This window comes from Diadema setosum, chromosome 12, assembly GCF_964275005.1.
Source record: "Diadema setosum chromosome 12, eeDiaSeto1, whole genome shotgun sequence".
Classification (NCBI taxonomy): Eukaryota; Metazoa; Echinodermata; class Echinoidea; order Diadematoida; family Diadematidae; genus Diadema; species Diadema setosum.
Genome location: NC_092696.1, coordinates 11,967,951 through 12,256,308, shown reverse-complemented (window position 1 = coordinate 12,256,308; position 288,358 = coordinate 11,967,951). Strand labels below are relative to the sequence as shown.

The 288,358-nt window shown below is 38.6% G+C and overlaps 1 protein-coding gene across 1 annotated transcript; it reads right to left on the bottom strand.

Moving 5' to 3' along the window:
• Positions 1-83,552: 83,552 nt before the first annotated feature.
• LOC140235719 (uncharacterized) lies at positions 83,553-189,809 on the bottom strand. The gene is made up of 55 exons (XM_072315732.1): positions 189,741-189,809; positions 189,010-189,097; positions 169,816-169,967; positions 168,976-169,171; positions 167,155-167,463; positions 164,651-164,971; positions 163,991-164,299; positions 162,849-163,193; positions 161,510-161,821; positions 156,889-157,191; positions 154,661-155,002; positions 151,409-151,717; positions 149,927-150,233; positions 148,963-148,990; positions 146,083-146,392; positions 145,479-145,787; positions 141,710-142,038; positions 141,107-141,416; positions 140,503-140,811; positions 139,159-139,467; positions 137,943-138,251; positions 135,261-135,569; positions 134,648-135,001; positions 132,680-133,021; positions 129,705-130,013; positions 129,093-129,422; positions 128,502-128,810; positions 126,419-126,727; positions 124,143-124,451; positions 122,861-123,217; positions 122,116-122,421; positions 117,749-118,051; positions 117,030-117,085; positions 114,743-115,004; positions 113,562-113,900; positions 111,421-111,729; positions 110,328-110,630; positions 108,993-109,331; positions 106,603-106,926; positions 105,669-105,804; positions 105,038-105,234; positions 103,657-103,980; positions 102,674-102,997; positions 101,759-102,154; positions 100,407-100,724; positions 99,495-99,839; positions 97,825-98,175; positions 96,866-97,049; positions 94,542-94,684; positions 92,720-93,043; positions 91,548-91,656; positions 89,891-90,111; positions 88,948-89,064; positions 87,277-87,486; positions 83,553-85,817 (listed from the first exon to the last, which is right to left on the bottom strand). Exons 1-55 carry the CDS (start codon positions 189,807-189,809, stop codon positions 85,504-85,506), a joined length of 15,057 nt encoding a protein of 5,018 aa, XP_072171833.1. The 3' UTR covers positions 83,553-85,503.
• Positions 189,810-288,358: the final 98,549 nt, after the last annotated feature.

The following is a 288,358-nucleotide window of genomic DNA, read 5'->3' as shown; positions in this document are numbered from 1 at the left end:
TGGTCACACATGCCAAATTTGGGGTCAATTACTCCAAAAATGAGAAAATTTTGATACAATGACTCTCTCAAAAAGCTATCACATAAACTTAGGAGTGCTCCTGACCACTCCTAGCTTAAATATTATGTGATAGCTTTGCCAAGTTAGGAGAGACTTTATGTGCTAGCTTTGTTCATGAAATGGTTTCTAGAAAAAGTCTCTCCTAAGTCTGAGTTTATGTGATAGCTTTATGTGATAGCTTTTTCATGAAACGGTTTTTAGCAAAATCTCTCCTAAGTGTGACTTAGGAGAGAGAAAGTCTCTCTTAAGACTTTCATGAAACGGACCCCCGGGTCTATCGAATCAGCTAACAAGAAGAAAATACAAAACAAAGCAAAAACAACAAAAAACAACAACAACAACAACAACAACAACAAAAGTTTGAAAGTTTGAGGAAAATCGGATAACCGATGCAAAAGTTATGAATTTTCGTGATGGAACTGCTGGAGAGATTATTGGAGGTTATGACGTCATATGTGGGGACAACAATTGAAAGAAAATAGGAAGAGAATTCTACAAAAAAATTCACCTTTTCTAGCGTAATGAAAGAGCACTTGACTAACTGCTTCCAAAGAGCAGGGGAAGAATTGCTACCTTTGGTAGTATCAAGTTGCTGGAATGTGTAATTTTTCACCAAATTTTTGTTGAAATTTTAGAAATGGCTTCTATACAAACGAAGATGCTTGTAAAATTACGTCTGTAGAACTTTTTATACAACTTGTTTTGTTTGGTTTAGCTTACAGGCCTTCAAACCGATAGGAAAGCTATAGACGAACTACACAGGGGCCGCGGGATCTAGGAATTCCGTAAAGGGGAGGGGGGGGGGGGCGAAAATTACTTGTGGTGCCACTTCCTTCCGGGTTTCATCGGCTGACAAGTACTAAAAGGGGGAGGCTTAAGCGCAATCTTATGGTACCACTGCAATGATGATAATAATAATAATAATAAAGAAATGAGTGGGGGGGGGGGGCGCACGCGCCGCCCTTCATTTTTCTGTTTATTTCTTTTATTTTGATAAAAAAATGAAAGGGGAGCACGCGCCCGGTGCGCCCCTGCTGGATCCGCCAGTGAACTAGAAAACAGTTGATAATTTAGCAGAGTGACAGGCTGATGTAACCACAGCAACACAATTAATGACACCAGTTCTCTTTTACAACACTAACAAAACAAACAATGAGCTACAAGATGTTAGCAAAGGCCCCTATTCCACTTCGGTAAGAATAAAAGTCTGAAGAAGATCTTTATTGTGAGCATTGGTAAACTTTTTACACAATCGAGGAAACAGAGGGGGAAAAGTCTGAATTACCTTCTTCCTTATTAAAGTCCTTCCGTCATACCACGCCTGCTTGTATAAACGTTTTAACAATTAATCAATAACACACAGAAATAACGTTTGAGTACCGAGAAACACATAGGCACCTACATCACAAAGTTGAGCAATGGCTGTCAGGTGAGGGAACAATAGGGAAACACAGTATAGAAAGGAATATCAATACCAATCAATGGACCTATATCGTTCATACAAGACACTTCAAATGAATATGAAATGTAATAAATTTAACGTTCAAGAGCTGTAATGGGCTATCCTTGCGAATGTATCCTGACCAGTGGCTATACAGACGATGGAGCTTTCTATGTGAGAGCAGATGATTGTTATAGGACTATAAAGTGCCTCTTTAAGGACATATATTTAAAGTTACCTTTGTTGCTTGCAAAATTGAAACCAAGGTTAACCAAGGTATACATTTTATTACTATCCCATCGAGGATATAGGCGACATGGAGACCCACGGAACCTATTATAGGATAATACAAAATAGAAATATCGCACCTTATATTTCCAATATTGACATGTGTCATAATATCATAAGCTCTACAGATTACATGGATTACACAAAATAGATAGGTTTACGTGTCTCTAGGCGGACTTACTCGTAATGATAACAAAACCCAGTTTGTAAAGATTCAGTATGCTTTTGTCTGTTTGTATGTTTCATTTCTCATCTGAAAAAATGGCTGAACAGCCTATAACTGAGCTGCACTAGCTGCTCTTCCATAGGGTCCAGTTGGATGTGATCCGAGGCGGAACTCCCTGAAATCCACGGGTTATATTATGCACCCTGCTCTTTGCGATGAATGACTGAAGCAAGATCTTTCACAGTTGCATGATCGTCTCACGTCCGTATTCTCTGCGAACAAAGCAGAACGTATTCTGTAATGTCCTATAAAGATGGGTAGGATTTACATTTATTACGTTGTATATAGAAAAATGTCAGTTCAGATAAATACATTGTGTAGTCTATATTAGACTGATTAAAATAAACATTTCGTGATGGAAGTGATAAATTTCCAATATGTAAACTATCTTGATTTTTTTGGGGGGCAAGGTTTGATGTGATGCTATTTATCTTTATCTTTTATATATCACTATCTTTTGAGCAAAATGCATGACGCTCTGGCAAATTGAAACAATTACCGGCGATTTGTCACCATATATTAGATGTCGGTCGAAAACACACACTCAGGGATTTAAAACAGAATTTAAAACAGATTTGATATTAAGAATATGGTAGTAAAAAAAATTAGTCATTTGCGCCTATAGGTCTATACAAAAACTTTGCTTCTCATCTCCAATAATATCAATTTTGATTAATAAAATAATGTGCAGTGGCGGGTCCAGAGGGGGCGCACCGGGCGCGGTGTTAAAACAAAAGAAATATTCAAAGAAAAAAAAAATTAGGAGGGGGCGTGCGCTCCCTTTAATTTTGTAAAGGCGCCTCCCCTTTATGGAATTCCTTCATCCGCCCCTGATGCGGTTCTATAAACAATGAAAAACAACAATCACTAGCTGTATCAAACTCACGATCAATTATTCAAGACTGAAAATGTGCTGATATGCGACGACACGTACAACATATAGCTATGTCGCAAGGCAGGCTAGTATTTTGTCTCGGATATAATTATTATCACCAATGGAAGAAAGTTTGTTCGGCTCAGGATAATATTTAAGCATTATACTATTTTCACTCCAACGAGAGAAAACTTTTCACTGGTTTTGAATCAAGGTTTCCAGTGTTCGACTGCTTTATTAAGCATTTCTGTGCCTATGAGTCAATGTGCACAAAGTCTAAATACATAATTCATGTGGACAGGAAATTAATATGGCACATTTGGGGTTAATAGCATAAACAATTGTTTTGATTTCGTGACAGACACCAATGTTTTCCAAGAAACTGCGAGCATGCTAAGTACATAAATCAGCAGAGCAATCTCCTCATTGAGTGTCGAAATGTACTCCGTGATGAGTGTGGACGCGACATCACCAGTAAATCATCACAAGGGAGAAAGGGCAGAGATGATATCGAGTTTCACGTTGTTTGAACGGGAAGACATAAGCATGAAACCGTAAGCTGTAGCTTGGCAGACATAAGGGCCGCGGGTGCACGTCACGAGACCGACACCCACGAGTCATGTACAGCCCATGAGTCATACAGCTCACAAGTCATGCAGCCCATGACCCTGATAGCAGAGACACGTCAGAATGACGTCTATTTCACGTCAGCGCTGTTGTCAGAAAAACGTCGTAAACTGTCGATAAAAATACGTTATTTTGCTCAAATGGAAGACGTAAAAAAGACGTCATACTTAGACGTCAGAAAGGCGTCTTTGTACGACTACCTAGACGTCAGACAGACGTCACAAATAATCTGGTGAAAAATAAGGAAGTTATGACATTTTGAAGTTTCGCTAATTTTTTCAGGAAACAGTTTTTGAACGGTCAATAAGAATATGCCAAATGGCAAAGTGAGCATGATCCCCTCACAACTTGCCATTAGTTTGTGCATGAAATTTTGATATTTACCATTTTTCATTCAAACGCAGTTATGCCCGAGGCTCAAATCATAATATATCTAACTTATCACTATATTCTGAAGTTATTCAACCACGTATAACACCATGTTTCAGACATCAATGACAGAAACATTTAATTAATTAATTTTTTTTTTTTGTACACGATCAATGGAAAATTGTGAGGTTATGACATGGTTAGCTCACTCATTTGCATATTCATATCCACTATATATACAAGAACTGTTTTGCAGAACTTAGCAAAACTTCAAAATGTCATAACTTCCTTATTTTTCATCCGATTTCAGTCAAATTTGTACGGTTGAACTCGTAAGATTTTACTTTTTTTTTTAATTGGACTAATTTATATTTGGACCGGCTTTTCCCCTTTAACACTTCCAATTAATTAACCGAAATATTTTCAAGGCAGTGCAAAAACAAACAAACAAACAAACAAACAAACGGACAAACCTCTTCACACAATAGGAAGTAAAGGCATTTTAGAAAGTGAAAATCATTATTCCCTTGCTTGAGAGAAAACAAGAGTGTTATTGACCGTAATTGGCAGGAATTGTCATGATTGTGGGTAAAAATGTCTAAGCCAATACGTATAAGAAGTCGAACAATGGGGAGCATAAAAGTTCCAATTGCGTCACGTCATAATAGGGTATACAAGAGTAATAGTTGCAAAGGAACGCATCGTATCAATTAACTACAACCTTGAAAATTGTTTTTCTGTATGGTAAAGAACAACGGTTCCGAGTTTCATGCTTTTGATCATTAACTGAGCAGTTCTATCCTGACTTTGAATGTTTAAGAGGTTTTATAGCTATTGGTGCCTGGAATCCTTTTACATCGCAATCATCGATGCAGTTCTCTGTCCGTGCTTGATGGAGTACTTTTAGTTTCATAATACACTCACTCAGTCGGGGAGTGGTGTTTAGTATTTGAGCAGTCTCATCACGTGCACTCGCAGGTCTAGGTTTACACAGTCATTAATGAATGTAGTATCTATTAACTTTTCTTTTCAGCAGCATGTTTAAGTCTACACTAGTCACACAGTGTTGGCACTTGGCGAACAACCTTGAAATCCTGGTCTGGAATATTTTGTCAAATCGCAGTCAGCCATCAATTTTCGGCTAATAGGCGATCGGTATACAGAACATTGCTTTCATTGAACAAAGTATGGCTTCGTTTGTGTGGTTAATCGCTTATTTACTTTTCTATGGACCATTGCCGACTTTCTCGGCTCGGAGTCACACAACGTGTACGTATTTCTTTCTTGTTTTTATATATTGCATATCTTTCATCTGTACTCTGACACACACACACACACACATATAATATATATATATATATATATATATATATATATATATATATATATATATATATATATTAATTTCATTTTATCTCATCCTTTTTTTAGGCCATTGGGTTTTATCTTTTTGGTTCCAGTATTGGATGGCAACTAAGTGACAAAAATAAATGTTATAGAATAACATTTCGCACTCATTTTCCTAACTAATATGTCTGTTAAACTGAGAGAGACAAGTTCTAATTGAACCTTCTAAAATTCCTAGTATAGAGAAGGCAACAAGGTGAATTTTTTCTTTGATTGGTGTTTTACATTATTAAAACATGAATGTTTACTACTTACTTTTGTCGTTCTCATTAATCTCAATAGGCGTTTTCACATCAGCCCGATAAAAATCCAAGCTCGAAATATTTTCCGCGATCGCGAATTAGAGCGCAATTTAATTTCTTATTCACATCAGCCCGAAGAAGGGGTAGCCCGAATAGTTAACAATTTTGAAATAGCTAATTCGACAACTGAGTATGTGCAAACAGCATCAGTAATGTGTGTGCCCTCTCAAAAATTTCTCATGATTTGTGTGCAGTTTGCCTCGATCGATCGGGTCACACACGCTAGGCATGATGGGATTCATCGCGCTAATTTCTCGAGTCGTTTTCACATTATCCCGCTATTTCAGAAATTTCCCGAGTTGGAGTCGAGAAATTTTCTCGATCAGAGCGATACAATTAGCGCGTTAATTTGTGTTCACATTATCAAATAGCGCGCTATTTCGCTATCGGGAAAATTTCCCAAGTCAGAAAATAGCGCGCTATTTCGAAACATCGGGCTGATGTGAAAACGCCTAATCATTCTCTCGCAGATTTCATTCTCAACTGTCAGGAGAAACCACAAGAACACGAGATATGTTGTGATCGTACATCATGTGTTCCCAGAGGAGACAGCTGGGTTGTGAAGGCACCTCGCGGGCGACGAATTCTGTCCGACCTTATATCTATCAACAACGCAGTGATGGCATTCGACTTAATAGATGAAATATCGAACAAAACGTTTTGGATTCATATTGTGAATCACACAATGTCTTTCCCTTTTCTGTCACTGGCTCATCAGACGAAGGTGTATATAAAATGGACCCACAGTATAAACTACCCGGTGAAATTCAAAATGAACCTGAAGTGTTACGAGGGTAAGTGTTATAGGTCAGACAATATTATTCAGCACTTTCCATGTTCTCCATGCTGTTGCAAATTTTTATATCTTATTTTAGCTTTGGTAAGGGGGGGGGGGGAGGGGGAGAGAGAGAGCACGTTAAGTAGAAAGCTGAAATGTTTTACCATGTACATGTATTACAATATCTCTCGATTTCGAATACAGTATGTCACGTGGTTTTGCACAATGTAATGAAATATTTTAGTTCAGTAAGATTACTACCTTTGGGAACTATACATACCATTTTCATTATCATTATTTCATTTCTGAATAAGAACTAATTCTCCGTATGGATCCTTAAGTGGATGTGAGAAATGACAACTTACAGATAATGTGTATTATGTATTGCAGATAATTCAATGCAAACACAATGGGTGGTGAAACGAATTTCCTTTGTGCGACGAGGAAAAAAAAAAGTCTGACATGAACCATACTATCTGGTGGCATGCGCGATTTCCCAGTCTCTCTACCTCTACCGTTTTCTTTGAATAAACATGCACATGTCTGTGAAGTATTCCAGTGATCCCTGGAAATGAAAATTATTGTATCTCAAAACTGCATTTATAGTTACTTTGAGATAATTTCACACCCCCAAAGGAAAACCTACTCGACTACCATTAGGCGCCGTCGATTGGGATTCCTCGGTTTAAAATCCACGCAATCATTGATTGGGCCGACGGAACGGGGGGCGGAGCTCCCCCTACTTTTTTGTGCACCCGTTATAGGAACACGGGTGTCACCACTTTCGGCCCCACTTTTTTTTTTCTAGAAAAAAACTCGAAAAAATAGAATGGAACCTTTGAGCGCGGTAAGGCGTTTGTTTTTTATGCTGAAGACCCCTCCCCCCATTTTAAATTTTTTTTAATTTAATTTTATTTATTTATTTGTTTGGTTTTTTTTGTTGCTTTTTTAACCAGCTGATGAAACCCGGAAGTGCCACCCACTCTAAACAACGTGGCGCCGGCCATGACGAGTAATAATACGCGTTTCAAAACGGCTTTACGTTCATACTTCGTAGAAATAGGCCTACGTCTATAAGGCTCATGAAAACGCCTTTGAAATCGCCTTTTATTCGCATTTCAAATCGGCATTTTATAACACAAAATGCACAGGCCTATTTCATGGATCAATGAGAATTGGATGCTCTCATTTAACTCTGGAACATTCTAAACCCACTCACTGCGCTCGTCAGTGCTGGTGGGTTTAAATAGTTCCAAAGTTAAACTCGCGCGTTCCAATTCTCACCGAGCCACTCTAGCTGTCCTGTGCATCATTTACACATCATTAAGCAGAACCTCAGCAACCTACCTATAATCTCCACCATTGACAGATTGTGCCTGAGATCCACTTTATATTGCATTTCAACCTCGTGTATTATGACATGGATATGTAGGTATACCAAGAAAACCTACGGAACGATTCAGTGACAAATTCGTTATCCTATAGTACGTCTTCATGAAGTCTAAGCAAAGAAAGTGTGCAAACTCTTTTCATTTACATATTTGCTAGGAATATCACCGTTGAAGCTTGTAGACGGACCCTCTCCCCTGGAAGGATTAGTGGTCCTCGGACCGGACAGATATATCTGTTGGGATGGATTTACCAAAGGAGCTGCTGACTTGATCTGCAGACATCTTGGCTTCAAAATAGCAGATGAATACTTTTCACAAAATTTGTCAAGTACAGCATTAGAGAACAGGACTCAACGGTTATCATGCCCATCATTCCTCGGTAATTACAATTGTGTGCATGACGATTGAATTTATATTCACAATAACGCGTGTGATATTTCAATATTTGTTTTACTTTCTTTCCTGTGATGGTGAATACAAAGGAAATGCAAGAGATTTCCTGGATGAGACATTTTGTGTAAATGTTTTGTCTTTCAAAGAAAACTGTCGTTTTCATGAATGGTCTTATCCACAAATTCCTAATTTCTCTTAATAAAGTTCAAAAATTTGCTAAGTATATATCTAATGTTTGATGTGTGATGTGAGCAACCGTTATTTACCATGATGTCATGGTATAGATTGATTATATGTCTTAGCCATTTGTAAAATGATTTCCATAATATTCCTGCACAGGTTCTTGGTATACAAGTGCAGTAGAGTGTACACCAATAGGATCTGAATGTTCTCGAGCTGTAAAACTCAGATGCCGAGGTGAGGACAAATATACAAGATGAAAAAAAGTCTGAATATGTTACTGTATACATAATTCGAACTATAATTGAGGTTAAAAGCTGAAAGGTTGTATAGACAGATAAGCCAACAAAACCGCGAAGTTACCAACTGTAAGGACATTTGCCTAAAAAAAACCCCAACAACTTGATATTCAATATATAAAAACCAATGTTTGATTGTTTTCGTAAATTCCTGTCCAAATTCAAAAGTCTGACAATGTTTCAAATTCGATGAAGAATGTTGCTGCCGTGTGTCGTGAATTTACTGACAGTGAGAAACTGCGTTTTGACTTCAACTTGATTTTCCTGCAAATTACATAAATCCGATTTCAGACTTCCTTCCCGTTTTGTGATAGGTTTTACGGGAATAAAGTGGGGCAAAGAATTACTTTACAGAAAGCTTGTACTTCTGATTCCATTGTGCATGATGTGTTCATGCTGAGAGAGTACATTTTGATAATTATTATGAAGGTAGGACTTCGTTTCAAAATGTGTAAGAAAATGTGTTGATTTTTTTTGTTACTATTAGAGACGTGATATAGAGAGATCGTAATTACTTATTTTAGAGCGAAAAATGTAACCATACTAACTTGTCATATAAATATTCTAGACGAAACTTATAACATCATGATTTCATCATCACTTTCTGTATTTGCGTAGAACCTGGATTTCTTGGGTGCTATCATGGCGACGAATCAATGCTTCAATATTTGTCTGTCTCTGGTCTTAATGTTCACTCCGACGAAGATTGTGTGTCTGCCTGCAGAAGAAAACATGAAAGCAATGACAACTTTTTCGCCGTTGTTCGTCGTCGGGTGTGCAGATGTTTCCGGTATGAAGATTTCGTCAACCTCTCTTCTGCCGTCAGCTATTTTCGCTGTAGGACATCTCAAAGCAATCAAGAGCTTGAATATCACGTATTCAACAGTGAGTACCAGAATTGGATGCCGAAATGCTTCCATATTACTGTGAGTGTAAGAAAAAGGTCAAACATTACAGAAAGTTTAGTGATGATGTAATCACTTTTCTTGTTCTTCTCAATTTCTGCAATCTTTTTTTTTTGTTGTTTAAAACAGACTTATTCACAATTAATTATACTGTCATTTATATTCAGAACTTTAGCATTCGATACAGGGCCGGCGGAACAGGGGGGGGGGGGGGAGGGCAGAGGGGCTCGGGACTCCATGCTTTTTTGCACCCTTACACATGGGAATACAAAGGGTGTCACCACTTTGGCTCCCCCCCCCCCACTTTTTTGTACTTTTTTTTTTTTTGCTTTTCAGCTGAAGAAACCCGGAAGTGCAGTGAAGTGGAGTAAGATGCGTCGATGACTTTTCCCCCCTTTTTTTTTTGCTTGCTTGCTTGTTAGCTCATGAAACCCGGAAGTGCCCCGCCCCCACTTTTGAAAACGTGACGTCAGCCATGCCGTATTCTAAATTAAATGGAAGCATGCATTGCCATCTTATCATCACACTTTATATAATGTCTGAAGAGATCCTTGTCATTCGATTGGTCATTAACAGACAATTATCATTCGTCACATTTCACTATGACGTCAAAACCGTGAAATTTTGGATCCATACGATTTGCTCCATTGCACGCTCGCTGAGAGCCCGGCACACTCCACGTGTTAAACGCGCTTGTGTTTGCAGTGTGTGTATCAAAGATGGCGTAAAGCGCTCAATGAGCACTCTCGCGATCTCAGATTCTCTCTTGTTTCTAAATCAATAAAACATCAAATGCCAAGGATCTATTTCAGGCGTTATATAAAACAAATAATAAATGTTTTTCATTCGTGCGATGGACAGAATATTTCATTCGGTGAAATATTTGATCCATTCAACGATGCGCAGCCGAGTTGAATGGATCATTTCATGTTTCACCTCATGAAACATTCTGTCCATTGCACTCATATTAAACATTCATTATGTGTATGATACGTCTACACAAAATCCCAGCCATCACTTAATATTCATAATTTTAGACAATGTTAGAAATTTTGATAATTTATTGTAGTTTATTAAGGCGACGACTGACTTGAATATGCATTGAGACGATTTAACCAAGCACATTTTGTGTTTTAATGAAATGTTAGTTCGTAAGCATGATTATGTGTGAAGTCTCATAGCTTATCATATATTATTTGCGATTGAACATTAATATCCCAGCCCTTTTACTGTCATAGTGCAAAAGAATCATACATTGCTCTAAGATATACACACACGTTATGCACATCAGTAAATTGGTACGCATCTTAGGATAATTTTGTATGTAGTTCAAGATATATCTCTTCTCTTCTTTTCGCCTTCTTTGATAGTTTCAGTTGGGTTTTGCGATCACCCCGGCCGTGTGCCTAATGGTTTTTGGGACACCAATATAACGAACCTAGGGTCCAAGTTAACTCTCATCTGTGACGAAGGTTTCGTCATCAATGGCGGAGCGACTCTGCAGTGTGTTGTACCCCCCGGATGGTCGACTTACTTCCCGGTTTGGAACGCGTCAGTCCCAACTTGCCGGGCTGTCGAAATAGAAACAAATGGTTTGTCGATGAAGTTTGTCTTACAGTTATCTTATAATCTAAACACGAACGGAATTTTATTTAGGCATGGAAGTATAATGAAAGAAAGTACACTATATGTAATCGGCTTGTCTTGCCTAAGTCAAAATTGTTTCACGTCCCCAGCCCGTGGTATACTTGACTCTATTGTCTGTTATGCCTTTTTAGATATGTGGACCAAGCATCATGGGAGACGTTTATTCGGTTTCAAGCTGTTACCTTATTGTTACAATAGTAGGGCAGAGATATGTAGCAAAAATTGGTCGAGATGCTCACATCCGGCGGAAAGTATGAAATTTTATGGGTATTTTGGGGCGCTGATTTAAAAAAAATTGTCGGATCCAAGAGATCTGACCATGGGATCGGCCGCCATTTTGAATTCCAATATGGCCGCCATCACAAAACAAATGTAAAGATCACTATCTTCAGTTCTGAATGACCTGTGGCACCAAAATTTGGTACACAGGAGCGTTTTGACATAATGAATTCGATGACAGATTAATTTGAAGTGTCTGACAAACATCGAATGGCCGCTGTTTTGAATTCAAATATGGCCGCCTCGACGAAATGTTCAAAATCCCTTTCTCGAGTTCTAAGTGGTGAGTGACGCTGAAATTAGGTGCAAATAAGTATTTTAACACACTGAGTTAAAAAATGGACAAGTGTGATAAGTCTGACAAAATCAGTGACCGCTATATGAATTCCGATATGGCTGCGAAGACAATCATCACGACTAACATTCCCGGGCATGCCAAAAAGTGCAGCAAAAATGAAGCATATAATGCACATTTCACTGACGTCACAATGTAAATACAGCAGCGCGCGCTCAATCAGGGCCCTGTTTCATAAAGCTGTTCGTAAAGTTACGAACAACTTACGAGCGACTGGTGATCAGATCTTGTGCTGAATTATTGAAATTCTGATAGGTATAGCACATCAGAACTGATCACCAGTCGCTCGTAAGTTGTTCGTAACTTCACGAACAGCTTTATGAAACAGGGCCCTGGTAGTCTAATTTACAACCAGAGATAGAAATTTTCAACACTCCAACATGGCAACTATGTAGGAAATTCAAATTGGCTGCCGTGCAGCTTGTCAGATATATCAAATAAGTCTGTTATTGAAGTCATCATATCACCACGCTTTTAAGTACCAAATTTCAATGGCTTATGTCATTCAGAACTGAAGATAGGTATTTTTGACGGCGGCCATTTTGGAATTCAAAATGGAGGCCGACCCCGTGGCCAGATTTCTTGGATCCGGCAATTTTTGAAATCAGCGCCCCAAATACCTCTATATACAAAATTTCATACTTTCCACCGGATGTGAGCATCTTTTTCACATAATCTGCCCCACTACAACAGTTCACGACCGAAATGAGAAGCATTCACAAATATTCCAAAACCGTTTGTACAAAAGTGGCTTTATAAATGTAATCTCACTTTAAATGTGAGAAAAAATAACAGCGGAAGGACAAATTTCGAGTAAGGCATTTATTGCCAAAATGCACCACAGCGAAACATTATTCGGCATAAGGCTGATGTACATCATGGATTATAATACGCAGATAATTATGTTTGACTAGTCTTTCCCGAACTTTTACCATAAAGCAATTGCCATCAAACCATGTAAGCTGCATGTGGCACTACTACCACATTCCCAGTCGGTATAGTCCCATTTCTGAGTTATCATTTTCATTTGTCAAGTTTTACATTACACTATCATACGTTTATACTTGTGCAAAGTGTGTTTGTGTGTATGTATTTTTTTTTCTAAACAGACGATGAGTGGCAAGATATCAACGTATAAGCACGATTCCAATACACACAACAGACTGCATTTCCTGTGGAGAGCATAAAAAATTATGCTATGTATAAACTGAATGCCTCTTACCGCTGTAATTCTAATTCTGGATGATGATTTACGAACTGCGACGCCTTAACCCTATTAAGCCCAAGCTATTTTGACCCTTCTCAGGCCCAAGGGGGGGGGGGGGGGGGGGGGGCACATTGTGCCCCCCCTATATAACTTTGTTATTGTTTGATGTTTCATCGTCATATTTGGCACATGGGTAGAGCAACTCATACTCTACATGACCGCATACATGAAATTTTTCAAGGTCACCCATAGAGGGCGCTATTAACCAAAATATAAAGAAATACATAGGAAATATGCTAAAAACATGGTTTTTCTGTATAATTTCTTTATCCCCAGTATATATGTCTTATCATAGACCAATATTTTCATATTTGCCACAAATGATGTGCAAGTCAAAGCTCATTATTTGTTACGGTTGAAATTTCTCAAGGTCACCACATGGGGGTGCTATTCATAACAAAATAAAGAAATACATTATGAGACCTGTGATGTATTGTTTGGGATAGGTACATGCATAGTAATCATATTTCATATTTCCATAATATTGGAATTTTAAGTTTGCAGATCGATAATGTGATAAACAAATGATATTAGAGGTATAACTTGGGTGAAGGAATCAAAATGACACAAAATAGAACGGCAATCTTTGGAAAATACTGTTATTTTCAAGTATCTCTATTATATCTATCGTTTTATGCCGTTGGCACAGAAAAACAAAGGAAATAATAGGAAAAACATTTCAGGGCCATAATGACTTCACATTCTGCTTCTTCAGCAAATTTCAGCCAAGAAACGCCCATTTCATACATTATAATATTGTAAATTGGAATTGGGACAGAAAAATACGCAAAAATATGACTGACATGGTTGTCAGTTTATGGTTGTCATGGCAACCAGCAATATCAAATATAGCTAAATTATATATCAAAACGTTCGGAATAAGATTTTAGGAAAAGTCACCAAATTTGGTTAAAATTGGACAAAGGGCGAAGGAGTGGCGAATGAAAATCTGGTAGGGGGGGGGGGGCACAATGTGCCCCCCCCCCTTGGGCTTTATAGGGTTAATTGAGCGCAAATTTAACAGCGACTATAGTTTTATCATGTTGACTGAACAGGAAAGTTTCTGTAATGCTGTCTGATGACACTCTGGCCAGACATTTTTATCCCTTTTTGTTGAATTTTGTCTCAAATGGCATGTGGCTTACAAACGATGTATTTCAATTCTATTCAATTCAATTCAAATTGAATTGAATTGACAGTATGCAGCAGGTTAAGTTGATTAATAGTTGGTTAATATGTTTAAGTTGGTTAGTAGTTATTTTCATCATGTTGCAGAAGGGGACGAATTTAGGAGAAACACATCGGGAAAGCGAGGGGCAGCCAAGGGGCTGATCGTCGTTGGGTGTCTCTTTCTTGTGATCCTGGGTATCGGCATTCTTCGGAAGTATATTAAGAAACGTGCAAACAATGTTTCAGTAAGTATCCTCTTTATTTAACTTTTTTCATTTCATTTCATTTCATTTCATTTTATTATATTCTTCTCCTTTTTCCAACAGAACATAACACAGTATAAATTAGGAACCATATCACAATCGTGTACATACATCTTGCAAATGATATCAAATGATACAATAACAAAGTTACATGCATGTATACGCAAAAAAATACAAGGTTATGTTTCAGTTGGAAAAAAAAAAGAACTGAGAGGTCCACTAAAAAGCAAGCTTGTAGATTGTGAACCCCTCAAGAAAAATCTAATGAAATACTTATTTGCATATGCTTAGCCAAGTATAATTTAAGACAAGACGGAACAAAATAGGAGACACACAGCAACATGACCCGACTCGACAAAATAGATGGAAAAAAGGAAGGAAGGAAGGAAAGAAGAAAGAGAATGCCTACACGCTGATCAGGGAAACAAAAGAGGGAAACGAAAGAAGAAATTGAAGAGGGAATTGAAGAGGTGCTTCAAACAGCAGGTGGCTGCATACAGCCGAGCAGAGATTATGATGGCTATTTCATTATAATAAATTCAGAGATTAATTGATTGATGGTTGGATGATGAACCCTGTGGTTGTTGGGACTTGGTTAATAAAAGCGAAAAATCAGAGAGGGTTTAACAGAAAGGATTTCAACTTCCGCTTAAAAGAGTACAAAGAAGGAGAATTTTTCATTTCGCAACTTAATGAATTCCAGAATCTAAGGCCTGTGTATATAAATGTATTCTGAGCCAATAATGTTCTCAGAAGGGGTAAATGAAACTCAGAAGATTGCCTGGTGGGATAATTATGGAAAAACTGATTCCTTGTAAACATTGAATTGAATATACAGGGAAGTGCATTTGCGTTGAAATTAAACATAAACTGTCCAAGTTGAAAAAAATACAAATCTTTAATTTTTAAAATCTTGTATTTAGTGAATAATGGATCTGTATGGGAACGTGGCGGGACGCCACAAATAACACGAAGTGCCCTTTTTTGTAATAACAGTAGTCTATCTAATAAAGTTTGATGAGCACTACCCCATGCTAAAAGACCGTAATTAAGATAAGGTAAAATTAAAGAGAAATACAACGTCAGCAAAGAAGACAATGGAATATGAAACTTAAGTCTATTAATGATACCAATATTACGTGAAATTATTGTACTAATGTTAATAATATGTGGCCTCCATGATAATTTATCGTCTACTGTAATCCCAAGGAATTTTATATGAGATACGCGTTCTAATAGGCTCTCATCAAAAATAATCTCTTTACGTAATGCTTCTATAGAATTGCTAAATAACATATATTTAGTTTTCAAAAGATTAAGAGATAATTTATTAGCTCTTATCCACTGGGTCACTTTTTTCAATTCGGAATTAACAATGTGCACGAGTTTATCTGGATTTTGATGTGAAAAGAAAATATTTGAATCATCAGCAAAAAGTATATATGACAACACGTCGGATGATCTGCAAAAATCATTAATATAAGTGATAAAAAGTAAAGGTCCTAATAAGCTACCCTGTGGGACGCCACACTTAATGAATTCGAGACTTGAAACGTTCCCATTCAGAGATACGTATTGTTTGCGGTTTTGCAGGTAGCTCCTGAACCACTCCAAGGCCTTCCCCCTTATTCCATAATGAGACAACTTGTGAAGTAAAATTTCATGATTTATTGTATCGAAGGCCTTGGAGAAGTCCAGGAATATACTAATAAGATGAGAATGATTATCAATAGTATGCGCTGCGTGATCGATAAACTTCAAAAGGGCATGAATGGTACTGTGTTTCTGACGAAACCCAAATTGAGAATTTGTAAAAACATTATGAAAATTTAAAAAAAATTAATCGTTCTTTTAAATATTAATTTTTCCAAAATTTTAGATAAAGATGAAAGCAAAGAAATGGGCCTGTAATTACTCATATCAGAACCATCCCCTTTTTTGAATAAAGGGAAAACCTTAGCTATTTTCATAAAATCAGGAAAAACACCACATAATATAGATCTATTAAAAATATGTGAAAGTGGATCAGCGATTGAAAATATAATTCCCTTTAAAATGAAATTACTTATGTCATCATAACCAGCACTTCGCTTGTCGTTCATTGCAGTAACAATATCAATAATTTCATATTTCGTAATTGGAACAAAAAAAAATAGAATAGAGTTAGATTGACCTAAAAATGTTGAAAAATGCGTATTTGACTGTGGTACCCTTTTTGCCAAATTCTCCCCAATCATTGAAAAATAAGAATTAGATATATTAGCTATTTCACCTGAATCTTCATATATTTTGTTATCATATCTTATTTTTGTAATATTTGATTTCTTTTTTGATATATTCATGGCCTGGTTTAAAATCTTCCATGTATTCTTCATATCATGTCTATATTTTTCTAACTGAAACATATAATATTTCCTCTTTTCCAACCGTATAATCTTGGTTAAAGTATTTCTATAGGAAGTGTATTTTTCTTTTGACTTCTCAGTTTTTTTCATTTTAAATTTGTAATATAATCTATTTTTCCTGTTAATTGAACGAAGAAGAGATTTTGATATCCATGGAAATCTGGGGGATGTTTTATAATCAACTAATTTATCTTTTGATTTAGGTATTATATTCATCTAAATGATTATTAATTATCCCTGAAAAATTATTAAATGATATATTAACATCATCACTATCATAAACACTAGACCAATCAGCCCTATCTAAGCTAGCACCAAGGCTAGCCAAATTTTCTGGTGTAGCTCTTCGTCTGGTTGGAGAAAAACCAAACTTATTAACCGAATACCCGAGATCAAAACATGCTATAATAGGGAAATGATCGGACATATCGGATAAAATTATAGAAGAGTTTAACATTTGCAAAACATTAGTGAAAATATTATCAAGAAGGGTGGCGGAATGATTTGTAACGCGTGTGGGTTTCGAAATCAATGGCAAAAATGAGGCTGACAAAAATATTTCAAAAAATTCTTGTGACGTATTATCATCATTTTTAATCAAATCAATATTAAAATCACCCATTATAAAAATATTTTTATTAACCAAAAGGGGATTTTTTAATAAATTTATAATACAACCCAAAAAATCTTAAGGATTAGAACTTGGGGGTCTATAAACAATGCCAACAATAATGTTTTTACTTTGCGGAATGGAAATTTCCACAAACAAGGACTCTATACTATCATTCATTATTTCTAATTCATCACAAACAGTAAACTCAAATTTCTGTGATAAATAAAAAGCAACTCCACCGCCCGTCCTATTCACTCTGTTATTAACGATTAACTCATATCCATTTAATGCATAGGGTAAATTAATATCAGAAGATAACCATGTTTCATTTAAACCTATTACAGAAATTTGTTTCTTCATTTGGTTACCTAATAATATCTGTAAATCATCAAAATGCTTATTTATACTCCTAATGTTCAAATGTAACAAAGAAAATGTACTTTCTGAAAAACTTTTGACAAGATCTGTGAATTGATCAACTGTAACATACTTTGAAGAAATATGAGAGGAATCATATTCAAAATCGAAATCATCATATAAATCTTTCGAAGACAAATTAACATTATCGGCAGTGAAGTTATCAAAAACAACAGATGAACGTGAATTTATCCGACTTAATTCTGTAGGGGAGCGTCTAAACAAATCATAGAGTTCATCATCATTAACGCTGCATTGAGTTGACTAGCCATAAGGAGGAGCACAAAATCTAGAATGAAAGCATATCAACTGCCGGGGTTGAAGTATGAGATATTTTGACATACATGTAGGTGAAGCATAAACAATTCCGGTTTCGCGGATCGTACAGCGAGTAGGCAAATACACGTAAACATAGAATTCTGAAAAGGAAGATAGGTGTGAGAGGACAAACACAAGGAAGAAGACAGAGAAAGAAGGACAGAAAGACAACATACATACATATATATGTATCAAATCGTGTCGTAACATGAGAATTGAACATTGCTAGTCTCAAATCAGATAAATTTTCAAAATAGGGGACAAGAAGGACAATACACCGTTAACGTTCTTTGAGTATTGAAAACAGCAGCAAACACAGAAAAAAGGTAGTCATGCATATATGTGCAAAAAAAAAAAAAAAATCAAATGTACCAATAAAAACTATATTCCTTGATTATTGTGTGATAATCAGAATCATTTATGTAGTAGGTATAAAACTTAACTGGATAAATTAAGGGGACATACATGTGATATATGACTGTTCATATGATATGAATCAGAGGGTTCTTCATCCCCATGTATAATAGGCTGCATACAGAGACTTGTTAAGACATCGAGAAACAAAGCGGTACAGGGGGTACATTTCGACTGGAACGTAGGCCTGATTTGATGACTATGACAAAAGTGTGAACTCAACTGTGAAAAGTAAACCAACCTTCAAATGAAAACAAAATGTCACTTTGGAAGTACTTTTACAATGCATGTGATTTTGGAGGATCTCTTAAAGGTGAAAATGTGTTTACAACTATAAGGGTATTTATGAAAATAGGATTGTCGAATTATTCAAAACATAATCTAGTTTTGGAGAACAGATTTCAAAGTGGTGGTTTGAAACATTTACAGCTCGTTGTTCCGAAGGTTTGTTATTCCAAAGATTCGTTCATGCGAAATTCAAATAAGCTGCATAATTCGGAAGGCTCGTTAGCACATCATTAATGAAAATTACATCATTTTTTTTTTGGACTGCCTATTCCAATCATTTTTTTTTTTTTTCTGGTGTCATTATTGCAACACCCTTTTCTTGAAAACATAATAACTTGTCGTTAGATGGCGCTGTTCCTCCTGTCGATCACTAGTCGGCCTAGTTTGCTTAGCCTGAGGCTGTATGGGCTGTATAACTCTAGGGTTGATCTGACTCGTGGACCAGTAGTAGGCCTACTTCAGTATCAAGCTCGTGAGCTGTACATGCTGTATGGCTCTTGGGTGTCGAGCTCGTGGGATGACCATTCGAAACATCGTATCTGCCCACAGCTTGGACAAACCATGCAACCCCCTTTAACAAAATAAAGTTTACGTGTTATCTCGCTTTATTTCTGAATGTCCAGATCTTTCGGTGCGTTAAATTTGTCAACTGATGATTTTTTTTTTGTTTGCCTGTCATATTTATATTTAGGGAAATGCCCTCCTGCAACATGTTCCTAGTTACGATAAACTTACTTTAGGTGAATTCACTATCCGGCAATTACCTAAAATTGACCAAATTTGCGAGTAAGAAACATTATATGAAGAATTTTTCATTCAAGGGGACGTTGATGTCATAATTGGCGAACATAGAAAAAATTTTATAGGCCTATCAGTCTTTCCACATAACAATGCGCTCATGGTGAGAATCGGAGCAAAGCAATTACAGGTAATACAGCCTACTTTCACTCTAATCATGCTAATTATCATTTCTGTTTTTTTTTTTTTTTTCAGGAGCACAGTCCTGGAGTGGAAATAAGCCGAGATATTCCGGTTTCCGCAGACACTGGATGTGAGTCACGACCTCTCAATGACATCATAAACCGAGATGGTGAGGCTGATGCCGTGTACGAAAACATAGCAACCAATGCTAAGGAAGAGCTCTACATAGACGTCTCACGCATTTTGAAGAAGAAGAAAGAGGACGCAACGTTTGGTTGATTTACAGACACCCGTGCAGATGAAGAAGATATTGACGTAGATGGCAGCAGATGGCGTAGATGGCAGCTGCCCTTATTGTCACGAGACGCGAACCTTACAGACAGACACGCCAGAACTGTTTTAAGTGTCTTAATCCAGACTTTGACCTGCCGCTAAGCGCTGATCGAGTGATAATTTTCTGCGTCGGAGCCTACCCGTACTTGATTCATTAATCATGTTGCTATCGTCTTCTTCTTCGAGTTTACTAGGTTGTCGTCCATAAACCGTCATACACTCTTTAGGATTGAAAAAGGCAGATTACCTATAAAAAAGAAACCTAAACAAATGACATCTTCTCTGTCATCGCTTTGCAAACGTTGTTAACATTATTTTGAGGCGCACAATACAAGACCTCTGGGTGCAATACCCACAATACTTCACTTGCGAAGGCACAGTATACTTAAAACACATTTTACAAACTTTCTTCGTCCTTTGTTGTTGTTTTTTCCTTTTATCTAGCATCCAAATTCCTCTCCATTCTAATTTTGTTCCTTCTCTGTGATCCTGCTTCTCCTTCTCCCATATTTTTCTTAAAATAGTCTCCATTCTTTTCCTGTCCATCCGGATCTGTCTCCTGTAATTATTATATTCCCTGTTTCAGTTCATATTGCTTAATGGTACGCAATTTGATTATGCTCTTATACTATTGAAAAACCACATTTTAAATTCATGCATTACTTCTTTCCTATTCTTAATATTCCCTCGTTTCATTAACACTGCATGTTGATACGCAAGTTGGCATGCATGCCATTTATTCATGCTTTACATCGCACCGTATCAAATTCATGCATTACTTTTCTTTTAAATGTTTTCTCCATGTAATGGCATATCTGGTTAATGTTGTAAGATATACTTAAAGGGAACGCAAACCCAAAGAGCAATGTGGATTAAGTGAAATCAGTAACATTAGTAGAACACATCAGTGAAAGTTTGAGGAAAATCGGGCGATCGATCCTTATAAAATTTTAAAGTTTTGGTGTTGGAACTGCTGGGTAAGGAGACTACCAGAGGTTATGACGTATGAGTGGACTACAATATAAAGAAAATGTAAAGGGAATTCAATAAAAATTCATTTTTCATGAAAATTACATATTCTATCAACTTGATACTGTCAGGGGTATATAACACTTATTCCCCCTGCCTTCTTAAAGCGGTTAGTCAAGTACTCTTTCATTTTGCTAGAAAAGTGAATTTTTGTGGAATTCCTTTTATATTTTCTTTATATCGTTGTCCACTCATACGTCATAATCTCTAGTAGTCTCCTCATCCAGCGGTTCCGACACCAAAACTTTAAAAATTCGTAACTTTTGCATCGATTGTCCGATTTTCCTCAAACTTTCACTGATGTGTTCTGCTAATGTTAATGCTTTTACTCAATCAACATTTCTCTTTGGGTTTGCGTTCCCTTTAAATGTTGAATGTAGCGTCTTCCTTTTGGCATATAAGAAAGTGAAAAATTCTCTGCTTGGAGGAACAAACCATCCACTTTTTTGGCTTTTTCTATTTAACCGCTCCTCGTTCTTATTCCGCCTGTCTTGATCAGGTGTGCAACATCTACGAGTATCATCTGGTTTTACTTTCTGATTCCCCCTTTTTTTTTACACAAAAATTGCTAAACAATATTATTCATGTAATATGATAATAAGTCCTGTGAATTCAGACGTGCATTGGTCTGGGAAGGCGAAGGAAGGTCCATAAGGATCTCAATTCTTTAATACTAAAGTATAAATTATAATATAAGTAACTGTTTTTGAAACTTGGCAATCCTAACTGAAGTATGGTATTCAATTTGTTAAACCATACTACTTTGAGCATTTGTCAACATTATGTATTTCAGGATATCAGAAATGAAATGCTAAATAATCCTTTTGGTAATATAGATTTTCCCGCCCAATTTCGTCAGATTTGCATTCGAATTAATGAAAAGGCATTCTTTGAATTCTAGCGATTTTGGTCACTGCTCTGCTCTCACGGTTCATTTTAATTCTTGATCATTCAATTTCGTTTAATGTAATGCTTTTTAGATTCTATTCTATTCAATTTAGAGAGAAGTCCCTTGATTTTAATGACTCAAAGTTGACATTAAATTTCGCGCCAAAATTTCGTCCCAAATACCAATTTCAATTTAATTTATTGGAAAACCACTTCGCACTTTGAACATTCGAATTCAATCAACATAAGAAAGTTCCCACGCGTTGTACGTGTCTTTTTTTTTCACTGTGATATATTGAATTGTATAATTTCATTTTCATTTCAAAGTTTCATTGATTCAGTTCAGTCTATTCGTATTGTCTGTATTCTTTACATACTTTTCTTCCTGACACTAGCCGAGGCGGATCCCGGCATCGGACGGCCATGCTGCAAGCACCCTGGTGCATTGTCTTGTTTTCTGCCGAAGTTCCGGGTTGATTTGTGTTTAGTCTTCCTCGATGGAGATTCTAGATCCCTTCCGCCGGCGACGGTGACCAATCAACTGCTTTCTAGTGCGATACGACTTTACAATATCATGGGGCGTGGCTACAGCTCTTTTCCTTTCGATTGTTCCCAGCACCATTGTATAGTCTTCTTCCAATTCGATATGAACGCTCAATTTCAAGCCGGCCATTCATGGGGTTCCTGATGCGTTCGTCAGCGTCCTCTTTGACAGATTCCTCAACACCAAAATCTCTTCAGCAGTTTCTCATCTAGTATATTCTTGCGGGTTCATTGTCCTCTGTAGAGTTGAAAAGGTATGATGTTGAGTGTCGACCGCCTTTTTTAGGCGTTCTATTTCTTTCGTAATGTCATGAATGTGGGCCATTGCATTAGGCTATCTCTCAGTGCGACTGGTTAGTTCTGCTAGCTCCTTTTGAACGCCTTCACGTACAGCTTTCCGAAAAGAATCGAGGAATATAAATCTCTCTTGAAAAAGGCGTTGAGTACAATGTCGAGCTGAATGACTATTTATAGAATGATGCAATTTTCTTGAAATCTGAGAAATGCAGCACTTATACATACACATAAAGGTTGCAGCAATAATAGTTACTCTTGCGAACGCTACTATTGTTTGTTTAAGCTGGGGAAGAAGGTGGGTTTCACTTTTCACAGTGGGATGTCAAGTTGGACTGCCGTTGAGCAAGGAGATGGTTTATAAATGATAATCAACATAAAATAGTGTCGATTGATAATTGTACCAACACTCTGAAACTGATACATTATTTTGTCAAGACTTCTTTATGCCCCCACTCATACCCACCCCCCCACTTGCCTAAATGCGTGTGGGACGGTGAGTGCGCGCATCCGCGCGTATATCGGGCAGTGCAGAGTGGTATGGCAAAACTAGTTGGGGACATAAAGGAAGTCTCTCCCCTTTGTTAAACGGGAGGTTAAGAGATAACAGTATTAACAGTGAAATAGAAACAACTATCACACCATAACTACAAAAGCAGTTATTAAGAGTTAAAAGAAATATGAGTGGATAGTATTCAATGTTAACGAAAGACTCCAGAAGACATTTATTGTTATTTTTTTTTAAACACAATAAAACAGAAACAACTTTTATAACATTGACGACAAAGGAAAGTATCCAGAGTTGAAATGTTTATAAAAGAGTCAAGAGGCCTTATTGTTCCTTTTTTTTTTCAACGCGACGAACATTCGGATTCGGATTCAAATTCATTTCTATTGATATACGATAGGCGAATGTTTCCACTGACCTTTGTACAATAATACAAACACAATGCATATCACAGTTACTTCTTTCCATGAGTGAAACGAAATGCGAATCCTATAGCATCCCTTGCAAAGGGACATTGAGCCATAGCGCGAATCCTACTGCTATGTAGCCTCAGGTCCCAACAGAGCAAAATCACCAAAAGGCATGTGAAAAATCCCCCCAAATCATAAAAAAAATCACCAAATTTGGAAAAGCGTAGTTTTAGGCTTCAATTTCAAAACAAAATAATGTCAATAAACTTTTATCAAACACTGCGCGAGGGTTAGGTGCAAGACGGCGCGCCGTGTGCGATATGTTATGGATCTATGAGTGTTTGTGTGCGTTGAGTGACAAAAGACGCACATTTCAGTATTGTGATTGTTTTTCATTGGTCTCTAAATCATCAAAAAATTGCCAAAAATCACCAAATTTTGATTCGGTTACTAGGCTAAAATTTTGTCACCAAACAATTTAAAAAATCACCAAATTTCACTCATTTTGGTTACCGAAATCACCATCTGGCAACGCTAAAATAGCCTAATGGCATGAGAAATAACCAGAATTCATGCAACAAACCTGGCTGAGTCGCAGGGACAATGAAATAACACAGAATCGAGAGGGAGAGTGCTGTTCTTGAATAATTACTGTACATGTATATGGTTTTTATTCATTTTTTATTGCCGAGGTTAAAATATTGTACTTTTTCTTTTGAAAACGTTGCTTGGAGGCATAATGCCCTTTCCCCATGCAGCTGAAAAATGTATCCTACACGCTTTTCGCTCATAACAGTTAATTTAGTTTTTCAGTGCATAGTTATTAACTGCTTTAAAGAATTATGTTTCCACAAAACCCAGCATTTCAGTTTTTCTTTTTTAATTTAGCACTACTGCAAAATTTGATTGATTGTCCAACCAAAGCACATTTCTTTATTAACCCTGAAAGCTGTGTAAAAAGATGTTTCTCAGTATAGGTATCATAAAGTTATCGTAGAAAATTGTGTTTCCTTTCTGTGCCCAAAGCCGCAGCCAACAAACAAACAAACAAACAAACAAACAAACGAAGAAAACCACAAGGCAACGACGACGACAACAACAACAACAAAGAACAAGGAAATAAAAAAAGCTATCAGCCCTATGTTTCTCACTGACTTTTCACACCGGACCTGCGTAGAGATTCGTATAGTGTTGTGTACCTAAAAACTATTAACCCCGAATTTAACCGCGTATACTCACCATGAGAGTCATTTTGAGGTAAGCATAAGTGCAGCGGTGTATAAAGACCGACCTCACTGATAAATAAATACTATATACTTCAAACTGAACTCAAATCCTCCTCGTCCGTTTTGGTCTTCACGACGCTACCTCAGAAAGACTGCATGGGAGTGCTGACAATAATACAATGTTGCTGACACTGTATCGTATGTACTATGAAATCACCCAATGGCGTATTTTTGGCAGAATAAAAGCTAGCCGAAATACGGTCACAATAATATGAGCACCTGATTAAAGAGTAACATCTATTTCCCTTAGTAGTCGTTCTTAAGGCAGTGCACGCAGCACATTCGCGTTGGCTACAAGCCGTAAAATGATTGTTATACAGTAAAAGACAATAAATTCAAGGTTATGCTTTGATCACAAAGTAAGCTTATATTCTCGCTCTATTGTGCCCACTACAAATACAGTATAAAGTCACAGTGGTTTCTTGGTTTTGGTTATAGATTTGAAATTGTTTTGCGTGGGTTGTATACATAAAGAGAAATCGTATATTTATGGATTGTATAGACGATGTAATGTAAACGCTTGTGAAGCAACTTTATAGTTCGTAAGAGCGCTATACAAATGCAGTTACCATAATTATTGTATTGTATGGCATTGTATTGTATTGTCTTGTATTGTATTGCATTACTGTTTCTCTTGTCGTATTGCTTTCTCGCAATCAAAACTGGATAATTCAATTGGACGTGGCAACGCAGTTCTGTGTGGAGCGGTTTTAGACCCCGTTTACAGTGCGAGGCTCGGCCGCGGCCGAGCCGCGGCCGAGCCCAGCCCCGCTTCAGTGTAAACGCGCAAAAGGCCAAATGCGAGGCCAAAATTGGCCTCGCATTTGGCCTCGCTCTGGAGGTGGTCTCGGCCGCGGCCGAGCCGCGGCCGAGCCCTGCCTCTTCTTGGTGTAAACGCAAACTGGGCCAAATGCGCGGCCAATTGCGCGGCCAAGTTTAGTCTGGCTTCCAAACCCTCTGCCTGTATCTTTCGCTATTCAGGATATTATCCCCCTCAACGTCGAAAACTAGTATAGTTTAAGGTGGTTTTGTCCTGCAAAGGATTCTTTCCTTCGGCAAAGGCCTTTGCCCGAACGGCGACTTCGTCGCCACGGAATTCATTTGGCAAAGGGTCTGAAAACCAGACAATACCAAATTGCATTTGTTTGCAAGCAGAGCGCCACTACGACAAAATATTGAAAGGTTTGAATCAAAAGCGCGGCCGAGCCCAGCAGTGTAAACGGACAAAATTGCGAGGCTCGGCCGCGGCTCGGCCGCGGCCGAGTCCAGCCCCGCTCCAGTGTAAACGCGCAAAAGGCCAAATGCGAGACCAAAATTGGCCTCGCATTTGGCCTCGCTCTGGAGGTGGTCTCGGCCGCGGCCGAGCCGCGGCCGAGCCCGGCCTTTTCTTGGTGTAAACGCAAACTGGGCCAAATGCGCGGCCAATTGCGCGGCCAGTTTTAGTCTGGCTTCCAAACCCTCTGCCTGTATCTTTCGCTGTTCAGGATATTAACCCCCTCAACGTCGTATAGTTTAAGGTGGTTTTGTCCTGCAAAGGATTTTTTTCCTTCGGCAAAGGCCTTTGCCCGAACGGCGACTTCGTCGCCACGGAATTCAGTTGGCAAAGGGTCTGAAAACCAGACAATACCAAATTGCGTTAGTTTACAAGCAGGGCGCCACTACGACCAAATAATGAAAGGTTTGAATCGAAAGCGCGGCCGAGCCCAGCAGTGTAAACGGACAAAATTGCGAGGCTCGGCCGCGCAATTGAGGCCGGGCTCGGCCGCGGCCGAGCCGCGGCCGAGCCCGGCCCCGCACTGTAAACGGGGTCTTAGTTTCACAGCCGTGGACACACACACAAAGGGAGTGGCCGAGTAGATAAGCAGCGTAAATGAGAAGCAGACACAAATCGAGTTTCCGAGTAAACAGTCACCTTGAAGGCATTTAATAGAACCCAGCTTCAGACCAGATACCCAGCAGTGTGTAGCAGACAGTAACCCTACAGTCACCATGAGGTGGCGCTATATAACAAGCTTGACTTGTAACATTGATAATCATTAACAACACTGGCGTGATTGCCTTTCTTCTTTACTCTTTCATTTTTCACCTGAATGATAAAGAAAATATAAAAGCTCTACTTGAGCTTAACAAACCATTACCTTTAAAATGAATAAGGGTGTAAACTATTATAACATACAAGTAGTTGCACTGTTCATGACCTATGATACTTTCAAGAGTAAACTGCCATGAACTATAATAGGCTAGCTGGCTTATAAAAACACTAAGCTAACACCTGAAAATAACAATTACACTAACACCTGACTTAGACACCAAGAGTGTAATCATAAAAACTTATTGGGTACCGTACGTTTAACAATAACACCAGATACGCATTCTACCATTAATTCTTCTCGTCAACGTTAAAGAAAACAAAAACAATCATGAATTGTTACAAGTATATAACCATCACATCATACCAATACCTCTCTCAGACGTGCTGACACTGAGTCATACAGTCCTGATTGACATGAAACATACCGTTCAGCAAAAACAACAGGTTTAACAATCATGTAAGACCTGATGGGGCAAGCTAGGATGGCATGAAATAAGTAGCTCCTATAAAGGCATAGACTTACACAGTATAAACAAAAATATGAAATGATGTACAAAATGTTCATGTGGGGACACAGGAAATACACATATCTATATGAAAATAGAATTTCATATGCACATAGCAGAAAACATTGATATGTACGAGTAAAGGTGCAATTAGGGACAGGCACCAAACAGACACCAGAGAAGTAAATATATAAAGGTAACTGGGAAATATTAAGAAGATAAGGGTATGTGATAATAAACCTGGTATTACATACACTCAGAAACAAGAAGGCGTATGCACCCACTAAGGATATAAGCATCATATGTTATACGCAGCACAAAGGGGCAAATCACCGAGACATAAGCGGGGTGACTGAAAAATAATACACCTATAGAACATATCCACAACTAAATTATACGCAGAACATACCAAGACAGCTAGGTGAGAGACAATAAAGATAAACAAGGATGTCATACAAAGACGGATTGGTAGAAATAAAGAATAAACATGATACAAGTACAGCTTAAAAGAAACACAAAAAACGCCCGTTTGGGGCACCTCAGAAAAAAGGTTATGTTAAGGGACATAATGTAATAAACCAGATGGGGGAAATGAAATAACATATGTGGCACCAGGATAACATGGCTATAAGAGAGGTACATTGTAAGGATACACAGTGAGTGAGGGGGGGGGGCATTAGTCTGAGGTAGCCAACAGTTCGCACAGAAAACAAAATACATGTACATTGTATATCATTGATTAATACATCAAATAATCATCAAACCTAGGTGGGAGGCGTCGGGAGCGGCTGAGGGCGCCCAGTGGGGGTCACATGGGTGGGGGGACAACCTGGACCGTTAATAGTCGGAACAGTGGGGGCAGGTTCCTGGGGCAGAGGGGGAAGGGGGGCTTCAGGAGGGGGCTCCTGCAGGGGGACACACGGGACATCTGGCCCAGGAGGCAATGAGAGTTCCTGTGGAATGTCTCTGCAGGTGTCCGGGGGGAGCAAATCTCGCTCGTCATCTGGGGAAAGCAAGTCTGTCTCATCTTCGTCGGACATCTGGTGCTGGGGAGGAGCCACAAGGGGAACAGGGACCCTCATGCATTGCGATGTCTTTACACGATATGACGATTTTCTGAGCTGAGAGCCAATGAATTTGCGAATGTTACACCACTGGCCATCTATTGATGTTACAAGGTATCGAGGGCGTGCGGAGGACTTGCTGCGATCTGACCGGAGATAAACAAGGTCCCCAACTGCGAGAGGGTCATCATTGGGGAGGATGCGGGAGGGAGCCTTGGAACGCTCGCTGTGGGGATGGTTCGAAAGGCGCTGTTCATGTTGTGAAGAGATGAGGTCTGCATCCGACAGTGGAATTTGGCTGTGCGTGAATTGGTCGCGCTGAGTCCACATTTCACGTGCAGAAAGGCCACGAGAGCGAAGACGGCTATTGAGTCGGGCAGTGGCGAGGGACAGGGACAAGGAAGTCAGTGGTCCTCCGGAGGGCTCATGCCGCAGGATTTCATCTTCGAGTTCACGAATGGCCTTCTCAGCAACCGGGTTCTTATTGGGATTTTTGGCATGACCTACTTCAATGGAAAGGTGAAACTGGGCGAGCAGGGCATCATCTTGTAAGGAGGCGAAACCAGGGGCGGGGTCGGTGCGGATGACAGCAGGGGGCCCATCGAGCGGGCGAAGTTCCACACAGAGACGGATCAAGGTATCGCGAAGAGTATCTCTGCGCTCATCTGGAAGGAAACAAGTGGCGGTGTAGGAAGTGACACATTCGCGGAGAAGTAAAATCAGTTGTTTCGAGCGCTTGATGACATCAGCAGCGAACGATGTACCCACGGCTGCGGGGGGATCGCCAGTGGTCTGAGGGACAACCGTGTGTGGAGCATTCCGCAGGGATGCACACTGATGGCAAGTGTCGGTGACACGTGTGATGGCAGAGTCCATGTCCAAGGCAAAAAAATCCCGGTTGACAACGGTCTTGAGTTGGTGGTGGGTGGGATGATCAAGTTGGAGATGGAGTGAAGTAAGCAGGCCATCAAGAACGCTACGGGGGATGATGATGCACTCGCGAGGTGACAGGAGAGCCTGTTCACGGCGGACAACCAACAGCCCATCTCTAGCTATGGTAGCAACACGGAGATAGCGTTTGACGTCTTTGATATTGGTCAGTTTCTTAGAAGGTCGGGTGCCCTGGAGAAGGTGAGCATGAGTGCTTCGCAAGTCTGGGCACTCAGATTGTATGCTGACCCACGCTGGCCGGGAAGTGAAGGGTAACTTCTGCTTCCCTGTGAGCACGTCCGTAGGGGACACTCTGTGAACAACAGAATCCTCTGTCTGACGAATGAAGAGGCATACCTGACAAGAGGAATCAGTGCACTCTGGGGCATTCCTGCTAGCAAAATCTGACGGAACATTGGCGGATCCAGCCAGATGGAGCACGGCACATTGGAACCGGCTAACTGTGGACAGGAAGGTTGACACACGTGGGCTGGCAGAGAACTCACCACGACAGAGTTTTTCAAAAGCCTGTACACAGGGCTTGCTATCTGTGAGAATGCATGGCCGGTGCTTGGACTGCACAATGTACGGGCTGAAATACTTGCAGGATGCTGCAATAGAAAGGGCCTCTATCTCACATGGGAGCCAAGTAACCTGCCGATCACGAAGTTTGGAGCTAAAGAAACCAGCTACCTGTGGCTTTCCTTGTCGTGTTATGTACAATGTGGCACCAATACCATGATCTTTGACAGCACCATCAGTAACAATCCAGAGCTGGTCGGATGGTCGGGGAAGGGTAATGGCACGGGGGGAGGCTAAGGCTTCCTGAGCTGTCTTGAAAAATGAACGCAGGTCATCGGACCAATCAATGCGATCACTCGACTGACCACCAGCAATTGCGGCGTCCAGTGGTGTGAGGAAGATAGCGCAATGTGGGAGAACACGGGCGAGCATCTTATATGCCCCAATGAAGGAACGCATTCCTTTCACAGTAGTAGGAGGGGGGCATGAGGCAAGCGCCGCAATGCGATGAGGGCTCGCTTGTAGGGTCCCTTGGGACCAGATCCAGCCCAGGACCGTGGTAGACTTTGGGCAAATCACAGTCTTACGGGCTGAAAGATGAAGGCCTGACTTTCGGAGGGCATGCAGGACACGTGACCAATTCTGGAGGAGCTCCTCGGGGGTATCACCACCAATGAACAAGTCGTCTGCAAGTTTCACAACAATACCTTCCACAAGTAGATCCCCAAGCACGCGACACATCAGCTCTTCAAGAGCAGTTTCTGAGCCTGGCATGCCCATGGCACAGCGTGTATACACACAGACTCCACGATAGGGGGTTACAACACCACAATACTTCATCGAGGCCTTGGACAGGGGAATTTGATAAACAGCATTGGTGAGATCTGTGGCAATGAGATGTTTCCATTGACCATTTTTTCTGAGGGTGGAATCCACATCAGGCATAAGGGAGGGCTGAGGCTTGGCATAACGGCCTACATCGGCAAAAGCTGTAACAAGGCGGAAGCCGCCATTGGCCTTCTTCACAAGGAAGGATGGATTCAGGTACTCAACAGAGATGCCCACATCTTCTGGGCGAGCAAAGACACCCTGTTGTTCTAGTTCATCGAATTTCTCTTGGAGATCAACCAAAGAGTTACGGGAGTAAAGTGGCAAGCGACCCTTGCGTTGGGGAGGCTGAACCGGGCCCATGTTGACAACGGCCTCAAACGGGCCAACAGCACCATTATACCCAGTGAAGGCAGGGTCAAAAACATCATTGAACTCCGCATGGAGAGACTGAAAGTCATGTTTCGTACCAATGGGGATAATGCAGTCAGGATCGATATTGGGTCAGAAAAACGATGCTCAGTATCACGTGAGACACCACTGGGCACGGGCCTATCGGGTACACGGGGGAGGTCATCAGACTGAGGCTCTGAAGGAACGTAGACCGGACGGACCTGGCAGAAATGTTCATGTTTACGGATCAGGCGGGGCTGAGGCGTAAGATTAGGGATACGCACTTTGCCTGCTACACTGGAGACCATGCACGGTTCAGGCCAAGATGGATCAGTTGGGGGAACACCTTTCTGAGGGACAATCCTGGGCTCAAGGGCAAGTGTGTCATGAGACAGTAGCTCATCAGGAACTGACAGCTCAACGAATTCACCAGGCAAAAGCACAGTAGACTGAGATGGGGCACGAAGGACATGAGCACGGCGAACTGCATGTGTCACATTGTCAGAAGGCCTGCGAGAACCATATGAAATGATCATGTCATCACCCACACACACCTGGCGTTTAGCAGGACGAACCGACACATCATTGTGCTCCATGAATGGGGTACCTGCGAGTACTTCTACATCAAGATTATCAATGACCAAACCCTCAAACACGAATGACTTGCCGTCACGAGTGAAGGACAGAGTGGTCTCCCCAACAACATCAAGAGGGGAAGACCCATCGGCTTGATGAGCAGACTGCGAGCTGGGTTTTATGACACCCTGGAGGGACTGGACAGTAGAAGCTCTGATCATGTTACCAGTAGCACCACTGTCGACAGTGATGCGAACGACCTGGTGCCCGCAAAACGCATCAAAATATGGAGACTGACGGACCTGGGCTCTGAGGGCCGATGAAGAGTCGCTGGTAGCCGTATCATCCTTCAGAGGGACAGGCTCAGACATGTGGACCTGTTCAACTTGGCACAAATCATCAATCTCATCATCAGACTCTAAAATATGTGCAACCTGGCGGGCCTTAGCAATGAATCGCCTGTCTGCTTCGGGTAAGTACGTACACTCACTTAAATAATGAGTGTCTGGCCGGCGCGCTTCACGACAGAGAGGACAGTATTTACTGTTGCGCTGGGGGGTGCGAGTCTGCAGATTGCGGCGACTGCGGGGCATTGGAGCACGCTGGGGGCGTAGGCCTACAGGGCGCGGGGAAGGGGAGGTCAGGGTGCGCATAGCACGAGAACTCTCTGTGGTGTGGATTTCATCCAAAAGACTATCTAATGCCTGAGAGATTTCGGGTTTCAGTGAAGCTAGGGTACGAGAGCGCAATTCTGTCCCGTAGCGCTGCTTGACCAGGCGAGGAAGATCTGAATGAATGAGTTGGAGCCAAGTGAGGACGATAAGGTTTTCCAACGTGGGAGTAAGTTCCTCATCTTCGCTAACACGCTTACCATGGTGAGTTATGCCACCTGCGGATGTGAGCAGGTTGTCTTCGATAAAGGCCACCACCCTTTGGTAGAGGTCCTCAGGACGCTCATCCGGCTCTAGTTTGATGTCACTGAAATCAAGAAAGTGAGCGCCGGTACTTTGAAACCCATAATGAAGCCTGATCTTCCCCCAGGGGAGGAGGTGGAAGTCTTGACTATGGAATTGCGTGAGATAATGGGACAATAATTAGCAATCTGTCCGAGCATAAGCTCAAGCATACTGGCTTTCTGGTGTGCTGATTTTCGAGACCCAGTCGGGACGCTTTCTGGGTCATCAACAAAGCCACGGAGTGGGCAAGATTTAGATTTTTGAGCCCATGAGCAATCGTCATCTAGGAACGGCGCAAAATTTGAGTCTAGGGTGAGAGTGTACACTAAGTTTTGTCGCCAATTTTCGAATGAATTGACTGTTTCACGTTTGGTGAGACACCATTGCTTGGGTGCTCTTGGAGCTGAGGCCATCACTAAAGCCTATAGGTGGGACCGTAATGTAAGAGAAAAACAAGGAACTTACACAAACTCTGGATCGTTGGCCGATTTGGAGCTCAGTAAGCTTAACGTCTGCTTGTGCAGGTGAAAACAAATCCTCAGGAGTAGGTAACGTTTCCAGAGCTGCCACCACGTAAATGAGAAGCAGACACAAATCGAGTTTCCGAGTAAACAGTCACCTTGAAGGCATTTAATAGAACCCAGCTTCAGACCAGATACCCAGCAGTGTGTAGCAGACAGTAACCCTACAGTCACCATGAGGTGGCGCTATATAACAAGCTTGACTTGTAACATTGATAATCATTAACAACACTGGCGCAGACTTATCACTTGCACTCGTCGGCCCTTTATTCCGCTGCGCATCATCGGGCATAATTAATTACTGAAAAAAAGTTATATATGTTTATTGTTCTTCAGAGCGTGTTGGACATGACTTTGAACGTCAATCATACAGGACTAAAAACTTGGCCTACCCCTTCACGAAGGACATAAATATTCTCAGTGTGTAAGCTTGGTCACGGCTAATCTCGGTCAGTCAGTCAGCTTCTAACAAGTAAGCGATTAATACACAATTGATCTGTCGCGAAAAAAAGAATGGCGTCACTTAAATGGTTTATCGCCTGTTTGCTTTTCCATGGACCATTGTTGATCATCTCAGCTGCAGCTCCGGAAAGTAGAACAAAATGTACGTAATTGTGTGTGTGTGTATGTGTGGGTGCGTGTGATTCTTTTTGGTTTTGTTTGTTGCTTGTATCATTTCAAAGATACTGTGATTCGTCCTTATGGCAAGCCTTTTTTACATTTAAAGTTAATTTCTGATATCACAAACTGCATTTTTGTGATATAAAAAAAATCATATTTTTAAAATCAAGAATTAAATTTGTGATATCAAGAATTAAATTTGTGATATCACAAATTCATGTAGCACATGAACTTAATTTGTGATATCAAGAAATCGAATTTGTGATATCACAAAATCCATTCTTGATATCACAAATTCAATTTGTGATATCAGAAATTCGAATTTGTGATATCTAAAATTCAATTTGAGATATCACTAAATGAATTTGTGATATCAGAAATTCGAATTCTTGATATAAAAATAGGTTTCACGTGAAAAACCAATGGTAATTCGTGATATCACAAAATGATTTTTTGATATCACAAATTCGAATTTTTGATATCACGAAATAAATTTGTGATATCAAGAATTCTTAATTGTGATATCACAAATGCGAATTTCTGGTATATCACAAATTCCATTTTGTGATATCACGAATTGAATTATTGATATCACAAATTCGAATATGTGATATCACTAATTCACAGGGAATTCGAGCGTTAGTTTTGCGCTGAAATTCAACTGTGAATTCGAGCGTTAGTTGAGCGCAGAAATACACGGGGAATTCGAGCGTTAGTTAAGTGCAGTAAATCCCTGTGAATTCAAGCGTTCGTTGAGCGCAGAAATACAAAGTGAATTCGAGCGTTAATTTTGCGCTGAAATTCAACTGTGAATTCGAGCTATAGTTGAGCGCAGAAATACACGGGGAATTTGAGCGTTAGTTCAGTGCAGTAAATCCCTGTGAATTCGAGCGTTATAGTCTAGCAGCCAGAAAGGGTCCCCGTGCACCCCCCTAAAACAAAATTCTACGATATGTTCGAAGATCGTCAGAACCTGTATTTTCCGAATCCGGTTGTCGCCAGTGGAAAAAAGGTTGCGCGCGCGTCTAATTTGCATATTTCTAAGATGGGCGCCGCCCGTTGCTAGGAGACGGATTATTTTTGAATAACTTTAGTTAGGAATAACAAATTACCATAAAAATGGTATCATTTTGAAGAGAATTAAATTTCCTACAAGCTGATACCCCATTTGATGGGATAAATAGATGTTGTCATGAAATATTAAGGAAGGAATTATGTTTTTTAGCATTTTTCTAAAAAGATCCGGAATTTGGTTATAATGTTCTTTTCCATACATTTAATATGCATTTACAAATAACATTTGAATTTTCCTATAATTATTCACCAAACATAGCTATTATCATGTGAAAACGGCTTTCCAATACATCAATTCCTTTAAAAGTTACACGACATTAAAGGGGATATGGTTCAATAGGTTTTACAGCAATATCTAAGGGTTATAATGTCTCCGCGCGCAATTGTTCTTCAAATGGTTCTGTATGTGGGGTTTGTTGTAGATCACTGCTAACTATTGATCAAATCTCATCGAATCGGCGAAGAAAGAAAGAAAAATTACACTTTCTATTCCTTATATGAAATAAAAATGTTTTTTTTTTTTCTATTCTGTGTTACCAAACTCAATCCATTCAGCTTCCCATATGAACAGTTTCTTGTCTTTTTGGATTCCCTCCAAGAACGTGAAATTAATCACAACTTATCTGATATTAAAAAGTTAAGGAAAAAACATTTACGTGACAGTTTCCTCTTATTGGAAGATAAAAGTGAAAAAAAAAAGAAGAAGAATCTTATGCTAAAAGCCCTTAGAAATAAAGAACTTGTTAAATGGCCTTTCAGAGTTTAAAATGAAACATGGCTATCTTATTTTTTCATAGCAAAATGAAGGGAAGTATCTGTGTAGTTCATGTCGGCCCATACTGGGTTACATCATAAATTCTTCAGAAATGGTCCCCGTGCACCCCCCCCAAAAAAAAAAATCTACGATAGGTCAAAGGTCAAAGATCAAGTGAAATACATGCTCTCCTAATCATCCAATATTAAACCTAGGTCAAGGAAGGTGACCATTCAACACATTTGTGACAAACATGCCATTATAATATTTTGCCAATTTTGTGAAAATGTAATCACGCATTGTCCACATGTACTATAGACCTATTAGGAGAATCATGCATTATGGCGGAGGCATACCAGTCGTCATAGCGACATTTCTAGTTTAATATTACAACGAAGATTACGACTATTATTAGCAGTTGGTAATTAAGTGGTGTACGAAGACTAACTCAAACAATACATCATTATATGAGTGGCTATAAGGTACAATTGATAAAAACCCAATAAATCTGTTTTTTTTTTTCCAGGTTATACAGTGCGTATCAAAAAAAGGTAATCCAACTTTGGCGGGCTACTACTTTACAATTGTCAGCTATGGAGAGCTCAATGTTTTAATTCTAATGATATCACAAACCATCGAAAGCTATGCTGCCGGCTGAAAGCAATAACAAATTTACTTCTTGTATATTATAGAAAGAATGGCCACGCGAAAGTAACAAGATTAATGCTCTGTTACTGGGAATTTGAAAACAATAATGACATTGTTTCCATTCCTGTTGTGTCGTTGGTTGTTGGCGTGTTTCCTTTCAAAGAGTGAAAGTAGTAGTAGGTTAATAGATGTCGGCGTTAAAGCTTGTACAATATAACAATATTGGTCACAGTTTATTATTCCGAAGGTTCATTTTTTTCCCCCAAAGGTTCGTTATTCCGGAGGTTCGTCATGATATAGATAAACGGGCCCAAATTAGTTATTGCTGAAAGCAATAACAAATTTACTTCTTGTATATTATAGAAAGAAAGGCCACGCGAAAGTAACAAGATTAAATGCCCTGTTACTGGGAATTTGAAAACGATAATGACCAACGGCGTAAATCTGTACTGAGGAGTGGGGGGGGGGGGGGATGGTCACCATCACCACGATTACAAGCCCATAACCGGACCGGCGCAGCCTTGAGGGGGGGGGGGGGGGAGATTGGTGCCCCCCCCACACACACACGCACACTTTACAGGGATCGGATGTCCCACTCTTTTGCATGAAATATAAAGTGAGAGGAAAGTGGCAGCAAAAATATGAAGACTTTTTGTTCTTGTTGTTGTTGTTTTTTTGCTTGTCAGATGGCTTGCGGAGGAAAATCAGACCTTAAAAGTATGAAGACATTTTTTGTTTTTGATATATCTGTGAGAGAGAGCGGAGCGACCGGGTTAACGGGGGGAGGGTGTGTAAGGGGGGGGGTGTCCCTCTCCCACACGAGGAAGATTTTGCATTTTCAGACCTGAAATTCAGCGATCTGGTGCACACTTTTGGTTAAATTTTTGTTTGTTTTTTCTTTTAAAAACCAATAGAAAATGAAATATTCACAATATATTATTGAATGACTAAATCGTGGTATTTCAGCTCTTGCACCGCCTGTGCGACATCACTGCGAAGGCCTACTAAATAGTGGGGCCTATCACCGGCGTAGACAGGATTGGGGGAGCGGTTATGAGATCGTGAGGGAGCGAAGCAAGCGAGGGGGGGGGGAGGGTATGGTAGGGGGGTTTCTCCCTCCCACGGTGAAATCTTTTTACATTGAAAATTTTGACATTTTACAGTCCAAAAACTGCCGTTTGTAGCTATATTCTTCGCTTTGGAAATTAAGGGGGGAGGCACACCGTGCGCAACTGCTGTCAATCACTGGCAGCAACATCAGGAGAATGGCATAGCGATTAAATGCGAGCGAGCGAGCTTGAACAGTTTGACATAGGCCCTAACGCTTTTACATGCTAAAAACTGCCGTTTGTAGCTATACTTCTTCGCTTAATTGGAAATCAAGGGGGGCCGCACCGGGCGCAACTGTTGTCGATCACTAGCTGGCAGCATTATCAGGAGAATGGTATAGCGATTAAATGCGAGCGAGCGAAGCGAGTGAGCTTGAAAATTTTGACATTTTTTCAGTCCAAAAACTGCCGCTTTTTGCTGTATTCTTCGCTTTGGAAATTAAGGGGGCGCATCGGGCGCAACTACTGGCAGTTACTGGCAGCAACATCAGAGGAATGGCATAACGATTGAATACGAGCGAGCGAAGCGAGTGAGCTTGAAAATTTTGACTTTTTACAGTCCCAAAACTGTCATTTGTAGCTATATTTTTCGCTTTGGAAATTAAGGGGGGGGGGGGGCGCACCGGGCACAACTGCTGGCAATTACTGGCAGCATGCAACATCAGGAGAATGGCATAACGATTAAATGAAAGCGAGCGAGTTTGAAAATTTTTGACATTTTACAGTCCCCATACTGTCGTTTTTGGCTGTATTTTTTCGCTTTGGAAATCAAGGGGGGGGGGGGACACACCGGGCGCAACTGTCGGCAATTACTGGCAGTAACATCAGGAGAATGGCAACGATTAAATGCGAGCGAGCGAAGCGAGTGAGCTTGAAAATTGTGATATTTTACAGTCCCAAAAACTGTCCTTTGTGGCTGTATTATTTTTTTCGCTTTGGAAATTAAGGGGGGGGGGGGGGGGGGCGCACCGGGCGAAAATTGCCGGCAGTTACTGACAGCAACATCAGGAGAATGGCATAATGATTAAATGCGAGCGAGCGAAGCGAGTGAGCTTGAAAATTTTGACATTTTACAGTCCCCCAAACAGTCGTTTGTGGCTGTATTTTTTCGCTTTGGAAACTAAGGAGGCGCATCGGGCGAAAACTACTGGCAATTACTAGCAGCAACATCAGGAGAATGGCATAATGATTAAATGCGAGCGAGCGAAGCGAACGAGCTTCAAAATTTTGACATTTTACACTCCCAAAACTGCCGTTTGTATAGCTATATTTTTCGCTTTGGAAATTAAGGGGGGCGCATCGGGCGAAAACTGCTGGCAATTACTAGCTGCAACATCAGGAGAATGGCATAATGATTAAATGCGAGTGAGCGAAGCGAGCGAGCTTCAAAATTATGACATTTTACAGTCCAAAAACTGCCGTTTGTAGCTAATATTTTCGCTTTGGAAATTAAGGGGCCGGGGCGCACCGGGCGCAACTGCTGCCATTCACTGGCAGCAGCATCAGGAGAATGGCATAGCGATTAAATGCGAGCGAGCGGAGCGAGCGAGCTTTAAAATGCTATGGAATTTCCTTCTAAATGGTAAGAAATTAAAAAACAATTGATGGTTTTACCCTGTCTGGAGGGTGCTGAATCCGAATCTGGATCATGCATCTCCTGCATCCTTGAGGATTTTGAGATATTCAAGATAGCCGCCAAAATGGCCGCCAAAACCGGAAATTCTCACGTATTTCATTCTCAATGGTTCAAAATTGAGAACATTGATGGTTCTATCCTATTCCGATTTCAAAATAGCCGCCAAAACCGGAAATTTCCACGTATTTCAATTTTAATGTTTCGCAATTGAGAACAATTTTATTGATGATTCTACCCTATTTCGATCACTGTGCTGAATGCGAATCTGGACGATACCACCCTTGCACCCTTTAACTGCTGGCAATTACTGGCAGCGACATCAGGAGAATGAAAATTTTGACATTTTACATCCCAAAACTGCCGCTTTCGGCTGTATTTCTTCGCTTTGGAAATTAAGGGGGGCGCACCGGGCGTAACTACTGGCAGTTACTGGCAGCAACATCAGGGGAATGGCATAACGATTGAATACGAGCGAGCGAAGCGAGTGAGCTTGAAAATTGTGACTTTTTACAGTCCCAAAACTGTCATTTGTAGCTATATTTTTCGCTTTGGAAATTAAGGGGGGGGGGGCGCACCGGGCACAACTGCTGGCAATTACTGGCAGCATGCAGCATCAGGAGAATGGCATAACGATTAAATGAAAGCGAGCGAGTTTGAAAATTTTGACATTTTACAGTCCCCATACTGTCGTTTGTGGCTGTATTTTTTCGCTTTGGAAATCATGAGGGGGGGGGGGGGGGGACACACCGGGCGCAACTGTCGGCAATTACTGGCAGTAACATCAGGAGAATGGCATAACGATTAAATGCGAGCGAGCGAAGCGAGTGAGCTTGAAAATTGTGATATTTTACAGTCCCAAAAACTGTCCTTTGTGGCTGTATTTTTTCGCTTTGGAAATTAAGGGGGGCGCACCGGGCGAAAATTGCCGGCAGTTACTGGCAGCAGCATCAGGAGAATGGCATAATGATTAAATGCGAGCGAGCGAAGCGAGTGAGCTTGAAAATTTTGACATTTTACAGTCCCCCAAACTGTCGTTTGTGGCTGTATTTTTTCGCTTTGGAAACTAAGGAGGCGCACCGGGCGAAAACTACTGGCAATTACTAGCAGCAACATCAGGAGAATGGCATAACGATTAAATGCGAGCGAGCGAAGCGAGCGAGCTTCAAAATTTTGACATTTTACACTCACAAAACTGCCGTTTGTAGCTATATTTTTCGCTTTGGAAATTAAGGGGGGCGCATCGGGCGAAAACTGCTGGCAATTACTAGCTGCAACATCAGGAGAATGGCATAATGATTAAATGCGAGCGAGCGAAGCCTGCGAGCTTCAAAATTTTGACATTTTACAGTCCAAAAACTGCCGTTTGTAGCTATATTTTTCGCTTTGGAAATTAAGGGGCCGGGGCGCACCGGGCGCAACTGCTGCCATTCACTGGCAGCAGCATCAGGAGAATGGCATAGCGATTAAATGCGAGCGAGCGGAGCGAGCGAGCTTTAAAATTTTGATATTTTACACTCCAAACACTGCCATTTGTAGCTATATTTTTCGCTTTTGTTTGTCCCACTTTTATGGGGGAACCATCCCCCCCCCCTCCATCGACGCCTCTGCATATGAGGGTGCTTTTGTTAAGTGAAAGATCTGCTGCATCGCACACTCTTTGATAAATTAGGGAACCGTCAATCTCAAAAGTGTACAAAGTCTATCGAAAGGGATCCTGTATAGCGGAGCTTTTGAAGGTTTATGATTGCAATACAACGATCTGATATTTGGACAATTTTCCATTAAGAAAGTTCGAGATTTGTCCTCATCTCGGGAATTGCTTGGGGGATAAGTGATTTGTCTGCATAAACACTTCCGTAGGGGCGGGGCAAATGCTCCTTTGCCCCCCCCCCCCCCCCCCCCGAGATAGATTCGACGCCCCTGATCTTCCCTGGGTATGCTCATAGATGTATCCTGACTGAGTCACCAGTCACTGTCGTTTCTCAGGAATGATTCAGGAAATGGAGGGGGTCCAATTATGGCAATATAGTTTTTGTTATTGTTTGTTTGTTTGTTTGTTTTCGTACATATCTTGCAGATGGTCCACAGTTACTCGCGTCATAGCATGTTTACATATAGGCCTATACTATTTGACGTTGTCAACGTCTGAGCCATACCTTACAGTGTATGACGATGTTACTTTCTTCGCGAGCGAGCGAAGCGAGCGAGCGCTTGAGAAAATTATGTATACATTTTCCTACAAGATAGAATACTGTTCAGCTCTGTTACCTGTCTGAAGGCCGGCGTACAAACGTCATGCAATATGCCAAAATTGATACAATCACATTTCTGCTTCCTCCATTTTTTTTTTCAAAATTCAGGGGGGGGGGGGATGATTGTACAGGCCATCCCCCCCCCTCCTCCATTTCAGGGGGGATATATCCCCCCCCATCCCCCCGGGATTTACGCCCATGATAATGACATTGTTTCCATTCCTGTTGTGTCGTTGGTTGTTGGCGTGTTTCCTTTCAAAGAGTGAAAGTAGTAATATAGTAGGTTAATAGATGTCGGCGTTAAAGCTTGTACAATATAACAATATTGGTCACAGTTTATTATTCCGAAGGTTCATTTTTTTCCCCAAAGGTTCGTTATTCCGGAGGTTCGTCATGATATAGATAAACGGGCCCAAATTAGTTATTGCTGAAAGCAATAACAAATTTACTTCTTGTATATTATAGAAAGAAAGGCCACGCGAAAGCAACAAGATTAAATGCCCTGTTACTGGGAATTTGAAAACGATAATGACATTGTTTCCATTCAAAATTCAAAATGGTCACCTTCCTTGACCTAGGTCTAATTGGATGAATAGGAGAGCATGTATTTGGGGATTTTAGGACTTTAACTTGACTTTAGCCCTTTCATAAGTTTATGTATTAAGTAATTTTCAAGGTATGGAGAAAAAGTGCAATTTTTGTATTGAGTAGAAAATTGTTACCATTTTCATCTGGCCTTTGACCCTAAAATTCATAAGAGAATCACTGTCAGGCAGAACATGCATAAATATGTACTAAGTTTCAAGATGCCATGAGCCACTTCCGAGACATGGAGGAAGAAGCAAGTTCAGCACTTTCTCTTGATCTTTGATCTTTGACCTTTTTGGCAAAAAAAAAAAAGAAAGAAAGAAATTGCCAGAGAATCTCTATTTTGGGTTATACATGCATACACCAAGTTTAAAAAAAAGTCCTGCTGGCATTGCATAAATATGAGGGAAATAGTAAAATTTTGAAGTGTTGCCCTTGACCTTTGACCCCATGAACCCCAAATTCCCTAGATAATCACTTCCAGTCAGTACATGCATAATATATACTATGTTCCATGAAGATACCTTGAACAATATCCAAGATACAGAGAAAAAAAGTAAAATTTTAACATTTTCACTTGACCTTTTCACATTTGACCTTAACCTTATCACCCTAAACTTTTACCAGTGAATTTTAATTGGGTAATACCTGTATACACTAAGTTTCAAGAAAATATCTTTAGGCATTGCAGAGATATGAGGGAAATAGTGAAATTTTAAGCATTTGACCTCGACCTTTTGACTTTTGACCTTGAGCATGTGCACCCAAAAGTTGATAGGCAGAATTTCACCCCCAATACACATACATGCCAAATTTCAGTTTTGGTTTTTTTTTTGTTTTTGTTTTTGTTTGTTACGCTGTCCGCAAAATTCATTACGGACGGAGAGAAGGACGGACGGAAGGACGGACAACCCGAAAACATAATGCCTCCGGCACCACTCCTTGGCGGAGGCATACAAAAGAATCTAGATTACATAGGTGAAGTAATCTTTGAAGATATGTAAATATTGATATGTACGGTATTGAAACTGTCGTGTTAATTATCCTTATGGTACGTTACCACTCTCGTGGAATTCACTAAGCTGGGTCCACTTTCTCGATTCGCCCGAAATCGTGGTCTTACTCGGGGACTAATCGTGCTGATCATCAGATAATCAAATCTCGATGTCAGTCAAAGACATTGTGTTGATCGTAGTAATTTTTCGAACAGTCCAATAATTCTTCTACGATCAACACGATTACCACCATAGACCTCAATATGTGATAAGCCATGATAAGATCACCACGATCACTCGTAGACTAAGAATCGATTTGTGGTAGATAGCATACATGTATTAGCATATCGAGACTCGCGACAATGGCAACCTAGTGAAAGTGTTTAACGTGCAATGTCAATAATTTAATGCACATTTATAGTTACTCTATCTAAAAAGGACCGGCGGACGAGTAGGGCATGGATATCTGAAAACATTGGATGGTGTATTTAATTCATGCATGAGTTAAAAGTTATTCCAGCGGAACTTACATGCGCTCTAAAAGTGGATTACACGTCAGATGCGCCTATAGCAGATACACTTCAAATCATTTTAGCAACTAATTTCTGTGGAAAACATGAAAATATTGTATTCGTTGTGGTTAAACATTTACACTCTGAATATGTCTAATGTTTAACACATTAGTCATACACATACATCCTTGAACACAAACACACACAACACAAAAGTATACAAACCTGCATAAATATAAACGTGATATATATATATATATATATATATATATATACATATATATATATATATATTTATATATAGATATAGATATATTATATATACATAGTTATAGTATATACATGCACACATACATACATACACGCATGCATAGTTAATGTTCCCTCAGACATTTCCCTCATGTTTTATAGATCCATGCATTAAGGTCTACTTAACCATAACATTTTTTTTTTCTCTCTCTCTCTCTCTCATTTTTGTATAATATTGATTATTAGTCACTCCTAACAGATTTAACAACCAAGTTTACGTTGTATTGCATTTAAATCAACCCATGTAATAAAGTTAAGTGCATGAAATCATTTTTTTATAAAAAAAAAAAACCCACAGAATTTGAAAGCGACTGGATTATTTTGACTTGCAACTATTCGTTTTTATCAATGCCATTCCTTGGTATTTGTAATCTATCTATTAGTTTCTTGGCAATAATAAACGTATGAGCAATATGTTTAAAAACCATCAGGCGAACCACCAAAGAATGAGAACACGTATGTGCGATCTTATCTTAAAAAAATAAATTGATTTCATGCTAGAGCATGGTGAGAAATATTTCGCTTGTGCGGTATACATGTAACTCTTATTTCGACATCTAAATAAAGCATTCGAGTTTGATGTTCCATGAATGCATTAATGGCGTATTGAATAAATTCACGAAATTCATGACTGAGCTCATTTCCCCTGCATGAATGCCTGTGTGCGATACTGGAGGTGTGAGTATGTGTGTGAAGATGATCAGAAGAATGAGAGTTGATGAAGAGAAGTTTGATTAATATCGATATGTTGGAAACCCCTATCCAGGTAAGCCCGACCACGTTTCGGCCGTCATGAAATTACACCTCTCGTAAGGCCTTCATCCTATTTGATGAAAAAAGACGTAAACTAAAAGTGAAGCTGAGTAGATCAAAGGTGATAGCGAATAAAAAATTTAATTTGTTTTCATATTCCACAAGATTTAATGATATTTAATCAATAATTTGGATGTAAGAAGTGATAGGGTCTCATACTTGCAATGATTATTATAGTATTACACGCGTTACGCAAGTGCGGCCGTCGACATTACCCTTAAATTTCTGTATAACCGTATTAAACCTTTTCCCTTTAATGTCGTGTAACTTTTAAAGAAATTGGTGTATTGAATAGCCGCTTTCACAGAATAATACTTATTAATGGGGTTTAACTTAAGGAAAATTCCGATGTTATTTGTAAACAGAAATTAAATGTATGGAAAAAACATTACTGAAATCTGTATTTCTTGAGAAAAATGTAAAAAAAAATCCTTCCTTCCTTAGTATTTCATAACAACAACTATTTATTACATAAAACGGGGTATTAACTTGTAGGAAATCTAATTCTCTTTAATATGATACCATTTTTATGGTAATTTGATATTCTTAACTAAAGTTATTCAAAAATAATCCGTATCCTAGCAACGGGCGGCGGCCATCTTAGAAGTATGCAAATTAGACGCACGCGCAACCGTTTTTTCCGCTGGCGACAAGCAGATTCGCAAAATACAGGTTCTGACGATCTTCGAACACATCGTAGATTTTTTTTTTTTTTTTTTTTTGGGGGGGGGGGGCGTGCACGGGGACAATTTCTGAAGAATAGTAACCCAGTATGGGCCGACATGAACTGCACAGATACTTCCCTTCATTTTGTTATGAAAAAATAAGATAGCCATGTTTCATTTTAAACTCTGAAAGGCCATTTAACAAGTTCTTTATTTCTTAGGGCTTTTAGCATAAGATTCTTCTTTTTTTTTTCTCTTTAATCTTCCAATAAGAGGAAACTGTCACGTCAGATAAGTTGTGATTTTGGAGGGAATCCAAAAGGACAAAAAACTGTTCATATGGGAAGCTGAATGGATTGAGTTTGGTAACACAGAATAGAAAAAAAAAAACATTTTTATTTCATATAAGGAAAAGAAAGTGTAATTTTTCTTTCTTTCTTCGCCGATTTCGATGAGATTTGATCAATAGATAGCAGTGATCTACAACAAACCCCACATACAGAACCTACGCAATTGCGCGCGGAGACATTATAACCCTTAAATATTGCTGTAAAACCTATTGAACCTTATCCCCTTTAATGCCGTGTAACTTTTAAAGGAATTGGTGTATTGGAAAGCCGTTTTCACATGATAATAGCTATGTTTGGGGGATAATTTTAGGAAATTTCAAATGTTATTTGTAAATGCATATTAGATGTATGGAAAAGAACATTATAACAAAATTCCGTATCTTTTTAGAAAAATGCTAAAAAAACATAATTCCTTCCTTAATATTTCATGACAACAACTATTTATCCCATCAAATGGGGTATCAGTTTGTAGGAAATTTAATTCTCTTCAAAATGATACCATTTTTATGGTAATTTGTTATTCCTAAATAAAGTTATTCAAAAATAATCCGTCTCCTAGCAACGGGCGGCGGCCATCTTAGAAATATGCAAATAAGACGCGCGCGCAACCTTTTTTTCCGCTGGCGACAACCGGATTCGGAAAATACAGGTTCTGATGATCTTCGAACATATCGTAGAATTTTGTTTTAGGGGGGGGGGGGGGTGCACGGGGACCCTTTCTGGCTGCTAGACTATTAGTTGAGCGCAGAAATACAAAGTGAATTCGAGTGTTAGTTTTGCGCTGAAATTCAACTGTGAATTCGAGCGTTAGTTGAACGCAGAAATACACAGGGATTTCGAGCGTTCGTTCAGTGCAGAAAATCGCTGTGAATTCGAGCATTAGTTTAGCGCAGAAATACAAAGTGAATTCGAGCGTTAGTTGAGCGCTGAAATACACAGGGAGTTCGAGCGTGAGTTCAGTGCAGAAAATCGCTGTGAATTCGAGCATTAGTTTAGCGCAGAAATACAAAGGGAATTCGAGCGTTAGTTTTGCGCTGGAATCCAACCGTGAATTCTAGCGGTTTTTTGGTGTTTTTTGGTGTTTTTTTTTTTTTAGCGCAGAAATACACAGGGAATTGGAACATTACTTTTGAGCTGATATTCAGATGGAATGTATACTACTGCTAACTTTTTAAGAACAATGTTCAAAATACAAATAACTATATATGAGAGATTTACACATCCATCATTCCCTAATGATCATCAAGGTATATTCGATGAATTATTGATACAAATCAATTGTTTTGCAACATGTTATCATGAGTTCAATGATACTATTTCAGGGGTGGATCTAGCTTTTTATAAAGGAGGGGGTGGGGGCGGTATGCGAGGGAGCGTAGCGACCGAGCCCGAGCGAGCGGATCGAGCGAGGGGGGGGGGGGGGGGGAGGGGGGTGTCCCCCCTCCCACAGTAGGGAGAATTTTTGAAAATCTGTGTGTGAAAATGGCGTTTTCTTGCATCTAAAACACCACTATTTTGGGTATAGAGGTTATTGCCATAAATAGAAAAAAATAAAATTACAAGTTAAAAAAAAGAAGATAAGATTAAAAAAAAATGGTCCCCGGATTTTTTTTTTTTTTTTTTTGGGGGGGGGGGGGGGGGTTGCAACCCCCCCCCCCCTCTAGATCCGCTTCTGTATTTTCACTTAGGGCCTACATTTAATTCATCGTTTTGGTCTTCAAATTGTCATCTATTACTACATTATTGTTAATTATGATACATTTTTCATGTGGTAATCCCCTTTACATTAATAAGACTCTTCCACCAAATCGATGATAATTATGTGTGGTTGTATGTGTATGTGTGTTATAAAAGCATAACCATGTGTTTGTATTGCGGAGGACCGACCGAGGGCAATCACCCCTCTGGTCTGTGTATGTCAGCAGCGGAGAATAAGATAGAGAGACTGTGAGTCATGCAGGGTGCGAGAGGGAGTCGTAAACTTGCCAAATGTCCACCACTGGTGTCGGCTGGTGGTCATAAAGCAACGTGTTTCTCCTAAAGACATTTTCTCACTCCTCAAAATCAGTCCTCCAGAACAAAGGGGTGTATCCATTAAGACCAATAGTGTTGGGTGTACAGTTTGCCTGCCCCAATATGTTTATGATTTTGTAAAATAATTTAAAGTGTAATTTATTATAGGCGAGTTTATTCAAGAACCAAAACCGGGGAGAACAAAACTGGAATGCACAAGCCCAAAAGTCTTCAGACCAGAGCAAGAAGAGTGAAGATATCCAGATCTTATGAGGAGTTTATGCAGCAGTATGCATGGCAAACAAACAGTTAGAATTTGTAGTAAGAAAAAGCAGTGGTACGAAGGACTTCAATTTTGTTAATCTGCGCAATGAGAAATTTCTCTTATTAACTCGGAGGAGTAACAGGGGGAGGTCGGGAGAGAGATCTTTCACGTGACAGAGTAAAGAGAAACGCAAACAAAAGTTGTAAGTCAACCAGTCTCTGCCAAATCAGTGGCGAGAAATGGAGAAAAATAAGAATATAATAATATGTGACTTTGAAGTAATTGACAACATATCAATAATGGCATTTTAGATATGTTGTTAAACGATTTATTTTTATCGATTCTTTTAAAACCAATTCCTAATCACTTTAAATGAAGACGAGTTGCTAAAACTCTTCATTTAGGTTTTTTTTTTTTTTTTTTTTGTAACTATCGTTATATAGTATATATACTATGTAAAGATAACACCTGAAATTCCATTGGAATATCTGCGCTAAACTAATGCTCGAATTCACAGTGTATTTCTGCGCTCAACTAACGCTCGAATTCACAGTTGACTTTCAGCGCAAAACTAATGCTCGAATTCCCTGTGTATTTCTGCGCTCAACTAACGCTCGAATTCACCGTTGAATTTCAGCGCAAAACTAACGCTCGAATTCCCTGTGTATTTCTGCGCTCAACTAACGCTCAAATTCCCGTTGGTTTTCTGCACTGAACTAAAGCTCGAATTCCCTGTGTATTTCTGTCCTCAACTGACGCTAGAATTTACGGTTGAATTTCAGCGCAAAACTAATGCTCGAAATCAAATGATTTCTTTGCAAAAGATATGTGCTGAAATTCCATGCAAATTAATGATATCACAAATTGGAATTAGTGATATCACAAAATGTATTTCTTGATATCAAGAATGTGAATCCGTGATATCTCGAATTGAATTCGTGATATCACGAATTGAATTTGTGATATCACTAATTCGATTTCGTGATATCAAAAATTGGTTTTACGTGATAAACCAATGGGTATTTGTGATATCAAAAATTGAATTTTTGTGATATCAGAAAATCGAATTTTTGATATCACGAAAGGGAATTCGTGATATCAGAAAATATTTTTAAAAAGTAATTTGGCTTGCCATACGTCCTATTTACTGCTCAAGTCTTTTCCCGAAATGTTCATCATCAAGCATGCCAGCATTTTGCTTTGTCTTTTCTTGTCCTGTTCTAATGTTTTTACTTTCATTGGAACACATTATATAAATAATTGAAATTGAGTGAATTATTCTAGGTCAGCTATAAATAAGGGACATCTCCTTTCTGGCTGCTACCTACCATAGCATATTTGTTAACCTATGTACGTGTAATTGTCAATCTATTTATGTATTTTTGTTCCTTTTCACTGTCTTACTGAAATGTTTGTAATCATATCCGAATATTGATATATGTAATCGTTTTTAATATGTTCCTTGCTTTGGTGAAATAAAGAAACTTGAAACTTGAAACATTTATAGAGCAGAAATGTTGAGTTCATTTGTAAACACCGTTTTAGGCCATTGTAATTTGACTGTTTGGTGCTAGCACATTGGGTGGCGATGAATTGAAATATCTCTTGTTAACAGGTGAATTCGGAAGATAAATCAATTTTATAATTGAAATAAATGATAACAGTAGTTTACTCTCCTATGAACTATATCTGTTCAACCGAGAGGAACAATTCATTTTGGTCTTGTCTTCTTCCTGAGCACTGAGTTGATAAAATAACAATGTGAATCTTTTTGTTTTGTTCGTTTGCGTAAGTGAATATTTACCACATTTAGCAGTATCAGCGAGACTTCTAGAGAGTGAAAGTTCGTAATCGACCTCTTAACCTAAGTTGAGTATGCTGAATTCGAAAAATCCAGTTCCCATCAGAAATTGGTCTATTTTGATCATCTTATTCGCATTAACAAAATTAGTGTTCAATCACCAGAAATTGGCAATGTGATAGCTCCGTACTTTCTGGGATTAAGGAAATCTGCAAAAAAATAAAATAAAAATAAGGAAAAAGAAAAAAGAAAAGCTGATTAGATTATTTCAAAGTCTTAAAGCATTGAACGAAGTTATCAGTTTGAACATTGTTGAGGTTCCTAATTTTTCATAATTATCTTTCATCAATATACCATATATGTCTATGTAAATAAGTGCTCAGAAATATTGCATCAGCACTGCATGGAAGACTAAAAGATATAGGCTAATTCGACACACAACAATATGCCATATCAATTTCTTCTGAGTTCGAAGAAGATCAAGATTCCTCTTCGGTAGAAATATGAATATTTTGATAAATCATGTCTGTAAATCAGAAGTAGAGTTATACGACTGTCTATCAATATTTCATATATACATTGGGGCAAAAATACACTTTCAACTAAAAACGTGTGTTAAAATATAAAAACACCCACTATCTGCAAATGTCAACTTTAGGTATATTGAAATCAACTGTGATACAGGAAACCCACTTGGCTTGCCATATTCAAGTCGTTTGTAAAGTCGTGCGTAACTTTACGATCATCCTTCCAATGAAACAGGGCCCTGGTAATACAGGCTTTATTGGTAGTACAGTGTTCCGTGTCTATAGAGAATTTATGAGAAGTAGGATTTATAGCCCAGAATAATAATAATAAAAAAGTCATGGTTTGGTAGCCATTCTAAATGCCAATGAGTGGCTTGAATAAATTACAAATTTGTTGGGAATCATCAGGTTTATTAAGCTAATTCGAATTATTCCGAACAGTCGGGATCCCAACATTTACTCTTAAAATGCCGCTAGGATTCATAGCTTTAGAAAAATCCCACAAGATAATATTAACTGCGTTGTTCTCATCAATTTATTCTCGCGCAGATTTTGCTTTCAACTGTCGGGAGAAGCCATTACGCAAGATAGCTAGGTGTAATCACAAGTGCATCGCCAGAAGTGACTATTGGGTTGTGCAGGCACCTCGCGGACGACGAATTCTCGCTGAAATTACATCTATCAACAACGCAGTGATGGCATTTGAAATAATAGATGAAATATATCAGGAAACCTTTAAGATTACGCTTCTGAATCACACAATGTCTTCACCCTTACTCTCACTGGGTCATCGGGTCAAGGTGGTATTATGGAAAGACACTACAACAACCTACCCAGTGATGTTCAAACTGAACGTGAAGTGTTACGATGGTAAGTATTGTGGTATTATTTTTGACATTGCTTTTTACAATAATATATCAGATATTTTGTGACACACACGGCTGCAAGAATATGTGTTTACAGGTAATTCAGCATACACACCCAAATCCCAGGCAAAATCTATTGATTTTGACCATGTAATTTGTATGAACAAAAAGGCTATCAAATCACGAGTAATTGCCAGTTTGAGACAAACATTTCCTAGTTAATCTGAAAAAAAAAATATCAGGCTAATAAATGATTTTTGCAAGGGGATCTTTATCGATCTATATCGTTCATATAATACTTGTCTCACAGGTATGCAAATTAGTACCATGTAAATTAGCATCAGCGCTGGACTTGAATTTTCCAAAAGACAATATTATATTTATTTATGAATTTTCGTATTCAGGGAAAGAATAAAATATTTTTTTTTTTTTTTTTTTGGGGGGGGCAAAATATGAATATTCTGATTTGTATAAATATGCCAATCAGAGGCAGATTTTGTGAGTTCTTTGCGTACATAATTATGTAATGCAATGAATGCAATATGTGACTTTAATCTTATCATGTGGTTAAAGAATGTTTAATTCAATTGCATAGGGCATTTGTGTGTGTGTGTGTGTGTGTGTGTGTGTGTATGTGTGTGTGTAGGGGGGGGGGGGGCTGTGGTACACGCCACCACTTAAGCATTAAGTCTTTCAACATGATCATAACATTTTCGGGGATGGCGAAGTTCACTTTTTTATTATGCTTAGAACCACGTAACATACATACAAACGTGCACACACACACACACACATAGGCCTACATACTTTGCACATTCATGTACAAGCGCTTTTTTCCCCTTAGTGACAAATGGGAAAGCAGACATTATTATCACATAATTTTTACAGGCAACATTCATAAAAGTGTTTTTCCTCTTTAGTCAATACACATGGCTGTAACAACAGCGAAACAAAAATAATAGTGTACACCAAATCTCAGTTTTATAGTGTTTCCTCAATCGAACCGTATTTCATGTTTGTAACACACGATCGTTTTCAATTTTGGATTAACAAACCCCTTTTTACGAATCTAATTTCATTGTATGATTGTTGAATCGTTTCCTTTTCCAGATTAACGACATATTTCCCTTTCAAATGAACAAATTTTTTTCGTTTTTTTTTTTGCACGAACTTCCAAAATAGTGAACCCATATACGTAAAGATGAATCTTTTGAAAAATGTAAATGTGAATATTTCATTTTCGAATTAACAAACAGGATCAGGAAAAAAAATTACGTTCACATTATTTCGAAAATTCTACATGACTATTTTTGTTATGATTATTCAGCGACTTTTCCGTTATGTTATCATCAATATGGATGGGCTTACTATATTCCATCTATTTTGCAAGGTATGCCATCTTTGAAGTTAGTAGACGGACAGTCTCCACTGGAAGGATCAGTGGTCCTCGGATCGGACAGATATGCCTGCTGGGACGGATTTACCGAGGGAGCTGCTAGCTTTGTCTGCAGATACCTTGGGTTCAAAACGGCAAAAGACTATTTCTCTCAGACCTTGCCAAATACAACATCAGAAAACCAGACTCAACGACTATCATGTCCCTCCTACGGTAATTACAGGTTTTATTTGTTTGTTTGTTTTTTTGTTTTGCTAGACGATTATACAATATAATACATGATACACACGTTCCTGTGCTCTTTAGTAACGATTTCACCAGTTTATGAACCGCGAAAAGAGGGGAAATTTGCTGGATGGAACATTGAATTCTTGTATCGAGGTAATTTTGAACACCAGGCAAAGTTGAAAACTTGTAAGTCAATTTCTTGAAAAAAAGTCTTGTTGTCTTAACTGGTTTTCCACGCGAATTGCCGATTCCCTTTGTAAACGTTTTATTTACAACATGTTTGAGTCACACAGTTAATGTAAAGGAATATTTTATTCTTGATAAATGAAACAGAATCTTACAGAATATCACATATTTTGATAAATTGGTAGAATTCATAATCATTTCACATTCTTATGTTATGTAGTGGGGCAACGTCAAACTATATATTTCATTAGATTTTAGTTCCTTTGAGCTTTGGTAATGTTTGATTTTAAGATACACAAGGAAATTGCACAAATAATGCTACTATAATCATGATAAAAACAGTTATTAATTGAAAAATGATTTCCACAATATCACTGCACAGCTTCTCCATATGGAACCTTAAAACGATGTAAACCAACAAGAGCTTCGTGTTCTCAGTCTGTCAGACTCAGATGCCGAGGTGAGATTAAACATTATGACTGGTTTAATTTTAAAGTTGTGCATTTGAATGTTTATAGTAAATGTACTATGTCAGCTTTTTATCATAGCTGTTCATGGAAGACAGTTAAAGGGAGTCGGTCGTCAGATATTTGGTTGTTTAATTGAATCGATCTCCGTTCGCTGGCCACCGGCTTACTTACAAAAAAAAAAAAAAGATGTTAAGCGCAGACTTCGTTCGCTGCCCTTCGGGTTACATTAAAAAACCACAAAAAGCGCCGGCGTGGTACAGTCAAACCTGTCTATAGTGGCCACCCAAGGGAGGTGAAAGAGTGGCCTTTATAAACAGGTGGCCGCTATAGAAAGTTCTTTAACGTGTTTTTTTTTTCTCTCAGAGGAAATGATTTTTAGTGGTTGTATAAGGCAGGTGGTCGCTATAGACAGGTGGTCGCTAAGACAGGTTTGACTGTTAGAATAAAATTGCCGGTCAGCGAATACAGTGTATGGGCACCGAAGCGTACGCTCTTCGGGATGGCCAAGAGTAATAAGCTTGATCAAGACGTATATTCAATGCTCGGGATCTGTGTGCAGCTGAGCCAAAATTTGCAGAGGGGAAAGCGAACATATAGCACGCCTGCATAATATCTACAACTGACAACCTTTAAACCGAGGGAACCGCAGATAATAATAATCTGATTAAAAGTCTGAGAATGCATGATTTGAAATAGATGAAGACTGTATGCGCCACTCTGCTGTCTTGACTTGACCGGCCGCCAGTAACTGCTTATACTCCTCTGCATTCTTTGACATTTTATTAAATCTCTCATAAATTACTCCCTCACCGTTTCTGCGATATAGCTCTTCGGGAATTCCTTGGTAAAATCGATTACTGATCAGAATAATGACTAATGTTCTTCATCTATTGTCAGTATATGTAATAATGTGTTCATGTTGAAAAGTAATTGAACTGTGAGTGGGCGTCGTTGCCAAAGTGAATAAGAAAATGTATGGATTTATCGTTATCATTGTTGAAGGTGTGATAAAAAGGTACTATTATTAGTGCTTTTAAGGTGGAAAATGTAAAAAACATCTGTCAAGAAAAAAATATGAAAAACAAAACTGACCATAGCATGATTTAATGGAGACCTCCGCATGATTTTCATGATTTACTTTTGCATTTGAACAACTTTGAATTAGTAATATACTGAGTATAGAGTTTCAGAAGTTATAGTAATTCGGATGAGGAATAAGAATGTTTTCAAATTTTATAACGAATTGCTATGAACAAGGATGATAACATGGCGGCCTCACTATAAGAATGCATGAGTTGGGGCGCAAGGAAGCAGAACAAAAGAAGAAGGCATGCATAAATAATTGTACACAGATGAACTTGTTAAAAGGTCTGTTTACCTTTGGGAGCAGTGTCTTTAAAATGTTCAAGATATCGTATTTGATGCATATGTTTAGCTCTGTTGTATATCACAAAACATCCTAAAATGAATAGTTTTTGTAATAAAGCCTGAAATATCAGTATTTTTTGCATTAAATCATAAATGTAGACGGTTTAGTCTAGAAACATTTTTATTAACTATTCTTCACATTTTGTATTTTTTAAAACAATACTTAACATCAATTATACACGGATTCACATTTTTGTAGTGGTTTTTCTATCTCTACTTTGCATTTTACTATATGAAAGTACCAATGTTGGGTTCTTGTTTCTTCTGCAATTGGTACATTATGCCTTTAAGCACGTGGTATTGTAATGGTAGCACATTTCTACACTTCTGAAATATGTAAAGCTCCTATGTCGTAATCCCTGCTCAGTGTATTTTTTTCTTCTTCAGAATATTGATTTCTCTGTTGAAGGACCACAATAAATTCCACAAATCTATGGATCTGTGGTTCGGTGTAATAATGTCAGAGGTGAAAATGTCAGAAGTAAAAATGTTTTACCTCTGACATTTTTACCTCTAGCATATATTACCTCTGACATTTTTACCTCTGACATATTTACCTGGCACCGGATCTGTTGATCTATGCACTCCATGATGTGAAATTATAAAATGCACAATATCAGCATCTTAAATTCAACTTATCTCCCGTAAATCACTGCCTCATCGTTTCAGCGATATCTCTTCGGGAATTCTGTGGATAAATCGATAATTGAACAGCATAATGACTAATATTCTGCATCTATTGTGAGAATGTAAAGTCTGCTGAATGTAAAGTGTGTTGAATGTAAAGTGTGTTGAGGGCAATTAAAAGCATTGTACTGATAATCAATGGGACCCCTGTTTATAACACACATTACCTCGCGGTAGAACAGCGGGATGAGTTGCAGCCGCCTAATAGGAAATACTGAATCATTTCCTCTCCTCTTTCTAGATGTTCAGTTTGTTTTATCGTATTTCCAGATGTTTGTACATGTGCATTCACTTCATTTTTATATTTGACTGTGTTACTTATCCCGTGCTGATCTGCCACAATTATCTATTTCTAAACAAATTCTTTTCTTATTGTTGGTATTGTTACCGTTGTTGATGTTGTTGTTCATGTTTCATGGATTTTTACGAAAACAGAGCCCTGAGGAAGACCGGCAGTTAGTCTATTTCAAATCTGTATGATTGTATGATATTATTTTATTGATATACTTGATGTGTGTGATTATTTTATACTGTTTTGAAATGTACTGTTTATATATCTCATGCTGATCAGGCTACTCTGGATAAATAATTGCAATAAATAAATAAATAAATAAATAAATAAATAAATAAATAAATGTAATTATGTGTTCTTGTCGAAAACTAATTGAACTATGAGTTCACATCGTTGCCAAAGTAAATACGAAAATGTATGGATTTCTTTTTATCAGTGATGAAAGTATGATATATGGAGATCATTATCTGTGTAATGCGGAAAAATGTAACAGCACTAAACTTTGTCACGAAAAAAAAAATACGAAAAACAAAACTGACCATAGCATGATTTAAGCTATAACTTCCTTACTTCCGTAGAACCTGGATTTCTTGGGTGCTATCAGGGCGACGTACAGATGTTTCAAAATTTGCCAGTTTCCGGCCTTAACGTTTCTTCCGACGGAGATTGTGTGTCTGCCTGCAGAAGAGAACACGAAAACCATGACAACTTTGTCGCTGTTGTTTATCGTCGGGTGTGCAAATGTTTCCCACGTGAAGCGTTTGTCAACTTCTCTTCTGACGTTAGCTCTACGCGCTGTAGGACATCTCCAGCAAATACAGAACATGAATATTCTTTCTTTAACAGTAAGTATACCGGAGGCAGATTAGACATTGATTATCATGACTGTCAGTTAAAAAAAAGTGAACCAGACAATAATCAAAGTGCTGAGTATGTCGTTCTCTTTATCTCTGCAAAGTGTTATCAGATTTATCCCCTACCAAGAAAAATGCTATCATATTCAGTGATTTTACGACTTCCCTTAGCATCCCACGCTGTGGAACATTCACAGTAAGCTTTTACTTTTGAACTGCCATACCATTGTTGCAATAAAAATGAGGATCAGCCATAACTAAATGTTCATCAGCCTCATAATATTAGAAGCTGTAATGTATTGTTGTGATTCATTAGGGTGAGTATTAATACCAATTAAGAAATAGTGACTGTGACTAATGCTAATAATAGTCACGATAGACTTGAACACATCACACAATCTGTCTTTGTATTATAAAAGTGCAATCTATCTGAAGCTCTATGACAACTTTTATCTTTTAATTCAGTCCTATACACACTTTTGTTCTTATTGATATTTTGGAGTACCATTTGTCGCTAGATTATACTGAGTATACGTTTTGATGTATACCTTTTATTTAAGTCATGAAAGATTAGATATCGCTGTTTTGTAATTATTTTTGTCATTCAGTTATGATTGTTCGTTGTTTTTGAGTATGAAGCATAAATTGATTCAAATAATATATCAATCAATCAATCAATCAATCAATCAATCAATCAATCAATCAATCAATCAACTTGTTGATATTTACCTAGAACATGTATGCATAATATGCATGATAAGTCACCGACATAGTTATAATCTTTCATTCAGTTCAAGATATATCTCTTCTTTTCGCTTTTTTTGATAGCTTCAGTTGGGTTTTGTCATCATCCCGGCCATGTGCCTAATGGTTTTTGGGACACCAATATAACGAACCTAGGGTCCAAGATAACTCTCACTTGTGACGAAGGTTTCGTCATCAATGGTGGTGCGACTCTGCAGTGTGTGGTACCTCCGGGATGGTCGACTTACTTCCCTGTCTGGAACGTGTCAGTCCCAACTTGCCGCTCAGTCAACAATGAAACAAATGGTTTGTCGAAGAAGTCCATGTGATATCATAATCTCAAAGAGACACCAGCTTTAAAAGAAAAGTGATACAGTCAGAGAGACATAAAAAACTAGTTGCCTACAAACTGTGAAGCGTGAAAAGGAGACTATTTTGCCTACTTAGAAATCCTGTGAGCAATGGTGAGGTCACGGCAGGTAACAGTCTAATATGTGGTACTTCGTGTCGATGATATCAATTTCTCAAACGGGTTTAAAGGTAGTAACCTTTCGTTTTAAATGGATCATCTTATTTACCAGTGTTTACAGAAAAACTTATATTCCCTTGCAGACTGTTGTATTACTGTAACATCATTTGCCAATCGAAAAGAAGCCACTATAAACCATTTCTATATGGATTGGATTTGAAAAGTATATAGATTGGATTTGAAAAGTGACCTGATTTTACATTTGAAAGAAATGCATTTAAGATTGACATGCTTATAATACTTTTTTCACTTGGTATTAGGCTGCTTTATCACGGATAAAGCGCTATTTTGATTGACGAATTTAACACATGCCTACAATTCTGACTATAAACTTTACTGAACTTGGTTGAATCAGACGCTGCATATGACATGAATGTATTATCATATTTCCAATCGGTATGCAAGAGGTCGGTATTCTATCAATTACTCTTATTATCTTTATAGTCAAGTTTCATAGGCCCTGTGTTTGTGCTTACGTGCTGTGTGTTGGTCGACTTTCTTCCCTGTTTTTTGTTTGTTTGTTTGTGTGTTTTTACAGACAATGAGTGGCAAGATATGAAAATAAGCACAGTTCCTGCACACAAGACAGTCTCCACTTCTTGTGGTGAGTACCAAGTTGTGGAAAGCATGAATTAAAGTGAATGAATACTTGTTACTGCTGTAAAGATAATTTAGATGATGATGAATGCGTCAATTAAAGGAAACAAAATAGACATCAAATCTACGATCTCATATGGCATTATGACTGAGCAGGGAATTATACATAATAATTCCCATGGGTATATGTGGAGACTATTAAAGAAAAAGATGAACTTGCAAAGAAGATAAAGTCTGTTGTTAAACCTATGATTTATTGCATTATGACTGAGCAGGGAATCTTACGTAATATTTCCCATGGGTAAATGTGGAGACTATTAAAGAAAAAGATGAATTTGCCAAGAAGATAAAGTCTATTGTGAGGAGTGTGTGCTGATATTTCTCCTGTTTTCTTCTCTTACACCGTGTTCCCGGCAGCCACGGCAGCCCCCCATTTTCCCGAAACGTAGTGTGCCTTGGGTAGACGAGACATGACCTGTTTCCCCCTCTTCGTATTCTATAGTCTTGTTCTTTCATTCCTCGCCCCGGTGAACATATAGCTATCAGAAGCTGTTCTCACGGGTGCTGTTCGTTATTCCGAAGTTTCGCTCTTCCGAAGGTTCGTTAATCCGAAATACACAAATTCCCTACACCTAAATCCGAAAATGAAAAAGGGTTCGTTAATCCGAACATTAATGTGGTTCGTTATTCCGGAGATGCGTTAATCCGAAAATGAAATTTGGAATAACGAACCTTCGGAATAACGAATCTTCGGACTATAGAGCCTTCGGAATAACGAACCTTCGGAGCCTGAACGAGCTGTAGCCGTTCTTACGGCGTCTGGTCAGGCTAGACTATCAATGTTATCTGCCGCGTCCCGCTACGGACCGCCTCCAAGTTTTGTTACGGCTTATTACGTGCCGTCGTGTTTTGTTGCGTTCTCTTCGTTTGATTATATGGCGTACAAGGTTCCTCATTAGCACCGGGACTGCCGCGGCAAACTTTTTTGACAGTTTAAAAATCTGACACGGCATCCACGGTAATCACGGCCTGTCACATTTACCCATAGCGTCTCACTAAGTTATCTCACGTCCATCCCGTTTTGTACGCGGTGGCCTGAAACTGACTGCCGTGGCCACCGGTAACATGGTGTAAACGCAGCATAAACGCAGCAGCACATACAGGAGAGACAGGGTAGGCCTACATCCAACTTTGTATTGACAACATTTTGGAGAGAAGAATTTAACTTGAATTATTTTGTTTTCGCAATGACACAGCTCATTCATTTTTGATTGCGGATAATCTTCTTTTTTCACACTGGCATTAGTCATAACCAGACCATTATCTGGGTACGAATTATGATATTATTTATATAGCACAGTTATAGCCGAGTTCATTAAAGCGTTATCGTCCGTCATTTAGATAGGTATATGTACGTGCAAAAGCCATGGAAAAGATAAAACTGTGTCCACTGATGTTGTACTGTCTCACTCATAAAAGAGTCATGTTATCTAAGTTATAGACACAGCGTTTTTTCCCTTTTAATATCAAAATTCATTCAATTCAATTCAATCATAGTTTATTTCCAATCATCGAAAAAAAAAAACATAGTACAAAGTATACATGTGATGAAATGATATTGTTCAAACGTTTGCAAAAGGTTCATGTAATATATATACGAGACAAATTATAGAACAACATATAACATGTACAATATTTAGGAAAAACACTGTATAAATACTTCGTGGGCGAGCGGCAAATAAATTCGATTATGGAAAATAGTGATCCACTAAAAAGCAAAGCTTGTCGGACGTGGATCGCTAGATAAATAATGAGTAAATGATATACTATTCTATAACAATATACATGTAATTATTTTGAGATACACCGGTTGGGAAAAAAAAATATAGAATACCAGTGCTAGTGCCCGGACACTGCTCACTGAACCACGTGTACCGGGAAAATATGACAAGAACAACACGTTCGTACACACATTCGATTACCCACACGTATATACACTGTAAGACGCGAGACAGTACCGAGAGGAGAGAAGACGGTAACAATACAAGTCTACGAAGAACAAAAGACAGGAAAGGAAGAGGAGAGAAGAAAGAAGAGAAGTCTGCACACAGAACACGCCAAAATGAAATGATCGGACATGAAAAAATAGAAAAGAACCTAAACCTGTTAATCCCTTCATTTGAGTGATGCAACATTTATTAATAATAGTTATTTTTATTATTATTGGTACATTATGACTATATTTCTATTCCTCTTGTGTTGGATATATTATGTATAGTATTGGGAAATTGTTATGTTGTATATACTTTGTGAAAAATGCAGAAATAAATCAAATCAAATCAAATCAAATCAAATGGGTGAGGCTAAAAAGTTTCTTTTGGCTCCCCTTATGAGCAAGATTTTTCAGATGATTCTGAAGATAAAGTTCTATTTGAAATCATTATGCAGAAGGGGAAGAGTCTAAGACGGGAGAATCGGGAATGAGAACAGCAGCAATTATTGGCTGGATGATGGCTGGTCTTCTTTTTCTCGCGATGGTGGGTGTCTCTATTCTTCGAAAGAGCAAGAAACGTGCCTCCAATATTTTAGTAAGTATTCCCTTTATTTAGCATCAAGAAAAGCAAGAAAAAAAAAAAGAAATCAGTAACTTTCTACCTGGATAAAGTTGGCCCTGTTCCTTAAACATATATCTTTTTTTTTCAACCACATCTGTCGAGATACACAATGTTGTCGATGTTTATATTTATAGCTATATTTGCAAAGGTAAAGAAAACAACCTGAAAATGATAATACAATGAAAAAAAAAAAACATGCTGGATTTAAGTAGAAGTCTGCATGTACAGAGTAAGGCTGTACCGTGCGATAATTTCAAATTCATTGTTCACAAGATTTAACAAAAACACGTTCGAAAACAGTAGGCCTATACCGTAGAAACATTGCACATACTTACTATAAAACTCTCTTTTGAAATATTCAAGGGTGGCTGGAATTATTTTGCAAGGTAAATTTTCAGTCGTCCTTACATCTTGCCTCTAGTGCGATATCAATCAAACAGTTTGACATTAAATTATTGCTTTTTGATGCATTTTCGCCATAAGATATACAGGCGAACATCAAGTTGAGTATTCAAGGACAAACATAAAAGTGATGGCGTGGGAGCGGACAAAATATTACAATCACCTGGCATTAGCTAAATGAAAATAATGAACACAATATGTAGAGGGAGGTGAGTTGGCTTAGTCGGTAGCGCGTCTGCCTCACGATTCTCACCCCGGTTCGATACCCGTGTCTCACTGAGCAATGTTGTGTGTAAACCGTCCCCTCTAGTAAGAGGCAAAATACTCTGTCCCTATAGGATAGGACATGAAATGGAGGTCCCGACTGTGAGAGAGTCACAACTCATGCACGTAAAAGATCCCATTTCATTTATTCATCGCAAAGAGCAGGGTGCTTAACGCGATGAAATGGTGCAGCCTTACAGCCATCCAACTGGACCCTATGAAATACCAGCTATTGCAGCTGAATATGGGCTATCCAGCCATCTTCTTTGATAGAAAATCAAACAAAGAAACAAATGAATGTACAAATGGGATTAATTTAGTTATCGGAGTTGTAGATGGAATAAACTATGAGAAACAGAAGATAGGTAGGGTTAAAAATACCAACACGGCTGGTCTAGCTCATAACCATGTGGTATACTAAGAACCACTGGCCTTCTACAGGAACAAGAAAGGGGGGGGGGGAGGATAAGTAAGAACAAATCGAAACAGAAATTGCGCAAATTGTTTTATCACATTGCATAATCAAGATTTGGATAGATGTATGTATTTTCTTTTTTTTTTTTAATTAAAGAAGGTGCTTGCATGGTGGTGTACATATAGCATATGCTCTGTTTTCGGTTCACCATGTGTGAGTCCGTAGAAGGACTATTAGAATGACAGGAGGAAAGAGAAGGTAGGATAAGAGGCACGAAATTGAGTGAGAGTACTCTATCTGGAGTGTGTGTAGTCCTGAAAAGGATTGTGAACCGGAGAATGGATAGAAGAGCATGGAGGAGGACTCGACGTTTCGAACAGTTTACTGTCCGTCGTTTTTATTTTTATAAAGAGAGAAACCATGCTGCTCCACATGGTAACTGCACTTCACGTCTAAATGTAGAGCCTACGGACTTTTACAAAATTATTGAATTTTTCGCCTGGTTGATTCCATGGCCGCTATATTTCGATAGTAAATATTGCATTTAGACATGTCCATCCAGTTCTGATTGACAGGCGGACGGTAGATGCCACGACTTTCTCATCAAAATCTGTTGATTTAATGTATATGTTGAAGAGATTGTCGATAATCATTAGTGAATTCTATTCTTTCTTTTTTTTTTTTTTCGGGAACGTTTATGACAGTAACGACAAAATGTGTTTCGGCTCAGTCTGCCTCCAGATCCAAAGGACCCTGGTACGATTCCCGAATCAAACTTAGAAATGTTGTGTGTAATATACCACCCCCTCTAGTAAGAGGCAAAAGCACTGTCCATCGGATAACTAAGACATTAAATGGACGTCTCTGTGTGAGAGAGTCACAACTTATATGTAGGTCTACTTATAAGATCCCGCTTCATTGATTCATCGCAAAGAGCAGAAATGGTGAAGTGAAGTGGTCCCAACTCACTTCAAACTGGAACCCATGGAAGACCAACTATTAGATGCAGTTGAATATGGGATATCCAGCCATCTTCTAAGATGGAAAAATGAAAGAAACAAAGAAACAAAGAATGAAGCAAAAAATCGTGAAAAGAAGTATCATTTAGACTTTTATTTGTCTGCGTGTATTTAGATAGAGACACTATTTGGGCACAATAAGATTAATCGGAGTATCCACATGTAATGTTGTACTCTTCTTTTGTTTTTATCTTCATAGAACCAGAGTCTTAAAGTGGAATTAAACGTCAGTGGTCAGAACGGATATTCCAAGTTCGGCACAGTCAAGTTCACGACCTCTCCCTGAAGTCATGAGCCGTGACTTCATGAACCAAGAAGACAAGGATTGGGTGAAGGCTGAGAACGCGTATGCTGATATCAAGGAAGAGCTCTACATGGACATGTCAGGAAATGTGGCAAAGAAGGAGGAGGACGTTACGTTTGTTAGATTGACAGATAACCGTTAAGGCGTAGCGGACATCGATGAAAATGGCTATTTGGTTGTATACCAGTCTCCATAAAGTCGTAAAGACGCAAACCAAAAGATTCACACGGCAGATTTGCTGGAAGTCATCATCCAGATTCGGCGTGAAATATTATAAAGTGCATGCCTGACATACCCATAACGCGTTTCTATATATTATCAAAAATAACCTACTCCGAAGCGCCCCTCGAAAAATGAATGAACAAAGCTTATTTGCACTTGATGATTTAACTCCCTTTTTCTGGTATATAAAGTTTTTCTTGTGAACGTGTGGCCATTGTAATCATGGAATAACACAAGGATCTTCTAGGCAGCCCGCCTGCGAGTCACGAACATTACTTTATTTTCGTGTTTATAGCAGCTGATTTTGTGATGCTGAAATCTCCACTATGGTTTTCTTTCTGGTAACTTGAAGATTGGTCAGTCCCGAATGCTTCCTTCAATGTATTTTCTGACTGTGAAATTAGCTTTTTGCTTGTGTGAAATAAGCCTGCACGTGGTCACTGGACAATAGCAAGAGAGACCCTTTGTCTTCAGTTTGTTGCTAAACAGCTATTATTATTATTATTCTTTTATTTGGCAGAAAACATGCAATACATAATCAATTACAAAGCTCAAAACAATCAATCAATACAATAACACAAAAATACCCAAACACTGAATGCACCTAACAGGGCTGCCAGGCATTGGGCAAAATATCTGTAGTCCGCGGACCGCCCTAACCTATATCCCTTCCACGCATCCAGCGTTACAGATTCATGTGCCACTGATTATCATGATCAAATATTCATAACTGTACTTTTTAAAATCTCTTGCATAAAAATACAAACTATGTAAAAATCATTGTATATTTCACAATATCAAATCACAATTTACAAACTCATTATCACACCGCCAAAAAAGTGACATAGTTACAAAACAGATCCCTTTACTCTCCCAACCCTCCCCTCACACACTCCACAAATTAAGAATCCTATCACCCCGCCCCCCCCCCCCTTCGTACAACCATTAACACAAAACACACACACAAAAAAAAAACATTCTGCAAACATTAATGATAATTTGAAGCGGGTGGTAACCAGGCCAACAAAACTGTACAAGGAAGCCAGTGGCATACCACAATCCCTGGCCAATCCCAATTTCTAAATTAAACCCATTATCCCCACGAAACCCTCAGAAAACCAATAAGAAATAGTCAATACACATATACAGAACATACATTTCTAATTATTATTATCATTAAACCGCTGAATTGAGAAAATGACAAGAAGCAATGAAAAAATGCAGCTGTTTCAGAAAAAAGGGTTTAAACTATGACAAACAAGTAAAATCATTAACGAATTTGCACAGATACAAAACAGAAAACAGCCTTCTGGGCTGGGAATAAAATGACATTTCTCAGACAGAATTTAAAGGGAAAGGTTGAAAAAGAAAAAAAAAAGCAAATTGACTGTCCAACCCCCCCCCCCAAAAAAAAAAAAACTGTATTAATACTTTTGTTGAAAGCAGTGTTGCCAAAAAAAAAAAAAAAAAACACAGCTCATAACCGGCAAATCTTAAACATAAATACAATTCTGTATTATCTAGTCTTTTGCAGAATAATACCATGAGGTATGCATACTTATATACACATATTCATTCACTCATAAATGCATCATTTCAATATCATTTAAGTACCTCACCTTAAAAAAAATACTGTCCACAAAACTGGATATAGAAAACATACACAGAAATAGAATTCAGCACTTTCACTTAATCTTTGACCTTTTGACCTTTGGCCTTTTTGGCAAAATTGGGTTATACACGCATATAATCAAATAATCCTGCAGGCAGTGCATAAATATGAGGGAATAGTAAATTTTTAAGTGTTGACCTTGACCTTTGACCCCGACCTTTGACCCCATGAACCAAAAATTCCCAAGATTATCTACTACCAGTTTGTACATGCATATATTCTGTGTTCCATGAAGATACCTAGAGCCATTTCCAAGATATGGAAAAAAAATGTTAACATTTTTACTTGACCTTTTGACCTTTTGAGCTATACCCCATTCACACTGTCTCTTGCCTGGTATTGGGCTGGGTTTGCTGAACTCTGAACAAAATAGACGTTTCTGGACTGTTGACAAAGACTACTCAACATGACTGGCAGGAATAAAAAAGCTGATCATGCAATTACTCGAGGATGACGAGTTCCTGAATGCCGTTACAAGTACTGGCTTGGTGTCAAACTCTGTTGATACCAGACTGGCCGAATTGAACACCAACATCGGAAAACAAGATGGCGTCATTCATGAAATCCTGGGTATACTCGATGCTTCTTATCCATGTTATCAAGGGCTAAAGAAGCTTGAGACCCAACTATAATCAAGCATCAACATCATCAGAAAAAAAAAAAACCTCTCCTTTGATCTCAACAAGCAGGAACAGTACTACGATCGGAACTGATTGAGAGTCTATTGGATCAAAGAAAGCCCACATGGAGACACCGACTCCCTAGTGTGTCAGATGGCGAGGGATCCAAAAGCTCGTTTCTCTCCAACATTCCCAAATGCTTGCAAATGATTTAAATTCGTATTCTGTAAACACTTGCAATGAAGCATTATCATTTTTATCAAAACCTAGTTTTGATATACAATACGTCATTTTGAAGATTATCTCCAAGATAATTTTTATCATTCTTTATCTTTTTAACTCAATCACAGAGAGTGAATTTTGGGAATTATACGTTGAAAACAACGTCTTCTTGTAGTGTCGATGATTTAAGTTGTAATATTTTGAAACAAATAATATATTTGTTATAATATATTTGTTTAACCCCTTGTATATACGTCTAATTTGTCTTTTATAAGTATTGGTGATGTCCCAGCTAGACTGAAAATTGCAAAAAAGCTACAATATAATAGAAAAATATTACCTGCATTATTTAAAGTTATACACCGATATCAAATTTCCCAGTTTTTTTCAAAACTACCAAAAAAGTATACATATACGTTTTTATTCTTTTCCAACAAAATTTGATATACTTTCTAGTTGCCAATATGGTTCCAGGTGTAATTATTCAACCACTCATGCTTTCGAATTTCTAATAGAAGATAAAAACTATCTCTGCTTTAACCCTTAACAAAAATATGCTATAGGAATATTCATTGAATTTTCAGAAGCTTTTGATGTATATATAGTTCATATATTCTTTTACATAATTCAACACTTATGGGATACGGTGGACACCTTTATTTGATTTTCGTGATTTCAATACGCATCATTTGAAATTCTTCAAATTACTTACTGATAACCCATGGTGTTCCACAATGTTGCATTTTAATCACTTATTATTTTTTAGATTTATATCAATGATATTGTAAAAACGCACTATGTTTAAGTATGTATAAATGTATGCTGACGATTCTATGAGGCACTTCGTTTTATACTCATCCAGATTTGACAGATATTGAGATAAAAATCAATTAGGAATTCGACATAGTGTACTTTAATAGGTTTTAATAAAATAAATGATTTTTAATTCTGTTTAAACAAACTATGTTACATTTCATTCCAATTTCATCTTTGTGATGATAAATATGTTTTATATTATGTGTCATTTTAATGAATTTTATTCCTCTAAAGAAAGTTAACTCGGTTGATTTACTGGGTGTTTAAAAATGTACGGAGATGTATATATAGCAAATTTAGCAAATGAAATATCTAAACGTGTATACATGTAATATATATTAGAAATTACTTTTGCAGATTCTACATTTATATATATATATATATATATATATATATATATATCCTTTTTTTTTGGGGGGGGGGTTATAATACATTCATGCTTCCATATCTCAATAATTTTCTACTGTATGGGGTAATCATAACAAAAGAAAGTGATTTTTTTTTTCAAAAGTTCAAAGTTCAAATTTTATTTTTCATATTTCCATTTCTCAATGATGACATTACAAAATTATTGACAACAAAACAAGAATACAAAATATATACAATCATGTCTTTTGATCGTAGAAGAAAAGAAAAAGAAAATATACTTGACACAAATGTACAAGGTCATATTGTGTGAAAATGTCACTAGTAAGTATAAGAAATATGATGGGGCCTACATAAAAGCTTTAAAGCTTGTAAAACTGTAGGTTCCCGAGTTCATAGGCATATAATTTTACACGGAGAACGGATATGTTTGTCTTGACCAACTAAAATTACACAAGTACAAAAAATCGATGAGTAATAAACTAATGAACCACATAGATATTGCACAAACCAGACTGCATACAAATCTCGCAGTGTTTGAATAACAAAAATGCTATATTATTAAAAGATGTATCGGTACCATGAAATAACTTGAATGACTTGGTGCTGCGGACAAGGACAAAAGACTGGGAGCATAAAAGGGTTGCTAAAAACTTGGTAGTGTGTATCCACTAAGTAATAACTGTTTTAATTTGCGTTTGAAGGTGAATAAAGATAAGGAAGAAGTGATATCTAGAGGGAGATCATTCCAATATCTGGGTCCAGTACGGGGAAGGTGATAGGCGTCACTCTGGCGAGTGGGATAACAGTGGATAGAACGATTCCTTTTGAACATGTGGATAAAAACAGATGGTAATTCATTAGTTGTTAGTTTATACATGAAAATTCCGAGATTGTAATAAAATAGGTCTTGAATTTTCAGAATTCTGTTTTGATGGAAAAAACAATTTGTATGGGCAAAATATCCGGCGTGGTTTATGATTCTTATTGCACGCTTTTGAATACGGAGAAGGGAATCTAGTAATGAGTGAATTGCATTTCCCCACGCCAAAATTCCATAATTAAAGTGTGGAGATATTAAACAAGAATACATACTCTGCAAAATATGAACAGGAAAGAAGTGTTTGAGCTTATTCAAGATTCCAATATTTCTAGACAAAATTTTACTTAGAAAATTAATATGAGTTTTCCAGGATAATTCTTGGTCAATCCAAAGCCCTAAAAACTTTGTATTATTAACCTGCTTTAAACATAAATCATTTATTTTGATATCATATGGAACAACATTCAAGGAATTACTGAATACCATATAATGAGTTTTTTTCTATGTTCAAAGATAATTTGTTCGCATAAATCCAGGATTGCACAGACCTGAGCTCAGTATTCATCATATTTATTAATGCATTAGGGTCTCGATGTGAAAAGAACAAGCTAGTGTCATCGGCGAAACAGATAAATGACAAAATTTGCGATGATTTTGGAAGATCGTTTATGTATAAGATAAATAAAAGTGGGCCCAAGAGGGAGCCCTGCGGGACTCCACATGAAATAGGCTTTAATTGCGAATCATGGCTATTGATATTAACAAATTGCTTTCTTTCTGTTAAATAACTCTTAAACCATTCTAAGGGGGTCCCGCGGATTCCATAGTGACACAATTTATAAAACAAGATTTCGTGATCTATCGTGTCGAAAGCTTTAGAAAAATCAAGAAAAACTCCAATTGTATGTTCAAAACTATCTATAGCATGAGCTACCTTGTCTATAAAAGTAAGTAAAGCATGGGTTGTGTTGTAATGTTTTCTAAAACCAAACTGAGAATCTGACAGAATGTTATGATTTGTGAGAAATTTTAATAATCGTGTATAAACCACTCTTTCAAGAATTTTAGAGATTGAAGTCAACAAAGAAATTGGTCGGTAATTATTCACCAAATCTTTCTGTCCCTTCTTAAAGATAGGGACAACTTTTGCGACCTTCATCTTATTGGGGACTTTGCCATTAAATAAGGATTGATTGAAAATGTAGGTAAGAGGAGTAATGATTTCGCTTAAAACATTTTTTAAAAGAAAATTTGTAATTCCATCATATCCTGAACTTTCTTTATCATTCAAATTCTTAATAATATCTATAATTTCTTCTTCAGCAATAGGTTCAAAAAATATTGATTGAGAATTCCTATTGCCTAAGTATCTATGGAATTCAATTGATGATTTCGGGATTTTACTGGCAAGATGTGGACCAAGAGTTGCAAAATATTCATTGAAAGATTCCGCCATAATGACCGGGTCGTTAATCTGGCGGTCGTCCACTGAAATATATTTAGGAGAATCGGTATCATTTTTATGTTTGAGCGCCTCATTAATCACCTTCCACGTACTCTTCACATCAGATTTATATTTAACAAACTGTCGGGAAAATGATTTCGCTTGGCTATACGTATTATGGATGTCAATATATTCCGATAACGAACATATCTCAATTTGTTTAAAGGGGATGGATCTTTACGATACTTATGAAAAAATTTATTCTTGTGGTTAATGGACCTGAGAAGAGATTTTGTAACCCATGGTTGTCGTGGCACTTTTTTATAATTAGAATGGTGAGGTCTTCGGAGAGGAACACAGGAATCATAATTAGCGATTAAAATTTTTCCTTTGCACAATGTGCAGAACCCCCCTATAGTATGAACCAGTGATCAGTACCTTGGTCATTCAGCTTCTCTTTTCCTTAAATTCAATTTTATTCTATTTTGTTTTGTTTATTTGTTTTTCTGTCCATGTTTGCATTTTGTATAAGTAAATTATTTTGTGTGTACGTGTAAGTCATATTAAAGGGAATTATACTTTACAAGGCTTTTTTGGCTTCATTCAAGTATTTTTTTTTCTCATTTTCACAGGTGTAAATGATTATTTTTGTCCTGTATCGCAAATTCGATACCTAATTGTTTTATCAGAAAATGAGATGAATAAACGAATTCAATCGAATTGAATTATTTTTTTTTTCCTGGTTAGAGTTATATCATTGTAGTGACTGTCTCAGTGTGTTCCTATTATACTCAAGTGTATCCTCGAGTATTTATCTGATGACCTCTGATGATATCTTACAACCCTATCTATCCAACCCTATCTATCTATACAACCCTATAAGAAGTGCATGAATATTGATTGATTGCTCTAGGCGCCGAGAGCCTTCCTATGAGTGGTGAAAATTATTGTAGACCTATATTGTCAAGCACCCCTTTAATGAACATGATATATTACATCTCCAGGGTACGAAAATGAAACCACAAGTTATCATACCCTCAAGTAGCTTAAAAGTCACAGTATTCAATTGACACAATGACTTCAAAATTAACAACTGGCATACACATCTGAAATACATAATTTACACATAATACAATGAATCATGATATATTAGGACTTATCTCTGATGATACTGTACAGATTGAAAGACATGTTGAACAAAATATGTTGAATCATATCCAGTAAAGATGGGAAGATTTCTCTATTGTATTTTTGAATAAATTTCAAATCGAACGTATTCATTGCGTCATCTAAGCAGGAAAAAAAAAATATGTTTAATAACATTTGATGACGGAAAATGTTTTTTTTTTTTTTTTTTCTGCGTGAAGAGTTTATTCATAAGTTGTCTGGCTGGATTGAATGCGACGCCCGCGCGCGCGCGCGCACACACACACACACACACACACACACAACCTTCATAGATTGTATCTTTTGAATATATTGGATGTGTAGCATCGTGTTCAATCTATTCCCAAGCCAGATGACGTAATGGCAGTTTCGTCATAGTGCGGGGTAAGCTGGAAACCGCACATCTATAAATCATTCACGTTAATGCTGATATGGATGCTTTCACTCAATCCACATTTATATTTGGACTTTGGTTTCTCGTAAGCAGATTTGATATCACGAATATAATATCTGTTGCAAAAAGAAACATTGGTGTACAAAACACTTCGTCTTTAATCTTACCAATAATTTTGATAAAAAACAAACCAGCGGCTGGAAATTGATTAGAGTCCTACTGACGAACATCAATGACTGATTTAAACTAACCTGAAACTTAAGAAATAAAAGGAACTGACGTACAAGATAACTACGGAAGCAAGGCATACATTTGACGACGTAAATGGAAAGCTTGTTTTACGAGAGCTTTACACAGTGTGACTGCAAGAGGTTTTCACAGTATTCACCCTGGCAGTTGCTTATGGTGACTCTAATGCCTCATCATTTAAGTTGTTTCGATCTTTTGGCTGACACTAATGTTATAGGTAAAGACCCCCAAGAGCATTTACAGCCTCTTGTCAAAAATACTAGGTCCGTGTGTGTGTGCGTGTGTTCGTGCGTGCGTGTGTGTGTGTGTGTGTGTGTGTGTACGTGACATCACCAATAAATCGCCACGATGAGGAACGCGCATGCAGCGATCATGGCAATATTCACACTATTCGAATATAATATCTGCCCAACCACCAAAAAAGTATTGTTACAAGTCAAGGTGTTCACTGTACACAGAAATTTAGTTTTCTGACATTGTAGGTTATTGTACTGATATTGGACTGATGAAATATAAGAGTGCAACATTACTCACATACAGAGATATAGCAATATAAAAAAAAGAGTCATAGAGCAATCTCTAAAATGCAAAAAAATTACATGCGCCTTGATCTAAAGAGTAGTCGTCTGGCGTTATCGACTGCATTCGATTGCGTAGTTCGATAATTTTTGGTAAGTCGTGTTGGCGTTTCTTTTAGCTGTTGTTCGGCAAAGTACGTGAAATGATTATTTTGATTGGTCTAGGATTTGCAAAGATGGCTGAGCATGAGTGAGGGGCAACATAATATACCTCCTCAACCCCCCCCCCCCCGGAATAAGTTACTCTATATATTCTTCTTTGTTTATCTTTGAGCATTTTACTTCCCTTGGCTGGCAAGAAACGCGAGTGTAAATCACATGAACTATCAGTTAATAAAAAGTAAGCAAATTCGACTTTTGTTTATAGCATAAGCATTTATTTCTATAAGGAAGAGAACATCAGCTATGTAGGGTAAATTGTTTCCGAATAATTGTCGCTAAGAAACACTGACATAAGTTGACTACAACCTTACAAAATTAATGTTCTTTTCATACGATACGGTTTGGAGCAACGGTCCCCATTCTATGATAATATCTATTTCAACAGTTTTTTTTTTTTTGCCTCACTTGACTATAATTGTAATTCTATATTATAGGTGGTTTAGATTAGTACCTAAGAGCCTCAGACATTACAAAGCAGTTCTGCGCCGAGTCTTTTTAGTTTCACAGACATTCACAATACCCAGGGAGTGAGTTGGGTGATTCAGCAATCTTGTCATCACTCGCTCTCAGTTTTATGGGCCTTTTCTCCCCTGACATAATATAGATCGCCAGGCTTCTACATTAATCATCGCAAGTCGTAATTGCTCATTTGTCGTTTTAACGCCTTGAGTGATTTGGCGAGGTCTTAACTGAAGCAAGCTTGGTCAGGGATGCTTGGCGTCGTGTGGCAATCAGTCATGAGTTTTCAACTCTAAAAAGACTTGTACCGAATTGCTGTGAATGAACGAAAAATGGCTTCATTTTCGTGGTTAATTGCTTCTTTACTTTTCTATGGACCACTGGTAATTTTCTCAAGCGGTGAAGGTTACACAAATTGTACGTATTGTTTTCGTTTCTGTCTGTGTTTTTTTACTTTTTTTTTGTTTATTTCTTTTTAAACAGACAATGTGTACTGTCGTATTTCCCTTATGCTGTTCTGAGAGGTTAATTAAGCATACGCCGTAATGAAACGTTTAATCTCTGTGTGAGGTCATTGTGTGCTTTCTTTTTGATGATGGTGATGATTTGAAATCTTACTTGCTTCCTGTGAGTTCGGAACAGAACTGGTTTACATTTAATTCCATTATTGATATCCGTTTTTCTCTCTTTCTTTCCTAAAATGTATTCATTTCATTTGAGAGGTATGTCTTATCTTTTTTTCCTGCGTGATAATTTAGAGAGGGCAACAAAATGAATCTGTTATTATGTCTGTTTCACTTGAGTTGATATTTATGATTTACTTTCGTTTTTTCTCATCAATTATTTTACAGATTTTACTCTCAGCTGTCGGGAGAAGGAGCCACAAGAACGCGTAATACAGTGTGATCGCAATTGCATCGCCAGGGGTGACAGTTGGGCTGTGAAGGCACCTCGAGGACGGCGAATTCTCTCGGAAATAACATCCATTAACAACGTAGCAATGGGATTTGGCATAACAGATGAAATATCTCACAAAACGACTGGGATTCTGATTCTAAATCACACGATGTCTTCGCCCTTTTTATCACTGGCTCATCAGACGAAGGTGTATATATCGTGGAAGTATGCAGGCCTAACTTACCCAGTGGAATTAAGAATGAATGTGCAGTGTTACGCGGGTAGGTAGATCTGGAATTATAATTGTGATCATCAAGCAATAATTTATACATTCAGTAGGGCCTATGCTGCGATTGTTTTGCTGGTGTGTTCAAAGAATGATTGCTCAGGATGAGGCTGGAATAGTTTACCAATTAGACATTCAAATTGTGAAAATCAATGTATAGTTCTTTGATGACAAGCTGTCTTCGTCGTAAGATGAACAATTTTTAAAAAGTGTATTTATATAAGGCCAGTTCAGTGGGGGAAAATTGGGAAACTCTTCTTTTCGCCATTTCCGTGGGCACTCAGGCGGAGGTCAATATCGTCTTTTATGCATGAGATGTGCCCCTTTGCAGAACCAAAAATGTACACACTTCTTTTTTTTTTTCCAAACATTACCTTACCGATCAGAGGGTCCTGCATCGCCTACGTAGGAAAGGAAGTTGAAATCATTTGTATGAAAATTCTTCTTTTGGAAAAAAAATCCGAAACGTTTCCATTTTTGACATTCTTTAAACAATCCCCGTTCCCCATCACTGACCACAAAAAAGTTAAATGCTTCAATTTTACAAAATGTGCCACACACTTGTTGATCAAAAAACAAGTTAGATATGTTGTTATTTTATCCATTCCGTTAGTGAAATAAAGGCAGTATTTATTGCGTTTATACACTCAAACAAAATGAAACTCAATACTGAAGGACTGATGAGGAAATACAGAAAGAAATACTTTATTTTGAATTCTATTACAAGACTGAGTATGCCATACGTACGTTTTGCAATGCATTCATCTCCGAATGATAGAATATATTATTACGAATGATACCATCTTCTTCTTCTTCTTCTGTTTTTTTTTGTTTTTTTTTAAGGAACAAGCATGACACAGCGCTTCACGACAGTTTAGGTCGGATATCATTGTGTTCAGATATAAAATTCGGGGAAAACCTAACATTCTGTTCTGAAGAATACAAGTATATAACTCAGTGTTTGAGCTCACGTTTATTATTTCATTTACAAGGCATGCCATCGGTAAAGCTAATGGACGGACCCTCTGCCCTGGAAGGATTAGTGGTCCTCGGATCGGACAGATATGCCTGCTGGGATGGATTTACCAACAGAGCTGCTAACGTGGTCTGCAGAGATATTGGCTTTCAAACTGCGGAACAATATTGGCCTCAGACTTTATCGAGTACAGCATTAGCGAACAGGACTGAACAGCTATCATGTCCCTTCTTAGGTGATTGCACATTAGCGCTTGGCAATTATTACGCATTGTGCATACATGTCCTAACAACTTCCTTGTTGTTGTTGTTTTTTTTTTTAATTCGTGGGACAGGACAGATTTATTGGAAGGAATATATTTCATGTCATTCCATTACATTTCATTCATTTCTATTTTCAACCAAAATACAGATGCATATTTACAAAGCATATCATACTAATAAAAACATACATATTCTAATCATGTCAGAATACAGTTTAATCACCATTAATACAATACGTTTTAAAACAAAGAATGCAATCATAGTCATACGCTGTTAATCAATGGATGTAATGACAATGCTCAGTGGCGTATCTAGGGAAAACGGCGCCCGGGGCAAGCGCGAAAATTGCGCCCCTAATATCTGAAAAAGTGTTCAACCCTAACCCCATCCCGTGACCCTGTAGGGACTTTAAACAAAGTCCACATGATATGCTTTTTCACGCACTTAAAAGGGGTCTTTTTGAGATTGTAATGAGTGTTGATAAATTTTGGCTAGCGAGCGCAGCGAGCGAGCAGAAAATTTTTGTATTTCAGCTTACAAAACATGGAATTCTTGTCATTTCTTGCTTATCAAATCTTACAATTCTGATAGATATATAGTGACGGCCTTATAGATAACGATTTATACCAACAAACTGAGGACTTAGAAAAAATACTCTAAATTAGTACGAGGGAGTGAGCCGAAATTTGTATATTTCATCATTACGTCATCATTACGTTTTGTTCTTATCTTGTTTGATTTGGGTTTTTTTTTGCGCCCTCCCCCCCCCCCCCCCCATGTTCGAAACCGTTCTCGGGCGCCTTCTTTTGATCCAATTGGCGATCGCTTCAGAACGAAAGAAATTGCAGCCGCTGCTCCGTTAAACATTTTGCCTGCTAAATATAAAATGACGTGTGTGAACACAATAGACATTCTAATTTTCTCCGCGTCATCATCACGTTTTGTTCTTACCTTCTTTTTTATATAAATTTTGGCGGGCGAGCGCAGCGAGCGCGCCGAAAATTTTTGTAGTTCAGCTTACTTACAGAACATGGAATTCTTCTGTGAACACAGATAATAAACATTGTCATTTCCGGGAGAGTTTTTTTCTTGTTCTTGTTCTTTTCTTTTCTCTTTTCTTTTTTTTTTTCTTCTTCTTTTTTTTTCTTCTTGTTCGTTTTTTTTTTTGCGCTCCCGAGGAGTTGCGCCCGGGGCACGTGCCCCCCTTGCCCCCCCCCCCCCCCCTAGATACGCCACTGACAATACTTCATTTACCGACCAAGGTAATTTAGATCACAAAGCTATAGGCTGGAAATTAATTGGTCATTATCGTCAACAGAGTGTTTTTTTTTTGTTTTTGTTTTTGTTTTTTACAAACTCAAAATTCATTCGTTAAAGATATCTGAGATAATGTTTGATGTGTGCTAAGAAGAAAATTTGATATTATTATAATAATTGTATCCACTTTTTTTTTTGTAACTTCCGTGATTCAAAGTTGCTTGAAATACACTGTATTATGTAATCATGCAAGCGTTATGTATATTGCTTTGTATACTTTGTATATTTTACTCTAAATAGAAATAAAATCATTTGAATTGAAAAAAAAATGTAATTCTTCCCGCTTTCACTTTAAATCGCATAATCATAATGTCTAAGTCATTGGTAATTATTTCATTATTGTCACTCTACAGATCCTTGGTATACGAGTGTAATAGGGTGTACAACAGCAAGAGCCGAATGTTCTCGAGCGGTCAAACTCAAATGCCGAGGTGAGATTAATGATGTATTTTCATAACTATATATAATGTAAGATATCGGAATATGTTCAAGTATTTACATAATATGAATAATGGGTATTGTGATCCGTCACTATCTTGTTACTATATAATGTGAATGTATTACACGGCTGAGATAAAGCAATTCTTTGTCTGGAAAGTAAAAAAAAAATACATTCAGTACAGAGTAATGTTTGAAATCTTGGTTATCTCCAAACCAGTTTTCAAGTCTTGATTTTTTCTATTTTTTTTAAAGCGGTGTGTCTCAAATCGTTCGATGTGTAGTAACCATGGAAACTGTCTAATCTTCGATCTGTTTGTGTGGCAGCATTTTAATGTCAACCTAATGTTTCTAAAATCATATTCATACTTACACGGGCTTTGTTGCCGTTTCTGTTATCTTTTCGGGAAGAAGACGGGACAAAAATGAAGAAAAATCTCATTCTGTTTGATTGTCTGAGATGTTATTCTGTATTCACGTTAACAAAATTTGTATTGAAATAAAGGCGGGATTCGCCCCCCCCCCCCAAAAAAAAAAAAATGACACAATCAATATTTTCATTATTTATTTTATCGTAATTGTTAACGACTTATCACATAGGAATCATGTTTAGTCATAGAAAAGGCAAAAAATGGAATAAGAGTTTGTCAAATAACTAGTGCAAACGAAACTTAACAGAAGGATTTAATCATCACATTTTGTGCTTTCGTATAGAACCTGGATTTCTTGGGTGCTATCAGGGGGACGAACAAATGTTTCAAGAAATGTCAGTCTCCGGCATTAGCGTTCATTCCGATAAGGAGTGTGTGTCTACCTGCAGAAGAAAACCTGGAAACCAGGACAGCCTTTTTGCTGTTGTACATCGTCGGGTGTGCAAATGTTTCCTGTATGAAGAGTTTCTCAACCTCTCTTCTGACGTCAGCTATTTTCGCTGTAGGACATCTCAAAGCAACCAAGAACTTGAATACCATGTATTTAACAGTGAGTGAGACCAAGACCTTTCATCCCTGTAAGAAATAGGACAGACGATAATTAAAGTTATATAATGATGATTCCATCATCTGAGTTATCTGAATTAAGTATGATGACGCACAGTAAGTCAAAGACTTTAATACAGTGTATCAATTTTCTTGTTCATGCCATACTCGTCAATCCTTTGTTTCATCAGATCTATGATCATATTCATCAAGGTATTTGACTTTTATTTGACTTATAGACTATATTTAACAAAACAATATTGGAATTTCAGGGCCTGATTGGTATTTATTCATCATGTCACTGTCAGCAACCATGGATATAGCCTGGTGATGGTGTCACTGTATACTGAAATCAGTAGAAGACAGGTTCGAATCCCGCTGATCTTTTTTCCCCGACATGTTTGTTAAAATGCAGATCAGCGGTTCCGGTCAAATACAAATGTATTAATCTGTATACAGGGCGACAATTAATCACATCTTCACAGCTTTGCACATTGCCATGAAATCACCGCAATACACGTAGAATCCAAGCCGTCATAATCTTCGTTGGGGATAACAAAAGTGACGCCTTTTTGGTATGATACGATTATGATCATGCATTTCAACTTGTGAATCAGTGAAGCGTTTAGTCATTGTCAGTGAACTAAGATTATTGTATTGATTGATTGACTGATTGATTGATATAATTTCTGCATTTCTTTTTTATGCATTACTTTAATAAAAGTTGATTGAGCAAACTAAATGAGTAAATATCATTTGAATCTAACAGTTGAAACAGGTAGGTGACTAATTGATTCAAGTATAAGGGCCGATACGACAATAAATTATATTTCAAAATATTTTGATATGAGTGCAAAATGAAAACAGCAGATATTTTATGCCTCTAGCTGTGCAAACTTAAAAATCACATGTACCTGCCATTCAAAAGACAAACTAACCATGTTCAAATATGTATATTAATCTGACACATTTTGGACCTTTACATAAACATGATAAAAGTGCAAACGTATATGTCTGTAAGATAGGCCCTAATTAGTTTATATAGTTTAATATTAGTATATGGTATTTTTTTTTTTTAATAGCATGCGTTTAGATGTTGTTCAAGACATACAGGCATATTTTGTTTTGTCTTTCTTTGATTTAGTTTCGGTTGGGGTTTGTGATCATCTGGGACTTGTGTCTAATGGTTCCTGGGACAGCAACATAACGAATGTAGGGTCCAGGTTAACTCTCACTTGTGACGAAGGTTTCGTCATCAATGGAGGTGGTGCGACTCTGGAGTGTGTGGTACCTACTGGATGGTCGACTTACTTCCCGGTTTGGAACGCGTCAGTCCCGACTTGCCAGGCGGTCAATAATAAAGCAAATGGTTTGTTGAAGATATCCATCTGACAGTATATGCATTATTCATTCCATTACCTAAAAAAAAGATACATACTACCAGTAACCTTGAAGCATGAAAAGGAGATTGTTTCTCTTGCCTACGTGCCAGGTGACCGCATGCAGATAACAATAAATCTGACACATTATGCCAATAATGCCATCTTATATCATTATGAAAGGGACTAGGAAAGGTAAAACTTCTTTAAAAATGAACCCTGCCAGAGAATCTTGCATTCGCTTTCACTTTATCTAACACTTGTCATGCTTGTATCATGATAACGAGTCAAATGTGAAGAATCTCATATAGATATCGCAGGTTTTGTACCCAAAACTGCAGTTGCTGCTACACCCGTTATCTGGTAATGTTTATTCTGTTTCATGAGCAACCTTGTTCTTGTGCAAGTAATGGAGAGAATCATTGTGTGTATTATTTTGTGCATATGCATAGATCGTACTTGTGCATAGGTTGAATGGTAGGTGATATACTCACGATTTTACATTTCATATGATATCTATATTATTTCCTCATACATATGCATTAGTCATTTTGAACAATCTGTTATCATTTTGCAGATGGCGATGAATTATCGAGAGACAGAGTAGGAAAGCGAAAAGCAGTCATTAAGGGGTCGACGGTCGTTGGATGTCTTTTTCTTGTGGTGCTCGGTATCGGTATTCTTCGGAAGTATATCTCGAAGCGTACCAGCTATATTGCAGTAAGTATTATCTTCATGTAACTTGTGATTGCGTCGAGAAACGCTCAATTCGGTAAAGTATTAGACTCGGATTAAGCTGTCTTTGTCCTTGAACAAAGACTACACCTCCTGAAAGCTGACTTTCGTTTCATCCACTCGGCCGCAAAACTATGATATAGTCAGCCTAATCATAGGTTTAACATTTGCAACGCTGTCTTTTTTTCCCTCTATATTCAATATTACTTTGTGTTTCGACATGAAACAAATGAAAAGTTTGTTCGCAAAAACCGTTAAGTCCGTTTTTGAAGATTTTGAAGTACCGTCTCTCATAAAGTACGAAATAATACCTTTTAAATGATATATTGGTCACTACATATAAAGATACATTTTTGAAGTTATGGTCAAAAGAAGCAAAAAAAAATTCTTATTATTCTCTTTATTTTTCTTGACCTTTAATCGGAAATATCTCCATTTGGCAAATATGGAGTTATCTGTTTTTGCGAACAAACTCTTCAAATCTTATCGGTATAGGCCTATATTATGAAGGGCCTACATTGATGTACATAGGGTGCGTCAATAATCACTGGCACACACACACACACACACACACACACACATACACACACACAAACACCAAATAGGCATAATTATGATCTCTCCATTTACTCGTAAATTATGAATAACCGAGCAAAGCAGCCACGGATAACTGCTATTTTATCTTTTTGTTTTCTTTCAGGACCACAGTCCTGCCGTGGAAATAATTCAAAGGCGAGGTACTCCAAGCTCCACAAACACTCAGTCTGGTTCACGACCTCTCAATGACGTCATAAACCAAGATGGTGAGAATGGTGTCGTGTACGAAAATGTGGTAGCCAACACGACTAATGCAAAGGATGGGCTCTACATAGACGTTTCACGCATTTTGAAAAAGAAGAAAGAGGACGCAACGTTTGGTTGATTTACTGACACCAGGACAGACACCCGTGCATAACCGAGTCGTGCATATGAATTAGACATTGACGTAGATGGCAGCGTAGATGGCGTAGATCGCAGCTGCCTGTTGGCCGTAGTGTCGCTACATCGGATGCAAACCTTACAGCAACCTGAAGACAGACACGCCAGAAATAAATAAATTTCAAAAGAAAGAGAAAAATCTTCCCAACAGAACGATAAGAAAAATGACAAAAATTGGAATTTGTAATGAGGAAGACAAGACTTTTGACATTTCAATCATTTTTTTTTTTCTCGGAATACATTTCTTGACCAGTCTTCATGAATATTAAAATGAGCAAGTTGACGATGTCATGTTCTCACAATTTCTTATTCTTTTCATACACAGAAATGACAATAATCTCATATTTTAGCTGTATACACAAAAAAAAAAACCGACCCAAAATTTAGACGATCAAACGTTTACCCTGATTTATCTGGGTACGAGAACAAGCTTATACTATATTACAGCGCAGCTTGAAATAACATTCCCCCCCCCCCCCCCGAATTTCAAATAGAACATACATGGAACAATTGTGACGGTATGACATCATCAACTCGCTCATTTCGATATTCATTTGGATTGGTCAAGAAAAGTTTCTTGCAAAAATTTGATATCTGAAAATGCCATATATTCTTTATCCGATTTGCCACTTTTGTATCATTCTGTGTGGAATATTTTTTCTCCTTCTTTTGAAGTTTGTTTATTTTTGTGGTGGATTTAAAAAAGGAAACAGTGTCAACTTACTTTAAATCCAGTTAGGAAGGAAGAAAAAGAGGAAAAAGGAAAAAGGAATAAGAGAGAGAGAAAAAGAAATTACAACACGTGCCATCGTGGACACAAGCAAACTGGATTAATATTTTTTCAATTGATGAAGAAACGGGATACAATTTTTGTATATCTTTTGGGTAATATACAGGCTCTTTAAATTTGATTCATAAGTACATGTACTCCCCAAATTCCTATTCCATATTCAAAATGAGGTTGCAGTAGTGTCTTATACATCAGTATCAAGATTATACCTTGGCACATAATTCCTTAGTCGAAATAATATACCAACCTTTTTTTCTCAGATATCTGTTAAACTTTCAATCTTTTTAATAAGAGTTTTCCAACTGAAATGTTTAACGTTGGTTTTATGACGTAGGAAGTATGTGAAGTAAAAGGCTTATGAGAATTTTATTAAACTCTTTATTATTATTCACCCAATACGACTCTCCTTTTTCTGAACAAGGGTCTTCTGAAATTGCATTAGCTTCACAGCTTCACTTGAAATTCCTTTCCTTTGCTTTCGCATAATTTTGCCGGTATGTATGTACGTTTATCTCTATTTTGTTAATTTTCGTTTCACACATTCTAATGTATTAATATGCTTATAATATAATTCCTGATTTATTTGGTGTTATGTTTTGTTGGGAAAAAAAAATGAGAATCAAAATATATGAATTGAACTTCATTGCTCATACTCAGTTGAAATTGAGCTAATGTTCACGACTGCCTTGTAGCTCGAGCAGCTGATTTGTTAATCACTGTTTTAATTCAATCCCTAGCCATACATTTTTAAATGTTGTTGCTCTGATACTTTCAAAATTCATTTATATGCATTTGGTTTAATGTATCCAAGAATAAATCTTTAGCTAGAAAGTCGGTTTGTTGTTGCATTTTCATAAAATTCCACAAAAATTAATTTATCATGAAGATTACACATTCCATCATCTTGATACTGACGTATGTTAAGGGTAGCAATTATTCCCCCTACTTTCTGAAAGTAGTTAGTCAAGTGCTCTTTCATTATGATAGAAAAGTGAATTTTTGTGGATTTTAAAAACAATGTTCTTTGTATCATACGTCATACGTCATAACCTCTACTAGTCTCATCATCCGGTGGCTCCAGCACCAAAATTTTAAAAATTAATAACTTTTGCATTGATTGTCCTATTTTCTTCAAACTTTCACCGATGTGTTCTACTAATGTTGCTGCTTTCATTCAATACACATTGCTCTTTGGGTTCGCTTTAATGGTAAGCTTTTACATTTAATCTCCATTGGTTTGTGAGTGGGAAAAAGCAGGCAACAGCATGAACACATTGACAAATTGTCCTTCATCACTGTACTTAAGTAACGAATTAATCAGTGTATTAGTACATGTAGTAGCCATACAAATAGAAACAATCTACTATGATACTACTATACACTTAATAATTAGTCGGTTATTCACATTGATGTAGGGCAATTATTTGTTGATCGGTTGTAATAAAAAAAAAAAAACTTGAAGCAAGAATTTGATAACTCTGCATTAACAACAACATGAGACATAACTAAACACTGATATGCTGTCATTCAAATCTTTATTACTGTTTCTGATCAAGTTATCACATGTTTGGACACCAGTCAACAAGGCTCGTAAACGTAAACAATCCATATTTCAAACTTTTGTAATGTAACGTTACATGGTAGAAATCACAGAACACTATATATATATTTTTTTTTCTTTCCACAATGGGAATTAGAAAGCCAAACCCTATTTTCATTAAAAAAAAAATTTGACTGCTTTCTTCTTTTAGACATGATATTGGTGTATCATTATGATGAATGCAAAAAATGTACAAACACTTGGCAAAGGAAACCAACAATTCTTGGACGTACATACACGTAGGCAGAACATTGTTTCTTTGATTTTTGAATAACACAGATAAAAACATTCTATAACAAATGACTTCTTTGACCCAAGTGTCTACTGTACATGACTTATAACTTGACATTAACAACTCATAAAATTAAAACACTATCAAAATCTTATTCATGTTGCAAGTCATCCACAAAATATGATTCTTAGTTCTGGTCATCATAGCACCTCATGAACAATACATGTACAACAAAGCCATTATGTAGATAGAAAGACAAAGTAGTTACAAAATAAAATTGGTTGATATAAAAAAGAAATGAACGATGACCATGTGTGGAGAATCTTCAATGCAGCATTTGTATTGAGTGTTTGCTTGTGTGTGTGTGTGTGTGTGTGTGTGTGTGCACTTTGCACATGATTTATTCATATATGGCTGTCCATCATGCAAGCCATCACAACTCTTACCACATTTTTTCTTTCTTTCTCAGGCTTGACATTTTTCTTTGTTCTTGTTGTCCTGCTGATACTGATGAAACCTTATGACCCGCATTGCAAAAAGTGGAAATTGTCACAAAACATGAATACTGACAAAATGAAGCAAATCTATTTTACAACTTGAATTGAAGGAAATTAATTGATGAATTACTTCAAAAAGAACCTTTAAAGGTGTCACAGAAGTTCTGCTTCAAAGGAACAATCAAATTACCTGCGAGCTGATTGATCAATCAATCAACATTTAAACTAAGAAGGCTGCTTAACAGAAATCCTCAAATTCAGCTGCAAACACTCTTGGGTACAGTGTAAGTGAAATTTAGCAGCTGTGACAATGTTTGATATTGGATATTTATCCCTCCTTCAACCAGTTATACTAATGTCAATACATAGCTCCCCTGATTAAAAAAAGCATTACATTAACCTTTGCAAAATATGATCAAGAGACCTGTATTTTGGAGTCCTGATAGTAAACTTACAAACGGATGGAGTGTATGAAAATCAAGCAAACCATTTCCATGAGAAATAGAGCAAAGGAGTCGATATCACCTAGTCCTGATTGTAAACTTACAAACGGATGGTGTATGAATATCAAGCAAACCATTTCCATGAGAAATAGAGCAAAGGAGTCGATGACAAGCTGGTTTAAATGCAACTGCATTCTTTCTGAATATTTCATCCAAACAGAAAATGTGCTAAATGCCTTGAGACCAACAAGAAGATTATGTTCATTACATTGAAGGGTTACGTTAATTTCTGACAACTGGACTGCTATGGTTTAAAATTCACACACCACACTAATGCATAAAAACAAAGAGGGTAAATGCATGTGAAATACGAGTTGAAAAAAAAAAATCGAAAGCACACACATACACGCAAATAAGTAGGAATTACATTGTTGTGAGAGGTATAATTTTTTTCACATAAACTTGTTCCATCATTACACTATTTCATAGATAAAAATGTTTTATTCATGCAGCCTCTTTCCGTGACTGAGTCATTGTGCCCCAAATGTTTTATCTACCTTGCTATATCTTCTCCTGCACAGTAGTCTTATCAATGAATTGCCAAACAATACCTTGGTACACATTTGCTCATAAAATAGTTTATTATTGCTTTACAAATAGGATACTTGGGTTGGAACGTACAATAATTTTGGTCTATTTACTCGTTTGAGCATGAAACTGCAGCACTTATCGGGGGGAAACAGTTGTGGATTCCCCATCCGTTATGTTGGCATGTTGCGAGTAGGACCTCGTCACCTTCACACACTACATCATCCATCAGGAACGTCGCAGCCTCAGGGATATCTGGGAAATCTGCGGCGTCCACAACCACTCCCTGAGTAAAGCCGAGCTGACGGCAGACTACTGTTGCCGCGGCATCATCGAAATCGTGAAGACAGACTCGTCCCCAAGTTCCTTCGTAGTATACCTCCACCACTCCCTCAGATAGTAATGGCGACCCAGACAGACGTACTAAAAAAAGAGAAAGAGTTTATTTTCTTTTTTCAGTTGGGTGAATTATCATGTAACTTTACAAAAAGCAATATATATCATTAGCTTACAATGTACATAATCTCCTCAGTTAAAAAAAGAAAATGAAATGTATTTTAACCTCGCATTATATTACTGACTTGATGATATCTAAATTTGTTAATGATGGCAATATAATTATCTTTCTTTTTAATGATTTTGATTACAGAATATGTCTGTTTCTGGTATATATATATATATATATATATATATATATATATATGTGTGTATATTTGAAGTGTTTATGTGTGTGTTTTGTTTTGTTCTGTCCCCTTGTCATTCATTAATTTATTAGTAATTTGTTTCTTATGCTATACTGTGCAGGTTTTGAACTTGTCCATCTGTATCATCACTCTGCAATGCAGCCCTTTGGCTGCCACGACAGTATTTTCAAGAAACCAGACCAACTGAATTGAAAATTGGTTGAAGCGGAAATAAAACTTCCATTATCCAGTCATACAGTGCCAATAGAAGAACAACCTCAGCTGTGGGCACGGGTAAAAATGACAATGAAGACTCTATGGGTCTCTCATGTAGTTATGATTATGATTACGCCAAAAACTGCTGAGCCTTAACATCTCTGGAACCACTGTTAACCCTTTTAGTCTTGTGGCAACAGGTTTAACCCTATTCCCATCGGGTGGGGGCATTTTGCCCCCCAGTAGTTTCAAGTCCCTCAAAAAACCCGGTGGGATTAGGGTTAAGTAGAAAGTCAATAGCATTCTAAGACTGTGATCCTGGAAAGGTTCAGCCTGCATTCACATTCCTGAGTCCACTTCTTTGGAGATTGATCGCTTTATCTTCATGAGGCAATCGATTGATTATAAAGCGGCATTTCTTGTTAAAGGAATGATTTATTATTTCAAAAGTCAGCATCAGTGCTTCAAAATAGCTTTAAAATGTGAGTTAGGAATAGAAACAACCAATGTAAAAATTTGAACCAGTGTAATCAATGCTAAGTATTGGTAAATATACAAAATGTGAACAATAATCATAATAAAAATGTTTCCAGAATAAACCATCTACAGTTATGGTAGCACAAGAAAAATAGCAATATCTCATTAAATTTTAGGCTTTACTGCAAATATTTTATATGATAGTATGTTTTGTGATACAACTAACCCATACATAGGCATCAAAAGTGATATCTTGACCATTTTTTAAATCACTGCTCCCAAATTCACTGTCTCATTGATACTGTCTGTTTACAAAAAAAACAAAAAAACAAAACAAAATCATTGATATTACCACGCAGCTGAAGACTGTGATATTCAAAATCTGGACATGTCTTCCTACGAGTCACTGTAGTCGCTGTACAAACAAATGCATGTATTATATGCATATGTATTACATCAGCTGGCAATCTCTACAAAATGCAAGATCGATTCGATTCAAGTCTCACCTGGCACTGTGCAAGCCACTCCTACATCCTCGCCGTGGTTACAGTTGTGTTCACCAATCTCGTTACCTGGGCAGGTATCCAGCCTGGACTCTTCCCCTTCGCACTGTAGATTATCCAGCAGGATGGCCCCGCTGCCTTCCCCAAACACCTCGGCGCTAAAGAAGCCGGCGGCTGGCCCGTATCCTAGCTGGCGGCAGACCACATCGGCATCTGTGAAGATAAAACAGGATGTGGAATGGAGGGTATCACAGTACAGCAAATCTTTCAGGTTTATCTTAATATGCAACATGACATCTCAAACTCCAAACATATGGTGGTTATGGTAGTTTTCATGTCTATCCGACCTAAATTTTGAAAAAAGGATTTTGACTTTCTGCTTCATGCATGGGACAAAAGTGAGCAACTTGGCAATGCAAACCTCCAATAAATGCTTCAAATTGTTTAAACATTTTGTTATCCTTTGAATGAAATGAGTATTGCAACAACAATAGCAACTGCTACTTCTAAAACTACATTGAATCAGTTAAAGGGAATTTATAGTTTAAGTAGACACCTACCTTCAAGTTTCAAACATTTTTTGTTGAGATACCAACAAATCTCTTATGAAGTATGGAAGAGCATGTAATTCCAAGAGGGATTTAATGTTTATTAGATTCAAATTGTTTTTGACATGGCTGAGATATCCAAAACAGAGCAATTCTAATAAAAGGTGCGACAGATTGGCTTTCTTTCACTTTGTCTAAAGATGTCCCATCCATTCCCAAACCATTTTTTTTTCTAACAAACTTCAAATTCCTTAGAATGGTATGCTCTGTATCATTTCATAAATATTTCTTGGTATCTCACAAACAGTTAAAAGCCCAATCCTCATCTCCACCTATACTATACCATCCCTTTGATAGGATGAGAAGGACACTGGTTTCAGTGATTACCAAAGTTGCTTTTCACACTCTGCATCTTTCAGAATGAGATGCGCTGCTCAAGGCAAAAATCACTTTGGCAGGTGCTTGACCAGAATAACATTAATTTAGGACAAAAGCATATTTTTATTATACTTTGGATTATGTTTTTTTGTGTCTTTATATATACTGTATCATATATTGTTAACAACTTTTGCATTTAATTTTTATTGAAATTAGTATTCTGCACTTTTTTGGGGATATATCTCCGCTGCTTTTCCCTAGTTTACTTTTTTACAAACCGAATTGATAATTATTATTTATATTTTATTGATGCAATATATAATTGTTCTTGTTCTGCATGAGCCTGTATGCTACCTGGATTTTGTAATTTTACATTCTTATGTTTATATAATACTTAACAGTACATGCATATTTTTCAGTTTTGTAAAATCATTTGCAATATTCAGCCTCTGGCTGCGATCAAGATACCATTAACACACAACAATCATATCGATTGCTAGTAAAGTGTAGTTCGACTCTGCGCCTTCCAAAATGGTGTGGTGGCAAATGCACCCTTGAACCCTTGACTGTTCTACTGTAAGCAAATAAGTGGGGAATGCAGCATAAAGCATAATATTATATATAATACTATCAATAATAATAATAATGGTAATAATAATAATTATGATAATAAAGACAAATACATACACACACACATACATACATGAAAAATTGAGCCGAAACTACTTTAACTTGACCCTGACGTTACCTGATTTATCAAAGTAGTCATCGCAGACAGTGCCCCACTCTCCAAGGTGGAACATCTCAACACGTCCCTCCAGGCTGCTGTCGCCCCCTGTGAGGCGTAGACTGCCGCTACTCGCTGCTCAAAGAGGGAGGGGGAGGAAAAAATGGGGAAAGAGACGGAGATCAAGACATTACTTAGCAACAAGTTCTGTGACAGGTGTGCTGACATTCCCACATCCAAATCAGGGAGATTCCACACAACAATCAGGGAGCTATCTGTGTGTTACATGCATTTCAATGGGCAAAAATAATTCCCAACTCGGGGAGATTTAAATATTTTCTTATTCAGACATGAACAGATTGTGACATTTTCAGGGAGACTCCTGCAGAATCAGGGAAACTTGGCAGCTCTGCTGTGGCGAGTCTGCCCACGTTCCATGATATGATGCAATGGGGGAAGAGGTGAAAATGGACAAATCTTCCCTTAGTGGCTGAAGATTCATGAGTGACTTTAAAGACCCTGGAATCAGTTTTCTTGTCATTGTTTTCCTAGATCATACTTGGACACTGCATCCACATACTGAAATAAAGTATCGTAAACAAACAAACATACCACCACCACCACCACCAATAACAACATCAACAACAACAACAACGACAGAACAACACAACACAACAGCAACGAGAACAAAACAACTACATCAGAATGTATATCCTCTCAGCACAGCATAAAACTATCATAAACAAACACACAAACATCCCAACAACTACAACACCACACCATAACAACAACACAACACAACACAACACAACAACAACGGCAACATCAACAGCAACAACAACAGAATGTTTATCCTCTCTGAACAACAGAAAGAGATATTCTATTAGGTTTTTTTGGAGACACCTGCCAAATCGGGGGGTGGGGTGTGGTACGGAAGACTCTGTCGCTCTGCTGAAATACTCACGTAGCTCACACAGCACGCCAGCCTCCTGATCAGCAAAGCACCCTGTCTCCCCAAATGCAGAGTGAGCGCACTGGCCGAGGTTTGCCTCGGTCCCCATGCACTGGACATCGTCCAGCCAGAAGCCGATGGGATCTCCACCGTAGAAGGACCCGGTGTCAGCGTACAGGGCCCCGAGGAAGCCCAGCTGCCGGCACACAACGTGGCCCTCATTCAGGTCCCAGCTGAGATCGGGTAGGAATGAGAGAGATGAGTTGGATAAAGTGCACCGGAAGTGATGAAAAGTGTACTGTAAAAGTGGAAATTTTCGTGGTGATGAAATTTTTGTGCATTTCGTGCAACCACAAACTAGCGCGAAAATAAAAGCACACAAATATTTTGCTTGCCATACGTTCCAGTAATTGATGTCTTGATTCCGTGGAATTAAAAACATGCGAAAACTCTTTTAAACCCACCGAGCACAAAAAATTAGTTTAGCGAAAATATCCACTTTTACAGTACTCGAGTTCTCTCCTCACATGTACCGCACCATACTATCCTGAGCTAAAAGTGGACTACTTTCCAATGCGATCCAAAAGTATACCAAAACTGTAGCAAAAGTGAGCTTGAGAAGAACAAGCACTACTGCATACGCCATACATTTAGCCAGTCTAAATTTTCACGAATAGGACGTTCCCGACAATTTTCCGAGTGGTTAAACTCGAAATCGTGGAGACCTGTACCGAACGGGGGGAAATGTATATGCATACATCACATTCATAGCATGATAAGAGTCAATATTTTGTGTGTCTTTAATTTCGTGAATAGCACCTGACTCACGAAATTTGCGAAAATAAAAACCTCGTGATATATTTGGCATTTACAGTATATCACAATACAAAAAGCTGATTATTATTATTATTATTATTTTTTTTTTTTGGGGGGGGGGGTGGTTGGGACATGTAGCGTAAGCATGCTAGGTGCATGAGCCTGTAACTACAAAACATCTGAACTCCTCTGACTCGAGTCCAGTAATGCTTTCTCCACAAAGTACTGGAACATGCTCAGTCTGGCATGATAGGACAGTATCATACAGTATGGATTGATTCGGGTTAGATTCACCTTGGAGAATTTGAACGTGACTGAAGACCAGAAATAGACACATGGGGGGAGGGGGCGGTGTTTGGAGAACAAAATACAATGATGTAGGGAGCAAGGAAAGTGGACACACTAAGATATTGAAAAAAAAAGGCTAAGTGCAGAAATAGATTCAAATGCAAAAAGTACTCACAGAAATTAAGAGTATAAGGACCACATTAAGATTGAAAATTGGGAGCATTGGTGCATGAAAGCTATAGACAGACACACAATACGAATCTGTAAGCTTCAAATGGAGAAAAAGAGCAGTGATGTCGGTCACTAGGAATACATCACTAAAACATTTTCACTTATAAGTAAAGAAGAGGGAATAAAACAAAATCTGTATGCAACAGCATCATCATACTAATAAATCCCACGTTGCATATTTGCTCTTATTACCCCGTTGACCAAGGGCTCATTTTGGTACAACACGCATTTCATACAGACACCTCCCCGAGTATACTGGTGACTCATCCTAAATGGGTTCATGACAAATTTCAATGAATGCTGGGCCAAATGGGAAATGACCTCCGGTGCTTACTCGGTATCACAGACTGCTCTCCACTCTCCATCGTGGTACACCTCCACCCTACCCTCTTCTGGGGTCTTGCCATTCAGTCTCACCTCCACTGGAGGGGGTGCTGGGGTACCTGTCAAGCAACAAATGGAAGAAATATACCTCAACTCAAAGGTTTTTTTCTCCTTTATTTTATTTGGGTGTTTTTTTTTTTTTAAAGCAAGCCATGGCATTTCAAAAACATTTTTGCAAATGTTCATCTGGCAAGAATGACCTTTGACCCCGTACAGGAACAGACCAATCAGGTCAACACCACCAAACCTAGAGGTGTCCTTTTCATACCAGGGTTAATCTCTCCACAAAACTTTATGAAAATCCATTGACAACATAACAGGTGGTAGATTGTGCACAAATACAAACCATACAAAACTCAACTTTGTGTATGTCTGAATACTAAAGTATGCCGTCAATAAAAAGCTATATGGCAGAGCTCAACACTAACAGTGGCCCGGTGCCACTAAAAACGCACGTCAGGCCACCAAAATTTCACAAATGAAGACTTTGGTGGCCTGATCGGGCCACCAAAAAATGTCGGATGTTTGCCTTTGGGCCACCAAAAATAAAAGTTAGTGTGGAGCCCTGAATATGGACACAATTACCCCATGACACACATCCCTGAAAAACAGAGAGAGAGAAAAAAAAGACAGGAACTTCGTACAAACATTTGGTTAGTTAGTTGAACAGATGGGGGGGGGGGGGGGGGGGCTACACTTTCCACCACGCAATTGTGACTTGTTTGTCTCCAATCCCCCAGGGAAATGATTTGAGCAGGGTTGTAGGACACAATTAAAGTAACCGGCACATAAAGGGATACAAGATTTACTAGTATACCATACAGTACATTTGAAATAGATATCAGCCTTGTTCAATGCTCTGTCAAAACATCCATCCTGCCTAATATCATATCACTGAAAGAGAGGAAAGCTAGGGTATTGTTTATCTTTATTGGTGTAAATTTACAAAACATATGAATGCACTATTTATATACCACACTTGCATTTGTGACAAAAGCAGTGCCTAAGGAGTGAGTTGATATACCAAGAAACAAACTACAGAATACTGTTAAGAATAAACAATGGTGAAACTGGTTGTAAATCAACACAGGTGTCACACATTCCGAAACGTACACAACTTACCGGTTTCGCATTTGACTCCTACATCCTCACTGTGGCCGCAATTGTGCGTACCGGCACCGCGGTGGAGGCACATCGAGAGGGCGCTCTCATCACCTCGGCAGTCGACATCGTCGAGGAGGATCGGGAGCTCCTCGTTGGCGCCGAAGCCAGCCTTGGAGACCACTTTCTCCGCCGTGGCGTAACCGAGCTGGCGACAAACCACGTCGGCATCGAAGAGGTCAAATTCGTCATCGCAGACCGTCCCCCACTGACCGTCGATGGACACCTCCAGCCTTCCTTCTTGAGGGTAGATACCACCAACCAGACGGACCTCCATGATGTCCTCTGCATGGATGAAAAGCAAAGTTGTTGTGTGGTTTCAATTTCATGCGCAGTGACCCTCAGTAGAGAGGCAGTGTAAAACCACAAAAGACAATAAGACAGACAGAAGCTTTGTTACAATCAGGCACAGATTTGAGGAAATTGTGGAATTTTGAAATTTCAAATTTCTCCAATATTGGTTGCCAGGGATGCCAGTGGCAAATTGCTCTTGGGCCGGAAATTTTTTGTTGTGAACGAAACTGATGTGCGCGAAGCGCACATCATGAGCGCGAAGTCCCTTCGGCTGGGGTCCAGGGCCCGCTCAAGGGCCCTGGAAGCTCTGGGGTTCTCAGATGCTCTCTGGTGCAATCTGAGCATTTCTGAGGGCTCTTCTTCCCTCAAATCTAATCCAGAGAAATGAATTTGTAGCAAAAATAAAGAAGTCCTAGTGCCGTAAAATCCGTAGTTTTGCTTCGTTCAGCTGACTCAATCGACTCACCACACCGTCTCAGCGCTGTAGCTATAGCGAGAGCGCAGTATGATTCATGCACCGCAACTGCACATACTAGTAGTACATCGCATAGAAACACCACACACTGTTCGATCGCTATCATCGCACGTGTTGCATGTCTCATGGCCCAGCTAGCAGCAGCAACATTGCGCTAGTTTTGCATGACAGTCGTTTTGTGATATTCTCATGCCCAAGTATAAGATTATGCGAAACATACAATGGAAATCGTGAAAGTGAATGTCCCATAAGTTTAGATGATCATATTGTTTTTGTTTTTCTTTCTTTCTTTCTTTCTTTCTTTCTCGTGTTTTCCGGCTTTCCCACACAGACGGAAATAATATCACGAAGCCGGAAATTGGACACCAAAATATGAAAAAGCCGGAATTCCGGCTATTGCCGGAAAACTGGCATCCCTGGGTTGCAACCACATTGGCAAAGGAGGTGATGATGTTATTGACTTATTGACGTCAAATCGTGATTGATCCACAAACAAAGCTAATCTGCTCTTAATTACCTTTTCATATAAAATAAACAAATACTTTTACACAAGAGATGGCTAAACAACCTTGCACTGATGACGTCAAGGCAAACTTACTGACAAAAAAACATGATTTTCTGGCATTTTATTTAACTCTTTGAATGCCATTGTGTAAAACCGCTGTGTGCAAAATTATTCTGAGGCTGCAATGCATAGACATTTAACTTTTCATAGAAACGTTTATGGTAGACATGCAGCTAGCAAAGTTGTAGAGAAATTTCTAAGCTTTGTTGTGATGCAACTCTTGTGGAAGCTATGATTATTTTTCTTGCAAATGGTCAGTACCTGCTTTATTGTACAGGTCTGCGAGGCATGACTTTTGCATAAAACATATCATGCACAACTGCAACAGAAACGTAGAATTCAGAAAACTGTCACTGCTTGTAAATCTAATCGAACACAGACAATATCCCCCCCACCATCCAGCAAACCAACAGAAAACACACACCCAAACAGCTACAGTTGCAACTTACCATCAAGGCAGACCACCGAAGCATCTTCCAGATGTGAGCAGTCGTGCACAGTCCATGGGTCGTGCTGGCATCTCGCCAAGTTTGTCTCGTTGCCATAGCAGCCAAAGTCCTCCGCCACGATGGGACCAGTACCCTGACCAAACCTGCCAATCGGAATGGTACAGCCTAGATGTAGCCTCATCTACTTCACAATTCCCATGAAGGGACTGTACAGTACTGGTTGAGGTGAGGATTCAGCGTGTAACGTTTTGCGAGATATTTACAAACCATTCTATGAAGTGTTGAAGAGCATACAATTCTAAGGGGTATTAAAAGATTATTTGATGAAAATCAGTTTTGAAATGACTCGAGACATCTAAAAACAAGGTACAAAAACAAAGCGATCCTAATGAAAGTCATGGCCTGTCAATTTAATTAGGATTGCTCTTTTGGATATCTCAGCCATTTCAAGGCCAATTTTCATAAAAAAAACATTGAATCCTTCTTGAAATTAGACATTTCATAACAGGTTTCTCATCATCTCATCACAAAAATGTTATAAACCTGAATCCTCACCTCAACCAGTACCGTACAATCCCTTTAAAATGTGTGTGTGAATGTGTGTGATTGCCTGTGAGATGGGTGACAAGACATTTTGCTCCTGAGAGAGCTGCTCCGGTCCTATATTCTCCAAGGACTTAGGGTCAGGATTGTAACAGGGTTTTGGATTTAGTTTGGTATAAGGATTAGGATTAGGGTAAGGGCTATGTTTGAAGGCAGAATTTATGTTTGGCTTATGTTTGGCAGACATTTCATGGAAGCAATTGTGGGAGGAGAAATGTCTTGGAACCGTGTGATGTATGTAACTTTAGTCTGTATTTCAGATGTATTCAATTGTTATTAAATGTAAGACCATTTTGCTCTTCTTCCTTTGATGTCAGTTGGCACAAAGTGACTGATTGGCCTTAATATGGCCACCATTACCTGTCAACTGCAGCAAGACTAAAAGGGGATGGAATGCTTTTTAGAAAGGAGGGTTTTCCTTTTTCAGTGCAGTAAAACAATCTTTGCGGCTGACTTCTTTTCATATCAAGTTCTGGCATCATGTCCCAAACCCGGGGGAATGGTAACCGTAACTCACTACCAGAAATCTACCTTAGATGTGAAGATAGGGATGGAAGTAAGCAGCCAATTTCTGATCACAAGTATTAGCTGTTGTGGCAGCTATTATCATTATTGCTATTATTATCATCATTAATATTATTATTATAATAATATTATTATTATTATTATTATTATTATTATTATTATTATTATTATTATTATTATTATTATTATTATTATTATCATTATTAATATTAGTATTATTATCATTATTATTATTATTATTACTGTGGAGTGAATCTGAGAAAGTTGATATGTCCCTCCCCCTTCCCTTTTCACCTTGTTGAGAGTTTATGCCTGCGTTGTCTCTGGTTGCTCATTACTATTTGTGACTTGAGTTTCAACATTCTCTCTTTTTTATGTATGTGGGGACATACACCAACTATCTAGTATTAAAGGGATCGTACAGTTTTGGTTGAGACCTAATTTCAAGTTTCTAACTTTTTTGGTGAGATAATGAGAAACCTCTTATGAAATATGAAAGAGCATGTAATTCTACGAGGAATTCAACGTTTATTTGATAAAAATTGGTTTTAAAATGGCTGAGATATCCAAAAAAGAGTGATTCTTATAAAGTGTGGGACCCACACTTTATTACGATCGCTTTGTTTTACTTTGTTTTTGGATGTTTCAGTCATTCCAAACCCGATTTTCATCAAATAAACTTTGAATTCCTTTTGAAATGGTATGCTCTGTACTTTATCATAAGTGTTTTCTTGGTATCTCGTAAAAAGTTAAAAGCCCAATTTTCATCTCCACCAATACTGTACTGTCCCTTTAACAAAGATATGTTCAGCAAAATGGCCACTAAGTGATTGGAGAAAGTGGCAGCTAACTTCAGCATGTCACAGAAAAATATTTGTGGAAAAGTGAGCAAAGAAAATGGGATTCCATCGGGATTGCTCACAGAACGTGGAGACGCACTGAGCTACAATGCCCGCGTGACGTTTCCCGAGGGCGGCACTGTACACCGCATCCAGAAAGAAATATGCAGACAAGAATAATGCTCTAAATGGAAGTCAAAGATATGATTTGTTCTGATTAAGAGGTTTACTCAAATATGTCTAGAACAAATCTCAATTACTATCAAATACATAAATTGTATACTAGTGATTAGAAAACCTAAACATAGAATGATACAAGCAGAGGAAAGATTGATAATAGATTCTACATAGGCTTGCCTTGCTCGTTTTGGGGCCGAAATTACTCCTGTGTAGTTCAGCTGCTTGCAAACAACGAGGGCGTCCTGTAGGTCCCAGTCATCGTCGCAGATGGTGCTCCAGGTGCCGTTGTAGTACACCTCCACCCTACCCTCACTGGGTTGACTTCCGTTCACGAGTCTCACTGCAACCTCCGACGGATCAGCTGCGGGTGAAAAGCAAAGAATTTCCACTCTATAGAGATCAAGCTCCGAACACACATGGTCGCAAGTGCACAATTCAATACAAGCCCATATCGTCGCTGGGGTGACAAGACTTGTATCTGAAAGTTTGGTGAAAATGACTTTTTTGATTAATGGTCAAATAAATGAGTTAAGTGATGTCCTGAACAAATCCCAACTGTCTTACTCAAGAAGTAAAGCCACCACGTCATGTCAAAGGAAAGGCTCTCCCATTCACTCTTGTGCTTTGGCCGCCATGTTTTTTGGCTCTCTAGAACATTTGACATTTTATAGATACAAGGTTTTGTCGACCCAATGACGTTATGTCTATTCAAATCCACATTGTTAACAGCAATGCTTGAAGCAGGGAATGGAGTCAGACTTTTATGTAAAATGCCACAATGGAATTCACAATAAATACAGATACAATAAATAATAGATAATAAATAAATCATGAATAAAACAGAAAGGCAGGTCTATGATTGTCACCACACAACTCTACAGTTTGGAGAAAATAAATGGAACCAAAACCCAAACTATAAACCTGCTTCTCATCTGTTTTTCTTTAAGCCCTTCAAGTTAAGTCCATGGCAATGAGAAAAAAAAAAAAAAAAACAACAAACAAAACATTTAGGAGGTGAAGAAAGGTAGAAGAAAGAGGTGTATTATGGAGAAATATTTGTATCCTTCTTTTTGTATCCATCTTTGCATCCTCCTCCCTATGATATGATTCCCAGTGGCTCTGTGTGGATGACTTACGAATGAATTGTCCAGTGTTACAGCGCACACCGGCCTCGGGACGGTCAACTAAACATGCAAGGTCTGGCTCTGAAAACTCGCAGCTCTCCAGGTCTGCTGCGTCCTCTCCACACTCGACGTTGCTCATGACGACCGGCACGTCTCCCCTGCCGAATTCCGGGATGGTCACGGCCTGGAGGGCGCCGTCGGGGTATCCCAGCATCCTGCACGCCGCGTCGGCGTCGACCTTGTCCCAGCCTGTGCTGCAGATGGAGCCCCACACACCATCGTAGAGCACCTCAACTCTCCCCTCACTGGGCTGCGAGCCTCCGACCAATCGCACACGCTCCATCGGAGTCATTGTCGGCGGAGCTTTTGAGAGAGAGAAAAAAAGAGACAATGAAAGAGGTACTGAAGCATCAAAAATATTTTGCTTGCATGAAACTTTCATATATTTCACAAAGAGCACAAATTTGCAAAAGTAAAATGCACATGAAAAAATTCGACACAATACAGTGAAACGCCAGTGGCATTCAGCGGAAGTTCTATTCCCCAAAGGCTGTCGGCTCAAATTCACTAAAGTTTCATGCTGAGAGTTTTTACAGTAAGGGGTTGCAAATAAAACAGATGGAAAAAGACTGTGTGTGTGTGTGTGTGTGACAGCGAGGAAGAGAGAGAGAGAGAGAGAGAGAGAGGGTGATAGAATGTTGCACTTGAAGTTGAACAAATTTCTCACCATGCTGTTGTTGCTGTTTATGGTAAAAACAATATAAATGGGGATCTATCGTAAAATAATTTGCCTATTAATAAGGCAATGCTGAGATTAAATCAAGCAATATACAAACAGCTCATTGCTATTATCTAAGCTTGTGCTAATTAAATGCCTGCAGGAGAGAGGTCATAATAATAAATGTCTCTACATGGGGTTCATACATATTAAGGCGAAGTAAGGGGGTGGGGGGGGGGGGGAACAGAGAGAAAAAAAAAATTCTCCACCTTTGAGCCCACACAACGTAAAGAATATGTAACCCGCCACAACAAAGGATCCTGAAGTCACTGGCAGCTGAACCAAGAAAATCAAGTTTGAAGTGAGATTATCATAATCGGTCAAAACAATTGAATGTCTGCTTTTGGTATGATTTTGTAGTCTAATGTATATCATCTATCATCTGCCGAAATTTCGAAGGTAAATGATCAAAGGAAAGGTAAGAAATTAATGTTTTTCTTGGCCATGATTTGCTGACTTTCAGCAGAACAGAAACGTGTCCGAAGATGTGGATCTAGCGCCACAGGTAGACTCTGCGCCTAGCAACGAGGGATTGATCTCATTGGCCAGATTACTGATGTGTCATGCGTCGACTGCTGGCGCTAAGCTTGAATGAACAACGCGGTCTGTTGTTAGGAGCATACAAAGTACATGTACCTTCTAATGTCAAGAGGTGAAAACTGTCTTGCCTCCCCATGCTCATAACAGCATCAGAAGGAAAACATTGAAGGCGGTTTTCTTGAAACGCTGATTTCTTTAACGCTCGACAAGCGCTACTAAAATCATTGATATCTCCGCAACCGCATACTTTTATAATTTGTGTTATAATTGAAATTTAAGTGGAAGAGTATGGGAATAATGTCATGTCATTTTCAGAAAAAACTGCCCTCCCTGACTTTTGGATCCTTTTGTTGTAGCAGGTCACATATATGAATAAATTTCTCACCATGCAGACAAACGACTGAGGCGTCCTCATAGTGTTGACAGTTGTGGCTGTATAGACCAGCATGAAGACATTCTAAGATATTCTCCTCATTTCCTGTGCAATCCACGTCATCCAAAAGAATATCGCCCACTCCTTCTCCGTAGTGCGCGGCGCTCAGAGCCGACTCCGCACCAGGGTAGCCTAGCTGGCGACAGACAACGTCGGCGGCGGCGATGTCCCAGTTGTCGTCGCACACCGTGCCTGTTACATTGTTCACAGACAATTCAACGCGTCCCTCCCATGGGTTCTCTCCACCCACCAGGTTGATGGATACGACATCATCTTCTGCAAGATATACAGAAAGAAAAAATACCTCCCGTTCATCAGTGGTATGCTTTCTGAGGAAAAAAAAAAGGGACATACTGTTGTGCTGGGTTTTTTTTTTTTTTTTCATATCCACAACATTATAATGATTACTCCAGGTGGAAAGCACCCATTTCATTATTTTGCATTTAGAATATTAACAATATTTTTCTATTGATATTGTCAAATACCACTTTTGCTGTCAGGTGGATATGCTGGGAAGCACCACTTATAAGGATCACTTGAATAATCATTACATTACAGATGCTTATCTCAGTAAATTTAAAAACCAACATGCTCTGCTGGTACAGATGACCTTTTTCTGCTCATGCTCAAAGTGGAACCCCAAACTGGCTTATCTATTTGGCAGTTGCAATTAAATGTGCGGACAATATAATATCAATGAAAACAAAAATTTGTGAACATCACATTCGTGCAAGTTCATGTCATGCAAAATCTGTGAAAAGTTCCACTAATTTGCACTTTATCGTTTCTGTTGTGGGCCTCCTCCATCAGCACCACATGTGTTATCACATCAAGATGCTTTACCTGTCAGGCAGTCAACAGCAGCGGCATCGGTAGGTTCACAGATCACCTCGTCCTCCGTCTGGGAGCAGACTCCCATGGACGCCTCGTCTCCCACGCACTCGAAATTGTACCTGGCACTGGTCGCCGCCTCGACGGCCGTCGTCCTGCGGAGGCGCAGGGCAGAGCCGAAGCCCGCCTCGCGGCAGAGGACCCGGGCCTCGCGGAAGTCAAACAGGGAGTAGCAGAGGAACGCCGGGTCGGAGCCCTCTTCCGAAATTGCCGTGGTCCCTGACCCGGGCTGGGTGCTGTCGGAAAGAATACCTACAACGGGATTGGCCTCTGCAGACAAGAAGAAAGTAACGAAACCATAAACATAATATCTCTACTCACCAAAAAAAAAAAAAGGAAGAGCTGTCTTTAACAAGAATTAAAACCAAGCAAGCATACATTGTATATGTAGTACACGACTGCTCCAATTGCTTGATACTGTATTATAGGGAAAGTTGAATCATATTCTAATACATTCATGACACACTCCAAAACTCTGCCCCCCCCCCCCCCCCCCCCCCCCGCAGCAAAACACCAATCTATGCTACGTTGCAACCCATGAGACACTAAAACTACACCCCACCTGACCCACCAATCAATCAATATTAACATAGTCGCTCATGACACATTCAAACTACACTGCACACCAGTATGAGCTACACACACGTACAAATCCAGGCAAAATAGCCACCCATGACACACTGAAATTACAGCATACACCAACCTGAGCTACATACACCAATACATGCTAGCTGCATATACATAGCTATCCACAATACATACACTTTGTACATCCCACATAAACCTGACAGGGGTGATATTGAGGTTTATTGGAAAAATCAGAAATCAAAAATTTTCGGGTGATTTTGATACATACGTAGAAAAAGCAAAATGTGTATAGACTAGAGAATTATAATCTGAAATCAGATTTAAATCTACACCAATCCATGGTAGCTGCATAGCCACCCATGACACACCGAGACCACACAATACACATGTATCAACCTCAGCTACAAATCCCTATAGATGTTACATACATGTAACCACCCATAACACACTAACACTACACCACACACCCACCTGTGCTGCACACTAATGCTACACCACACACCCACCTGTGCTGCACACTAACGCTACACCACACACCCACCTGTGCTGCACACTAATACTAAACCTCACACCCACCTGTGCTGCACACTAACACTACACCTCACACCCAACTGTGCTGCACACTAACACTACACCACACACCTACCTGTGCTGCACACTAACACTACACCACACACCCACCTGTGCTGCACACTAACACTACACCTCACACCCACCTGTGCTGCACACAACCCCAGCATCTTCTGAGTGTCCGCAATTGTGTATCGGGTTCTTAATGCAGCTGCTGAAGTTGCCTTCTGTCCCTCGACACTCGACATCATCAGCGAGGATTGGTCCCGAGCCTTCACCAAATCGGGCAAGCTGCACCGCCTCAATGGCATACACGAAGCCCAGCTCTCGGCAGACTACCGTGGCATCCTTCAGGTCCCAGAAGTCGTCGCAGACGGTGCCCCAGACTCCGCCCACGTTCCATTCCACCCGCCCCTCGTTGGGACTCCCCCCGTCCATCAGGCGGACCATGCCGTGCTGGGTGAGGTCGACGGGAGGCAAAGTAGAATCCAAAGGTGGTGGAGGCGGAGCCGAGGTCGTGGTTGGTGCCTCGGTGCCGGTATCTGCCCCACACAAGGTAGAAAAGGTGACCATGATATTACATTTCTGAAACATATGCACCAAGGTCAAAGTTCGCTCTTAAATACAAAACCTTGAACGCATATTAATGGAAGGAGACGGAGGGATTCAGTTTTTAACTTAATCAACTAAAATACACTGTGATGCCAGATGGAGCCGGGTAAATGCAAGGAAACTTGCAAAATGCAGTGAACCAGAAAGGTGGAGATTTTAAGGTCACAGGTGCTCTGCCATATGATTCATTCAATGAAATAAGAGAAAGATTTTATTGTCCCTTGCATCACCTTGCATCACCCACTACCCAAAGCGTTTTTGCTGTGGAAAAAAAAAATTCAAGGTGTCACCTCATCATACCTTGTATCATCTCGCATTGCCATGAATTTTCATTGTTCAGCAGAAACACGCTCTAAGACACCAGCTACCCCCAACCCCACTCTCTCTTCCCCTGCCCCAAACCCCTAAACCTCCAAACCCCCAAAACGAGGAACCCCAAAGTCTCTCACCGTTCTGCAGCCTGCACCTCACGCCGGCTTCTCGGGTGTTGTCGCAGCCCAGCCGGGAGGTCAGGAAGCCCTGGTGGGGGCACAGCACCAGCTGAGATTCACTGCCGTCACAGAGCAGGCCATCCAGCAACACCAGTCCCGTCTCCGAGTCTCCGAAGTGGGAGGCGAAGAAGACCTCCTCGGCCCCGCCCGGGTATCCCAGCTGGTGGCACACCACGTCCCCATCCTCGAGGCTCCACTCCCTGTCGCAGACCACTCCCCAGCCATCAAAGTATTGGACCTCCACGCGACCCTCATTGGGACTTGACCCTCCTGACAGACGAACTGGTGGCGGCAAAAAGGAATATGACAAAGAAGTGTGATGCATGTACAGTGCACTCCCTTTATAACGAATACAGTTACAAAAAAGTCTCAAGACAACAAACCTAAAATTCAATTCCCACTAGCATTCATAACCTTCTTTACATACATTGCTGTTTAGCTTTAACAAAATTTCAATATAGTAAAAGAAAGTTGCCACTCTTGAGGACTTCATTATAATGAGAGTTGCCTAGGTATACAAATCAAATGAATGAAAGTTATTGTACTGCACCAGAATTCCTTGATTTCACATAAAAGGAATGGGACAATTGAAATGTTTCTTTCACTGACAGAGCTTAGTAAAAAACAAAAATCTTCCCTGGGGTGGAAAGACATCATGTCTCAGAAATCTGGATTTTCAGGAGAGAGAACATTTCTTTTCATTTCTGCAACACATCTGCCAAATAACATCTATTATAACATCAAATCCTGTGGAAACACTGTTTGGGATTACATTTAAAATTGTAATGTCTTAAAAACTAAAATCATAAATGGGGATGTAGCTCAAAATGTACAATGTATTGGGGGAGGGCACAGAAGCTCAGCCCCCCTGGGCTATACAATTTAAAATAGTATAGGCAATGTTCGGTCAAAGGGTGAAACAGGGAAATGGCGACACTTACCGGGGATCTCACAGCTGACTGAAACGTCCTCCGAATGAGAACAGTCCCCTTCGGTGGCCCCGGTCCTGGGGCACTGCCACAGGTTCGCCTCATCTCCGCTGCAATCCAACTCGTCCATGACGATGGAGCCGTTGCCGGGGCCGTACACGGCTGAGTGATAGAAGCCCACTGCCTCGGCCGTCAACAGCTGGCGACAGACAACTCTGGCGTCGTTGATGTCAAAGTTGTCGTCGCACACCGTGCCCCACTCACCTTCATTGAAGACTTCCACCCTACCCGACAGGAGGTTCGGACCACCTGTTATTCGCAGATCACCCTGGAAAGCTGCAGAACATTATCACAGGAAAACAACATACTCGTAATATCTGAAGAATTATAGAAATAATACCACTAATCAATCTTTTTGTATATATAGCAGAATGCCTGTTTACAATGCTACAAATGTACTAACACAACAATTCATTTTCTTTTTTCAGATTTTTAATGGCTTTTGGGGATTCTATGCATACAAAACCTAATCCTAGTGATGGGAAAAAAATTTGGAAATCAGGCCTGTACAATTTCCCCATGCTATTGTATACGCCAAATATTTCGCGAGTTCTTTTTTTTCTGCGAATTTCACAAGTCGGGGTGCTATTTGCAAAAGTAAAGACACACAACAAAATGGACTCTGATCTTGATATGAATGTGACCTATTGGTATGCACATTTCTCCATTCAGTTCAGTTCTCTGCTATCGCGAATTTAACCACTCGCGAAATCGTCGGGAAGTTCCAATTTGCAAAAATTTAGACTCGCTAAATATAAGACGTATACAGTACATTACTACTGGATGTAGACAGTACTTTATGACCAATACTGCTGCGGTACTGTGGTGTTCATGTTCAAAGATTTATATCAGGTTATTTTCTAAGGTGAAAGAACACATTGAACTTTATGGTCTTGTGTTGCAGATCCAGACAATGAAACTACTACTTTATTCCAATGGACTGACATGCAGCAGAAACTTGTTTAATATTCAAAGTGGAAGGTCTGACCACCCAGCGGTGGGGGTGTGGAGGGGGTAGGGGCATGTCTGTACTAGTGGGGTCAAGGGGTAATGTAGTCATGTGGAACTGATCGCCATCTTTCTTTTCCTCAACACAGATATCAGTACCCTATTTGAGTTTTCCTAACTTTACTTGTTCATTATTGGTTAAATCTCTGTCATGAGCATGATGAAATATGAATTCTTCCTTCATGTATTTCTTGTTTTGTTTTATCTATTGTAAAGTTTAACAAATCTACATTTGTATACTGCAAAAAATTATGGCTACCAGCGGATACCATGGAATCACAAGATCACGGCAGAGCTTTAGGCTAATTTGTCTGGTCTAACTTACGAGCTCCGCACACGACTCCCGCTGCGTCCATTCCCGGGCGACACTGCTCGGTCGAGTTGCTCTCAAAGCGACACGCGGCGAGTTCATTCTCACTTCCGGTGCAGTGGACGTCCACCATGGCGTACCTCTGGTCGAGTGTCGGTTCTCCGAATCTTGAGTTTAAGGACACTTGGAGGACTCCTGACAGTCCAAGTTGCCTGGACGTCCACGATGAGGGAAATATAAAGTGAGTAAATTCCACTGAATCACAAAAGATGTGTGTTCATATGCTTTACAAAATGGGTGCAGAACAACATTCGAATACAGGTAGGTGGCTTACCATCATGTGCTCATTTGCATGGGGTTGCATGTATCGTGATATAAAATACTGAAAGAAATTACAGGATGCCTGGCCAGGCACAAATTTTGCTGGAAGGCTATTACAGAAAGAATTTTATGGGTGCATGGCTCAACACTGTAAAATGAGACTTTAAGTAAAACTTCTTCTCCAAAGTGGCTATCAATCAGGTTGCGGACATTTTGAGAATAATTCTTTAATGCGGTAGTCACACAAAATTATACACAGAGAACGAAGGAGGGACGAAATAAACCACTGCATGAGACACAGAGTAATTTGACCTTTGACACCAACCTGCACACCACAAATCCGTCAGCCAAAGTCCAGGTATTGTCGCACACCACGTCCCAGTGGCCGTAGCGCATCACTTCAACGTTACCCTCAAAGGGCGTGTCCCCGCCGCTTAGTCTCACTTCAAAGTGGGGCAAATCTGCACGACATTCCCAAAAGGAGCATAAATAGTCAAGAAATGAATGTTGATTTGTCATGTGATGTCAGCCTCAGCTCACCCATGTAGCACAAACATTAAGAATCACAGAGCAATTATAACCCTCTGTGATCACTGCAAAACCACACATTTTTCTGTGCATAGAACTTTCGTGAATTTCGCAGGCCAAAATTGCAAAAGTACATATAAATTGCAAGTGAAATGTTTTGTCTGCATGATGCATTGAATTCATGAAAGTTTTATGCCACATAAAACGCTGATGGCTTCAATTTGTGAAAGTTTCATGCCAAAATAGTGATATCTCCTTATTGCAATAATTTCATATGGTAGGACATCTTGTGATACAACTGACATAAACATATATATCACACGTGATAACTCATACATTTTTTGAAATCACTGCCGCCCAATGGTAAACAATATATTTAATTAAAGAGCATTACTAAGTGTGTGTACTTTTGGTACTAAGCTTCAGATTTCATACTTCCTGATTCTGCAGAATTAAAAACAAAAACGTCTGCTTTTATGACATTATATGTGCAAATGTGGCAAATAAAGAGTTAAACACTATCCATTTTACACAAAACTGTACAATCAAAATCATTCCAATGATAACAAAAGTTCTGAATGTCAGTATGTCAATGGCACTATCTTCCTGTCAATACTTTCACTTGAAATTATTCCACTAACTTTTTCTAGAAGACCGGAAAGATTAAAAGCACACAAACAACATGTCGCAAAGAGCATGTTTCAAGTATCAGGAGTAGACCCCCAACTCACCAAAGTTACAGACAACGCCTGCATCCTCACGGTGTTGGCAGTTGTGGGTGCCAAAGCCGTTGTTCCCGCACAACTCCACAGACGCCTCATCACCATTGCAGTTGACGTCATCCAGGAGAATGGGTCCGCTGCCCTGGCCAAACGTTGCCCCGTACGGCGCCGAGATGGCCCCGGAGTATCCCAGCGACCGGCAGACAACATTGGCGTCGCGGAGGTCCCAGGCATCGTCGCAGATCGTGCCCCACTCACCCTCATGGTAGACCTCAACTCGGCCGGAGTGCGGGGAGGGCCCGCCAACCAGACGCACCGAGAGATCGGATGTATCTTTAAAAGGAGAGCAACATTGTCATCCGCTGCTAATCATCCCTTTGATAGCTAGAGGTCAACCTCCATAATCCATTGACTCTAGCTCTTTATGTGCCATGGTGGAAACCCCCGGTGTGCCACGTTATTCCGAGACACGAAGGTAGTCATGCTTTGAGAAAGAATTATGTTTTTCCAATTTGTATGACCTCTACAAATTTCTGTTAAGATGGGCATAATAGTAGGCAAAGTTAAAGAGGAATGCCAAACTTTGTTTCGATATGAATTGCATGAAGAATCTATTTTTCAATTTCTCTTTCGAATGACCAGTTGCTACATCACTGTAAAGGCATGACTTTTGCACATAAAACCGTGACAGAAACTTAGAATGTACGAGCAAATCTAGTGGGGAACACTACTTGATTGTCAATCACTACATAGAATGCAAGCCATATATTATGAGAGGAACAAAAGCACAAAAAACGCTTTCATTGTGCCGCGGGATTAGCAGTGATTAGCGATTTATCGATCGGTTTTGGCGGCTTTGTTTGTTGAGCAGAATATGCGAAGTTGGCACGCCGTCGACTGAGCCGGACGTGCGAACGTGGCACATAAAGAGCTAGAGGTCAACCTCCATAACCCTTTGACATCTAAAGGTTATCCTCAATAACCTTTTGACATCTAGAGGTCAATCTCCATAACCCACTGACATCTAGAGATCAACCTCCATAACCCATTGACTCTAGAGGTCAACCTCCATAACCCTTTGACATCTAAAGGTCAACCTCAATAATCCTTAGGTATCTAAAGGTCATCCTCAATAACCCTTTGATATCTAAAGCTAACCCTTTGTTATCTAAAGCTCACCCTCCATAATCCATTGACTCTAGAGGTCATACTCAATAATCCTTTGATATCTAAAGGTCACCCTCCATAACCCATTGACTCTAGAGGTCATACTCAATAATCCTTTGATATCTAAAGGTCACCCTCCATAACCCATTGACTCTATAGAGGTCAACCTCAATAACCCTTAGGTATCTAAAGGTCATCCTCAATAACCCTTTGACATCTCGAGGTCATCCTCAATAACCCTTTGATATCTAAAGGTCATCCTCAATAACCCTTTGATGTCTAAAGGTCACCCTCCATAACCCATTGACTCTAGAGGTCATACTCAATAACCCTTTGATATCTACAGATCAATTTTCCATCCGTGAAGAAGGCAGTAAATGGCATATAATTTCACTCAGTTCTGGACCAACTGATAAATCACAAATAGAGATGAAATTGCAAGGTAGGGGTGAGAAGGGAATGAGAGCAACCAGGCAAAAGGCAAAGAAAGATTCGACCAATTAGTGTTTCATGCATTGAACCTAACCTGACTGTGCTTCATCTCCTACATGCACAAACTTTGTAGGTGTCCGTCTCGTGTCCGGAACATACTAGTATGTCAGGCATGGAAGTTTATTGGATGCAATACTTGACATTTAAAAGCTGACTTCATCATACATGTACATGTACATTCACAACACCTGCCTGATCCCCTTGAGCCTGAATACATCCGGTTCATTACATCTGGTGTATTTCTTGTTGAAGTAAGACAATTTTTGCTGGCCAGATACTTGTATTGTGACAGCCACTCAGCATCTCTTTCTGTGCCCTTTTACTTATTAACAAATATGTCACCTCTAGTGCCTAATTTCTCTACAATGTGAATGCATGACATTTCCGAATTGGACCTGATTATTAAGTGTCTTGATACTGTTGTTTCATGTCCATGAATTATGGAACAAAGAACACACTTAAATGAAACTATATGTCTACACCAGTTGTCTACCGGTTCATGCCTGTTTATTCCTACTCTCGCTTACATATCAGAGTGCCCGAATCTTACATACATCGAAAATCTACACACATGTGTTGTTTTCAAACACTAATCTTTTCAAACGCTAGTTTTCAAACACTATTATAACGTTACTAGTTAACACATACAACAGATACTTTAGATGGTATAACCTTAAACTGAAGATTGACACTTATCTAAATGGTGTTTGCCACAAACGGTGTATCTCTTACATTAACACAGAAAGTTGACACCTTACCTAGTGGTGTACACACCACTCCTGCATCTTCATAATGCCTGCAGTTGTGGTTCTCTCGTCCTGTGTAAGTGCACTGGGCCAGGTTGGTTTCATTCCCCCTGCAGTTCACGTCATCGAGGACAATGTCGCCCTCGCCTGCCCCGAAGTGGGCAAGCATCAGGGCTTCTTCGGCTCCGGGGAAGCCCAGCATGCGGCAGACGACCGCGGCGTCGGCCAAGTCCCAGGAGTCGTCGCAAACTGTGCCCCAGTCGTCATCGACGAGGACTTCCACTCGACCCTCGTTGGAGCTGTCTCCTCCCATCAGTCGAACCTCGAGATCATCTGTGGGGGAAAGGGGCATGCCAAACTACTGTAAAACTAAAGAGATTATACCACAAGAGGGCATCTAATAGTCCAGTGGCGGAGGTGGCTGCGCAAAGAGAGCTGCTATTGCCCAGATCCTGCACATTGAACAGTAGATGGCGGCACACTGTTAAAATGCGCTTGACTTGAATATCAACAGAGTCAGCCTAGCTTGCACCTTTTCATAGTTACGGCACAATGTTCGAGTAATCATAATGCTCAAATGTCATAATGTTGGTGATGTTGTTTGATTTTATGGCATCTTCATTCAAAGTAGTCATGTTTATGCCAAACAAACTTCATAATGCTCAAACTATTTTCTAGTCTACACTCAAGTTCCCATTATTTATTTTGTTAATAACAACAATGCCTGGACTCTAACTGATGATATGATATCACTGGAGATCATCGTAGAAACTAATATCTAAACAATTGGAACCACATTGAATTTTTGAACATTACAAATGTGTTATGAAGAATAGAAAATCACTCCAGATATGATATGAAAAGATATGACTTTAACGTAGACTGCAATAAATTGCCTGGATCAGAGGGTGCGCTCCCTCTTCAATTTTGGACGCCTCACTTGTACGCACGCTTATGGAGACTGCTTACTCTATATATAAAATCTCTTTGTGTAAAACCAGAAATTTTTGTGTGCATTTTAATCTCGCAAATTTGTGTGAAAGCAGTCAAGCAGTACATTGTTTCCCCTTTCAACTCTTTCACTCTTATCTTTCATTTGTGTTTAAAGTACATAGATATCATATTATCTTGTTTGTTTCTACATGTTAATTTACTTTTCTTGTTGTTGTTGTGCTACATGATTTTTATTTGCAATATTTGCTATTTGAATAGCAGGCCCTGACCATGACTATCCAGTCCACTTTTGAAATAAAACTAAATAAAAATAGCAATGATAATGCAAGAGTGTACCTATGTCTGCGTAAGTGGCAGTGTGTTGTGAACTCTAACCTGTGCAAATGACGCCAGCATCCTCGCCGTGGTTACAGTTGTGGTCGTACAGTCCGTTATTGGGGCAGTCCATAATGGTCAGCTCCTGGCCAGAGCACAGCACATTATCCAGCACGATCTGCCCTTCGCCTTCCCCGAATCTGGCCGATCCGGGGGCTGAGATGGCCCCACGGAAGCCCAGCATGCGGCAGACGACGGCTGCGTCCTCCTGGCCCCAATTATCGTCGCACACCGTGCCCCAGCTGCCATTGTGGTAGACCTCCACTCGGCCCTCCAGTTTGTTGCTACCTCCCACGAGACGCACTGACCGCAGCGAGGAAAAGAGAAATTTTTTTTTTTGATTTTTGTAAAGAAAAAGGCCCAGGTTTGACAGTTTTTCGAGTGTTTACACTCCAAGAGGAGGGACAAACAAAATAAACCACAAACAAAAAAAGAAAAGTCGCTTTAAAAGCGATCCAGTCCATTGGGTTGGGAAATAACATGATGTCCATGAAATGGAGGCATCAATGTTTTAATTTCACGTACGGCTTGACAGTTACTCTCTTTAGTGGATGAAATTGTGCGGCAAACCATATTCAATGATGTAACTGTCTTTAATCAGTTGTGTTGTAACAAAACCTGTCAACTACAAAATGTCTTTCACGCAAAGTGTGTTGCTCAAATGGTACATTTTATGATGCTCTGCTGAATGAATATTCATATCTTCTTTGCAAGATGTTTTGAATGAATAAAGCAGAATATCAATGTGATGTGAGCAAAGAAGACAACTGCTGCCATTTCTGCCAAAAATACTACAGATATCGTGGATTTTTTTTTCCAGAATGAACTACATACTGAGCTTGTATGTCTAGTGTAAGAAAGGAAAAAAACTTTTTTCAACGAAATAGGGCTACAGTAGCAGAGATGGTCAAAACATAGCTTTGCGATCACAAGATATAAGTAGCAAATCTTGTGACTGGCAACAGATATTCTGTGAAGATGCTAAGACCTTAATAAAAATGCTAAAACTATCATGAGTGAATCTATTATGTATTTCTAGATATGAGTGATTATTTTGTACTTTGTTTTCAGCATTTTTAATAAAATTCTTTACCTCCTTGTGAACACACGACTCCAGCGTCTTCACTGTGGCCGCAGTTATGATTGTACAGTCCATTGTGGGGGCAGGCCAAGAGGTCATCATCGTCCGGTCCACACTGGACATTGTCCAGGATAATCGCGCCCTCACCGTTTCCAAATCGGGCCGAGCCCGGCCAATCCTCAGCCCCTGGCAGATCCAGCATGCCGCAAACCACGTTGGCGTCCGCCTCGTCCCAGTAATCATCACAGACGGTGCCCCACGTACCGTTGTGGTATACTTCCACCCTTCCCTGGCGGTACGATGCAGCTCCACTCAACCGCACTACACCGTAGGAAGAAGGGAAAATGAAATGAAATCATCAACATGAAACAAGTGCTGATGCATTGGTGTCAAATGAATCCATACCCAAGATATGACATTAAAGCAGAGATACTGGCACTTCTGATAAATGAGAAAGTGAAATGGCTTAGTCATGTGCCCCATCAAGACTAAAAGTCTGAGAGGTGGAAGTTACATAATTAAAGGTACCAAAATAGCACTTTGTACCATTTGAGCAGAAGGAGAATCCAAAGAAGACAAAAAACATGTTTCATTGCAGTATTTCATCTTCTTTTGAGGTGTGCTGTCCTTTAGGTTATTACTTGTAGTAGTGAGTTTTAGATCTGCGATGCGAGCTACAATTGTAGAACAATGCAGCCTGCCAGGTTGAACAATGAAAACAGCTGCCTTGCGCATGTGCAGAATATTATTTTCAGTATAATTGCCTCATCTTTGGCATTCGTGTTGAAGAGCTACAGCTCGCTATTGTCATTTGGGAATGAAAACACTCCAATCTCAGGGGAAAAATCTGACCCCTCATTCCTGCATGGACTCTCCCCGGCCGTCACATCGTACTACTGTAAAAGTGGAAATTTTCACGGTGTTGAAATTTTTGCACATTACGCGCAACAAGAAAATAAGTAGCGAGAAAATAAAAGCATGCGAATAGTTTTGGTTGCCATAGGTATGTTCCTGTGCATGATGTCTTGATTCCGCAGAATTAGAAATACCCGAAACTCTTCTTCCGCGGCCAAGCGCGAAAAATTAGTCGTGCGAAAATATCCACTTTTACAGTACTCTGGCATCAGTATTAACCCTCTCCGTGCCAGAGGCTTTGTACAGCCAGTATGACACAACACTATGGGGATTTCTGTGCCAATCAGCACCAAAAACACACAAAGGATTAAATGTTGATTCTGGAATAGTTTACTTTTCATACCATCTGTCAATTCCCTTCTTGGATCGTAGTCCACAGTTGTTAAAATAGTTTACTTTTTATGCATTACATGTGCATATAATTGGAGCATAAATGTGACCCTGCACCACAAAACGAACAAAAAGTCACCAGACATGGATTTTTAGTTAAGAGTATATTCTGAAAGGGCAGACTTCAAGCTTTCAAATGATGTATAACTCAAATTAAATGGACTCTCCTAACCTATCGAAATATTGGAAAGAAACCACACACTCAAGAAAAGTGTGAACTGAGAAAAGAGGCTCAGAAGCACAGGGTCTATTCAAGCGTTTAATCTTTTCCAAGCCGTCCTACCTGTGCAATGAATGGGACAAAAAACAGGATGAAAACCACCGGTTCAACCACAATGAAGGGATTATCAGTTTAAGCTGAAATTGAGCATGTTCTATCAACACATTCTGTCCATGATAAATACTAACTTTCAAAGTAGTAGCATCATCCTTTCTTAAGTTATTAGAGTTGAAAGTGAAGAGTGTGTGCAGGGTTTTTTAAGAAATGAAAGGGGGACTCTAAAGACATACCTAATCATGCAATTTAAAAAAGTGTTTGAGATAAACTGCTAAAAACACACTTTCCTGTTCGTTTTATGATACCTAATTTTAGCATAATGCAGAAGAAGATTTGCTCTTTCAGAAAATATAAAGAAGTCAAGATTGACCAAATTGACCCTTTGCACCTATTTTCAGTCCTCACACAAAATCAGTGCGTGCGACTTTTTGTTCGTTTTGTGATGCACGGTCACAAATGGATTACAAACTTGTACGAAATGTGGAATATTGAACACTTGATAAATTATCTGGAAATCTTACAGAAAGAAAAGAATTAGATTCATGCATCTGACAAAAGTTCCAAAGATCACCTGTTGTCCTACAAATGACCCCAGCATCTTCTGCATGCCCACAGTTGTGCTGATAGAGCCCCGAATGGCGGCAGGATGCCAGGCTGGTTTCATTGCCTCTGCAGGCGAGGTCATCGAGGAGGATGGTCCCCGAGCCGGGGCCGAAGTGCGCCCCAACGAGGGCGGTCTGTGCCCCGGGGAAGCCCAGCTCGCGACAGATGACGTTGGCGTCTTCGATGCCAAAGTAGTCGTCGCACACTGTGCTCCACGTGCCGTTGTAGTTGACCTCCACGCGGCCCTCGCGATTGTTCCCTCCGCCGGCGAGTCGCAGTTCAAATGTCAGCTCCTGGGGCATGGTTCCTGTTGATCACAAAGTTGACAGATATGAATGAGCCATGATAACCTGCAGTCATCGAGGACGCATGTAATGTGTGGTCCCTTTATGGACACATTAATATGCACAAGATATGTGCGAAGTAGCACTTTGATAACACAATTTCAATTAGGAAATGACGAAAATGCAAAATATTGGCTAAAAGGTACATTCAGCAACAGTCTTGCAATCTGAGGACATATCCAATCATGGTTGGTAAATAATCATGTTTTATACACAATCATCGTTTATCAACAAATCAGACTATAGCAGAATCCTTTAATCTGCCACAAAAGAGCAAATCGGATGCAGCTTCTTTGGAAAAATGATTGCCAGGGCATTATCGATCAACCTTCTACCTATAGATTCACTGTTGAACAGAGAGGGCACTTCACGAATAAACGTTGTATCCACATGTAATTAGAATTATTTCACCCTTTTGATTTCAAAATAATAGGAAAAACATCTCACTACCTTGGCAAATCATTGTCAGCTAAACAGGTTTCTTGGTAGACCCTTTTATGCATTTCTAGCAATTCCAAATGGTGGAAGAACAATTTTGGGCCCCTTCTGAAAAGTATGTTTCACCTCTAACCTTAATAAATGCTGATGAACAAGCGTGGCATGTTGCGCTGAGTGTCTGGGCGTATAAACATTTGACAATAGACATTGTATTCTGCAATAGATTAATTCACATAATTTATTGAGGACATATACCAGAGTTTGCACGTTCCTAGGGCCCAGTCCCCCATCCTGCCTAAAAATGGCCTTGGTGAGATTGGGAGAGCATGCATGAGGAATCGTAAGCATGGCATGGGTAGTCACTCACCAGCACAGGCGACCCCAGCATCTTCTAAATGGCCACAGTTGTGCTCAAAGAGTCCGTTGCTTGGGCAATCCAGCAGACTCATCTCGGTGCCGATGCATTCCACGTTGTCCAGCACGATGCGACCCTCTCCCTCCCCAAACCGGGCGGAGGAGAAGGCCAGGTTGGTTCCCGCGGTGTAGCCCAGCATGCGACATACCACATCCGCATCACGGAAATCCCACGAGTCGTCACAGACGGTGCCCCAGGTACCATTCTGGAAAATCTCCACTCGCCCCTCCTTCTCATTATCTCCACCAACCAGTCGGATCACGGAATCTAGGTGTCATTTTGAAACGTAATGAGATTGCGATAGCATTATCTATAATAATTACTTATCATTGGAACTTCTTTACCCGTGTATGACAAAAATGCAAACAGCACTGCAAAATTCTGAAGGCTAAAAAAGTCATACTTCTCGTTGAAAATATTTTTTTCCCCCTTTCTTACACTAGACATACAAGCTCGGTACGTATTTCAGTCTGGAAAAAAAAATCCACGATGCCTGTAGTATTTTGGCAAAAACAGTACAAAGTACTGCCAAATAGCAGCAATTGCCTTCTTGGTTCACCCTCGATTGTTAATATTCTGCTTTATTCATTCAAAACATCTTGCAAAGAAGACATGAATATTCATTCAGCAGAGCATCATATATTGTACCATTTGAGCAACACACTTTGCATGAAAGACATTTTGCAGTTGACAGGTTCTGCTACAACACAAAAGATTAAAGATGGTTACATCATTGAATATGGTTTGTCACACAATGTCATCCATTGGAGAGACTGTTATTGCCTATGCCGAGGAGGTGATGATTTTTCTAGCACGGGTTTGTCTGTCTGTCTGCAATATGGATGAAATTTACAGGAAACATTTATAATAAAAGAAAGGTCTGGATGATGGAATTATCTACATTTTTGGGAAGATTCTTCATTACTGGCAAATAGGGACAACAAAGTGAGGATTCCAGCTGCACATACGTATCTAAGGTGTGCAAATTCAAACTGACCACGAGCTTGAAGCGTGGCAGGAAACTAAGGGAGAGAGGAGAGACACTAGCAAGGATTCTCTATCACTCATCGGAAATAGGGCCATTTTCAGCATATTGTCGCTGGGGTGACGAGACCTTCTACCTGCAATTTTGGTGAAAATGACTTTTTTGGATTAATGGTCAAATAATGGGTTGAGTGATGTCCTGTCCAAATCCCAACTTTCTTACTCCAAAAATGAAGCCACCACGGCATGTCAAAGGAAAGGCTATCCCATTCGCCACAGTGCTTTGGCCGCCATGTTTTTTGGCTCTCCTGAACATTTGACATTTTGTAGATACGAGGTTTTGTCGCCCCAGCGATGATATGTGTATAAGGGTGGAAATGAATTGCTTGCGGAGGACTCTACCCTTGTTACCTCCACCAAGGAAGGAGGAGGTTAAGTGATCATTGGTGTTGGTTTGTCTGTTTGCAAAATAACTCAAAACGTTGTGTACGGATTAAAATGAAACTTGCATATAAAGTCAATATTGACACAAGGAACACCTCATTTAATTTTGGTAGTGATCCGAGAATTTTCATGGATTTTTGAAGGATTTTTCATGTTTTGGCATATAATCTGGGGTTCAAGCTGTGCGTACTGGGGGTTTACACACACGCAATAAAGCGTGTGCTCTGCTCGGGTAAGGCACCGTGCAATGACGTAAACAAAAGGCTTCTATTTTGGAAATTGAGTTACTGGCTTGGCAGAGGTGTCTGTGCTCTCCGAGTGCTTTTCTAGCAATGACAAGAGTGCTTTTCTAGTTACCTCTGAAATCGTTTGCACCTGGGGGGTGTTTCATCAACATTTGTCGTCAGCGCTGACAATTTCAGCAAAATCCTTGGTTTTGATTGGCTGAGATGCTCTGGTCACTGACTGTTACTATGGTGATTCAAGTTGTCAGCGCTGACAAACGTTGATGAAACATCCCCCTGATCGACTTATGGTTGCTCTTACCTATCTCAGTGCACTTAACGCCCACATCCTCAAAGTGAGCACAGTTGTTCTCCAGGAAAGGCCGGCGGGAGCATCTCGCCAGGTTCGACTCTGATCCGTTACAGTTCACGTCGTCCAGCAAAATGGCGCCCTCACCCTCCCCGTAATAGGCATTGCCACGGTAGGCCTCAGCCGCCGGGTAGCCCAGCATTCGGCAGACCACATTGGCCTCCTCTAGGCCAAAGCTGTCATCGCAGACGGTGCCCCAGGTCCCCCGGTACATCACCTCGACTCTCCCTTCCTTGTTTGATGGGCCGTCCACAAGCCTCACATCTACATCATCTGTGTCACCAAACATACAATGGGTAAATGCAACGGAAATAATAATAATAAAGCATCTAGTCATTAACAGTTGCAAAACACCTTACCAGATTTCCAAATTTCTAATGGCAAGTTATTCCATAGTTTAGGAGATGAACAGGCAGATGTTCGGTCTGCTAATATTATTTCTGTTTTACATGTTGGGATTTATAGAAGTAGAGTGTCAAGAACCGTACAGATTTTGAGTGTGTTCAGAAACGTAACTAGGGGCTTGACCAATGAATGCCTTGTATACAATCCGCAAGGTCATAAATGATATTCCTTGCTGATTTGGAAGCAAATACATGAAATATATACAGTAATAAAAATAATAAAGAATATCAGCGAGTATGATGACTGGTGAGCACAGAGCAGTGAGGGCCATGTACTGCTGATGACTACACTGTAAAAGTGGAAATTTTCACGGTGTTGAAATTTTCACGCATTTCGCGCAACCAGAAACTAGCGCGAAAATAAAAGCACGCTAATATTTTTGCTTGCCATAAGGTTAGTAGTTAACGTCTTGATTCCACTGGATCAAAAACATGCGAAACTCTTCTTATCCGGCCGAGCATGAAAAATTACCGCGGGCAGTCGCGCAAAAGTATTCACTTTTACAGTATTGGAAAGTTCACAGGCACTCACCTGTGCAAATAACTCCTGCGTGTTCGGAGGATTCACAGTTATGCTCAAAGATCGGTGAGTGGCTGCAGTCTATAAGGCTGGTCTCGTTCCCCGTACAGGAGAGGTTGTCCAAGATGATACGCCCATCGCCCGCGCCAAAGTGACTGCCAAGGAGCGCCACGGAGGCCTTGTTGAAGCCGAGCGCGCGACAGACGACGGAGGCGTCCCGAACGTCCCACTGGTCGTCACACACATTTCCCCATTCTCCATCGTAGTAGACTTCTACGCGACCCTCGGCGTCATTACTTCCATTTCTGAGTCGGACTGGTGGAAGATTGATACCAGTGAAGAAAAATGAAATAGCAGATAAAGTATATAATGTATGTGACCGTGCACCACACAACCAATAAAAAGTCGCACGGACTGACTTTGTGAGAGGACTCAAGATAGGTGAAACGGGCCAACCCAGTCAATCTCGAGTTTTTCATATTTTATGAGAGAACAACCCTTCTTCCACATTATGCTAAAGTTTGTGACCATAAAACAACTCTGAAATTGGTTGTATTTTCAGCAGTTTTTCTACAACACTTTTTAAAAATAATCATGTGATTAAGCGTGTCTGGGAGTACCCCTTTTATTTCTTAAAAACCCTTTACACTCTCTTCCCTCTTTAACTCTAAAAACTTTTGAAAGAACGCTGCTACTGCTTTGAAAGTTTTTATTAGTCATGGACAGAGTGTGTCACTAGAGCATTATCAATTTCAGCTTAATCTGATGATCCCTTCGTTGTTGTTGCTATGAAGTTGCTATGAACGATCAGATTAAGCACTTGAATAGACCTTATACTTTAGAGTGTCTTTTCTCAGTACAAACTTTTCCAGAGTGTGTGCATTTTTCCCCACTGTTAAGATAGGTTAAGAGAGTCCATTTGTATGCATTTATAAATAATTTTAAAGCTTTGAGTCGGCTCTTTCAGAATCTGCCCTTACCTAAAAATCCATGTCTGGTGACTTTTTGTTCAATTTGTGATGCAGGGTCACATATTATCAACCATAATTATTTCAGGAACAGCTCAAGGACATTGCCAGTCTTGCTTTTATCTAAGAATGCTTTACATGTGAAATGATCACAAATAATTGAATTGAATTCATCTTCTTTTCCCTATGAATCATAACTTTCAAGACATTTTTTTAAATTTTTTTTTGTGTGTGAATCTGTTTATGTATTTTACCATTCAATGATTTAATTCGTTGATTTCAGGCAACACTTACAGAGTACAGTCCATTGTATTTCACATTATTATATAAGCTGGGTTCCTTGTGGTGTATTTTAATCCACATGTACAGTTTTTTTTTTACACAGGTCTAGAATTATTCATATCTTCCAAATGAAATACATCATGGAATGTGACTTGTCATTGGATTGAAGCACAAGTCTACAAATCTTGATGCTTTCCCATAATATGCTGTTTGTAGACTGCTCAGAACAGTCAACCAAATGAGAGAAAGATTGAAAAATATAATTTCTGTAAAATGAAAAATTGGCTGGCTTTAAAAACATAATACACACAAGAAACTATTTTCTTCTAACAAGAACTGCCATTACATGACATTGATCGGCTTGAGTGTGCAAATCAGGGCAACTGACTTTAAATAGGCACCCTGTAGGAATTTATTTGTATGTATTGTTAAAAACCAGAAATTTTCATGTGTATGAAACTTTTACATATTTTGCAAGGGAGCCAAGATTCCCCAAAGTACTAATTCATACAAAAGGTTCTTCTGTCTGCTCAAAACATTGAAGGCCAGTGGCGATTTGCAAAAGTTTCACCTGGCACAAATGGCCACTGCAATGGCTCCACTTCATGAATGCCTCTGGTTTTACAGCAGTTGTTTCTAATAATAAATGGGGCTCCTTGAAGATATGTTCTACTTAAATCTTCTTTTATAGCAATGAAATAGGAGCACCATATAGCCCTTAATAAGTTAAAGTTCAAAGGTTTTAGTCTGCACCCCTCGGTCGTGATTTGGCAAAAAGGTGTATGTCTGCCGTTTTACAGCGACTACAAAGCCGAGAAAATCGACTTTAAAGTTTTGGCAGTTTCCTTGACCGTAGAAGCCACCTAAACTGTGCAACGCTCAGGGATTCAATTCCATGATTTAGTATACACTTCAAATTTCATTTCCTGATAATTTTCTTGCATCTAACTTTAAAGAATACTTCAGAATCAGCACTTTTAGCATGTTTAGAGACATACACCTTTTTGCCAAATCACGTTTACAGGGACTGCGACCCACGCTATTTTGGCAAAAAGGTGTATCTTCACATACACCGTAAGAAATCATGCATTTAACTTGGCAAAAAGGTGTATGTATAGAGATACACCTTTTTGCCAAATCACGTTTACAGGGACTGAGACCCACGCTATTTTGGCAAAAAGGTGTATCTTCACATACACCGTAAGAAATCATGCATTTGACTTGGCAAAAAGGTGTATGCATAGAGATACACCTTTTTGCCAAATCACGTTTACAGGGACTGCAACCCACGCTATTTTGGCAAAAAGGTGTATCTTCTTATACACCGTGAGAAATCGTGCATTTAACTTGGCAAAAAGGTGTATGTATAGAGATACACCTTTTTGCCAAATTAAACGATAACAAAATATACCAGAGATTTTGTAGGGAGAAGGGTGTATGTGAGACCATTTCTAATCAAATGTTAACTCTTGACAATCTTTACTTCATTATTACAAAAAGATTTTAAAAAATAACAATAAAGAAAACTATCAGGATGCACAACTTGTTCATCAAACATAGAAAAATGTGCGCAAATTACAACTCACCCTAGAGTCTAAATATTAACAAAACATGGTCTCATGGATATGCATGGTTAAGGATTACAGCTGAAGAATTTTTCTTCTTCCTTCTCCTCCCTTTTTTCAAAAACTTCTACTTCCAATGAGATGATTCATTATATTTTTAGCTTTGTGCCCCTTTTTTCGACAAAAGGTTCGTTTGTTTTCTCTACTGAATGCTTTAGCAAACAAAGAGGCAGTTGTTTGCACATCATGTATCTGTTCTTAAAAACGCAGTTATCATGCTGCTCCCAATTTTTGCAATAAATTCAATAAATGTGAAAATTCAGGTAGGATCATTTAACTGTTTGCATCCACTGAGCACTTTGAGCAGTACATCCAAGTATCATTTCCAAAGACAGGGACACATCTTTCTCTAGACCTTTGTGTGTAACTGCCACTAAATGTCTGTTAGGTAACAGCCCCATTCGCATAGCGTAATGGGTAGCCGATCTTACAGTCACACAGCACACCATTTTGTACAGGCTTCTACATGCACTGCACAGCACGGACAGTGCAGGGATCACTGTCATTTTGAAGCGTAGAGAACTCTCATCCCACAGCCACACTTGCCAGAAAAGCTGTCATTTCAACAGACTAGATTTTACGAATCTGCGCATCTAATGGCATAGAAGTGGCCATTGAGACAACGTTAGATCTGAACTTCTAGATATTAGGTTCTATCTACTCACCGACTAGCAACAAGGAGAAACTCCTGCAGTGCAACGGGCTGCCAGTTTGAGTCAGGAGCATGGCCCGCCACCGCACCGACCGGTGAAACGGTACACATACATGCCAGCAGCACGTATAACAGAGTATATAATATACACAGAGTATAAAAGATACACCTTTCTGCCTTGTCATACTTCGCAACTATAATTCATGATTCATTCGGCAGATGGATGTATCTAAAGATACACCTATCTGCCAAATCTTTAAGCTCTCCCCATCGTGCACGGTTAGAGGTGTATCTAGAGATACACCCTTTTGCCAAATCATGTAGTTCTCTATCCTGGTACGTCATTGTACGTCAAGGGTGTATGTAAAGATACACCCTTTTGCCTAATCAAAAGCAGGAAAATTGATAAAATGATACAGAGATAGCCCCAAGTATCTCGGAAACAAAGGATCGATGACTTACGAAAGTTGGTCACATGAAAATTTCGGCATCGAAAACCCCCCAAATGGTAAAAACCAAAAACATGATATTTTTCAGACATACACCTTTTTGCCAAATCACGACCGCCCTCTTAGTTTCATAATGGTTTGAGGAGTGTGGTATTGCCTTCCTTTAAGTGTCTTCTTTAGAATAATCTACAATATATATACAGCTGTATATTGAGTATATACACAATAACATTCAATGACTTTTTATTCGATTTCTTGCAATGACATTTAAATTTCTATCAATATGATACTGATAACAATTCAGAGGATACAAATGACATTATTAAGAGAACATACTATAACATACTGACATGATGATAACCGACTGGTAGTTTTGAACTTTGGCATGGTGTTCTTATTTTACCATTGATTGAGCAGACTACTCCAGCATCTTCCCAGTGGCCACAGTTTTCCACGTACAAGCCTGCATGTACGCAATCAAAGATATTGGTCTCATTGCCTGTGCACTCTACATCATCCAGAACAGTGGCACCGGTTCCTTGGCCGAACTCGGCGCTACCGGGGGCCTCTTCGGCACCTGGGAAGTCGAGCATCCTGCATACAACGCCGGCGTCCCGGACATCCCACGCGTCATCGCAGACGGTGCTCCAGGAGCCGTTGATGAAAAGCTCAACGCGGCCCTCACCATATTTGCCACCCGCCAGTCGAACTGTCGGTCAAAAGACAAAGCGCTAGATGCATTAAGAGTTGGGAATCCATGACTTATTGACAGTTAATTACCACTTCATTTATTTATTTATTTATTATTATTTTTTTTTCCAGCTAAGCAGCCAATGCCAACATGTGTGGACTGAATTTCTATATCATTCATAGAGTGCATACAAACTCTCTGACACAAAACTCCTTTGTCTTCTGAGAGATCTGAAAGGATATATCCTTGGCCCTCTGCTACAGCAAAAGAGGATGTTTTCCTGTGATCAATTTTTCGCACTGAACTGGGTAAAATGAATTTTGTTTCTTTTTTTTTTTTTTCATTTCATTCTATTTGATGGTGGACTTACTTTTAACATGTGTAAAAATGACGCCTAGCCCATTTTGCTATGAAACTCTTCAAGTGTTGAGAACTATCACGAATCAAGAATGCATACCATTCCTCTGGCACACAACCCCTGCATCCTCAACGTGAAAGCAGTTGCTTTCATACAGCCCATTGTGAAGGCAGTCCCCAATGTTGGTCTCGTTGCCCACGCACTGCACGTCGTCCAGGACAATGCGGCCCTCACCCTGCCCGAAGTAGGCCTCAGAGGTCACAGCCTTCGCTCTGCTGAATCCCAGCGCGCGGCAGACCACGTCAGCGTCGCGCAGGTCCCAGGAGTCGTCGCAGACGGTGCCCCACTTCCCATCGTGGTAGACCTCCACGCGCCCCTCAAAGTCTTTCTGGCCTCCGACTAGGCGCACTGCGAGAGGAGCACTGAGGGTTGCTGGACTTGGACTGGCGGGAGGACCTAACCACGAAAAGGTTATGACGTATAGAGAGTGATGGCACACAAACTTCACAGAGCACTTTCTAGTGTGTCAGTGGGCAACACATCAACCATCCTGTCCCCCATCCACCCCCCCCAAAAAAAAATGAACAAACCAAACCAACCAAACAAAACCAAATCGAACCGAATCAAACCGAACCAAACTAAACCAAACCGAACCAAGCCAAGCCATACCAAACCAAACCAAACCAAACCAAACCAAACCACACCACACCAAACCAAACCAAACCAAACCAAACCAAACCAAACCAAACCAAACCAAACCAAACCAAATCAAACAAAACCAAACAAAACAACATCTTATTCAAAAAATTGAGTTTTATAGGGTGCAATTGTAGAGGGAAAGGTGTAATGAAAATGAAGGCTGCCAAAAGATTGTCCGTCAGTTTTGCTGAGGACAATTTCCCTTTGAAAAGGTAGGACTGGAAAGTCGACATTCATTCTGTAGTCTTATCTTCACTGAGGTAGTCACCAAATGGATGCCCATTTTTTTTTTTTGAACAATAACACGATATGGGGTCCTGCACTTCTGAAACCTAAACTAGAAAAGGGGCATGGGCTGATTTTGAAAGGTCTGGAATTATGCATTTTTTTTTTTTTTTTTTGATTTGGCTGAATACAGATTTTTTAGTTTTCTTGACAGAATTACAGTTAGTTGTAATTTTATATACTCATGAATAGAAGGTTAAGGTGTACCAAACTTCAGGTTAATCTGACAGTCCCTTTGCAGTGGTTACCAAGGAGTTTATAAGCCTTTTTTTTTCTTTTTCTCCACACACAACAAAGGTGACTGAGTCTACTTGAACAAACCTTTCATTTTCAGAGATTGAAACAGATACAGCAGTCATGGTGTACAGAAGTAAGGAAAGTTTTCTTCCTCTCTCACCTTCTAGTGAACATGTGACTCCTGCGTCCTCAGAGTGTCCACAGTTGTGACTAAAGAGTCCTCCATTCTGGCAGTCAAGAATGTTGGTCTCTTCACCCGTGCACTCAACATCGTCTAGGATAATGCTTCCTTCACCCTGGCCAAACGATGCCGATCCCGAGGCACTCTCTGCTTCAGGATATCCCAGCATTCTGCAGACAACGTTGGCATCTTCCTGTCCCCAGCTATCATCACAGACAGTGCTCCAGGCATTATTGTAGTAGATCTCCACACGACCCTGACTTTCATTAGCGCCACCAACAAGCCGGACTAAGTTTAAAAAAAGAGAAAAAAAAGAGAAAGAAACAACAATAAAGAATTGGCTGGACAGTCTCGCTCATTTAAGGAATAGAACAACATACGTACACATGCACAATATTGTAAATACTCCCCTCCTTTATTTCGGGGGGGGGGGGGGGGGTTGTTTCACAAATAATTCTATTAAAGAGTGTGTACAGTTCTGGTCGAGGTGAGGATTTAGCTTTTAACATTTTGCGAGATATTCAGAAACCACTCTATGAGATATTAAAAAGCATGCAATTCTATGGGGTATCAAAAGTTTATTTGATGAAAATCGGTTTTGAAATGGCCGAGATATCCAAAAACAAGGTGAAACAAAGAGATCCTAATAAAAGGCATGGCCTGTCGCCTTTTATTATTATCACTTTTTTGGATATCTCATCCACTTGAAAACCAATTTTCATCAAATAAACGTTGAATTCTTCTTAGAATTACATGGTCTTTCATATTTCATAAGGTTTCTCATTATCTCACTTTAAAGGAATGTTCGAAACATGAATCCCCACCTCAACCAGTACCGTACAGTCTCTTTAAAGTCAATCTTTAAAAGTTCAGATCAACTGAGAATTACAACATGCTGAGCGCATCATCTTTTGATGAAAGACAAATTTAGAAGACTTTTTCATGCAGACATTACTATATAAAATAATGTAACTGACAAAGTTTGCAAGTGGCCACTTCTGTGGATCATGGACCCAATAGAAGCTACAATTGTACACCAAACAAAAATACAATATATTTTAATTGATGTCATTCTTGCATTAATCTCATAATGTATTTACATTTTGATACCTTTTTGGTTTTTCATAATATCCATTTGACAATTCTTTGTTTATTAGATTTTGCTAAATTTATCTAAGAAGACCCAAACAACACTTTTAAATATTTTGTCAGTTTACAAACAGGTATTAAACTGCAGTTTCAAAATAATATTGGTTTCTTCCGCAAGCTCTCTTCATCTTGTAATGGTCAAGTAGCCTTGTTTAATAGTAATACAATCAACAAAAACGTAACATGCATATTAACAGCTTAATATCATAGCACTGTATTTTTTTATCAAACTTTATGTCTTACCAAGTAACATCTTATTCTATCCACAACAAACCATCAAATCTCCTAGAAACGTAGTCAGATTACGTAAACATGTCTACCAGTCAGTTGGAGTCACCATTCTCCTAATATCAAGAGTAAACTTCATTCTAGGGAATGCTCTAAACTTTGCTGGTGTGATGCAATGAAATGAAATGATGAAATTAAAACAAGTGTACCATAAACATCGTGCTGTATTATCAAAGCAAATCTGCAGTCAGTTAAAGGGAAGGTAAACCCAAAGAGCAATGTGGATTGAGTGAAAGCAGCAACATTAGTAGAACACATCAGTGAAAGTTTGAGGAAAATCGGACAATCGATGCAAAAGTTATGAATTTTTAAAGTTTTGGTGTTGGAACCGCTGGATGAGGAGACTACTAGAGGATATGACGTATGAGTGGACAACAATACAAAGAAAATATAAAGGATATTCAACAAAAATTCACTTTTCTAGAATTATGAAAGAGCAGTGGACCAACCGCTTTCAGAAAGCAGGGGGAATAATTGCTACCCTTAACATATGTCAATATCAAGTTGATGGAATTTGTAATTTTCATGAAAAATGGATTTTTGTAGTATTTTCTTTAGATTTTCTTGATATTGTAGTCCACTCATACATCATAACCTCTAGTAGTCTCCTCATCCAGCGGTTCCAACACCAAAACTTTAAAAATTCATAACTTTTGCATCGATTGTCCGATTTCCTTCAAACTTTCACTGATGTGTTCTACTAATGTTGCTGCTTTCACTCAATCCACATTGTTCTTGGGGTTTATCTTCCCTTTAATTATTCAGCTACCGCAATCATGGTGAAGAGAAGTATTAGGAACCCTTTCTTTCTTCCTCACCTGTTGGTGAGCATGTGGTTCCGGCATCCTCAGAGTGTCCACAGTTGTGACTAAAGAGTCCTCTGTTCTGGCAGTCAAGAATGTTGGTCTCGTTACCTGTGCACTCAACATCGTCTAGGATAATGCTTCCTTCACCCTGGCCAAACGATGCCCCTCCCGAGGCACTCTCTGCCTCAGGATATCCCAGCATTCTGCAGACGACATTGGCGTCTTCCTGTCCCCAGCTATCGTCACAGACAGTGCTCCAGGCATTATCATAGTAGATCTCCACACGACCTTCTCCTTCTCCAGCGCCATCAACCAGCCGGACTACAGTGTGAGTTAAAAAAAACAAGATAAAAAGAATAGCAACAACAAATCGGTTTGCATCTGATTGACAAATTGTCCTACATTGACGCAAATAAGCACTGCACTGATAAGTGTCTTAGTAGTAGCCATGACAAAAGAAACCATAGGCTTACATACTCCGGCAGGACGCGAACCTACAACCTCCTGATCTCTGAACAGGAGTCTTATCCTCCAGACCATAAAGCTTCTGTCTGACAGCAGTGCTGGTTCTAATTCTTATAGCGTGCAATGGTTACTGCGTTATTATCAGAATTGATGAAATTCTTCTGTGAGTTGTTTTTTGGAACTGCAACTGATTGACATATTGCCCGACATTAATGTAAATAAGAACAACTCTTTATTCTCAATTAATTAGAAGAAATTATCAAGTTGAAATTAAGACAACTAGATGGAAGGATATCATCAATTCCTACAAAATGGTTTGACACTCATGCTGGATGTAGATACAGGCATTTTTCCACACAGCAAAAGGGTACACTTCAGGGATGTTGCTTTATTTTCTGTTTCAAATGTGCATTATCCCCCAATACAATACAATCCTTTTAGAACAATTAATAATGAGAAATATCTTTTCCAAAAAATTGCTTCAAAGACACAATGTATTCAAAATTTTTTTCCAAAATGAAAAATTTCAAGATAGGCATCTTATCCATTGTGGATAAGATTCCTGTTCAGAGATGAGGAGGTTGTATAGTAGGTTTGAATCCTGTTCGAATACACGGTTGTATGTATCTCATGATTTCTTTGTCATGGCTGCTACTAAAACACTGATTAATCCAGTGCTTATCTACGTGGATGTAGGGCAATTTGTTAATCAGTTGAAACAGAAAAAACAACTCCCATCATCAATTTGAATTTGTTTATAATGAAACAAAACAAAGCAACCAAAACATTTGTGCCACGTACATTTTGATATTTTGAACGATTTGCAGTCACTTAACACCGCTGACCCTAGCCCCCTCAATATACTCATTCAAGAGGAAATTGAAAGTTTCTTTATTGCAACCTTATTCTACTGAATAGAATTAACCAGCTGTTAAAACTTTTTTCTAAGAACCAATGTTTTCACATATTGATTGCCAAGTATACTTTAGCTTTTTTATACTTATTCATATCATGCTACGATATTTCTCCGATCATAACAATTATGTCTATTGCCCTGTTCTTTCTCGCGTCACTTTTTCTCACTTTCTCGACACACTTCTTACGAGATCGCTGTCTCTGTAGAACATTTTTGTCTGTTCTGTTCTTTTCTATTATGTTAGCTTTGCCTCATTTTGTCTCGTCTCATAGTCAACTCTCCATTGTATTGTTACTCCTACCTCAGTCTCATTTCATGTTTATTTGTTTGTATATCTGTCTGCTGTTGTTGATCTATCTTTCTAGTGGGCTTCCAGACTATTACTTTTTTTCTCAACTGATGTTTTTCCTCCGAGGGGCCCACAATCTACAAGCTTAGTCTTCTTAGTGGGTCCCTCCATTTTTCGAATTTTGCATACTGTATAATTACTTCTAATCACTTGAGTTATATGATAGTGTATAATTATTATAAGGTGGTACAATCATTGTATATACATTCTTTCATGTTATACTTTACGCACCTTAATTTCTGTTATCAAAAAAGTGATGTTCATATCTTTTTTGTCGGAAAATGAAATAAAACATTGAATTGAAAAAAAAATTGAATACAAAAATGTTTAGAGAACTATAAAGTAGGGTTTTGTTTCTTTCTCACCTGTTGGTGAACATGTGACTCCAGCATCCTCAGAGTGTCCACAGTTGTGACTAAAGAGTCCTCTGTTCTGGCAGTCAAAAATGTTGGTCTCGTTACCCGTGCACTCAACATCGTCTAGGATAATCCTTCCTTCACCCTGGCCAAACGATGCCCCTCCCGCGGCACTCTCTGCTTCAGGATATCCCAGCATTCTGCAGACGACGTTGGCATCCTCCTGTCCCCAGCTATCATCACAGACAGTGCTCCAGGCACTATCGTAGTAGATCTCCACACGACCCTGTCTTTCATTAGCTCCACCAACCAGTCGAACTACGATCAACAACAAGAACAAAAAAAAAAAATGGTTTGACAGTCGTGCTGACATAGAAATGGAGCCACAGACAAGATTGTAAAATCTTGACTAATCCACAGCAGACAGACAACTCATACTCTCACCACACTTGCACATCAGAAACTACAGACCTTCATCATAATTTGTGTTTAGATGAAGCTAATGAAGCCAGTGTCTCAGTAGAAACTTTGAAAATGAATATCACGAACAATCAGATAAATGGTCAAGATAAGGTATCCCATGTAGTAACAGTGCATCACCTGATGGGGAGCATATAACTCCAGCATCCTCGCTGTGGCCACAGTTATCGTTCAAGTAACCATTGTGGGAGCACTGCGACAGCTCCTCCTCCGTCCCATTGCAAGCCACGTCGTCCAGCACGATCTCCCCGCTGCCTTGCCCAAACAGAGCCCTGGAGACGGCCTGCTCTGCTCCACTAAAGCCCAGCATGCGGCAGACGACGGTAGCATCTTCCTCGCCCCAATTATCATCGCAGACCGTGCCCCAGGCCCCGTCGTAGTTGACTTCCACTCGCCCTGACCAGGGGTTTGGTCCGCCGACAAGGCGGACCTCCAAGCCAGCTGGTTCAACTGTGGTCATAGCTGCTGGTTCTACTGTGGTTGTAGGTGCAATTACTGAAGAAAACAAACAAACAAAACAAGAGAAATATGAAAGAATGAAAACAGTCCTTATACATTTAAGGATGCTAAATTGTAGCAGTATCTCCACTCTCATTTCAGTGATCCTTTTGTTTTGCAGACTGTAAGAGAGCTAACTTGACATTACAGTCTTTATTTGTAAACTTCTTTGCGGTTTCAGTTTGCCTTTTTTTTTGGGGGGGGGGTTGGGGGCTACCTTTCTTTCTTTCTCACCTTCTAGTGAGCATGTGACTCCAGCATCCTCAGAGTGTCCACAGTTATGACTAAAGAGTCCTCTGTTCTCGCAGTCAAGAATGTTGGTCTCTTCACCTGTGCACTCAACATCGTCTAGGATAATGCTTCCTTCACCCTGGCCAAACGATGCTGATCCCGAGGCACTCTGTGCTTCAGGATATCCCAGCATTCTGCAGACGACATTGGCATCTTCCTGTCCCCAGCTATCATCACAGACAGTGCTCCAGGCATTATTGTAGTAGATCTCCACACGACCCTGACTTTCATTAGCCCCACCAACAAGCCGAACTAAGTTAAAAAAAGAACAAAACAACAATAAAGAATTGGTTGGACTGTCTCGCTCATTTGAGGAATAGAGCAACATACACTTCTACAATATTGTAAATACTCCCCTCCTTTATCCAAGGGGGGTGTTTCACACAAATAACTCTATTAAAGTCGATCTTAAAAAGTTCAGATCGACTAAAAATTACAGCATCCTGAGTACATCATCTTTTGATGAAAAAAAGGAAATTTTGGACACTTTTTCACGCCGACATTAATATACAAAATAATGTAACTGACAAAGTTTGCAAGGGCCACATGACTTCTGTGTATCATGGACCCAAAAGAAGCTACAATTGTACAACAAACAAAAATGCAATATACTTAAATTGATGTCATTCTTGCATTAATCTCATAATGTATCTACATTTTGATACCTTTTTGGTTTTTCATAATATCCATTTGACAATTCTCTGTTTATTAGATTTTGCTAAATTTATCTAAGCAGACCCAAACAAAACTTGTAAAAATTTTGTCAGTTTACAAACAGGTATTAAACTGCAGTTTCAAAATAATATTGGTTTCTTCCGCAAGCTCTAGATTTATCTTGTAATGGCCAAGTAGCCTTGTTTAATAGTAATACAATCTACAAAAACGTAAAATGCATATTGACAGCTTAATATCATAGCACTGTATTTTTCTTATCAAACTTTGTCTTACCAAGTAACATCTTATTCTATCCACAACAAACCATCAAATCTCCTGGAAACGTAGTCAGATTATGTAAACATGTCTACCAGTCAGTTGGAGTCACCATTCTCCTATAATATGTGGAGTAAACTCCATTCTAGGGAATGTTCTAAACTTTGCTGGTGTGACGCAATGAAATGAAAAGATGAAATCAAAACAAGTGTACCACAGACATTGTGCTGTATTATCAAAGCAAGTCTGCAGCCAGTTAATAATTCAGCTACCACAATCATGGTGAAGAGAAGTATTAGGAACCCTTTCTTTCTTCCTCACCTATTGGTGAGCATGTGGCTCCGGCATCCTCAGAGTGTCCACAGTTGTGACTAAAGAGTTCTCTTTAGCGTGCAATGATTACTGCTTTATTATCAGAACTGATGAAATTCTTCTATGAGTTGTTTTTATTGCAACTGATTGAGAAATTGCCCGACTTTAATGTACATAAGAACAACTCTTTATTCTCAATTAATTAGAAGAAATTATCAAGTTGAAATTAAGACAACTAGATGGAAGGATATCATCAATTCCTACAAAATGGTTTGACACTCATGCTGGATGTAGATACAGGCATTTTTCCACACAGCAAAAGGGTTCACTTCAGGGATGTTGCTTTATTTTCTGTTTCAAATGTGCATTATCCCCCAATACAATACAATACAATCCTTTAGAACAATTAATAATGAGAAATATCTTTTCCAAAAAATTGCTTCAAAGACACAATGTATTCAAAATTTTTTTCCAAAATGAAAAATTTCAAGACAGGCATCTTATCCATCGTGGATAAGATTCCTGTCCAGAGATCAGGAGGTTGTATGGTAGCTTTGAATCCTGTTCGAATACACGGGTGTATGTATCCCATGATTTCTTTGTCATGGCTGCTACTAAAACACTGATTAATCCAGTGCTTATCTACGTGGATGTAGGGCAATTTGTTAATCAGTTGAAACAGAAAAAACAACTCCCATTATCAATTTGAATTTGTTTATAATGAACAAAAACAAAGCAACCAAAACATTTGTGCCACGTACAGTTTGCTATTTTGAGCGATTTGCAGTCACTTAACACCGCTGATACAAAAATGTTTAGAGAACTATAAAGTAGGGTTTTCTTTCTTTCTTTCTTTCTCACCTGTTGGTGAACATGTGACTCCGGCATCCTCAGAGTGTCCACAGTTGTGACTAAAGAGTTCTCTTTAGTGTGCAATGATTACTGCTTTATCATCAGAACTGATGAAATTCTTCTATGAGTTGTTTTTATTGCAACTGATTGAGAAATTGCCCGACTTTAATGTAAATAAGAACAACTCTTTATTCTCAATTAATTAGAAGAAATTATCAAGTTGAAATTAAGACAACTAGATGGAAGGATATCATCAATTCCTACAAAATGGTTTGACACTCATGCTGGATGTAGATACAGGCATTTTTCCACACAGCAAAAGGGTTCACTTCAGGGATGTTGCTTTATTTTCTGTTTCAAATGTGCATTATCCCCCAATACAATACAATACAATCCTTTAGAACAATTAATAATGAGAAATATCTTTTCCAAAAAATTGCTTCAAAGACACAATGTATTCAAAATTTTTTTCCAAAATGAAAAATTTCAAGACAGGCATCTTATCCATCGTGGATAAGATTCCTGTCCAGAGATCAGGAGGTTGTATGGTAGCTTTGAATCCTGTTCGAATACACGGGTGTATGTATCCCATGATTTCTTTGTCATGGCTGCTACTAAAACACTGATTAATCCAGTGCTTATCTACGTGGATGTAGGGCAATTTGTTAATCAGTTGAAACAGAAAAAACAACTCCCATTATCAATTTGAATTTGTTTATAATGAACAAAAACAAAGCAACCAAAACATTTGTGCCACGTACATTTTGCTATTTTGAGCGATTTGCAGTCACTTAACACCGCTGATACAAAAATGTTTAGAGAACTATAAAGTAGGGTTTTCTTTCTTTCTTTCTCACCTGTTGGTGAACATGTGACTCCGGCATCCTCAGAGTGTCCACAGTTGTGACTAAAGAGTCCTCTGTTCTGGCAGTCAAGAATGTTGGTCTCGTTACCTGTGCACTCAACATCGTCTAGGATAATGCTTCCTTCACCCTGGCCAAACGATGCTGATCCCGAGGCACTCTCTGCTTCAGGATATCCTAGCATTCTGCAGACGACGTTGGCATCTTCCTGTCCCCAGCTATCATCACAGACAGTGCTCCAAGCATTATCATAGTAGACCTCCACACGCCCCTGTCTTTCATTAGCTCCACCAACCAGTCGAACTAGGATCAACAACAAGAACAAAATAAAGAAAACTAGAAATGTCGCTACGGCGACTGATGCCTCCGCCATAATGCATGATTCTCCCAATAGGTGTATAGTACAATGTCTTCACAATGTGTGATGACAGTTTCACATAACTGGCAAAATATCGAAATAACAGGTTTATCGGAAATATCTTGAATGTTCACTTTCCACGAACTGGGTTTGCTATAATTGTCTATTAAAGAGTGCAGGTACACATATTTGGGGAATTGAAAATTTTTACTTGACTTCTGACCGACCTTATTATAAGTTTATGCATTGAGTATAATTTTCAAGATATGAAGAAAGAGTGTAATTACAGTACAAAATATATCTTTTTTTTTTTCATTCAAACCTAACCTTTGACCCTTAACCTTTGACCTTTGACCTTCTGGCTGGAAATTTCCAAGAGAATCTCCATTAAGTAATACATGTACATATATTAAATTTTAAAACTAATAATGCAATCATTGCATATACTAGTATATGAGGGAAATAGTAACATTTTGAGGAGTTGATCTTGACCTTTGACCCCTGACTATTGACCCATGACCCCTAAATTCCCTAGATAATCCCTGCCAGTCAGTAAATGTATATGTACCAAGTTCCATGAAGATACATTGAACCATTTGTGAGAAAAGTGATATTGCAAAATTTTCACCTAACCTTTGACCTTTTGACCTTTGACCTTATGACATGAAACTCTCCCTGGAGAATCTTTATGCAGTAGTACATGTCTACACTAAGTTTCAAGAAAATAACTGCGGGCATTGCATAGATATGGGGGAAATAGTAACATTTTTAGCATTTGACCTTGACCTTTTGACCTTTGACCTCTTGTCAATGTCACTAAAATCTACTCAACTAATCGTCCCATCATACATCATCCTTGGACCAAGTTTGGTGAAAGCTGCTTCATCCAGTTTTGAGTTATCACGTAAACAGATAAATTTTAGGATTTGACCTTGATCTTTGACCTTTGACCTCGGTCCGGTTTCACTGAAAAACTAATCAAGTAATTGTCCCATCATACATCATCCTCCAACAAAGTTTGGTGAAATTTGCTCCATACAGTCTTGAGTTATCGCGTAAACGGATAAATTTCATGATTTGACCTTGACCTTTGACCTTTAGCCGATTTCACCTAAAATCTAATCAAATCATTGCCCCATCATACTTTATACTTGGACCAAGTTTGGTAAAATTCCAGTAAATATTACTCAAGTTATCGCGTAAACGAAAGCGGACGGACGTACGTACGGACGTACGGAGGTAGGGACGGACGGACGGACAATCCGAAAACATAATGCCTCCGGCACCACTACGTGGCGGAGGCATAAAAATTGGTTTGACAGTCGTGCTGACATTATAGAAAGGGAGCCACAGACAAGATTGTAAAATCTTGACTAATCCACAGGAGACAATCAGCTCATACTCTCAACACACTTGCACATCTGAAACTACAAAGCTACATTGTAATTTGTGTTTAGATGAAGCTAATGAAGCCAGTGTCTCCGCAGAAACTTTGAAAATGAACCTTATGAACAATCAGATGTTTAGAATATGGTCAAGATAAGGTATCCAATGCAGTAACAGTACATCACCTGATGGGGAGCATATAACTCCAGCATCCTCACTGTGGCCACAATTGTGGTTCAAGAAACCGTTGTGGGAGCACTGCGACAGCTCATCCTCCGTCCCACTGCAAGCCACATTGTCCAGCACAATATCCCCGCTGCTCTGCCCAAAGAAGGCGTTACCACGGGCCTCCTCCACTCCGCTGAAGCCGAGCATGCGGCAGACGACGGCAGCATCTTCCTCGCCCCAGTCGTCGTCGCAGACCGAGCCCCAAGCCCCGTCGTAGTTGACTTCTACCCGTCCTGAAAAGGGGTTAGGGCCGTCAACGATGCGGACCTCCAAGCCCACCGGCTCAACTGTGGTCGTAGCTGCTGGTTCTGCTGTGGTTGTAGGTGCAATTGTTGAAGAAAAAAAAAGAGGGAAGAGTAACAAAAATGAAACTTACTTCTATAGATTCAAGGGTAATACATACCAAAAACAACTAATAAACAGGAGTTGAAGGGGGATTTTCCCCTGGTGAGAAATTATGTAAGCTCAGTTGTCTCCTACAAAACTGATTAGCCAGCAAGAATCTGTTCGCCGACATGCAATCGTTTTTATTTGCATTTTTTGTTTTTGCTATTTTCCTTTCTTTCTCACCTTCTAGTGAGCATGTGACTCCGGCATCCTCAGAGTGTCCACAGTTGTGACTGAAGAGTCCTCTGTTCTGGCAGTCAAGAATGTTGGTCTCGTTACCCGTGCACTCAACATCATCTAGGATAATGCTTCCTTCACCCTGGCCAAACGATGCCCCTCCCGAGGCACTCTCTGCTTCAGGATATCCCAGCATTCTGCAGACAACGTTGGCATCCTCCTGTCCCCACTCATCATCACAGACAGTGCCCCAGGCATTGTTGTAATAAATCTCCACTCGACCTTCTCCTTCTCGAGCACCATCAACCAGCCGGACTACAGTGTGAGTTAAGAAAAAAACTAGAAATGTCGCTATGGCGACTGATGCCTCCGCCATAATGCATGATTCTCCCAATAGGTGTATAGTACAATGTCTTCACAATGTGTAATCCATGACAGTTTCACATAACTGGCAAAATATTGAAATGACAGGTCTGTCAGAAATGTCTTGATCTGGGTTTGCTATAATTTTTTTAAGAGTGCAGGTACACATATTTGGGGAATTGAGAATTTTTACTTGAATTCTGATGGACCTTTTTATTAGTTTATGCATTGAGTAATTTCCAAGGTATGAAGAAAGAGTGTAATGATGGTACAAAATACATATATATATATATATATATATATATATATATAGTTTTTTTTTTTTTTTTTTTTTTTTTTTTGGGGGGGGGGATTGAAACCTGGCCTTTGACCCTAAACTTCTGACCTTTGACCTTCTGGCTTTAAATTTCCCGGAGAATCTCCATTAGGTAATGCATGTATTAAGTTTTGAAACTAATAATGCAAGCATTGCATATACTAGTATATGAGGGACATAATAAAATTTTGAGGAGTTGACCTTGACCTTTGAACCCCTGACTATTGACCCATGACCCCTAAATTCCCTAGATAATCCCTGCCAGTCAGTACATGCATATTTACCAAGTTCCACGAAGATACATTGAACCATTTGCGAGAAAAGTGATATTGCAACATTTTCACCTCACCTTTGACCTTTTGACCTTTGACCTTATGACATGAAACTCTCCCTGGAGAATCTTTATGCAGTAGTACATGTCTACACTAAGTTTCAAGAAAATAACTGCGGGCATTGCATAGATATGGGGGAAATAGTAACATTTTTAGCATTTGACCTTGACCTTTTGACCTTTGACCTCTTGTCAATGTCACTAAAATCTACTCAACTAATCGTCCCATCATACATCATCCTTGGACCAAGTTTGGTGAAAGCTGCTTCATCCAGTTTTGAGTTATCACGTGAACAGATAAATTTTAGGATTTGACCTTGATCTTTGACCTTTGACCTCTGTCCGATTTCACTGAAAAACTAATCAAGTAATTATTTTATCATACATCATCCTCCAACAAAGTTTGGTGAAATTTGCTTGATGCAGTCTTGAGTTATCGCGTAAACGGATACAATTTCATGATTTGACCTTGACCTTTGACCTTTGACCTTTAGCTGATTTCACCCAAAATCTAATCAAATAATTGCCCCATCATACTTCATACTTGGACCAAGTTTGGTAAAATTCCAGTAAATATTACTCAAGTTATCGCGTAAACGAAAGCGGACGGACGTACGTACGGACGGACGGACAACCCAAAAACATAATGCCTCCGGCACCACTTCGTGGCGGAGGCATAAAAAAAGAATAGCAACAAGATATTGGTTTCCATCTGATTGACTAATTGTCCTACATTGACGCAAATAAGCACTGCACTGATAAGTGTCTTAGTAGTAGGCATGACAAAAGAAATAATAGGCTCACATGCTCAAGCAGGACGCGAACCTACAGCCTCTTGATCTCTAGCCAGGAGTCTTATCCTCTAGACTATGGAGCTTCTGCCCGACAGCAGTGCTGGTTCCAATTCTTGTAGCGTGCAATAGTTACTGCTTTATTATCAGAATTGATGAAATTCTTCTGTGACTTGTTTTTATTGCAACTGATTGACAAATTACCCAACATTAATGTAAATAAGAACAACTCTTTGTTCTCAATTAATTAGAAAAACATTATTAAGTTGAAATTAAGACAACTAGATGGAAGGATTTCATCAATTCCAACAAAATGGTTTGATACTCATGCTGGATGTAGATACAGGCATTTTTCCACAGCAAAAGGGTACACTTCAGGGATGTTGCTCTATTTTCTGTTTCAAATGTGCATTATCCCCCAATACAATGCAATCCTTTAGAACAATAAATAATGAGAAATAACTGCCCCAAAATTGCTTCAAAGACATGATGTATTCAAATTTTTGGCCAAAATGAAAAATTTCAAGACAGGCATCTTATCCACTGTGGATGATGCCTGTCCAGAGACCAGGAGGTCGTATACTGTAGGTTTGAATCCTGCTCACATATGTATCCCCATAATTCTTTGTCATGGTTGCTGCTAAAACACTGATTAATCCAGTGCTTATCTACATGGATGTAGAGCAATTTGTTAATCACTTGAAACAGAAAAAACAACTCCCATCATCAATTTGAATTTGTTTATAATGAAATAAACCAAAGCAACCAAACATTTGTGCCACATACATTTTGCTATACCAGGTATTGAGCAATATGCAGTCAGTTTACACTGCTGATACAAAAATGTTTAGAGAACTATAAAAAGTAGGGTTTTCTTTCTTTCTCACCTGTTGGTGAACATGTGACTCCGGCATCCTCAGAGTGTCCACAGTTGTGACTAAAGAGTCCTCTGTTCTGGCAGTCAAGAATGTTGGTCTCGTTACCCGTGCACTCAACATCGTCTAGGATAATGCTTCCTTCACCCTGGCCAAACGATGCCGATCCCGAGGCACTCTCTGCTTCAGGATATCCAAGCATTCTGCAGACGACGTTGGCATCTTCCTGTCCCCAGCTATCATCACAGACAGTGCTCCAAGCATTATCATAGTAGACCTCCACACGCCCCTGTCTTTCATTAGCTCCACCAACCAGTCGAACTAGGATCAACAACAAGAACAAAATAAAGAAAAAAATTGGTTTGACAGTCGTGCTGACATTATAGAAAGGGAGCCACAGACAAGATTGTAAAATCTTGACTAATCCAGAGGAGACAATCAGCTCATACTCTCAACACACTTGCACATCTAAAACTACAAAGCTACATTGTAATTTGTGTTTAGATGAAGCTAATGAAGCCAGTGTCTCAGTAGAAACTTTGAAAATGAACCTTATGAACAATCAGATGTTCAGATGGTCAAGATAAGGTATCCAATGCAGTAACAGTACATCACCTGATGGGGAGCATATAACTCCAGCATCCTCACTGTGGCCACAATTGTGGTTCAAGAAACCGTTGTGGGAGCAGTGCGACAGCTCATCCTCCGTCCCACTGCAAGCCACATTGTCCAGCACAATATCCCCGCTGCTCTGCCCATAGAAGGCATTACCACGGGCCTCCTCCACTCCGCTGAAGCCGAGCATGCGGCAGACGACGGCAGCATCTTCCTCGCCCCAGTCGTCGTCGCAGACCGAGCCCCAAGCCCCGTCGTAGTTGACTTCTACCCGTCCTGACCAGGGGTTAGGGCCGTCAACGATGCGGACCTCCAAGCCCACCGGCTCAACTGTGGTCGTAGCTGCTGGTTCTGCTGTGGTTGTAGGTGCAATTGCTGAAGAAAAAAGAAAAGGGAAGAGTAACAAAAATGAAACTTACTTCTATAGATTCAAGGGTAATACATACCAAAAACAACTAATTAACACAAGTTGAAGGGGGATTTTTCTCTGGTGAGCAATTATGTAAGCTCAGCTGTCTCCTACAAAACTGATTAGCCAGCAAGAATCTGTTCGCTGACATGCAATCGTTTTTATTTGCATTTGTTGTTTTTGCTATTTTCCTTTCTTTCTCACCCTCTAGTGAGCATGTGACTCCGGCATCCTCAGAGTGTCCACAGTTGTGACTGAAGAGTCCTCTGTTCTGGCAGTCAAGAATGTTGGTCTCGTTACCCGTGCACTCAACATCGTCTAGAATAATGCTTCCTTCACCCTGGCCAAACGATGCCCCTCCCGAGGCACTCTCTGCATCAGGATATCCCAGCATTCTGCAGACAACGTTGGCATCCTCCTGTCCCCACTCATCATCACAGACAGTGCCCCAGGCATTGTTGTAATAAATCTCCACTCGACCTTCTCCTTCTCGAGCACCATCAACCAGCCGGACTACAGTGTGAGTTAAGAAAAAAAAAAAGAAAAACAGAATAGCAACAAGATATTGGTTTCCATCTGATTGACTAATTGTCCTACATTGACGCAAATAAGCACTGCACTGATAAGTGTATTAGTAGTAGCCATGACAAAAGAAATAATAGCCTCACATGCTCAAGCAGGACGCGAACCTACAGCCTCTTGATCTCTGGTCAGGAGTCTTATCCTCTAGACTATGAGCTTCTGCCCGACAGCAGTGCTGGTTCTAATTCTTATAGCGTGCAATGGTTATTGCGTTATCATCAGAATTGATGAAATTCTTCTGTGACTTGTTTTTATTGCAACTGATTGACAAATTGCCCAACATTAATGTAAATAAGAACAACTCTTTGTTCTCAATTAATTAGAAAAAATTATTAAGTTGAAATTAAGACAACTAGATGGAAGGATTTCATCAATTCCAACAAAATGGTTTGATACTCATGCTGGATGTAGATACAGGCATTTTTCCACAGTAGAAGGGTACACTTCAGGGATGTTGCTTTATTTTCTGTTTCAAATGTGCATTATCCCCCAGAATACAATACAATCCTTTAGATCAATAAATAATGAGAAATAACTTTGCCCCAAAATTGCTTCAAAGACACAATGTATTCAAATTTTTGGCCAAAATGAAAAATTTCAAGACAGGCATCTTATCCACTGCGGATGATGCCTGTTCAGAGATCAGGAGGTCGTATACTGTAGGTTTGAATCCTGCTCACATATGTATCCCCATGATTTTTTGTCATGGTTGCTGCTAAAACACTGATTAATCCAGTGCTTATCTACGTGGATGTAGGGCAATTTGTTAATCACGTGAAACAGAAAAAACAACTCCCATCATCAATTTGAATTTGTTTATAATGAAATAAAACAAAGCAACCAAACATTTGTGCCACATACATTTTGCTATACCAGGTATTGAGCAATATGCAGTCAGTTAACACTGCTGATACAAAAATGTTTTAATAGAGAACTACAAAAAGTAGGGTTTTCTTTCTTTCTCACCTGTTGGTGAACATGTGACTCCGGCATCCTCAGAGTGTCCACAGTTGTGACTAAAGAGTCCTCTGTTCTGGCAGTCAAGAATGTTGGTCTCGTTACCCGTGCACTCAACATCGTCTAGGATAATGCTTCCTTCACCCTGGCCAAACGATGCCGATCCCGAGGCACTCTCTGCTTCAGGATATCCTAGCATTCTGCAGACGACGTTGGCATCTTCCTGTCCCCAGCTATCATCACAGACAGTGCTCCAAGCATTATCATAGTAGACCTCCACACGCCCCTGTCTTTCATTAGCTCCACCAACCAGTCGAACTAGGATCAACAACAAGAACAAAATAAAGAAAAAATATTGGTTTGACAGTCGTGCTGACATTATAGAAAGGGAGCCACAGACAAGATTGTAAAATCTTGACTAATCCAGAGGAGACAATCAGCTCATACTCTCAACACACTTGCACATCTAAAACTACAAAGCTACATTGTAATTTGTGTTTAGATGAAGCTAATGAAGCCAGTGTCTCAGTAGAAACTTTGAAAATGAACCTTATGAACAATCAGATGTTCAGATGGTCAAGATAAGGTATCCAATGCAGTAACAGTACATCACCTGATGGGGAGCATATAACTCCAGCATCCTCACTGTGGCCACAATTGTGGTTCAAGAAACCGTTGTGGGAGCACTGCGACAGCTCATCCTCCGTACCACTGCAAGCCACATTGTCCAGCACGATCTCCCCGCTGCTCTGCCCAAAGAAGGCGTTACCACGGGCCTCCTCCACTCCGCTGAAGCCGAGCATGCGGCAGACGACGGCAGCATCTTCCTCGCCCCAGTCGTCGTCGCAGACCGAGCCCCAAGCCCCGTCGTAGTTGACTTCTACCCGTCCTGACCAGGGGTTAGGGCCGTCAACGATGCGGACCTCCAAGCCCACCAGCTCAACTGTGGTCGTAGCTGCTGGTTCTGCTGTGGTTGTAGGTGCAATTGCTGAAGGAAAAAAAAAAGAGGGAAGGGTAACAAAAATGGAACTTACTTCTATAGATTCAAGGGTAATACATACCAAAAACAACTAACAAAGCGGAGTTGAAGGGGGATTTTCCCCTGCTGAGCAATTACATGTGTATGTAAGCTCAGTTGTCTCCTACAAAACTGATTAGCCAGCAAGAATCTGTTCGCCGACATTCAATCTTTTTTATCTTCATTTTTTGTTTTTGCTATTTTCCTTTCTTTCTCACCTTCTAGTGAGCATGTGACTCCGGCATCCTCAGAGTGTCCACAGTTGTGACTAAAGAGTCCTCTGTTCTGGCAGTCAAGAATGTTGGTCTCGTTACCCGTGCACTCAACATCGTCTAGGATAATGCTTCCTTCACCCTGGCCAAACGATGCTGATCCCGAGGCACTCTCTGCTTCAGGATATCCCAGCATTCTGCAGACAACGTTGGCATCCTCCTGTCCCCACTCATCATCACAGACAGTGCCCCAGGCATTGTTGTAATAAATCTCCACTCGACCTTCTCCTTCTCGAGCACCATCAACCAGCCGGACTACAGTGTGAGTTAAGGAAAAAAAAGAAAGAATAGCAATAAGATATTGGTTTCCATCTGATTGACTAATTGTCCTACATTGACGCAAATAAGCACTGCACTGATAAGTGTCTTAGTAGTAGCCATGACAAAAGAAACTAGAAATATCACTGTAGGTGATTAATACCCCCGCCCTGTGACGACAGTCTTACCCAAGGAAATTACAGCACTTGGTGAAAACAAGCATTGAAGACAGTATATGACATGGCATAACACACACTGAGATAACTTATTTCAAAAACAGAATACATGCAATAACAGAGGTTAATGTGTATTGGTAGCCTGCTACGCAAGATTTTTCCAAGATTTACTGCAATAATTTGATGTCATGATGGAAGTAGTTCAATCTGCAAGGGTTTTCCCAGATTTATTGCTATTAAAATGTTGTCACCATTGCAACACAGTTTCTGACACGTCGAAAAATATGCGTTGCACTTCTTCGCTCCAAGACCAATGTGTGTGCCACATTTCATGAGTTTCAGTTGAATACAGAGGAAGTAGTTCAATCCGCAAGATCTTTCCTTGATCTTCTGCCATTTAACCCTAAAGGGGCCGGGCTTTTTTGGCTATGCTCAGACCGGTGGGGGGGTGGATTCCCCCCCCCCCCCCCCCCGAGATCTCGGCCATCGGCGGTGCGATCGCGATGAAATTTTGCATGCGTGAGACCCGCGTCATAATCTACAAGATTGTGTCATAAGATTTTTTGAAACAATCAATTTCTAATTTTAATTAATTAATTATGCAAATTAAGCTCAAGGTGATATTTTAGCTTAATTAAAAGCATTGAGAGTCTAATTTTTGATCTGTAAATCTGTTTTAGCATATTCAACAATTGTACATCACAAAAACTTCCAAAACTCATTTCAATTCTTATGTATTTTATTGTTTTCAGAATTTCTTATGTATTTCTCTGTTCTTCAACTTTTGTTTTTTCTTTGTTTTTTTCATTGGAAATTGTCACTGACCACTTTTCTACCATAATTAGCACAAAATTAATCAATGAAAGTGATTAATTGTAAAAATAATCAGGTTTTTATGCCTTTCATGACAGAGCACTGTTTTCCATAGGAAATGTACACAAAATCACAAAATTGTGCCCGTTTTGGAGCGACATTCCGTTACAAAAATGGGCGTGGCTTCGCAAAAGTAAATTTGGTCTCAAAAGTTGCCCGAGACTTGAACGAAGAAAGTCAAGAAGCCTCGCGATGAGGCCTTCTCGCGTTACAGAATTATAGCGCGAAACGTCGAGGGGGGGGGGCAGATTCCGCCCCCCCACCCCGGCCCTTTTAGGATTAAATGCCATTACCATGGCAATGTAGCTTCCGACACGTCCGAAAAATATGTCTTGCACATCTTCCCACCAAGACTATTGTGTGTGCCACATTTCATGAGCTTTTGTCAAAAACTGAGGAAGTAGTTCAATCCACAAGATCTTTCCTTGATCTCCGCCATTAATATGCCGTTACCATGGCAACGCAGCTTCCGACACGTCCAAAAAATATGTCTTGCACATCTTCCCACCAAGACCAATGTGTGTGCCACATTTCAGGAGCTTCAGTCGCATACAGAGGAAGTAGTTCAATCCACAAGATCTTTCCTTGATCTTCTGCCATTTATATGCCGTTACCATGGCAACGCAGCTTCCGACACGTCCGAAAAATATGTCTTCCACATCTTCCTACCAAGATCAAGGTGTGTGCCACATTTCATAAGCTTTGGTCAAAAAACTGAGGAAGTAGTTATATCCGCAAGATCTTTCCTTGATCTTCTGCCATTAATATGCCGTTACCATGGCAACGTACTTTCGGGTACTGTCGAAAAATGCGTCTTGCACATCTACAACCAAAGGCACACATCTTTACCAAGTTTCATGGAAATTGGGCGAAAACTGAGGAAGTAGTTTGCAACACAAAATTTTCCATCATTTTGGCTCATAATATGTGAGCTGTTACCATTGCAACATACTTTTTGTCACTGTCAAGATATGTGTCATGCTGACCTATATCCTAAGACAAACATTCAATACGAATTCCATGAGAATTGGAAGAACACTGATGAAGCAGTTTTGCCATGAAGCATTTTGCCCTATATTTTACCAATAACATGCCGTTACCATGGCAACGCACTTTTTGCCACTGCGGAAATATGTGTCTTGCACATTAAGATATTCAGATGAACATCTGTACCTAATTTCATAAAAATTGATCAAAAACTGTGGGAGGAGTTCGTGACGCAAGATTTGTACCCATTTTTGCCCATAATATGCCGTTACCATGGATACGTACTTTTGGGTACTGTCAAAAAATACGTCTTGCCCATCTACAACCCAAGGCACACATCTGTGCCAAGTTTTATGGGAATCGGTTGAAAACTGAGGAAGTAGTTCGCGACGCAAGATTTGCAATGGACCGACCGCCCGACCGCCCGACCGACCGCCTGACCGCCCGACCGACCGCCCGACCGTCCGCTGATTCCTATATACCCCCTTCAAACTTCGTTTGGCAGGGGTATAATAATAGGCTCACATGCTCAAGCAGGACGCGAACCTACAGCCTCCTGATCTTTAGCCAGGAGTCTTATCCTCTAGACTATGGAGCTTCTGCCCGACAGCAGTGCTGGTTCTATTTCTTGTAGCGTGCAATAGTTACTGCTTTATTATCAGAATTGATGAAATTCTTCTGTGACTTGTTTTTATTGCAACTGATTGACAAATTACCCAACATTAATGTAAATAAGAACAACTCTTTGTTCTCAATTAATTAGAAAAACATTATTAAGTTGAAATTAAGACAACTAGATGGAAGGATTTCATCAATTCCAACAAAATGGTTTGATACTCATGCTGGATGTAGATACAGGCATTTTTCCACAGTAGAAGGGTACACTTCAGGGATGTTGCTCTATTTTCTGTTTCAAATGTGCATTATCCCCCAATACATTACAATCCTTTAGAACAATAAATAATGAGAAATAACTTTGCCCCAAAATTGCTTCAAAGACACGATGTATTCAAATTTTTGGCGAAAATGAAAAATTTCCAGACGGGCATTTTATCCACTGTGGAGGATGCCTGTTCAGAGATCAGGAGGTCGTATACTGTAGGTTTGAATCCTGCTCACATATGTATCCCCATAATTCTTTGTCATGGTTGCTGCTACAACACTGATTAATCCAGTGCTTATCTACGTGGATGTAGGGCAATTTGTTAATCACGTGAAACAGAAAAAACAACTCCCATCATCAATTTGAATTTGTTTATAATGAAATAAAACAAAGCAACCAAACATTTGTGCCACATACATTTTGCTATACCAGGTATTGAGCAATATGCAGTCAGTTAACACTGCTGATACAAAAATGTTTAGAGAACTATAAAAAGTAGGGTTTTCTTTCTTTCTCACCTGTTGGTGAACATGTGACTCCGGCATCCTCAGAGTGTCCACAGTTGTGACTAAAGAGTCCTCTGTTCTGGCAGTCAAGAATGTTGGTCTCGTTACCCGTGCACTCAACATCGTCTAGGATAATGCTTCCTTCACCCTGGCCAAACGATGCCGATCCCGAGGCACTCTCTGCTTCAGGATATCCTAGCATTCTGCAGACGACGTTGGCATCTTCCTGTCCCCAGCTATCATCACAGACAGTGCTCCAAACATTATCATAGTAGACCTCCACACGCCCCTGTCTTTCATTAGCTCCACCAACCAGTCGAACTAGGATCAACAACAAGAACAAAATAAAGAAAAACAATTGGTTTGACAGTCGTGCTGACATTATAGAAAGGGAGCCACAGACAAGATTGTAAAATCTTGACTAATCCAGAGGAGACAATCAGCTCATACTCTCAACACACTTGGACATCTGAAACTACAAAGCTACATTGTAATTTGTGTTTAGATGAAGCTAATGAAGCCAGTGTCTCAGTAGAAACTTTGAAAATGAACCTTATGAACAATCAGATGTTCAGATGGTCAAGATAAGGTATCCAATGCAGTAACAGTACATCACCTGATGGGGAGCATATAACTCCAGCATCCTCACTGTGGCCACAATTGTGGTTCAAGAAACCGTTGTGGGAGCACTGCGACAGCTCATCCTCCGTACCACTGCAAGCCACATTGTCCAGCACGATCTCCCCGCTGCTCTGCCCAAAGAAGGCGTTACCACGGGCCTCCTCCACTCCGCTGAAGCCGAGCATGCGGCAGACGACGGCAGCATCTTCCTCGCCCCAGTCATCGTCGCAGACCGAGCCCCAAGCCCCATCGTAGTTGACTTCTACTCGCCCTGACCAGGGGTTAGGGCCGTTGACGATGCGGACCTCCAAGCCCACTGGCTCAACTGTGGTCGTAGCTGCTGGTTCTGCTGTGGTCGTAGGTGCAATTGCTAAACAAAACAGACAATAAAAAGACCAAAAATAAAACCCAAACAGCTCTTTTACATGGCTGCACAGTAACACATTTTTTTCACTGGTTCAACCTATCTGTTGGATCAGAAGAGTGATCAGAACAGTGGCAGTGTGCAGCGATGTCTTTTACACTCAGCTAATTATGTTAACTCTTTTATGCGTCACATTTGCACATACGACTCATACCCCTTTCATAAACTCAATAATGCGGATAATATCCGCAACATTTGGTCGTAAAATCGGAGAGGGGAAAGAATAATGCGCATTATTTCGACCCTTCTATTATCCGCATAATAGCAGCGTCGGGACGAGATTTTGAGTTTATGAACGCAAACCCAAATAATGCGGATAATTGCCGGGGTGCGGTCAAACGTCACCTGTCTTTCCCGCAGAAGGGGGGTGTGCAGTCACCATGACGATTATCCGCCTTTTTCACGACGGGCGCTCGTAAAAATAATGCGGATTATTTTCAGAGTTTGTGAACGCATTTTTTATTGAATTGTCCGCATTATTCTTATGCGGATAATAGGAGGATGAGTTTATGAAAGGGGTATCAGTCGACGGCATGCCACGTCCACATAAGTATTTTGCTCAAACACGCAAACCAGTCCAAATCAATGGATAAACTGTCAAATGCCGGAATCAGTACGATGAAAATGTTTCTTGGGATTCCATTCCTGCTGCATGTAGCTTGTATTTTATGTGGTGATTGATCATCAAGTGGTGTTCCTTACTTGATTTGCAAGTAAATTCTAAGTTTCAGTCACTGTTTTGTGCACAAAAGTCATGCCTGGATGAAATACATAGCAGATATTGGTGATTTGAAAGAAAAGTCATTTTAGATTTGTCATACAATTTACATCACAGCAAAACTTTGGATTTTCTCTACATTATTGCTCATTGCAGGTCCTGCATAACAAAACTTTACACAAAGTTACATGGACTTGAAAAACAGAGTGCTTTCCCATAGCATGCCTGTGCTGCAGTTTCAGAATAATGTGGCCAGGGGTAAAGCGTGGTGCATTAAAAGTTAATAACAGTTATGTACAATTAGAAAAAAAAACCAAGGAAAAGTAGAAATTACGCGGTGCGTAATTTTGTATATGTCCCCGCCGGAAGTACATGTGTAGCATTTTGTAACAAAATGTGCAATATAGGTAAAAAATCAAGGTCAAAGGTCAAAGGTCAAAATTCTTTGTAGAAGTTTTGAAGCCCTCACCTAGTGCCATCACATAAAGCAAATGGAATCGAAATTGGGTTAGAAATGGCGAAGGAGTAGCATTTTGTAGCCAATGTACAATATAGGTCAAAAATCAAGGTCAAAGGTCAAAGAAGACAAAGGTCAAAATTCTGTGTAGAAGTTTTGAAGCCCTCACCTAGTGCTATCACATAAAGCAAACGGAATCGAAATCGGGTTAGAAATGGCGAAGGAGTAGCATTTTGTATCAAAATGCACAATATAGGTCAAAAATCAAGGTCAAAGGTCAAAGAAGTCAAAGGTCAAAATTCTGTGTAGAAGTTTTGAAGCTCTCAACTAGTGCCATCATATAAAGCAAACAGAATCGAAATCGGGTTAGAAATGGTGAAGGAGTAGCATTTTGTAGCAAAATGTACAATATAGGTCAAAAATCAAGGTCAAAGGTCAAAGAAGTCAAAGGTCAAAATTCTGTGTAGAAGTTTTGAAGCCCTCACCTAGTGCCATCACATAAAGCACACGGAATCGAAATCGGGTTAGAAATGGCGAAGGAGTAGCATTTTGTAGCAAAATGTACAATATAGGTCAAAGGTCAAGGTCAAATGTCACAACTGAATTTCTGTGTAGAAGTTTTAAAGCTCCCATGTAGTGCTATCATATAAAGCAAACAGAATCAAAATTGGCTCATAAATGACAGAGAAGTAGCAAATTGAACATTTTGATCACACACGGACGCACACACGGACGCACGGACGGATGCACGGACACACACACGTACGGAGCCCGTTTCATAGTCCCCTGCTCGAACTCGTTCGGCGGGGACAAAAAAACAACAACAACTAGAAATGTCGCTTTGGCGACTGGTATGCCTCCGCAATAACGCATGATTTTCCCAATAGGTCTAGATAGTACATGTGGACAATGTGTGATTACATTTTCACAAAATTGGCAAAATATTGAAATGACAAGTTTGTCACAAATGTGTTGAATGTTCACCTTCCTTGACCTAGGTTTAATTGGATGAATAGGAGAGCATGTATCTAGGGATTTAAGGACTTTAACTTGACTTTGACCCATTCATACATTTAGGCATTGAGTAATTTTCAAGGTACAGGTGTGGAGAAAAAGTGCAATTTCTGAATTAAATAGTAAATTGTTACCATTTTCATCTGGCCCTTGACCCTAAAATTCATAAGATAATCACTTTCAGGTAGAACATGCATAATACGTACTAAGTTTCAAGATAACTTGAGCCACTTCGAGATATGGAGGAAAAAGTTAGTTCAGCACTTTCACTTGATCTTTGACCTTTTGACCTTTGAGGCAAAAAAAGAAGAAAAAAAAAAACTTTCCAGAGAATTTCTATTAGGTTACACATGCATACACCAAGTGTAAAAAAATAATAACCCTGCTGGCATTGCATAAATATGAGGGAAATAGTAACATTTTGAAGTGTTGCACTTGACCTTTGACCCCTGACCTTTGACCCCATGAACCCTACGTTCTCTAGATAATCACTTCCAGTCAGTACATGTATATACTATGTTCCATGAAGATACCTTGAACAATTTTCCAAGGCACGGAGAAAAAAAAAGAAGTTTTGATATTTTTACTTGACCTTTTGACCTTTGACCTCATGACCCAAACTTTCACCAGAGAATCTTAATTGGGTAATACATGTATATACTAAGTTTCAAGAAAATATCTTCAGGCATTCAATAGATATGGCGAAAATAGTGAAATTTCATGTATTTGACTCTGACCTTTTGACCTTTGACCTTTGACCTCATGACGCAAACTTTCACCAGAGAATCTTAATTGGGTAATACATGTATACACTAAGTTTCAAGAAAATATCTTCAGGCATTCAATAGATATGGTGGAAATAGTGAAATTTTATGTATTTGACCTTGACCTTTTGACCTTTGACCTTGAGCATGTGCACCCAAAAGTTGATAGGCACAACTTCACCCCCTAATACACATACATGCCAAGTTTCATTAGGATACCTCAACAGGTTTTGATAGTTACCTTGTCCACAAAATTCATTACGGACGGACGGAAGGACGGACGGACGGACGGACGGACGGACGGACGGAAGGACGGACGGACGGAAGGACGGAAGGACGGACGGACGGACGGACGGACAACCCGAAAACATAATGCCTCCGGCACCACTTTGTGGCGGAGGCATAAAAACAACCACCTCCATTCCTAATACCAAAGTTTTGCGGCTTGGGAAATGGTTCTACTGACTTGTGCAAACTACGCCGGCATCCTCATTGTGACTGCAGTCGTGGGTGAGCGGCATGTTGGATGGACAGGCAAGAAGGGTCTCCTCCTCCCCAGTGCAGCCCAGCTGGTCTAGAACGATGTCTCCTTCTCCTGCCCCAAAGGCTGCGGATGTCCTGGCCTCGGCTGCTGCCGGGAAACCCAGCATGCGGCACACTACGTTGGCCTCCTCGATGCCCCAGCCGTCGTCGCAGATGGTGCCCCAGGCCCCGCCAAAGAAGACCTCCACTCGCCCCTCGAGTTCGCTGGATCCGTTGACCAGGCGAACTGTTGCATATGTGCACAATGACATAAAAAGCAGAGTTACTGTACTATCAGGAACGTTTACAATCTATTTAGGAGAGAAAACATGAAAGCCTTCATTGGGATTTGAGACACATGGCCGACATGTGAGTATAGTTAGCTGAAAAAAGAAAAAAATTACAAAGTCAACTTCAATAGGGCTCCTCTGCAAGAATCTTCAGCTAACTGAAGGAGGCAGATTTAATCAGATGAAGAAAAAGATGGGCCACATGGGCAGCTATCAAAAACAGTGTATAATGACCTTTTTTTAAAATAATTTTAAGGCTGAGGCACAATATGGTATCTGCTTCTTTCTGTTCAGAGTAGGTCCGTCAAAGAACAGAATATTTTTTTTCTACCAATCTTGAATTATTAATAGATGTGCAAGAAAGTGGGGTCCTTGATATTCTTGGGCAATTCATAGACATAATATTTTGAATGGGAAATATTGAAATTTGCCATGCTCTCTCTCAGAGGTGCAATAGTGTATGACGACCTTTCAAAAATTTCCCTGGAAATCAAGAAGGCAGTTTTCAACCACCACGATAAAATGCAAATCCTGAATGCACTTTTGCTTTAGAACTATTAGAGCATAAAGTGATTGTATGAACTGCAGGTATGGTACTATATGAAACTCCCTGTAACGATTTTGAATCATTCATGCGTGAAAGCGTGTGAAAGCGCCAAAAGTGCCATACATGCACCCACATGGCTTTTTCAACAACATGCAAGTTTGCATGGCTTCAGCATGTCGTGAACTATAATTACGAGTGATATCTATACCAGGGATCCACATTTTAAACTTTTTTTTTTCTCTTGCCTGTTTGGGCACTTTAAATCTGTAAATTTGAAACTTTGGTGGTCAACAAAAGGACAAAGTGGCTCTCATTAAAACTGAATATAAAAATTGAATTTGAATCTACTAGTTGCTTCATTGCTTAAAACAAAATCAACATTTTGGGGGAAACTGGTGGCTAAAAATCAGTTTTTTTGTGGCTCTAGTTAAACAGTAATGAAAATTTAAGCCCTGTCTATGTGACTGACAAAACGCTTAAAAACCAGGACTGCATATACACATGTGGCTTGAAAGCATCCCGTAGAAGCAAAAGGACCATGCTACTTCGACCCCTTCCCCCAGCTTTTAAAGGAACTGCCTTTACCCATCTGTGCACAGGTGGCGCCTGCATCCTCACTATGCCCACAGTTGTGCTCAAAGAGAGGGCGGGCATCACAGTCGAAGAGGGAAAGCTCTGTCCCATCGCAGGAGAGATCGTCCAGTATGATGTCTCCCACCCCCTGGCCAAAATAGGCCTGACCACGGGCAGCTTCTGCCCCGGGGTGACCCACCATCCGGCAGAGGACTTCTGCATCCTCCTGGTCCCAGCTGTCGTCACAGACGGTGTGCCAGTCACCATTGTAGTAGAGCTCGGCCCGTCCCTCGCGGTACATGGACCCCTCCGCCAATCTCGCTGCAAGTAGAAACAGTCGCCACCACCATCACAAACAGTGGAAAGAAAAGTGAGAGTGGTTCAGCTGTGGCACGGATTCCACTAGAATACCTCTTTTTTCTCAAGCCATCACAAAATCTGCTGCAAGGACACGTACATGGTACAAATACAGCCATACGCTTCATTTACACCTCAATGAAGCTTCATTAGTCTTGATCATATGCACTGACCAATTAGGTTTCTAAAGAGTAAATATTCACCTCTATCAATTACACAAAACAATTTACATGTAAATGTCACTGTAAAAGTGGATATTTTCGCGCTCGGTTGGGTAAGACCAGTTTGACATGTTTTTAATTCCGCAAATTCAAGACACGGACTACTGGAACATATAGCAAGCAAAAACATTCGCATGCTTTTATTTCCGTGCTGATTTCTGGTTGCGCGAAATGCGCGAAAATTTCAACACCGCGAAAATTTCCACTTTTACAGTACCATTGTACCTGCCAGCTGGAAATGTTGACTTTATAGCTGACATATCTGGCCAAATTTTGGTGATCTTAGACCGAGGTTGATTATTAAGACAACAAATTGTATGATAACATTACCACAGGATATTTTCAGGTAGAGTAATGGCTAGAAAAGACCAAGGTACAGTCACCTCTGACTTTAACCTAACTTGTTCATCCACTGACCTACCTTGTTCACCAAATGACCTACCTTGTTCACCAAATGACCTATCTTACCCACCAACTGATGCAACCTGCCCTTAGAATTACATCTCTGTGCAAAAGTGTAGTATCCTTTGGGCTTTTAATAGCCATCATCACCTTTCACCAAAGCCATTTTACATGTACTACTGCCAATATACTTTTTCATTTTCAAACTAATCATATAATCGCTGGAATTCCCTACATAAAGTTACAAGTGAAAAATTCTGTTTTCAGCAAGATTCCAAAGACCATTGGTCTTTGACCTTGACGATTTTGCCAAAAAAAGGAAGGTTTGTATCAGTCTCTACTTTATGATCGAAGACTTGAACATTTTGAAGTTTTGCCAGTGTGACTGCAAATTTCTCATGAAACTGCTGGCAAAATTTCCAACTAAAACTAGAGACACTTTGCAGACGCCATCAATTTTCTTGATCTTTTGGCAGTGTGAATGCTAGCAACTGAAATTTTCAGTCCACCATCTGCTTGCAAGCCGTGCCTCCAGAGCGCATGGTCATTGTGATATTATGTGGTCATTGTTACATCACAATCACCAGCTGTCAGACAGTGCACTCTCTTTTTTCATCCACATGTGCACCAGTCACCAAAACTTTGCGAACTTAAATATCAAGAAGTTTGGTTGCCAGTGTGGACGGACGACCAAAGATCGCAAAGACTTCGTGTGATCTTTAACTTTGCGATCTTTTGCCAGTGTGACTGTGGCTAATGAAGCATATCGTTGCTGGGGTGACAAGACCTTGTATCTGCAATTTTGGTGAAAATTACTTTTTTTGAATTAATGGTCAAATAATGGGTTAAGTGATGTCCTGTCTAAATCCCAACTGTCTTACTCCAAAAATGAAACCACCACGGCATGTCACAGCAAAGGCTATCCCATTCGCCACAGTGCTTTGGCCGCCATGTTTTTTGGCTCTCCTGAATATTTGAACTTTTTATACGAGGTCTTGTCACCCCAGCGACGATATGTGGGCCAGATATCAAAAACAGTTCAGCATATTTTTTTTCTTCATCTTGATAATAAGGAGGAATAGGTCACATAGGCAGATAGACAAACTAAAATCATAATGCCTCCCGCACACTTATGGTTAAAAGCGTTTTTTTTTTTTTTTATAAAAAAAAAAAGAATGAATGAACAAAAACTGTGACCACCAGTATGAGGACAAATACCTGTTCACTGCTGTTCAAATACACAATTCTCTTCTTAAAGTCATTGACACATGAACTATTACTACTGTTTGGTGAGTACAGACTTTATCATTGTGATGAGCATCTACAATGTAACATTAACATCTCAGTATTAAACATGGATCAACCAGTGTAAGATTGATTTCTCTTTGTATACATTCTATGCACATGGTGTGCATCATAACAGCTTTCAAGTTCAATTATTAGCATTCAACCTCCATTTTTGAACAAGATTCATAGGCTTGCCTCTCTGGACAGTTTGTGGAGTAATAAGTATGCCTATAACATAGCTGTTGAGGCTACAGGACACAACTGTGCTCATTAGTTTGTGACTAGTCTCAATATCCAAGATCTCATGAACATCTTTCATTATTCTTACCATTTCCTGTGTTGATTATTCCTGTGAAAGTAAAAGCATGTTTGAGCATAGCAAACATACAGTCGTCTCTGCTTTATAATTGGGACAAATGGATGCAGTGAAATCCATCTTCGTTTAAGGGTCAGCAACTGTCCCAAGGCCGAGATCAGACAGCGATTCTTTCAAATTCTGCATAAAGTTTCAATACATGGGCACACACATCACATCACAACCTGAACACCCTGGATTATCACCAACCAGTTCAGACTACAATGTACTCCCATTATAACAAAGTCCTCAGACTGACAGTTTTCTTTTGTTTTAATGAAATTTCATTTTAACTGAACCATTTAGTGTATAAAGTTATATAGATGATAATTTTGGAACCTGAATTTTGATTTTGTTGTAAAAGAATTTTGTTAAACGGCCGTGCTCGTTATAACGGGAGTGCACTGTACTTTGGTATGTATGGTCCTGTATGTATAGACAGCAATGACAAGTTTTGTATTCAAATTTTGCCAGCACATTGTCATTCTGTTTTGATAAACAGCTGATATGCACAGAGAACTTGCCAAATATGTGGCACATACAGCACATTACAACATAGATCTATTGATTATAAAGTTGTGTTCCTTTAAATACTTGAGTCACTATCTATAGACAGGACTTGTCCTCCATACGTATTCTCACCCATAGGATAGCAAACAACGGAAGCGTCTTCGCTGTGCCCGCAGTTCTCCACCAGGAGACCACTGTGCCTACAGAGGGCGATGTTTTCCTCCTCGCCTGTGCATCTGACGTTGTCCAGCACTGTGGCGCCCTCGCCCTCCCCGAAGAAGGCCGAGAGGAGGGCGCTCCTCGCCCCAGGGAAGCCCAGTGAGCGGCAAATGACGGTGGCATCGGCCAAGTCCCACTCGTCGTCACACACAGTGCCCCAGCCTCCATTGTACCTAACTTCCACACGCCCCTCGGAGGGGCTGCTTCCATCAGCAAGACGAACATCGAGGGCCAATTTGGCCACTTCTGTCGGAACTGCACAAAATTTTTGTGACAAACTGCATTCACTCAGATAGTAAGAGCATGGTGGCAGCATACATCCACCAGTCTCTCTTCATATCCCTTCACATCATACAATATCTCTTGAAGATGATGAATGCAATTTTCAGAGACCTCACAAGTACTGAAGGGTAAGATGCTCCTGATTCTTAAAACACTGAGGAAGTAGCTTCTCAAAGGTTTTGATGCGGATGGACCAATGGCCTGATTTGTCAACTAGCAAGTACACTAGCTGCACAAGTTGAACTCCTGCACAGCCCCTCAAAACTTTCTTTGGCAACAATATATTACGACTGCAGAAAATGCACAACAAATGATTCTCTAGGGTGGGACTAGTATTTCATAACAAAGAAAAAAATGTCAGTGAACAAAACCCTTTGTTTAGGTAACAAGGCCTTTGCTATTTTAATAGTGAAAAGAGACACCTCTAATGTGAGGTAGTTGTTGGGGTTTAATTTAGAATTGCTTGGTTCACAGCAATTAAAAATCTATGCCTTCTGTGTTGACCATCTCTGACTTTATGTACACCAGTGTGTGTGTGTGTGTGTGTGTGTGTGTGTGTGTGAGCTTGTATGAGAAAATATGTGACTCTGCACCACAAAACAAACAAAAAGTCGCACCCCTTGATTTTACGTGAGGACTCAAGAAAGGTGAAATGGGTGAACCGAGTCAATTTTGAATTTTCCATATTTTCTGAAAGAGCTATTCTTCTTCTACATTATTCTTGAGTTTGGGATCATAAATTGAATGGGACAGTCAGTTTTAAGCAGTTTTTCTATAACCCCTTATTTGGTAGAGTGTTGTAATCAGGTTTTTCTAAGAGGCCCCTTTTATTTCTTGAAAATCCTTTGCACCCTCTTCACTTTCAACTCTAATAACTTTTGAAAGGATGATGCTAGTGCTCTGAAAGTTGATATTTATCATTGTCAGAATGTGGTAATAGACCATGTTAAATTTCAGCTCAATCTGATAATCCCTTAATTGTTGGCGCTACAGTGGTTAACATCATGTTTTTGTCCCTTTCATGGCACAGGCAGCACGGCTTAGTAAAGATTAAGCACTTGAATAGACCCTGTACTTCAGAGCCTCTTTTCTCACTTCACACTTTCCAGAGTGTGTGCTTTCGTTCCAGCATTTATACAGGTTAGGGGAATTTGAATTGAGTTATACATCATTTAAAAGGTTAGAGTCTGCTCCTTCAGAATCTGCTCTTATTAAAAAATCCATGACTGGCGACTTTTTGTTTGTTTTGTGGTGCAGGGTCACATATATGCTAGTCCATCAAATATCGTCTTCTGCGTCTTTTTGCTACTCACTGGTGCGCAGCTGATATTAATACCGGCCCACTTTATCAAAGGTCCTCTTGGGCTGCAAGTATTAGCACTCTTACCAGACCATGAACAATGTATGAGACTAAAGACAGCTTTGCTAGTTTGTATTTACAAACAACCTGCTTTTCACTATGAGTGAAGTCCTTCAATCATATTTAAATCATTTTTAAATATTTATCTAATAAATCTTTTTGGTGTGGTGCTTTTGATTTCCCCTGCAACCCCCTCCCCCTATCCCCATATTAAAAATGACTGGGGGTGAATCAACCCTCCCCCGGTCACAGAATAGCCAAAAAGCCCGGCCTGGTTAGGGTTAAACAAATGGCGGAATTGTGTTTGACCTTTTAAAAGGAAGGGATGCTCCAAAACTATGCAACATTCAGCTCAACTACTACCAATAGGGAGTGAAGCAAGGAATGAATTTGGTGTAAAGCCAGGGCACATTGCCTGTAACTGGGGCTGGCTGTGTTGCTCTTCATCAAAAGTGAAGGGTGTGCGGTGTGCAGAGCAGAACCAGGCCATCCATCTCACCTAGACAAATGGTACTAGCATCTTCCATGTGACTGCAATCATGCTTGAGAGGTCTCCCGGGATCACAAGACCGTATATCGGTCTCGTTCCCCACGCAGTCGAGATCGTCCAAGACGATGATGCCTACGCCCTCGCCGAACTCTGCCGAGGAGAGCGCCTCCTCTGCCCGGTAGAAGCCCAGCATCCGACACACGACGTCCGCATCCTGGAGATCCCAGCCGTCGTCGCAGACCGTCCCCCACTGGTCGATGTGGAAGACCTCGACGCGACCCTCATTCTCCAACGCGCCCCCGACGAGCCGAACTAAGGACGTGGCAAGACAAGAGTGCCTCCAAAGGGCTTAATGCTCACTCGATCGAGCTAAATAGTGATGCTCAACCTTGATGAAACCTCTCTACAGCTTGTTGTACGGCTAAAACAGAATCTTGGGTACAGGGCACACATTTCCCAGGTCAAGAACACCAAAAGTCGGAGATGTGCCCCATATAAAAGCACAAAAGCGTTACAACTTTCCTTAAAAGAGCAAAATGCTAGCAAGCCTTGACTCTGAAAAGTTCCTCCAATTTTTTTTTTCCCTGTGACACACATAACTGCAATGCTATTTCACTTTTTAGTGGTTTTACTTGATCTGAAGACAAGGATGGTATCATCAATGGTCTTGTATTCGCCTTCTCGATGTAGTACAATGTACGTCTCGGACCCAAAGTGTGGTACATATAAAATTTAGTTAACTTTATTTCCCCAATGTTCAGGCACAGCATATGATTCCTGCAAAAAAATCAAGAAACTCTGACCACACTTTTTGCATTGTGTTTGCTTTCTTTTACAACTGGAATACACACGGTATATCATTCTAACGTTCTGCAAGGCAAAGTATATCATAACTGTATATTTTGCAAAAACTACTTTTGAAAACTTTTTGTTCAGCTATGAAGTAGATCTATGTTCATGAGTTGATTTTACAAGGATTTTACATGTTTCATAATGTGGCATCTATACCTGAGGTCCTTTATGAAAGGGGGGGGGGGAGGCATTATTGCAACATTTTGCATAAAAAAATGAGAGGTTTCACGGTGACTTTTTAACTTGGAACAAAAGCAGTATAAATCTGCAATTTCTGGGATGTATACACTTGCACAAAAGTGAACATGATTTATGCGCTTAAAATTTAGTAGTTAGAAGTGCATTACACAAAGTGTGTGCATTTAGATTTACCTTTTGTCTTTTAGGCAAATGATACAACAGTGCATAATTCAAAATGTAAATTTTGGTCAGCTATATTATAGCATAAATCATGTATAGGACAAGATAGAAAGTTCAATTAGATTTTGTTTGAATAGAAAAAGTTTAAGGAAGAGTCCATGCTTGAGTAAATTTATGCTGCCAGGAATAATGATTAAAACTGTTTAAAAGCTGCTTTATAGGGTGTCATTGATGCAGAAAAGTAGAATAGACAGCAAGACAGCAGTCTGTGTGATGAGTACAATTGAAGGCTTCATGTGTTACAGACGGTTAGTCACAGATATATTGACTCAAATGAAGAATATGCTATAGAAACAATATACATGGTTCGAATACTGAGTAAATTACTACTTGTAGTATCACTAGGCAGAAACTGTGTTGCAGAGCCAAGTAACATTTACTGAATCTGATATAATACACATAATCATCCATACACCTTATTTCTACTAGCTGGTGCACTGAAGTGACTTATGATTATATAGTTATGATTATGTGTAGTAAAGACATATTTTGCTTCTGAGATCTGGTAGGAATCCATCCACTATACATGTATTAATCTAAGTCACTAAAGAGCAAATTAGGCAGACCTGTACAGCTTGCGTATTACTGTACGAGCTGAAATTTTCGCGGTGGTTTTATTTTCGCGAATTTCGCGAATCGCCTTTGAACCGTGAAAATAACAACACGCGAAAATAACAACGTGCGAACAGATAAGCACAGTTAGACCTCGCAACCGCGAAATTAACAACACGTGAAAATGTTCTCCTAGTAGCAATTCGCGAAAATATCTGTACGCGAAAATTTCAGCTCGTACAGTACTGTAGGTAAACATGCAGTGTACTGAGAATAAGCTGCATGTCATGGCATATTGAATCAACTTTAACAGATTCATAGCTCAGCAAAGGGCATGGTTATCAATGTGCTGCAACTAATGCATAGCTTTGCTGGTTGGTGTGCCAGCCCAAATATCAATGAAGACAGAGTGTATATGTGTGGAGTGCATAATCTTGGCAGTAATATTCAGGTAATTGGAAGTATAAATATGCATGCAGACTATTGAAAATTGTACAAAAGCTTGATATGGTGTTTTTGCATTTTAAACATATCACAAGAAAAATAATGCTAGGCATATCATGCATAGATTTTAATAAGGGCCTTAATAGCATGAATACACATACATGTATTAGTACATATTTGTGGTGATTGTACGGTGTTTGATATGCAAATAACCATAAATACACATTTTAATGTGTACATGTATGTACCTGTCATTGCTCAGCATGGAAACCTGATAAAGCAACCAAATACAAACTATAATTTCTCGACGCTGATGATTTCAAATTTGCCAGATTCTACGCTTTGCATGCATGCATAACAATTTGCTGCACTTTATGCTCAAAGCATTAGGTGGTCTACTATAGAGTGGACATTAATTTTAAAAGCAGGCTGTCATGTTATACTTTTTAACATTGATCACAGACCTGTGAAGTTTGACACGATCAGACAGGCAGGACATGACAAAATGAAACACAATGAGTCATTATTAAATGATAAAAAATGTTTTGGCTCTTAGTGCAAGGCTTAGTGTATACATATATGGAGTACAAAGAAATTATTACAACTATGTTTAACCTGTTGAGGACGAGTCCCAAGTATACTCGGGAAGGTGTCTATGGGAAATGTGTGTCGTAGCAAAATCAGTCCGTCCTGAACGGGTTAATAATGAAAGATTTATGCTTGCTATGATTGCAATTTTGTATGAAAGTGCTTTAGAAACTTTGTATTTAGTGTGGTAAAAATGTGGATTATCATAATTATTATTATGATAATTATCATTACTACAGTAACACAAATTACTGTCCATTTTTTTTTTTTTTTTTGTCAAGACCAGCTATAATGTATAATATGATGATAGGACTTTATTTCAAGGTAATTTAAATCATGTAAGGTTTGATACTATCTATTAGTGACCTGTCAGAAATGTGGTGTGCTGTACAAAGTATTCAGCCTCCAGTCTGAAGACATATGCTCACAAATATTCTGGAAATCACAGAATGTTTAATAGCAAATACAAATATTAAATCTACAATAAGAATTACATATAAATGAAAATACAAAAAAGGCCAAAAAAAGAGAGAGAAAAAAAAAAGAGCAAGCTAGATTATAAACATGCTAAAAGTACATGTGGGATTTGCTATCCCAGGGAAAATCACTCGGTATTAACAGCAGAAGTTCAAATGTTATATATAGCAGCATTAACCAAAAAATCACATCAAAAAGCAGTTGCTGTTGAAACTGGCTAAGACAACTTAGAGGCCAATATCTCAAAAACAAACACATCAACAACAAGTCATCCCAGGTGATTAAGACATTATGAGAAACATATCTGGTCAGCGAAAGCAACACGATACAGTGATGTATGTCCAGCCATATGCTGTGAGCCTTTACACTATAAAGACAGCGTGTGAGGTACTCTACAATGTACAACTGTACGTGTGCAGATCCATTCACTACAGTTTGTACACACTGCATGCAAATACACTATTAAGCAATGACTTATTATTGCATGCTTTATACTTGTGCCACAGTCAGTAAGATGAACTGTGTATAGACTAAGCTCAAGCAACTGGTTGCCATACAGTACATCCCGAACGTCTGATTTGCTTCTAATACCCAGCAAAAGCGTACTGTGTGATTGGTACAAGCGCAAGCAATAAAGCAGTATACAATGTAACAGGAAGTGTCATCTGCTGGTGAAGATGGAGACCAATATTAACAAACACACACACACACAAAAAAGCAAACAAGAAACCAAACAGGCCAGTTTCTCCCTGGCAATAGAAATGGCTACAACATGAGAACGGTATCTGGACCATGAGAGCCATTGAGATACATCAGTGAAGATCCAGCTATATACTGTAGCCTTCCAATGTAGGAGCATGCAAGTTTCATTGCGCAAGATCACTATACTGCACACAGCATGCCAGAACACACAGACACACACATACACCGCGATATATCTCAAGGTATCATTTAGCACAGATCATATTACTGCTGTTGTTGGTGTGTTTGAGTAGCATTTCGTCTATGCTCAAGGCACTGCCATTATATTTTTAAATGGACTGTTCACCATATAGATAGCAAAATCAGCATGCTTCGTGAATGCTTGCATATAAAATGAAGGCCGTTCCGAGATAACTGCTGGCCAAGCGGAATACACAGGAGAGCTGGAGTTATAGTGGCAGGAAAGCAATGCAAAAGTGGAAATTTTCCACTAAACTCAGCAGGCTTAGGAGTTCTGTTGCAGTCTGTTGCAGTGATACAGCTTTGCCTCATGTCGGCCACTTGAATGCATAACATTGTTTGCTGGTTTTGATACCTGACGGTGAGCAGATCACGCCGGCATCATCAGAATGAGTGCAGTTATTCTCAAACAGTTGCCCGTGACTACACTCGGAGATGAGGTCTGACTCATATCCGATGCACTGCAAACCGTCCAGTATAATGTCCCCGCTTCCGGGACCGAACCCCGCATCGGTTCGGAAATCTACCACCCCCGGCTGACCCAGCATGCGGCACACGACCTCCGCATCGCGGATGTCCCAGTCGCTATTGCAAATGGTCGACCAGTTGCCGCCGTAGTAGATCTCGACCCGCCCTTCTCGATAACTGCTGCCGTCCACTAGGCGCACTACATTGAGAGAATCAATGGTGCCAGAGTGGCAGAAGGCCACAGCAAGAGAGGAATGATGAAATGGACGGTGCTACAGCCTTAATTTTTCTAGCCATCTGGTAAAGGTTGCCACAATGAAAGACAAGCATAAATGCGATGATTAATAACCACTAGCATGTCAAAGAATTACAGAAAAAAAAAGAAGATAAATTACAGTTCAAGGGTGCCCAGAACTAGCCAAGGGTCCTCGAGCTGTAATGATTGTAAGAAGGCATACATAGAGTTTTAAATGCAAGACTAGTCAACCCACCTGTGTGAGCTACAGACCTGTGCAAAGTGAGGAACTAATAGGAGATCTGTCCAAATTTGTTAACTTAGGCTTTCAATGTACTGCATTTTGACACTAATGTTTGGTAATAAAAAAATATCACAACCAATCAGCAAAGCACCTTTCAAAGACACTCACACATGTACTCACATTTTTCACTGACCTCCAATGAAGAATGAAGCGTTTTCATTGGTTGAAGTGAATATTACATTGAATTATTTAGTACCTGCATTATTCAGTACGAGGGGTGTGTCGGTTAGGCTTTCTCCCAGTCACTTAATGATAATCACAATCACAGAATTCACAATGCCCTGCCAGTAACACACACATAGCACTCTGCCTCTACAGTTATCAACGTACAACTGCACATAGCTCTTTGTCGACTCCTAAACGTCAGGTGTGTCCAGCAGATTAATGTGACACAACACACATTCAACTCAAGATACAAACAACACAATTTTGTGAACTCAGCAACTAGACAGAGTTTACAAAAAACAATCAAAGTAGAGAAGGAGAATTCAACACTATTGCATAAGAAGATCCATTATTATATTCGTGATTGCCATTTGTCGGGCATGTTGCATGAAGTCAGCTCACCGTCTGAAGTTCAACCATAAGAGAAACAGTATGTTTGAGTCAAAAAGAGTGAGCGACAAGCAGCAAATCACAAAACAATAAGGGTGACATGCAATAAGTGATATTGTTTTGCTACCTCACCTGCTGGTAAACAAACGACACTAGCATCCTCATGGTGGCCGCAATTCTCCACCAGAAAACCGTTGTGGCTGCACTGGGCAATGTTTGCCTCTGAGCCGTTACAAGCCACGTTGTCCAGGACAATGTCGCCGCTGCCGTCGCCAAAGTGGGCCGAGAGGAGGGCCGACTGCGCCCCTGGGAAGCCCAGCATGCGGCACACTATGTTGGCGTCCTCGATGTCCCAATCGTCGTCGCAGACGGTCCCCCAGGCGCCATCGTAGTTGACCTCGACGCGCCCCTGGCGGTCACTATTTGCCCCTGCCAATCGCACATCAAGTGTGACCACTGGCTCCGCAGAGGTGGGAACTACAACAGCAGAGGAAGAACAAAAGAATCAACAACATTACAAATGTAAACAATGATTGCAGCAATATTCCAGTAATCATACATGAATGTCAGTGTCACACAGTATCAAACATAATGAGTTGGCATGTTACTGTAAAATCAGAAATTTTCACATAGATGAAACTTTGGGTATTTTGCTAGGAGCTTTTGTCTATACAATGCATCAAATGCCAGGTGCAAATTAACAAACGTCTCATGACGTGATAACGGCCGTTGGCTCCGATTCGCCAAAGATTCATGCAGCAAATGTTTCTTGGTTTACAGTCTTTATCACAGCAACCTGACAAACACGTACAATGAAAACACAAGGTCCTCAACTTCAATGCAGATAAATACTAGATGATTCTGTAATGAAATGTAAATTTTGGTATGTGGTATGCTTTGGACTAATGCTGTTTTCTTTGTACCAATTTTACTTTATTTCATTTCTGCAACTCAATAAAGAACAGAAGATAAAAATACAAGAGGGAAGAGTGTACAGGGGTGTACACATGTTTTTACATACATCACATACATTCTTGAAGGTCTAAAAAGTACTGAGGTCACGAGTACGGAAGTGTCCAGAGAGGTCATTCAGCTTAACCCGTTGAGGACGAGTCCTGAGTATACTCAGGCAAGCATCTACATGTATGGGAAATGCATGCTGTGGCAAAATCAAACTTTCCTCAATGGGTTCAAGACTGCTCTCTTGTACAGGGATATACTGAGGTATCAAATCAACATGAACCACTACAAGAAATATTAGCAACTTTGCACACCTGTTTCCATGCATCGAAGCCCAACATCCTCGCCGTGCCCACAGTTGTGGTTCCCGAGACCATTGCTGGGACAGCTGGCGATGCTGTCCTCCAGGCCCGTGCACTGCACATTGTCATAGAAAATGCTCCCGCTGCCCGGCCCGAAGTCGGTAGTCAGTGCCTCCTCCACTGAATCGTATCCAAGCGCGCCACAGACGACCAATGCGTCATCCACGTCCCAATCGTCGTCACACACCGTCCCCCATTCACCGTTCGCATACACTTCTAATCTCCCTTCTGCAGGGGTAATACCCCCCACCAGACGAATGGCTTTGATAAAAAAAAGACATAAAAACAGATCAATCAGAAAGTCAGCATCAGTTCCCTAAACTGCTAATAGTCAAGCAATTTCTGAAAACATGGGCTCTTCTTATAAGAAATCTTTCTCACATTCTAACTACATGCAAGCCAATCTCATGTTCAAGTTAGATATCATTTTAAAACTTGAAGCTTACTCTTTGAACTGTGGACAAACACAGAATTTCAGTTTTACCAGCTCTTTGTGGATTTTGAGCTGTGCGATCCCATATTCATTCCATATTCTGCCTGTCGTTTTTTTTTTTTTTTGGGGGGGGGAGGGTTGTCCCGATTCAAGTGCAAACAACCAAGCACATCACTCACCAGGGGGACAAGTAACACTGACATCCTCACTGTGGATGCAGTTTGTCTGTAGGTATTGGGCGTGCGAGCACTGGAACAAGCTGGTCTCATTCCCACGGCAATTCACGTCGTCCAAGATAATGGCCATCGACTCGGGGCCGGAGCCGAAGCTGGGCTGTTCCGGCAGGTTGTCGGGCAGGACGGACGGGAAACCAAGCCCCCGGCACACGACGTCGATGTCTGCGATGCCCCACTCGTCGTCGCAAACTGTTCCCCATTCCCCGGAGTAGTATACCTCCAGCCTTCCCGCATTTGGTACAGTCTCCCCAACCAATCGCATGTCTGTCACAAGCCAAACAATGCAAGAACTTCACGGTAGACTACATCGACTGTTGAAAACCTGTTGTGGCTAATATTTTATCAACCTCATAATTCAAGATCTATATTTTAATGAACAAAGGGTGGAATACAGTTGATAAATTTGCTATTAAATCAGTCTTCCCCCCAATACTTTTTTTTTTCTATAGCATACATCATGCCACCAATCACTCTTGAAAGAGAAAGTATAACATGTACCTGAAAATCAATCAAAATTTAAACTAGATATATCGCTACGGCGACTGATATGCCTCCGCCATAATGCATGGTTCTCCTAATAGGTCTACATGTATAGTACAATGTCTTGACAATGTGTGATGACAGTTTCACACAATTGGCAAAATATTAAAATGACAGGTTTGCCACAAATGTGCTGAATGTTCACTTTCCTAGAACTAGGTTCAATTGGATGAATGATTAAAATGTCAGAGTGCAGGTATTTGGGGAACTGATGATTTTTACTTGACTTTTGACCCTTTTATAAGTTTATGCATTGAGTAATTTTCAAGAAAAAGTATAATTTCAGTATCAAATGGGAAAATAGCATTATCTAAACCTGGCCTTTGACCTTTGACCTCACAGTTTCAAAGAGAATCACTGTTAGGTTGAACATGCATAAATATGTAAGTTTCATGATGATACCTTGAGTTACTTTTGAGATATGGAGGAAAGAGTGCAATTCAGCACTGTCTTTCACTTGACCTTTGACCTTTTGACCTTTGGGCAAGAAACTTCCCACAGAATATATATTGGGTAATACATGCATACATCAAGTTAAAAAAGAAAAAACCTTCAGGCATTGCATAATTATAAGGAAAGTAGTGATATTTTGAGGAGTTGACCTAGACCTTTGACCCCTGACCTTTGAACCATGACCCCCAACTTCCCTAGATAATCACTGCCCATTGGAACAAGCATATATACTAAGTTCCATGAAGATACAATTGTACCTTGAACCATTTGCGAGATATGGAGAAAAACATGAATTTTCAACCTTTTTTCACAAAATAACCTGTGACCTTTGAACTTTGACCCCGTGACCCTAAAATCCAAACAAAGTATCATCCCCCCAGGATATACCCTCATACCAAGTTTGATGCAAAACCACCTCACGGTTCTTGAGATATCGACAAATACAAAACGGGACGGACGTACGGACGGACGTACGGACGGACGTACGGACGGACGGACGGACGACCTGAAAACATAATGCCTCCGGCCACTTCGTTGGCGGAGGCATTGAAAAAAAGCAACAACATTCTAATACAAATCTGAATACCACCTGATACCAACCAAAAATCCAGCCGATACCAATGTGACACCAATGTGACACCAATGAGATGCCAAAATGACACCTACATGTACCTGATAGCCACCTGACAATCATTTGACACGTATCTGACACCATTCTTATACCAATCTGAGGCCAATGTGAAACCCACCTGACACTACTTGGATACTTTCTGGTACCTACCATATGACCAGAAATTGTTCATGTGCATGAAACTTTCGCTATTTTGCATACACACACACAAAAAATTTCGGCAATTTCACTAGGAGCCAAGATTGGCGAAAGTAAAATGTATGCAAAAACTTTTGTCTACACAATGCAGTGACTGCCAGGGGCAATTCATGAAAGCTTCAAGCCGCAAGAAAGCCTGCCGGCTCCAATTAAAACGCAAGCTTGATGCAGGAATGTCTCCGGTTCTAAAGTATACTGTATATATGCTTATCGTGAGTCTATTTCGTGAGTCTAAATTTTCACAAATCGGGAATTCCCAACAATTTCCCGAGTGCTTAAATTCTGTACTGAATGGACAAATCTACATGCTACGTCACATCCACATCGGGATCAGAGTCAATACTTTCGCGTGTCTTTAATTTCGCGAATAGCACCTGACTCGCGAAAATAAAAACCTCGCGAAATATTTGGCGTATACAGTAATGACACCTTCTGATACAAATCTGCTCTGCAGAATCTGTACTTCAGAGGCCAATTGATATCTGGGGATGTGAGTTTGGCAGAAATCTGGAATATTTGCAAGAATGAGCTACTCCAACTTGTGAAGAAAAAACAAACAAACAAGCAAACAAACAAACAAACAAACAAACAAACAAACTTGACATCACAACCTCTCAGGACTCACCTCTGTTGCAAATGACCCCAGCAGCTTCCGATGGGCCACAGTTGTGATTCCCAAGGCCGGTGCTGTTGCAATCCTTGATATGGCCCTCTGAGCCGGAGCACTGCACGTCGTCCAGCAGGATGGTCCCCGTACCGCTGCCGAAAGTGGCCTCACTGGTGGCCCTGGTGGCACCAGGGTACCCCAGCATGCCACAGACGACATTGGCATCCTGGAGGTCCCAGAAGTCGTCGCAGACGATGCCCCACGTGCCCTCGTGATTAATCTCAACCGTCCCCTCCCATTCATGGTCTCCATTCACGAGACGCACGTCTGTTACAGATTGGGGGGGGGATGGGGCATGGTGGGGAAGGGGTGGCAGGAGGGAAGAGAGGATTGAAATGATGAGATTTATACAATTAGTACATGTAGTTGCCGGTAACCAGCAAGAGGTGTTATTATCATTATCATCATCATCATCACCATCATCATCATTATTATCATTAATACTACTACTATTACTACTACTACTACTACTACCACCACTACTTCTACTACTACTACATGTAACTACTACTACTACTACCACCACTACTACTACTACTACTACTACTACCACTACTACTACTACATGTAACTACTACTACCAACACTACTACTACTACCACCACTACTTCTACTACTACTACATGTAACTACTACTACTACTACCACCACTACTACTACTACTACTACTACATGTAACTACTACTACCAACACTACTACTACTACCACTACTACTACTACTACTACTACTACTACTACTATTCTTTTAGGTGACACTTCAAGCACCCAGTCTGGTCTAGTAGTTGTGTCATTACAAAGATGGCAGACAAGATAAGAGGTTACATGTCTCCCTGGACTACAATGTAACTTTCCATATGTGCGATATAATTTATCCCTCAATACTTATGAACATTTCCTTTGACATACTGGTAATAGGGCAAGCCATTTGATTTGATGGGCTTCAATGTTTCACTAATTCAATGGGGCCCTGTTGTGTTTACAGACAAACACACACACACACACACACACACAAAAACAAAACACAATAACACCAAGGCCCGAATTCACGAAGGTGGTACAAATGAAACCATGGTTTAAACCATGGACAAAAACCATGGAGCGCTAAGTGTCGCACGGAATATTTTGTTAAGAAATTGGTCATTTCATTGACAAAATGACCGTTTCGTTAACAAAATTATTATTTCGTGGATGAAATGTTCATTTAGTTACAAAATGTTGTCATTTCGTTACAAAATAATCATTTCATCTACGAAACGAATGATTTCATAACGAAATATTCCATGCGACACTTGGCGCTCCATGGTTTTTGTCCATGGTTTAAAACCATGGTTTCATAATTGTACCACCTTTGTGAATTCGGGCCCAAATGTTTACATTATACATAGTAGCATAAATTAATAAGTATACAAAATGGCACAGTTGACTGAAACAATAAAAAGTAAAGGAAAAAACAAACAAACAGGTGTTTAAAAAAAAACAACAAAAAAACAAAAACAAAACAAAACAAGAAATTTCTGCAGCCAGAATTTCACACAGTGTGATGTATTTGCAGTGAGGGCAGGGTTTGTTGAAGTTTGTTTAAAAAAAAGAAAAAAAAAAAAACGGGCACTAAAGGAAAATGGCCATTTCAGAGCATCTCAGCTTGATTACATTGAAAGGACAGAAATACTAGTCTCTCTCCTTTTTTCTTTGCATTGTTGTTCAAGTTAAATCTGCCCACATGTAGAATGGCAGGGAGGCATAATGAGGTTATTGATGTGGTTGCCGTGACAACTTACCAGGCTCGCAGATGACACCGGCAATCTCCAGTGGACTGCAATTGGAAACCCCGATTCTCCGTCTATTGCAGTCGAAAATGTTGGTCTCGTCGCCCGTACACCTGACCTCATCAAGATTGAAACGGTCGGATGTCTCTCCGAAGTAACTGCCGGTAACAATGTGCCTGACATCTTGGTAACCAAGCATTCGACAAACCTATTACAAAAAGAAATAATACAGCTTGTCTCTAACACTTTAATATTGTGGTCTGTTCTCTGATTGGCACCCAAGCTGAAAAGGCTTTCTTTGCCCATTTGCACAAATAATTGGCAACCGATTATTTATTGTCAATGAAGAAAGATTAACTAATTCCCCTTATGTGACATGTCACCATGGCCTATTTGCAAGACAGAGGCACCCTGCTATACCTGAGATAGCTTTTGTGTACTACAACTCGGGCCCGTAACTCAGATTTTTAGGGGGGGGGGGGACAGAATTAGAAAAAGTGGACCTTTTTAGTTCAAGTTTATTCTCAGTTCTTTATTTTATACATACCAAGCAATACCAAGGAGCCCCCGAACTACCCCTAATTATGGGCCTGCAACTACAGCCAAGTTTGGATGGATAAAAATGCTAAAAGAAAGCTTTGCAAGCTAAACTTCTATGCACGTGAATTGGCGCATAAAGGGTTTACCTAATACGGTGATAGCATTTTAATTCATTTTCATTATAAATTGAGCCGGGGGGGGGGGGGGGGGGGAGGAATTTGAGTGGGAGAGGTTTTTAATAGGTCTACAGGATAGGCCTACTGGTCATAACATTATACTACATCACATATTTCGCAACAGTCACTGGCTTACCGCACGAGCATCGACCTCATCCCACGAGTCGTCACACACTGCACCCCAGGCACTGTCCGTCCTCAGGCGGACTTCCACGTTTCCCTCGTATGACCTACGACCTCCCACCAGCTGCACATTGTTGGCTGGGTCCGATGGCGAGAAGGCATTGCCTGCGTGGGAGAATATTATGCAAGTGGCAGATGGTCACAAGTGCGAAGTCTACCAAGGAAACTGATTGATTGAGGATTGATTGATTGATTTTGAAGGATTGATTTTGCTACAGCACACTTTTCCCATAGACACCTGCAGGAGTATACTCGGACTCGTCCTCAACAGGTAATATGGTGACAAACCTGAAAATAACTCAACAAATCAAGTCTTGTGGGGATGGGGGTAAGTAGAGTAATTTTGTCATCATTGAAATGTAACGGCAAGTCTGCATTTTACTGTACATCAGCTAAAGGGGGAAAGATTTGATTAAGTTAATCAAAGCTGCAGGAAAAAACCAGACATACAATGTATATCTTTATAAAAATATTGCCATTTTTAGGATTACTTGTAATCACAGATTTAGCCATTTCCAGGCATTTGACAATGAAATTAACAATGGCACATGAACAAGACATCCTGAACTCAAAGGCCCGAATTCACGAAGGTGGTACAAATGATACCATGGTCTAAACCATGGACAAAAACCATGAAGCACCAAGCATCGCATGGAATATTTCGTCACAAAATCAGTCATTTCGTCGATGAAATGATTATTTTGTTAAGAAATGACAACATTTTGTAACTAGATGAACATTTCGTCCACGAAATGATAATTTCGTTAACGAAACGGTCATTTTGTCGATGAAATGATCAATTTCGTAACAAAATATTCCGTGCGACACTTGGCGCTCCATGGTTTTTGTCCATGGTTTAAACCATGGTTTCATTTGTACCACCTTTGTGAATTCGGGCCAATGAATTTGTCCATTGCACACAGACTAAAATGCTAATCACAGAAGTTACATTTGTATCAGGAGTTTAATTGTATTCATCATCTGATTCAGTATTCTCTTTGAAAATCAAAGTAATATTCCCCAAAAGCAATTGATGGGCCTGGACTAGAAAATGTTCCCACAGCTCAACAGGTTTTGTTTTTGTTTTTGTTTGTTTGTTTTTATCAATGCTGGTGACGAGGATAGATCATGGCATTAGTCAGATACTACAGATTAACTGCTTGAAGGCATATAAAAGGATATTCACATCTTCTATAGATTAGCAAAGTCCAGAAGAAGTAGATGTACTTGTAAGAAAAGATGAGCCTAGACACTGAAAGAAAACAATCTCAAGTCGCCTAACAAAACTACGCTGATTATCCTATCAGGCCAAAATTTCTCTGAGTTCCATCAGTTGCTCTGACAGCCATATTTCCATTCAACCATAATGCCAGCCTACCAGCGCTACGCTGTACATCGAACAGACAATGAAAAGCCAATGGCATACTTACGGACGCCTCTTCCAATGGATTCACGCAACCTTTCTCCCAAGTTTCTTGCCTCCCCTGTAATGGAAAATGAAAACGAAAATCATGTAGACATAATAACCATCACACATTTTAAGCGATCAGGAGCATGGGGAGCACAGATGCCAAGTAAAAAAAAAAATCTATGAGTGAGATTTTCATGCCTCAGCATCTCTGCGCGTGCGCATACATTTATGTGCATGAGCGAGGGGAGAGTGTGGGAGGGGGGTGTCCGCCCTCCCATGGTTGGGAGCTTTTTCAATCTTTAACTCTTATGCACTTGTCAATGTAATGACTCACCCCACTACCCCCGGACATGGGTGCGTCATTACCTCGTTTGGTCCGTCAAATTTGTGACCTAGGTGTCCGTCATTTTACCAGCTTTGTCCGTCAAATTTTTGACCGAGGGGTGCGTCAAAATCCCATCATTGTCGGTCAAATTTTTGACCGAGGGGTGCGTCATGGTACGTCACTTGGCTATGGAAAATAACACGCATTATTCTGAACCGAGGGGTGCGTCACTTGGCTACAGCCTATGGAAAACTGCACGCATTTTTGCACGCTATCAGTACCGTATACACGTACCGCGAGTGAAATTACGGTGAGCGTTTTCCCGCGGCAAGTGAAAATCAAAGTCGGGAAGCATTTTGGAATAAGAGGGAAAAATGCTTGCCAGAATCTGGCAAGCAAATAATTTAAAAGCGGCACCCTTTCTCCTCACATTTTCTATCCAACAAACCCATGAAATCCCGCATACTCAATCTCAAGTCAAACCAGGGACTTGTTTAGGCTGTGCGAATCTCTACGTACAGCGACTGGGCTGTGTATACTCGCGGGAATGCCGTGGCGTGGTGTGTACCTGCGCTGCAGTATGCATCCACCGGACTAGCAATGGCCGCGCACACACAGCGCATCTGCACACATGTGATTGTCGTATGGATGGATTGCATGCACAGAATACATACTACTGTACGGAATATCGTAGCAGCAGCGTGATGTACGGTGAATGACGGTACGGTTCTTGCAGGGCCAGGGTAAGGGAAACTTGCCGAAACTTTTACAAATTATGTTTACGAACCAAAAGAAAATGAAATTGCTTGAATAAAACGTATGCAAAAATCGTTTCAGTATTTTCGGGGGTGCGTCAAATGTACCGAGGATGTCCGTCAAAAAAGTGACCGGGGTGTTCGTCACTTTCAACGTGTTGTCCGTCAAAAAAGTGACTGTGGTGTTCGTCACTTGCAGCCTTTTGTCCGTCAAAAAAGTGACTGTGGTGTCCGTCAAAAACCCTGTGTGGTCAGTCAAAAAATGACCATGACGCACCCATGTCCGGGGGTAGTGGGGTGCGTCATTACATTGACAAGTGCATTAATGGTGCGAGCTGGTGCATACTTGAGTGACTATTTTTAAATTATTTTGAAAGACAAAAGGGAAATATGCCTTCAATTGGAACTCTCACTTTAATCCTTCAAGCTATGCTCCCAATGCGTGAGAAAAATGGGTGTCATGCGTGAGATCGTGAGACAGGAGGGGGGTGTCCGCCCTCCCACGGTTGGGAGCTTTTTCAATTTTTAACTCTTAATGGTGCAAGCTGGTGCATACTTAAGTGACTATTTTTTAATTATTTTGAAAGACAAAAGGGAAATATGCCTTCAATTGCAACTCTCACTTTAATCCTTTAAGCTATGCTCCCAATGCGTGAGAAAAATGGGTGTCATGCGTGATATCGTGAGACAGACCCTAAATGCTTGAGTCTCACTCACAATGCGTGAGACTTGGTAGCTCTGGGGGAGTACAATATCCTTTGTGACTCAGAGAATATAAAAGACAGCTTGTGTAAAGTTGAGAACACAGGACACATTGTGAATATACAGTCCTTGCTTGACTTATATGGATGGATCTATGCAACCACTTTGAAATTAGACTACACATGCTGCTCCTAAACTTCATCAGTTTTACTTAAATGATGAATGTACAGTGCATTGTAATGATTATGATGATAATGTATAGGCCTATTCTTAACTCTGATGGTCACAAACTTTCAACATTGATGTCATGATATTTTTGACATTAACTTTAAGTTATGACACCACTGACTAACCGAGTACCATCCAAGTACAGTTGAACCTCTCTTATCCGGCCTCCCTTTATCCGGATCTCTCTATTATACGGACGCAATCTCGCCGTGATTTTTATTTTTTTTTTTAATAATTACGGGAGGAAAGGGGGATTCCCAACTCCTTGAGAACTCCTACACAAACACACATGAATTACATATTACTTCCAACATTAACATACACATGCTATTTTGGGGTCTGTTACTGAGTGTAACAATGAAAAGGTTGCAGTATACACATTACCATACTACATGTGGTACTACAATGGGCTACATCAGTACATGTGTATGTATATGTACATGTATAAAGCATTGAGTCTCCCGTATCCGGCCAAATCCCTTATGCGGATGAGCCCCGGTCCCGACTTGTCCGGATACGAGAGGTTCAACTGTACCATTATTGACATTATCATTCAAATCATTAAACTATTTCTATGATTCTCATTATCTTATCAATTAACAATGTCGATCCACATAACCAAAGTCTACCCCAAGTTATACATTTTTAGAACCAAAAAACAAAAACAAAAACAAAAACAAGTTTATGGCCTATAACACTGTAACAGCAATTAGGGCACAGTGCATTGATACTGTCATGATGGAGTATGTTCCGTTATGTGATAGGGGGCCCTAATGATTAATAATGTGATCATGTTCTGTACGGCTTTAAATTGGGCTGTAAAGTAGTTAAAGTGCTAAAAAAACAAAACAAAACAAAACAAACCCAAACAAACTTGCTCCAAAAACCTGAGACCTTGATTTGTGTGCTTTGCAAATACGTTCAAATAGGTTTAATGAATAATTTGTTTCTTGTGCCATTTCAGTGTGTGCCTCTTGTAGCCTATCCTTTTTTTTTTCTGACTCTTTGAAAGGTGGAACTCATACTCATTATACTAAAAATGTTAGAGGCCAACTTCTCTTCAACCAAGTTCAAATCGTGAAATTGAAAAATGTCAATTAGAAGCCAATGAAGATGACTACAGATGCCCTGGTAGTCGCAACAACTGAAAAAAAAAACCCAACATAAATGCATACAAAGATTTCAAACTTTTGGAACCTATCATGTCTGACGAACTCGGTCAAGACTGACTTGGTTCCATCAACACGGATGCCGCTCGCTCAGCAGACGACAATCATTCTATCGATTCTACGCTTTGCGACAATTTCTGCAATCGATCCGTAACTCCTCAAGATGCGTGATGTGGCAGCCTGCTGTAATTTTCTGCTTCGCTAGCTAAGTCTAAAAGGCTCCAAACAAGATTCAACGTGGCTTCTAAACGCCAGGATGGGTATTTTGTGGCACAATAAGCAGACAGACCTGGCAATCAAAATAAGCATCGGCAGGAGCGAACTGGCACAAGGACCACTCGCACAGCTTAGTAGACCTCAACTCAAGCTCAGCTTGAGTCGACTGTGTGGGAGTGTGGCCTGTAACGATACCTACCTACCGACGGGACGGACCGGACCGCTGTGCCCCTGGCCGCCCCCTGGCGGCTGCGGCAGCTGGCGCTGAAATTAGCATGCAGCAGCTGCTGCCAAGTGGCTGCGGTAGTATACTGCCTAGCACATCAGACTGTATGTATCGCAAGAACGTACGCTGCTTGTCAGTCAGTTATCATTTTGACCACCACACCATGACAGACACAACGATATAAAGAAGCCTTATGTTGTCTAATGTGAATAAATATCTGTAAAAAAGACGCATGTGTACTTACATCATGAATCACAGTGAACCTAGCAGGCATTCTTGCGATTTTAAGACACAATATTTCAGCTGACGACAGAAGTTTCGTGACATCACAAAACAGTCTTGGTAACATGCCCGTAGAGGGCAGAATTTAAGAAATTTGCTGCCTTCTCGCCGTCGTCGGGCAACGGGCCGTTTATTGGGCAGGCGTGGAAGTTAAGTGGAGTGAAAGTGTAATTTTTTGGTTCTCAAATCTCCAAAATTTCTTTCCCCAATACTCACATCCCGTCTTTCTCCACCTGTAAACTTTTCTTTTGTTTCTTATAATCTTTTCATAGTGTTCACCCTTTCCTGTTCCTTTCTACTTCTCCATTTTATTCTAAGTCTTTTTTCTTCTTCATGATGCTTTAAATCTATTATTCTACCTCGAGAGATGACTTCGTTCGATTGCAATCTTTTTTCTTTCTTTTTTGAAAATGATGATCAAACAGAAGCAAAACTGATGGCGCACACTCAGTCTTGCATACATTTTGCAGGAATTACCTGCCATGCTTTGATACGGAGAGATAAAAGATCCCGTATGTTTGCAGTATCAATATGCGGTTAAACCATAATATTTTGTAATAAATGCAAATCTTTAGAAACAGCTGATCCACTACTGTATATAGTGACATGTCTGCTTTTAATGGTCTCGAGTGGTGTTAGTCTGCTAGAATCAGTCAATCTAGACCAATATTGATTTCCGTGTAATTCAGGCTGTTTTAAGAGGGAAGGTGAAATTGCATGACAATAATACTAGCAGAAAAATAAAAATAAAAACACATAGGTCCGCCTAACATGCAAGGTCACAAGGAGTGGCCTGAGATTGTAAACAATAACTTGTATTCGCCTTACAACTCTGCAGGCAGTGGTTAATATTTTCTTGTCAGAGACGTGCGATTTTATTACGAAAATCGATTTGTGGACATCGAAAAATATCTGTGGACTAACTTTTGATACTACAATCGTGCTCTAGAAACTCATCATTCATATAGACATGTCTCATTTCAGAGATTAATAAAAAAAACCAATCACGTGAAAATGAAGAGATCGTTTCATAATACCAAAGAATAAATTTAAAGCAACACTCATTATTAGGCCTTCCCCAGTTAAGTACATTGTAGTATCAAACTACCTTGGAAAATATACAAAGTAAAGGCCCGGTCCCACTGGCCGACGGACACAAAGCGTATGCAGAAAGGACACAGCGGACGAGCAAAATTTCGGGGATGGCTTCATCCGCTTTCATCCGCTCCAGAAATTGACAAAATTGGCGAAAATTGGCGGTAACAGAACGGAAATAGAACGGACGTGGGTAGTATGTAGTGGGGATGTCAAACGGATGTTCATCGGAAGCCTAGCGGATGAAAGCGGATGGAAGGGGATGACAGCTCCGAATTGGTTACCGGAGATAATTGCGAAACGGACGCATAGCAGAAAAAGCGGATGCAGAGTGGATGCAGAGCGGATGCAGAGCGGATGCACAGGGGATGCTTTCGAAATGCTTTAGATACGAGATGCATACGCTTACATCCTTTCTATTAACGTGCTATTAACGATGTAAAGACGTTCCACGTACCATATCTTTCCTCCCTCTTTCCGTTTTTAGCTGCAGCGGATGTGAGTTGCGAGGATGCCCAGAGGATGCAGAAAGGATGCAGCGGACGTTTAAGGGATGCCGCACGGACATACAACGTTTGTTGCTCGTATGTCGCGGATTTACATCGTACACAGCGGAAAGTTCATCCGTTCTAAAAGTTTTAAGCAGCTTAAAACTTTTTGCGCGGATGAAATCACAGTGGACGGATGCTCGATGGATAGAGCGGATGAAACACGTATGCGATGGGTACACAGCGGATTCGTAGCGTTTTCCAACGGATGGCAAGATTTTTTGTACGCTTTACATCCTCTTTGCATCCGTAAGTGCAGTGGGACCGGGCCTTAACAATGTGTATCACCGTCTGTAAATAATTCACATTGTTTTATAGGCTTCTGTCGGTCTCTTGACGTTTTATACACTAACGTACAATAATGTAGTTTGAAAGAAGAAGCTTGAGTGATGTCGAAAACTAAAGAAAGTGTATTAAAAAGCTACGGATGATTCCGCTAGCCTACAGTATGTCACCTAATGAAGAGCTTGATCACAAACGGTTAAGCGTCATTTTTAAGTTCTTAAAGTAATGTCATCAGATACTTCATGATAGAATCTTTCCATGCAGTGATACCTTAATAGGCCTATACTTGCACCATAACATAACTGGAAAAAAAATTCTTGAAATTTTGATCAAGATTATTTCATTAAAAAAATATATACGTTAAGTTTGTGTGTGTTTTTGAGCTTTAATCGGTAAATTTAATTTAATTTGAGCTCTTTGAGCTTAAATCGGTAAATTTAATTTAATTTGAGCTCTTTGAGCTTAAATCGGTAAATTTAATTTAATTTGAGCTCTTTGAGCTTAAATCGGTAAATTTGAACTCTTTGAGCTTAAATCGGTAAATTTAATTTAAAATAATGGGTGGAGTGAAGTCGTTTTGCGATCAAACCCGTTGCACTTGTCTTTCACAACAACAACAAAAAAAGACAAAAAAGAGAGGATTGGGCGGTCAGAACCTAAGTAGCCGTAATAGGTCACGTCTAGTGCCTTTGCTTGCAGCGACGTCACACTGATACCAATGCCCAGTTCCCTGGGAGATAGACACACTGTTGCCAGTGTTATTGAAACAACCGTGAACTCTTCCTCACAAAGACAAAGTCAGCCCAATTGTCTCGTGATTCTACTTTTGATGTGTTTGCTTGTTTGCTTTCCTTGTCGTATAACTTGCAATATCTGAACTTGATTCATTATCAGGACATGATAGTTATAATGACCACTAAACCTATATACGAAAATACATTCTGTCTGATGCTCTTGGCCATAGTGACAAAAACAAAAACAAAAACAAAAAACCCCAAACCAAACCAAGCACAAAGCACATTAACACTAAACAATGATGTGGCAAAAGCAACCTTGGTGGACTGTCCATCTGAAGAGTTTGTTCGCAAAAACCGAGTCCATTTTTGAGGATTTTGAAGTACGGTCTCTGTCATAAAGTACAAAATAATACCTTTTATGTGATATATTGGTCACTACATATAAAGGTATATTTTTGAAGTTATGGTCAAATGAAAGCAAAAATTTTCTTATTATTCTCTTTATTTTTCTTGACCTTTAATCGCAAATATCTCCATTTGGCAAATATAGACTTATCGGTTTTTGCGAACAAACTCTTCATCTGTAGCGATCTCGAAAGCAAATCGACTCAAGCTTACAAGGGCAGCCTTTTTGTACTATTTAATAGTAGTTATAATGACTTTCATATCTCTACTAAAGAGAGCATCAATGGTACATATGTCTGAAGACGTCACATTGGTTTAGGATTTATAGAACGCGATTACGAAACTCTTACAGGGGGCTAGTAGTAACTGATCAGTGGGAATCAGTGGGAATGCTGGGGGATGATTGTTCCAATCCTTGTGGGATTGATTTAAGAGTACATTATATCTATTGTTGTGTGAAAATTATTTGCTTCAGATTGGTCTCATATTCAAGTAATGTGCAGGGAGGGGGAGGGGGTCTGTGAACACACCGATCTATGACGGTTGCAGGTGGAGACACGAAACCTCACTCCACGGTGCTCAGGAAACTGACGCGAATACAACGAGGACATCTCATTCGCAAAACGTGATGAGAAATAATATAGAGCGCCCGCTTTGCGTTGATTGGGTAACCTTCTACTGGCTGCCTCCAACAAAAGTACAAAATCCGTGCACGGGCAACCTTGTATAGGAAAATTGCGCAGGGAGTGCTTCCTGTAGATGACCAGGGTACATTTCCTGTGATGAGGTTACACCTGTTTAAGTTGAAATAACATGTTTGTGCAACAGCTGATTTGCCTTAATTGTTTCGAATCTATGACAAACAGTGATTAACATTTCCCCATGATATCCGTTTTATGGCAACGTGGGCGAGCAATATCTTGTTCCTCGTTCACTCCTTTAAAATTTGCTTTTTGTTTTTCTTTTTATCTCTCTTACAGTACAGAGATTCCCTCACAATTAATGACATTGTTTCTTGCAAAAGTTGTATCCAAAATACATAGCGCAACCGGAGAATTATCAATTTTATACAATGCAATATCATTTTATTTTTGAAAAAAAAAAAACACCCACCAAACACCTGACTATTACAAAGAACACAATGATATTGTGTACTAAAGTACGTGCTCCGTATCAATAGAATTCGTTAAATAATGCAAAGTGGGTGCATTTCCCTGGTCTGGCATTCGCTCAGGAACATACATTTAAATGTTGGGTCTATGTACACACACACACACACACACACACACACACACACACACACACACACACACACACACACACACACACACTAACAATGGAGTGTTACTAGATGAACTATCATGGAAAAGACTGACACAACGATAACGACGATGTGACCTCGTGTCAGGTGGAAGTCACACATTTTTGACGATGTATATTTTTTTCATAAATATTTCAAAAAGTTTGAATCGTAAGCTCAAAACATAATGTGTTGATTAAACGTTATGTATGACAAATTTATGAATGAATTACAAATTGATTATATAAAATTAGCTCAACCAAACTTTTGAGATTACGAGGGCAGGGAGGGGGAGGGGGAGGGGGAGGGGGAGGGGGAGGGCGGGTCATGAGGGAACCAAACACAAATTTTATAGGACGTATCTACTAATGGAATCGCTCTTTCACGAATCAGGAAGGAATGTGTGAGGTCCCTGGCAGAGGGGTCAGCCAGCTTGACTGCACGTGGGAGTGAAAGATTAGCCATCAGTGAATAACGATGTAATCCAAGTCACGTGACAACCACGCCACCACCAATCAGCGCTCTTATTTCCTTGTTAAAAAAAAAACACGTAAAAACAATGGCAAGCACGGAGTTCTATCTGTTGTGTTTTCCTTTGTTTTTATTGTATCTTATCTGTGCTTTTGTGTACGCCCGACATGGTCTCTGAAGGCAAATGAGATGAAAAAAAAAAGTACAATGGGGCGTTAGGTGATAAATGCCGTACCGGACTGTTGTCATTTGCGATTGAAAGCTTCCATACCCTAACAGGCTGATCAACGACGGAAGGGTTGCTGTTGTTTTACCCCCTTGGAATAAAGAGTTTAGAATTCGCACAAAATAAGATTGGCAGCTGCCCTATCCCAGCTTGCAAATAACTAACAAAAAGCTGCAGATATCTCACTTTTATATTGAAAGGTGAAATGTTCTCTAGTTACCTCAATAGGAAACTCTGAAAATAAAAATTAATGTTTTCCAGCTGACTAGAAAATAACAACAGCTCACAAGATCTTCGCGAGGGTTCAATTTTCGCGAGGGTTTAATTTTGGCGAGTTTTGGCGAATCACACTTATATCGCGATTTTAACAACACGCGAAAAAGTCTCCATGCGCTTTGTTAATATAGCATTAACGTAAGCGTCGTCGTCGTCGTCGATTCGCGAAAATGTGTATGACCTCGCCATCCGCGAAAATATCTGTACGCGAAAATAACAGCGTATTCAGTACATTTGTAGTAGTTTTCGGTCATAGGTATAGCATACACCGAGAAAACAGTATCCTTTGGTAAGTCGTCATTGTCAAAAAAAAAAAAAAGAAGAAGAAAAACCCAACGAACAAAAACATCAACGCGGTATAATAATCGATGCTAAAAATGTATCTTCTTCTTGACTTGAATATATCCCTAATTCGGAGGACAAGGGTTTTAGTTCAGGAGGGTGAATGAAAGTGAAAGGAAGAGAAAAGAGAGGGGGAGCGAAGAGGGAATGGAGAGATTGAGTAGATGGACACATGTCATGTTTTAAAGATAATAGGCCTATTGGTGACGAAATAAAAAAAAAGAATCTGCAGTTGAAAAAAAAAAAACCATCACAGCCTTGAAAACATATAGGGCCTCACTGCCGTAAGCACTTTTCTTTTCGATAAGAAGTATGCCCTATTAGAGGAACTGAGCACGAGAGTCTGATATCGAATTGTTATTGCAACACAAACCGCAACATTTATCAGCAAAAGGGCATCTTGTTTGTTTGTGTGTTTGTTTGTTCATTTTCCATCTGACAAGATGGCTGGATAGCCCATATTCAGCTACGTTAAGCTGGTCTTCCATGGGGTCCAGTTGGATGTGAGGTGGGACCACTTCACCGGGTTAAACAACCTGCATAAAGTGACACTTTCGTAACATTTTTTTTTTCCTTTTCAGAATATCATATCCTCTTATTCTTGATCATTTTTTGTTCAATCTGGCTCTGAAATTCATATTTTATTTTTTTCAGTTTTTATGTTCATTTCTCAATGGAGAGTTGATATAATCATTTAGTATCATAATGATTAATTAATTATAGCATAACGATATCACTCATATACGATCTTGCCCATAGTAACTCCAAGCTCCATGCTCCAAGAAATTACAAGAAAGGAAAAATCCTTTACAATTATTATATTCTAACTGAAATCAGCTTACACTGTAGACTGAAGTAATTGAGAAAATACTTTTGGAGTTTATATATTTTTTTTTTTCAAAAGAACTCAAAAACAAATATGCAATAGATCACGGTATGTGACTTATTTCTGGTGAACAACAGCCTTAGAAAAAAGAAAAATTAAACTCTGACGTTTAATAAAGATGAAAGGGGCTTCAATATCATCCTGGTAATTTTGTCCCATTTCGATATAAATGGACCGCAATAGAGAGTTGTTTACTATTTGAAAATAATCATAATACACAATAATGCAGGGTTGGACATGCGTGGTAGAGTGACCCAACAGTTTAGGAGAAGAAAACTGACCCAGGAATCTGCAGCAATCACTCTGTATATGGAAGTTTATCAGGTATTATGCCGCATGTCTCATTTGCGTGCCATGATACAGCCTCTTTGACCCTTTAGCAATACTGAAGATTCCGTACATAATGGCCTATTGTTCCCTGGAAGATAGAACAATATTGCTCTCATTTCCACAACACTGTCTGAATTATGCAAAATAGAACACTTCATGTTTGTTTTTGTCTATTTTAAGTTATGTTTATTTAAAAGTCTATTACGACTTTACCAAGACACTTGTGTGTAACAGAAACAATTCTGATACACTTTTCTTGACCATTGATCTCTTTCAAATTACGTAGTTTATAGATTATTCTATATAAAAAAACAATAAAAAGTAAAAACAAACCACAACATAAAAAGCGGACGGGCGGTTTCTGGCGTTTTAGGGAGTAGGCTCAGTTACTAATGGGTTAAGAGGTTGTAATACAATGATCTCGCCGATAAAAGTTTGACGTCGGTCAACAGTGCAGCATGTCTCGAAGCGGAGCGTGGAAAATCGGTAGGCGGTGTTTCCGGTGTTTCCAAACTTATAACTGGCTTGGAGTATCTTGCAAAAAGTTAAAGGGCGAATCCTCACCTCAATCGATATCATAAAATCCCTTTACATTAACTATACTATGCTGTATATTGTCACGTTTATATGATATCAATGTCTTGTTTGAATGATACCATGACCAAGCGTAGACTTATCCCGTGCTAAGACAATATACGTTCAATTCCCAAACGTTTCTGTCTGCGAAAAATCTGCCCATCGTTGCTATTAATTAGTCGTTTGTACGAGTATATCACAGCATATAATATATATATATATATATATATATATATATATAGAGAGAGAGAGAGAGAGAGAGAGACATGTGTGTGTGCATGTGTGTGTGTGTCTGTCTGTCTCTGTCTCTGTCACTCTTTACTGATGCCTATTCAAAGCAGCTTCGAATTATTTAATGTACTATAAAGACATACAAAATGAAAAAAAAAATCAAATTAAATTGTGTATAAGAGCACGACTGCTCTTGTGCAACTTGATATGTTGACTTTAAGTGCTTGTCAGCAACGGGCCGTCTGGTCTTGTACTGACTGTTTAAAAGGGAGATTAAATTGTGATGTCACCTGAACTTCCATCGACCTTTTTGCATAAGTTCAGGAGACAGTACACGGTCTTTTTCTCATCAAGCTTTCTCCGCAACATCGCGAAAGCACGTGAAACTCTACACTATCTCGATAATTGGACTTTTGGGTGTATATCAAGCTTTCTCCGCAACATCGCGAAAGCATGTGGAACTGTACACTATCCTGATGGTTGGACTCTTGCTCTTAAAAAAGAAAAACATGCTATTAATAAAAAAAAAGGAGGGAGATAATCATGTTTCACTTACGGTGATGACAAGGTTATGTTTTATCATCGCTCGTATTGCTGTTCTATTTTCCTAATGCGGGCGGAAACGTTATAACGAGTCCTTGTCACTGATTGAGTTACAGGCTGTTCCAAAGACAGGGCAGGTATTTTAATTGGGTTTATTCCGACTCTGGTATTGTTTGGTTGATGCATTTGAGAATCTGTTCACTAAAGACAAAAGGAAAACTTTGCGCGATAAAAACAAGCAGGAAAACCAAAACCAATAACATATGGCTGGGAATCTTTTCTTTTTGTTCTTTTTTGTCACCATGTCGCATCCTGTAGTCATATGGCACCATGGAGCAATTTCATTTTGAGGTTAAGGTCGCACTTGTAAAACTTTGGTCTTTTCAGCGATCACAACAAGGTATTTTAGCCTTGAGTTTGGTTATCATGGCAAACAGAATATATAAAAAAAATACCCATATATAAGGTATTCGCGTTGGAGGGGCTAATTTGTAATTGAAGTTTAATTGGTTGCAAAGTGAGTTAACCCCATATTTGTCAATTTGATATAATTGAGATTAAACCTGCCTAAAAACAGAGAAAACTGTGAGAAAATGTGGAATATTTTCTTTATAACTTGTAGCATATTTCTGGTTATACATTTACGAGTGAGGCATCTTCAGAAAGATCTAATTTTGCTCTATGTGATGGTGGATTAACCTAAGATATATATCCACTTAAAATAAACTAAATATTTAAATATGACGTTTAACCCGTAATGTTCTTGCTATGAAACTCTTCATTTGTATTGTTTCTTGAGAGAATTTTTAGCGTATAGATAGCTCGTTCGACCAGAGTGTGTTTGTTACAACATGACATCGTATTTTCTGATAGGGCAATCTCTCGTTAAGGAAACGACAACAACAAAACAAACGTCCTTCTATTGGCTCGCAAAAAGAGTGAAGGACAGGTGACGTTAGCAGTGACCAGACGCCCCTGGTTTCAGGGCACTTTAATACAATGTAGAAGCACAATCCAATGAAGCCGGGGATTACATCAAGTGTTACATGTTGATAGTTGATTGATTGACTGATTGATTTAAGGATCAGCTGATGAACAGGCATTGGATGACGCAGGTCCCGAGAGAGAGAGAGATAGAGAGTGAGAGAGAAAAAAAAAAAACTGAACTGAACTTATTTCCACTATGTGTTCACAAAAGCATTACAAAAAAGAATAACAATTAATTTTTACTTTACCATTATCATTACACAGATTAGCAATCAGGGCAAGATAACGCTTCGTGGCTGAATTTTAGAAAGATAGATCAAATCTTGTTCTTGGATTATACAAATTTAAAGTCATCAAAATGGGCGTGACAAATCGCATATAGGCCCTATACCTCAAAAGACATCAGACAAAGTGATAACGTACGCTTGCATGCCCCTATTTTAAGCTTATTTCTTTCATCGCATGGAATTGATTGAAAACGTGGATTTGATCAAAATTAAGTTTGTTAAATGGCCATCTCTCTCTCTCCCTCTCTCCCTCTCTCTCTCTCCCTCTGTGTGTGTGTGTGTGTGTCTGTACCACGGTTTAAGATTTTTCAATTGTTTTAAACTGACGTATCGCATCTTTATCTGATACCGTAGAAATAGCGTTGAATGTCCAATTTGGTTAACTGAAGATTAGTTTCACTCCTATCACTGGAGTGGAGACATGTCAATTCCTACATTTTCGCTTGAATATCTTTGTGAACTTTTTGAAAACAGAGTCGTAATAGTATAGAACATCAAAATGTTCAAAACGTGAACGTTTTTTTTTTTCATGAAAAAAGAAAGAAGAAAAACCCCAAACAGTCGTTATCTCTGTATTGAACTACTAATTTCGATGTTTTGTATCACGCAGTGGATTATTTCATACAATCTCTTTTGTTTACCAGAATATGTGAACTTGCATACACTGTTGCAGGATCATTCTGCTGATGTATGATAACTCTGGTGTGAAGATTTGTAAAACTTTTTCTTTCATTTTTTTTTTAACAGGAAAGCTTCACGAAAAGTCACTTACCAACTTAATGATGTCTTACAGCATGTTGAAAATAATTTCGTATGCAATTATCATGTCTCAAATCAAAATGTGGGTTTGCGATCAAGAAAGTGCAATGCCAGGAAAACCCCAAGCATAATAATTGGAGAAAAAACACGCAACAACGAGGGTTTATACGCATGCGCAGACTCACTGTGATATATTAATCTCGTCCTGTATATGTAAGATGCTCTTTGCACGAATTAGCCGCATGAAAATGGAATTAAGGCTCAATGTGCAATAGTCACGACATCATCTGAACTGTGAATTCATTCCTTTCCGGTTGACCTCTTCAAGGGAGTCTTCATTTCCTTTATCCAGTAGCCGTAAATGAAACAAGTCACGAGGGCAAAGCTAAGAGTGCCATATATATAATATATAATACAATATACATATAATGATTATTATTCTAAAGGTGACATCACAATATGCATTCAAAAGAGGCAAAGTTTTCTATTGGTTTGTATCTTGAGAGTGCAATTATGCACCTATAATACTACTATCATATTTATTGCTCTGTATGATTTTTTTTTTTTGATAATGTATTCATTCATTTCTTCTTTTTTTTTGGGGGGGGGGGGTGGTATACATAGGTCAGCTTTAAAGGATAAATGTCACCATCTCGATGGTTGTTTTATGGCCCCGGATGGACATGAGGGATTTCTCAATTGTATAACAAAGCTGCACTAAATCAATAGGAAGTACAATTAAAAAAGTCCATTTGAGAGAAAAACATAAACTGTGATATTCTGAAATGTGTAGTGTAGACCCTGCTGCTGCAAGGGTAAGTTTGTAATCAAAGGGGGTAAGTTTTCCGGTAATTCTGCAATTTAAACAAGGAAGGATGTGTTTATAGGATCCTATATGTACCTATTAGGAAATAGAAGTTTTCATTATAATTCAAGACACACTAATTGTGATAACGACGTTATCTGTATCCTGGAACCACAGAATTGTAGTTAATTAGGTAACGTGTGATAAATTCAATTAAATAATCTGCACATTTCGTCACAAGCAAATTAGTTATGCACTTTCCCTTTGTTCTGGTGAGATAGGCAGGACGCTCAAGCGGTCGATTAATTTAACAAAGTGAGGTTACTATTTATCTACTCACGCAGGTGGACTCAATGTGTGGCAGAGAGATATCACTGGATGTGCACACAATGGATCTTTCCGGAACTTATCGCACTGCACACACCAAAGATACGAGGATTATGATTGAGGAAAATCCTGGCGAACAGTAGGTAAAGCTGCCAGATTAAAAATGACCTGTCAGATGTGGTAAGTGGAGGTTACTTCCCCATTTCCCCTGGTATAATCGAGCCCACGTGGCGACGCTTTCCTTCAGGTTCACTAGGTTGGTATGTAACGTTGGTAGGTATCTATTGAACGACTCTAATTACACTGCTAAAGGCAATCCATGTAACATAATGACAAACATAATTAATTTTTAAAACACGTCATCTCATTCCACTATAGTTTGACACTCAAGGTGAAATCTAGACGAAAATACACAGCTCAAAAAAGAAAGAAAAGAAATGCCAATTATAAGAGTGAGTGGGAGAAGGATGTTATGTATATATATATAGAATATATTACACCAAAAAAAATTACATGATAAGAGAGAGAGAAAAAAAAAAGCAAGATTAAGACGTTGAAGATTCATCGGATGGCGAATTTACGGATTTGCCGCAGAAGTTCAATTCAAAGCAGCGGCCATGCATGCATGGTAGGATCAGGGAGCACCTCCCTGGTAGGCTCTTACATTGAGGTTCAACTGGTGTAGAACAAGGAGGTACTAGGCGCTCCTTGGTCTAAGCAAGTCGTCATTATTTGTGGATGGAAAGGATCTAGACAAATAAATTGTACGAGTATGATGACACTTCCTCCCCTCTTTCTCGTTTTTTCTTCCTTTTTCTATCTCTTTCTCTCTCTCTGAAGCTAAATACATGTGTTTGTGTGTGTGTGTGTGTGTGTGTGTGTGTGTGTGTAGAATCATAACATTTCAATCAAAGCAAGAGCTATAAAATTACTACATGATTACAATGTTCATGCATTCGTTCATTTAAGAATCCTATACCACCTGCTAAAAACAGCAACAAGGTTCATAAGAGTGAATGACATTTTGACCGATGGATTTCTGACCTACATTATATTCTATTCATTAGACTGACGGAAGATGACGATGATGAAGAAGAAGAAGAAAAAAAAAAACAGCTTAGCATCGTCACTGAAGTTTATTTTGTCACAGTGGGCCCCTTTATATATTTTTCTCTCTCTTTCTTTTAATCTGTCGTGTGACATAGGTGCGAATTAACATGACGTCATTAATTTCCGAGAGCGTTCAAGAGTCAGAATGTTTAAAACACCACGAATAATCTACAAGTACAGTATTCATTGCCGTTGTGAGAATTTTGAAAGTGGCAAATTATAACCAAATGATATAGTTTGCGCTAAATGTGATTGGACCTATACACATTGCTCAAGGAAGCGTTCAGGGTTGATGAATGTGAGATAAACAAACTGACGAGCAAGTCTCTGTAAGCTAAGAAGGTGGTGGCAGCGTGCATGATATAGTTTTTCAGTCAAAAATCAAGATACTTCTTCAAACCGTTTACCAGTAAGACGTTCCTTTAGTTTTCATACACTTCATTCACTCTTAAATTATCAATTTATTCATTTCTACTCCGAGGCTGTATGAGAACGTGCAGTATGCATTAATGAGAAATTCAATCACTCATATACGAAGACACACAATAATACATAAAAAACAAGAGTTTTTGGTGGCACGACACATCATTCGTTTTACATGAAAATTGTTGCACCCACAGATGAGAAGCTGTCAGTTGTCGGTTGTAAAATTTTGGGAGGGGAATGTGCGGTCAATGTGAAATTACTGGTCAGTGATTGGTCATTATGCACTCACGTGACTCTAAATGCAGTGAGGATCGAAATCGTTATATTGTACCCAGAGACATCGTGTCAGGCATTAAAAATTCCTAAATTCGAATTGCTGCCGACGGGGCTGCAATGAGAACATATGCATTTATCAGACCCTATGTAGATATCATAAACATAATCACATTGCCTTGTCTATCCTTACAATATGATATCAAAATAGTATATATCAACAGTCCTTCGGGAGTTATATTTCCTCCCGAGACGATGTTTTGAGGAAACTCCCGTGGGGATGTCAAGGGTGATATTGCGCTTCTATAAAGTCAACAACTACAATATGTTATAGTGGTACATTGTATATATCAATTCCCTCTAGTTCCAACTTCTTAATGATAATATGCCTCCACTCGTCTTTCTTTCTTTTTCCTTTCTTTTCTCCTTGCTCTTCTCCTCTTTGTTCTGATTTGGTTTCCTTTTTTATCTCTCTCTCTCTCACTCTCTTTTGCTGTCGCTTTCCGTCTCGTACATTAGATATCCTATGAACACATCTCTCGGCTTCCGTTTCCTTGTACATGTAATATACTGCGGAAATAAAACGTCACAATCAATTTTCAATTTACCTTGCGGCAGGACGGCTGATAGCAAGACACCGAGAGCAACGGCGAATTTGAGAGCGGAATGCATGGCAGCTATGGCGGCACGCCCTCCCTGGAATGATGGATGAGTTTTCGGGACACTGGGTCCTCACCAGTCCTGATTCCAAAGCCTTTTATTGGAGGCCCGGAATACAAACTTGGAGAGAAGCGTTTGAGGAAACGCCCGACGGTGGCGGCGAAAGAGCTCCAGTAGCAGGGCAGGAGCGACTAGGGCCGAAGTGTTCCGCTCCGATCGACCATCCCCCAAGTGCACGATTCTCCGCAGATGCCACCGCGAAGCTCACCTGCAGATTCATCCAGGCCACTGCATCAACCAATTACTTTTTTCTTCCTGCGATTTGATTGGCCGACGTATGATCCAATAAGAACGTGGAAGCGAGAAATGTTGACTGGTCACCACATGGCCAGACGAACAATGTTGGTCTAAATTCTGAACTTTGATTCTTCTTTGACGCCATGATAATAATTCTCAACATTCAATATCGAGGTGAAATTACATTAGTTAAAAAGAAGAAACAAACCCGTATGTGTACCCGAGTTTAAAATAATCAAACACACCTTCATGATACAACAGTGCCGATGCAGTTGTCTGCCGGGCAGGGGGAAGAGAACGAAAATTCAAACCTGACGCTGGAATCGAGACTAAGGTAATGACAGCCCATGTTCGCAGTGATGTAATAATCTGCACACCTCACTTGCAAGATTTGACCTTGACCTCTACTAGTGGAAGTTGGTAACCTCATGCACTTCTCTTGGACCTCCATACTTCCGGCATCGCTATGACATGCATAATGTTGGACGTCCAATTGAATATCGAGGTCAAGTTGATTATTTAAATGAATACAGTTTAATGAGACTACAGTAGAGGAATGGCTAAACATAATGTTCATCAAAATTATATCTTTCAAATGAGAATGTTTATAGAAAGCTTTCACTAAGAGATATATCGATTCCAAGAACAGTTTAGAACAGAATAGTTTAGCTGAGATGATGAAGTCTGCACTTTGTTTCATAAGTTCATTCACACAACTATCGTGAAATCATGCTTTTAATGAATAGTTTAACTACAAATAATTTTCACGTAAAACAGACTTTTTCATAGGAAGTTACAACGCAGATATAGATGAGACCTATAACGATTATTTTTTTTTCTACCTTTGATTTCTTCAACAAAAAAGTATTAGAGGGTAGCTTGTGATGATTAGGGTACAGGAAATTAGAGATTAATGTTTGTGAGACCAAGAGGTCATTGCCTCATTCGCTTCACATACGTGATTTGGACAAACTAACATCACTGATTCGTGATCACATGTGACATTGTAAACTTCCACAATTACAGCACATAGATGCTGGATCGGTCAGTCTGGCATCAATGAGTAGATTAATAGTTATCAGCGTTTATCTGTTTCTTTGTTTGTTTTGTTTTGCTTTTTTTTTTCAATTTGAGGCTAGCTCCGTTTAGTTTTTTCTTTTTCCCCCTAGGTCCACTTACAAAAAACTTGCTTGCAACTGATTGACAAACTCCCTACGTCTACTTACATAAGCACTGAATTGATCAGTATTTCATTGGTGGCCATTATAATAGAAATCATGGGCGCAGGTACTCCAGCAGGATTCGAACATACGACCCCCTGATCTCCGGACAGGCGTCATCTCCGTTAGACCACCGGGCTTCCGTCCGACAGCAAGTGCTGGTTCTAATCCTTATAGCATGCGGAGGGTAGTCCTACTGTGTAATCATTCATGAATTTAACGAATTTAAATAAAACTCCTTTCTTATTCATTTTTTTTTTTGCCGACATGCGGCCCACCTGAGAGAGATTCGCGGTTCACCTGCTTAGAGACGGGGGGGGGGGGGGGGAGGGAAGAACCTTGTAAGATAAAGCTGATCTTCTTAGAGACGGTGCGAGAGCGACAGCAGTAAGATCCTACAACAAGGAGAACTACATACACCTGCAGCTGCCAACTTGATATCTTGCTCTACAGAATGAAGCACTTTGCCAGAAACTACAAGCTTAAATATCTAAAAGAAAAAAAAAAAGATTTTCATGATAATTTTACAAATATTATTCTGAATTTGGGTTTCGTCAGAAACACAGTACCAGTCATGCCCTTTCGAAGTTTATTGACCACGCCGCGCATGCTATTGATAATCATTCTCATCTTATTGGTATATTCCTGGACTTCTCCAAGGCCTTCGATGGAATTAATCATGAAATTTTACTTTACAAATCGTCTCATTATGGCATACGGGGGAAGGCCTTGGAGTGGTTCAGGAGCTACTTGGCATGCAAAACCGAAAGCAATACGTGTCTCTGAACGAGAACATTTCAAGCCTCGAATTCTAATGTGGCGTCCCACAGGGTAGCTTATTAATTAGGACCATTGCTTTTTATCATTTATATCAATGACTTTTGCAGATCATCCGACATGCTCTCATTCATACTTTTTGCTGATGATTCAAATATTTTCCTTTCACACCAAAATCCAGATAATCTCGTACACATCGTTAAGTCCGAATTGAAAAATGTGACTCAGTGGATAAAAGCTAATCACTTAATCTTTTGAAAACTAAGTAAATGTTATTTAGCAATTCCATAGAAGCTTTACGCAAAGATATTGTTCTTGATGACACTCAGTTAGAACGTGTATCTCATATGAAATTCCTCGGCATTACAGTTTTACTTTCATGGAGGCCACGTATTATTAACATTAGTACACTGTACAATAATTTCACGTATTATAATATTGGTATATTGGACTCAAGTTTCATATTCCGTTGTCCTCTTTGCTGACGTTGTATTTTTCTTTAATTTTACCTTATCTTAATTACGGACTTTCAGCATGGGGTAGCGCCCATCAAACTTTATAAGATAAACTACACAATGTACTGCTATTACAAAAATGCACTTCGTATTATTTGTGGCGTCCCGCCACATTCAAATACAGATCCATTATTGACTAAATACAAGATTTTAGAAATTAATGATTTGTATGTTTAAACTTGGTCAGTTTATGTTTAATTCCAACGCAAATGCACCTTCCAGTATTTTCAATTCTATGTTTACACGGAACCAGTTGTTTTTTTTTTCATAATAAATTCATCCCACTAGGCAATCTAATGAGTTTCATTTACCCCTCCTGAGAACTTTATTGGCTCAGAATACATTTATATACACAGGCCCTAGATTCTGGATTTCATTAAGCTGTGAATCAAACAATTCTTCATCTTTGTATTTTTTTTTTTAAGCGGAAGTTGAAATCCTTTCTGTTAAACCCTCTCTGCTTCTTTTTTATTAGCTAAGTCTCATCAACCACAGGGTTCATAATCCATCCATCAATAACAATCAATCAATCTCTGAATTCATTACCATGTAATGGAATAGCCATCATAATCCTTGCACGACGGCTGTGTGCAGCCACCAGCTGTCTGAAGCACCTCTTAAATTCCCTCTTCCGTTTCCTTGATCAGCGTGTAGGCATTCTCTCATTTCCTTCTTTCCTTCCATTTTTCCCATCCATTCTGTCAAGTCGTGTCACGTTGTTCTTGTATATGTCTCCTGTTTTGTTCCGTCTTGTCTTAAAGGGATCGTATAGTTTTGGTTGAGACCTAATTTCAGGTTTCTAAATTTTTTTGGTGAGATAATGAGAAATCTCTATGAAATATGAAAGAGCATGCAATTCTATGAGGAATTCAATGTTTATTTGATGAAAATTGGTTTTGAAATGGCTGAGATATCGAAAAAAGAGTGATTCTAATAAAGTGTGGGACCCACACTTTATTACGATTGCTTTGTTTCACTTTGTTTTTGGATGTTTCAGTCATTCCAAACCCGATTTTCATCAAATAAACTTTGAATTCCTCTTATGCTCTGTACTACATCATAAGTGTTTTCTTTGTATCTCGCAAAAAGTTAAAAGCCCAATTTTCATCTCCACCAATACTGTACCATCCCTTTAAGTTATATTGGTGCTAAGTATTTGCAAATAAGTATTTCATAAGATTTTCCTTGGCGTGGTTCACAATATACAAGCTTGCTTTTTGAGTGGACATCTCAATTCGTCTTTTTTTTTTCTCAACTGAAACATAACTGTGTATTTTTTTTTTTGGCCAGTTCGCATGCATATACCATATATCTTTATTTGTATCATTTTTCCTTTGCAAAGTTGAATGTATATGTTTGTGACATAATTCCTGATTTATTTTGTGTTGTGTTCTGTTGGAAAAGAAAGAGAAGAATGAAAATAAATGAATTGAATTGAATGTTCAAATGGTGGAAGGTGGAAGGTGGAAGGAAAGCTGTTCCATATACAGTATATTATAAATCACGTGATTAAGTTCAGACTATCGCACATCCTACTAATACATCGTCCTACCCTGTATAGAAACATAACCGCATAAAAGTAAACTCAGCCGACAAAGTGTCAAGAGACATAGAACTTGAACAGTTGTGTGAGACATGGACGGACGGACCATTCAACATACTGATTTATGAAATGAAATTTTAATTTTCTTTTAAACACATTCAACCATGAACTCTGTCTTATTTCAGCCGGCATTGTATTCCAAAGTTGAGTCCATGAAAAGTATAGAATTGATGTGACGTACGTCAAGGTTCTGGCATAAGGCAATTTAAACGTATCTTCCGTTCTTATATCTTCTATTATCAAACAAACGAAAATAATCGATCAACAGGGGTTGTAGAAACATCTTCCTAGAACATAAATTAACGAGAAATTGCACTTTTTTGTCACATGAGATTGTAATAAAAAAGTATTGGCGATGCGTGGGCAAGAAAATGACAGATATAGATAATACGGACCATTTATTTTTCTGCAAGAAAATAATCTCCTGGCATTGGTCATACCCGAGCTTGCCTGAGCTATTGCACAATAGTCAGTGATAGTTGAAATAAGGTTATACGAGTGTTGTATTTAAGAAGTATGCAGTACTTTTGTTGACAAAAATCGTAACTTATAAAATATCCCCACATTATGTGTATTTGACAATCTTTCATCTCTGCTGCGGATGACACCAGGATGTTCGTTCCAATTAAGTATGTTATGGATTGTCACACCAAGAAATTTTATTGAGCAAACTTGATCATGATGGTCCACTGGAGAGACAAAAAAAAAATAATGAAAAAATGTGAGACTCTTGTTCTTCTCTTGTTTATACTTAGCCGGAAGCGGAAATCCGATCGGAAATGGGTTCGCGTGGTTGATACTTCGATGACAGTACAAACACGATCGCAGTTTGAGGAGAGTGGGTTTAGCAGCCGAGAAGGCTAGATTAGTTTGACCAAAAAACCTCCATCGGGAATTAAACTTACAAAAGACATAAAATCGAAATTATCATTCACGAGAAGGAAGAATATGAATACAGAGTGGAAGATTTGGGGGAGGAGATTACCTGAGCGAAAACAACCTTGGTTTTTGCTTTTTCTGATTTTCTTTTTTTCTCTCTCTTCTTTTGAAATAGAATATGTGAAATATCCTAGAAGGCTTGACAAATAAAAATTAGGAGGAGTAACACATGTAACTCATCAGAAAATAAACGAGCTTAGTTATCTCCACATCAGATTTTCTGATGTCTCTCAGGTGGGATGACAGAGAAGAATTAAAAGTTCCTCAGTTTAATCGAATTATGTACGGCATTCCAGTGTTGAACTCATTGTGAACCATTCAGTAAAGCTAATAAATGCCGTAAGAAAACGATTTCGTGCAGGTTCCTTTTGTCGTTGAGCAATCTAATTATGACAATCGGTGTTTTGGTGTACCCTGCCAATCGTGTTACTCTGAAAGGGAAGATATCATTCACTAGTAATTAATTAATCAAGCAGTTGGCATTTCAACGCCGGTGACACAATCCGAAATCTATGGTAAACGCTTGCTGAACAATGGTTTTGTTCTGTGGTACTCGTGATACTTCCGTTGACACTACACACATTGCCACGGTGACTTCTTTGTTGTCTACGAACGCCAGTGTTGACAGCGCCATCTAGTGTTGAGCTCTTGTGTAGTCACTCAATCAAATTTCAGACGAGCAGCTAGTCTGTGTGACGTTTTGCATTTTATCAAGAGACTACAATATAATGACAGCATTTCGCTGTTTAGTAAAAGGTCAATTTACATCATATGCAGTACAGTTTATGCAAAATAATGTTGAAGCGTTAGCTGTTATGACATTGCTGATTTTCTTTATAGGCTACCGACTTTTATGAGCGTTTTTTTTTTTTTTTTCTTTAAACAACGTTTGTTGCGGCATAAATTGTCGCCCCGTCAAAAATTGTCGCCTCCGGCTCGGGGCGACAATTTGTGACGGAGTTGGCGGCATAAATTGTCGCCCAGTCAAAAATTGTCGTCTGGCGACAATTTTTGATGTTTGTGCAGTTCCCAGTTTTTGACCTCGATGGCGACAATTTGTGATGGCAAAATGAAACGTAGCTGCACAAATTGTCGCCGGCCATGCACTGTGAATTGTGTGGTTGGGGTGGTTGTTCCGGTGTTATGCTTTGGTGGGGTAGGTATGACTGGTAATTTATGCGTATGTGTGTGTGTGTGGGGGGGGGGGGGGTGCATGGTATGTGCTGTGTATGATTTGTAGGTGCGTATTATGTGACTTGTGTATGCGTTTGCGCATAGCTGTGTGTGTGTGTGTTTTGAGTATAATAATATAATATGTGGAAACTGTACATGTGAGGTGGTTGAATAGTGGTAGTGGTTTGTTGTGTGTTGTGTGTGTGTACACGTGTGCCTGAATGCGTACGTGTGTCTGAGACAAGTGTTTGTGTTTGTGTTTTACTGTTTTGATGCTTGTACGAACTTTTTGAGCAGCAGGCACCACTGTGGCAATGAAAATGCCTTCAACGTGTATGAGCACGTGTTTATAGGGTTCACAGCGGCGTTGATTTCAAAATAGTATGAGTGTGTCAATTTCAGCGGTGAGGCGGGCTAGGAGAGAGAGACAGAGAGAAAAGGCATACGAGGGAGGTACCCTACCTAAATGTTGTCTGTTTACAATTGTTCATTTTTTCACTGCAGTCATATTCTTCCATCAGTCGTAACTTCAACTTCCATATCACTATTCTTTGTCCCAGAATAAGTTTGGCATGCTTCATGCATGAGCGAATAATTTCTACTCGCCGTAAATAATTTCTCAATCGTTAGTTGATTTTAGCACAAACGAACTGCCATATGCACACCGCAAATACATACAAATTTATAAATAAACACCAACAAACACTCAAACAAATCCTGATAATGCATATAAACCACCTCAACACTTTTTTGTTTTTCCTTGATATTTATTGATTTCATTCAAATCATTCATAAATCAACCCATTCTGGGTGTAACATGAACAAAAACGGTACAAATGCAATTCAAAACACAAACAAATCCATTTGTCAATTTGTATACTACAAATAATCTCACTTCAACATAGACAACTCGATTATGAATCAACCCTACGAACAATTTCTTCACGAGAAAGTTTTGACATGTACCAAACCCATGTCCCTTGAATATATTGGATTACGTAACTCCTTCTCACTTACAAGGGCATGTACATAAAAACAAACAACCCCCAAATAAATTATACAAATCTAGAATGAAATCATTCATAAATAAAAACCGATCAACCCTTCCCCTTCTAACCGAAACAAATCTACATCCATCATATTTTATATTAAATCCTACCAACATCTGTCATACCATTTATACCTATCCTTCTTCAAATCAAATCCCCATCCCACCAACCCCCGATTAACCAAAACCTAAATCATCCCACACCCACATTCACCAACCCACATAAACACACACACACACACACACACACAGACAGACACACACACACACCCACACACACGCACGAACGGACACTCAATTATCATGTGCACGCGCACATACACACTTCCTTGAAACCTCACCGTAACTTTTTACATGGCTTGTTTTCATGGATGTAGCCATGTAAGTTATGATTTGATATTTCAATAACTATGACTTTTATGTCATGAATGATAATTATTACCCCCAAAAATGTTCTTCGAGGGCGGGGGACAATTTTTGCCGTCAGCCCTCATCATAAATTGTCGCCAGACGACAATTTGTGACGGGGCGACAATTTAGCCGCCAAAAATTAAGAAAATTAAAAATTTAATTAAAGATTTAAGCCCCGTCAAAAATTGTCGCCCCCTGAAACAGGCGACAATTTTTGACGGGGCGACAATTTATGTCGCAACAAAAGTTGAATGAGGGGATTACTCACGTTTATTGGTTTGCTAAACATGTACATTGTCAAAGCATTAATATCTATTACTTATCATATCAATGTGGACATTCGTCACAGTGGAAATACTGACATTGTTCTAGCTTACAAAACGCCCCCAATAAAAGCAACAACAAACACACACACACACACAAACAAACAAACAAACAAACAAACAAACAAACAAACGAACAAGCTCTTGGTCAAATCATATATGCCTAAAAAAATGTCGTAAGAATGAGAGACAAATTTGACGTCAAAGAAAGTTAAACATATTCAACATGTCTTAACATGAAAGAAGGTGTGGTATCAAGCAAAGAAGTGCAGATATTAGGCATTTTGTGTGAGGTTAAGAGTCATCAATATCTAGGGCTAGCATTTCTCTGGTATTATCAAATGATACAGAGATCATTACATTTGTCACATAGCATATCGCGCCCTCTGTTGTTATTAACATCACAGTGTATGCGGCTTAAAACACATTGCACTTCTTGTACAACATGAACTGAGTATGGCAAGCAATGGCAAGTATGCCATTGTATGTATTACCAAAAAAGGCAAAACGCAAAGCAATTTCTAATTCGTAACATTATGTCTAGTGTTTTTATGCCGCCAACTCCGTCAAAAATTGTCGCCTCCGGCTCGGGGCGACAATTTGTGACGGAGTTGGCGGCATAAATCTTCGCCCCGTCAAAAATTGTCGTCTGGCGACAATTTTTGATGTTTGTGCAGTTCCCAGTTTTTGACCTCGATGGCGACAATTTGTGATGGCAAAATGAAACGTAGCTGCACAAATTGTCGCCGGCCATGCACTGTGAATTGTGTGGTTGGGGTGGTTGTACCGGTGTTATGCTTTGGTGATGGTGGGGTAGGTATGACTGGTAAGTTATGCGTATGTGTGTGTGTGTGGGGGGGGGGGGGCTGCATGGTATGTGCTGTGTATGATTTGTAGGTGCGTATTATGTGACTTGTGTATGCGTTTGCGCATAGCTGTGTGTGTGTGTGTTTTGGGTTATGTGGAAACTGTACATGTGAGGTGGTTGAATAGTGGTAGTGGTTTGTTGTGTGTTGTGTGTGTGTACACGACCCTGTCGTGTGCCTGAATGTGTACGTGTGTCTGTTTGTGTTTGTGTTTACTGTTTTGATCACTTTGTGCGAACGAACTTTTTGAGCAGCAGGCACCACTGTGGCAATGAAAATGCCTTCAACGTGTATGAGCACGTGTTTATAGAGTTCACAGCGGCGTTGATTTCAAAATAGTATGAGTGTGTCAATTTCAGCGGTGAGGCGGGCTAGGAGAGAGAGACAGAGAGAAAAGGCATACGAGGGAGGTACCCTACCTAAATGTTGTCTGTTTACAATTGTTCATTTTTTTCACTGCAGTCATATTCTTCCATCAGTCGTAACTTCAACTTCCATATCACTATTCTTTGTCCCAGAATAAGTTTGGCATGCTTCATGCATGAGCGAATAATTTCTACACGCCGTAAATAATTTCTCAATCGTTAGTTGATTTTAGCACAAACGAACTGCCATAAGCACACCGCAAATACATACAAATTTATAAATAAACACCAACAAACACTCAAACAAATCCTGATAATGCATATAAACCACCTCAACACTTTTTTGTTTTTCCTTGATATTTATTGATTTCATTCAAATCATTCATAAATCAACCCATTCTGGGTGTAACATGAACAAAAACGGTACAAATGCAATTCAAAACACAAACAAATCCATTTGTCAATTTGTATACTACAAATAATCTCACTTCAACATAGACAACTCGATTATGAATCAACCCTACGAACAATTTCTTCACGAGAAAGTTTTGACATGTACCAAACCCATGTCCCTTGAATATATTGGATTATGTAACTCCTTCTCACTTACAAGGGCATGTACATAAAAACAAACAACCCCCCAAATAAATTATACAAATCTAGAATGAAATCATTCATAAAAAAAAAAACCGATCAACCCTTCCCCTTCTAACCGAAACAAATCTACATCCATCATATTTTATATTAAATCCTACCAACATCTGTCATACCATTTATACCTATCCTTCTTCAAATCAAATCCTCATCCCACCAACCCCCGATTAACCAAAACCTAAATCATCCCACACCCACATTCACCAACCCACATAAACACACACACACACATACACACACACACACACAGACAGACAGACACACACACCCACACACACGCACGAACGGACACTCAATTATCATGTGCACGCGCACATACACACTGCCTTGAAACCTCACCGTAACTTTTTACATGGCTTGTTTTCATGGATGTAGCCATGTAAGTTATGTTTTGGTATTTCAATGACTATGACTTTTATGTCATGAATGATAATTATTACCCAAAAAAATGTTCTTCGAGGGCGGGGGACAATTTTTGCCGTCAGCCCTCATCATAAATTGTCGCCAGACGACAATTTGTGACGGGGCGACAATTTAGCCGCCAAAAATCAAGAAATTAAAAATTTAATCAAAGATTTAAGCCCCGTCAAAAATTGTCGCCCCCTGAAACAGGCGACAATTTTTGACGGGGCGACAATTTATGTCGCAACAAAAGTTGAATGAGGGGATTACTCATGTTTATTGGTTTGCTAAACATGTACATTGTCAAAGCATTAATATCTATTACTTATCATATCAATGTGGACATTCGTCACAGTGGAAATACTGACATTGTTCTAGCTTACAAAATGCCCCCAATAAAAGCAACAACAAACACACACACACACACACACACACACACACAAACAAACAAACAAACAAACAAACAAACAAGCTCTTGGTCAAATCATATATGCCTAAAAAAAATGTCGTAAGAATGAGAGACAAATTTGACGTCAAAGAAAGTTAAACATATGGTATCAAGCAAAGAAGTGCAGATATTAGGCATTTTGTGTGAGGTTAAAGGGATAGTACAGTATTGGTGGAGATGACAATTGGGCTTGTAACTTTTTGCAAGATACCAAGAAAACACTTACGAAATAGTACAGAACATACCATTTTAAGAGGAATTCAAAGTTTATTTGATGAAAATCGGGTTTGGAATGACTGAAACATCCAAAAACAAAGTAAAACAAAGCAATCGTAATAAAGTGTGGGTCCCACACTTTGTTAGAATCGCTCTTTTTTGGATATCTCAGCCATTTCAAAACCAACTTTCATCAAATAAATGTTGAATTCCTCATAGAATTACATGTTCTTTCATGTTTCATAAGAGGTTTCTCATTATTTCACCAAAAAATGTTAGAAACCTGAAATTAGATCTCACCAAAACTATACGACCCCTTTAAGAGTCATCAATATCTAGGGCTAGCATTTCTCTGGTATTATCAACAATGATACAGAGCCATCAATATTTAGGGCTAGCATTTCTCTGGTATTATCAAATGATACAGAGATCATTATATTTGTCACATAGCATATCGCGCCCTCTGTTGTTATGAACATCACAGTGTATGCGGCTTAAAACACATTGCACTTCTTGTACAACATGATCATGAACTGAGTATGGCAAGCAATGGCAAGTATGCAATTGTATGTATTACCAAAAAAGGCAAAACGCAAAGCAATTACTAATTCGTAACATATGTCTAGTGTTTACTTTCCCATCAATAAACGTTGCAAATCATCACGATACCTCACATTACGTAACTCAAAAGCAATTATGACAAGAAGAGCATGCCTCGGAAGAGAATCAGAAATAAAATTGTCTATCATGTACCACGCAGTCCTCATTATAATGTGTGGCAGGATTAACACACACACATTTTTAGAAAACCAACCGTTTCTCCTTCACCACACCATGGAACAATTATGTTTTAATTTCTTGTATCACTCCTTTACTACAACAACAACAACAACAACAACAACAACAACAACTTTGTGACATACCATATTATTTCCATAAAACGTTGAGTAGCATTTTCTCCCATTGTTCTGCCTTGCTAATGTTTACTTGTGTTTTAATGAGAAACCACACACTACTGCAGCTCCTAATGATGAATAAATAGGGGCAGGGCTTGATATCTAATACGTCTTTTTATTGATTTTTTTGTGTTGTTTTTCTCCTTTCGATTTTACTTGTTGCCTATTGCTTTATCTAGCTATATTGAATATTATAGTTTTTATTCTTATAAAATGTATCTTTTTTAATTTATGTTTTATTGAAAAATTATACAAAATCACACTATTTACAACAATTAACTTGATTAGAATAACACAATCACTGAACAATGTAGAGGAATTGTAAAAAAGAACAAAAAAAAAAGCAGAACATTAAGTTACCATATACAAATCAGATCTTGTTCAAGAGCGATATTCCGAGATGGGGAAGGAGAATAAAACAAACAAACAAGCAAACAAACTAATGAGTGACCAATTAACAGTTTCATCCTCCCTTCCAACTGAAAAAAGTGTGTGCACTGCAGAGACTGGAACAAGCCAAACCAGGGGGCGAGAAGATCCACATTACCCAAACATAACTTGAACTTCCACAACAACTACACCTCCCCCCCCCACACACACACCCCACACATCCTCATCTCAACACATATACACTCTCGCCCCACACACATACCCTCTAAATGTAAATGTAGATGTAGATCACCCCACCACCCGACCTGGCCCAATCCAGCTACAATGCACTCTGTAAGATGTCCTGCAAACCCTACATCCGATGGTAAAGTTTAAAAACAATCATTATCAATTCACGAGAGGTCAGGTCACGTCAATGCCAAAGAAAGCTACCATCTCAGAAATCGCCCCTGAAGAGCCAGAATCGACAACAAATGGCAGCGTTACTAGTACAATGTATATAGTACTACATGCACTACATGTGACTACAAATGAATAACGCAATAATGTATCCTTGATGTGATCGAATGTATTTCATTTCATTTCATTTCATTTATTTCCACAGGGTAGATAAAAAGACATACAAACATTACGTGAGCGCAACTTGCATCATGCAAGATGCAATGCAATAAATATATAACACGTGGAGGAATCAACAATAGGCCAGAAAGGCCTTTCAAAGGCGGATCCCTGACAATTAAAAAAGGTACAATTATTAATTACTATCACAGAACAAAACATTACAGAATACATGGGACTATACAGATGACAAAACATTACAATAAACAAGTGATTAGGCAAGCAACATATTATCTAAGTCATTCATGCGTGTGTCAAACGAGATTACTGAATCAAAAGAAATTGTTTATACTTTCTTTTAAATGACGAAAGACTAATGGTACTTTTAATGTTGTCTGGTAAGTTATTCCACAAAAGTGGGCCAGCATACCTTATAGTACGTCTAGAAGCATTGTATTTATAGAATGGAATATATAACTTATTACTTTGACGAGTACTGTATACAACACGAGTATTGTTTTCAATGAAGCAGTTGTCTAAAAAATGTGGCAAGATATTGTTAATATAGGAATATACAAAAGTGCAGGTAACCAATCTATTAATATCATACACAGAAAGCAATTTAAGCTTTTTAAACAAGGGACCTGTGTGGGTTTGAGGCTGTGAATGGGTAATAATTCTTATTGCACGCTTTTGTAAAATATAAATACGGTTTAAAAGAGATTTTGCACAGTTCCCCCAGATGATATTGCAGTATATGAAATGAGGCAAGATCATGGTATGATATAAACTTAAGAGTACGGCAGGAGTAACTATTGCACCTATTCTATTTATTGCTCCAATTGCCCTAGATACTTTAAAACATACTACATCCTCAACATGATTTTTCCAAGTCAGATGATCGTCTAGTATAACTCCTAAAAATTTCACTGTATGTACAATGGGAAGGCTGATACCTGCAATACAAATATCAATATCATTAACTTTTATCACTTTGTTTCTTGTTTTAAACATCATACATGATGTCTTATCAATATTCAGCTTTAGTTTGCTTGCTAAAAACCAATCTTGAACTTTGGCTAATTCATTATTTAACATTGCACAGGTACTAGTGATATCATTGCCAGAGATAAATAGATTGCTATCATCTGCATATAAAATTAATTGAGTGTAAAATGTTACTTGAATACTGCAGATCATTTATGACAATATAAAAAGTAACGGACCTAAAACAGAGCCTTGTGGCACACCAACATTAATGTTCTGAGTTGGAGAAGAATAACCATTTACATATACATACTGCTTTCGATTTTGTAGATAACTTTTAAACCATTATAAAGCGATACCTCTAACACCATAAAAACTTAATTTGTGTAAAAGAATATCATGGCTTATACAATCGAAAGCTTTAGAAAGATCTAAAAAGACACCAATAACAAACTCCTTTTTCTCAAATGCCTGTGCAATTCTATCACAAAAGTCAAGGAGAGCCATATACGTTGAGTACCCAGGTCTAAATCCAAATTGTTTGGGATATAAAATCCTAGCATGACACAAATAAGAAAGAAGACGTTTATGTACGAGTTTTTCGAATAGCTTGCAAAAAACAGATAGAATAGAGATTGGTCTGTAATTTGATATACTAGTCAGAAGTATCACCTTTCTTATAAACTGGTATAACTTTAGCAATTTTAAATGATGTGGGAAATACACCTTGTTCAAGAGATAGTGGACAGTGGTTTGGCAAGATTTTGTATAGATTGCTTTAACACATAAGAATCAATTTCATCACAGCCTGGACTCTTGTTGTTTTGAAATGTTAAAACAACATCAAATAATTCTTTTGGCTTTATAGGTTTCATGAAAAAAGAAGCAGAAGACTTTCTAAAACACAAGTAACCATTGAATTTTCTGGATGTATTCGGTATCTTATCTACTATATCGGACCCAATAAACCTGAAGTAATTATTAAACAAATTAACAATTTCTTGAGGATCAGATATGTCCTTATCATTGTGTTGAAGTTGTATGTATTGCACTTTGTCCCTTGTTTTATTCAAAACATCATTTATTATACGCCATGTCCCTTTCATATCCTTACGTACTTTATCAAAGCGGCTTTTATAATAATATTTCTTTTGTTGACGAATACAACGGGAAACTATGTTTCTGTATTGGGTATAAACCGATTTCCTATAATCTGTGGGGTTCTTCATGTATTTACGATACAAAATATGTTTTTTTCTGCACATTCTTTTCAATTCTTTTGTAAACCATGGATTTACATCTGGTTTTTTTTTATACAATACTTCTTTCTGGGGGAAACATTCATCATAAACAGTAAACAGTTTAGTCATAAAAATATCAAATCTTCCGTCAACATCATTACTTTCATTTATATCGTTCCATTCTACAGATTGTAATAAACTATTAAATCTATTGATACTATTATCATCTACAAAACGTTTACATAAGTTAAATTGGGAACATTTATATTTTTGATGATTGACAATTGCAAATACACTTAAATGATCACTAACATCATTTACAAGAATACCACTTTTTTAAATATTTTCAACATTGTTAGTGAATATATTGTCAATGAGAGTAGCTGTCTCTTGAGTTATCCTTGTCGGGTTTAGAATCAGTGGAATACAAGGAAAAGATGTTAAAAGATCAATAAAACTATGGACATGCTGAGTGGTGGCCAAAAGATCTATGTTAAAATCACCTACAATAAAACAGTGTTTATTTTCACTTATTGCACTTAGCAGTTTTTTCCAATGCAGATAAAAAGTCATATACACTTTGCCCAGGTGGCCTATAAACAATAACAAAAATAATATTACCTGCTTTAAAAGATACTTCTATGAATATGGTTTCTATGCATGAATCAAAAACTTCTAAATCTTTGCGCCGTTTACTCCGTAAATCTTGTCTTATCAAACATCCAACCCCACCCCCACGTTTATTATTTCTCCCACTTCCAAAAAACTTATAATTTGGTATATGAATAGAATCAACATCTGTTAACCAGGTTTCTGACAAAGCTATACATGAAAATTGGCAAGAAATACTGGCAATAATGCTGCAAAGGTTATCGAAGTTTTTCTTCACACTTCTGCAATTGAAATGTACCATTGACAAAACATTGTTGTTTTCTGAACAAATGTTATTCATCAAGTCGTTAAAATCATTTGGAAGAATTCACATTATCAAGAGTCATGTATTCACTGGAAATGCTTTCGTCTTCATGACCATTCAATATACACGCGTCACAATCTGAGTTGGAGGTATTTAATACAGTTTGCCTACGACATGTAGTACACAATTTGGACAAAGGAAACATACACATACACAGGGTTATAATTACATTCACAAAAATACATTAAATAAAACTGCATATACATGCATATCAAATATCAACTAATAAAAAGAAATGCAATAAGATGTATATAGACTTATGAAGAAAAAAGGGTATTGGAGTATGAAGGGAAACAAGGGTAATGGAGTATGCAAAAGCTTTCCTAAAAAAAAAAAAAAAAAGTACTTATCAAATTAAATCAGATTGAATTATACATTACACCTGGAGATCTATTGCCAAAGAGCCAAAAGCGGCCTTTTTATGTCATACATTATGAATACACTGTGTGTAGATTGATGTTCGTCGTTTCACATTTTGGCAAGATTTCACAAACTATCCAAGTCTCTTCTAGAGTGTACCATCTTCAGAGTACCGCCACTTGATGTGTTGATCGACACACAGATTCTGCCATCCCGCACACTCCATGCATGGGCGATTTTGCTGTTTGGTTTGCCTATCCTGGAGAAGGCATCCCACAACAATGCTCTATTTGCATCTGTCAAGTCTTCATGGATCGAGATCCCGGTTTTTTCTCCTTCAGTTTCTTTCTGTTCATCAACAGGGCCTGGCGGTGCTGGTACGAAGTCAGCTTGACGATGATGGGCCGTGGCTTGCCGCGCATTCCTTCCTGATGAGGATTCCTTTGTCGCACCCGATGACTGCGATCAATGGCGCTGACGGGAGGTCCACACCAAGCATCTGCTTGGCGAGGTGGCATATTGTCTCGTTGGTGTTCTCTTTGTCTATACCTCTAGAACTCCAAAGAAACGAACACAATTCCTTCGGGAGTATTGCTCCTGGTCATTCATTTTTGTTTTGAGCTTGCTGATCTCATTCATTGCACCTTCTCTCTCCTTCTTCAGTTGATCAAGGTCTTTTTCGCACTTGTCAAGTTTGCACTGCAGGTCAAAGACTTTGCCCTCCTGTTGTTCCATGTGATGGAGGAGTTCATTCACTTTGACTTCAATGGCCTCTGCAACAGCATTTTTGATGGCTGTTAGAAATGTATTGTCCTGAAGAATTTCCTTCACCAATGCTGCTGTTTGACGGGTCATTGTTCAGACCAAAGGTGAGAACACAGGATTGCAGAATATCAAATGAGTCAGGTGTCCGGTGAGGGATAGATGCTGGTCACCGACCCGTACGTGTGCACTGTAGTATAAAGGTCTAAGAGCTGTACACAGGTAAGAAAGAAGAAATCCACCCCACTCCAAAAAGATCCTGTGGGACTATATTATATACTTTGCCACAACAGTTTGAGAACAGCATACAAAACTATCGGATATCACTCAAGAATACAAAGTTTTTGATCTCCAGGTGTTCAACTTACAGTTTATTCAAACATGCAGAATCCTTTCTGTAGATGCGAAATCCTCCAGCACAGTCCAAAAGTCAGAAAATAAGACAAATTAACACGACATCCTTCCACACAACCACACACAACACATTTTGATACCTAACACCTTTTTAGTGGTTTTGCCCAAAATAGTCAAGTTTTCTGGGTGACACTTAAGTTATAGGGCTCTGCTTTAACCTTCTGTCATCTGATTTTACCACGGGAGTATCATTTTTCATACAATTTCTTTTGTTTCGAGTAACATGCTTTTTGAATTTCCGAGTCAAAACCCACAGAAATGCCAAAGCAGCGCGTTGCTATAGCTCCTACATTGTATGACATACTAGGGAAGTAAACTCATAAGATCTTCCTTTTGCAAAAGCAGTGTAAGAAAGAAACTTCACCAAAACCAAATTCGAAAAGATGCAGACGTATATGTTAAAATATCGTGGCACCAAATCATACAGTAATCTGTCTATGTCTATCTATGTTGATAGAGGGCGCTTCGTGTGGATGGACTTTTACTGCCTTGTCGCAGGATTTTAACTTTCAAATCTGTTAAAATTTAGTTTTTAGAATTGTCATCGCAGATTTCCATCAAGTGATTTCTGCTTTTTAAAGCGTTTTTAGCATTACTGCGTATTTATTTTCGTTGTTCAACGTGTGATCTGGCTGAATTTTTATCCTCAATTTTTGCTCTGGCCCGCCTGGTCAGTAACACAAATCCCATACGGAGCATCGTGTTGCGCCACCGCTGAGTCGCCGATACTTGCCCATCAAAGTTAGCCCAGATTGATGCTCTGTACATACTCTGTACATACTTCGCCCACGAAGCCAGAAGATCTTCTCAGCGTGAATTATAGTTCTTGCCTTCACTCCATGCCACTTTGTGTGTATTTTTAGCTTATTCACCAGATACCTGTGTCTTTTGCGTTCTACTTTTGATGTATTTTAATGTTCTGGCCCATCATCATCACCATTTTGGATCGTTTTGATTTGTGCTCCGCCATTTTGGATCGCCATTTTGTTAGTGTGTATTTTCCGCCATCTTTGACCACCATTTTGTCAACGTTGGGGTCACTCTACCTCTTGTTTCCATTGCGGTATACTCCTCAAGCTCATATCGACACTTCGGGTTATCACCTTGAACCCACCTCTGATGTGTTTTGGCCACTGATTTCCTTATCTCTAACATGGGAAACATGCACAAGTCTGAGTTCCAACAGCGCACCAATTTGAACGCAGCTGTCACACTTTTTGTACTTGCCAGAGTACTAGGGGGACTGCTGAATACCCATCCTGGGAATGAGGGATTGCAAACTGTAAGTACATCCATTCCTCATACTTCCTTTTTGAGAGACAAATCATCGTGCCTGAATGGCTCTGTTGCTGCTGGAGCATACTGCGATCCTACTGATCAATTTACCGGTACCGGCTCTGTTTTCGTAAATTATGCCCTGTATATACCCAGAGTCGATACAAGCTCTTTGTTTGCAAGGTACATGTATGACCCAATCTGGAATTCGAGGTTGTCTAACAGAAACAAATTCCTGGACAACATTGTAACACTATATCATTCACCCGCAAGAGAGAAAGGACATATCCTACATCACCTCCAACCAAATCGAACCGTTGTAATGGGCCTGATCATGTGTTCAGGTGATGTTCAAATGAATCCTGGCCCTGTCCACAAACCCAGGCGCACTGAACCATGTCCCCTTTGTAGCAAATTAGTGTTCAGCAAAAATAAACTCAAATGTGAAGATTGTCAAGGATCTTTTCACCTCAGCTGTGCCGGAAAAACCCTCAAACAGGTCCAAACCTTAGCTGCAAATTCTACACCATGGTATTGTTCTAGCTGCTGTGCACCTTGCAGTGTGTGTGATGGTGACGTCTTGAGAGATCATCATGCAGTTCAATGCGACAGCTGTGATAAGTGGCTACACACAGCATGTTGTAACATTGACTCCGATACGTATTTTTCACTTATGAATAGCTCTTGCAACTGGATTTGTCCTCAATGTGAAAATCTGTCCTTTTCTGGCTAATTCTTCAGCGTAGATCTAAACATCTCGTCTGAAAATCCCTTTGATGTTTTGAACTCCATAGACTCTTCTCAGCCGACTTCGCCAAAAGATGTCTCATCTAAAATGCCAAATCGAAATTTCACTAATTCTATTAAGACGAAGCGCCCAATAAAAAAGAAGGACGACTTCAAGATACTTCTTACAAATTGTCAAAGTGTCAGATCTAAAGCCGGAGACATTGAGGTGCTCGTAGTCTCTGTCAAACCTGATATCCTGTGTGGAACCGAGTCATGGTTAAATCCCAGCATCAACAGTAGTGAGATTTTTCCTGATCATTTCGATGTACACAGGAAAGACAGGACCCCACCGAAAATTGGAGGGGGGGTTTTCCAGGCTGTCAAACTGGACCTGGCTACTTCTCATTGCAGTGAATATAACTCAGATTGTGAGATTCTCTGGACTGAAACCAAAATTAAAGGCTGTAGGCCACTGCTCGTTGGAGTTTTTTACCGTCCACCCAACGATAAAGGTGAAGCAATTGAGCACCTTGTGGAATCACTCACCAGAATAGGGCATAAAATCAACTCACATAATGTTATACTCACTGGGGACTTCAACTTGCCTAATATCTCATGGTCTGATCACAGTGTTGAGAGTGGCAGTAACACTGGAGTCGCCGGTAAACTGATCTCCCTAGCTGAGGAATTTGGATTGTATCAACATGTTAGTTCTGCCACGAGAAGATATGGAAAAACTGAGAGTATACTTGATTTGGTTTTCACAAATAATCCTGAAATTGTACAGAAGGTCATATGTAGGGAAGGAATTTCCGATCACGATGCTGTTGTAATTGATGTCAGAATCACTCCCTTCAGAAAACGTCCAACCAAAAGGAAAATATTTCTACGTAAGAAGGCTGATGTAGAGAGTATTAAGCAATCCCTCCATGAATTTGCTGAATATTATCGTAACAACTGTCTTGACTATGATGTGAACAGAAAATGGGAAGAGATTAAATCAAACATCCTCTCAACAATGGAACGCCATGTGCCACATAAATTGTCCTCATCCCGCTTCAACCTACCTTGGTTCGACAGAACCCTGCGTCGTATGGTCAAGAAAAAACAACGTTTGTACAATAAAGCTAGAAAATCGGAAAAACCAGCCGATTGGGAAATTTTCAGATCTTTTAGGAAATCCACCCACAAACTCATTAGGAAATCGCGGTCTTCCTACATCAGGAACACCTTAGGGTCTGCCCTGCTTGAAGAACCCAAACGTTTTTGGTTTTTTATCAAACGCCTTAATCAAGAAAGCTTTGGGGTCGCTGATCTTGATTTTGAGGGAAAGATAGTCAGCGAAGATCACCTAAAAGCCAATATACTTAGTGATCAATTTCAAAGTGTTTTCACGGTTGAACCCGACGGTAACGTCCCCTTGCTTGGCGACAGTCCACACAAAGAGATTGATCATCTTACTATTACTGAAGATGGAGTACTTAAATTACTCAAAGGTCTGAACTCTAACAAATCTCCTGGCCCAGACGGCATACCTTCATGGTTCCTGAAAATTGGTGCCCAACAGTTAGCTATGCCACTACAAGACCTCTTCCAGTCATCGATCAACTCCGGCATTGTCCCACAGGGATGGAAGGAGGCAAATATTGCTGCTGTCTTTAAAAAGGGCAGCAGAAGATGTCCCGCTAATTACCGTCCCATCTCACTTACATCGGTAGTGTGCAAAGTTATGGAACACATTATCCATAGTCACGTGATGAAACACCTTGAATCCCATAATATCCTCTCGGACTACCAACATGGCTTCAGGGCCAAGAGATCAACTGAAACCCAACTCATCTTAACCATACATGATATCAGCCATGAATTGAATAAAAACAACTTGGTTGATGCGGCACTGTTAGACTTCACCAAAGCCTTTGATAAGGTTCCACACCGCCGACTCATCTCTAAATTGAAATATTATGGACTTGACGGTGAGATATCCACGTGGGTCCGGAATTTTCTCACCAATCGCACCCAACGAGTTGTCCTGAACGGTCATTCCTCTTCATCTGCGAGCGTCACCTCAGGTGTACCTCAAGGCACAGTCACTGGTCCTCTATGGTTCCTGTTATATATAAACGACTTACCAAATGCTGTTTCTTCTAAAGCCAGACTATTTGCTGACGATTGTCTGCGTTATTCACCCATCTCATCTTCCCAAGATGTCAGTATTCTTCAGGATGACCTAAAATCACTGGAAAACTGGCAGGATACCTGGCTAATGAACTTCAACCCATCTAAATGTTGTACTATTACTTTTGGCAAGAGAAATCCTCCCCACAACATATATCAATTTTGTAATTCCGAATTGAAGAGTGTTTCGTCCCACCCCTATCTGGGCATCACCTTATCCAACACCTTAAACTGGAACCCCCATGTTCAGCAAGTTCTTAAGAAAGCCCAAAATGTGCAGAATGTCATCCGCAGAAACCTATGGAACTGTGATACGAAAGTGAAATCTGCTACATATCTGGCCCTAGTGAGACCCATACTCGAATACGCATCATCCGTCTGGGACCCTACCACCAAACACTCCATCAATTCTCTCGAGCGAATCCAACGGCAGGCAGCCAGATTCTGCACGAACACCTATACCAGGGAAGAGGGATCTGTTACAAGGGCATTATCCGAGTTGGGCTGGGAATCGCTCCAGACAAGGAGAAAACATCAGAGGCTTTGCATGTTGTACAAAATGAAAAACGGTTTAGTCAACGTCCCCCTATATAATTATGTTCAACCCAACGCACGTCACACCAGAGGCAATAATCAAAAATTTATTCAACAACGACACAGAGCTACAGTTTTCCGGGATTCCTTCTTCATAACGACTGTTAAAGACTGGAACCAACTCCCCACCGCAGTGGTTCAATGCCCATCATTGTCCCTGTTCAAGCAAAATTTGATGCAATTTCAATAGTCGCGCTCTATCCACACGTAGTGCCTCTCTACAAGTTAGCGTGGATGTGTCTTCCTGGACATTTTGCTGACTAAACCATACAGATACAGATATGTTTCTTAGACAGTCCAGCTGCCTTACTGTGGTGTGTTGGCTCAGTCGGTAGCGCGCGTTTGCCTCACGATCCTAATGGCCCGGGTTCGAGCCCGAGTCTGGACTGAGCAATGTTGTGTGTAAGCATACCGTCCCCTCTAGCAAGAGTCAAAAACACTCTGTTCCTCGGATAGGGCATGAAATGGAGGTCCCGTGTATGAGAGAGTAACAACTCACGCACGTAAAAGATCCCGCTTCATTCACTCATCGCAAAGAGCAGGGTGTTTAACCCGGTGAAGTGGTCCCAACTCACATCCAACTGGACCCCATGGAAGACCAGCTAAACGTAGCTGAATATGGGCTATCCAGCCATCTTCTCAGATGGAAATGAACAATCAATCAAACAAACAAAAAACTGCTTTAGATGAATGAATCAAAAAGGATGTATCGATGCTGAATTACACAATGTACTACGTACAGTGAGTCATAGAATCAATTAAAATAAATTGTTATGCCTGTTTCGTAAAAAACAAAAACAAAAACAGAGAAACATGTCTTTGATGGAACCTTGTGACATCAAAGGCATGTGGTGAGTACCCTAGAGGAAGGGGGGGGGGGGGAGGGGAGAGGTGTCTTGACTGTACTCAAGTAGGTATTGTGTCTATAAATAGTTGTTTTGTTAAACCGAAATATATATGTTTATGTTATTGGCTTATAAATCATGGACCCCATGGAAGAACAGATCTGTCATTGATCTGGAAGCACTATGGCTTGCGTCTATGCTATAGGTAGCTGGAAAGAGTAAGAGCTATTATATTCGATGGTGTAGCCTTAAATGATATGCATTTTCTTTCCACAAAAGAGCTACATATGATTTGCCGCTATCATCGTGATTATGTGATACCGAATGTATGTAATCGACGATTCTAGAAGGAACGGCACAAATGACGTCACTGCTTTCATTTCGAGTTAGTCCTTGCTAATCTATGATGATAAATTGCATGATCAAAGATAATAAGGACTTTTATGAAAATAATCTGTAGGCCTGTAATTATAGTGTGGGGAAAAAAAACAACAACCCGAAGTGCATAGAAATCCCTCTATCTTCTGCATTGATTTGCATATTCATGCTAATTAAGATTTAATTTTGATAGATCTACCAAGTTTGTGTGCTATTTAAGGACAAAGCTGCAGGTTTTAAAAGATAGCAAACAGTCAAAGCGTCATTGTTATATTTAAGTATCGAACAGTGTACTCCGTATGATCCCATTGCAACCTTCTGCCGAAAGAGCACGAGAAAGGACAAGGGTCTTCACTGGACTTAGGCAACCACGGAGAAGGAACCTGTAATTTGGCTTGCCGGGGCTACAATGTAAACGACTGTCAAAGAAAAAGTTAATGCATTTCTGTTCATGACGACATAATTATGTTGAACAGAAGTTAATTCTTTATCATTCTAGGACGCCTCACAGGCCTTCAGATCAGATGAATATCCCGGCACGTGGAATATTCCTGCAACTGTAGTTCAAATTCAAATTCAGATTCAAACTTTATTTTCACTTTGTAGTTATTCATTGCCCTCAGATATGACGAAATCTAAGGAGTATTTTGAAATATGCCAAATACATTTGTTTGGAATTCAATTATATTTCATTGGAGTATAATATTATGATAATTATATACCCATAGGGAAATGCATGAAAAGTGAGAAAAAAAAATCCTCTGCTAGCCGCGTGGTGGGCGTGGCTTATCCATATCATATTTGCATATAATAATACTCACACCTGCCTATCGATAGCCCATCAGCTTTAATTTTGTGATGCATGTTGGAAAGCTGCATAGCTACTCAAAACAAATGACACTCCATTGCCCATATCATGCAATCCATTCTACGCCGAGTGTTGACAGTCATGGGCGTGGCTTATCCTTTGCAGGGCATTGTTTATGGTTTTTTCAAATGAGCTTCAAATTAACGTTGTGAAATGAGACACCATGGTGATAGATTAATAACATACTGTCAGTGTTCATATCATCCTGACTTTAGTTTGTGTTATACGTTCGGACTTACTTGAGTTTGCTCATGCTCTGAGTTTTCTATATCTGAACATAAGAAGGATATCGTACCGTATTTTCAGCATTTTGGAAATAGAAAATGAAGGGAAAAGGGGGACTGAGAGGCAAAAAAGTAAGTATTTGAAAAAAGTATTTCTACTTCTTTCAACACAGTAACCATATATTTCAATAAATTCAGTCGGAAAATTGTCCGTGGAACACTCAAACATAATCTACCCATGTATATCCGTAGGGAATATGTACGACAGAGAGAAAAAAATGTACCTGCACTTTCGCTACAATATACTCGTGCATGTGAAATATTGTTACTATAACAAAGCTTCATGTTTTCTCACATGCAGAGTAATGCCTTTATAGGTAAAAACCCACTGTAGTTGTTCTCGCTGTTTTTGGTTGTTCGTTGACATAGTTTTTACTAAAAAGGCATATTGCCCGTCTCTATGAAAGCTTTCTAAAGTCCCGTGGTATCGATTCCTGAAATTCGGTCATTTTAAATGATCTGGTTAATTGTCATATACATAAACACTGACCGCACGAAGGAACGCCACCAGATAAAAAATGTAGGTTGAAATATCTCGTCTCTTCTCCACTTCATCGAGGATTATTCCTCTTGGTGACCTCGGAAAGTCCTGGAGAGTTAGGCAGGTATATTTTGTATATATTTTAGTGGGAGACCAAAACAGAGAATGACGAGTCGTTATATATAGCAATGCTGGGAACATTCCACTTTCACCACCCAACATTAACACTTCTGAAAGCCTGTTTGTACGAACAATATTATGTAGTTATAATCAAAAGGATATTCCCAGTTTTTGACATTTCCTTGCCCCTTTCTTTTAACCAAATGTTTGTTACTAAATCTACTTTGTTGAAGATTAATGTTAATAGTGATTGAAGTATATTCTACCAACATATGTCTGAATTTATAGAACTTATCATGAGGTATAAGTATAGAAGAGTATTTTGGTAGTAATCACTACAATTGCTGTGATCATTATTCATGATTCACTATTAATGATTCATTTTGTTGTTAGTTTTTCGTGTGTGTCTGCGTCTGTGTCTGTGTGTGGCGTGTAATGGCTTAGAGTCGTGTCCTCTTGAAGAAAAAAACTGTACTCTGTGTTACATTAACTATTGAGAGGATGATTTTAATTGCTGGTATACAGCGTTACATGTTGTTTCTATCAGCAGTGTCGTTCAGAATTGTTGACAAATTTGTGACCATGCATCACTAACCCAGCAAAAATTATACAACGGATTTTACATTTTAAAACCAGTGAAATTATGTCAGTTTTTTTTTTTTGTAAAAGGGCAAATCTTATGTATATGATTCTAAATTCTGAGACTATAAAACGAATATGATGTGACCGTGCACCTCAAAACGAACAAAAAGTCGCACACACTGATTTCGCGTGAGGACTGAAAATAAGTGAAATGGGTCAACCTAGCCGAGCTTGACTTTTTCATATTTCTGAAAGAGCGGGTCTCCTTTTACATTATGCTAAAATGTGGTATTATAAAACGGGCAAGAAAGTGTGTTTGTTTAGCAGTTTATCTCGAACATTTTTAGTAGAATAGTGTGATTAGGTGCGTCTTTAGAATCCCTTTTTCATTTCTGAAAAACCTTGTCCTCACTCTTCACTTTCAACTCTAATAACTTTTGAAAGGATAGTGCTACTGCTTTGAAAGTTGACATTAATTATGGACAGAATGTGTCAATGAGGCATGCTTAATTTCACTTTAATTTGATAATATCTTCATTGTTGTTACTCTGGTGGTTTACTTCCTGTTTTTTGTCCCGTTCATCGCACAGCCAGCACGGTTTGGTAAAGATTAAGCGCTTGAATAAACACTGTACTTTAGAGCCTCTTTTCTCAGTTAACACCTTTCCTGAGTTTGTGCTTTCTTTCCAATATTTAGATAGGTTAGGAGAGTCCATTTGATTTTAGTTATACATCATTTTAAAGCTTAAAATCTGCTCTTTCAGAATATGGACTTCACTAAAAATTCATGTCTGGCGACTTTTTGTTTCTTTTGAGGTGCAGTGTCACATATATTTTTGGCATTGAGCTTGAACACAGTTTTTCCCAAAATAGTGTGATTTGAAAGTATTTACAGCTCCCTTTTCATTAACTATTCTTAAATACCATTTACACAGTTTCAACTAAAATAATTTTATAAAAGATAACGCTAATTCATTGGAAATTGTTATCAGTCATATCCTGTATAATTTTTATATACTGTAAGGTTTAAGCTAAGCTTTGACTTTAATAGTAAAAAATCCCTCTGTTACAGTCGCTATGTGGATTATAATAACCACTTTTGTCCCTTTATACATTATACAGTGAACTCCTAAGCCTCTTTTCTAAGTAAGCAGTTTTGCAGTATAAGGCCTACAATCTCCCCCTTTTTTGGATGAATTCGAAAATTCCATTTGTATTGAGTAATAATGTATTTTTAAAGGTAGAGACTGCTCTTTTAAAGTGTGTCCTTATAAAAAAAGATTTTAGTAGTGTTGTGATGAAGGATGACATTTGTAGATCATAATTATTGTTGAGCATAATCTCATTCTGTAACTATATCTCGAAAAATCTTGTTTTTTTTTTCTTTACATAGATTTTTTTTTAAATATAACTTTTATTGTATTTGAGATGACTACTGTGTCGGGATGTAAATGAAAGACACAGAAATGCCTGGAAAGAGGAACTAAAATGTGTTCTCGTATATACATTTGACAAACCTTTGATATGAGACAGATGACTGAGCAATAGATCCTGTTTTATGTTAATGAAATGTGTTCCATTTATAAACTTCCGTCAGCACGCAAACAAGTGCATGCAGTACACTGTATGACAGCGAGTCCCTACAAAAGGACAGTACACATACAATAGACATTTTCTAGATCATTGTCACCATGGCCTCGTTAAATTTCTACTCAATAAAATTAAGCCATTATGGCTACACATGCCTCTAGTTTCCCTTGTGAAAGCAACACCACCACCACCAACACCACCAACATCACAACTAAAACAACAACGACAACAACAGTTATCCGATTTGACGCGATCTAGCGTTCTCAACTGAGTTAGCAAAGTGATAAAAACGTTCACACAATATTCATGTGAGATTTGATAGTCTACAATAGAGCACATGTGTTACTCTTGTTTCTTGCGTAGTTTGACAGGATAATCGGCTAAGATGAAAGGTACTGACTGTTTCTGCGAGAGTCAAAGTCATAGCATGCACGCAGTAAAGGTGGAGCTAAATAAGGAAGAAAGAAGAAATACCTAAAGAATAACAATATAAACAATAACTCCTTTCTCACTTTCTTTAAACCTTATCATGATTCGAGGAGTGGCTAAGATGTGAAAATTGTCTCTATTTTTTTTTCTTCTTTCAGTTCATATCAATGTCCGGCAGCAGATAAATTCATCGAGAGAAATGTAATGCAACAATCGTGGAAATTAGCTGAAATGTGAAAATAGTGTCTATAATTTCCCTTTTTCAGCTTATCTCAATGTCAGACAGCAGATGAAAAGATGTCCCTCTATTGAAATGGCACAAAATAACGGTGGAAATTGACATCGGAATCATGTGCAATGCATCCATTACACACATGATGTGAGAGATTACCTGTTATGCCCTCTTCTACACAGCATTTTGCTCATTGGTCGCTCGTCGGAAGCTTATCCTTCCCTTCCGGTCACCCTCTGAAGTGTAACGTATCAGAGTCTGACGAATCAGATTTGTGTTGGTGGACTATAAAGGTCATTGTCAGACGTGTCGGACGTGATCCGATGAGGCAAGATCGTCCAATCTATAACTCTACCCATCAATCTCAGGGTTCTTTACTGATGGATCGCTCGTCGTAAGCAAAGCTTTATCCTTTTTTTTTGTCCTGATTACTGACCTAAGTGTACGATATCATAGCCCAATACATCCGATTTGTGTTGATCGAGTATCGGGTCAGTGTCAGACGTGTCTCGCATAATCAGATGAGATAAGATAATCCCATGAATCCGCTTGTGTTGGTCGACTATGAAGTCAGTGTCACATCATAAATGTCGGCCGTGATCCTATACGAAGCAAAATTTAGTCCGATAAACTAAGCTCAGAAGTTTTAATCGCCGTTGGACTAGTCAGGTCAGGTTGAGTCAGTGTCGAATTAGTGTCGAGTAAGTCCGATGAGGTTTTGATTTGCGTTTAGCGTCTTTCAAGTCTTTCTAGCTGGCGTCCTTTGACAGTCCGTTTTGTACGGTATGCTTATTGTTAGCATGGTTCCTGCTTCGGGAAGCTCCCTTTTCATTTTGTGAAAGGGCAATTCTTATGTCATGTATGTATAATTCTAAACTTTGTGATTAAAAAAAAAAACACCAAATGGCAAATTGTCCATTTTTGCAGCTTGCAAGAACATTATTTTTTCCTCGAAAATTTTGATTACGTGTACGGTATATGGTTTACAGGTTAATTTCCCATGTCTTATAAACCCTTTACACGGTTTCAGCTGAAATAACTTTTGAAAAGATAGAGCTATCGCATTGAAAGTTGACATTAGTCACAGATACACTTTACTTTAAGGAGCACACTAAATTTTGACTTAGTCAAATAGACCTAATCTGAGGTTTGAGTTTCTTCAGTTTGACTACCTCTACAAATGAAAATCTGTTAAGATCGCAAATGCTGATCTGTAAATTAACAAACATGTCGGAAAAAAGGAACCAGTGGGACTGGAACCTGTCATCTACTGCTTTCCGGGCAGCGACACTACCACCAGGCTGTCCCTGGTTGCCGGCAGTGACACGATGAACATAGAACAAATACCCAAGCTCCGAGATTCCGACATCGTTATGTTAAGTAGTCCAAAGCGGACAAGGCATAGGATAAATAAAAGAAAGATATTATTCAGAGGGGTGAAGGCTCAGTTCTTTCTTTCATTTATCCTATGCCTTGTCCGCCTTGGACTACTTAACATAATTAACAATATCGGAATCTCGGAGCTTGGGCATTTGTTCCATGTTCATCGTGTCACTGCCGGCAACCAGGGACAGCCTGGTGGTAGTGTCGCTGCCCGGAAAGCAGTAGATGACAGGTTCGAGTCTCACTGTTTCCTTTTTTTCCCGACATGTTTGTTAATTTACAGATCAGCAGTTGCGATCTTAACAAATTTTCATTTGTAGAGGGAGACAAACTGAAGAAACTCAAACCTGAGCCTTCACCCCTGTGAATAATATCTTTCTTTCATTCAGGCCTAATCTGTTTATAATGATGAAGTTTCAGATTTTTTTTTTCATTTTTTTTTTTGGCGCCATACATTAAACAGAGCACCGGTGGGTGGTGTAATGCACTTGAATAGACAGTGAACATTGATGCCTCTTTTTTTTTCTCCCATTAAACATTCTACCAGTTCATTCTTCTAATTATTTCAATGGGCGGGAAAATTCAATTTGTATTGAGTAATATATAATTTGAAAGCTTAGAGTCTGCTCTTTTTGTTTTCATCAGGTTTCTGCGATTTCTATTGTAGTTGAAAACTCTGTAGGCTGTGAATAAAAGACATAGAAATGCTTGGAAAGACGAGCAAAAACTGTTTCTCTACTAACCTTTTAAATGACACAGATGAACAGGCTTTATCCTGCCTTGTGTTAATTAGATGTGTGCGTACAGGAATATTATTTTCATATAGCGTGCTATCAGCACACACATAAGACACGAGCAGTTAAGCATACACTGTTATAACAGCGAGTTACTTGGGACAGTACGCATACAGTACACATTTTCTGGTTCGTGGTATCCAGGCCTCGTTTCTACTCAATAAAATTGGGCCTTTATGGCTGCACACGCTTCTAGTGTCCCTTGTAAAAAAGAGAGTATCCGATTTGACGTAATCTGGCATTACCAACTGATTTTGCAAAACGTTCATATACAGCATCCAAATATGATTTCATAGTCTATACAGTATATAGAGCACATGAGTTGCCGTTTGGTCTTGCGTTTTACAGTGTGACATGCAGGACAATCGGCTGAAATGAAATGTGTTGATTGTTTTAGTAATAGTTAAAGCGACAGCACGCATGCAGTGAATGTGGAGATAATTATGATAATGTAGAAAGACGAAATACATGAAAAGCATAGAAATATAGAGAAACTTTCTTTCTTCAAATTTATCATGATTCGAGCAGTATAGGTAAAAAAAGGGGGGGGGGGTAAAATACTGTCTAAAGTTCTTTTGATTTCACTTCATTTCAATCTGTCAATTTCCTACAGCAGATGAATTCACAGAGAGAAATTTAATGGAACAACTATGGAAATTAGCTGAAATGTGAAAATAGTGTCTAAAGTTTCCCCTTTTCAACTCTTCTCAGTTCCAGGCAGCATGTGAAAAGATTTTCATGGATAGAAATGCCACAACATTACTGTGGAAATAGGCATCAGAATCATCTACAATGCATGTATCTAATACACATTGTTACACATGACCTGTGAGATAATGTGATTTACCCTCTCCCATCCAATTCGGGAACCCTGTTTTCCAGCAAATCCATCACAATAATCCGGTTAAATTGTGAAAGATTGCAGCGAAATCGTTAAACATTTATAAATACAAGATGAAACAACTGTGAACTGTGAAACAACTAAGAGATGTGTTAGACATGCATCTCTTTTCAAATTATTTCACTTTCCACAGACGAATCGCCGACTTCGTCGCTGCTGCCGCATCATGTTGAAGACGACGATCCCCCTGCTGATACTGACAGGCAAGACAAACCTTGTATTCACTGCCGATTATGGTCGTATTTTCATATTTATGTTAATGCGGGTGGTGTTATGCATTGGAAAATTCGTAATGATTTGTATATTTGACTTGTATCTGTTTTGCATATATACTTTGTATAAATTTGTATTGATCTGTTACAAAAAAAAAAATGCAAAGATATAACCAAAAAACAAATCAAAGAGAAACCCGAATAGCCTATATGAGGTTTCCGTATTAATCAAAAGAGAGTTGGCCCTTATGATGTGAAAATGGAAACCTTAAAAAGACGTACAGCATAATATTTTTGACTTTTCTTTCACTAGATTAAAAGGCACCAGTGTAAAGTCATGCATTAATTCTTCAACATTTTACAAAGAGCCTAAACCAAAGTTGGCTGCATTTTCCAACCTTTTTTTTTTAAGATTAGCAAAGTTCTATGAATCAAGCAGTTACAGGTCGTTTCTAACGAAAATTTGTTATTCCAAATGTACGTTATTCCAAACGTTCGCTAACTCCAAAACGAAATAAGGTTCGTGACTCCTCAGGCTCGCACGAATTTCCTTTCATTTTCGCATTAAGTGAACTATAAAGTTGTTGTCTTTTCTTTTGAATTTCTTTCCCTCCTATATCTCATTTCCACGTACTGCATTTGTAACATCTTGTACAAAATCTATCAAACCTTAAAATCAGTAACAGCATTCATCATTCGGGGAAGCTTATCACCCACTTCACGGCCTCTCCAAAGAAATCTAGTCTCAAAATCAGACGTCTTGGATCTCGGCATCAAGAACCCTTGTCGGAGTATCATGGGAAAGAACGGAAAGGTCATAGAAACATTTCCTCATGAGATTTATTCACCCTTCAATGATCCCGGAATTCAGCGTCACATCACGTGCTTTCCTTCAGATCTTACTGGTAAGATATGAAAATCAAGGGATCATTTGAAATTCAATTCAACGCGTATCATAATTTTCAGCTGAATCCGTTGTGTAAAGCGTAATCTTAAGGTGGCAAGTGCTACTTGAAGATATCTCAACATTGTATCTTTGTGTTAAAAGGTTTTATTCCGCAAATCACAGGATCAACACAATATTGTTTCTTGAATAGTATGACAATGTATGTTGATAATTCATCAAGAAGAGGTCAGCATGAAAACTAAAAAAAACTAAAAATAAATTTATCTCGGAGCCAGAGAAATCAAATTGATTATCACTTTGAACATTATTCAAAGTCAAAACACAGATCACCGATTCAGATATTGTTATCAATTTGTCCCACATTTGTTGTTTATTATTTATTTTTTTTTTTTTACTTTTAATCCAAACACAGATGAGTGCGAAAGCACCCCGTGTCAGAATGGTGGAACGTGTCAGGACGCAGTCAACATGTACGTTTGCTCATGCACAGCAGGTTATGATGGACCAAACTGCGAAGAAGGTAAAAATGATACCGAAAACATCTGTTTCTTGTCTTAGGCTCTACCTGTGAGTATTTTCCGTGTGCATTTTGCATGATAAACATACACGTTCTCCACTAGACAGTTTAAGAGTAATCTCACGTAATATACCATTTACACCTTTCATTATCTTTATTTTGTCTTGTACGAGACTTCCTTTAGTATTACTTTTTATCATCCTTTTCTTACAAAAAGAACAGACACGAAAAACACCCACTTAAATACAACTACATTTCAGTAAATCTGTCAATTTTGGCAATCTTTTCCATCCTGTTGCATCCCTAGGGTCCACAGGGTTCCCTGAACCCTCAAATTGGAGAATCCTTTGAGATTCTGTAAATAAAAGCTCGGAAATGATAACGAAGAAGTACTGTAAGTAGGGACGTTTGGAAGTGAAAGAGCAGTTTCAACTTCATGTTCATTGCGGATCCATGGGTGACTTCCTCTGGACCCTCCGAGGAGGGGGACGAAAGTGGAGGCTTATTTCAACTTTTCATCTTCTCCATAAAAATCATAGTCGATTTCTAACCAGAACTTTGCAAGTTTTATTGTTTCTGAGGATAACGTATCATGTTGAAAACAGAAAACTAGACTTTCAATCAAATAACACATATATAATTCAAATTCGAAAGTTTCTAAAACTGAGAAATTCATACATCATTCCGTAGTTCTGTTTGTTTCCGCATTTTTTCTTTTTGTTTCTTACTATTTTTCCATCTTTTGATTAATGTCAAGTCATTTCATTTTCCTAGACTTTTTGCTTTGTCTTGTCTGTTAATTTGCAGATATCGATGAATGTGAAAGTACCCCATGTCAGAACGGAGGAACCTGCCAGGACGCAGTCAACATGTATTCTTGCTCGTGTACAGCAGGTTATGATGGACCAAACTGCGCAGAAAGTAAGATAATCCTGTCAACGTTTGATTTAAAGGTTTTCTGTGTGTTTTCTCCGTGTCCATTTTGCGTTTTAAACATAGAGCCCACACACGCTATATTACTGGCAGAGATGGATTATTTGACACTACTGATTTTAACCAACTTCACTGTTTTCGCCGCCGTCTTCACCTTTCATTTTCACTATGTCTTGTGCGATCCTGTAATTCTTTTGACACTTTGAAAATCCTTTATTTTTTGAGCGACAACAGGTAAGGTATAGAAAAATTGTTTACCAAAAATACATGATTGCCACTGTATCCATTGTCCTCAGGATTTCAACGCTATACCTCCAATGTGGTAACATACAAGTTAGACCCGAGAATTTGTAGAGTGAAAATGTATGTAGCTTTTCATAGCTTTGTTTGCTTTGGCTTTCTTTTGCATGAATTTGTTTTAATTTCCGTTTCATTTTCAAACTTGTATCAATTTAATTTCGTCATTTCTATTTTCTTTTCTGTTTGTTTTGTCTTTTTTATTTTACAGATGTAGATGAGTGTGAAAGTACCCCATGTCAGAATGGAGGAACGTGTCAGGACGCAGTCAATATGTACAGATGCTCATGTACAGCGGGTTATGATGGATCAAACTGTGCAGAAGGTAAGATAATCAAGACAACGAGTGTTTCTTATGTTCTCTTGGTATATTCTCAATCTTCATTACATGTAGAGATGATAGTTTATTTGACATGAGAGTATTTAACAAACTGTGGATATCATGCCGTACTACACCATTTATTTTTCCTTATATCTAAATGTGTGAACCCTTCTTTGAGCACTTCATATAAATCCGTATCTTGAGAGACAACCAGTAACGCATGATACAATCATGTATGACTGACAGTGTATCCGTTGTCCCTCGGATTTCAATGCTATACCCCCAATGCGATAACACTTAACCTTTACATCCGAGAGAAAAAAAAAACAACAGAAAATGTATTCAGCTTTCAATAGCATTGTTTGTTTTGGGTCTTTTGCATCCCGCTGTTTCCAATTCCATTTCATTTTGTCATATGTATTTTCTTTGCTGTTTGTTTTGTAATGTCTTTTTATTTTGCAGATGTTGATGAGTGTGAAAGCAACCCATGTCAGAATGGTGGAACGTGTCAGGACGCATTTAACATGTATTCATGCGGGTGCACAGCAGGCTATGATGGACCAAACTGCGAAGAAGGTAAGATGACTTGTTTTTAGCCCACCTAAGTTTTTTACTCAGGTGAGCTATAAATATTTGCTTCTTTCTTAGAAAACCCATGACGGATTTTCAAAAAAAGTTTCCACTATAGCCCCAGGGTGATGTGAACCTAATGGACAGCAAGCCCCACTCCTCTGGGTCCCATTTGGGGTATAAATCAGCCGAATAAAGGAATCTTTGGAAATGCTCTTTTCTAGAACGATATGTATCAGTGCCAGGTTAATTGCTGACTGTTGTTTCAGGTTTGCTCACTTTAGATTCGGGGATGGTATTTCAAAAATTGCATTAAAAACATAAACACCCTCTGTAGAAACAGTGTACATTATTTTGTGTTCCTTGAAGTGTGTTCAGGGCAGATCAGGTGGCTCTCTAATGGCTGGGACTAAAATTGGAGCCAGTATGCCATTATCATGATCGTTTTTTTTTTTGAAAACGTTGGGTCAAGTGTTCTACAAACTCGGTAGATATCATTGCCAGTGTGATACGACTATATTATTATATGAATGATGCTCCGACCCAACAATACCCACAAGCTTCTTCCAAGTTTTCTTTGTTCTTCTTTAATGGAAATCGGCAAGAATTTGTTCAAGATTAACTTACGATACTCAGGTGCACGGGAGACCTAGGGTTCTCTTGTTTAGCTTCTCACATTTTCTTTTTTCACCGTGAATTTAGCGTAATACATGTACAGACTGAAAGCTCGAAAACATAACTTTGATTTCACGCTGTTTACAGCTTTCATTTTTATGTGCAATTTTTCTACTGTTCTTTGGAATTCATCGCTAAACTTCCAGTCTAATACACATATAGAATATCAATCTGAAAGTATATAAAAGAAACATGTATACACCTTTCAAAAATTCTATCGGTTTCGGCGTTCCCTTGCATCCTGTTGTTTTTTTTCTATTTGTGACTCTGCATCACAAAACCAACAAAAAAGTCGCCAGACATCGATTTCTAGTTAAGGGCAGATTCGGAAAGAGCAGACTCTAAACTTTGGATGATTTATTGCTCAATTGAAATGGACTCTCCTAACCTATCTAAATATTGGAAAGAAAAAACACACTTTGGAAAAGTGTCTACAAAAAAAAAAGAGGCTCTGAAGTACAAGGTCTATTCAAGCGCTTTAATCTTTACCAAAAAAAAACAAACAAAAAACAAAACAGGATGTAAACCACCGGAGCAGCAACAATGAAGAGATTATTAGATTAAGTTGAAATTAAACATGCTCTATTAACACATTTTGTCCATGACTAATGCCAATTTACAAAGCAGTAGCATTATCCCTTCAAATGTTATTAGAGTTGAAAGTGAAGAGTGTGCAAAGGGTTATCAAGAAATGAAAAGGGGCTCTAGTGCTGACATACCCGATATTTCTACTCTACCAAAAAGGGTTGTAGGAAAACTGCTGAAAATGCACTTTCCAATTCATTTTGTAATCCCAAACTAAAGAATGAAGTAGAAGAAGGGTAGCTCTTTCATAATGAAAAAGCTAGTATTGGCTTGGTTGACCCATTCCACCTGTCTAGAGTCCTCACGTAAAATCAAGGGGTGCGACTTTTGTTAATTTTGTGATGCGCGGTCACATTTCATGTTGTGGTTACTGTTAATTCATTTCATTTCTAAATTTTCGATTTATCTTTATACTTGTTTTACAGATGTAGATGAGTGCGAAAGTAACCCATGTCAGAATGGTGGGACGTGTCGGGACGCAGTCAATATGTACTCATGCTCATGTATAGCAGGTTATGATGGACCAAACTGCGCAGAAGGTAAACTGATCAGGACAACGTGTTTTTCAACTTCTCTCGATATTTTCTCCATGTGCGTTTTGTTCAATAAACAGGGGCCTAGACACCCTCTATTACATGTAGACATGATTCAGTTGACATGACATCTCGAAACTAACTAAAGGTTTTACGCCTTATACACCTTTCATTTGCCATTGTGTCTTGTGCGAACCTTTTTTTTTCACATTTCGTAAAATCATGTTCAAATACATGTACATACTGACATTGTATAAAATGTCTTCTGACAATTTGTTTAATGTTTAAGGCTATGCCTCCATTGTAATGACATTTACACAGTTTAGATCAACAAAACACTTTTAAAGTGAAAACGTACGCATCTTTTCTTGACTGTTTGTTTCCGACATTCTTTCAAAATCCGTTGTTTCAATTTCCATATCATTTTGTAGATTCACATAACAGTGTGTGCCCTATAATGTCATTCCTACTTCCTACGCTTTTTGTTTTTGATTTGCCTCATCTTTCATTTTACAGATGTTGATGAGTGTGAAAGTAACACATGTAAGAATGGTGGAACGTGTCAGGACGCAGTCAACATGTACTTTTGCTCATGTACAGCAGGTTACGATGGACCAAACTGTGAAGAAGGTAAGATGATCAGGCCAACGTGTGTTTCGTGGCTTCTCTGTCAACAAAGTTTAGATTTTATTCAGTCAACACCTTTCATTTGTCGCTGTGTCTTGTGCGAACCTTTCTTTGAGCATTTTGTAAATCTCTGTCTTGAGCGACAACCAGTAAGTGTATATTACAAAAACATACTCCTAATAACAGTGTATCGATTGTACTTAGGATTTCAACGCTGTACCTCCAATATGATAACCAACAGTTTACTGTCATCCGAGAGTTTACATAGAGAAAATGTATTCAGCTTTCCATAGGTATGTTTGTTGCGGAGTTCCTTCGCAGCCCACTGTTTCAAAGTCCATTTCATTTTGAAACGTATATTTTGTCACTTCTGTTTTCTTTTCAGTTTGTTTTGTAATGTCTTTTTATTTTACAGATATCGATGAATGCGAAAGTAACCCATGTCAGAATGGAGGAACCTGCCAGGACGCAGTCAATATGTACAGCTGCTCATGTACAGCAGGTTATGATGGACCAAACTGCGCAGAAGGTACAATGATCTGGGCAACGTTTTAAGCTTTGCTGGATATTTCTGCATTTTGCGTTAAAATAACAAAAAACATCGGACGTACACCCTCTTCATAACTTGTAGACAAAATTTACTTCACATATCTTGAAAGTTACAGTAGATTTTTCGCTTTTATAACATACACCAATCATTTTTTCTATGTCTTGTGGAAACATTCCTTTGTGCCTTTTCAAATTCATTGCCTTTACGTCATACATTGACATTGATTATTATACAGTTATGACTAAGCTGTAAACACAGTATGCATGTTAAAACTGCATCAATTATTCTATGGGTTTCAACACTTCGCCTCCAATGTGATTACACTTACAAATTTGAATTCGAAAGTTTGAGAAGGAAAAATTATACGTTTTGGCGTTCTTTCGCATTCCGTTCCCTGAATTTCTGCCACCTTTTTGTTTATCTATATAATGTTATTTCTTTTTTCTGTGTGTTGTCTTTTATTCTACAGATGTTGATGAGTGTGAATGTAACCCTTGTCAGAATGGAGGAACGTGTCAGGAAGCAGTCAACACGTACAACTGCTCATGTACAGCAGGTTATGATGGAAAAAACTGTGAAAAAGGTAAGATCGCTCATAAATAGATAGATATTTTATTTAATTTGATTTGATTTATTCATTCGTGCTTATCAAGGCAACGGCTCGTAGCAATGCAACGCAAAAAAAAAAAAATATATATATATATAATATCCCTTCTGCACCTGCCCCTCCCCATTCAGTTTGACGAACCTTCTAGGTGACATACTCCCATGTACTATAGATAACACACCAAACTTTGAGATTTTCCCATCTCAATACGTAACAGTCATTTAAAAGCAAAAATTCAAGGTAACATAAAGACAATTTTCAAGCACGCTGATGAATATAAAATTTCATTCTGACTGACTTATTTATCATCAGCTTTCGCAAAGAAGTTTTACGAATATCGGTCTATATGGCATTAGCCTGTTGGAAAAAAAAAATGGATTCGCTTATTTACCAATAAATTCAATTTCATATGAAGTGATAATCTTGCGCAAGGTATGGTGACCTTATTAGGGGCATTCACAAAACCAACTCAGTAAACCCTGCTAGAAAGAACACAGTGTCCCACAGTGTGAGAACCACAGTGTGAACACAGTTTGAACACAGTGTGAAATCTCTCTGCATTGTTAGATTTGAGCATTTTAACAGTGTGAACACAATGTGAATCGTCAATTCACAGTGTGAAATAAAGCATTACTACGTGAACACTCTGTAAACACCACACGACAGTGTGACTTCATCTTCACATTGTTAAATTCGTGCGTTTTCACATAGTCGACTATATGAACACATTATGAACACAGTGTCGCACACTGTGTTAATTTCAGTATATAGGGAATATCCAGGAACAATGCGTGAAAACGTATTCAGGCTCCAACTTCTGCTGTCTTCATTTGTGTTCGAATCTTACTATAGTAATGTGCTGCGATTGGCAGTGTGTTTCATGAAACAGTCCCCAGGATATATTATTTTAAGTTATGTTTCAGGGAAATACGCAGGCTCTCGCTACACACTGTGATTATATGCTTCATCTATAAAAAGTGTGAATTGACTACCATGATTCAAACACAGTATTGATAACCTGGTCGTTATTTTTCTGTTTGAATAGTTTTTACCCATACAGCCTTCTTGAATTTTGCTGTAACCTTGCAGCTTCATCAAACTGGGGGGGGGGGGGGGGGGGAGTGAGGAATGGCAGATTAAAAGGAAAGGGAGGGATCTATTTGTTACCACATCTGATAGACTAACAACAAGCATGCGTCAGATAGCATGCTCTTGACATTTTACGAATTTTATAGTATTCTTGGTATTTTGATACAGTGGGCAAATTCAAGTGCCAGCTGGTGCCCTTATAATTAGATTCATTTAATTGCCATGGTTACCAGTTGCCAATTTTGAATCATTATTTTTTTTCATTACGGAGGTGGATAGCAGCAAATGCAATTAATTTAGCCACTTCGGCTGATGAAATGAGAAAGGTTTAAATGATTCATTACATTACCATGTCCCTTCGGAGGGTAATTATATTATGGATTTTCGCATTACGATGTGTCTATTAAGTACATTTATAGGTCGGATACAGAAAGGTTAAAAGATATTGTTATTTTTTGTCTGGCGTCGGTCAAGCATCAGTGAGCACCATCTTGCTCTACTGTCTACGGAGCATAAGCACTCTGACTGCACCATTCACTATCATCACAGCACTTAGAGAATTTGTTGACTTTTTAAACTCATCGTTTTAATTTGATAAGATAGCTCAACCTCTTCCCAATCCCCCCCCCAAAAAAAAAAGAAGAAGAAGAAGTACAGTTCTGGCTCCTACGTGAAAACAACACAACAAATATGAACGCATGTCAACGAAACGCATCCTGTTAATGTACTTAAATACTGAGATAAAAAAAGTATGCGACTAGTATATATTGCTCATGTATTAATCAACAACAAATACTGAAAATCAAAATGGTTTATTTTTTGGCTTACCTTATGCACAAAATATGAAGTTACAAAATGCCCGTCAAGGACTTGTGTGTAATTTTCATAAATGTGATCATACTCCTCTTTTACAAGAATTTTATTGCAACCAGTAAGACAGAGATTCATGTTCTTTGTCCAAATTGTATACAAAGTGCTACTTGGACACGGTAAAACTCAGATAAGTAGAATCATTGTAAGCACTGAATCAGTGTGTTAGAACAGGGAGGTCACCTCCCTGGTTAGAAGTAGCCATGACAACATCATGGACGTACATACTATGGCAAGAGTGTGTTTGTCCATGATATTATGTTTGGTCATTGTTACAACTAAAACACTGATCAATCCATTACTTGTTTACGGCGATGTGTTAATCACAACTCTACGGACGAAGTTTTTTCAAATCAGTTTTTCAAATTCAAATTTTAACTTCATTTTTTTTTCAACAGAATATACAAAAAATATGATAAATCTGACATGCGAGTCGTTGAGAATATACATAGCCAGCCAGGGATAACAACACGTTTATATCTACGTGATCAGTACAAAAAAAAAAAAAGAAACACACACTCTATATATCACTCTGCGAAAAAAGTGAAGGTACCCATTCAGAAGGCTATGCTTTTATCATGTGGATACCTTTGAGTTCATAAATTTGTACATGTACTAGGTGTTACAAAACATTTCCCTCTTTTCAATTCAATTCAATTCAATTCAATTCAATTCAATTCAATCATAGTTTATTTCCAATCAACGAAAATCCAAAAAGAAAAACATAGTACAAAGTATACATGTGATGAAATATTGTTCAAACGTTTGCAAAAGATTCATGTAATATATATACGAAACAAGTTATAGAACAACATATAACATGTAGAATATTTAGGAAAACACTGTATAAATACTTCGTGGGAGAGCGGAAAATGAATTCGATTATGGAAAATAGTGATCCACTAAAAAGCATAGCTTGTCGGACGTGGATCGCTAGACAAATAATGAGTAAATTATATACTATTCTATAACAATATACATGTAATTATTTTGAGATACACCGGTTGGGAAAAAATATAGAATACCAATGCTAGTGCCCGGACACTGCTCACTGATCTTTATTGTTCGAAAACTACGCATCAGATAACACTGTCATTGATATGAGTAAATGCTGAATAGTGTACAGTTTAGTTGGAGGTGATATGAACATGAGAGCAAAAAAAAAAAAAAAGTTCCAGATTTTTGTCAAACAGACCTCTGTACAAAATTGAACTTTACACAAGAACCAATGATATGTATGTGAGTGTGTGCTTACAATGACCCTGAACAGTAGACATGAATACCACAAATACTAGGCTACCTTTTCAGAGCTCTGCTGACTCTGTAAGGCTTCTTGACTCTTGCTTTAAGGCACATGGATGTTTTATTAATAATTCATGATGGAGTGTCCTGGGCACTGCTAGTCTGAATTCATGGTAAAGGGTAAAATACACTCACACGACAAAAATAAGCACATGTTTTCATGTGCTCGCATACACTAGGATGAATAAAGACTAGCTGTGATAGTGAAATTTCTCAAGAATATGTAATAGAGCATTCAAACCCTGGCCATTGCTCAGGACAATTGTCTGGGTGTTAACCACAACTCCCATGCACACCAACTGACCCCTGTGCAAAACTAACATTTTGTACAAAGGGTTGAAAACAGAGCGAAATCCGAAACCTAACTTATGAATATTAAAATCTTGAATTTATTGAAACTAATCTATGCTATCATTTTCAAATTACCTCTGACAAAATCGTACACTACTCAGCTATTGCTCATCTTTTGCTCGTATCAATGTAGCTGTCGACCCAGAGGTACGTTGTAGGTAGGTAGGTAAAAGACACAGCAACACTGATATAATGCTAGAAAACACTCATACATGAACTGAAACATTTTAACGTGATGTTTTTGTGTTTGTAATTGGCAATATCATAGGTAAATTTTGTGAGTTTTGTAGGAGTTTTACTTGGGTTTGAAATCACTTTTTTATCGTCTTCGCTACGTGAGCTCATCTGGACAATAGAGAAGTGCCCATATGAGATGGTCCGATAATTGAGGTTGGACGGTATTAATGACACCAACTAAAGTTGATGAACTCATCAGCTCTGATGCATCGTTTCAAGGTAATGAAAGGGAGCAGCAGTGTAGCTGATTGCGAAGGAAAATATAATGATTAATTTTACCATCATTGCTTGACCCTGGTCATACAAACGTATACGTGTATTTTGCGTGTGGCGTATTTGTGCATGTCACAGTAAAACACGGAGGTTTGTGGAGGTGTCGTGGCTGAGTGGATAAGAGCGCTCGTCTGTGAACAACATGAGCGTGGTATGGTTCGTGGGTTCGAGCCCATGCCAAGCCCGACACGTTTGCCCTTCAGCAAGGCACTTTATCCACATTGCTGCTCTCCACCCAGGAGTATAAATGGGTACCCGGTAGGATGAGAAAGTTTATGTTGGTTGATCAGCATGTGCGCGCTTTTAAAATGGCTGCGACTGGCTGGAATGCTCCCCAGGGAGTGGAAAATGAGCACTATTAGTGCTGGTTGGAAATAATGTATCCAGTGACCGGGGTAATAATAGTCTGTAAAGCGCATTGAAACCCTGAAGTGTGTGAAATGCGCTATATAAAAACCAGCTATTATTATTACTATTTTAAACATAATGTTGACTCCTGTGTGTGTGTGTGTGTGTGTGTGTGTGTGTGTGTGTGTGTGCTTGACTGTCGGACTGTGGGTTATACAACCTTAGCGTATATATGCCCATGATACATATTTGTTTTATGGCTGCTAATGAAACACTGAATAATCGATTGTTATTTGAAGGGCAATTTCTCACTTAGTTGCAATAAGATGGCAAGGGTTCATTCATTTTGACAAAATACTAGTACAGTGTAATACGCAGTACCCGCTTTATGTTATAATAATTAGATGTATAGACTACGCATACACCAGGGGAAGAGGGGGCACTTGAAAGGTTTTGTGCGTTGTTGGTTTGAGCTGGATGGTATGGAGTGAATGTGTAGATTTCGACGAAAAAAAAGGAAGGTTATTTAAGGTGTTCTTTGCTTTTTGGTAGACTAAAAAAAATAAAAAATAATAATAAATGGACGGTTTAACTTCAGGTCTAGGGTGGTGGTAACATCCAGATACTTTGTAAATGAAACAGAGTCGAGGACCGCGTCAATCATGGTGTATTCATGATAAGATCTCTTCTAATTTTCTTGTGACTGGAATGCAGAGACACTGTCGTGCATTCAGCTCCATCATCCTCTTGCATAACCATACGCTGAGTTCATCAAGGTCTTGCTGGAAACGTCTAGCATTTTCCCGAGGGGGAAAAAAATGTTAGTTTATGATGGCATCATCAGAAAACAGTCTAACGTAAATACTGTCAGGCAGGTCATTTGCATACAAAAGGGAGAGGCACGATCTTTAATAGAACCTTCAGGGGTACCTGATCCTACTTTCACATAAAATCAATTTGTGCTTTCCAATACTCTTGTCTTCTGTCGTTCAGGAAAATATAGATCCACCTGATGTTACGACCTTTTTAGGCCGTAGTTCTCAAAGCAATCTCTTGTGTCCGACTTTGTTTAAGGCTTCTCCGAATTCAATCACAATGACGTTAGTTTGGGGCGTTCTGTTCCTCCATTTTCTTCATGAGATCTGACAATGCCCGAAAGTGAAACTCACAGAACGTCTTGACCGAAAGCCAAGTTGAATGTTTAGAGGATGTTGCTTTTGTTGCTTTGTCTCATGATGTTGCTTGAAAGGAGGTGTTCTCACAGAGATGGGTTATACTAAGTTTTCTGGGTATGCTTGTAGTTGTTGTTGTTGTTGTTGTTTTTTTTTTGGAATCGCACAGTTTTAATTAAGACTTTACATCAGGTTTCCAACATTTTTAGGTGAGATAATGAGAAACCTCTTATGAATAATATGAAAGAGCATATAGGCCTAATTCCAAGAGGAACTTTTTGTCAGTGAAAATTGATTTTTAAAAATGGCTAAGATACTTAAAACAGAGCAATCCTGAGGGAAGGTGAGACCCACCTTAGAGCATTCAAACCCTGGCCATTGCTCAGGACAATTGTCTGGGTGTTAACCACACACTCCCATGCACACCAACTGACCCCTGTACAAAATTAAAATTTTGTACAGAGGGTCGAAACAGAGCAAAATCTGAAACCTAACTTATAAACAAATCTTGAATTGAATGAAACTAATCTATGCTATCATTTTCAAATTACCTCCGACAAAATCGTACACTACTTAGCTATTGCTCATATCAATGTCAGTGTTATCTGATATTAGTTTTTGAACTCTTAAGGATCAAAAGTGGGAATTTTTTTGTTGTTGTTTGTAACACGTAATATACATGTGCATGTATAGCTGTCGACCCAGAGGTATATACGTAGGTAGGTAGGTAGGTAAAAGACACAACAACACTGATATAATGCTAGAAAACACTCGCACATGATTTGAAACAGTTTAAAGTGATATTCATAACGTGTGTTTGTAATTGGCAATATCATAGGTAAATTTTGTGAGTTTTGTAGGAGTTTTATTTGGGTTTGAAATCACTTCTTTATCGTCTTCGCTGCGTGAGCACATCCGGATAATAGAGAAGTACGCATATGAGATGGACGGTATTAATGACACCAACTAAAGTTGATGAACTCATCAGCTCTGATGCATCGTTCCAAGGTAATAAAAGGGAGCAGCAGTGTAGCTGATTGCGAAGGAAAATAATATTTTTCCTTCGCAAATTAATCATATTATGATTAATTTTACCATCATTGCTTGACCCTGGTCGTACAAACGTACGTGTATTTGCGTGTGGCGTATAGTGCATGTCACAGTAAAACATAATGTTGACTCGTGTGTGTGTGTGTGTGTGTGTGTGTGTGTGTGCGTGTGTGTGTGTTTGTGTGTGCTTGAATGTCGGACTGTGGGTTATACAACCTTAGCGTATATGCCCATGATACATTTTTGTTTTATGGTTGCTAACGAAACACTGAATAATCGATTGTTATTTGAAGGGCAATTTCTCACTTGGTTGCAATAAGATGGCAAGGGTTCATTCATTTTGACAAAATACTAGTAATACGCAGTACCCGCTTTATGTTTGATAATTAGACTACGCATACGACAGAAGAGGGCGCACTTGAAAGGTTTTGTACGTTGTTGGTTTGAGCTGGGTGGAGTGAATGTGTAGATTTCGACGGAAAAAGAAAGAAAGGTTATTCAAGGTGTCCTTTGCTTTTTGGTAGACTAAAAAAAAAATAAAATAAATGGACGGTTTAACTTCAGGTCTAGGGTGGTGGTAACATCCAGATACTTTGTAAATGAAACAGAGTCGAGGACCGCGTCAATCAGGGTGTATTCATGATAAGATCTCTTCTAATTTTCTTGTGACTGGAATGCAGACACTGTCGTGCATTCAGCTCCATCATCCTCTTGCATAACCATACGCTGAGTTCATCAAGGTCTTGCTGGAAACGTCTAGCATTTTCCCGTGGGAGAAAAAAAAATTAGTTTATGATGGCATCATCAGAAAACAGTCCAACGTAAATATTATATTGTCAGTCAGGTCATTTACATACAAAAGGGAGAGGCACGATCTCTAATAAAACCTTCAGGGATACCTGATCCTACTTTCACATAAAATAAATTTGTGCTTTCCAATACTCTTGAAGGGCACTGCCTTCTGTATGTTCACAGGTGTTCTGTTGTAAACGCGGTGCGCTATAGTCTTTATTCAAGGCAGCGAAGGGAATATCCACAGGTTATGATGTCCACAGCGCTTAGTCTTTATTCAAGACGGCAAAGGGAATATCCAAAGCTTATGATATAGTGTATATCCCTGTATCTAAAAACAACAACGACAAAAATGCAATTCCTCGTGGATTTTACCATATTTTTCAATTATCATCATTTTCCCGGTGAAAACGCCAAGGTGAAAACGCTAATACCACGCCAATGTCGCTTTATTTCCACCCAACAATGAAAGATAATGCAAAAACAATGTACCGGTACACTACAATACATTATAATAAATAATATTGTAAATGAACAGAGTGATTTTTGTTTAAAGATTATGTATTTGTTGAGAGGGTAGTGTAAAAACTGTATAGATGATCACTTTTATTAGGAACTTTAGATATGATAACGGTACATCCAATACATCGATCTAGATAAAGACTAAGCGCACCGCGTGACATGCTGTGGACATCATAACCCTTTGGTTATTCCCTTCGCTGCCTTGAATAAAGACTAAGCGCACCGCGTTTACAAAAGAACACCTGTAACATACAGCAGGCAGTGCTCTTCTTTGTATAGCGGTTAGTTTCGATTCAGAAGTATAGGGCTATAAAAACGAGACCAAATTGGTTAAAATTCATTTATTATGACTAAGCTACTCATTTGGAAATGCTATCAGAGCTTGATAACCATATCTATGCCCGACAAACAAAATGACACCAAAAAGGTTTTGCCACCTCAGGTGGTACCAATAACCCATTTTTCGGGTCTTGGCCCATGGACTATGATGTCTGCTGCGGTGATGTCGATTTTAGGCATGTATGTATGAGGAGATTCTGCAGGAAGGAGTTCGGAGTGTGGATTGGTCGCCTGAGTGAACGCCTTCTTAATTAGCGGTGGCTCAGATACCTCTGCTTTCTCCCTTGAAAATGTCACTGATTTTCGGTCTTCCTTTAACGGTGGAATTCCATTGCTGTCCCTTCTGTTTGTTTGTTCTTTATAACAAAAGCTCCAGAATATTTTCATGCCGGTGTAAGCCTACTCATCCGATGTGTCAGTGCATGTGAAGTGAGATTCTATAGTGTTTCCAGTAAGCTCTACGTGACTGTGCTTAGACTTCTGTCGGTCCTCTTCAGGTTTCATTGGGATGGGTTCCTGTTTCTTCTGAAAAGATATGACTTTTTTTTTTGTGTGTGGAACCTTTCAGAGAGATCTATGGTATGGTATGGAATGGTTTATTGATCAAACTTCGCAGCCGAACGGCTGAATTGTGTCTGATTTACATCGATAAAAAAACAGTGAGACAAAATAACTTACATACATTTGTATACAACACACGAACAAAATACAACCATAACGACAACAACAAAACAAATCATCGGTACATCAGTAGTGGAAGTACATTCAGTATGTAAATTACATGTATATTGGAACAAAAACAGAGTTGAGTGAAAAAAAAAAACCCGTTTTACATACATGTATCTTATATCCTCCATTAGTGACGTATCACAACCCTTTAAGCTAATAAAAAGGGTATAGAAGGATAAGGGAGGAGGCGTGGAATGAGGAATGTTGAGAGATAGAAGATGCTACATGTAGTGTGAGGCTGAGACAGGAACAGAGTGAGGGGGAGACAGGAGAACAAAAAAAAAACAAATGCTAGGGGAGAAGAAAAGGAAGGCACAAAGAGAGAGCAGGAGGAATGTAAGGATAAAGGAGAAGAAGAAGAGGAGTGAGTAGAGGGGGAAAGGGAGGAAAGAAAGGGAAAGAAGCTGTGTGCGTCTGGATAAATATAAAAACAAGACAATTCAAACAAAATGGACATACAGATGTAAGCACATATATTGCACTTCAGTTGAAGGACAAATACTAACATTTTTCTACATAAACTTCTGCATATAGATACTCCAAATTATTCAATCTTCGTACCAGTTCTTTGATTGTCAAAATATATACAGAAATGAATACACTAAGCAAGTCTGAACATTATTATGCAACAACAGTAGTGATGATATGATTCCAACCTTAAATAGTTGAGTCTTGACCTTTCACCAAATCTTTACACCATACATGCGTGTATTGAAAATTTCAGAAACATAACTTGCTTCCTTCCTATTCTCTTAACCGTTAACCTTTAGACTCTGACCCAATGACACAAACTCCGCCATATGGATCGTTCGGGCGATCCTTGCGGATGATGTTGTACCAGCGCTGGTCGGTAAAGGGAACATGTCAGTCATCTATGATGCTTTCATACAGCCAGGATTCAGATCCTGTTCTAATGTAAAGTTGGCATTGTCGTAAAATTTGGGCAAAAGGTGTTTTTTTTTTTCAGATGTTCAATTGATATTGAGTATCTTCAGCATTTAGGTAAGAGGCTTCACTCTCTCGGTGACGTGGTGAAAAGGTAAAGAAGATAAAAAGTGTCAAACTAGGGAAAAGAGCACTAAGTATTGACAGAGTCCTCATGATCATTTCGAGAACTGGTAGAAGTATTATGACTTGTACCCTTTAGCATGTCGCAGACATTTGGGATGAGTTGCAGACTTGATAAATTTAAGTAAGTATTACTGACGTTTCGTTCTCTCCAAAATGTCACTCAAATAAATGAGCTCCTGCCGAAGACTACATCATAGAGTCAAGCCAGTGCACTGATCATTTCCCCAAGTATCAGGTCACCCTTCACACTGGATTATCTTAGTTTTCTTAGTAAGTGATCTAGAAGAAATACCACAACGACCCTTTGTGATTTGGTTATATTAACGCGTGATCCTTCACTGGTGACTAAAAGATATGCACGATCGAGGCAGAGGCAAGGGGCTGTAATGATTCTAACCAAGACATAATTATGTTATTAAGGATGATACAAACAAGTTGTCAGGTGGAATCCATGACATACTTTCAAGATGGAAGTACAAAGCCCGACGCACAGAATGGCTGAGTGAAGTTTCCAAACGCAATACATATGAACTATAGGGGCGCAGAAAACCTGTGATATTCCATTAGTTGAATGAGGTGGTAAAACATGTAATAATCCAGACGTCCCCCTCGCCCGATCAGATCTTGGTTTTGGATTTTGTTTGACTTGCAACACACAAGAAACATGTGTTATAGATATAGGGAGAAATACATGAGCGTCACTGCACGCAATCTAAAGCACGAAATGGCAAGGCGATGTTTACAGACTTTAGGATTTAAATATTTGCTCCAATTGATACAACCCCCACCCCAAACAGACTCCTTTAAAGAGAATATCATGGTGCGAAAACATTATTGATATATAAACAGTCCAGGTGTGTGTTGTTTTTTTCTTAATGCTGGGTTGCAACACACAACAGTCCCCGTTCACACACACAACCCTCTTCTACAGACACAACACAATCTACACGTGGACTGTCAAATACTAAAGAAAATATCATATCTAAAATATTCAGTGAATTTTTATGGCCAGCAGCGTATACGTTTTAATATAATTATTTTGCCTGTTTTTGCTTTCCTTGTATCCTGTTTGCTATTTCATCTGTATTTCTAATATGAATTCATTTGATTTTGTTATTCCTTTAATTGACAGATGTCGATGAGTGTGAAAGTAATCCATGTGAGGACGGAGGAACGTGTCACGACGCAGTCAACATGTACTCATGCGTGTGTCTACCGGACTTTAGCGGGTCAAACTGCCAAATGGGTTGGTTGGGATTTGAAAAGTGTTCAATTAGAATTCTTTCACGACACTGTTAGATATCTCCCTTGTAAGTGATCAAAAGACTAGATCTTCATGGGTTGTAAAAATGGAATGAGAAATGACGTTATTCATTATATTTACTATTGTGTTTTTTTCCTCGTTAGGCAGACTCTATAGTAATCACTGTAACGATCAGTAGGAGGAAAGCCAGGAACTATTATATATATATATATATATATATATATATATATATATATATATATATATATATATATACATATATATGTATAGATATTTTATCATATTATTTTATATATAAACATATATATAATACATACTAGGTGTTACAAAAAAAAAAAGGTGTGTACAGTTCTGGTCGAGGTGAGGATTTAGCTTTTAACGTTTTGCGAGATATTCAGAAACTACTCTATGAGATGTCAAAGAGCATGCAGTTCTAAGGGGTATCAAAAGTTTATTCGATGAAAATTGGTTTTGAAATGGCTGAGATATCAAAAAACAAGGTGAAACAAAGATATCCTAATAAAGGTGGGGCATGTCGCCTTTTATTATCAGCACTTTTTGGGATATCTCAGCCATTTGAAAACCAATTGTCATCAAATAAACGTTGAATCCTTCTTAGAATTACATGCTCTTTCATATATCATAAGAGGCTTTTCATTATCTCACTTAGGAATGTTCCAAACATGAATATCTACCTCAACCAGTACTGTGCAGTCCCTTTTAATGACTCGAAAACCATACGTTAGATAACACTGTCATTGACATGAGTTATAGCTGAATAGTGTACAATTTAGTTGAAGAAGATTTGAATATGAGAGCGTGAATCAGTTTCGTTAAATCCATGATCAATTTTAGAGTTAAGTTCCAGATTTTGGTCAAATTTGAACCTTTACACAGGAACCAATGATGTGTATGTGAGTGTTTGCTCTACAATGACCCTGTACAATAGACATGGATACCATGAATACCATCTATTCAGAGCTCTGCTGATAGGCTTCTGGACTCTTGCTCCAAGGCACATGAATGCTTTATCAATAATTCATAATGGATTGCCCTGGGCACTGCTAGTCTGAATTTATGGTTACGGGTTCAGTCCATGCACATGAAAAGAGTAAGCACAAGTAAGCACATGTTTTTTGTTCTTGCATACACAACATTTCAGGATAAATGAAGACTAGCTGTGATAGCGGTATTTCTCATTAATATTTGATAGAGCATTCCAATCCTGGCCATTGTTCAGGACCATTGTCAGGTTGATTATCACACACTCTAATACACACCAATGGAATCCTGTGCAAAATTAAAATTTTGTACAGAGGGTTGGAAACAGCAAAATCTGAAAGGTAACTTAGAAATAAATCTTTAGTTTAATGAAACTGATTTATGCTATCATTCTTAAATTACCTCCAACAAAATTGTACACGATTCAGCTATTGCTCATATCAATGTCAGTGTTATCTAACATATAGTTTTTGAACTATTGAGGATGAAAAGTGGGATATTTTTTTTAACACCTAGTATATATATGTAATGGTTAATGATTATGTTGAGAAGTTGGTGGAGATTCAATTTGATCAGATAAAGAATATTTGTTCATATATTCTATTTCATCCGGTGATCATCAAGTAATAATGTGTATGATTTTGTATATTGTACCACAACGACAGGGAAACAAACATCCATATTAGTTTTGTTGTATTCACAGTTTTTATAAATCATATAAAGATATATTAGTAGGTTGAATATTTGAATATGGATGTTGATATAAGATATGTTATAAGACATTCTTTTTTAATGTTGGCAGAAAGATAGCACTCTTCTGTCTTGTGTCATTTAAATGCTGTTTATGAGATTGGCTTGTATATTTTGTTTTGTAAAAAACATGCGAACAAAACAAGCATTCATGATTTGGCCATTAAATGATTGCAATGAAATGAAATGAAATGAAATGAAATGAAATGAAATGAAATGATACCAATTTACATAGACAATCTTTGATACGATTCGCAAATTTTGAGTTAGGATGCATGGAAGGACGTTCCAGGACGCAGTCAACAGGTACCTTTGTATGTTTTTTTTTTTTTTTTTTTTTTTTTTTTTTTTTTTACAAAGATTGGTAGGGATTCGTGAGAATTTAAACCTACATTTCGTTGACTAGACATTGGCCGAGAGAGAACGCATTGAATGGGCTGTAAAAAAAAAAACAGCAGTTGAATGCCCTTTCAGCGTTTTATTTGTCACAAATCACCTCGCAGTATGAAGGCAACGTTTGTTTGTTTGTTTTTTTTTTTGTCAACAAGTCATCCTGTTCATATACATTTAGGAAAAGAGCTCACTCTTAGTAGAAAGACTTGGGATTACAAAGACACTGTTTGCTGATTAGATTTAAAAAAAATCAAAGGAATGTTGGGTCTCAATTATCTGCGTCATACTGTAGCACACATCAATGTCAGTGTCAGTTGCTTGATTTTCCCAGTTGCTCTCCCGAGGATGTTCGTTACCGACTACAACAAGAAGCGCATTCTGATGGCTGATCTCGAAAGACTCGATGTCAGCTGGTCCGTGTTTATCACTCTGGAGGAGAATCCACGAAGCGTAGCCTTTGACATAGCCGTCAGGAAGCTTTATTGGTCCACCTCCTCTGGCGTTTGGCGCTCCCGTCTTCCGAACAAGGCTCCGGAAAAAGTTTTCGATGCTGACAGTAAGCACAGTTGTAGGCCTATCACACTGTTTATGCTGTGATCAGGGAGGCTCCTTCTCACCTCCCTGCTCTGACCTGCACAGACATCAACACAGAAACACACATTCACATACAAACACACACATGCACCCACGTCCGCACAAACATACCAACGCACGCACGCACGAACAAGTACACACACACACACACACACACAACCACACATGTACCTATTCAGATACATGCAAGCACAGATTACTCTGCTTTTTTTTTTCTTGAACTGACATCGTTTAGCAATTTCTTGTGGCCTGACAAAAGTTAGGTGAATTAGAATTGGAATTGAATACTCAGTTCAACTTAACTTTTATTTTTCAGTTTTCTTTTTCGACAGAACCCAGCACAGCACACGGAAATTATGAATGATCCCATATAAAATGAATATATATCTTTTTATTTTTTTTAGTATTTTTTCATGTCGCAAAGGAACATTGAAAATTTTCAATCGAATTTTTAACGATACAATTTTTTCAAGGATTTAAAAAAAAAATCACCTTATTTGCACTCCATGAATCTATTCAATATCAAATCATCCAATCACTTGCTCTTAAAGGCATAATTTGCCATTTGCAGATGAAACAAACACCCAGCCTTAGTGCCTTAAAACAGTTCTAAAATGTGAGTTAGGGATAGAAAAAATCAATCTAAAAATTTGAATCCGCATAATCGATGTTAAGTATTGTTAAATACACAAAATGTGAACAATAGTTATAATAAGAATGCGTCTAGACTAAACCGTTTATAGTTCTGGTTTATAAAAACACTGAGATTTTAGACTTTATTGCGAAAATTTCATATCGTAGGATGTTTTGTGATACAACAGACCTATACATATGCATCAAATGTGATATCTTGAACATTTTTCAAATCACTGCTCCCAAATGTAAACTGGACCTGTAAAGCATACAAAGTCTCACCTGCACTTCCTAACCTCAGGCCGTATCGCTGTAATATACCCAACCGATCTAAGAAATGTTACCAACGCAATGCAACGCCATCATGGATAGCCTGATTTCCACTTTGCTTTCTACCTGCAATATACGATTAGTTTATGTATATATTCTTCAGGCAGTCATCTCTCCAAGCCATTGCCCATTACCGGCATCCTTCTACTTCCATCATTACATTCTGGCATTAATCTGTCAGATCACAGTTTTCAGCTATTCTTGAATGGTTTAAATCAACATATTTTTCTATTCTTTTATCAGGCTATTGTAAAGGTATTTTTTGATGTCATAACTGTACGTCTTATTTGAAAAAAGAAGCAAAAAAACCAAAAAACAAAGAAAGACTGTATTTCATTGTAATTATTATGTTCAATACAGAAAAATCTTAATTGGAATCTAAAAAAATGTGGAACAGCACAGTTGTCATGGTTTGTTGAAATTATGATCAAAGTGACATTTTTTTTCATCACTTCACTTAACTTTTAGACTCTGTGAGAGCAATCTCTATAACGCAGTCACCAAGGACGCTTTACGTGATGTACAATGACAGGGTTACCCGGATGTCAATTGAGCCAGATGGGCAAGAGACGCGCGTGTTAAACCTAACTGGCGATCTGGCCATGCCTGCCCTTGCTTTCGTACTTCACAACGAGTAAGAATCGCAGATGGCAAATGCATATTTATCGTGCATGAAAAAAAAATGTTTTAATATACGTGTACATGCGTATAATGTACATGATGTGTATGGAAATATGTATTTACTTGTCCAGAAAAGCAGTTTTACAGAAAGTTCTTCAATATTACTGCCACACGACTGCCAGCACGATAGTTTTGTTTTGAAAGTTTCTCTCTTTTATGTTGTCAATGCTTCAATTAATAACTCTTATCATATATATATATATATATATATATATATATATATATAATTATATATATTTATAGTTGTGACGGAGGAATGTCTGCTGGCAGACGTTGCAGTATGTTCACTTTGCCTTTAATTCTCCCAAGCTTTCGACCTAGTTTCAACTTTTTTTCAAGGGCTTCTTAAAGGCGTTGGGAGGTATATATATATATGAAGAGTTTGTTCGCAAAAACCGATAAGTCCATATTTGCCAAATGGAGATATTTGCGATTAAAGGTCAAGAAAAATAAAGAGAATAATAAGAAAATTTTTGCTTCTTTTGACTATAACTTCAAAAATGTACCTTTATATGTAGTGACCAATATATCATTTAAAAGGTATTATTTTGCACTATATGACAGAGACCGTACTTCAACATTTTCAGAAATGGACTTATCGGTTTTTACAAACAAACTCTTCATATATATATATATATATATATATATGTATGTATATATATATATATATATATAATGTAATATATACATATAATTTATATATATAGTACATATGTACATATATATATATATATATACATATACATATATATATATATACATATACATATATATACATTACTACTCTCTCTACCCTTTTAATATATTACAGAAGACGTTTCAAAAAGAAACAAATAGGTCCTTTATGAGGAAAGAGTACGAAAGTGATCCAATAATGTATTTCTTTTTCTTTCAATTAATAAACATGTTTTTTTTTTTTTTCATCCTTGAGATTCGGCATTAGCGCTACCAACATCTGATACTGCACACGTAATTCATTAGTTAAACATGTTCACTTTTGTAATTGTACCCGTTTCTACTTTTTCCTTGTTTTAGTATTGTCTACTGGACGAGAAGACAAACCGAAGGAATAATGTATATTAGCCTTGGGGACGATGTTGCTGATTCGCTGGGAACACCTAATAATGAAGACATCAGTGCCTTGTCTATCGACACAAAATGTAAGATGTGCAATAATAATGTATAGGCCAGTAAGTCAAGTTCGGTGCTCCTAGTCATGGTTCAGAAGCAAGTTCACATGCTGACATGCCTCATTGTAACAGTAAACAAAAATACCTTTGTAAGCAGTAGGCCTAACACATGTATTGCTCCTTGAACTTTGAATGTGCCTTTGAATGTTTCTGTAACAGATATATGGCGCTATACAAATACAAATGCTGTTGATCATCATCATCATCATCACCACCACCACCATCATCATCATCATCATCAAAACACTGGAACTATGCTTTTACAAATGAACTGTGCTTTTACAAATGAACTGTGCTTTTCCCCACATACCTGCATTGCTTGGCTTAATAAATGATGATAATTTTAAAAAAAGGAGTAATTGCGAAGGTGATGAAACCCAAGTGTAAGGGGTTACTGCTATCGTTTGTTTGGTGGGAATAGTGATTCTCTTAGCACAGTTTACATGTCACATAATATGGTGGCATGGCTAAGGTAAAGTTTCTTGCACACAACCATATTATTCATTAATTCACACGGATCCCTTTTTGGTTAATAAGATATATCTTAACACTTTCCTTTTTATTCTTCAAATGGATAGGAATAAATCAGTACTACTCACAGAAGATCATTTATAGAAAAAACCTCACTCAAAACATTTGCATTCCACTGAACATGTACAAACTAACCTGCATTCTTCAATCGAAATGAAACCTTCGCAAAATACAGAACAGAAAACCACAAACAAAACAGGAAATGATTTTCCGAAAACTTGAAATATACTCTTATTTGTAATCGGGTAAATATTGTTCCGTACTTCAAACACCTGGCACTGAAAATATTTCTTATAATATTCAGTTTTAGGGATTTATGTTAAGAGGACAAGGTATACAGTACAGCGAGATTAAAAAGGGGAGTTGTTTTGTTCTATTATCATTTACAATTAGTCCAGTCAAAATATGGGATGACCCAAAACTAATTGCAACAGAAACCATTCCACTTGCATTTAACCCGGAAGAGGTATCAAAACAACATATTAAAAGTTTCCTAAAATTCGAGAGGTGGATCAATGCCTAATTTGCATAAATTCAAAATGGCCGCCATAAAACCTATTTATGCTTAATATATCTTGGGACACAGAACCCATAGAAAGTCAGTTCTTGTGTCTAAACCTATGTTTTTTAGGTCAAGGAGTACAATTATGACATCAGTAATAACTTTAAAGTATTTCTTTGTACATAATTTGCATAGATTTGCATATAAATGCATTCAAAATGGCCGCCATAATGGCCTTTTAATATCTCCATACATAAAACCTGTAGAAAGTAAATTTTGGTGCCTATATTTATGTTTTTCATATCAATAAACACAATCATGATGTCAGTTGTAACTCAAAAAGCATTCCTACATACATAATTTGCATATATATGCATATAATTATATGCAAAATGGCTGCCAATTGGCTTGTACATGCCCCTATCTCTGATTATTTCATCCGTAAGTGGTTCCCTTTGTGTCTCTTATCTTCACTGCCAGGAATACTTGCTGGAGTACCTACATTCAATAGTAAATCAATGAAAATCTGCATAAATATACATATAAATATAATTATTCAAATCACTAATATGAATACATTTCTACTTTTAGGATATACATATACATGCAGCCTGCACAATGTTGATTGTGATGCCTGTATCTATTAATTCAAGGGCAAAGAACACTTACATTTCACAATCTTAATGAACATCCCTACACCTAGTTGCATGAATTTCCATGAATTTACAAGTAGTTTTAGGCCTACTCTACCACCCATGATTTCCTGAAATAATTAAGCCTCCGGACAATAATCAATGTAAACAGTATTGAACAGAACCGATTTTCATTTAACTTTAACTTCAATTTAGCTTCCAAGTGTGCCCAAATAGGTACAGAAAGATTGAAATCTTTGAATTGTTTAATGCATATTTGTAATTACAAAATACTTTCTTTTCTTTTTTTTTTTTTGCAAGAAGGAGAGTACATCAATTCATTATGAGCATGTTTATCTATGAGTCTATAACAAGTTACATGAGTTTGGTATACAATGTAGTAGATATTTTGGTCATATTTTGGTGCCTTGGTCACTCAATGACTTTCTGAACAAAAGACCCATTGGTTCAGAGCTCACCTGAGTATCTCGAGTTTACCTTCCATGCAGTCTTGCAGACTGTTACTTAGACCGAACACATCAAAGTTGGAACCCTTTAGAGATCTCCAGGGCCCAGGGGGACATGACATCCATATGTTTTTATTCCGTGACACTGGCAAAAACACCTGCCACGTCTGTAGAAAATGTGATCATGCGTGTTTCCAAACAGAAGATCAAAACTTACAACCGGTCCCTAATGAATTAGGTATGGCAGCGACCAAACCGGCCCACTCCTGGATCTGCCATGAAACATTTGAAAGTACCTTCTACAGTATAGGGTCCCTGTAATCATGGCCTTTATCCTTTTACCCGCTGTTTACCCATTTCTGATTCTAGAGGGAAAAAATGCTTTCAAAGATTCCCTAATTTGAAGGATTTTGGGCATCCTGGAGTCAACATGGGGTTCATGGTACTCATGTGACTAAATGATATGATATTCTATCACCTGCAAAATTCGGTAGAAAAAAAAGACCACACTTTTCGTGAAGATGAAAGTGTGAAAATTGTCCCTAATTTAGTACAGGCCCAAAGGGGATCACCCAAGAATCTGTCATAAACAATCTTACGAGTCCATTTACTGATGTATTTACTCAAAGCACTTTTGCTTTTATAGAAGTAGATACTCTAACGCCTTTTCTTTCAGTGGTTGATGGGCTGCTTTCAGACTGTTTTTTCAAAATTTCCCGGTCTCCCTCCAGAGTTTGTAGTTATCCCGCTCTAGATGGCTCTCTCTCTCTCTCTCTCTCAAGATTTTTTTTTTTTTTTTTTTTTTGCACATGTCACAACTCAACACCCAAGAGTCATACGGCCCATGAGCTTGACACTAAACAAATAAGGCCCATGAGTCTGACTCTAGGCAATAAAAAAAAGAGCCCACGAGTCCGACACAACGCAAACAAGGCTCTTAAGTTTGACACAGAATTATTAAAGCAAAGAAGACCAAAGACCTTTTTTTTCAATGCTGACCTCATTGACTTGTGGGAAAACCCCAAATGTTTATAGCAGGAGAACAGATACAGGGATGATCCCCTTCGGATCCGAACCAAATTAGGATCATCTTCACATTTTTTTTTTTTTTTTTTTAGAGGAGGGGGGGGGGGGGGCGGTCCACATTGCTGAGGGTACTTTCAAGTGTTTCATGGCAGATTCAGGGGTGTCCCCTTTAGGCCGCAGCCAGGAATAGTTTATTGAGGACCAGGTTGAAGTTTTCATCTTCTTTTTGGAAACACGCATGATCACATTTTTATACAACTCTGGCAAGTGTTTTCGCCAGTGTCATGGAATAAAAACATATAGATGCCATGTCTCCCTGGGCCCTGAAGGTCTCCAAAGGCTTCCAACTTTGGTGTGTTCTCCCTAGGTAACAGTCTGCAAGACTGCATGGAAGGTAAACCTGAGATACTCGGGAGCTCTGAACCCATGGGTTTCTTGTTCAGAAAGTCATTGAGTGACAAGGCACCAAAATATGACAAAAACAATTTCCACACCAAACTCATGTAACTTTTGTTTATGAACTCATAGATAAACATTCTCATAATGAATTATTGATATACAGCCGTACTCTCCCTCTATTCTCACACTGTATGCAAATATGAGATGTTTAGAGTTAAAGTTAAGTGACAATTGGTTCTGTTTGATACTGTTTACATTGGTTAATGCTCAGAGGCTTTATTTTAGGAAGTTATGGGTGGTACAGTACTTGCAAATTCATGCAACTATATAGGTATATAAGATAATCATTTAGGTTGTCAAATATAAATGTTCTTTGCCCAACATTGTATGTATATGTATGATAAAGGAAGTGCATTCATATTAGTGATTTGAATAATCATATGATCTGATTCTGATTTTATTTCTGAATTTCTTTTTCGTACATAAATGAAGTACATAGTCAATTAAATAAACAAATTGAGCACAGTATAAATTGAATCTGACAATTAAAGCAAATAAGAATTCAACTTTTTACCCTCATACAATTCAAAATGAAAATAAACTATTTTGTGCATACATTTATGCATACATAAGTTACAGTATATCTCTTGCTCAAAGACAAATCAGGCAATTCTTGATGTACAGAAATTCAGGAGACAATAGTCATAAGAAAGCGCTTGACGAGGACAATGGCCTCAGAAATGATATATTGTCTAAACAATACAACATTGTAGGAATATAAGTCACTGCTCACTGAGTGGCAATAAGGAGAAAGCAGGGCGTAAAGGGAGGGAAGAATGAGGGGAAAAAGTGCAGTAATTATATGTATATTTATGCAGATTCCATTGACTTACTCCTGAATGTTTAAGGTAATGCAGCAATTACTCCTGGCAGTGAAGATAAGAGACACAAAGAGACCCACTTACAGATGAAATAATCGGGCATGTACAAGCCATATGGCAGCCATTTTGTATATAATTATATGCATATATATGCAAATTATGTATGTAGGAATGCTTTTTGATTTACAACTGACATCATGATTGTGTTTATTGACGTGAAAAAGATAGACATAGATGCCAAAATTTACTTTCTACAGGTTTTATGTATGGAGATATTAAAAGGCCGTTATAGCGGCCATTTTGAATGCATTTATATGCAAATTTTTGCAAATTATGTACAAAGAAATACTTTTGAGTTATTACTGATGTCATAATTGTACTCCTTGACCTAAAAAAACATAGGTTTAGACACAAGAATTGACTTTCTATGGGTTCTATGTCCCAAGATATAAGCATGAATAGGTTTTATGGCGGCCATTTTGAATTTATGCAAATTAGGCATTGATCCACCACTCGAATTTTAGGGAACTTTTAATATGTTGTTTTGATAGCTCTTCCAGGTTAAATGCAAGTGGAATGGTTTCTGTTGCAATTTGTTTTGGGTTGACCCCCTTTTTTTCATATTTTGACTGGACTAAATATCATACTACAAGAAGTACATTCCGTGACACATCCGTCGCCTGTTCCAATTGGTTTCTATCAATTTGATCGCAGATTTTATTGTTACTGTTCATCGGGCGATATGATATCTACAAAGCATGTTCGATCCAGAGTTCGTACATCTCTCTACAGGCCACATACATTCTAATGTGTCAATACTCTGGATTTATAAGACGTTTCAATAATCATTTTCTTCATTAAGATGATCATTAGTATCATTGTAATCATTATCATCGTTAGTTTGATTATTATAACTCTTCTGTTATCATTATCATTACTATCATTATTACCATTATCATCATCATCATCATCATCATTATCATCATCATTGTTGTTTACATGGGCGTCACCAGGGGTGGGGGTGCGTTGGTGCGAACGCTTCCCCCTTCCGACCCTAATATCAATATTGCTCGCACAATTGAAATATCCATGGTCTCGGAGGTGAGAACCTCCTCCCAGACCCTTCCCCGCTAGCTCATATAGAGGCCCTTTTTTTTTTTTGCTTGTCAGAATCAAAAATATAAACGCACCCCCGTGTAAAAAGCTGGTGACGCCCCTCGTTTGGTGGACCAATATCTGAATATAGCATTGTTTTCATCATTTTCATTGCACACTTTGCACTTTCATTGGTTTTGTGAGTCTAACATGACAGAAATCATCAAATACAAGAAAATGAACTCATTGCCGGGAACTTTGAAGACAAAACGAAATCGGAACATCGTTTACGAATATGAGATTCAAGCTTAGTTAATAATCTAATCGATTATAGATTATGTTTTTTATGAAATGAGATTGTAAACAGTTAGAACAATATATTGTCTGAAATGCCAGCGCTTAAAAAGAGGCGCTTAGAATGATTTTCAATCGAATGAATAATATAAAGAATAGTTTCGAATCTGAATGTTTGTATGAAAAAAGAAATATGTCTAACAAAACTTCCAATGTGGTTTACTCATTTATAGCACTGTTTGAAAAACAAACTGATAAATCAAATGAAATATTTGTATGCGTGTCGAACCAATAAAAGTACAGCTATAAGACCTTAAAGTGAACTAATACTTGGAATCGAAATGGAAACAATAAGTTCACATTTCATGCTGAATTCTGATAAAATGCTCACATTATGTTAGAACATATTGTACGACATTGGAAAGTTTTAAGACTAGCGTATGGATTCCGCAATTACAGTGATTATATTTCCTTTAAACCTCTATATATGAATGTTAAGAGCTTTTATAAATCTGTTTTCCGTGTTCTAGTTGGTCGAATGCTCTATTGCGACAAGCAGGGAGCTGACACAGCCTTCTATATTAGTCTGCCTCCAGCGAGCTCAGGGCAGACTAAGATACCCGGTGTTGACGTGTCCCCAGCCACAAACATACGTCTGAAGGATGTTGGCGTTGTGAACGAAACGGTGTACTGGCTGCGACAGGACGGCGTGGTGGTCACCAGAGACTACGCTTCGGACAGTCTGACTTCCGTGCTGTATCCCATTTCACTCGGACATAGGGGCTCCGCACCCGGACTTAGGGGCTCCGATGCCCTTTCTTTGTCGAGAATGGTCATTGCTTTGGATGACCAAGTGTAAAAAGAATTTTCGCATTCTCATATTTTGATTCACTTTGTTCCCGTTTACACCACTTCTTAATTCAACTATACGGCTGCTATCAGCATGATCAAAAAAAAAAAAAAAAAAAAGGGGGGGGGGAGGGGGCACTTCAGACTTCTGGTGCCACTTTCGGGTTTTAACAGCTAACAAGCAGAAAAAAACAAACAAAACTTCAGCGCAACTTCTGTGGGTGTAGGGTCACTAGGGTGCCACCTCCGGCCCGCCCCCCACATCCCCCACCCTGGTTCCGTCGGCCCTGATCAGTTATTCGTTGATTTCCAATTTCGTATTTAAAATGAAGTTAGTCTAGAACCTCCGAACTTTAAGCCTATGCTACATAAAGAGACTCGAAATGGAGTGAAGTGATATTTCAAAGTGAACCGTAGGAGACTAGAACGATTGCTGCGACGTTAATAGTCTGGGCTCCGTCCCCTTTTCCTTGGTGCGATAAACCAAGAGAGGGCGCAAATTTTCTGATTGCGATAATCGAGAGACTGCGCGCCCAACGTTTCTCGGGTATCGCAGTTCTCGGCGTATCGCAATCCTCGGGTGTCACGCCCTCATACGGCTTGTCGCGTACACTGAATCACCCCTACGAGTAAAAAGAGTCCAGAAGCTAGACTACGACGTTAATCGCTCAATCGCTTAAAAGCTCACAAAATACTGCACCTGAAAATTTCGAAGGATAAGCCTATAGTAATGAGGATGGCACAATCGATGATCCTCAGATTTACTTCGACTTTAGTTGCGTTTGCAATAGGTAGCAATTCCGGTAATTCTATAGCTACTCTGCTTACTTATACAAGACGTGAGCTGTCATGTTTCCCAAACAACACTCAGATTTGCATGCACCGAGCGGACAAACCTATTTAAGAGCCCGTATATTATACAGTGTAATAATTGTGTAATGCAAATTGCGGGACCAAGCCGCGACCGAGCCCAGGTGCATTCTGGAGAACGCCCGATCTGCTGAGAATACACACATGGCCCAGGCCCGGCTTTGCCTCGCAGACGTATTACCAGTTTCACAAGGCTGGCCCGTGACCGATCAGTGTGGTCTAGTCCGCTGGCAGACCTTTAATGTAGCTGTTAAAACAAGGTCTTATACATTTTGATGAACCACCTCTCTCTGATGATAGTGATAATAGTACGGTCTGTCTAATTGACGCAAACTAATGCAAACTTCTTTTTTTTTATTAGTAAGTTCATGAATCTATAAATAGTATACCTATATATACGTACATATTGTTATTATTATCTTTGTGAATAAAATAACACTGTTTGATTCTTGGTATCAGTCATTCTCCACAGGAAATGCAAACAATACACACATGGAAGCATTTATAGGCTTCTATCTTCGTCGTTGATGTAGATTATAGGGATCTTTAGATTCTCGCGACGCCGATGTTGAGAGGAATAACCGACCTTAGGTCGTCGTCTGAGTTTGCACGGTGTTTTGTGGGCTATTTTTGCGTCCGCTCAAATTCACACAGCAGAGAGCAACTTGATATACTGATCAATGGGGGGGGGGGGGGGCACATTACTTCTTATAGACTACGTCCTTGCGTAAACTAAAAATACTTTGCAACACGACGCACGGAGAGAGGAGAACGGCCAACGCAATCGTCGTCTTTAAAGGGGAACGTTACCCCAAGATATAGGTTGATTGAGTGATTGCACCAAAATTAGTAGAATACATCAAAGAATGTTTGAAGCAAATCGGACAATCCGTTAATAAGTTATGACCATTTTTAAGTTTTGGGCATACAACTTATCATTACTTCACGTATTACAATAAAAAAAACCACAAAGAACATTTAACATCATTTTCACTTGTTCACTTCAAGTGATAGATTTACACATTTCAGAAATCAGGGAGAGAATGATATTACCCTTGATATATATGTCAGTAGCAAGATCCAAGGAAAGTGCACTTTTCATTCTATTTTAAAATGATATTTTGTTGAATTTTCTTTATATTTTCTTTGTATTGCAGTAAATGTGTGATTTTGTCGTAGTCTTCTGATTCAGAGGGTCAATCTCGTCACCGAATTTCAAAAATTAATAACTCTTTAATAATTTTTGAACGGATTGTCCATTTTTCTTCACTGCGTTCTACTATCATTGCTGCATTCTCTCATACACATTTGTACTTGGGTTAATTCCCCTTTAACGTGAGAATCTACAGCTCCCTTTAAGTGCATAAAGCATGAATCTCTATAGCTCTTTAAGGTTCGCTTGCCTGGTATATTCAAATATTAAAAGACGTAGTCGTAACTGCTTAATCTTAGACGCACAACACACGCACTCTTTTTTTTTTCAAATTGATGATAGACTATGCACGTACAGAATGCATCTTCACACAGCAACGATAACACCAACATCGAGCTGCAAATGACAAACTTCGACTTGATTTTTCCAATTCCTCGGGGCTAGTGTTTGCCAGTGGGAGAAACAATATCAATTACATCGGCAACGCAAGCTGCAGAGCTCGGTTCAGCAGGTGACATTCAACAACGGGCCCAACAGCAACCAATAGAAATACGTCATAATTTTTAGGTCGATCTGCCAGTACCGACTTTCTATAGTTTGCTTATATCGCCGGTGCTGATATTTAGATAGCACTAAGACAATCACTTGTGGCACCGAACATGTAATCCCCAATTATTCGGATAAACTTTGTTTCTTCTGATTTAATCATTATTGTCAAAAGTGTATATTTAAGAAATTTTGTGTTGGTTTATAAGGCCGAATTGCTCGGTGAAATGTGTGCTGTGCTCTCCAGAGGATGATAGTCTATAAGGGTGAATATTATCGACACCCAATTCTTTGAAACACTTTCTAAGACTTTGCAGTGTAACTTCTATACTTCAATAAAATTGATGTAATTGATCAAATATGTAATATCAGACATGAAAGATTAACTACTGAATTCGCAGTAGCTCTGCCTCGATGGCCCGAATTCACGAAGGTGGTACAAATGAAACCATGGTTTAGACCATGGACAAAAACCATGCAGCGCCAAGTGTCGCACGGAATATTTCGTTACGAAATTGGTCATTTCGTCGATGAAATGATTATTTTGTAACGAAATGACAACATTTTGTAACTAAATGAACATTTCGTCCACGAAATGATAATTTCGTTAACGAAACGGTCATTTTGTCGACGAAATGACCATTTTCGTAACGAAAGGGAAACGAAAGGGAGGGAAAAAATAAACTACTTATACGCCCTCACGAAAAGGCGGCAAGACTAGTGAGCTGGAGTTGTAGGCCTACATAATAATTGGTGAAACGATTCTTCTTTGGCACAGTTTCGTGTTATACATTAGGATAATAATATTGTGTGCACAAGCTCGCCCTGGGCGTTTAATAGCGTCGAGCCACCACAAATAGATGGTGGGCCTCTATTACCTAATTGCATTTGTATTTCGGCTGGCTGGCACGATTTGGGATGCCAGATGCCAGTCTTCACGGCTGAATTCCGTGTATATGTCACTAACACCTTTAATATGCCGAATCATTTTTTTTTTTTTTTCTGGAGGCCAAATTCTATCTATCTATACAAATATGATATGGATGGCTATACGCTGTTATGATATATCATAGTAATTTCATTAAAACGTGATGTCATTGATGAATTATCTTTGTGACTCAATTTAACATTGCACTGTATGCGTAAGACTAAGAGAACGCAGTCGCAGTAAGGGAAATTTGAAGCCCTTTATCATGTCTGACGATTTATGCATACGCCAGGTTATCGTTTATGATTATTCTGATGTTTTATTTAAGTATTTTTTCATATTTCTTGTCTTTCATAATTCTTAGTCACAGTACATGGTATTTGGAGGTCTTTCTTGGAGGCCTATCTTCAAATGTTTACATAATTAACATAGTTTTATTGTAATTTTTTTTTTCAATCCACTGATGCTTTAGCTGTTTATAGATTTTCGATGGTAGCACAGACGCACAGCCTGATGTCCAGTAGAGAATCTCTCACCAGGAGGTTTCTATAGGTGAAACAGCGCCAAGTTCTGTGAGAACACGACCACTGGGAATTTGTTGTAGCTGACGTATTTTACGTTTTGTTATTTCAAGTATACATTGTCGTATGTGTTAAGCCTGTATACCAAACCGATGGACAAGATGGACGTATGATGTAAACCAAGGATAACGCTTTAGATTTTAAGGGGTTAATCAAATAATCGCTAAAGATTTTAAGGGGTTAATCAAATAATCGCTTAGTCCATTTGTTATGTTTCATGAGTTAAGAGAGGAACACATTGTGATATGTACTAACAGGCATTATTCGTTGTTTACATGATTAAATTACAGTGGTGTGTCGTCCTGGAGAATGCTGGAGAGCATCGAACAAAAACAAACAAACAAACAAACTATTGAGGACCATGAATATTATTATGTGGTTTATTATCGTGTCATTAAATCAGCAGGATGCTTGATATTCGAAAGCACAGTCTGTGTTCCGACAACGACCAAAATTCCAGCAGAGAACAGAGCGGGAGTCAAACAAGAACCAAACACAAAGGTTAATTTTTGTTTAAAGGAATGTTAAAGGGTGTGTACAGTTCTGGTCGAGGTGAGGATTTAGCTTTTAACGTTTTGCGAGATATTCAGAAACCACTCTATGAGATGTCAAAGAGCATGCAGTTCTAAAGGGGTATCAAAAGTTTATTCGATGAAAATCGGTTTTGAAATGGCTGAGATATCCAAAAACAAGGTGAAACAAAGAGATCTTAATAAAGTTGTGGCATGTCGCCTTTTATTATTAGCACTTTTTGGGATATCTCAGCCATTTGAAAACCAATTTTCATCAAATAAACGTTGAATCCTTCTTAAGATTACATGCTCTTTCATATTTCATAAGAGGCTTTTCATTATCTCACTTAGGAATGTTTAAAACATGAATCCCCACCTCAACCAGTACTGTACAGTCCCTTTAAAGTTTCGCAATGGAATGGGACGTCAGGTATCTAACTTCGTTTTTTCGATGATCATTGTTTGAGATAATAAGAAACCTTACAAAAGATATTAAAGAACATAATTACAAGAAGAATTCAAAGTTTATTTGATGAAAGTTGGTTTTGAAATGACTGAGATATCAGAAACGAAGTAAACCTAATAAAAGGTTGTACCAACCTTTTATTGGGATACTTTTGTTTGACTTTGTTTTTCGATGTCTCGGCCATGTCAAAAGAAATTTCATCAAACACTGTCAAATACGTATATTCAGAATTCCTCTTAGAATTGTATGGCCTTTAACATTTTATGAAGCGGTTTCTAAGTGTCGCGCGAAAAGTTAAAGGCTGAATCCTCACAAAAAAACAATACTATACCATCCCTTTAAGGACCAGTCCACCCCTTTAAAGACAACAGTCCTTTAAGTGGGACGACCCACCAACACAAGAAGGGCATCATCGACACAGCAACCCGGTTGGTGAAGCAAATCTGAGAAGAGGACACAAGCTCATTATTGAATTTAAAAGATGAGATGTTAATGTTATTGACTCTACAATCTTATAATAGTCATTGTCATCACATCTTAGAAAGCACTGTAATAAAGTCGATGCTCCATCCTACGATTAGTTTGTCAATGTCTATTCATTTCAATGCCCCATTGGTTGCACAAGCAGAGTGATTAGTGAAGGTCGATTAACAATCCCCAGCGCTTTGGAGAAAGTCGGCAATGTCTTAGAGAATATTCCAATTGCAGGAGGGACTTCCATTCCACACACTACACGAGAGAAGTATACACTATGACAAGATTCAATACTCAAACCGTGTCTTGTTTAAATGCATTCATGTCGTGTTGTTTCACGTAGAATCCATGACTGATTTTACCCCATTTATTCATTTGTTTATTTATTCATTTCATTTTTTTTTTTTGTGGTGGGGGGGGGGGAGGGTGGGTGTACTGTCTTAAGGGTTAAATGGTGATCGTTAATAGTTTAGGCATTACTGGCTATAAGAGAATTATATCACCAATAATAACGAAATCATTGCTAAGTCTTGTAATGGTAACTTCTCTCGCAGACCTAATGAACTTACTCCACACATGTTAATGCCAAAAGGATATCATATGGAAAATAGTGGAGAAGAATTGTTAGCATTCATCTACGCCAAGGTCGGTCCATCTGCATATCATCATTTATTATGACAGGACGCATTGCGAAGAAATTAATGACTGAAACAATTTCATTAGGCGAAGTGGCTCGTTTGCAAGTGTAACGAAGCTTGAAATACTAAGCACGTACGCTCCTCGAATAGGACCCCCCCCCCCAAAAAAAAAAAAAAAGAAAGAAAGAAAGAAAACGAAAAAAAAAATCATAACCTTCATATGAAATGCGTCATTTGTATCCATGATAATGAACTCAATTTAATCATCATAGAAGCTCCAAACGGACTTGCCTTTGCAGTTTCCAAACGCTAGGTACATGTAGTTGGTGTAATGTATTGGGCATTAGATCAGATGCTTGATTTAGAAAATGACATTATACAAAGGCCCTCACTTCTTTTTGCACCAGCCCCCTGCCAACCCCTCCCATTCACAGGTTGACGAACCTTCCATACAGGTTGAAGTCAAGTTGAAGAATGAAATGTGCCTCAAAGATGACAATGTTACATTTTAAGAAATTAAAACCTGGTTATCCGATACATCGATTATGATTTGTGTGATTGAATATTATCCCGTTTCATACTTAATTGTGAAATCACCATAGACTATAGTACACACGCCACCAGGTTCCCGTGATATGGAACAGGTCATCAGTGAATTCACTCTTATGAATACAAATTGAGCAGAATATAGTATGCTAAAGTATTTTACCCACAATATCTAAGAATTGAAGGTAACTCACTCATCTTCTTTCTTTCTTTCTCTCTCTCTTTATATATAATTATATATATATATATATATATATATATATATATATATATATATATATGTATGTATGTACGTATAATTATATGATATACAGTATGTATACAATATACTAAACGTATGTGTGTGTATGACACACACGGTGTACATACTGCTGTGTGTAGGCATGTATTATACATAATAACTATGTGTGTTTCTAAACCCTTCAAAAAAGTTTGGAATCTGACTTCAGTTGTAAATTTCTTCAGTTTGTAAGCACTATACACTATCCATGCTTCATATCAATGGAAAGATTATTTAATTCTTTTTGAACTGATATCCTACTCATTATGATTTTGCTATCAATTACGGGCTGTACTCAAAAGTGTCTGATAAGGTCAACATTGAAAAGCTGCAAAATGCACAAAAACGGTCCTTATGAATTGAGAATGGTCGTGAAGAGCAAGCACCTATTAGAGGACATGTTCTATTGTGTTATGTCTTTTTTTTTCTTAACTGGTCAGCCTTGAAGGCAAGTTTCAAAAGACATCTTCATTTCACATTCAAGTTTTCAGTGGTGCCATGCCAGGCAATTTTGAGAGCTCATCAAGTGGTTGTACAACATGCCACATGTAAGCAATGTTCAAAAGGCCCGCTCCATAGGGCAAATTGAAGTTGGGATTCTTCAAAAAGATGACAACGCAAGACAACATAGAGCGAGACTTGTGCGCAACTTTTTTGAGAGAGAGGGCACCACTAGAATGGACTGGCCTGCATGCAGCCCCAACCCCAACCCCATAGAACATCTTTGGGATCAACTTGGCCGAGCTGTAGGGAAGAGGGTCACAAATGCAACGACATTAGCAGGACTCCGTCAGATACTGGTTGACGAGTGGAACGCCATTCCTCAGCAGCGAATCACGAAGCTAATCAACAGCAGGAAGACGCGGCGCCTGGCGGTGGTGCAAACACTCGTCTAGGGTCGTCCACCTGATACCGAGCCCCGATCATGTTTACTGACAATTATAAACACAAAGTAAACATCAAGTACAGACAAAAAAAATGAAAACAAAATGAAGACAAACTAAATATGAAACTCCAATAAAATTAAGACCATGCTATTTCACTTCTTTATGTCTTTGTTGTGGTTAATGTGGCGAGGTTCTGTGAGATAAAATGGTTTGAGTTATGATCGTTTGTGTTTGTGTGTGTGTGTGTTTGTTTATCTGTTTGGTTGAACGCATACATGTTCCACTCTATAAAAAAGCTGTGTCAATGTTACAGTAAATAAAAACCACAGAACAATGTGGGAACTCACTCATAACGAGGAAGCTCCATTAGGGACGTCAAAAATTGAAGCTTTTAAATTCTGACTTTACCTCATATTAAGCACTGCACCTCCATGTATACAATAATCATAACAAGTATGGTATCATTTTAAAGAAAATTAAGCAATCTTTGTGTGGTACTAAGCACAAATAAAGTATTTCTAAGGAAAATGAGAAATGATTGATAAAACTCAGATTCTGAAACTTTTTTGAGGGGTTTATATATAACGTAATCTGCATTTTCTCCTGATTTTTGTAATGAAAGATCAAAGCTGTCCATGATATGACGAGAAATCTATCAAAGCATCGTTATTCGTAGCACATAATGTAGGACTTGATTATAGACGAAGGGTGATATGTCAGTAAGGCCTAACTCATTCATTCACTCATTCATTCATTCATTCATTCATTCATCAAGTCATTCATTCATTCATTCATTCATTCATTCATTCATTCATTCATTCATTCATTCATTCATTCATTCATTCATCAAGTCATTCATTCATTTTATTCCCACACGCGGGCACTTGCTTCAGCCACAGGCTGTTCTTCCGCAAGTTTGTGCAACTTGATATACAGTTCCATAACATGAATCAGGAACACACAGGAACATATTAGACATAGATCATACAGTAAATGTAGTATACAATAAGATAACACAAAAAACATCGAAAAGACAACATTAACATGAAGGATAATTGATAAACATCATCCCATCTTTAAGCACTGAACTTGGTCATTCATAATAACGCCTATTCTTCTTTCTCTCTTTTTCTTGCTAACAAGGGCCCTGTTTCATAAAGCTGTTCGTAAAGTTACGAACGACTTACGAGTGACTGGTGATCGGTTCTTGTACTGAATTATGGAAATTCTGATAAGTATAGCACATCAGAACTGATCACCAGTCGCTCATAAGTTGTTCGTAACTTTACGAACAGCTTTATGAAACACCCCCAAGGACTACCAAATTGTAGAAAGGATTGTTATTTCCTGTGTTCTCTGCAGTTATTTGATTTTTACTGATTAGAAGCCGTCTTTAGATTTTGTTTCATGTTTGTCATAAATATCATAGTCATCAAAACCAGTATCTTAGATAGAGTGTATAATCTACGCTTGTAATGGTACAAGAACTAATAAGGAATACTCAATGTTCAACAACAAATTTAAAATTTCGTATCATACACTGGTAGTGCATTCCCTTTGTACGTTAATGTCAGCTCTTCTTCGTCATTATACGATCACACATTACATGACGATGGCTTCATGTGAAGGTCTAACTGATTTCTTTTATTTGTTGACTTTCTGTGGATACATAAATTACTGGCCGAATTCATGTATAGTTCAAATAAAGACTTTTCACCTCTGCTAATATGGTCATGGGTTTTTACTGAAATGACCGAATTGTAAAACCATTAGAAGCTTCCAAATCTCAAAACTTTCTTATTTCGGTCCTGATTTCTGTGAATCCCATTTCATTCTGCTCGTTTGACTTTAGGCCTGTCACTTGTACAGAGCACGTTCTTCTTTTTCAGTAAAATGTATGAACATAGAGAAGGTCGAAGGGGAACATGTTAATTGAATAGATGACAGCACACAGGCGCCCCAGCATTTGGAAACGATATCGCAAGTATTCATGAGCATGAGCCTTAACGAGCCAATCGTCCGTGACTATTGTGAAAAGGGAACTAACACAATGCAACACTGCACCACGGTGCGCGTGAATTTTTTAGTCAGGCACCCCCCCCCCCTCCCACCCACGCACAATCATGTACTGTTGCTATGGCTTATTTGACTTGGTATGTGTGTTCGTTTGTTTGTTTGTTTGTGTATTTATTCTTACTGAATGCAATTGAAACATCAAGTAATTGCTTACCTGCAAAATTCGCTCCGTATCACATACGCAGAGAGAGAGAGAGAGAGAGAGGGAGAAGAAATATACAAATGCAAATAATAAAAAAAATTCATGTGTTTTCTGAAATACTATGCATAATGTACAAGACTGCTAAGGCGCGAGTCGATGACAATAAATGAAACGAATAATAAAGTGATGGCTTTTTTAAAGCTATGCCAGCGTTGATGCCCATTACCCCTTTCGATTTAGCTTTAACCTACCAAAGGTGTGAAAGTCCGGTAAAAGGAGGGACAATTGTGACAGTTGTAAGAGAATATTGAAATCTTTTGCAGTTTCATCCGGCTGACCCACTAATGGAATAGACAAGCGTCTGATCTCCTGCTCATTGTATTTTACCAACTACCTAATAATTGGGATGATGCATGGAACTTTATGTACTATTCATATCATGCTTAAATTCGATCCATGGCCATGTGTAGCAATCATGCATCTTTCATGAAGGTAACGAGTTTAAAGGGACTGTACAGTACTGGTTGAGGTAAGGGATTCATGTTTTGAACATTTCTAACTGAGATAATGAGAAACATCTTATGAAATATGAAAGAGCATGTAATTTTAAGAGGATTTAATGTTTATTCGATGAAAATCGGTTTTGAAATGGCTGAGATATCAAAAAAAGTGATAATAATAAAAGGCGACATGCCACAACTTAATTAGGATCTCTTTGTTTCACCTTGTTTTTTGATATCTCAGCCATTTCAAAACCGATTTTCAAACTTTTGATACCCTTTAGAATTGCATGCTCTTTGACATCTCATAGAGTGGTTTCTGAATATCTCACAAAATGTTAAAAGCTAAATCCTCACCTCGACCAGAACTGTACACACCTTTTAATCTATTTTATTCTCTTTTTTTTTCAAACGTAGTAAGCGAATTAAAATTGCAAACGGGGCACTTTGTTGATGAAATTATTTGAATCATTAATTTCTTTCAAATGGTCCCCTTTATGAACAATAGCATTCACCAACAACAAAAAGCAATCAGCTTGTGCGTGGATTAGTGCTTTTATATATTTCCCATTTATTCCCCTTACAACTGGATTTCAGTATCAAGAAGTGCACGCAAAGGACGTTAGGACTGCCGGAAAAAGTAAAAATCATGAAATATTTACAATCAATTCATAATCGTGGTTGTCAATACTCCCCAAGAGTGTCACACACCATCTGCGACGTGAAAAAAAAACCCAACGAAACAAGGTGATGTCCTTCAAAAGCCATCATTTCAGCTTTTGTCAAAACAACCTCGCCCTCTCTTCCCATAGTAATAATGATAATAATGATAATGACAATGATAACGATAATAATAATGATAATGATAATAATAATGATAATGATAATAATAAAGATAATGACAGTTAAAACAATAACAGATGAACTTCTGTTTTTTATGAGTACAGAGTAAAATTAATTTTCCAACCTGTCGATGTGTCATCTCTTGGATTCTTGTCTTTATAATTTCCCCAGAACCATCATCTAGCAGCACGCATGAGCTTTTACATAGTCCCTCTTTACTACATTTATTACAAACTTATCTTTAAATATGACACACACGATGGAACCAAAATGTCTTAACAATTGTTGTAGAATTGGGAATCATCCAAACAAAGATTATTGACACGTCTGCCGATATCGATTAACATAAATTCTATCCATATGCCATGAAGCGGGATAAACTTCATTACAAGAAACAGATATGCTATATCTAAACCAAAGCAAGTCAAAGCCATCCTAATAAAAGGTTGGTCTCGGCTATTGCTAGGATCCTCAGCCATTTCAAAACAAATTTTCATTTTTAGAAATAATTATAGAACTCGTCTGAGAATGTAATTATATGCTCCTATGCTAGGATCTCAGCCATTTCAAAACAGATTTTCATTTTTAAAAATAATTGTAGAACTCGTTTGAGAATTGTATGCTCTTTCATGTTCCATTACAACTCATCTCACAAAAAAGGGAAAAAAGTAACTGTTGGAAACTGTAATATAATAAAATATATATATTATATATATGTTATTATATTATATATGTATACAATATATGTGTGTGTTTACAGACACGGTGTACATACTGCTGTGTGTGAGGCATATACATATGTGTGTTTCTATATGTAACGTAATCTGCATTTTATCCTGATTTTTGTTGTGAAAGATCAAAGCTGTCCATGATATGACGAGAATTTTTTCAAAGCATCGTTATTCGTAGCACATAATGTAGGACTTCAAGGGTGATATGTCAGTAAGGCCTAACTCATTTATTTATTTATTTATTCATTCATTCATTCATTCATTCATTCATTCATTCATTCATTCATTTTATTCCCACACGCGGGCACTTGCTTCAGCCACAGGCTTGAAATACAGTTCCATAACATGAATCAGGAACACACAGGAACAAATTAGACATAGATCATACAGAAAATGTAGTATACAATAAGATAACACACAAAAAACATCGAAAAGACAACATTAACATGAAGGATGATTGATAAACATCATCCCATCTTTAAGCATTGAACTTGGTCATTCATGATAACGCCTATTCTTCTTCTTTCTCTCTTTTTCTTGCTAACAAGAACTACCAAATTGTAGAAAGGATTATTTCCTGTGTTCTCTGCAGTTATTTGTTCTTTACTGATTAGAAGCCGTCTTTAGATTTTGTTTCATGTTTGTCATAAATATCATAGTCATCAAAACCAGTATCTTAGATAGAATGTATAATCTACGCTTGTAATGGTACAAGAACCAAATAAGGAATACTCAATTTTCAACAACAAATCTAAAATTTCGTATCATACACTGGTAGTGCATTCTCTTTGTACGTTAATGTCAGCTCTTCTTTGTCATTATACGATCACACATTACATGACGATGGCTTCATGTGAAGGTCTAACTGATTTCTTTTATTTGTTGACTTTCTGTGGATACATAAATTACTGGCCGAATTCATGTATAGTTCAAATAAAGACTTTTCACCTCTGCTAATATGGTCATGGGTTTTTACTGAAATGACCGAATTGTAAAACCATTAGAAGCTTCCAAATCTCAAAACTTTCTTATTTCGGTCCTGATTTCTGTGAATCCCATTTCATTCTGCTCGTTTGACTTTAGGCCTGTCACTTGTACAGAGCACGTTCTTCTTTTTCAGTAAAATGTATGAACATAGAGAAGGTCGAAGGGGAACGTGTTAATTGAATAGATGACAGCACACAGGCGCTCCAGCATTTGGAAACGATGTCGCAAGTATTCATGAGCATGAGCCTTAACGAGCCAATCGTCCGTGACTATTGTGAAAAGGGAACTAACACAATGCAACACTGCACCACGGTGCGCGTGAATTTTTTAGTCAGGCACCCCCCCCCCCTCCCACCCACGCACAATCATGTACTGTTGCTATGGCTTATTTGACTTGGTATGTGTGTTCGTTTGTTTGTTTGTTTGTGTATTTATTCTTACTGAATGCAATTGAAACATCAAGTAATTGCTTACCTGCAAAATTCGCTCCGTATCACATACGCAGAGAGAGAGAGAGAGAGAGAGGGAGAAGAAATATACAAATGCAAATAATAAAAAAATTCATGTGTTTTCTGAAATACTATGCACAATGTACAAGACTGCTAAGGCGCGAGTCGATGACAATAAATGAAACGAATAATAAAGTGATGGCTTTTTTTATAGCTATGCCAGCGTTGATGCCCATTACCCCTTTCGATTTAGCTTTAACCTACCAAAGGTGTGAAAGTCCGGTAAAAGGAGGGACAATTGTGACAGTTGTAAGAGAATATTGAAATCTTTTGCAGTTTCATCCGGCTGACCCACTAATGGAATAGACAAGCGTCTGATCTCCTGCTCATTGTATTTTACCAACTACCTAATAATTGGGATGATGCATGGAACTTTATGTACTATTCATATCATGCTTAAATTCGATCCATGGCCATGTGTAGCAATCATGCATCTTTCATGAAGGTAACGAGTTTAAAGGGACTGTACAGTACTGGTTGAGGTAAGGGATTCATGTTTTGAACATTTCTAACTGAGATAATGAGAAACATCTTATGAAATATGAAAGAGCATGTAATTTTAAGAGGATTTAATGTTTATTCGATGAAAATCGGTTTTGAAATGGCTGAGATATCCAAAAAAGTGATATTAATAAAAGGCGACATGCCACAACCTTTACTTAATTAGGATCTCTTTGTTTCACCTTGTTTTTTGATATCTCAGCCATTTCAAAACCGATTTTCAAACTTTTGATACCCTTTAGAATTGCATGCTCTTTGACATCTCATAGAGTGGTTTCTGAATATCTCACAAAATGTTAAAAGCTAAATCCTCACCTCGACCAGAACTGTACACACCTTTTAATCTATTTTATTCTCTTTTTTTTTTCAAACGTAGTAAGCGAATTAAAATTGCAAACGGGGCACTTTGTTGATGAAATTATTTGAATCATTAATTTCTTTCAAATGGTCCCCTTTATGAACAATAGCATTCACCAACAACAAAAAGCAATCAGCTTGTGCGTGGATTAGTGCTTTTATATATTTCCCATTTATTCCCTTACAACTGGATTTCAGTATCAAGAAGTGCACGCAAAGGACGTTAGGACTGCCGGAAAAAGTACAAATCATGAAATATTTACAATCAATTCATAATCGTGGTTGTCAATACTCCCCAAGAGTGTCACATATTCTGCGACGTGAAAAAAAAAAAAACCAACGAAACAAGGTGATGTCCTACAAAAGCCATCATTTCAGCTTTTGTCAAAACAACCTCGCCCTCTCTTCCCATAGTAATAATGATAATAATGATAATGACAATGATAACGATAATAATAATAATAATGATAATAATAATGATAATGATAATAATAAAGATAATGACAGTTAAAACAATAACAGATGAACTTCTGTTTTTTATGAGTACAGAGCAAAATTAATTTTCCAACCTGTCGATGTGTCATCTCTTGGATTCTTGTCTTTATAATTTCCCCAGAACCATCATCTAGCAGCACGCATGAGCTTTTACATAGTCCCTCTTTACTACATTTATTACAAACTTATCTTTAAATATGACACACACGATGGAACCAAAATGTCTTAACAATTGTTGTAGAATTGGGAATCATCCAAACAAAGATTATTGACACGTCTGCCGATATCGATTAACATAAATTCTATCCATATGCCATGAAGCGGGATAAACTTCATTACAAGAAACAGATATGCTATATCTAAACCAAAGCAAGTCAAAGCCATCCTAATAAAAGGTTGGTCTCGGCTATTGCTAGGATCCTCAGCCATTTCAAAACAAATTTTCATTTTTAGAAATAATTATAGAACTCGTCTGAGAATGTAATTATATGCTCCTAGATGAACTTCTGTTTTTTATGAGTACAGAGCAAAATTAATTTTCCAACCTGTCGATGTGTCATCTCTTGGATTCTTGTCTTTATAATTTCCCCAGAACCATCATCTAGCAGCACGCATGAGCTTTTACATAGTCCCTCTTTACTACATTTATTACAAACTTATCTTTAAATATGACACACACGATGGAACCAAAATGTCTTAACAATTGTTGTAGAATTGGGAATCATCCAAACAAAGATTATTGACACGTCTGCCAATATCGATTAACATAAATTCTATCCATATGCCATGAAGCGGGATAAACTTCATTACAAGAAACAGATATGCTATATCTAAACCAAAGCAAGTCAAAGCCATCCTAATAAAAGGTTGGTCTCGGCTATTGCTAGGATCTCAGCCATTTCAAAACAGATTTTCATTTTTAAAAATAATTGTAGAACTCGTTTGAGAATTGTATGCTCTTTCATGTTCCATTACAACTCATCTCACAAAAAAGGGAAAAAAGCAACTGTTGGAAACTTGAAGACCAATATCAACTCAAACTATGCCATCCTAGCTTTAATAGAATATGTGTTTATGTTACCTGCATCACATTTATAACTTGCACTGCCGCTTTCACTTTTTATCTCTCTGCCGGATGGATATGAGGTATGATGGAATTGCAGTGAATTGGATTTTAACCTGGCGTGTACCTGACGGCCAATGTGCATATCTTGTCAATCATTGGTGGATCCGAAAAAAAAAAAAAACCCTCCTCCATTTTGTAAGAGGAATAGGAATCGCACTCGTGCTATTAAAGCCTTCTCCGGCTCATGAATACTCAGTAATAATTAATCAATATCCCGATGTCACTCGCTCTCGGGTTTGGCTTTGTTCGATCGAGACTGTTAGTACAGCAGTAACGACAGCGCGAAGACGTTTGACATAGGCTACGGACACACCATGCAACACATTATTATTATGATTTCACCGACCAATGAACGCAGAGAGAAAGAGATAAACGCTCCGTTATTGGTCGGTTCCGCGAGTCAAGTACCCTCCTCGTCACGACGTGTCAATAACACAATGTTTACATGCTATGAGATGTTCAGTCACGACATCAGACGCCATCAGCAGAGCAGTTTTTAAATTTGAACAAGAAAGTGTTATGGACTCGGCTTTAATGATCTCCTTAGTATTGATTGAAAGAACGCTGGACTCTTGATAGCGGCGCGTTTGCTCGCTTTTCTCCATTTCGATCTCCTTGGAAATGCGAAGGAGTTGAGGAGTCAAACTTTTTACTCTAAACACGGCTTTTGAGGAGCCTTCCACGCGATTCTTCGAAATATCATAAGAACAAACCGTTCACAAACGGAGCGTTCCTGTATTTTCGCTCTCCATGTAAAAGTCAGAATGTCTATTAAAGGATTGATCACTGTGTAGAAATAAAGAAAACAAACCTACCAGCCAGCAGACATTATTTTTCGGTAGGCAAAATGCGCATCATTGGCTTCGCGGCAACGTTATAACTTTAAATACTTTCGTTTCTAGAATTTCAACTGAAAGATCATTTCCAGTTGCAATGAACGTATATCTCGCATTTATACTACCTGCGCAAAGTGAAGAAGTGAAAATACCAAACACTCGCGAAGGCTGAAACACCTTACAATTGCAAAGACGCCACTTGAATGTTATTATCGCCTTAAAAGAAATCGTCAGCGACTCTGGTGAGGAGACACGGCAGATCTCTGTTAAACCACGTGATCAGACGGATGAATCTACTCGGCAAAGGTTACAGGTAAGACAGAATATCATCACCTTGGTATTGAAGATATACTAGATTTTTTTTTTCATCAGTAAATGAAATCATAATTCATTGTCAACTTCTGATATGATAATAACTCTAAATGTGTATAGTTGCTTTTAATTCTAACTAGCCTGTGTATTTCATTTTATTCAGTTTAGTGATTTGTGTTGCTTTGCATAATGCCCGGAATAAGAAACGGAAACTAATCATATTTATGAACCGATACAGATGTGTATGCACCTAAATCTAAATACAAATATTACAGCTGAATTCTCCAACAAAAAAGTTTTTTTTTTGTTTTTTATTGTTCCATATTCCACATTTCAACAAATACATAAAACATAAACATCACAATACAAAAGCATGGATGAATTGTCAAGTGCAGCTTATAAGACAATAAAACATGTGAAATATGAGGAATCTACATAGAAGCATTTCTTGTAGGGTGTAGATTCCCAGATGCGGATATGAGATTATTTCTTACTTGGTATATGTAACTAAAGGAATGACAATTTGTGAATTGGAGAAATATAAACGTCGAAAAGTAAAAAAGAAAAAGAAAAAGAAAACAAAGAAAACAATGTCCGCGGCACAAGACTTCATGAGAGTTGTGTGATCACCCGAGCGAGGTACAAGTCAGATGCAGTGTACAGTAGCAGAGATACCAAATAGGCGCTTTCACATCAGCCCGATGTTTCGAAATAGCGCGCTATTTTGCTGACTATTTTCTGCGAAAAATATCTCGAGCTTGGATTTTTATCGGGCTGATGTGAAAACGCCTAATGTGTACAAAGGAAGTTCAGGAGATAATACAGTAATCACGAGCGAGGCACATATTACATAATCGATAATGTCAGTAATGTGAAGTATGAACAGAGAATGTCGAGGAGGATTGAAGAATAGCTATATATATGAATTCAGAAAAACTAGTTTAAGTTTATGCTTAAATGAATTAAGAGACTGAGATTGGATTATTTCTCTATCCAAATCATTCCAAAATTCAGGTCCTGTAGTGGTTATTGTTTTTAAAGCAGATACGGTTCGTACAGGAGAAAGATGAAAAGAATCTTTTTGTCTAGTAGGGTAAGAATGAACTTCAGTATTTTCGACAAACATCGAAGAGAACACATCGAGGAGACCACCTGAGTTTACCTGATACATTATCAATAATAAAGAATTAAGTCTATTTGTACAGCAGTTTCCCCATGCCAGGAACCCATAACCTATTTAAGGAAAAAAGAGTAGAATACAATGAATGCAGAACATGTTTAGGAAAATACTATTTTAACTTGAATATACATAACACCTACATTTTTTGATAATAATTTACGGAAAGAATCAACATGAACTTTCCATGTCAACTTACAATCAATATAAAGACCAATGAATTGTATATATTCCACCTGGTTCAATCCCACGTCGTTTACGACCAACTTGCCCGGTAAAATATTGATTATATTGCTAAAAACCATAAATTTTGTCTTGGTCAAATTCAGTGACAATTTATTAGTCTGAATCCACTTAGATACTGATCTTGATTCCGTATTAATGGTATTAAGTAAAACATGAGGGTTTCGATTTGAATAAAAAATGCTGGTGTCATCGGTAAAAAGTAGAAAATAAGACAGAGAGGACGAACTGCGAAAGTCTTTCATATAAAGAATAAACAATAAAGGACCTAAAAGGGATCCTTGCCGTACCCCACAAGTTATAGGCTGTGAACTGGACACATGGCCATTCAAACTAACAAATTGAGTTCCTCCAGTAAGGTAACTTTTAAACCACTCCAAGGCCCTTCCACGAATCTCATAGTATTGTAATTTGTATAATTATATTTCATGGTTGATTGTGTCAAAGGCCTTGGAGTAGTCAAGAAAGATAGCTACTGTGTGACACTTGGCATTTTCTCTACCATTAGTAAAATAGCATGAATTGTGGAATGCTTTTTAAGAAATCCAAATTGATTATCATCTATTACATTACAGCCGTTTAAGAATCGGAATACACGTGTGTACACAATCAAGTAATTTAGAAAAGGAAGTTAATAACGATATCGGTCGATAATTTCCCAGTTTATCCTCTCGGACCTTTTATACATCGATATAACTTTAGTGATTTTCATCCTAGTATTCACTACACTGTTCAGAAATGACAAATTAAATATATGGGCAAGAGGTACAACAATCTCATGTACAACATGCTTCAGAAGTTAATTAGAAATTCCATTATAACCAGTGCTTTTTTGGCTTGAAGATTACTTACAATGTCAACAATTTCGGATTCTAATACAGACAAAGAAAACAAAGATTGATTGTTGTGACGACTTAAATACGTAAAAAAACGGTATACCCGTTTGCGGAGTAGCATCAGCTGAATTAGATCCAACATTCACAAAATATGAATTAAACGCTTCAGAAATTTCATCATCTCTTAACTCGATGTCATTTAAAGAAATCTTATGGATATCCGATTTTTTTCGTTTCTTCTGAAGAACATTGTTGATAACTTTCCTCGTGGATTTAATGTCCTTCTCATGGAGAAGAAACAGCGAAGAAAAATATTTCTTTTTTTGCCTCACTCAACACAGAAGTAAGAACATTACGATAAGTAGTATATTTGCTTTTAGCAGCATAAGTTTATAACTTATCATGTGCGTCATTACGCTCACTTGCATTAAGAACCACTGACTAATCAATATTTAACAGGCTTTCCTTAAATCTTATAATATTTTGTTCAGACATAACAGGAGATGTATAATTCATTTCCCAAGTTGCAGGCTTAAAACGATTTATTATAAATGGACTGGAAGCAAACACTGGGAAATGTTCAGATATATCCGAAACTATTATACCTTGATCAGTTGGATGATGAATATTAGTAAATATTTTATCAATAATTGTATACGCTGAATCAAATATTCTGGTAGGTTTAGTTATACACGGTGTAACAGCATATGAAAACATAGTGTCTACAAAATCCTGGTAACAGAGCTTTTTGTGATACTGCAGTTAATCAAAATTGAAATCCCCCATTAAAAAGCAATATTTATTATTCAAACACTCAGAATTCAATGCGGAATTTAATACATGAAAAAAGGAGTATGATTTTAATTTGGTGGGCTGTAAATCTCATCAATCAAAATATTCTTTCCAGCTGTCATGTCGATTTCAATAATAATGCTTTCAAAATCTTCAGTCATACGACATAAATTCTGAATCAAATCAAAATTGAATCATTTCTGAACATAACGAGCCACACCCCCTCCATGTTTATTTACCCTATTATTAAACACAAGAGAATATCCACCCAAATGAATTAGGGGAAGTGACACGTCAGACAACCACGTTTCGCACAACCTATAACAGAAAACCCCGCATTGTGTAAATTCAAAAATGTCAACATATGTCCTGAGGGGAAATATAATCGGAACCTCTACATCGCAGTAATGTATCATTCTCATCATAAGACAAATCAAATTTGGGAGTTTGTTTGTTTAACCTTTTTATAACATCGGAATCAGAGATCTCATTACCATCACCATAATAATGCATAATATCCATACGACTGGTCATTAAGTCACTGCTCTCTCCATTAGTTACCATAATGGAGGAGTAAACCTTCGGATTTGAAAGACATTCAAGATGACTCAGGGAAATAGAGCTGAATTAAGTACCTCGCCAGATGACAGAGAAACATGTGTGTATATCATAATTACATAAAAAATGGCGTATATGGAATAACTCGCTCGGGTGACTCACGCATACTGCTAGGGATGATTGATCTTGTATATGCATAGCATTATATACATTACAAACTGGGTCAAAAGGGGAAATGACATAGCTGAATTCACGGGCATGTTTTGACTGGAACTGAAACATTGATAGGAATGTGAACTTGAACATCGTTTAAAAAACGGGTACTAAGCACAACAGTAAGTGCATACATATGTATGCATCGTACATTGCAAAAAAAAAAAAAAAAATCTATTCCACGACATTACTGAGTGAACCGGAGGTTGCGCCTGAACTAACACTGCCACCACCTGTATTTTTGATTTTTGTGTTAGCGTAAACAAGCAAAATACAAACAGACATACCTCTAAAAAAATGTCGAACAGTCAGATAGTTGAGGAGTCATACCAAAAGACACGATGTGTAGAGAAATGCTATATGAGTAACCTCCAACGAAAAAAAAAAATGCCGTTCGAAATGTAGCCATACATAGATTAAAAAATATCATTTGTGATATGACAGAATATTACAAGTAATGAAATAGGTAGATGAATTGTCTTGATATTGGACTGTTGAGAATTAGGACGGTATATTAGGCTACGTCGCTTTTTTTGTATGCTCGTTAGTTTTAATTTTCCTCCATGGTAATCAGGAAGAGGTTAGTAATATCATTTGTTTTAAGACTACGTGATCGTTAATTGGCGTTAATCATGACGTTTACTCTTTATTTGCCGTGGTGGAAACCCCCTGTGTGCCACGTTATTCTGAGACACGAAGGTAGTCATGCTTTGAGAAAGCATTCTGTTTTTCTAATCTATATAACTTCTACAAACTTCTGTTAAGTTGGAAATAATAGTGAGCAATGTTGAAGAGGAATGCCAAGCTTTGCTTTGATATAAATTGTGTGACAAATCTATTTCTATTTATTTGTTAATGACCACTTGCTACATTACTGTAAAGGCATGACTTTTGCGCATGAAACCGTGAGAGAGACTTAAAATACACACGCAAATTTAGTTGGGAACACCGCTTGATAGTCAATCACCGCAAAGAATAAAGCTGTATGTAAAAGGAACAAAAGCGCGAGAAAAACTTTCATTTCGGGATTAGGCGATTTATCGATCGGTTTCAGCGGATTAGAGCATTTGAGCGGAATATGCGAAGTTGGCACGCCTTCGACTGAGTCGGACGTGCGAACATGGCACATAAAGAGTTAATTTACCGAGAGATTGCGATTAAAAAAATCTTTATAATTAAAAAAGTGTGGTGCAAAAATAACATTTAAAACTACACATTATTCATAGCATATAAGATACATACAGTCACGCATATGTCATAATTTTGTGGCATGCGTCGCGCAGTATGTAATAGAAATTGTTTTCTAGTTTTATGTATGTATGTGCGTCCATCCTATGCTGGAGGTATTTCTGAATGCGACTTTAATAAATTCGCAGATAATTGCCTGAAACATTTTGACATGAAAATCGTAGAAAAATCCTTGTTTATTATCTACATGCTACTTTCATGTCATTCAGGATTACTTAAAAGTTATTTATACGCCTTAAAAAAAGGTCAAGACATTCTTTCCCGTTTGCTTAGCAGCGCTTAAAGGGGAAGGCTAGTAACTGATCAGTGGGAATCAGTGGAAATGCTTGGAGATGATTGTTCCAATCCTTATGGGATTCATTCAAGAGTTCATTGTATATCTATTGTTGTGTGAAAATGATTTGCTTCAGAATGGTCTCATATTCAAGTAATGTGCAGTTTAATGCTTCCAGGTTAGCGTCCCTGGTCAGTGACGGAGCATTAATCTGCACATTACTTGAATATGAGACCGTTCTGAAGCAAATCATTTTCACACAACAATAGATATACAATGAACTCTTGAATGAATCCCATAAGGATTGGAACAATCATCTCCCAGCATTTCCACTGATTCCCACTGATCAGTTACTAGCTTTCCCTTTAATAGTGTTATTTGATTTATGTCAGAAGCAGTCCCATCATGACGACAGAACGTAGGGAGAAAAATTAGTTGTTGCAAGATTTTTTTTTCCCAATCCTCCATGGACTGTTTTATTGTCTGAGTATTAATATTTTACAACTTACTCATTATCTTCAGCTATAATCCAATGTTTTTTTTTGTTTTTTTTTACATGTCTGTCGTTATCATCACACAAATAGGAATGTCTCCCACGTTTAATTAGCTTGTTAAAAGAAGGCGATACAGAACAAATGTATCTGTCATTTGCATAATATTCAATACTTTTCGTCATAAACTTAAAACCAGGAAATTTTCTGTTTACCTTTTGTTCAAGCAGTTGTTGCTTTAATATTCCAAATCAAAACACAATCTAAAGCGTTATTTCTCTTCTCTTTAAAACCAAAAATATTTATTTGTTAGATTAAAATTTAACTGTCCTCTAGAAGCTTCATTTATCTCTTTTTAATCTATCTATTCAAATATTTGGGGACTATCCATATGCCATTTCCATTTTTGAACATAATATTGTCGAGGGTACTCCTTTTATTTTTTCAAGAAAAGCTTAATAAATGCATCTACATTCATTTAATTCTTGTCGTATTATTTTGATTTGTGACGGTAATACATCTACAATCTACAATATAAAATATTTGTCCTATTCTTTAAAATAAGTTCCACTTAAATTACTTAACTTATGGAATAATAAGAGAGGTAATTTAGTTTAAAACAAAATTTCCCTTCATGTTCTTAAAGAGTCAACAAATTTCCCTTATCATCAAGTTATTTATATATCTCATATTTTTTAATGAAAAAATGAAACAAACACATTTTTTGCCCGATTTGAATACAATTATGTCTCCACATGCAATAGATGCACTTTTCAAAAAAAAAGATGGATTTGCATCTTCATGGGATAAAGTTGGCAAAATGTTCATTGCTACGCCTTGATCTAAACATCTTTGTTATAACTGACTGCATTCAGTGAGTAACGTATGACATATTCTTAAAACCATTCTAAAAATCATTCCGAGTTTGCCACCCGGGGTTGTGTGTTTTACCTGAGACATCATGATTTGCATAGATCACTAAAAAGAGCATACTTCTGCTTGACACTATATAAATTGTTAGTGCGCACCATTTGCTCACGACAGCAACATAATTGAAAATGAAATAAAAATGAAATGAAAAATGAAAATTATCAACGAAAAGCGCACGCGTGGGCATATCCGTGCTGTGATTCTGACGCGTTCGCATCTCATGGCATCCTCGTCACTGATTGGTCACTGAGCACACTACCGGCGCTGTGCTTGAATGAACGTCACAGAGGTTCCCGTTGGGACTGACGTTCTAACTTTCTGGACACTTTTCTCGAAACACCAATGTCCTCGACCATCGATATCTTCATAGAGAGAGGAGAGAGAGAAGAGGAGAGAGAGAGAGAGAGGGGGGGGGGGTGGTGGTACAGATAGGGAGAGAGAAAAAATGTGAATAAAACTCCGTATCAGATTGGTATCTGACAAGTTTTTCGTCCAGAGGGCTTTGTCAATTCATTAATGCCCTAGTAGACAGGGCAGAGCCAGGCAAAAACTGCCTTTTTTTCCAGTCAAGGTTTTCTCACTTGATTCTGGTACTTTAGACCATACTTAACAAAATAAGCTTCTGCGCCATCTTGAAATCTGTCCCGAATCCAAGATGGCCGCCAAAAATCCAAAATGGCCGCCAGAGGACCTAAAAAGTGCCTTCTGTGGTTAAGATTTGTATGGGGATGGGATTTTTTTTACTCTATTTGATGATAAATGGTAAGAGAAATAAGATTCAGTGGATTAGAATTAGAATCAGTTTCTTTTTTATTGCGAAAATCCAACATGGCCGCCAGACGCAGCTCCCGAAATTAATAAATGTTATAATAACCGGAGGGCCAAACCCTAAAAACTCGCTTACTTAACGAGTGAGTTCCACTCTCTCTACAAACTAAGTAGACCATGCTTATTTTCAAATTTCTATTGTAATAAACAACATACCACTGGTCTACCTTAAAAAAAATTGTTGCGAAAGCCTCCAAATCCAAAATGGCGTCCAAGATGGCCGCCATATTTACTGAATTTGCTATTTGAAAGATAGAATTTGATAGAAACATCAGATTTCAACAAATGTGATGTCATATGAAAGAGAATAAAATTTCCTACAAGTTGATACCATTTTTGTGGGAGATTGTGATAACTGGATTGAGATTTTTAGGAAAAATACTCATTTTTTGATATTTTTCTCAAAAAAGGAAAATCATGAAAATGCGTGATTCAGCATAAATCAGAAAAAAGACTGAAGGATTATCTTGAAACGTTTTAAAGAATTTTGTTTAACATATAATTAATATTTAGAGAAAATTAGGGGTCAGTACCATTTGCGGTTCAGGAGTTATAATGTCTCAAACTTGAAAACTCACTATGTAAAAATTTCCACTTTAGCTGTGACAAGACCTTGTTGGTCGTAAAGAGAGTCTGTACGTGCCAAGACTACTACACGCACCACTGGCACTGACGCTTGTAGCAGTGCCAGTGGTGCGTGTAGTAGTCTTGGTGCGCGCAGACTTCTTTGACAAACAAGAGTTTGTGCCTGCAAACTAACTTTTTATACCAAGTGGTAGCTCAGGTGACGCTGATCGCTATCATTTCAAAGTAGATTGTTCTGAAGCAGATGAGATGAAGCAAAAAATGTCTTTCAGATAAAGATAGAAGCTTGAAACAACCATGCTATAGAAAGTTTAAAACAAAATTTGGATCAATCACTCAAAAACTTCAAGATTGCAGGCCATCAAAGCTGACATAGTTTATTGCGCCAAATTAAATGTATTATCTTAATTTTGGTACAATTTTGTCTGTTGTGCTATCTATTTATAGTTTTTATATATTTTGAACATTGTAGTGCTATTTCAAACCGTCATGGGTTTTTATGGAGATATTTTTAAAACCAGTGATATTCTACTCCGAAAAAGAAAAAAAAAATCGAGCGGAAGCTTCATTTTTGAAGGAGTTAATAACGGAAATCAGTAAATTTAAAGTACAATTGGAGTGAATTTTGAGTGAAAATTTTCATTTTCACTCATTTCAGAGTGACCTTTAGGGATCACTCGTCACTCTTTGAGTGATCCCTGAGATCACTCTAAAAAGAATGAAAATGAATATTTCCACTCTCGAGTGATCCTGATATCTAAAACGTGAAAGCATCTACCAATGGCATTAGTTCAATTCAATTTTGACACTATAACCCACATGAAATCAGCTTAAAACGATGTAAGACAAATCTATTCACAGTGAATACACCGTCAGCATGCTTTTTTGTCAATTCAATTCAATGTTTTATTTCATTTTTTCGACAAGAACATATAAACATCACTTCTTCTTTTTGGGTAACAGAAAATCAGGTGCTCAAAACTATGTAGGATGAAAAGAATACAATAATTGTAACACCTTACAACCATTACAGATTATCATAAAACTCGAGTGATTTGAAGTAAGTAAACATTGTGGATAATTCGAAAAATGGAGGGACCCACTAAAAAGACAAGTCTTGTAGAATGTGGGCCCCTCAGAAATGTGAATATACAGCATGAATAATCATTTTGGACAATGTAATTTGAGCAATATACTGAAAAGTAATTTCGCACAACACATTAAAAAGCAACTTTGAGAAATTGCCGCCATGTCGGATTTTTCGGGGGGGGGGGTGCTCGGATCAGAAGGGCTTTCAAGGACATGTACGGATCAGATATTATTACACATATGCCATCATCATTCACGTTTCTACAACAGCAGAGTACAAGTACAAAAGCATATCTTTGATACAGAAACATTTCTTTTTTAAATCAAAGATCGGGCCTTACCCAAACACTAAAATGAGCTCCACCCCCCCCCCTTAGAGACTTAAACCCTCAATATGGTCTAAACAAGGACAATATATATGATAAACAGCAATACAAGAAATTCTAAGAACATGTCAAATAATTAATCACGATTTGACTCTGACGCAACACATTAAAGGTATCGTTTACCATTGGAAGAGATATCACATTCGATTTATATGTGCAGGTTAGTTGTATCACAAAACATTCTACCATGTAAATATATATATATATATATATATATATATATATATATATATATATATTATATATATATATATATATATATATATATATATATATATATATATAATGAAGCCTAAGACATACGGAGATGTCACCATTTCTTTTCAAGAAACCATAACATTGATAACTGTTGACAGCTTAGTATAAAAAAACTAGAAATGTTGCTACGGCGACTGGTATGCCTACGCCATAATGCATGGTTCTCCTAATAGGTCTATAGTACAATGTCTTGACAATGTGTGATGACAGTTTCACACAATTGGCAAAATATCAAAATGACAGGTTTGCCACAAATCAATGTCTTGACAATGTGTGATGACAGTTTCACACAATTGGCAAAATATTAAAATGACAGGTTTGCCACAAATGTGCTGAATGTTCACTTTCCTAGAACTAGGTTCAATTGGATGAATGATTAAAAATGTCGGAGTGCAGGTATTTGGGGAACTGATGATTTTTACTTGACTTTTGACCCTTTTATAAGTTTATGCATTGGGGCAATTCCGCAGTTAGGTGGACATGACATGGATAAAAGAAATGTGCCTCTTTATCTTACCCTTTAATCTAGGTATCAACTAATGCCATGGATGTTCACCAATCATTAGGGTCTTTCAAATTCAGTAGATTTTATTTTTCGTATTCATTGATTTTGTGAGATCTAAAACCATCAAAAAAACAACAACAGGTATTTCGGGAACTGATGATTTTTACTTGACTTTTGACCCTTTTATAAGTTTATGCATTGAGTAATTTTCAAGGTATTGAGAAAAAGTATAATTTCAGTATCAAATGGTAAAATAGCATTATCTAAACCTGGCCTTTGACCTTTGACCTCACAGTTCCAAAGAGAATCACTGTCAGGTAGAACATGCATAAATATGTAAGTTTCATGATGATACCTTGAGTTACTTTCGAGATATGGAGGAAAAAGTGCAATTAAGCACTTTCACTTGACCTTTGACCTTTTTACTTTGGACCTTTTGGCCAAAACTTCCAAAAGAATATATACATGCATACATCAAGTTAAAAAAACAAACCTTCAGGCATTGTATAAATATAAGTAGTGATATTTTGAGGAGTTGACCCTGACCTTTGACCCCCCACCTTTGACCCATGACCCCCAACTTTTCTAGATAATCACTGCCCATCGGTACAAGCATATCTATACTAAGTTCCATGAAGATACCTTTAACCATTTGATATGGAGAAAAACATGAAATGTCAACCTTTTTTCCACAAAATAACCTGTGACCTTTGACCCCATGACCCTAAATTCCAAACAAAGTATTATCCCCCAGGATATACCCTCATACCAAGTTTGATGTAAAACCATCACACGGTTCTTGAGATATCAACAAAAACAAAACGGGACGGACGTCCGGACGTACGGACGGACGGACGGACGGACGACCCGAAAACATAATGCCTCCGGCCACTTCGTTGGCGGAGGCATAAAAACATATCAGAACAATCTACTTTGAAATAATAACGATCAGCGTCACCTGAGCTACCACTTGGTATGAAAAGTTAGTTTGCAGGCACAAACTCTTGTTTGTCAAAGAAGTCTGCGCGCACCAAGACTACTACACGCACCACTGGCACTGCTACAAGCGTCAGTGCCAGTGGTGCGTGTAGTAGTCTTGGCACGTGCAGACTCTTTTCACGACTAACAAGGTCTTGTCAGAGCTAAAATGGAAATTTTTACATAGTGAGTTTTCAAGTTTGAGACATTATAACTCCTGAACCGCAAATGGTACTGACCCCTTATTTTCTCCAAATATTGATTATATGTTAAGCAAAATTCTGAAAAACGTTTCAAGATAATTCTTCAGTCTTTTTCTGATTTATGCCGAATCAAGCATTTTCATGATTTTCTTTTTTTCCGAAAAATATCAAAAAATGAGAGTTTTTTCCTTTAAATCTCAATCCAGTTATCACAATCGCCCACAAAAATGGTATCAACTTGTAGGAAATTTTATTCTCTTTCATATGACATCACATTTGTTGAAATCTGATGTTTTTATCAAATTCTATCTTTCAAATAGCAAATTCAGTAAATATGGCGGCCATCTTGGACGCCATTTTGGATTTGGAGGCTTTCGCAACAAATTTTTTGAGGTATGTTGTTTGGAATGTTGTTTGTTACAATAAAAATTTGAAAATAAGCATGGTCTACTTAGTTTGTAGAGAGAGTGGAACTCACTTGTTACGCACGTTTATAGGATTTGGCCCTCCTGTTATTATGACATTTATTAATTTCGGGAGCTGCGTCTGGCGGCCATGTTGGATTTTCGCAATAAAAAAGAAACTGATTTAAATTTTAATTCACTGAATCTTATTCCTCTTACCATTTATCATCAAATAGAGTAAAAAAAAACCCAACCCCAGACAAATCTTAACCACAGAAGGCACATTTTTGGTCCTCTGGCGGCCATTTTGGATATTTGGCGGCCATCTTGGATTTGGGTCAGATTTCAAGATGGCGCAGAAGCTTATTTTGTTAAGTATGGTCTAGAGTACCAGAATCAAGTGAGAAAACCTTGACTGGAAAAATGGGCAGTTTTTGCCTGGCTCTGCCCTGTCTATAGCGATTTATAAAAAAAAGTAAAATCGCGAATCAGATAACAATATTAGGCAATTCCCTTTCCTAATGCGAAGTGCACGGAAGTGTCTGCATAGAAAGGAACAACGAACACATGATAAAGAGCACTATAATTCATTATTATTATAGAGATTTAAAGAACTACACAAAGGAGAAAGAAACTTAAATGATGAGCTTTCAGGCTGTCCAGTTTCGAAGTCAGCGCATAATTGACCAATGATGCTTTGCACTTCATGAGACTGTGTTTTCCAACTGAGACTCACAAAATACAATTGTAATCGAAAAGGAATAATGCAATAATGTGCATTCAGGCATTCTCGATCTACTTGAGATGTACGTCATTATTCAGTTTCGTCATGGCGTTCGTTCTCCGTGCTATCGAATTCGAACCGGCATTTTGTTGAGTTTCTATCAAATTCTTTTATCCAGACCCGCAGGGCCGTTGCTTCTTGTTCCGGAGAACACTATTATCTTTTTTTTTAACAGAAATTTGCTTGGTCCAGACCCCAATTTACTCTGATTTATCGACAGGGATGTTGGGGTGCTCCTCCCCCTGAGCTGGGCATAGTCAGCTTCTTTCCACACAGTCTTTCGTTATGTAAAGTATTTGGATACATGTAGGGGTGTGGAGAGATGTGGGTTGTGCTGGGCTCGGGGGCGTGTGCGCTCCTGTGTCTCTTGTTGGTTGTTTTGGTTCTGTGGATGTGGTTGGCGGGAGTTGTCTTAGGCGCAGTCTTGATTGGGAATAATTTTATTTATCATTATCATATATATATATATATATATATATATATATATATATATATATATATATGTATATATATATATATATATATATATATATATATATATATATGTATATATATATATATATATATTTTTTTTTTTTGGGGGGGGGGGAGCCAAGTCCTTAGGGTCTGTGAAGGAGTAAGGATCATTGTCCCTAATGGTTTGGCAATATGATTAAGTGCAATTAAGTGTTAGATCAAGACGAGAAAAAAAAAAAGCTTTCATTTTGTCCCGGGCAAAAAAAAAGTCGTCATGATAGGGCCTGGCAGACATTTTCATTTCATAGTGAGAACCTAATGGCGAAAAACGTAAACTTGATGGATGATTATAAAGTCTGAATCAAGTAGGCTCTGCCTGGGAAATATAACGCCAAAGTCATGGAAGTGCATGCATTATTTTTTTTATGTAATTGAGCATCTATCATTATCAATGCATATTGTCGGTAACGTTATAACCCAAACATTAGCTCTCTCTCTCTCTCTCTCTGCCTCTCTCTCTACCTTCTCTTGTTAACAGTAAACAGTTATGTTAAATGCTCTCTCCTTACGAATTGATACAAGAATAATAAGTGTGGTCATTTAGCAGAATTGCCGTCATGACTTTCCTTAGGCCATTTTCAAGAGAATTAGATATCAGACTTTGATTATATTAACTTGGTCTACAAAGATGACAAATGGGATAACTTAGACAAAAGCTGAGCAATGACTTTATTGATTGTTGTTACGCCACTGGACTTCTTGCAACTCTGAAATGAAAACGCCTCCCTGACTATCAAATATTGTTAAATCAAAGCCATTTGGTGAGTGCGTGAATAAAACAGGAAAAAATGTCATCCATAATTAAATGAAAAATGTATAAAGATTTTGGAAAGAACAATACTACTTAAAGAACAAGTGACCAGTGATGCTGACGAGCCATCGGTTAATATCGTGGATGAATTTCATAAGTGGGAATGACGAAAAATTACGGAAATCAACGATTTAGCAGAAAAAAGTGCTCCAAGGATTCAAATCCAATACCACAGGCTCCGACTACTTGCATGCAATTTTTCGCAACAGTAGATTAGGAGCAGCTGCCCGACACCCCGCTGGCCAAATTCCACTGCAAAGCCGATGTACCATTCATCTACGCCTCAGCTGACGGGTTGGCCGTACTGTTCGTTTCAATGTTCGTTGTTCCGAAGGTTCGTTCATCTATGGCGAAGCCAGTTTGAAGCGAGGGGGCGGAGGGGGGGGGGGGGCGAGTTATCCCGTTTTTGTCGAGTAGATTATGGTGGGAGCGGACTGATCTATCGACCAGGGAGTACAAAGAATTATTTCAAAAAAGAATGATTAATGCACGCATGTGTGATTCGGTTTTTTTTTTTTTTTTCTGGGTATGAGTGGCTCTTTTAATGACTGTGTTTACGTTCCGCATGGGTCATCAAAAAAAAAGGGGGGGGGGGAGGGGGACGTAGGAGGTAGGGATTAAGTTATTATTCTTTGAAATCAATAAAAAAAAAAACTTATATACATTTCGATTGTATTCCAGTTTACCAATAAATTTATTTTTCATGTCAATCTGTTTGTCTGTCTGTCGCTCCTGCCCCGAACTATGCAGAAATGAATAGTTGTCATTTTCCCTTTGCTTTTGCACTCCGTGCGTACTAAAATTAGCCCAAGGCCTCGGTGCGTGTTAAAGGCAAAGTGAATTAAAGTGTTTTCCACTAATTTCCACTTGGGATGAACAAGTATTCATAAAGCAGAATGAGAAAAAAACCCCTCTATTTTGGCTGACGATATACTTCGGGAAGCTCTGAGTTTGGTCCATGGCACGTGTATCGTTCATTAGGAGAATTAATGTTAAAATATTCATTGTGCCCACAGTGCCGAGAAGTACTGCACGTAGCTGTCAGTGATACGACATCCGCTTCATTTTGTATATCTCTCTTAGGAATTTGAAAACGGTTTTAGGTAAACTGCGGAGTCTATTATTATTCATTCAACTTTGTTTTGATTGTTTTAGAATTGGTTTAGAACAACATAATATGAAGAGCTTGCTTCCAAAAGGCGCTAAATCCATTAAAAAATGATGGATTTAGCTCCTTTTGGAAGGAAGTTCTTCAAATAATCAATCTATATTCTTGATGCAAATCAGCAGGAGCCTTGAACAGTTTTCTCGATTGGGGGGGGGGGGGGCAAAACTTGGCAGATAATAATGTGAGAGGGAGCGGAGCCACCAACTGGATAGAGGGTATGGATGATGGGTATCCTCTTTCCGACATGAGGGACATTTTCCATTTCCAGACCTAAAATTTAGCGATCTGACGCGAACACTTCGGGCAATTATTAGAATTATTAAAAGAATAAGAAAATGAAATACAGAAATGTGAATTTCCAAATTGTGGTATCTCAGCTTTTGTTTCGCGTGTACGTCATCCTTTTGTTCTTATAAGTGTATGGAAGTTGACGGGGTGGGGTGGCGTGTAGAGGCCTTGGATGTACCCCTCTCACACGATGGAGCTTTTGCATTTTGAGAAACAAAATAGGAAAATCCGATGCACAATTTTTGTGGAATATTCGGAAAATCGTTAGTCTCTAAAGTGTACCAAGACTATATCTATGGGTACAGAGAAAAGAGACGATCGGAGGGGGATTAAGTACCCCCTTCCACCAAACGGCTATTAGATCTTTAAAAGTGAAATTCAACGATCTGTCCCTTTCGTGGGATGTTCGGAAATTTATATCAGAGAAGTGTAATAAGTGTGTCATCTAGGAGGGAGACCAATCGATGGAAGGGTGAGGGGGAAGTATCTTCCTCCCACATTAGGGACCTTTTGCACTTTTTGTGATTGCAATGAACAATTTGGTGCACAGTTTTGGTGTATTTTGGAAAAATCATTGTCAATCTCAAAAGTGTAGTCATAATCAATCAACCAATCGAGGGAAGGGTACGTATAGAGGCATCCCATTCTCACATAGGGTAGCTTTTCCATTTTTATGACTGAAATTCAGTGATTTAGTGGCATATTCGAAGATTTGTCAATCTCAAGTCAATCCCAAGTGTATTTACTTAATGGAAGGTATAGGGACCTGACGGGGGGAGGGTGTCGGACGGGTTATTCCCCTCCAACACGAGGGGGATTTTGCTGAGGGAATTTTTTCTTTGAAGTGAAATTCAACGATCTGCTGAGCCCCGTATCATGTACTTGTTATCAGTGACAACTTCCACATTCCTGTAACAAATTTGCTCTCATCCAATCAGATGCAAGGATTTCAGTAGTTTGCTACAACTATCACAACTTGTTACTGATAACAATTTTTATTAAACGGTGCCCTGGCGCACACTTTAGGTAAAACATTTGGACATGTTTTTCTATCTAAAAAGCAAGAAAACCTTCTTTATCTCGGGATTATTTGGGGGACAAAATGTCGTGTTCGCCCAATTGCCCTCCAGGATTGACGCCCCCCCCCCCAACATACGAGGGAGCTGTTGCAATTTTAGAATTCAAATATAAAAATATCTTGTTAACACAAGATGAAATCTTTGGAAGGAAAGGAAGCGCGGAAAAGGCTAATTGAAAGGAAATATATCTTCCCACATGAAGACACTTCATGCACACTTTTGATGAAATATTCGGAAATACGTAAATATAATTGCGTAATGTTATAGTCTAGGGAAAATGTCCGAGCGGAAACGGTGTGGGAGGGGTATCACCTTCCCAGGCGAGGGAGATCTTGCTGTGTCAGAATTGAAATTCAATAATATGATATACACTTTAATTGAGACAGTTGTACATTTTTCTGTCAAAAAAGCAAGAATGTTCCACATTTCGGGAATTATGGGGTTGGGGGTAGAGAAAATGGTATGTTTCCCCTTCCAATATTCTCATAATGGAGGGCAACTATCCTCTGCCACCCTCCCCCATTGACGCCCAGCCCTGTAGATCAGTTTTTCTCATGAATAAATTCGATTCAATACAATAGCGTCAAAAAGATGACATTAATGAATCGAAATGTGCACCAGACTATAGCAACACAGGAGGATGAAAGTACCTGTTCATTTTGTTCTTTTATTTGCCATTGGAACGAAAAATCCGCCTATTGAAAATATATTTTATTATATTCTACAGGTTCAATATGAGGCACTAGGACCCCTTTAAAGTTTCATACACATATTGGTTCCGCATGAAAAGAGCTCTCAGCCACATTTCCACAGTTGTCTTTTTAAGGCAGTATGGATATAGATATCCCATTTATATACTTCATATAAAGACTTTCAGCTTTCCAATACAGAGAATATGAGCAATGTTCTCGTTAAAAGGATTGACACTGGCGGCAGGATTAACGAGTTCATCATCGCATGATATTCGACCTGAGCGATGGATAGTCCGATGAAATATTACTTTCCCCTGAAACTCGTTTAATTAACATCAATCCATCACGTTTTCTTGTATTATTAATTATTTTCCGGGAGCCCTAGACTGGAATTGCAGCGCGTATTTTTTAGTCTAAATTTAGATGTGTTTCTAAAGGCTACATTTTGAAAAGAAATATTGATAATTAATTATTACCATTCAATTTTTGGCGGCTCAAAAAATGTTACAATTTCCTCAGCATCTAAATACAGGAACATATAAAAACACTCAGGAGCAAGTTAACCAAGTTGAAGTTCAAGTTCGTAGAACATTTATTTCCGTCTTTTTCAAGTTGTATATCACATACATAAGACTGTACAAGGAAGGCAGAATCTCAAAAAGGCATAGCTTGTGGTGAGCTGCCTAACAAAATACATTACATCACAAACACAAGAAACAACAAAAACATAATAGTTCCCATGGCAATATTAAGATGAGATGTTCCTCAAAGAGAAGTATTGCAGTCTAACAGAGGGGCTACAGCAAGTATGAAAATATTTGACGAGCTACAGCCTTGCAAAAGTTGCATATATCAAAGTTAAACGTTTCAAATTCATAAGTGCTAGTAATGTAAAACCTCTGCACAGATCTAACCAAGACAATGAGTGAAATGCACTGTTTCCAACTGGATCCTGAAGAAACCCCCTTACCGATATATTCAAATTTTAATGCATATCATTTTAACAAAGGTTGTTCCTAGCAACCTAAAAGCTCGCACGAAGCCTGCCCGACACAGCAACAACTAGTGTATGCAAAGTGGATTCCAAGTATTGAAATGGCGTAATAATGTATAGGTTACTCGAATAACTCATTACGAGGCCCCGACAGAAAAAAAAAAAATCCACAAACTTGGCCATATCAGCAAAGAGGTCTATTATTTCAAAAAGAGAGACAATTTATAATGGCATTTAGATAAACTCAAAGAAGGTGAAGTTTAAAATGGGCTGGGAGATTATTCCAGACCTTGGGAAAAGCTACTGTGTGTTGGAATGAGACTCTTTTTTATGTTTTGGAATGTGAATTAATGAAGATGATCTAATTTCATACTTATGGTATTCGGAGTTTTCTTCAAATAAGTGACATAAATGATCAGGGAGAAGATTATTTGTACACTTATGTATAAATAAATCCATTTGGAATGTATTGATATCTTTTAAACGCAGCAGCTTTAACTCGTTGAACAATGTATCTGTTCGAACACCACCAGGACCTATGTTTCGTACATTACATAAATGTCCAATAATATGATTTGATAAACATGTAATCTTTTCAAATTTGATTCAAATGTATTCCCAAACAATGTTGCAATACGACAGGTAAGGTAAAATAAGTGTGCAATAGAGCATACGCTGTTTGTTTTATACAGGCAAAAAAATTGCAAATTTACGAATAACACCAATATTTTTAGACACTTGTCGCTCAACTTCTGCAATATGAAATTTCCAGGATAACTTGGAATTAATGAGATAATTAATACAGGTACTATAAATCCTAGACCCGGGCTTTACAAAATACCTTTGGTTCAGTACTCTAAGGTGCCAGGGGTTTGGTTTCAATACTCTTCGACGAGGATGGTAAGAATGCCGGTGACGAGGATGTCATTTGTCATTGAAGTGACGCGGATGTCGTCAAAGTAACATAGATGTTGCCGAGTGTCGTCGAACTGACGGGAATGTCGTCGAGCTCAGTGACACGGAGGTGCCGCCGAACCTGGCTCGTCGGTGTCAATCTATATTGGGACATTAAATCGTACTCTCATATGGCATTATATATTCACAGGTAATCTTA

Excerpts from the sequence above, each read along its gene's own strand:
- LOC140235719 (XM_072315732.1), bottom strand. The coding sequence starts at position 189,809 with ATGGAGGTCCAAGAGAAGTGCATGAGGTTACCAACTTCCACTAGTAGA. Across the intron at positions 105,235-105,668 it reads GACGGATTTGTGGTGTGCAG|GCAACTTGGACTGTCAGGAG; the intron begins GTTGGTGTCAAA and ends GTGGACGTCCAG. Across the intron at positions 100,725-101,758 it reads TGGGGTTGTGTGCAGCACAG|AGGCCAATCCCGTTGTAGGT; the intron begins GTGGGTGTGAGG and ends TCTTGTCTGCAG.